This window comes from Marmota monax, unplaced genomic scaffold (genome assembly GCF_021218885.2).
Source record: "Marmota monax isolate L192 unplaced genomic scaffold, Marmota_monax_Labrador192_F-V1.1 WCK01_AAM20220418_F8-fsc00004, whole genome shotgun sequence".
NCBI lineage: Eukaryota > Metazoa > Chordata > Mammalia > Rodentia > Sciuridae > Marmota > Marmota monax.
The window spans coordinates 247,880-536,237 of NW_026692881.1; the positions used below are offsets into that span (position 1 = coordinate 247,880).

The 288,358-nt window shown below is 43.5% G+C and overlaps 3 protein-coding genes across 11 annotated transcripts; all 3 read left to right on the forward strand.

Annotated features, from left to right (window-relative positions):
* The first annotated feature begins 24,713 nt into the window (after nucleotides 1-24,713).
* Prxl2a (peroxiredoxin like 2A) lies at nucleotides 24,714-44,348 on the forward strand. Of its 6 annotated transcripts, none has more exons than XM_046450395.2 (6): nucleotides 24,714-24,866; nucleotides 33,956-34,118; nucleotides 35,923-36,014; nucleotides 39,335-39,475; nucleotides 40,195-40,359; nucleotides 43,523-44,348. In XM_046450395.2, exons 2-6 carry the CDS (start codon nucleotides 33,974-33,976, stop codon nucleotides 43,634-43,636), a joined length of 657 nt encoding a protein of 218 aa, XP_046306351.1. In that variant the 5' UTR covers nucleotides 24,714-24,866; nucleotides 33,956-33,973; the 3' UTR covers nucleotides 43,637-44,348. The 6 variants fall into 6 exon arrangements, with proteins under 6 accessions (XP_046306351.1, XP_046306346.1, XP_046306349.1 ...); XM_046450390.2 differs by having other exon boundaries at nucleotides 24,720-24,866; nucleotides 33,939-34,118; XM_046450393.2 differs by lacking the exon at nucleotides 24,714-24,866 and adding an exon at nucleotides 24,902-25,201 and having other exon boundaries at nucleotides 33,939-34,118.
* An 18,946-nt stretch (nucleotides 44,349-63,294) lies between these two features.
* Nucleotides 63,295-119,020, forward strand: Tspan14 (tetraspanin 14). 3 transcript variants are annotated; one of them, XM_046450083.2, is made up of 9 exons: nucleotides 63,295-63,431; nucleotides 91,187-91,284; nucleotides 106,103-106,153; nucleotides 107,705-107,851; nucleotides 109,382-109,552; nucleotides 111,754-111,879; nucleotides 113,602-113,646; nucleotides 115,492-115,611; nucleotides 117,220-119,020. In XM_046450083.2, exons 2-9 carry the CDS (start codon nucleotides 91,204-91,206, stop codon nucleotides 117,289-117,291), a joined length of 813 nt encoding a protein of 270 aa, XP_046306039.1. In that variant the 5' UTR covers nucleotides 63,295-63,431; nucleotides 91,187-91,203; the 3' UTR covers nucleotides 117,292-119,020. The 3 variants fall into 3 exon arrangements, with proteins under 3 accessions (XP_046306039.1, XP_046306040.1, XP_046306041.1); XM_046450084.2 differs by lacking the exon at nucleotides 63,295-63,431 and adding an exon at nucleotides 70,672-70,751; XM_046450085.2 differs by lacking the exons at nucleotides 63,295-63,431; nucleotides 91,187-91,284 and adding an exon at nucleotides 92,534-92,848.
* A 134-nt stretch (nucleotides 119,021-119,154) lies between these two features.
* Nucleotides 119,155-218,382, forward strand: Sh2d4b (SH2 domain containing 4B). 2 transcript variants are annotated; one of them, XM_046450244.2, is made up of 9 exons: nucleotides 134,560-135,298; nucleotides 136,549-136,551; nucleotides 157,231-157,390; nucleotides 158,483-158,630; nucleotides 172,057-172,204; nucleotides 183,540-183,756; nucleotides 188,154-188,281; nucleotides 213,409-213,629; nucleotides 217,895-218,382. In XM_046450244.2, exons 1-9 carry the CDS (start codon nucleotides 135,115-135,117, stop codon nucleotides 217,985-217,987), a joined length of 1,302 nt encoding a protein of 433 aa, XP_046306200.1. In that variant the 5' UTR covers nucleotides 134,560-135,114; the 3' UTR covers nucleotides 217,988-218,382. The 2 variants fall into 2 exon arrangements, with proteins under 2 accessions (XP_046306198.1, XP_046306200.1); XM_046450242.2 differs by lacking the exons at nucleotides 134,560-135,298; nucleotides 136,549-136,551 and adding an exon at nucleotides 119,155-122,254.
* Nucleotides 218,383-288,358: the final 69,976 nt, after the last annotated feature.

The window sequence follows — 288,358 nt, forward strand, 5'->3', positions numbered from 1 at the left end:
TACAGTGGGGATGCTCCTGGCCAATTGCTTTGAGGTTTGCATGAAGGAGTATGTTACAGTTTAGATCTGGAGTGTCCTCAAAGGTTCCAGTGTTGAAGGCTTGATCCCCAATGCATCAATGTTCAGAGGTGAGGGAAGTTACTGGATTATGAGGGCTCCGACCTCATCAATGGATTAAGCCACTGGTGGCTTCATAATTTGATGGAAACTGTAGGAGGTGAGGCTTATTTAGAAGAGTAGGTCACTGGAGGCATGCATGCCCTAGAAGGGTATATCTTGTCCTTTCTCATCCTCTGTCTCTCTCCTTCCTGGCTACCATGATGTGAGCAGCTCTGCTCCACCCCACCCTCTTGGCCACGATGCTCTTCCTAGCCCCAGGCCCATAGCAGTGGAGCAGGCAGAGCATGAACTGAAACCTCTGAAACCAAGAATCAAAATAAATCTTTCCTTCTAAAGTTGATTTTTCTCAGGTATTTTGGTCATAGTGATGAAAAGCTGACTAACACACAGATGTATATATAACTGCTCAATAAACAGTATCTTCTTTCCATATTTCCAGAGCTTGACACTGACTGCTAGACAGGATCACATTGAGGGATTGCTCAGATTCCATCTATAAATTCTGATTTTTCTCCATATTATTTTCTTGTTCCTAGTGAATATTTCATGGACACTCACATATGATGCCATGCAGCACCTCTCCCACTCAGTGAATTTTCTCCTCAGACCTCTGCTCTCTGAAGAGTGGTTTGAAAGGACTGACCAATGAGAAGTGGTTGCTCCCAATTCAGCTACTGCTGCTCTACTGCTTGGCCCCCAGGACTCAAATAGCACTGTGTTCCACAAAGGCAGAGTCCTGAAGCTCTGGACATTGTGGTAGATGTAGGGAAAAGAGCCTCTTGCCATTTTGTACTACCCATTTTCACCTGGCCATGAAAACAGTTACTGTTGCCCTGGTCTCACAGAATTCTCTTTGGAAAGAGCGCTTCCAGCCCATCTGCAGCCCCTGTCTGCTGGAATGTATGGATGGGAGGTTGGAATGCTGAGGAGGAAGCAGGGGATGAGAACAGTCTTTAATTAATTAACTAATTTTGGTACTGGGGATTGAACTCAGCAATACTTTACCACTAATCATCCCCAGACCATTTTTATTTTTTTAGATGGTGTTCATTAAAATACTTAGGGCCTCGTGAAGTTGCTGAAGCAGGTCTGAAACTGGTTGTCCTGCCTTAGTCTCCCAAGCTGTTGGGATTATAGGCATGCACCACCTTGCCCAGCTCAAGGTTTTTTGATTTAACAAGATGTATAAAGATGCATATACAAAGTTATTCACCAAAATATGTTTATAATAATGAAACATCTTAAATAAGCAGAATGCCCACCAATAGGTGAAATGTGGCATGGTTAAGTGATGATTTTTGTGTATATATGTGTATGGGGGGCAGTAGGAGAAAGAAGAGGGATTGGGTTTTCCTACCTTATCCAAAACTATTTTCTTAGTGTCAACCTCTGTGGAAGTAGAAAGAAAATTTCCCCCACTTTGTTACTTTTTCCTCCTGCCCTTCAAATACCCAAGGGAGAAGAAAGACATAATCAGAGATGGCTGAGGCAAACCACCAGGGGGCAGTATGGGAGAGAGGAAGGGCAGGTGTGTGAGGAAGGCTCTCCTTTCCTTCAGACTCTCCTCCCTAAGCCTTCCCTTTATATAACTGGCAGAATCAACTCTATCTTGTATTACATCCCCACCTTTCCTTAAACAAGGTCCTTCTCTTAAAACAAAGATCTGAACATTCCCAAAACAACCTCACAGAACAAAAGCAAAACACACAGACATGGACTGACAAAAACTCGAGAACTAATTTGCAATGAGTACTTTGGTTTGGTACTGAATTTCTTGTATATTTCAGATATAGAGGTAGATAGAATCAAAGTCATTACTGGTATTCATCTTGGAAACACTTCACTGTAGTTATTATGTAGCTATTAGAAGTGATAATGTAGAAAGTTATGTGTTGACACAGCAAATGCCTTATTATAAGGTGAATGTGTGTGTGTGTGCGCACATGTGTACTCATGCATGAGCATGTGCATATGTGTGTCTTTGCTTAGAAAAATATCTGGAAAGATGGCTATTTGAGTGATAAGATTACTACTAATTTGTATTTAGGTTGTTTTTTTGGGTTTTGGGGGGTTTTTTTGTTTGTTTGTTTGTTTTTTGTTGTTGTTTTGGTCTCAGGTCAAGTTCTTTACTATTAACCTGAGTCCTCAAAGAAATTTTAAAAAAGAAAAAAATACATATTTTTTAATTGAGGAAAAATATATTTTAAAGTAAAATTTATAAACATGAGTATGAACAGCTCAATTTCTTCATTTTCAGAAGCATAACTTTAACTTTCATTGTGACCGTTAAATGAGGAGTAAGTACTTCAACAGGATTCTTCTACACCAGCCTCAGTGCTGGACCGTCATGGAGTAAATGCCTCTGATTTCTTACCCTACTTGTGTAACCTGTAGGAGGAAACTGACACCTCTGGTTATTGGAATTGGGAGGTGCCTACTAATCCAAGGGGGTCACATTCCTCTGCTGGGCAGAGGAACTCTGTTAAATGTTACACTGTTCAGTTTGTCCACCTTGATCTCTTGAATGTTCAGTTTGTCCCCCTTGATCTCTTGAATCTGCCACTACTTGTCAGAGGCTCAGCGGGTCTTCACATTTTCTCATCTTCAGTTTTTCTGTCTACAGTTTGGGAAAAGCCATTTTCTTGGAGGAAGATAAGAGACCGCGCTTTTCAGTTCAGTGGATTATCTCTCCATCTGAAAATAATCTTAAACAAATTATTACTCTATTGAAATACTAGAACCCACTGAAACTGCTCTTTTGTCATGAAATCATTCTCCAGATGATGATTATTATTATTGCCTTTGCAATTACATTTCCATAGCTCTTCACTGGCATTACGATCACTAATGTAACAGTCATTGGTTAAATACTTTTGCTGTGTTTTAGGAGACGTAGTCCTTCGGGCATCTGAAACTCCGGAAGTCAGTCTCTAGTTATCCCATCCATGAACATCTGCCCCACCTTCCACCATCCCTGTGACACGTAAATGAATGAATTCAAAGAGCACAGAGAAGTAGGTACCCGAGACACAGGGACTCCCCAGCGACATCAACTACTCCTGGTGCTTTTGTATCATCGTTCTTGTTGTGCTGGGCCCTCATGATTTTAAATTAGAACTAGTTGCTACTGCCGGTCAGCTCAGTACCCCACGTCTCCCTCTAGTTTTCTCTCTACACAAAAGTCACAGCTGTTTTTCCTTCCATAGCCATGGGGTGGCAGCATTGTGTCACAAACATTCATCAGAAATGGCTGTGTAATTGACAGATAAGAATGATATATTTATAGTCACAGCATAATGTTTTGAAATATGTATACATTAGGGAGTGGATAAATAGACCTAATTAGAATATTTATCACTTCATATTCTTGTCATTTTTGGCGGGGATAAGCACACTCTAAATCTATTTTCAGCAATTTTTGTAGACAACACATTAACTATAGCCACTGTGTTGTACTATAGAATTTATTTAAATCTTGAATTTATTCTTCTATCTAATAGAAATTTTTCATCCTCTGACTAACATCGGTCCAAATCCCCAGCCCCTGGTAACCACCATTTGAAATGGCTAGTTCTTAACTTCCAGAGGCCTTTCCACAGGGACTCTGAGATCAGACCTGTTTACACAGAGTCAACCTAGACAATCAAATCTCCCACAAGCTTCAGAAATGTGTCTTTTTTTGTGTGCTTATTTCCATGGAGGTTTATTTAGCATTTAATATTGTGTAAGAATACTCCTCTTTTGGCCTTCACATTCTTCACTAATTATGCTCAGGAAGTGTACGTAGACTAAAGAGCAACTTATAATAAAGATTATTTATTAAGCACCTGCCAGGTACAGCCAACGCCCTGGAGCCTACAGAGTATCTGGAAATAGAGATAATAGGCAATTGAACAAGGAACACTAAAGTGTAACTGGGCACAGTGTCACACACCAACAATCCCATCTATTCTGGAGGCTGAGGCAGGAGGAGCCCAAATTAAAGGTCAGCCTGACCCCATCTCAAAATGAAATAAAAAGGGCTGGTGTGTAGCTCAATGGTGGAGAACTTGCTCATCACATACAAACCCCTGGATTCAATCTCCAGTACTGAAAAAAAATAAAATATAAAAATAAGTCTAGAGTGTGGTTATACTATTGATAGGGGACAGACAAATATGAGTGGTGGGAACACAAAGTTAAGGGAATAATTCTATAAGATGGACCCATTGTGCTGACTACCATATGCTTTGTTTTCCAAGAAGCAGTTTACCTGCAGCCTTTCCTGGCTTAAGTGAACAGAATATGGCACATTACTTAGCAAACTACCTATTATCTGCAGGAGAAGAGTAGACCCAAAATAATGTCAGTAAGAGGAACCCAAGTTACCCTGAAGGGGGGAACACTTTTGTGACCCTTTTAACAGATCAGATCCTGGAACTCAGGGAGATAAGGATAATTTCTACTAGCCATAAAAATCTGTAAGAATTTATGATTAAGAATCCAGCATAGGCCAAAGTGATCTAGAGTTGTCCTGGCAGTGGGGACTTGAAAGTCTGATGTCATTCTACTGTCAATCAAAAGTCAAGAGGTGGACCTGAGCAGGATTCTCTGGAAAGTTCTCTAGAGTACCGGAGAGACACATTGTCCCTCCCTCTTCTCTTTGAAAGGATTTACCCTCTCCCTTGAGTATCCCCTCTACCCCTTTCCCACCCCTTCTTAAAAACTGTTACTCTGAGAAACATGTCTGAAATCTTCCTGACTTGATCACAAGAATTGGGGTTTGAAGGGAAGTCTTTGTGCTGCCTCAGTTTCCAGAAGTCCCCAGCCCTATAATAAGGAAAATAGAGGGTCACATGGGGAAGCCCCATTATTTTATGTCAATCCTGTCTTGTCCAGTCTCTTTTCCTATGATAAAACATGAAGACTGGGTAATTTATAAAGAAAAGTGGTTTATTTTGATTTATGATTTTGGAATCAGATGAGGAAGTTCAAGATCATGGTGTCAGCATCTGCTTGGCTTCTGGTGAGGGCTTCAGACCACAGCACAACATGACAGAGAAGCAGAAGGGAAAGAAGAATGTGAACAGGCGAAACAGGTACTAGAGAGATTGGACAAAGGACACTGACTCACTTTGGAACAACCAGTAAGTAACCCAGTTACGACAGCTGACTCATTCCTTCAAGGTAAACCTTAATCCCTTAGGAGGGCGGTGCCCCCATCACCTAATCACCACCCACCAGGCCCTACCTCTTAAAATCCCACCACCTCTCAATATTGTTAAACTAAGGACCACGTCTAAAAGCAAATGATCTTTGGAAGGCACACCGTATCCAGAACCACAGCAAGGTCTATGATTCATTTTGAGTTAATTTTTATGAAAGGTCTTAAGATGTGTATCTAGATCCATTTTTAACATACATTCATCCAGTTGTTCCAGCATCATTTGTTGAAAAGGTTGTTATTTCTCCAGTTCTTTGCATTTGTCAACAATCAGTTGACTGTGTTTGTGTGGGTCTATTTCTGTATTCTGTCTTCTGTTCCGTTAGTCTATAGATCTGTGTGCCAATATCATGCTGTCATAATTACTACAGCTTTATAGTAAGTTTTGATATTGGGAAGTGAGGGTGCATCAATCTTATTCTTCTTTAGTATTGTATTATATTATTCTAAATCTTTTACCTTTTTCAAATAAACATTAGAATCAATTTGTTGATGTCTACAAAATAGCTTGCCGGGATTTTTATAGGGATTGCATTGGAACTGTAGCTCAAGTTGGAAAGAATTGACATTTGAACAATATTGAGTCTTTCATTCCATGAGCATGGAATAGCACTCCATTTATTTAAGTGGTCTTTGACTTAGTTCATCGGGTTTCTGTTGTTGTTTTTAGTTTTCCACATATAGATTCTGCACATTTGTTGTTATATTTTATTTAAAGTACTTTTATTTTGCTGTTATTATAAAAGGCAATTTTAAAATTTCAAATTCCATTTTTAAATGGCTGATATATAGAAAAGCACTTGAGTTTTGTATATTCATCTTGCTGTACTCATTTATTTATTACAGGATTTGGCAGGGGCGGGGTGTGTGGGGGGGAGGTGGGTACCAGGGATTGAACTCAGGGGCCCTTAACCACTGAGCCACATCCCCAGCCCTTTTTGTTTTATTTAGAGACAGGATCTCACTGAATTGCTCAGCGACTCGCTAAATTGCTGAGGCTGGCTTTGAACTCACAATCCTCCTGTCTTAGCCTCCCAAGCGGCGAGGATTACAGGCATGTGCCAATGCACCCGGCATTATAGGATTTTTTTGAGGATACTTTGAGTTTTTTCATAAACAATCATACTATCTATGAAAAAAGACACTTTTTGTATTTTGTTTCTTTTATAATTACATGAGCTAAGACTTTCAGTGTATTGTTGAATAGCAATAGTAAGAGACCCATCCTTTCCTTGTTCCAGACCTTAGGTGAAAAGCATCCATTTTATCTGCTATTTTGTTGTTGTTGTTGAGCACTTTTGTGTCTTGTAATGTTCTTGATACATACTAGTCTGCAGTTTTCCTTTCTTATAATGTCTTTATTTGGTTTTGTTGTTAAGATAATGCTGGCCATATAGAATGATTTAGGAAATCTTCCCTCTGCTTCTACTCCTGAAAAGAAATTGTGGACAATTGGTACTATTTTCTTCCTCAAATGTCTGGAAAAATTCACTGTGAAATCATCTGGTCCTGCAGTCATTTTTTTTAAAGTTTGTTAATTATTGATTCATTTTCTATCAATATAGGGTTATTTGGGTTATCTATTGTGTCTTGTGTAAATTTTCGTAGTTTTATCTTTCAAGTTATCAGTCCATTTCTTGTATTGCATTTTGGATCATAGAGTTGATCATGGTATTTCTTTATTTTCCTTTGAATATCCACTGATGGTTCATTTGTGGTGTCCTCTTTCATTTCCAATATGAGTAATTTGTGTCTTCTTTTTTCTTAGCCTGGCTCTAGATTTATGATTGCCTTGTTCTTTTCAAAGAAGAAAGCTGATAGATAAATATTTTTCTACTGTATTTCTGTCATAAATTTCATTGATTTTTTTTCTCTACTTTTATTCATTTCTTTTCTCCTGCTTCTTTTTAGGCTTAAATTGCTCTTCTTTTTCTGGCTTCCAAAGGTAGAAACTTAGATTATTGTCTTCTTTATGAACATATGCATTTTAATACTGTAAATTGTCCTTTAAATCCTAATTTGACTGGCTCTCACAAATTTTGGTAAATCATAGTTTCATATGCCTTTAATTCAAAATATTTTAGTTCTTTGGCTTATGGGTTATTTAGAAATGTGTGGTAACTTTCCAAATATTTGGAGATGTCCAGTTCTCTTTCTGTTTAGTTGACTTCTTGTTTAATTCTGTTTTTTTTTTTCTGAGAACACATTTGGAATGATTTCTATTGTTTTCAGCTTGGTAAGATGTGTTTTATGGCCCAAAACATGGTCTATCTTAGTGAATTTTCCACGCAAGCTTTGTTAAAATAAAAACTTTAGACAAGTTAAATTTAGTAGAGTTTCTTTGAACAAAAAAAAAAAAAAAAGGATGTGTGATTTGGGAAGCACCCTGAACAAGCGAAGGTTCAGATAGCCCTACCCAGCAATAAGAACAGGCAGTTTATTGCTTATAGGTAGGTCTACAGTTCACTATGAATGAAGACAGCTTTAGGTTATATTTAATTTAAGAATTTGAAAAGAATATGTATTTTGCCATTATTGAGTGGAATATTCTACAAACTCAATAAAATCCAATTGATTGAGGGTGCTGCTTAGGTTTTTGCCTACCTAAACTATACATTACTAAGAGAGAGAGAGACTGAATCTCCACCCCAAATAGATTTGGCTATTTCTCTTTTCAAGTCTATCAGCTGGTGTATTATTTCATTTTTGTGGTGCTGTAACAAAATACATGACAAGTTTTTGTAACTTACAAAAGCAGATATTTATTTCCGATGGTTCTAGAGGCTAAGGAGTTCAAGGTCAAGGGGCCTATATCTGATGGGAGCCTTCTTGCTGTGTGGAAAACAGAAGGGCAAGAGAACTTTCATGTGTCTGTGATTAAATTTGGAATTTTCTCTAATAATCTAGCCCACCCATGATAACAGCATTAATCCATTCATGAGAGCAGAGCCCTCATGATCTCATTATCCCTTAAAGGTCCCACCTCAGGACACTGTTGCATAGGACTTAATTTCTAACACATTAACTTTGGGGTACGTATTCAAGCCATGGCATTCTACATCTGGCTCCCAAAATTCATGTCTTTCTTACATGCAAAACACATTTATTCCACCCCAATATTCCCAAAGTCTTAACTTCTTCCAGCACCAACTCAAAAGTTCCAAGTCCAGAATTGGATGTAGACAAGATCCAATTCTGCTCTAGCTCAGAGCTTGTGATTTGTGTGTGTGTGTGTGTGTGTGTGTGTGTGTGTGTGTGTGGTACAAGGGACTGAACCCAAAGGTGCTCTACCACTGAGCTATATCCCCAACCCTTTTTAATTTTTATTTTGAGGCAAGATCTCACTAGGTTGCCCACACTGGCTGTGAACTTGCCATTCTCCTGTCTCAGCTTCCCAAGTTGCCACTGTGCCTGGCTGAGCCTATGAAATTAATAAGCTTCCAAAAGATATAAGGCATATAACAGACATTCCCATCCCAAAAAGAAGAAACAGGCAAAAAGAAATGGGTAACAGTTCCCAAGAAAGTTTAAAACTAAACAGGAAAAGAATCTCTTCTGAGTCCAACTTCAGCAATCTAAGCATGCTAGGGCCAGGGTTGGGGCCCCAGGGCCTCATGCCACCTTGCACTTATAGCCTTGCTAGGCTCAGTCTACCCAGAAGTTCACGCGATCTAGAGATTCAAGCCTTCAGTTCTCTGAGGCTGCAGTTCTACACTAATGGCCCTATGGTCCTGGAATTTTGGGGGCTGCCCACTCCCCTGTCTTTACTAGGTATTGTCCTAAATAGGACTTTCTGTGGTGGTACATTTTTATTGAATTCTTTATGGAATTTCCATCTCTCTGTTTACATTACCCATCAGTTCCTATGTGTAGTCCACTTTTCCATTAACATATCCACCGTAGTTATATTGCATTCCTTTCTTACAATTCTGATATCTGTGTCACTACTGAGTCTGATCATTACTTCATCTTTTCAGACCATGCTTTTTCTTGCCTTTTGGCATAATTGATCATTTTTTTGTAGAAAGCCAGACATGTTACATCAGGTCAATAGAAACTGAAATGAGTAGACATTTAAAGTAAGAATTTAAGGTAATTTTAGTAGAAGTTGGGGTATGTGTAATATTTGCTGCAGCTACAGGTTCAGGCTTTGGGTTCCCCTTGTTTACATCTCTCCTTTTGAATCTGGGTTTCCCTACCTGCTCCTCCTCAGAGACAGCCTGTTCCTTTCAGCTGTCATCCACTGTTATTATCTGGAGACCTGCTGATGCAGTGGTAAAGTAATGGAGGGGAGCACTTAAAAGTCTTTCCACTAAACCTCAGCTTTTAGTGGGCTTGTGTCTTGGGGCTATCAGCTTCGCACGTGTTTCTCCAGTGATGTGGATGCTTGCCTCCTCATCTGTACTCCCTTCCCTGGCTGACGTACTCCTAGTCCATTTTCCCCCATCCCACACCTTTAGCAAGACAGGAAGGCTAGAGAAAACTGGAGCGAGAGGAATGTACTTCTTCCCAGCTGAGATAAGCTTCTAGCAAAGTCTTTGTCCCTACATTGCAGGCTGAAAGTTCTCTGGACATATTTCATGCAGATTAATCTTTTCCTTCCCAACAGAGCCCCTAAGCCAAGAGGGGAGTTTTCCCATATCTTCACCAGGAGAACCCAGTGGGGCACAGCTCTTGGAGTTTATCCCTCTGGCACTAGTCCACACTCTGCCTGCAGCAGTCCTTCAAAATTACCACTGAAGTGTCCAGATAAGCAGATCTTAGCTGGTCCTCTCTGGATGAGCTTTTCTCTTTAGGTGGGACTTGCCCCACAAACTCAGTTTGCTGTGGTTCTACAGAAATATGGATCTTCGATTTTTCCATACTTTTCTTGCTGTTAAGAGTGGGAATGAAGGCTTCTAAGCTGTTTGTATGTCAGAACTGAAACCGATATCCTCCAGGGAGGCTGCTTTGAATAGTGGGATAGGAATGATGAAAGTAACAGCACGGTGAGATCTAAAAGTACCAGGGACATCGTGGCCCTGCCAAGTAGATTATACTGCCATTTTACAGGTGACACTCCCAGGGTAAGAAAGGGTCAGGGCCCCAGGCTTTAAACCAGGGCCCATCTAGTTACAAAGTCACCCTCTCTTAACTCCACCAAACAGCCTCAAATGCACAACAAAGATGAGACTGGAGAAGTTATTTTGTCTTTGGAAATGCTCTATGTTTTTCAGAGATTTGAGATTGTGTCTTCCTTTAAACAGTCTTGCCCTAAACAAGCAAGACTATAGCAGATTTAAAACTGAGCAACTGCAGTGGTCATGGTTAGAGTTCTGATCATGAAGCCAGAAGACTTGAGCAGTAGCCTGGTTCTAGTAGGAACTTATTGGTGACATTATTCTCCCTGAATCTCACTTTCTCATACATAAAATGAAAAATCATAAACACATCACAGAAATTTCTGAGTAGCATGAAAATATTTACTATTGAATGTCAACCCCCCTGAGCTGTCTAGGGTATGAAGAGATCTCATCCTGATCCAAGGAAGAGATCATTATGTGAAACTCAGCTCTGGTTCAAGTGCTGATGAAGAGTTTAGAACAAGTCAGGAAGCCATCATGATGCCAGACCAGGTTGTCTGGGGGAGTTCAGATATGAGATGAAAAATTTTCAAGTTCAGTGCTACTCTACCTTTGTGTTTCTCTTGGCCATTTATGTGGAGATGGTAAAACCTCAGCTTTACCTTTTCCATTTTCTGTGAACTTAACCAATTCACTTAACTTCTCAAAGCCTCCTCCAGTCCTCACCTTTAAGAAGACAGTGATGTTTTCCTTACAGAGCTGATGTGAGGATTAACTGAGATAGTATATGTAAAGCATTTAGCACTGTGCCAGTCAGATCACGAGCATGTTAATTGGTGGTAGGTTGACACAGAACTATTGAGTACCAAGCATGAACCAAGTCCCATACTGGTTCTGCACACAAAAGAGAAAATGGCCCAATATAATTCCTATCCTAAAAGAGTTTCTAATCTGATAGAGGAGCAGAGCATGCACTAAATAATCATCGCACAAGGTGTGCTGGAGTTATGTCTCAAGAGAGGAACCACAATTCCTAAAAATTTATGGTAGGAGCATTGGTGGTGGGTGTAGGAAAGAACTGGCTTAGACTTTGGGATCTAACACAGGCAGAAGATGGACATAATGGTGCAGAAGGAAGCCAGCCCCAACACCCAGAGTTTCATTTACTGTAGACATGGGAGCGCAGCCCACCAGGAGGACCCTTGCAATATCTTCAAAAACCTTCTATAAATAGCATGCCCTTCTTCCCCAAGGCTTGCAGGGGCCCATAAGACCACTGGGTCTCACAGTCTTAATGTGCAGATAAAAACTGTGGAACCTGCTCAGAGTACTTTCCAACAGGCCCAGAGGGAGCCTAAGCACTTACTCAGATTCTGAAGCCTCCTGCATTCCATGACCAGCCCTGAGGGCCAGTTCAACACAACCCAACTGTAGCAGTTTCCCTAAGGCTATGTTATAGCCCAGAGATATAATCACTCACTAGAGGCTGTAAACCTCTGCTCACACAGATACCTCCTGTAGGGAGATCAACTAAGTTTTCAGGAACAGAGTGGCATTGATCTGGGCCTTGGTGGGATTTAGGAAAGATGCTCTAGGAAGGGGAAGGGGCAGACCAGGGCAGAGGCAGAGGTTGGAATGGCAGACCATGTCCAGATTGAGTAAATTAGACCACCGTGGTGGAGCAGAGGGCACCTCTGCCCATGACAATGGCTCTGATTTCCAAGTACTTTAAAGAGTGCTTATAATGCACCAGTTTCTGGTGCTAAGATCTGGAATGCATTGTTTCATCAAACCCTGGATACAAACAATGGATACTGTTATCTTGTTTTTCTTAGGAGAAAGCTGAGGCTAAGTGAGATAAATGACTATCTATGGTTACAGAGATAAAGCCTGTTAAATGTGGAATTCAACCCTTACTCCAAGTCCAAAATTTAACTTCCATGTGTTATTGGGCAGATAGCTCAGAATACACACCAAGTCCCAGTTTTGACCGAATTGAAGAGTCTTTGTTTAGCTGGCCGGCCAGTGACTGCTCCCAGCAGGACCCATAAGTGTCTCTGCAAGGAACAGCCCCAAGCCTGAGCATTTTAGGATATTTAAAGGCAAAACCCACAAAAATCACATCCGGGTTGACAGAGCTGCAAGCGAACAGGTACAGAAGCTGAATTGGGCAGTTAGTGAGACAATGCAGTGGGTACATTAGTATTTCCCAGAGGACTTTCCAGGTTGGCAGAGCAGCAAGCAAGCAGAAAGGAAGTAGGTCAAAATGACCCTAGTTCAGTACAAGTTAGAGAATGGTTACAAATGTCTAGGCAATCAATCTCTGACAAGGTTCATTGGCCAAGAAAAATGGAAACCAAAGAGAACAATTTTATGTTATATAAGGATTGCTATTTTGTATTGCCAAGTATGTTATGCTGAGTAACTATTAATGGGTACAGAAGCAGGGCTTTCACATGGGAAAAGCATTTTTTACATCATATGGAATCTCAGGATAAAATGGAATCTCTTTGGTCATTGCCCATATAGCCTGGCCCATAACCCATGCAATGTTAGCTTCTAGTGAGATATGATCAGAAAAGTAGATTAGGGTCAGGGCACAAAGGACTTGAATGCTTCATGGAGTCCTGCATTCAGTGACACTGAAGCTCAGCAGTAAGAGTATTTTAGAGGCCTCCAAGTTTATAGAAGAGACTCCTTTACCCTGAGCAGAAAGTTGCATGCAAAGAGATCCAGGCCAACTAATGACCCAATTGAGAGGCCAGAAAAACTCTGGTCTGAGATAATAGATTTATACTGGGAGTAATACTCCAGATCCAGGGTCTGAAGCTCCCCCCAGGTGCTGGTCTGCTCAGTCTGCCATTCTTTGACAACACTCTAGGCTTCTCTTGCTGGCAGGACCCAAGGTGGTGCTTACACAGATTTCTATCCAGCAACCTAGAGGCTGATGAGAGCATAAGGAAGATGAAAACAAGGTTGGTGAGATGCTAGAGCTTCACAGATCCTCTCCCCACTCCCCTGGTTTGCTTCGAAGCACCACAAGGCCAACGACTTCTCTTGTGCCCCATGGAGAAGGAAGGAAAGCCCATCAAAGCCACTGGAGGGGCATCTGTTGGAGCTTAATGAGTATCCAGGTGTCAGTCAAGTCACCTTGAATAAATAGATGATGGCATGGGACAAGTCTCTATGCTATCAATAAAATAACAGGAGGTACCAGGTGATCCTGAAGACCCTTCAGAGTTTTGTTTGTTTGTTTAAGTTTTTATTGTGGTTAAAAAAAGTAAAATGTACCATCTTCATATTTAAGTGTACAGTTTAGTAATATTCAGTATGTTTATATTGATTTACAACAGACATCCAGAAGTTGTTCATATTACAAAGTTGAAACTCATTCCTTATTAAACAACTTCCCATTTCCCCTGTCCCAATCTGTGGAAACCACCACTTGAATTTTTGTGTCTGAGACTTTGACTATTATAAGGACCTTACATAAGTGGAATCATGTAGTGTTGTCTTTGTGTAGCTAGCTTTTTTACTTGGCATAATATCCACATGGTTCATAGATACTGCAGCATATGTCAGTATTCCCTTCCTTTTTAGAAATATTCTACTGGATGAATATTACACACACAAACACACACACGTGCATGCACGCACAAACATGCACACACACCTTGGAATTTCACACACTGGACTTTGTCCATCTAGCACAGTGAGTCAGTGGGGCGAGGGGGACTACTAGATAATTAATGTTCGAGCATAGGTGTGCCTACTTGATGGAGTACAGAAATAATTAATTACTAACCACTTTAGAGAAAACTGTAGCAAAAACTTGGACTGATTCATCAGAACTTTCTGGATTCACTTCCACATCTGAATGAGAGATAGATAGACTAGATACCTCATACTTATATTGTCCTATCTAATTAGAGAGATTCCTCACATTTTGTTTCTTCATTTGCTGATGGATATTTGGGTCCTTTCCACCTCTTGGTTGCTGTGAACATGAGTGTGCTGGTATCTCTTCAAGACCTGGCTTGGCCCTTCAGCTTTGAGGTGCATGCAGTGTGTTTAGTTGTGTGCTTTATTACTCCTTTGTTAAAAATAACAACCACCAAGAGCCTCTCAAGGAGTCACTGAATTGAAGTGAATACTTCCAATGCCACAAGGAGACACTCATTTTAGGAAATTTGGACACTCAAAGCTAAGATTTTGCATTCAAAAACTCCTAAAGCTGTATCACCAAAAGGAACTAGAACAGGGCCTTGCAGAGGAAGTTCTGTCATTGTGCAGTATAGTTATGACTTCGGTCTCAACAGTATCTAGGAAACCCTTTCCATGGAGATTATGGGAGTCTGTTAATATAAATTACTTGCTGAATAAGCCATGCATTAACTTGTTGGAGAATACATGCCAGGTATGCAGAAAAACATCTGCCAAACTCAGCCATGCATATTGTCCCCCCCAGGGAAAAACATTTAGGATCCATATGTATTCCTTTAAAAGAAAGGCTTAGTGTTCTCTCCTAGGTAGCGTGGTTGAAATATCTGGCAGAGGTTCAGGCTTGAATGTATGTTCCTAAACACTGGAACCTGCCCCTCCAGCGAGGTGACTCAGTGGAGCGTTGGATGATTGTTAGATGATTAATATTTGAGCAAAGGTGTGACTACTGGTAGGGGTGCAGAAGTAGCTGCTAATCATTCATAGTAGAATCCTTTTTAAAGGAAACTATAACAAAAACCCGATTTGATCCATCGAAACTTTCTAGGTTCACTTCTACAATCTGAATACCTATCCCATTCAGGATGAGGAGAGCCCAACAATTCCTTTCCATAAGAGTCACCAAGTCCTTGTCTGGGAATGTGAACAGGATGATCAAAGTGTCTACCCCTGAGATCTTAGTTCAGTGGAGAAGGCAGGGAGAGGCACTAACCATGGAATCTCAGAAAGCAGCTAACTCAGGAAGAGTGTTAGGGAAAGCATCACGCAGCTGACATTTCATGGGGACATTGAAGGAGAAGGAGTTTTACAGGCAAAGAAACATAAGAAAGAGCAGTCTATGCTGAGGGGAATAGCACATGTGCTGAAATACCTGCAATCGCTACTAACTCGAAGTTCACTAGCATCCCTGAGGTGCAGAAACACCATCCATTGGATCCAGTGATCTCCTTAGACATCTTCACAATGTGCCAACAGAGGCTGCTGCTGGTAATTGATGGGAGAGAGAATATCCAGCAAGGTGTCTGAAGGCAGGTAGGAGCCTTCCATCTGTTCTCAGCTGGTTGCATGGTATTGTCCAAAGCAGGTTACCCACGGTTTGGGAGACAATGCTTTTTATTGTTACAACTAAGACTCTTCTGTCTGGAACCATGCTATACTGAATGGGACACCGGAAAAAGACAAAAATTTGGACTGTATGAAGCAAACCTAGACTCTCCCTGGGGTGCTCTTTCCTCTATCTATCTTTAGAAGGAAACTGAGAGTCTCTTGGGAGATTCTCTAGTGAATGGAGCAGCTGGCTTTGCTAGACAGGTTTCTCTTTGTCTGGGAGCTCTGAGTGCCTCCGCAGCCTCAATGAAAGTGTAGATGATTTTTAAGGCAATAGCTAATAATTAAATGAGAGACAGATCGAGGAAAAGCTACAGAATTCTTCCTACAGCAGGGGAACCCAAGATATGGAGGATGAGGACATTGTTAATTTTAAATATTGTAACTATTTTATTTTTAATTACTTTGCTTTTAAATGTAGACAACATACAAGTCTATAAACTACAAAAAGAGCCTTTCCCTCTGATGAAAATTTGGGTCTTTTACCCATGCACATCCCTCTTCCAGAACCACTGTTACCAATGCACACCATATTCTTCTACATCTCATGCCATGCACAGTGTATGGGTAGGGACTGACTTATACTTAGATGCAAACTTCATCAGAGGCAGGACAAGAACTAGGATAGAGAAGGTGGGGGGAGAGATGGCTGATGTCAGCTGTCCCTTCCTGTTCAGCAGAAACAAAGAATCTAAAGAGCTGACAGGAGTACAGTTTTCTGTTTACAGCCAGCTGAGAGCAGTAATATGGGAGCCTCCCCAAAGGGAAAGAGAAACAAACCGTGATTGAAGGCAAGGAGAGGCTTATGGGAATGTTGAGATTTCTAAGATTGACAGAAGAGATGGATGAGTGAACCTGTCATGATGGAGAGTCTGGGTTCTGTCTGTCCTTTTATAACTGCAGGATTTTGTAAAGATGGGAGTACACGAAGTAAAGCATTAACTGGCTTGGATGGTCTAGGGGCAAGTAGCTATCAGTGGAGAATACACAGGGAAGATGGACAACACTGAGCACTGGCAGGGACATGGGGCTGCTGGATCTCTTATGCATTGCTGGAGGCAATGAAAATGATACTCTTAGGAATTTGTATTTCTCTATGAAACTTATATTCACTTTTAAGTCACATTTAGCTGTAAGTAATAGAAAATTGATTAATGCTGGTTTAAGAGATAAAAACTTTTACTATTCACCCACCAAAATGCTTAGAGGTAGACAGTCCAAGATTAGACCAATATTTCAAGAATGTCATCCATGAAATAGACTTTGTGCCTCCTTCTGCTTCAACAACCTCAGTTGTTGATATATTACTTTTGCAAACAGTTTGACAGTATCTTGCAAAGTTAAACATACATTTACCATATGACCACTCATAGATATTGAACCAAGAGAAATGACAACATAGGTTCAAATGAAAGTTCTACCCAAATGCTCCTAGTAAATTTATTCATAACTGCCCTAAACTAGTACCAATTCAATTACATCTATTAACTGATAGATAAATGTTTGCATATCTATAAAATGGAATATTCTCAGTAATAAAAATGAAATATAATTATAGAGTTTTTTTAAAAAAATCTCTGGTGAACAACTTTAATAAGATATTTCACTTATAAAGAACAATGTTTAAAAATACATAATTTAATAAAGTGAACCTACATCAAAGTTCTTGGCCAGGCATGGTGATAAACACCTAAAATCTTAGTAAATCATGAGGCTGAGGCAGGAGAATTGCAAGTTCATTGCTAGTCTCTGAAAGTTAGCAAGACTCTGTCTCAAAATAAAAGTAAAAAAGAGTTTGTGTTATAGCTCAATGATAGAGCACTTGCCTAGAACGTGCAAGGCCCTGGGTTCAATCCCTAGCACCACACACACACAAAAAGTGAATGAATGGATGAATGAAAAATTCTTAATGTGTATTATTTTGCTAGCATTTCAAAGGCATCCACACTGATTAAGAACAGAGTTAGAGGAAGTATGGTCCATAAACAACCCTCACTTCTGAGACTAGTGGGGAGTTTTGGATCCCTGAGACCACTTTTAATGATAATTCACTAGAGAGACTCCCAGAACTCATTGAAAGCTGTCACAGGGAAAGGAGACAGATTAAAATCAAGCAAGGGAAAAGGTGCACAGCAGAGTCTAGGACAGTTCCAAACATAGTGCCTCCAATTGTCCTGTTCCTATGAAGTCATGGACAGTCTTATTTCTCTGACATCAATGTGTGACAACACACACGAGGGCACTGGCAACCAGAGAAGCTAACCTGGGCACTGTGTCCAGAGTCTTTGTTGCTGTTCAATCAAGTGAACCTAGTTGGCTGACCATGTGGTCCCCCACCGACTCCAACCTCTCTGGAGGTCAAGCTAATACTGCTTGGTCTCTACCCTAAATCACTCTGTTGGAATAGCTCCAAGCCCTCACACTAAATCACATTGTTACTATATGACTATAACAATGCCATGTGGATTTGAATTACAGTGACTTTCTAGTATTTTGATATGTGGTTAGGTAAATTTCACATGACCATTCTTTCGTATAATATTCATAACTATTCTTGGATGTGTATGTTTCTTTATAAAACTTAAATTCTTTGTTAGTTTAAAGTTACATGTGGCTTCAAGTGATAGAAAATTGACTAATGTTGGTTTAAGTAATACAAACCTTTTCTATTCAACCAACAAGATGCTTAGACTGTTGGATGAGACCAATAGTCTAATAATGTCATCAGTGATGTAGACTTTGTGCCTACAGCTGCTTTACCACCCTCAGCTTGCTGATAATATATATAATTGTTACCTCATGGTCGTTCCATGGCTGCACAGATCTGGTCACTATAACCACATCCAAAGGCAAGAAGTAAGAATTGGGGCTGGGGTTGTAGCTCAGTGGTAAAACACTTGCCTAGCACCTGTGAGGTACTGGGTTTGATCCTCAGCACCACATATAAATAAAGTTATTATGTCCATCTACAACTTAAAATATATTTTTTAAAAAAGTAGGAATCTTCTACTTGTGACATAGTCTTTTTACTAAGAATAAAAACTATTAGGAGGCCTCAGTAGACTACTTGTACCTATATTAGCCAGAACTGAATCATACATCCATTCTTGGACAAATCATTGGTCAAAGAGAATAGGAAATAATTACTGATTGAGATCAATCATAACTCATTGGTCTGAGGTAGGAACCAACTCTCTGAGAATAAGGCCTCTCTACCCATTTCTTAAAACTGCAATTCTGTTTGAAAGAAACTAGTGGGGAATAACTGTTGGGTAGGCAATTGTGTCTGCCACACCTTTACATTTAAGAATAATCCATATTTTTTAATGAATACTTTGAAACTCTTATGTTGAATTACATTTAGCTTATATATTAACTTAGACTTAATATTTCATGGTTTTCAAGTTTTTTCATCAAGAACTGTTATACTATTCCATTTATTTTGCTCTTATTTTAAGAAATTTAATAATATTTTCAGTTCCCTTAATAAAAGTCCTGAAGCTCTCTGCTTCAATATAGGCCCACATAAATATTTTACAGTATTTGTCACTATTGTGAATGTAATATTTTGCTATGTCTATTTATAGATATGTATTGGTATTTGCACATAACCCTTGAATCTTGCCATCTTCTAAATTATCCCATGAGATGTAATATATCACCACACACACTTAATATTAAGGAGTCAAACTATCAGACACTTTATTTCAACCCTACTACTTTATAGCTGTGTGACCTGGGGAACTTCCTCTCTCTGCTCACTTTCTTTATGTGTAAAATGGGTAATAGTAACACATAGGAAAATTTAAAATTTAGAATAGTCCCTGGTACATAGTAAATTGTATTAGAATTTTCAATATTAAAATACAATTTTATTAATTCCATTTTTTTGAGATTCTTTACCATTGAGTTACACCCCCAGTATTCCCAATTCTCTCTCTCACTCTCTCTCTCTCTCTCTCTCTCGAGATAGCATCTCGCTAAGTTGCTAAGAGTTTCACTATGTTGCTAAGGCTGGCCTCCAACTCACGATCCATCTGCTTCAACCCCCTGACTCACTCTGCCAGGCAATTTCAATAATTTTAATAAAATATCTTAGGTTACTTAAGGATAGAATCACATCATTAGCAAAAACAAATAGTCTCCTTTCCCAATGTTTGTACTAAGTATTGAATTTTTATTGAACTTGCTAATACTCTACTACTATGGAGGTAAATAAATAGTTCCTTATTTAATTAAAATTAGTGGTTGAGTCAGGCATGATGGTACATACCTTTAATTCTAGCTACTTGGAAGATTTAGGAAGGAGGATCACAAGTTCAAAACCTCAGCAACTGAGACTCTGTTTCAAAACTTTAAAAACAAATTTTTAAGTGGCTAGGGATGTTGCTCAGTGGTAAAGCACCCCTGGGCTCAATCCCCAGTACCAAAAAATTTTTAGCATTTTACCATTTAAGGAATTTGCTTTCAGGTCTTAGTAAAGAATATTATATGCAAGTGGTAGCTAGTTGCTTTTATTTCTACTTCACTTAGGATTGTTACTGGGAAGGGCTGTGAAATTTTTACCAAATCCCTTTTCAGCATTTTCAAATATAACAGGCAGTATTGTTGCATTTTATTTGCTCATATAGATCAGCAGACCTTCTAATGTTGACACCCGTTTGCATTCCTACACTAAACTCAACTTGGCTGTAAGATAGCATAGATCATAATTTCTAAGTTTTACATTTTATCATCTCTGAAATTGGGTCATACATTTCAGTCAGGGGCACCCTACACTTGTTGTTGACTAGACAGCAGGTATGACACAGTTGCCAGGGCCTGCACACATGTCAAGTGCTCACAGATGTTAGATAATTGACCCTTTGAGTTATGTACATTGGGTTTTACTCGAGAAGTTAAGTTTAGTTGCTGTATAAAATCTAAAATATTACATTATAATTTGTCACCAAAATGAACAAGTTATTAAACATACAGAAATTCATGGAATCAGAGCAGTGGAACATAACTTGGATAATCATAAAACAAATTTTGTCATCAGAAATGACTTAGTTTTCCCATTTTCTCACAAAGCAACACTTGAGGGACATGTAGAACTAAGTAACCCACATAACACGTTTTCCTATTGAGTTACACACAAAAGAGTTGCAGTGCTCTAGAAAAGTTGCCAAATGTTTTGAAATGGGTAAGAGAAATTCCAAAGCAATGTCATCAATTCATGTGTTTTGAAGGACCATCATTAAGATAGCAAAACTATCAAAAATTTCTTGCTAACTTTGAACAGAAAACTATTATAGAGAAAGCACCCTTTAAAAAAATGCCGCATCACCAGTGCAACTGATGGAAAATGAGTATATTGTGTGCAAATCCAGAAATCAGTGACTCTGAGTCTACAGATGGTAGAGTTGGGACTTCCAATGTGAAGCTATCTAAGGAATTCCCAAATGTTTGGTTTGTTTCTATTTTAAATTTTAAGTGTACACATAGTGATAGATGAGATGGGAACAACCCCAGATTTAGATTAAAGGTCAGCAGTACCCTGGCTATAAGGAGTAGCCAATCAGAGTCAGATTCTGAGCTTTGTTCATTCCTTTGTCTAATCATTCCCCTCCCTGTGCTGGATCTGAGAAGCCATTTTATGATCACAAGGAGAACCAGCCTTAACATTAAAACCAACACATGAAAGCCCTGCTTCCCTAACCTAGGAATGATCCCACGACTGGGCCCTCGTGATAAATTACTGGTCTCATCTATGGAGGGTCCTAGAAAGAGTCTTACAGATTTTGCTATGGGGAACACTGTGGAAGTAGAACATCTTTATGCCTAAAAAAAAAAAAAAATAAGAAGAAGAAAAAGTGGAATTAAGAGAAATTGGTAAGTAGGGAAGGCATTTGAAGCTGATCTGTGCACATCTATTTTTGCAGTTCAGAAACAATTCTTGACTTTTATCAGCCACAGAATATTTTTGCAGTTCAGAAACAATTCTTGATCTGGATTTGACTTTTATCAGCCACAGACTGGGAATCTGGGCCTAACACAATGAAGCTGAGCACCAATTTTTGCTTCATTTTCACTTCGATGCTAGCTGAACTGTTCCCAGTGAGCCCAGATATTGCAGGGTCATCAGCTTAAAAAATCATGCCATGCTGCTGGCTTGGGTCACCGCTGAGTAAGCAGATGAATCCAGCTGAATGTAAAGGTGATGGACACTGAAAGAATCACAAGTGTCTACTCAGATCTGTCTGCTGCTAGCCATGTTTTCTGACTGTCCATTGGATTTGAGAGGTGCAGGTAAGTTTCCCAGTCCCTGCCGGGTGGTAATATATCTAAGTTATCTAAGTTGTCACGAAGATTCTAATCAACGTTAACTTCAAAATCTAAAGCTAGTCTATAGTCTTTACAACATCAGAATTACTTTTCTCTTTAAAACTTGGTATGTTGTTGAGGTTTTTTGATTTGGTTTTCAGGGTTTTTGTTTTTATTTTTAATTTTTATCCTTATGTTTTATAAATAAGTTTTCCTGTGCCTACTTGCCCATAACTTCTTCTTCTGTCTGATGGCAGTTTAAAGAGTTCAGCCTGTGCTTTCTTGTACAAAGAGAAACTTGGGAGCATTAGGAGCATATTAATTCACTACCAGATCTAGCCTGGTTTCTGAAGTCCAGAGCTTGAGGGTGTTGCAGAAGTGGAGTCATGGCTTTTTTCCATTTGATTAATAAATATATTCTAGCTGAAGCCTAAGAGCACTTTCTTCTCCAGAATTCTGCTCTAATTCCTGAATGCAGTTGTCATTAATAGTCAATTTCTGCGTGCAGGTCCTAAGGAAATGGCTTCTTCTTTTGTCTTAAGTAGACCTCCCTGCAAACTTTCCTTATCTTTGACCATATCTTCTATGTCAGAATGAAGAAAGTAAGCCTTTTCTTTCCCCTCTTCACAGAGTAGCGAGAAATTAGGCAGGCAGGATAAAGGTCAGGGGTGAGGGTGGAAAATTACCTTTTTATGACTACATCCACATTGTAGCAAATTATACCAAATATTTTATGACCTTCAAATCTGTTGGCTACTTGTTATGGTTTGGATCTATAAATGCCACCCCTCCCCACAAAGCTCATGTTTTAGAAGCATAGTCCCCAATACAGCAAGGTTCAGAGGTAGGACATTTAGACAATGATAAGAGGTATAACCTCATTAGCAGATTAATCCATTTGATGATTAATGGACTACTGGGTGGTAACTGTAGGCAGGTGGGGGCATGAATGGAGGAAGTAGATCGCTGGGGGTGTGCTCTTGAGGATTATATTTTGTCCCTGGTTTCTCTCTTTCTTTCTCTCTCTGCTTTCCTCCCAACCCCACATTTCTGCCAGGGTTTTCTGCCACACCTCAAACCCAGAGCAAATGTAATCAGCTGACCATGAACTGAACCTCTGAAACTTTGAGTCCCAAATAAACTTTTCCTTCTTTAAATTGTTCTTGTCAGGTATTTTGGTCACAGCAATGAAAAGCTGACTAACACATCATCTAGCAAGAAAATTGCATGATCCCTCTGGTTGATTGACCCCTCTCACTCCCCAACTTAGGCCCACCCCTCTTTCAAAACACTGTCCAAGTACATCTGGATGCTGGTCCTAGGCTAGGCTCTGGGGTCCCAGAGGTGGAGCAAAGAAACTCAGAATTTGATTAAGAAGAATGCTTGAGTAGATTCTATGGGTCCAAGATCTGCCATAAATTCATCTGAAACATGGAGTCTGAGTGGGAAGTCAGGGAGGTGAATGGGGGAGCTTTTGGACTTCCACACCAGTAAGTGCTTCCCAGGTGAAGGGGGGAGGGACTGCAGGCAGAGACCTCCTCTCACCAGAGGGGTGTCAGGCTGATTTGCCACTTCTTTGTGAGCTGCCCAATGACTGGCCTCATTGTTCCTCTGATCTTTTAAGACTTCTGCTGTGAGTCAGCTAATCCTATCTCTGAAAGGATGTTCTCCTAACCACCTACTTCTAAATCAGTGTGGGTCCTTAATAGATGAGTAAAAGAATGAACGGGATTAATGAGTGTGGGTCAAACTAACCCATCTTCCTCAGGCTGAGAGAAACAGGCCAAAAAACATCCCAAGAGTCAGGGTTCTTGGCTGCCACAGATAACTCTACCTTGCAAACAGCATTTCAAGGATAAGTTGGAGGCTGGCAATTCTGAATTTGTTCCCAATGCTTGACGGGATGCTCATTTGTATGAGTCCTGAATATTTCCATCGCCATACCAGAAAAAGTAGGGTGAGAAAGTAGTAGTTTAAAACAAAACAACAACAACAATAAAAACACTATTCGATCGCGGAGCGCTGTGGCACACGCCTGTAACTCCAGGATCTTGGGAGGCTCAGACAGGAAGATCACAAATTCGAGGCCAGCCTCCACAATTTACTGAGACCCTGTCTCAAAAACAAAAGGGCTGGGGATGTAGCTCAGTGGATGAGAACCCCTGGGTTCCAACCGCAGTGTGTGTGTGTGTGGGGGGGGGGGGCGGGACTATTCCCGAAAGTGCTTAAAACTGGAAGGTGACCAGCCTTGGCTACACGACAGGTGCTTCTACATCCGATTGGGGCAGTGCGCTAAAAAACGCTTCAGGAGCTGAACGCTTGTAATCCCAGCCATTGGGGAGGCTGAAGCAGGAGGATCACACTTCGGAGGCCCTGGGATATTTAGCGAGACCCTGCTTTAAACAATAAAAAAGGGCTTGGGATGTAGCTCAGCGATAAAGCACCTTAAACCCTAGTACCAAACAACAACCAACACAAAACGCTTCAGGAGACTTCTGGAGTTGTGAACAAACTAGAGCTGTGCGAACCCACGACAGCCGGGAACGCAACCAGAGAAGCGCGAAAATTCAAGACTGTCCGCTAGAGCCGAGCTGCGCCGGGAGGAAGCGGAGCATGGTCGGAACAGCGGCTCCGCGGGGGGCGGGGCCCGTCACGTGTGAGTGGCGCGGCGGCACCAGCGCGAAACTGCGCAGGCGCGGGGCCGCCCCGGAATCCCAGCGGGGTAGATCTCAGCGTCCGAGTCCCACGCGAGAGGAGGGCGGGACGGGAGTACTGACGGCGGGCGCTGCGCGCAGGGCTCTGTGAAGCCGGTGACGTCCGCAGAGGCGGGGTCTGTCGCTGCGCAGGTGAGGAGGCTAGCGGGGCCGGGTCTGTGGCGCGCCGGGAGCACTTACAGGGTTTACGTCCGCGCTCTCGGCGGGTCCTGCGCGAGCTTGCAGTCCCTTTAGTGGCTGCCCGACCACCTCCTCCGGAAGGGGCTCCTTCCTGTCGCCGAGGCACCTCTACGTGGTCGCGATCAGTGGGAACATCCCGCTCCCGAGCCCACGACTTGGCGCTGATCTGAGGACGAGAACGCTTGTCTTCCCGCTCTAGGCATTGAGTGAGGCTGGTAGCACCGACCTGCCAGAATATCTGGGACAAAGGATTGCGGCACGCCCACCCCTCCACGGCTAAGCCTGGGGTGAGCGGCGCGCGGACCCCTGAGAGGAGGCAGTGAAGGCAGGGGCTCCTGACAGTGCGTCCTGTCACTGTTGCTTGCACACCGACCCGTGCCCCTACAGTCTCAGAGGCACCTGTTCTCCCTTTTCCAGAGGTTACAAGCCCATGGTTTATTGTTGGAAGGAGTCCAAGTGTAAATTTCAAAACAGTGCAGAGGTGTGGGAATGAGAAGACAACGAAGGACTAGCCTGTCTTCCCCGTTGTGCAGGAGCTGGCAGAGAAGGGGTCGGTGGTCAGAGACAGGGCGAGAATAGTTAGGGCCCCGCCTGGTGCTGTCAGGAGGTGCTGAGCTGTGCAGTGGGAAGCCCCCCGCGAGGCCACAGGATTGACTAGAGTTCCAATGGGGCTGACTCTGCCTCTTATCCCACTACACCATGCTGTTTCCACAGCCCATTGACCTAGACCTCAACTTGGAATTTGGGTTTTGTTGTAATGAATTTTCCTGTCAGCTGGTGGATTATTTATTAGAAAGGAAAATAATTAGGATTTAGTTTGAAAAAAGCTATCTGTACAAAGTCAGCTTGTATGTAGTCTTGGATATACCTGTTTTAGCCTGTCCTGGGAGACTAAGAATTGGGAGTCAGATCGCAAACCTTGACTCCTCAGAATATACACATTCATTAGAAACATATGGATACCATTTTTGAGGCAGTCATTAATTGGGAAACAAGGAAGAATTATATATCATATCAGTGTCACCCTTTGTAAGGCAGTGTACAAAGCAGCTCCTATGTGTTTAATCTTCTTATTATTTCATGTCTGTGGGAAGTGATTCGAGAGTCATTTTCATTTTACTGATTCAAGACAGTGCCTTGCTCAGGTTCATACAACTAGTGGGAATTATGTCTTGGATGTTCTTGACCTGGCCTCCTTTATAAGGGCGTACCATGTAGTTGAGACTATTGTTTCTGAGTGGGTACAAAAGACGTTTCTCAATAGCTTGTGTGGTATTGAGAAGGTTTAGTGGAATTCCAGGACTCAAGCTCCAGGCTTTGTTAGTATCTCAGAAATAAGGCAACTTTCATGCCTCTTTGTGAAAGGTTGGGCAGAGACTCTAAGTCTCCCTTGACTGAGGCTTGTGTGGCAAGAACCGTCCAGAGTTGCTGTGGAGGGAGTCAGCCTCATCTCTGAGCTCAATGACCTCTGGCACAGATTACAGCTAAGCAGTGCCCTTTACCTTCTCTGGCACTATGGGTGCAGAAGGCAGTATGTAGCTGCTGCAGGGTTTGCATGGAGCATGTGTTGTGCAGTGGGCAGATAGCAGAGAGGTGAAGCTAAGCCAGGGTTCCTTCTAGATCTAGAACCTCCACCTACAAAGCAGGTCTGCAATGAGATCTGGAGCAGTTTTTCAGTGTTTTGTGTCCTGCTTCAGATGTCTTGCTCTCATGGGAAAATAAATGAATCTGAGCCCTGCAAAGAAGAGAAAGATGGCTGCCTCACAATTCTATAGTGCATTGCCGCATTTCACATTGTTTTTTAAATATTCTTTATGATAGCCTTTCAAAATACCCTTGTTTTTAAGAAGGTACTGAGGTACAGAGGGATGAAATGACCTCACAGAGTCAGAGGAAGAGTTTAGGATTAGGGTCCTGAAGCAGTGTCTTTTGAAATATAACCCCTGCCTTCCTATCTGCACCCATATAACTTGATAGAGCAGGTGTTCTGTCCCTAGACAGGAGACAGCAAGTGAGGGACAGAATGGCTAAGTCATTTGGGGTCTCTGCAGCTTCAGCCTCCTTTCTCAGAGGAAAGGACCTCTCCTAGTTCCTACATTCCTCAGTTTTAGCCATATCCTAAAGTTTCCTGGTAGCTAGTTATGGCTTGTTCTTTGAGCATCTGTTCAAAACTTTCTGAATCTAGCATTTGAGAGGAGGGCTAAGCCAGAGCTAGGCAGACAGGCAGACAGTCCAGAGAATATAACTGAGAGTTGGAGACTGCAGCAGGTAGGTGAAAGCTCTTTGCAAGTGGCTATGGTATTGAAGACACTAGAGGGTGGGAGGGCATCTTCTATTGCTAGTGGGGCCCGAGGTGCCCATGTTAACATGTTGTTAAACTAGCATTTTCAAACTCTTTAGCATCTAGAATTGTCAGGGCCTTGTTACTGTGAGTGGGAAAAGTGTGGATCAGCTTCTTAGCCAAGAATGGGCAGTGTGACCCTTAAGAAAACATTTGGCATTGGTTTATAAGTTATTTGCCAAGGATTGGGCCTGGCAGAGTCTGGTGTTCTCTCTAAGTACCAGGTTTCCCAGGCCCTATTCAGGAGTAGTCTGACACTCAAATTTCTCTTAGCCACCAATCAGGTTTCAGGCCCTGAGCCTCTTGACTAGATCCCTAATCCCTACACAGTTCTAGCTCTAGAGACTTTTGGCCAATGGTTGGCTGTTTGAAAACCAGATAGAATAAATGCAGAATAAACAGTCATGGACTGGGATTTGGTAGACCCAAACCTGAGTCACCCTTGTGATCTTGCACTACCTAGCCCCTTCTATGAGCCTTAGTTCCCTCATGAACTTAGTAAAGGAGGGGCTGAAGTAGAATTTTAAGGGAAGGAGAGGAAGATGAAATATCCTTCCAGCCTGGCACTGAGGGCCTGAGGCTAGGAGGCCCTTAATTTCCTTGTCTCCTGGTCTTCTCTTTCTTCCTTCTGTGCTGTCTGCCCCAGGCTAGCTCCTTCTGAGAAGGGAGGATTCCCTGGGTAGGCTGGGTGAGGCAGGAATACCCTTGATGATGCTGTCTATACTTGTTTTGGACATGAATTAACCCACCCAGTGCTGATGCTTTATTTTATTAATACTTTATCGGTTTCTGCCTAGAGGCAGCTCTTTGAACAGGCAGGAGTTTGGCCTGGGGAAGGAAGAAGTGAGGATGCATATCCAGCAGGAGAGCACTAGTGGCAAGTGCCCCTGTGACTTTCTGAAGTGCCATCAGATCCTTGTAACTGCAGTCTTGGGGTACTTTAGCATCTGGATGTTCAATGTACACCAGAATGTCTACATAGATTAGGTCAGACCACCCTGCCAGCAAGCAGTGTAGCTAGGACTCAATGTAAGTTCACCTAAATCATAAGTTTAGTGGCTTACTGGTTGGTTTGTTTTTGGCACTAGGGATTGAACCCAGGGACACTTTACCACTGAGCCACATTCCCTTTTTGTTTTGAGATAGAGTCTCACTAAGTTTCTGAGGCTTGCCTTAAACTTTCAGTCCTCTTGCCTCAGCTTCCTGAGTCACTGGGATTACAGGTGTATGCCACCCCACCAGGCTTAGTGCTTTCTTTAACATCAAGCCATCCCCATCCAAAATTACCTTCCATACTGCACTGAAATTGAATGGTTTCAACCTCACCTCACTGTGGAGTTTAAAATTTAGATTCTTTCATTAGACATGTAACACCTACTAATTACTAGGCTATATGTTAAGTGCTAGTGATACAGGAATGGGTGAAACAATAGTCCTTGTCCTTAGATTGTGCCATAATATCGTGGAGACAGATGTAAGTAGGTAAAATACACGAAATCCACTTGTACAGTAACCATGTACGTGTGTTTATTATGCATGTGCACTATAATCAGAGGTGAGGGAGCAGTCAAGTGGCAGGGTTTTCAGGAAAGAATTTAGAGGAAAGTATTATTTGTGCTTAGCCTTAACAAATAGATAGACATTTACCTCATTAGCAAGAGTGGGGAAGGCATTCTGAGTAAAAGAAATGGCATGAGCAGTAGCACAGCCTTGCTTGTGGAGTGGTCTGATAAGGATGCTCTAGTGGCCTGGGAGGAGGCCAGAATGGTGGGCTGAAGCTAAGCTTTGGAGGTCTGTGCCAAGAAGTTTATTGTGAGAGTCTGAAACCAAGGGAAGGATAGGCAGGTCAAGGTGTATTAAGATTGCTCTGGTACAACCTGGAGAAAAACTAGAAAAAAAAAAAAGAAAATAAAAAAGCAGAGTCAGGCCAAGTTCAATTCTGTGGCTATTGAAGTAGACTGGGTGCAAAATAATACAGTCTTGGGGTTGGATTGTAGCAGTGAAGTCAAGAATTGGGTAGCAGATACATTTTATAAGATGAACAGAACTTCCTAATTAGGTATGGGGAGGGAGGTTGAAAGGAGATTAAAATGTGACTACTAGTTTCTGGCTTGAACAAATGGGCTAGAAGCTTGTGTTTTTCCCCAAGAGAGAACTCCAGAAGAGAAATTAACATGAGGGTAGGTCAGTTTTGACAGGGTACAATAGAGATACAAAACCTGCAAGTGGAAACTTTGAGTCAAAAGCAGGATTGGGGATTTGGAAGTCAATACCAAGGTAGAGGCTAAAGTGCTGAAGTAGGTGAGATCACTCAGGAAGGAAGTATGAGTTGAAAAACCACTTGCATGGCAGGGAAAGCAAAGGGAGGTAATGAATAGATGCAGGTGAAGGTCCTCAGTGATGCTAGCTGACTTCCTGGGTATGGTGTGAGGAATGGGCAAGGAAGCAGGCTGCCACAGAGAAAAGAAGCTGGCTCTTTGATTCTGTTCAAGTGACATGTGGGCTGTATTAAGGGCTTTGCTTCATTAGTCTTCCCTGGATAGCAGAGGGGGAGTCTGTTGGCACTTGGGAAATGTTATAATCTGCATGACTGCGAATGACTCAAAACTTTGCTCAACTTTTTGAAGAGCTAGGGGGGCCTTGGCAGCTCTCCATTTTTTTGTTTGCTGAAGATTAACTGTTGGCAGCTGGGGGGAGCCCCAGGGTGTCTGTGTGGCCTGGTCCTGCCTATGGAGTGACTGAGCTTAGGGGCATAGGCTAGACTCCAAGGCCCCACCTCCAACCCTCCCTCCCTGCCTTCTCTCCCTGCCTATTCACTGTGGGTCAGCCTTTTTGTCCGAAGAGACAGGGGTGGATGCTACACATGGTGAGTGCCTATTCTCAGGTTTAACCTGCCTGAAGTTTGGGATAGGGACCCTGTAGGGAGGGGAGGTGCCTTGTGGAAGGAGGAAGGTTCAAAGTTGTAAACTGAATGGGCAGGGTTGGGGGTGTTGGTGAAAAACCAAGAATGTTCAGACTTCAAAGTGAGCTGTTTCTGCTGGAATCCTAGGATGTTACCTGGGAGCTTTAAGTACCTGGGCACCTCCTCATTTTGGAGTTGTGGAAAATGGGGCCTGGGAAGGGATCAGCCCAGCTTGTCCTAAAGCACATCTGGGTTATGCTCTCTACCCCACAGCTTCTAGACCTGAACTGCCTCTGATCTGCCACATCTGTTGTTTGTTTGTGTTCTTATCAACCTCACCTTCTGTGAGAGGAGGATCAGATAAGCTTCATTGGGGGGGGGGGGAGTGATTGAAGACTGGTGGAGGCTGGCTCTCCTATAAACAACTTTGTTATTCTCTTTTAGAGAGACTGACCCTTTTTTAATGGAAAAGGGATGGGGCCTGGGAGAAGGAACATCTGGTGTGTGGTAAATTTCCTTTAGAAGATCATGATTTGACTGTATTTGATGATTGAAGAATAAGTTTATCTTTTTTAATTATCTTTAAAGACAAAGGAGATTATGCCTCTTGACCCATTTCTGAATGCAGTAGGGCAAGGTGTGACAGAAAGATTACAAGGTTTGAAGTCTTATTTCTGTTGAGCCTGATCCAGGTGGCATTTATCACTACCTGCTGGCTCTGTGACAGTGGGGAAGTTAATGAACTTCTCAGTGTTGGCAGCTATAAAACAGGAGGATTTCTGTATCACAAGACTGTAGAGTATATTAGGCCATGTGTATCAAGTGACTCTAAGGAAATTCAGAGTTACTGGTCCCCTTTCTTCCGAAGTCAGTGGTCGTAGAGGCCCATGTGGAAATATGTTATTTTTTTTAGATATTAAAGCTCCTCCTGCCCACCCTTTTCCTTAGGTGGGAATAACTATGATCCAAGACTCAGGATCTGCTCAGGCTGTGCAGCAGGCTGTTGCATACACGCTCCAGGATGCCAGGACGGGGTTGCTTTGTAGTTCTGGGGGCTTGGCTGACCGGTTGAACCTGTGCCTTCTCTGGGTATTTCCAGAAATCACTTTTCACTGCTAATCATGGGCAGAAGAGCCAGCTGCTGGAGGTCCACTTGGCACAGTGTGTTCATGGAGAGAACTGACTGACCAGTAATCCTAATAATGCTCTGACAGCTTAGTGCTGCAGGGACTGAGGATGTAGTCCACCTCCCCAGAGTGGTGATGGTACCTTCAGCCCTGACATCTGCCCCAGTCAGTCTCCTTCCCAGGTTTAGTCAGCCCTAGAAGGTTCAAGCCCTTCCATCCTGCTTCTTGTGTCCTACACTAGCTCCAAAGCCACTTCTCCATGCATCTGTGGCTACCCAGACTGACTCTCATCCCTGTACTGCCATAGCCTCATGTTCATTTCCTGACTCAACTGCTTTACCTTCTAATCTACTTTTCTGTTATTTGTGTGCCAGGCCTGCATCTCCTTGAGGATTGTTTATCATTTCATTTTATATCGTTCCAAATTATCATATATTAAATAAGGTCAATGCTGTATAAATGTTCAGAAATAATTGTTAAGTCTAGTTGAGTTGAATTCCCATGTTGTACTCTTAAGAAGACAGGCTAAATGCCTGTGGATGGGCAATAGGGGAATGAAGCCTGTGTGCCTCTAAGTGCAACCAGGTTGTATCTTAAGGATGTGGAGCTGACTCTAAGGGTCTCTGAACTTCCTGAATTCATTCATGTACCAAGTCAAAGCAAGTCTATTTGTAGAGTAGATTAAAGCTGGCCTTTGCATACTGAAGCAGAAATGTTTACATCTGATCAGATACTACTCATGATCCTGGATCCTACACACTTGTCAGAAATCCAGAGATGTTTTAGAAATGTGTAAATATATATAGACATTGTTCCAGGCATTGTGGAATCTCAGCAGGTGGTTGAGAACTGTGATTTTCCTCCTGATTAGTCTGTGAGCTATAATCCAGTAATGCGTAACTTTGCCACATGAAAGAATTGGAAGCAGGCCTGTGAAAGTTTCTTTCCTGCTTGGTCTAAGAACTTGATTGTTTGTGAGTTGTTTTCTTCACCATTCAATTCTGTTGAGTTCATTTCAGCACACAATTGTGGTGAGTCCATGTCTGTGGACCACATTTTGAGTAGTATGGTTTTAAGAAACTCCTCTCCAAGCAAGAGTCTCTCACATCAGAGATACCACAGCAGCAACCCCCTCCCTAATTCACATACTGACCTCTCTGCTGTTTTTTTCTCCCCAAGTACGTAGATGCCAGAACGTCTTTCTGAAATGCCATTTTCATTTAGTCACCCCTTGTCTGGAAGTTCTCTTTCGTTTCTTAATTCAAATCTGGACTTCTGAGGCCAACGTTAGTACTAATCTGACCTACTCTTTCTTTTCCAAAGTCATTACCACCAAGTTGTAGTGCCTCCCTTACAGCCCCATGGATTTCCAGACTTTTGCTTGGTCTTTGGAGAAATTCTGTGTGAGCCAAGTCCTGAAGGGGCAAGTTGAGGTTGAGGGTAAGTGAACCACATATACCCCAAGGCCTGTCCCTAGCGATCTAAGTACACAGAATCAGGCTGGGATATAGGAGGAAGGCAGGAGAATAAGTCAGATCCTAGGATGGCATGAGAAGTAATGGAAGGGTAGGTGTTTAAGTGGTTGTCAGGAGAAGGAAGGCTAGATAGGGTCCCTAACACTGTTACAGGGGTGTGCTGCTTCCAGGGTTTTCTACCCAGAAGCATAAGGATTCCCAGCTGAAGGGAATTTTACTACTGAGTGTCCAGGCCCTGGCTGGGAATAAGACGGTGTTCCAATAAAATCTGCCTGGGACTCCAGTTCACTTGCAGAGTCCCATACATTGTGTAGAGATACCTTTTGCTAGGCTGTTTCTGAAGCACTTGCTTCTGGGCATAACACATACCCCCTTAGTTCCTTACTTCCCTCATTCAGCAGACACCATGCAGTTCTGTTCACAGTGGGAAAATGGCAGGTTAGACAAGGTGTTTAACAGTTGCTATCTCTTGGTGGTAGGCTTTGGAGGATGTTTGCTTTCTTGTCAACCATAATTTTATGTATTGCCTCTTTGCTATTTTTTTGTTTTGTTTTACCATGAGCCTATTGTATTTCTACAATAACTAGAAAATAAAACTATTCTCATTTGGGATCTCATGCTGAGATTGTCTGCCTACCATGAGTGGGTCCTGCTGGGGCCTTAATGAATAGAATATGGTCCTTGTTTCTGGGGGATTTTCCAATTAAAAAGGAAAAAAGGTAGGGTAACAAAGCAAGTATCCTCTAATCACGGAAGAGAAAGCTGCCCCTATCTAGGTAGGCATAGCTGAGCCACTTGTGTTGTAATATCAGAGTTTGGAGAGGAAAGGAAGAAGTCAAGGGGTCACAGCATGGCAGAGGACTGCAGAGTTGGGGGCCACCACCTTAGACTAAAGGAAAGGGAACAGCAAGAGAAGTCCTGAGAATGCTGTCATTTCTCTGTCATTACTTCTGACCCCCTGGTGAGTTCCTTGGGGCACTAATTACACATCTGTCATATCTTCAAGCTCTAATAACTGGCAGGTGATTAGCAGACCTCATTCCACATTTCTGATCCTGCTTCCCCTCCTCCCTTGGCTTCCTGGCCAGCTGCCTGCCAGAGCCTTGGAACCTTACTCAGGAGATCAGATTCCAGCTGTCCTGTGGAACCAGTAACATCTTCCTTCCTCTCAATCTCCAGAGATGTCTTTCCTCCAGGACCCAAGTGTCTTCACCATGGGAATGTGGTCCATTGGTGCAGGAGCCCTGGGGGCTGCTGCTTTGGCACTGTTCCTGGCCAACACAGACATGTTTCTGTCCAAGCCCAAGAAAGCAGCACTGGAATATCTGGAAGATATAGACCTGAAAACACTGGAGAAGGGTAAGTAGTCACCCTGCTGTTCTCAGTACTTTTCCAAGGTACTGGCATGCAGGCTTGCTTATTTATTTATTTATTTTCTTGAAGAGACAATATAATAACATTAGGGAAAATTTAGTAAACTTTGAAATTACCGACAGTTCCATTTTCCTAACATAGTCATCATTTTTATTCCAGCATTTTCCTTTCCATATGTACATGTTATTATAAAGTTATGATCTTGATATGTTATTTTACCTTTTTTTATCAAAATTATTGTTCACTCTTATTATCTAATTAAAATGATAAATCACTTCATAATGTTTAATCATGTATTATGCCATCACTTGGTAAACCTTCCAGAAAGTTTTCTGAGCAATTCCAGGCTTGTGGAATCATCAATGTGCCACCCCTCCCCCCTGCAAAAAAGTAATTAAATAAAGAAGTCTCTGGGTCAGATAAGGCTGAGAAACATTGTGTATCTAATTCCACGTTCCTGATGCTCAGCACAGGACCTGGTGCACAGAAGGAATTTGCTTATTGAAATGGGAGGTCTGCTTTGCTGTTAATAGAGCATAATCAGCCCCCAATTAGGCAGTACAAGAGAAAGCATTTTAGTGCCACACTTCAGAACAGACATACCTCTCTACCTCCCTCTGGAACACTTTTCCCTCTGGAGTCCATTATGGGCAGCTGAGAGCTGTGTGTTCTCAGTATTAAAGCTGTAACTCTGTGGGGATTCAGTTGTAGCAAGGAAGTTTGACTGGTAAACACTGGGGCTCATTGACTATGTGGTCTCCAGATTAGTGTCCTGAGAGGAAGCCTTTGTCATCCATTCAGTAAGTGAGGAAGCTTGCAAAGGAAGGCAGTTGTGTGGTTGTGCAGACTCATGGAGTGCCTCTTCAGTAAGGTGTGAGGAAGGCCTGATAGCCTTTGTTTACCCCAGGCTTCCCAGTCTCATTTGATTATGGACAGTCTCCCCCACTTCCCTCTTCCCTTTTTTTGTTCACATAGCCCCCCACAGGAACATGGCACACTAAAGCATAAGGGTTCATACTTACTGAGCCCCCACTAACTCTATGACCAGACACCATGAGTAACACTTTTATATTCTCTTTTTAATAATCCCTGCTGCCCAAGGTAGAACTGCATATATTTATATGCATTTTGCAAATGAGAAAGCTGAGATTCAAAGAGGAAAAACGGCTTTCCCACGATCACACAGCTCTAGATTCAAATTCAATCTGATATCAGAGACAATCTTGTACTACAGTTTTGTACTACAGTACTATCTACCCTAATCACTTCCTTGTAGGACATCTACCCCACTCTAATAATAACATTGCAGTTTACATAACTGAGGTAATTTTAAAAAAATTCTGTTGTCTTAATTCCTTTGAATATTTTTATAAGAGTATGTGTGTGTGTGTATGTGTGTGTACGTGTGAGAGAGAAAGAGAGAAAGTACAAGACATTTTCAGTTTGCCTATTTTTCTGACCTACAGAATTGTTACAATGTTCAGTGACACTGGCCATAAAAGCAATGCCATTCTGCCACAGTTTGGAATGTTCATATTTGAAAATGTTTTTATGTGGAGGGGCCTTTGAGTATGTAATAGGATCTGTAAGTGTTATTAACTTTCTTCAGGAAGATGAATAGTCCCTGTGTGAGTTGGTTCCCCCCTCCCATGTGTGAAATGCCTGTCCTTGCCCTCTCCCAAGCCTGGTTTCTGACCTTGGCTTGGCTTAGTGCAGATCATGAGCTGCTTAGGGGTCAGGACTGGAAGGCCAGGAGGAGATACTGAATTTCCTTTTATTTTCCCCTTAGAACCAAGGACTTTCAAAGCAAAGGAACTATGGGAAAAGAGTGGAGCTGTGATTATGGCTGTGCGGAGGCCAGGCTGTTTTCTATGTCGAGAGGTGGGTACCTTAGAAGATCAATTCAGAGAAAAGAATCCCTGCAAGTGGGGACCAGAGCATTGCCAGCCAGGATCAAAGGCCTGTAGGCCTACTGTGGCCTTTTGTCAACTCTGGGCTGTTCTGTTATTTGCTCTGGATATTTCTTTTGATGTAGATTTTGTTCCTGCTTTTTAGCAACTTGCTGTCTCTTACTGAGGTTAGCAACACATCTGTCTTCCCTTTGATACTTGCAAGCCTTTCACCTTGTGTTGTGACATCTGTGTTCTCCCCCATTTAATCCAAGTTGAGGTACAGTTCAGTGTTCCCAGTGGGCAGCACAGACACAAACTTCTTGAAATGGGAGGTCTACATTGCTATGGGCATGGTTAGCGCCCATCTGTGATAAAGCTGCAGCACCTGGAGAAGCTCTTTAAGGTGGTATAGAACAGACCTGCTTGTCAGTCTCCCATTAGGGACCCACTTGGAGTCCAGTATGGAAGCTATGGTCTCACAGGATCTGTACCTTGGCAGGGATTTAGTTAAGCTGATGGTGTGGGTGCATTTGACATGAGAAATCCATGAAAGTTGGGACTCACTGACTGGATGGTCTCCAGGTTGGCCCTTCAAAGGGAAGCCACTGCTGTCTGCCCAGTAAGTGAAGAAGCACATCAGGGAAGGCAGGAACGGTGATTTCTAAGTCACAAAATACTAGTATCAAAGGAAACATTGCAGTGGCCTAGGCCCCTCTGGATAAACTGAGAGCCAGAATGGTTTGGTGGCCTGCCTAATCTGGTAACAGAAGCACCAAGTTCTGAAATCACTCCTTGCCTGGAAGAAAACTGGGGATGACAGTACTCCTACTCACAAGACCGCCTGGCTTCCCAAGCTGTGGCTTTGGCCCTGTGAAGATTATCATCCTATTCCTCTGGCTGCCGTCTTCAGCCCTGAGGGATTTCCTTTTCAGCCCTGTTGGTCTCTCTTCTAATTGTGTGGTGGACCAGTGGAGAATCCACTTATACCCTGATGCACAGCCTGTCCTGCAGAGTCTCCCCCTCAGGGCATTTTTTGCCTGTCATCCCATTGGTTTCTCCTCATATCTCTTGAAAATACAGCTGATTGTTACTACTCCCGTTTTGCAGAGGAGGAAACAATGGTGTAGACGTTGTAACAAAGTCATGCTGTCTAAGGAGGTATATTAATGTCCTGTTTCCACAAACTTGGTGACTTTAAACAACACAACTGCCTCAGAGTTCTGGAAGTCAGAATTCCAAAATGGAATATGCATGCATTCCTCTTGGAGTCTATGGGGGAGAATCCATTTCTTTGCCTTTTCCAGCTTCCTGTATTCATTAGCTTATAACCTCCTTCCTCTGTTTTAAAAGTTAGCTGGTCAAGTGGTTGTATGTCATTGTATTCCGATGACAGTGACTTTTCTGCCTTCCTCTTCACACTTAAGGACCCTAGTGATTATATTGGGCCCAACCATATAATCTTCTTACTTCAAGGTCAGCTGATTAACAGACTAAATTTTATCTCAGTCTCCCTCCCCCTTGCCATGTAATGTAACATATTCACAAGTTCCAGGAATTGGGACACAGATATCTTTAGAGGCTCATTTTTCTGTCTACTACTAGAGGTGGAGTTTAAACTAAGAGTTTTTGATTCCAAATCTGCAATGCCTCCACACACCAACATTGAAGCCTGTTATGACTTGATCTCAGTGAAACCCAGAAGGTTCCAAGAGCAATAACGCTTGCTAATTGCAGCCTGTTTTCCTCTATGTTGGTCTGTGCCCTGGCAGAACATTTTTGTGGAAACTTAAATTTTCCAAAAAAGATGGGTGGATGTCAGTCTGAGTTTTTGGGGAGGTCTGAGGAGAAGGTATTTGACTCAGTTTCCATTTCACAGCTTTGTGCAGTGACATTCCCAGATAAAGAGCCCAGGAAAAGCAAGTGAAAAAAAGCTTCTCTTCTCCAACAGGTGATCTTTGACCACATCAGACACTATAGTCCCTCCTCCTGGTTCTTGGGCAAAATTTGCCACTCACTGAAGCTCTTGATAAATGTATTATAGTAAATTCTGCTTCAACTTTTTGTTGTTGTTGTTCTAGAAAATGTAAATGTAGTTGCCACCATACAGCAGTGCATTTGTATTTGAAGCAAGCAGGCTTCATTTAAAAGAATTTCCTGCTAGTCCTTTAATTCTGGCACTCAAAGTGAAAAAATAATTTGTTCTTAAGTTAAAGCTTTACCGTGATCTGTGCAGTATTTACTTATCCACACCAGTTCATGAGGGTCAAGGATGTCTGAACTGCTCAGCTCAGCTACGTTCTCCACCTTCAAATTTTTCCACCTGGTATTTAGCAACCTTCTTTATATCCAGTCATGTTCTATGCACTGAGGGACCAATAAATGGAACACACAGTTTCTGAATATGAGATATATTTGGGAATTAAGTGACAATCCTCACCTTAGTGGTATCCCACAGACTCAGCACAAAAAAATGTAGCCAAGCAGGGAAGCTAGAGAAGACATGCACAGAGCCAGTTGTGGCTCACACCTATCATCCCAGTGACTCAGAAGACTAAGGCAGGAAGATTGCAAGTTCAAGGTCAGCCTCAGCAACTTGGCAAGACCCTGTGTCAAAATAGAAAAAAAAAAAAAAAAGAATTGTGGAAATAACTCAGTGGTAGAGGGCCCCTGGATTCAATCCTCAGTACCAAAAAAAACCAAACCAAACCAAACAAACAAACAACAGCAACAAAAAAGAACATACACAGAGAAACAGAAATAGAACGTCACAGACTGGATAGGCTTAGCCAGGGAGATCTTTCTAGATCAGGGATGCTTTTCCAGAGAGTCCAGTTTGAGCTGAAAAGAGAAAGGAAGTGGTAGCAGGGGAGGGGAGACCACTGAGCACAAGCCCTGGGAGGGTGGACTGTGTGGCATGTGTCTGATGGTCCCTTGTACTAGTTTGGTCTAAGGCCAGAGAGCAGCTGGAAGATGAGATAGGTAAGAAGTGTCATGGCTGGGAGTAGAGGCGACACTGTTATGGCTGCCTACCCCAGGCTGTGGTTGAAACACCCATGAGAGGAAGCTAGCTGTTTTTTCCACAGTGAAAAACACAAGAAGTCTGGACTGAGGATGGCTTCTGATGCCCTTTCCTGATGCCTAGTGCTCAGCTGAGACAGGTGCATGCTGGGCTGCACAAATACTTCTGGCATTTTGTTGCCTCTGGTCCCTACGTTCAGAGCCAGCCACGCTCTGGTGCTATGTAGAGAGAGGTTTGTTGGCTGCAGAACATCAGGAGTTCATGCCCCTGGACCTCCCTATCTTCCACAGGAGGCTATGGACCTGTCCTCCCTGAAACCCAAGTTGGATGACCTGGGTGTTCCCCTCTATGCGGTGGTAAAGGAAAAGGTTGGGACTGAAGTGAAGGACTTTCAGCCTTATTTCAAAGGAGACGTCTTCCTGGATGAAAAGGTACATGTCTTGTGAGCTTGTGAGACACATACTGATGGGGACTGGGCTCAGCTATGGAGAGATCTGTGGCTCAGGGTCAATCTAGCATGGAGCTGGAGGCCAGCCTCCCCTTCTGTTGCTCTGGACTTGCTGGGGCTCCCCCAGCCCTATGAGCCAGAGCATCAGATGCTTGAAAGCTTCCTTCTTCAATGATACTAAAACCCTTTCATGCAGTGTGACCCAGGAGGTGGACAGTAGCCGAAGCCCACTTGGGTTCCCCCATCACACAGGTGGACCTTAACACAAACCCCCAACCCTTAATGTATTGCAGCTCTCTTGCTTTCCCCTCCATTCCTCACCTGCAGAATGTAGCATCATTGAAGGTATGAGAATAGTGATAAGGTCAAGTTAGAGTTATTTCTCTAGGTTGGGCCTGTCTTGAAATCAGAAGCTGAACCCAGGGCTGGGAGTTAGAGTACTTGCCCAGCATGTACAAGGCCCTGGGGTTCAATCTCCAGTACTGAAAAAAAAATTAAAAGATGACAAACCTGGCAAGTTTCTTCATGTCCTTGGCAGTTGAGGCTCATTGTGGTGGAGTTGTGTGTGCTAAATGGGGAGAGGACAGGAACTATCAGTCTTTGTGTCTTTGCCTGAGAACAGATACCCTGTAGGGAAACTTCCTCCCTGGAGGGGTAGGCATAAAGACTCTTCATATGGGGTCTATCTTTCTTGGTCCCTAGAAAAAATTCTATGGTCCACAAAGGCGCAAGATGATGTTTATGGGATTTGTCCGTCTGGGTGTATGGTACAACTTCTTCCGGGCCTGGAATGGAGGCTTCTCTGGAAACCTAGAAGGCGAAGGCTTCATCCTCGGGGGAGTTTTTGTGGTGGGACCAGGAAAGCAGGTACATTCTTAATGTTTCCTTGGGCATCTCTGGGTATCTGTCTCTGATCACAAGGCCCTGATCAGGGATCTAGAATGGGGGTTTACTTTCCCTGTTTGGGTTTTCCTGGCTTTCATTCCAGAAAACCGGGGAAGGTAAGGAAAGGGAGGGAGGGCAGTGGTCATTTGCCACACACCTGCTGGCTCCTCATAGATGAGTCCATTCACTCTTCACCTTGTGAGACTCTGATCATGTTGCAGACAAAGAGCTTCGACCATGAGGGGATGAGCAACTGTACCAATGAATACAGCTCAGCAGTGGCACTGCTGAGGTCTGAACCCAGGATTTTCTGATTCAGGTTCTGTTTTCTGTGTTCAAATGAAAATATCATTTTATTATCCTTATAAATGTACTTTATTTGCATATTTCCAGGCCATCAAGGATGGAGAAAACTGAAGAGGAAAGAAGGAATAAAAACAGGCCTGATAAGGGAAGGGGCAAGGAGGTTTTGTTGGGGAGAATGTGTTTTTCCCTCTGAGGGTCTTGGTGTCAGGGCTGTGCATAGAGAGGTCACTGACCCTGCTGTAGATGGACTGTTATGGGCTCTGATTATTAGGATCTAGAGTCAACATGGAGACCCCAGAAGCAGAGCATGGAAAAGATAGATGAGGAGTCTGTGGACCCAGGAGTTAGGTGGGTGGGTGCTCCATGTTGGACCCTGGGCTGTTGTGACATCCCCCACCCCACCCTGGAAAGTGGTACCAGAAAGGCTGGTATTTATATGGAGGGATGGGGCAGAATAGATACAGTCAGGGCATGGGAGGAAGACCTGGAGACTGGTGGTCTGACTTCTAGGCTGGTCCCTGCCCAGGGGCATGACATTAAAATTTATAGCAAGAATTGTTTTCTTTCTGTAGAAAGACAGGGTTGGTCTGCATGGTTGGATCTTATTATCAATATTGATAATTGCATATTTTTCCCCAATTTAGAAGAAATCAAAGAGGTAATAGAAATCCTTGGATTTTAGGCTTTATTTCTGAGTTCTTTTATACTTCAGTAACTGCTCTCACTTGGCTTATTAGAACTTAACAGTAAGTATAAATTTAAAAGATAAAATGCAGGAACTCACATTTCTCTAGTTCCAGAGACCCTGGAACTGGGGGTTTCCTGCACTCCTCCCTCCTTGCTTTCTCCTGGCCTCTAGGGCAGGGTTTGGCATACCTGCCAGCCTTTTCTTGCCTAGTGATGACTCACCTGATGCTCACAGGCTGGCTGGCACATTCCTGATGTTGCCAGATGTATTGTTTGCCTTTGTGGGCACTCCCTGGAGCTTCAGGCTCTCCCTGCCTGGTGGAAGGTTAACTGGATTGGCTGAGCATCAGGACCTTGCTCAGTTGTTCTTGGGAGTAGTTTTTACAGTCCACTGTGCCAGGTACCACTTGATGGGAACTTTTTTCTTTTTTCCTTTTTTTGTATTATTAATACATAAAGCACTCAGTGCCACTTGGTGGGAATTTTAAAATGTTTTTGTAATAATAATCTGTAAGGCATACTTTAAAGAACATATGTGTGCTATAGAAAATTTGAAAACAGCCAAATAATGGAAGGTGCGGGGAACCATTCTGTGAGCTTGACCGCCACAGACAACCCATTGGAACAGAGCTGAATGGTCTTTAGCTTTGTTTTTGTTCTTCTTTTATTTTTTAATCTTTGGTACTGGTGATTGAACTCAGGTGCTCTACCACTGGCCTACATCCTCAGCCCTTTTTATTTTATTTTGAGCCAGGGTCTCACTGAATTATTGAGGCTGGCCTTGAACTTGTGATTATCCTTCCACAACTTCCTTAGTAGCTGGGATTACAGGCATGTGCAACCATGCCCGGGTGGCTTTGTTTTTTTATTTTTAGAAACTGATGCCTTAACTAAACTAGATTTTTTTTTTCATTTAGCAGGTATCCTTAGCATTTTTGCATGTCATTATATATTCTTTCCCAGGGCAGATGCCAAGCCTTATTTTTACTACCTGCTTTACTCTTTATTGAATAGCAAGTAAATATAATTTCCTGATCTATTCACCTATAGTCACTACACTGAGGTGGGACTTCTAATTTTTTAAGTCTTTCTAAATAATGACAACATATTTTCAGGGTTTTTTTTGGGGGGGGGTGTTGCTTGTTTTGGGGTGTATATGTGTGTGTGTGTTGTACTAATGATTGAACCTAAGCATCCTCCACCACTGGGCTGCATCCTTAGCCCTTTTTAAAATTTTTTGTTTTGAGCCATGTATTGCTAAGTTGCCAAAACTGGCCTCGAATTTTGGTCCTCCTGCCTCAGCTTCCTGCATAGTTAGGATTACAGTTTTTTGCCACCATGCCTGATAATGGCTCTTTTTTTTTTTTTTTAAGTCTGAGTTCTCAGGTGTAATGGGTTAAATAACTTAAGCACAGTAGCATACCTCTATAATCTCAGATATTTGGGAGACTGAGGCAGGAAGATGGCAAGTTTGAGGCCAGCCTGGGCAACTTAGTGAGACTCTGTCTAAAAATAAAAACGGGTGGGGATGGAACTCTTGGTAGAATGCTTTCTTACCATGGACTTTACAAGGCCCTGGATTCAATCACTAATGCCCTCTGTCATCCAAAAGAAACTTTTTTTTTTTTTACCACTTCTTTAGGATCACTTTGGGATATCCTGGTCTTAGTGCATTTTGTTTCATAGTACCGAAAGATTGGCCTCCAGTTTCTTATGAAAACTAAAGGAAACCATGGGTCTCCCTTCTCAGGTGGCCATTCAACACCTGCTGAAGTCTGATGTCTGAGTTCCACTCTGTCGGGTTTTTCTTTTATCTTCATTCAGTTCTCTTCAGCTGCCATGTTCTTTTGCCTGCCTCTCTGTCTATGGACACCTGAGTTACCCTCTCTGCTTTATACCCTTATCATAATTAGCAGCTCCTGGCTTCATGATCCCCAAGTGTTCCTTGCATACTCCAAATCATGTGATGTGGCCTTTCTGATTCACCTTCCCCCAAAGTCTGAATTCCTCCAGGGCAGATGCCAGGCCTTATTGGGATCCATGTTCTCTTTTCCTTGAGCACAAGGCTTGATGGACAGCTGGTGCTCCACATCTGTCTCATGAATGAATGACTTAGAATGAGGATTGATATTCCCTCTCATTTCCTTTTTAGGGCATTCTTCTTGAACACCGAGAAAAAGAATTTGGAGACAAAGTAAACCCACTTTCTGTTCTGGAAGCTGCTAAGAAAATCAAAGCACAGGTTCCAGCCTCAGAGAAAAAATGATCACATGAAACTGCCTGGCTTATCCTTGTTTCCACTGATGTCCCTGAAAAGTTAGGAAAGTCACTTATACCACTATATTCTCACTATAGATTATTAACATATTTTAATATAATTTTCTGTTTAGGCCCATTGAGGCAAAATAGGCCCAAAATATGACTGATAAAAAATCCAAGAAACTAGTGCAGATCATTTTAGGTAAGACCTGGAAAAGATGAGGCTTAAAGTTGGCTGGTGCACCTCATTACAAACTTATGTGGTATTTGAGTACCATTATTTGAAATGATTTTTATTTTCATGTCTTGAAAAATCTAAGAAAAGTTGGGGCTGGGGGTGTAGCTCAGTGGTAGAATGCTTGCCTATCATGCAGGAGGCCCTGGGTTCAATCCCCAGTGCTTAAAAATAAAATAAAAAGATGTAGGACACATTGATAATGGAGTTAAAGATTAGAGAATGTAAGACTTGGTGTGTGTGTTTTCTATTAATGGCTTATTATATAACGTCAAAGTAATACTCAAAGAAATTATGTATTATGGGATAGTTTGATGAAGGTAAATTATAAATTGAAATCTCTTTTTTCATGTTCTCTATTCTAACCTCAGAGATTTGTTTTTCTAGGAGTGATCATCTCTGGCTCTAATAAATTATGCATCAATAATCACCTGTACAAATTTTTCTGACAAAACCAATAATAAAAATACTTACCATAATGTTATCTGAAAGTGAAAAATTATATTCCCCAGGAGTATAAAGGGTAGGGAGGCAGGCTGTAGTTCTAATAATGTAAGAGGTTTGAAAATGATCAGAAGTATTCATCCCATTATTCATGTTAGTCATTTATGAGGAATGACTTTGACATTTAAAATCAGTAGCCACTTTCATATTGGTCTTTTAGTCTAATTGGGAAAGTAAGGAAGAGAAGGAACATAAGATGAAATGTGACTTAATACATTAATTTATTATGTTTGAATTTTTTTCTTGTGGGGAGCTCTGCCCCTAGAAGTCTCCACTAAGGCACCAAATGAGCCCAGGAGTATAAGTATTGAAATGAGAATCAAGAAAACAGGATTTATTCAGGGACCAGCCCAGCCTGGAGGAGAGAGTGAAGTATGTCATCTAGGAAAGCAAGAACAGAGACTGAGGCTGGGAGTCAAGCTGGGAAAGTAGAAAAGTGGAGACTGAGGATATAGTAGGGCTTGTAGCTCAGGGCTAAGATGAGGTTTGGGTCTAGCTTCAGGTGGGTGGCAGTGCAGAGTTTGTACAAGTCCATACTGGGCTGGGTTTCTGCAGTTTTTGAGGCAACACCCTTAAGTATTTGCACAGGATCAATGCAGTGACTTCTTTCTCAGGAGCTTGATCCATGGGATTCCAGCTCAGAATAGAGTTCTTTGATGCCCAGAGGACACTTGACTCTGAAATAGTTCCCTTGCAACTGAAAGAGCAAAGCCTTAAAGCATGCACCAATGGATGCAAAAGTAGAAACCTCATTGTGATCCCTTTTACCTGCTGTTTTCTCCTGGGTCCTCATATGCCTTGTATTCTCTCTCCTATTAGTATGGCATCCTGGAAAGAGCATTGAATTGAGTCAAGGTGGGTTCAATTTCTAGTATACTCTGACCTTAAGCAAAGCTCTGGCTCCAGGCACCCTCATTGCTATCAAGTGGGCATAAAAATCCCTGCCTATTCTTTGGAGCTATTTATTAGAAATCACTGAAGGGGCTGGACATGGTGGTGCACACCTGTAATTCCAGCCACTAAGGAGTAGTCTGAGGCAGGAGGATCACAAGTTCAAAGCCCACCTCAGCAATTTAGCAAGGCCCTTGGTAACTTGGCGAGACCTCGTCTCAAAGTAAAAAATAAAAAGGGCTGAGGATGTGGCTCAGTGGTTATGTACCTCTGTGTTCTATCCCTGGAACCAAAAAATTTATTGAAGGAATGATAAATATTACAAGACAGTGCTTCTCCAACTTTAATGGACACAAAAACCACCTGCAAGGCTCATTGAAATTGAGACTGTTGGAAAAGGTGGACACAGTAAAGACATTTTATTCTCGGGTCAGAAAGGAGTTCTCAGTGCAGAACCGAGTCAATTCTGATCTGTGCAGAAGTGACTGGGAATTTTAAAGGGAGAATGAGGGGGTTAGGAGGGAAATGGCGGGGGTGGTGCAGGCAAAGAAGTGGAAAATTACAAAGAACTGGTAGGAGGGGTCAATGTGATCAGAGCTTCTGTGACTGTACTGACTGGCAAGTTTATGAAGTTAGGTTTTCTGCCTCTCACAGTGTCTGGGAGTCAGTCCTATATTTCTTGATAATTACATTTCAAAGGGATGTTCCCAGGGCTTTAAGAAACACTCTGGCTCCTAGTTAGTAAAAGATGCATATGTGCCTTTGAGGTATAGAAAGGATTTAAATTGAAATTTTATAAAGTAAATTGTTCTAAGACAAGGGGAAGTTATCAGCCTGTAGTTAGGTGTTGACTGGAACAAATGGTAAATTCTATTGGCAGCCTTGAACTTCCCCAGACAGGGACTCAAGAGAAGACAAGGCCTTCCCAAGCTGGTGTTTGTTCAATTCCTTTCGTGTATGCATAGTAAGGGGCTGGTGGACAAAATAATTTTTGCTAAAGGTTTAGTGGTTCTCAAGACTCTAATATAGCAGCCTGAGCTAGGGCCTGAGTTTCCAAATTTCTAACACGTTCCAATTAATCTTGATATCCTGCTAGTTCATGCATAATACTTTAAGAAACAAGAATCTAAAAGAGGACTGTACAAAGCAAAGGCATTAACTTCTGTGGGCTTTGGGCTTGAAAATTTTCAGCAATGTTTACAAACATTAGCAGTTTTCCCTTTTAATTTATTTGATAAAAGAATTGGAAATCCACAATACAAACTATTGAGAGAATCCACGACAATATCCTTACTATAAAGCTGGACAATTTTGGACATAAAGTAGAATTACATGGGAAGATTTTTAAAAACTTCTGATGCCCAGGCCCACTAAATCAGAGTCTTTGGAATGGGACTCAGACAACAATATGTCTTTAAGCTCCTGGGTGATTCTAATATGCAGTCAATGTAGAAAAGTGCTTAGAATATCAAGTTTGGAAGAATAGCAGTTACATCTGAAGAGCTTTTTCTCAGAACCAGGCTGCCTCTGATCATCCCTGATAAATTCAAGGAAAAACCTTTGGGTGGCAAGTGTTGGGATGATGTGGTCATGGAATGGGGAAGTGGGAACTTTAACTGGATCTGAACCTTCAAGGTGAAAAAAGAAATAGAAAAGAGTAGAGATAGCAAAACGAGAAGAATTGTGGTAATTTTTGTTATGCAACTCTATGTTCTTTCCCCAGTATACTGATTTATCAAAAGCATGCCTGCGTTTATGTTCTCTTCCCAGAGTAAGGCATTCCACTGTGATAGGGAGGCATTGGATAGGTGGGTTAGGAAGGACAAGCTGTGGGAAAGAGGCAGTAGGGATTTGTTGAGTACAAAGGATGGAAATCAGAGAGCAGACTGAACACTTACGCCCATCCTCTGACTGCCTTCCTTCCTCCACTAATGTCCAATGGGGCAAGCAGGCAGGTGGATATTTGTGAGGGGAAGGGAAAGAAAATTTGCTCATTCTGATTTCACTTTCAAATACTTAAAGGAGAAGAGTTTGGGGCTGGGGTGTAGGTCAGAGATGGAGAGCTCACCTTGTGTATTTGAGGCCCTGGGTTCAGTTCCCAAGCATGTGTATGCACATGCGCACACACACTTTCTTTTTATTTACTCATTTATTTATTGATCGATACTAGGAATTGAACATGTTAAACAAGCACTCTACCACTGAGCCACAACCTCAGCCTAGTTAGTTTTTAAAGTATTATCAGAAAAGATAGTATTTGATGGGATCCCTGGATTTGGGGAGGAGAACAGGAACATACTCCTTCCCAGGAACATCTGGTCCACTTCCATGTTGCATGGTGGTCATGGCTGACCACACACACTTTTAATGGAAGGAGTCAGCTCTTTCTGCAGTGCAGTGAAGGCCCGGGGAGTGGCAGTGTGTGTGTACTGCCCAAAACAGGTTGACGGAACGGGCAGCTCTCAAAATATGACATCTGAGCAGACATCTGAAGGAAGTGAAAAAGTGGGTCTTACAAATATTGGAGAAAGAGCCTTTCAGGGAGAGGAAACTGCAGGTGCAAAGGCTCAGGGGTGGTACTGGGATTGATATGTTCAGTGGAGAGTTAAAAAAGCAAGATGAGCCAAGTGATGCGTGGACAGTGGCAAGAGAGGAAGCAAAGGCGGTGAGATGGTTGTAATGTAGGCCATGTGGTTCTAGCAGACCAGAGAAAGAACTTATAAATTTTACTGAGATATAGGAGTCCATTGGAGGGTTTTAAGAAGAGTGACATGATCTACTTTTTATTTTTCTGGCTACTTGGAGAGAATAGTCTGTTGAGGATCCAAGGTGGCAGCAGTGAGACCACTTAGAGCTGTTGTAATGATCCATTCAAGAGATAATGGTAGCAGGAACCAGGTAGAGCAGGGAGGCCTGAGAAGTGTCAGATGCTGACCAAACCTGAAGGAAAAACTAAAGAGGATTCCTGAACCATTTGATGTGGAATGTGAAAGAGATGGATCAAGGATGACTTCACCATTTTTGGTCTGAACAGCTAACTGCATGTGAATTTTGCATTAAAGGAGAGCAGAAGATGATGGGATAGTGGGAAATTTTAGTGGGCTACAAGAGTCCAAAGGATGAGCCAGAGGTCTCAGCTTGGATGCACTGAAACAATGCTAAGCTAATCAGCCAGTTCCCAAATGATACATTCAATAGGATGCACTTTGCATGTTTTTTATGACATGGAAACAGCATTGTTGGGAGGGGGGTGTAAAATCCTTAACACACACACACTTATATATATATGAGATGAAAGTGTAAAAGACAAGTATGGGATGATAAACAATGTGCAGCCTAGGTTGAGCCCAACTTGGGAGCTTCACACTTTTAACAATCCCATTGCTTAAGCCAGAGCCTATTCCAGTTAAAGTAGAATCTCGGGATTAATTATTACTTTTTAACTCCCTAAGGGATTCTAGTATGTGGGCAAGGTGGAAAACCACTGCCTTAAAATGGAAAACAATTGTGAAATCTTTTAGAAGCAAAAGGAATTTTCCCCTTTTATATCAAAATCTTGGTCAGTGTCTGTTTTGGATTTAGGCAAGAGATACCCATGCTCTAATTTCCATGATGTTCATCCAGGAAACATGAGTAAACACTCCCTAGGGGCAGCTGAACCTTGACTAGCCTTCCACCATCACTTTCCAGTAAAAGGAACTCCTTAGAGAAATGGCTGATTGCAAAGTTGGGGCAGAACATGTACAAGATGAATCTATAACATCCTGTCACATCAGATAACAAACAGGCTCTCAAAGACCACTGAGCACTTGTAGAAAGGACAGATTCAAGAGACAAAAGAGGCTCTTGCTGGGCAATAATGGGATGATCTGAGCATCAATGAGCATAACTGCACAAACACAGGAAAGCTACAGATATCCATAAATTTGATGATAATTTTAAGAAGGAAAAAACCTCCAGTTAATATCGAAACCTAGCAAATAAAAACAAATATGATTTACCCTGCCTTTGCTACTTGAAAGTAACCAAGGGTTAATAATAGAAGTTTCTCACTATAGAAGTAGTAATTCAGATCCAGCAATACCATATTAGAGTGGTAGTTGCCAAGAGGCAGCCAGTGGGAGAGGCCTGAGTTCCTAAAAATGCCTGAGAGTGTCCAAAAGGCAGCTCCATGCAGGGCTCTGCCCCAGCAGTGATGCCTCTAAAGGCACTCTATCCTGCAAGATGTTCTGGTACCACTTCCTACTCAAAATGTTCTTCCAGCACAGATCAAGTCAGTCAAAATCTGGATCTTATGTCTTCACTTTAAGAGGAGGAAAGTGTTCTCAGAGAATGATGTTTCAAAACTCCAAGTTAGGCAGGTCTATTGGCACATCCTAGATAGAGACTTGGCAGGAGGATCACAAGTTTGAGGCCAGCCTCAGCAATTTAGTGGCACTCTGTCTCAAATTTTAAAACAAAGCAGGGTGGGTGGTGGAGTTATGGATGTAGCTCAGTGGATAAGTGCCCCTGGGTTCAATTCCCAGCACTAAAAGAATAAATTAAAAAATAAAAATACTTAAAAGCTGGTCAGGAGCAACTTTTGCGATAGAGGGCAAAGAGCTCTGAGGAAAGCCTTCAGAGTTGGGCCACCTATTTGCCATGAAATCTTGGGTTGGTGGCTTTCTTCTCTGGGTCTGTGTCTCCATCTGTATCATTCAGGAGGTTCTAGATTTGGCAGCTATGGGCACTATGGATCCTTCATCAGTGCCAAACCTGGAGTCTAGGTCTCTGTTCATATCCAGTGCTGTTGTTACTAATCTTGTTTTGTGGAACTGGATATTGAACTCTACCACTGAGCTCATCCCCAGTCCTCTTTATATTTAATTTGAGACAAGGTCTCACTAATTTTATGAGGCTGGCCTTGAACTTGTATCCTGCTGCCTCAGCCTCCCAAGTAGTTGGCTATTACTATGCATCACCATGTCCACCAACCCCATCCTCTTTGGATCAGTGGACTGGACATTCCAAGAAAACAGAAATGTTAATCTTGGTCAGGTGTGATGGCACACACCTCTAATTGATGCACTGAGACTGCACTGGGACAAACCTCTCCTTCCAGATCCAGGGAAGCTGTTGAGTATAAAATATAGACTAGATTTGCTAAAGAGGATATTTGGTCAAGGAGGTAGACTTCAGGACAATTCTCCAAGTAGCCTTGGATAGACTCAGCTCTCCCAGAATGTGCTGGGATTGTAGCATCTTGAGAGGAGAAACTGGCCACAACAGATTGGGTTCTGTTCCTATCATCCCTAAGGATGTTAGGGGGAAATTGCTTCCAGCCAACATAGCTTCTCCCCCAAATCCAAGTACTAAAGATTGATCTCAGAGGCACTCTACCACTGAGCTTTATCCCCAGTACTTTTTATTTTGAGACAGTCTCACTAAATTGCCCAGGCTGGCCTTGAAATTGCAATCCTCCTGCCTCAGCCTTCTGGTTAGCTGGGATTACAGGCATGTAGCACTTCACCTGGCTAATAATATCTATTCTGACTGGGGTAAAGTGAAATTGCAAAATAACTACCACATGATGCTGCTATACAATTCCTGGGTATAAACCTGAAGTATTTAAGCACAATATATGCTCGTGTGGAAATGTCACAGAGAAACCCATTAATTCACACAATTAATATGACTTAATATTTATAATTTAAAACCACTACCATTTGTATTAGCATCCCCCAAAAGAGAGAAATATTTAGGTACAAATATAGCAGAATAGGTACAAGATTTATATGCAGAAAACTATAACACTTTAATCAAGAAAATCAAAGAATGGATTAAATGGAGAGATATTCCATATTCATGGATAGGAAGACTCAACATTGTTAAGATGTTAGTTCCTTCCAAATTGATCTATAGATGGATACAAATCCCAGAAAGTCATTCTATGGATATCAACAAACTGACTCTGAAATCAGGCAAAAGACCCAGAAAAGTCAACACAATATTGAATGAAAATAACAAAGTTGGAATACTGATGCTATCTGACTTTAATAGGACAGTATAAAGAATCAAGACAGTGTTGTATTGACAAAACAATAGACAAATAGATCAGTGAAACAGAACAGAGAGCCCACAAATAGATTCACATAATTATGGTCACCTGAGTTGTGCATGGCAGTATATGCCTGGAATCTCAGATACTTGGGAAGCTGAAGCAGGGAGATCCCAAATTTGGGGACAGCCTAAGCAATTTTTCAAGATCCTGTATCAAGAAAAAGGGGAATATGGGAAGCAAGGGATAGAGATGTAGCTCAGTGGTAGAGTACTTGTCTAGCATGAGTGAGGCCCTGGTTACTGATCCTCAAAACTGAAAGGAAAAAAAAAAAAAGCCCAAGGACATGAACAGATGCCTCAACAAAGAAAATTTACAGATGACAAACAAATCAAGATGTTCCACATAATATGTCATTATCAAGAAAATGTGAATCAAAATAACAATAAGATACCACACTATTAGAATGGCCAAAATCCTTAATACTGGCAATAAAAATGCTGCTAAGAGCTGGGCCCAGTGGTGCATGCCTGTAATCCCAATGCTGCAGGAGGCTGAGGCAGGAGGATCGAGAGTTCAAAGCCAGCCTCAGCAACTTAACGAGGTCTTAAGCAACTCAGTGAGACCCTGTGTATAAATAAAATATAAAAAAAGGGCTGGAGATACCGCTCAGTGGTTAAGCACCCCTGGGTTCAGTCCCTGGTACCAAAAAAAAAAAAAAAAATGCTGCCAAGGATATGAATCAGCAACAACTCATATTCACTGGGGTGGGAATGCCAAATGGTACATCCACTCTGGAAGATAACAGCACTTTTTTATTTGGTACTGGGGATTGAACTCCAGGGTGTTTTACCATTAAGCTGCATGCCCAACACCACCCCCTTTTCAAAATTTATTTTGTTTTGAGATAGAGTCTTGCTAATTTGCTAAAGTTGGCCTTGAACTTGTGATCCTCCTGCCTCAGCTGCCCCAGCAACTGTGATTCCAGATGTTTGCTACCATGCCAGGCAGTTTAAAACTTTCTTACAAAACTAAATATAACCCTTTCCATATGTTCCAGCAATTGCAGTCCTTGGTATTTATCTCAAAGAGGTGAAAACTATCCATACCAAAATCTGCACATAGATGTTTATAGCAGCTTTTATCAATTGCCAAAACTTAGCATCAACCAAAATGTCCTTCAGTGGGTAAATGAATAAATAAACTATGGTATATCCAGAAAATGGAATTTTAGTCAGCATTAAAAAGAAATGAGCTATCAAGCCATGAAGACAGAGGAAAGTTAAATGCATATCACTAAGTGAAAGAAGGCTATGTGAAAAGATTGCATACTATATGATTCAATTATATTCTGGAAAATGAAAAAGTATGCTGACAGTAAAAAAATTGTTGACTGCTAAGGGTTAGGGGGAAGATAGGTTAGGAATAGATAGGACACAGAAGATTTTTAGGACAGTGAAACTAATCTGTGTTATACTTTAATGATAGATACACTCATTGTATATTTCCATCCTACAGAAGGTTCAAACCACTGATAGGATTTGGAATGTAAATGTTCCCCAAAATCTCATGTCCTCAGTTAATAGGACTATCGGGAGGTGACAGAAAGTTTAGGAGGTGAAACCTAGTTTGAGGAAGTTAGGTCACTGGGAGCATGTCCTTGAATGGAAAATTAGGACCTAGTCCCTTCTCTCTGCTTTCTGGCCACCGGGGAGTTAGAGGCTTTGGCCCACTATGGTTGCCTGCCATGATGTGCTGCCTCCTCACAGGCCTAAAGCAATGGGACCAAGCAATCATGGACTGAAACCTCAGAAACTATGAGCCAAAATGAATCTTTCCTCCTTTAAAGTTGTTTTTCTCAGGCATTTTGTCATAGCAAGAGGAAGTTGACTAATATAAACACTAAGATTAAACCCCAATATAAATATGGACATTGGGGGATTCTTATGTGTCAATGTAGGTTCAATTATAACAAATATACCAGGTAGGTAGGGGATGTCGATAATGAGGAGGCTGTGCAGGTACAGGGTAGAGATTATATGGGAAATCTTTTTACCTTACATTCAGTATTACCATGAACCTAAAATTGCTTTAAAAAAATAATCTAGCTGGGCATGAAAATACAAATATATTAAATAAGAATATATTGGGGGCTTTGTTTTGTTTTTGAGATGAGGGTCTTATTATGTTGTCCAGTCATGAACTCCTGGGTTCAAGCCATCCTCCTGTCTCAGCCTCCTGTGTAGCTAGGGCTACAGGTGCACACCACCAAACACAGTTTACCAATATATTTGTAACACAAATCAAAATACACTAGCAAGTGGAAATACATTAGCAAATGAAAAACCAAGGCATACAGAATCCCATTTATTCTGTCCCTATCCATCTATATGTATATTTGTTTGGCTCTAACAAGATAGATGTTTATTTCTCTCCTAATAGAATAGTCTATACCTAAGCTATCCAAGGCTGGGCTGGTGGCCCCACTGGGTCAGGGGTCAGTTTTCTTCTAAATTGTTACTCTGTCATCTTACCTCAATGCCTTCATATTCCACGAAGTTACCCACTAGTTCACCAGAGCTGGTGGGGAGGAGATGTAGAGGTCGCACTTCTTTCCCTTAAGTCACAACTTGGAAATAGCACAAGTTGTTTGCTCACATCCGATTGGCCAAGACTTCAAGATGCTCTTATCTATAACAGAGACTGGGAAATGTAGTCTTTCTTTCTTTTTTTTCATTTTTTTTCTTTCTTCCTTTTTGTTTTTTGGTGATGCTGGAGATTGACCGCCCCCCCACCACTCTGAGCTACACTTCCAGCCCTGGAAATGTGGTCTCTCTCATAGATGGCTTTGTACCCAGCCAAAATTTGGTGGTTCTATCCCCACCTCTGAAAAAGAATGGATTTTGGGGGAAAACCAAATGTCTGCCTTAACATATGTATATATGGAAAATACATGAAACTCTGGTAACAGTATTTGCCTCTAGAAACAGAGTAATAGTGATTGAGGACATAGATAGGGAGGACAATGTTCTATTTAGTACCCTTTTGGATCTTTATAATTTGTTCCATGTGAATGTATTAATTAATCCAACATTTTAAACAAGGTTATATAAATGGAACCCTACCATGTTCTTAGTATACCTCCCTAGCTAGTTCACTGACAGAAGTTTGTGTATCTGCCCCTCACCCCTCAGAGAAGGTTACAGATAAATGTGGTGTGAAACTCAGGCCACACTGAATTGCAGAAAATCCACATGGTTTGAGGAGCTGGTGAAGTCCCATAGGCCTACATGGGCTTCTTTGTACAGGAGCCTGGAAAAGAGCTCAAATCCAGATAAGTGCCCTGGGAATGCTAATCCTCCTGAGCCAGAGGACCCAACCTGGCCTCCCTAATTCCCTCCTGACTGGGCCAGGTTTGATTAGAAAAGAGGAAGCCCATTCTTCTGCCAGGCTTTTGTCCCAGCATGGATCATGAGGAGAGAGAAGAGGAGGCCAGGAGAGACTGGGAGTTGGCCCTGGAGACGTAGGTGCAGGCAGTTCCTAGGCAGATGCTGCTGCTTGCCCTTTGAAGCAGGAAGCCTTTGAAGACTCTGCCAGGCAGAGGCCAGGCTGCCCTTATCTGACTCATCTCTTTCCCATCCTTCATGACTCATGAAACCTTGGGGCAAACTTCAGGCCTGTATGGATGGGAGCTGGGAGGCTACCAGCAGCGAGCCCGTCATCCTAGTGCAGGAGGGCAAACCCTTCTACTGGTTCCTGCTGGGCTGTGAGACAGATCACAGAAAAGACACTCTCACACCTCCTGGAGTATAGACCACTCAGGCCCTGTTACCTAAACTGGCTCCCAGTACCCTCTAGAGTGCTATGCAGCTGTTATTTAGTACCCAAGGGGCTCTGTGCACACAGAGAAACATTTCCAACTCCACATCGTGTCTAATGTCCAATGAAAGAAAAGTGAAACTGTTAACATTCATCTAAATATTTACATAATATTTCCACAATTAATAAATCAAATTGTTGTATTTTTAACAGAATAGATTTCCCCTGAACATTTAAACATCAATTACACCCTTCCTGAATCTAATGACTCAGTCTTATAAATGTTTTTAACACCGTTAAACATCGATAAATAATAACATAACCATTACAGAACTGGACCTGTAAACACATACTAACTCTGCTTTCAATGCTAGTGAGTGTATCTAAAATTGCTTCTTTATTATTTGCAATCAGTGGCAGAAGCAGCCAGCAGGATAGATAATACGCTTGTATGTTGCTCATCACTGCCCTCTCCTGGGAACCTGAGGGAGTTGGCCAGGCCACACCTAATCCAGACTCATCAGGTTCTGTGACTTAAATTCCCACCCAGGGTATAGTGACTAGATGACAGTCAGGCCCTAGACTGTACATCAGACCCTCATGGGCTGGCTATGGACTTTCAAGACTTGAATAAAATCTTTGAACAAGAAGGGATGCTAATGTTGTCAGCTGATCAGAGCAATCAGCTACAGGTTCTTGGGGTGTCTCAGTGTGCATCTCAGAGAAAGGCTGGGACAGAAACCAAAGATTTACAGAGGAGCCAGTGAGCAGAAATCTGGCATGAGCCCTGAGGGGTGCTGGTCTAAAATTGCTGGTGCAGTAGAAAAAGAGACACCAGTATCAGTGCACAAATGGGGAGTACATGACATGGGGATAGTACCAGATCCTGACCCCTGCAGGCTTGCTCTACAAAAGGCATTGAGGAGAGGCTGTACTGGGTGACTTTCTCTTTCCCCGGCTTCACACAGGCAAAGGGAATGGGCAAAAGGTGTTCTGAGCCATGGCAACAGCATGGGCAAGGGGTCAAGTGCACAGGAAACAGAAGCTGACCCAGAAATGCATGTGCAGGAAGGGAGGGAAGCAGGACTAAGTAGAGACAGGAACTGAACAATGAGGCCTTAACTGATCCCATGGGAGCTCTGAGCTGGGATGTTCCATTAGTTCCCAGGAAAAGAGGCAAGGAAGTTCTGAATCCCTCCCTTCAACTATTTAGTGGATGTAGCTGCCTGTCTTCTCTCCCCGCTCACACACACACTGGGGATGGGGCAGAGCCTTGGGGTGGGGCACAGCCTTGGCACCTTCCTTCCACTAGGGAAAATTCCAAGTGAGTGATCAAATTCAAACCCTACGTCCTGCCTGTGTGGCCACTACATGGAGGGGACAGGCTGGGTCACTGAGTGCAAGGGAGGCCTGTGGTCAGAATGTGGTTACAGCAGTCCATTCAGAGGCTGACCAGGCCCAGCCTCTGAATAACACAGGAAGGGGTTGGTATTCAAGATGAACTTTTAAGAGTTTGGGGGAGGGAGACTGATAGGATCAGATTTTTGTTCTAGGGTCAGGGAGGGGGTAACTGGGACCACAGGCTAGAGATTAAGTCTCATGATAAAGATATGGTGTGGCCAAGTGCATAGAGAATATCTAAAGACACAGAGTGACTGGGACTGCAGAGAGCCTGTGAAGATGGGGTGGGGGTGCTTAGATCAGAGTCTGGAAAGAGCAGAAACATGTACAGGAAGTGGGAAACAGGGTGCCTCAAAGAAGGCTGAGGAGCAGCTGGGTGTGCACTACATGGTCCTGAGTGGGTAAGCAGAAGAACGAGTGCTCCTGGAGGAAGGAGATAGAAGCAATGTCACACAAGGTGGGCAAAATTCTGCCCCCTTTTCTAGCATATATGCACCTTCTGCCTGCAACACACGCCCACAGAGCAGCAGCTTGAAAAACTCAGAGATTCCTTAGACTGCCCCTAGGTGGCAGTGTGTGCACATGCAGCAGCTGTTGGGCATGGGTCCCCAAGGACAACCAGATTTTCCCGTGGGATTAGCTAAAAGGCCCCAAAGTTGTGAGAGAAACAGAGAGGGGCACTTGTGATGCCTAAAGTACTCACCTGTGCTCTGCTTCAGGTAAGTCCCAGCGCACCCCTGTCCCATGCTTCTGGGAATGGAAACATGAGGATCTTTCTGGGACTCTCCTGGCAGGGTCTGAACCTGGAGGTCCCAGGGCCTTAGCAGACCCTCAAAACCCTGAGATTGAGACAAACAGGGGTTTCAAGTCTGGATTTGAAGATGATAGTTCTAGTTCTACTGCTTGTGGACTGGGTGACTCCTTCTGAGCCTCGTTTCCACATCTAGTTTACTAACTCAGAGCTTTATGAAGGTCAGTTCACGTGAGATTATTCCAGATATAACATTCCTAACTCTAAGTGGCTTTTATATCCACATATACCCCATAATTCCCTGAACAGACATGAGCAACTCTCAACCCTGAGTGGACATAGCTTTCAAGGGGAGAGTTAGAGTTCGGCCCACGCAGTCTCCCTCTAATGTCCTATCTAGCTACAAGTAGGGTTTCCTTCTTTGGCAAAACCATCTCCCATGTGGAGTAATTATACCATGGTTGAGTCAAGGATGATAGGACGTTGGGAGGTCACCTGTCAAATCACCTTCTTCTTGCCCTAACCCCAGTTCATGGGTGGCACAACCTTGGCCAGAGATGTGATGGGTCTACTTATTACCACCATCTGCTGAAAGTTCAGCCCCCATCACTGAAGAGTACACCTCTGTCTCTGTGTCTGGTGCTCACTATCACAAATCTTAGTTCTGTCTTGCAGGGAATACCACCTGAGGGCATAGGTCACATGGCTTAGGATGCAGATTCTAATGGGAATAAGAAGTACTTGGAAATTTACAAATTCCTTAAAATAGTTCATTCTAGCTAGGTGTGGTGGTTCACACCTGTAATCCCAGTTTCACAGGAGGCTGAGGCAGGAGAATCCAAGTTCAAAGCCAACCTGTGCAAGTTAGTGAGACCATGTATTAAAATAAAAAATAATTTTAAAAAAGGTCTAGAGATGTAGCTCAGTGGTAGAGTACCACTGGTCTCAATCCCCCATAGTGAAATAAAAAAAAAAATCATAATGAAACAATAAGCATTGGAAGACAGGCCAAGAAATCAACTTATTTTTTTGTTCTTTCTCCCCTAGTTCTGGCCTCTTTTTAAAGAAAGGAAACATCCATTAAAACTAATCTTGGAGGGAATGGTCTCCCAAAGATGTTATGACCTGGCTCATTGTTATTGCTGATACCTCAAGTCCTGCCATACATTGATGAGATGACCCATCCTCAAATTGTCCTCTTGGCCCTAACTTTCTCACTCTAAGTAAGGGCCATTGACTTACTTCTTTGCTCCACAAGGTCACCCATTCTCATGAGTACACCCATAGCCTTGTGTTACCATATCATCTTCTCATTTACTGAGGGCCTTCCAGCTCCACTGCCATCTTCTCCTTCCTACCAGCCAAGGCCTGTGATACAACACCTCTGCTTTCCTTCCAGTATCCTTGAATCCTTTGCACTATTGTTTTTCTCTCATGCCTTCTGGCAAATTCCCAAACAGTGCTCAGTTCTACATCCTAGAAAACTATGGTGACTATCCACCTTTCTCCATTCTGCCTCATTTTCACCTGAACCATTGCACAGCTCTCTTTATAACTTTTTTCTTTTATGATTATAAGTCAACTGAGGCTGAAACCTGTCCATTGAGGAGAGCCAGAACAGACCAGCTGAGTGGACCTGGGACCTGAATGACATTGTGGAGGTACCGATCAGCCTGCTCTTCTTCCCAGTATGTCATGGAAGTTTTTTCAATAACTATAGCTACCATCAGCAACAAAACCCATTTGGGTAAAGCATGTAGTTGGGTCACTGTTATAAGGACTAAACACAATTCCTAATTGATACAAAATCTGCAATTTTTTGGCTTTTGCTTAGATGTATCTCCTGAATACAATCTCAAATTGGACCTATTCCTTCTGTCCAGAGGTACTTCGAATGGAAGAGGTCTAAGTCATCAACTCTCATTAGATATACACATACAAAGGACCCCGGAGTTCCTTGTCTCAGTGAATAGCACCACTGTTCATTCAGCCAGAATATGATGTCTCCTGTTTCCTTATTTTCCCATTTAACTCCTCACTCTCAGTTCTATATCCAGGAAGCATCCTGACTCTGTCCACCTCTCTCCATTCTGCCTTATCTGTACTGAATTATTACTACAGTTTCCTTTATAACCGCCCCCCCCCCCTTTAATCTTGCTCCTTTCAACACACTCTTCTGGCTGCAGTCTTAGGGATCTTCTAAAGCACAAACATGTCAATGTCATTATTCTGCCTAAAACCTTTCAGTGGTTGCCTAGGACCGGCTATACAAGACTCTGCCAGGAATTATGATGTTGGTCCTGCACACACCATCCCTTCTTCTAATATAGGTCTTGAGCTATGGGCATGTGACCCAGGCTGGCCCAATTACGGTATCCCATCTCCCTCACCACAGTGATTGGTCCAGGAATGGGCACATGACAAGAGTTTGACCAATTAGAAATCTTTCTTGGAACTTGTCCAAATCAAGCTAGAGTATAGAATTATTCATAGTCATATACTTTTGAAATGGCAAACTCCAAGAAGTAGGAGAGAAAGGCAGGGGGTCCTGGTCTGGGAAGCCCCTAGTATCAGCCATGAATTTCCTGAATAACTTTGGTTTCAGGTTCTTCTTTCGATTCTGAGTGACCTGAATATCCTTCTGGTAATCTTTCCCCTCCCCATTTTCCTACATTGGTTTAAGTAGAGGCCTCTTGTTTCCAACTAATTATTTCCTGACTATTGTGAAGAACTTTGGCAGTCTGGCCTTAATAAGAAATCGTTCCTGGGTAACAGAGTTCTTCACAGCTTACCTACTGTTTTTCAGTTTTACAAACTTTATTTCATTTGACACTTTTCTTTCTTTCTTTCTCTCTCTCTCTCTCTCTCTCTCTCTTTTTTTTTTTTTTTTGGTGGAGGTGCTGGGGAATCAAATTTAGGGCCCTGTGCATGGTAGCATGGTAGGCAAGTGCTCTGCCACTGACCTACACCTGTAGCCAATTTGTGCTAGGAGCTTGTGAGATGGGTATTACTAAGACCTTGACAATTTAGGTAAGAACATTAAGACTCATAGATGTCATATGGTTTGCACAAGATGAAAAAGCTATGAATTAGGAAAGTTTGTCACCAAATCCCTCTTCTCTTTAAGGTCCCCTGTGCCTGCCCCTTGCCAGTGCATACATGGTTGTACAGCCTAGGATGGGCAAGAGCAGCTTCAGGACAAAGGACTATGAAGGAATTCAGAGGAAGACAAAAACCAAGTTCTTCCACTTAAACTTTAATTGATATTTGCCTCAGGAAAAGAAACTCTTGACTTCTTTGCTTTCTTTCTTTCTTTACTGTTCCTTGTTCCCACAATCCATACTCCAGGCTTGTAGTACTTTAATTCAGCTATATTATTGGCAATTACAGTCCTAGGGACTAGCCTGCAAAGGAAATTACTAGTTATAATACAATTCTTTTATAAGTTGGGGCTGTCTGTATCCTAATTCTTTTATTTTTTAATAAAGGAAATAAAACATGTTCTGAATGGAGTTTCTCTGCTGCTCTCAGAAGCAACCCCATGTTGCTGTCAAAATGGGAAAGCTGGGTTGCTGGGAATGGCAGAGGAGTATCAGATGTGAGTGTCCAGTGAGTGAGACCTGCTGGGGGATGGGGTGGGGTGAGGTGGGGTAGGACATGCCGACTCTGTGAGGGATCTTCCCCACCCTCTTTAAAATTTTATTTTATTTATTTATTTTATGTGGTGTTGAGACTCAAACCCACTGCCTCACACATGCTAGGCAAGATCTCTACCACTGAGTCACAACCCCAGCTTCATATCCCCACCCTCTTAAGAACCTGCAGCAGTGTGTTCAACCTGTCTAAGAAGAAAAATGTGTCCCAGAGGCTGCTCAGATTGGCAGAACCTCCAACATCACTCAGTCTATGGTTCACAAAGTTGTCTTCACTCTCTCCTTCCTCTTGTTCTATGCTCATGACCTTCACATCCAGGATTACGCAGATATCATCAAATGTGAATGGTCATCTTCTCTTCACTGGAAATATGTCAGCCTCTGTGTCCTTTTCTTAATAACTGTGGCAGTCTCCTTCCATCAGAGGTGACCTTTTCATCAGTGCCCATATCCCATCTTCTTTCGTCTGCTCTTCAGAGTCACTGCTCCTTCTATCCTAGATCTTTCCTATCACTGTACAAACCTGCTCTGGGATAATTTATATTTTAACAAACTCCTCTGTAGTCTAACAAAAGTCAAAATTAAATGTGGTCACAAGCACCAGAAAATAGAAGATTAAATATATATAAAAAGTCAATAGGTAGGTAGCTGAGTAGGTGTGGTGACTCCCTAAATATCAGGAACCCACATTTATTCTCACTCTTCCATAACTTCCTCAATACATGGCTTCTACTACAGATTCCATATGGTTACTGGAGCTCCAACAGTATATCCATATATTCCAGTGAGGAAGAAAGAACAGTGGCTGAGGAAAGCACATTATTTCCTTTAAAGCCAATTTAAAATTTGCACATGATCACCCCTACATCCTGCTGGCTGGAACTGAGTCACATGATCATTCATAATTGCAGGATAGGCTGAGAAATTCTATTATGAAAGGAAAGGGTGAGAATGGTTTTTAGGGTAATCTAGCAATCTCTACCAAAGCCTCCTATATGCCCACATCCCTTTTGAGATTCCTTCCAAGTTCTCTGTTTCCTGTTAGGTTGTCCATATATGATAGCTATACTATGCTCTAGCTTTCACCCCTCTACTTCAAGAACACTGCATACCCAGCATGAAAAGAGGGCCCAATACACACCAGGCCCCCAATCAAGCACTTACTGTCTGCTGAAAATGAATGGAGGGTCAAGTTTCCATAGAGGTCCCTAAACTACCTGGGGCGTCACAGAGACAGATGCATCCCCTTAGAGAAACAGCAATAACTGGAATGAACTGAACAGATACCATTTCAAGTTTCTCTCTCTCTCTCTCTCTCTTTGTTTTTGTAGGGCTGGGAATTGAACCCAGGTCCTTCTCCCACTTGCTAGGCAAGCGCTCTACAACTAAGCTATATGCCTAGCCCTTTTTACCTTGAGACAGGATCTCACTAAATCGCCCAGGCTGGCTGGCCTTTAACTTTTGATCTTCCTGCCTCAACCTCCCAAATAGCTGGGCTTACAGATGTGCGGTGACTGTGCCCTCAGCCTAGTAAGATTCCTGTTATGCATTGCCAGGCAGAGCAACTACCTGATCCTCAGTCCCCTCTATGAGTTTAAGCAACAGCAGTGTTCCTGTGCTTCACTTTACAAGTAGGGAGGCCGATGCTAGGAAGGTCAGCCTTTTCATCACGAGATGCATGCCAGCAGGGTGGATCCCCCTGCATACCTGTCTGTACTTCAGGTCTCCCATGCCGCCAAGAATCACCTCAGCCACCTCCTCATCATAAAGGTGAGGAACAAATCTCAGCAGGAGATACAAAGAAAGCGTGGTATTTTTAGCATCAAGGCTGGAAGGAGCGAGTCCTTAGAGTTCCGTAGGCAAAGAAATAAAAATCTTAATTTACCATCTCTTCTTTTACAGACTACCCCCACCTTGGATTTCCAAGGCCGGGCAAGAACGCCTTCCATCTTCAAAACAGCCATTTTCCTAATCCTTCTCCCACCTCTACCCAGTCGCTCTGAGCATCCCTTGAGATGTGGCCTCCCACAGCTCGCTGTTCTCCGCTGGGGCCAAGCCTGGGGCAAGGCCGGAGGGGCGTTCGCGCAGCGTATCTCGGCCGACTGTTCGCAGTGGCCACAAATGCTCGCCCAGGGTCCAGGCTCCGCCTGCGCCGCTCACCCACCGCTAGGGCAAGGACCAGGGCTGCCCCCAGCCTAGGGCACCGCCCAGAGTCGGACAAAGGGGCGGGTCGGCGATCCGGCCTCACTGCTTGGGGTGCTCCGAGAGCTGGAAGGCGGGGCGGGGCGGGTCGATCCGCGGCGGGCGGGGCCAGGCGCGGGGCCGCACCCGGCGGCGAAGGGAAGCGGCGCCCCTTCCTTCGCCAGCGCTAGGCGCCGCGCCCCCGGCCACGCCCCTCTGCGCCCCGCCCCCGCCGCTTGGACGGCCCGAGTCGCGCCCTCCCGCCTGGAGCTGCCGAACTTGCTCTAACTTCCTCGGCCGACCGGGCCGCGCCGCCGCTGCCGCGCCCGGGTGAGTATCGCGCGGAGCCCCAGCCAAAGCCTCGGGCCCTGCCCGCCTCATTGTCTGAGGCCGAAACCCCCAGTGAGCGTCCACCGGAGACAAGGACTGCTCCCCAGATTCCCGCTCTGTCCCTCAGACTGCCTTCTCGCCTGCCCGGGGGCGGCCCCGCGGGCGGCGCTGGCTTTGTCTGCCCGGATCGCCCGCGAGAGGTTGGAGGCCGCGGCCCGGACCCCGCGGAGCCGAACTCAGGCTCCGGGCGGAGTGAGAGGCGCGGCGGGTGATCCGACTGGCGCTCCTGACTCAGTAGCCCTGGCCTCCTCCGGGGACGGGCGGGGGTGGGAGTACCCTGCGAGGGAGGGGCTGGATTCCCGCCGTCGCTCCGGGCTCGGCTTTCGTCCCCAGCAGCGAGCCCCGGGGTGGGCGCTCTCTTCGGCTCCGTACCCAAACCTCGGCACCCGGGAGCTAGGGTCGGGGTTGAAGGTGGAGGGGTGGGTATAGGCCAGTGAGGGCTGCCCCCTCCCCCAACTCAGCGATGGGTGTTCTCTAAGTCGCGCACGCGACTGTGCGTCCGACTCTGCTTGGCTCCGGCTTCGGGCTGCCGGAGTTTGAGTACCTGGAGACCCAGCTTCTTCGTGCTTGGAAGCAGAGCCCGACCCTCCGACCCCTGACCTGGCCTAAGCTTTGTCCGGGTTGCTTTTGTGGCTCGTCCCAGCTTGCTGCTTCGTCCCCGTTGCGGAGGTTAGGAAGTGTGTGTGTGTGTGTGTGTGTGTGTGTGTGGGGACGTTGGCCTTGGGACCACTTGAACGTGTGTCTTGGGAACTTAAAATTGGCCTCCGTAGAAAGTCGGAGTTTGGGGAAGTCATGAGCCCGTTGGTATTCTGGCGCTGGCCACCAAGCAGTGGTGAGTACTAAATAACTGTCCCTGGGCGCTGGTCTGAGGACTTCATGCCAGAGAGTGTAGGGCTTTGAGTTGGAGCCTCTGCAGGTGTGCTGAGAGCCGGAATCTGCTCTACAGGAGGTCACTCTTGAGCTGGTGTGTCAGCTGTATGCCAAATCCTCAAAGAAGCCTTCACCCTGCCCCTTGACCTGGAAGTAGAAGTTAGTGCCATCTGAGTGCTTGGGCCACCCCTTCACTTTTGTGAAAGGAAACCTGGAGATCCACATTCAGCCAGTATAGTGGTTGGTGGAGGCAATTTTCCTTTCAGGGATAATCCTGGGTGCTGGCACCCTCAGAATGAAGGCCAGATTCCATCATGGCTCCATATTGCCTTCTAGCCCCCTTCCTCAAGGGTCCCCAAGCTTTGTGTCCCATTCAGAGTGTGTGTGTGTGTTTGTGTGTGTGTGCACGGGTGTGCTTGCAGTGCCATTGCACTTTGCCACACTAGGGGGTTGAACCCAGGGCCTCACACCATGCTAGGCAAATGCTCTACCTCTGAGCTATACCCCCAGGCCCCATTCTGCAGATTTCTATTGTTTCGACGTCAGACCTTAGAAACCAGGCTACCAGATAAATTTTCCCTCTCCTTCTCATTGTGTTATCCTTTGTTGCACTCCACCTTCAGGTGAAGACTTCTTTGATGTGTCAGTCTCTTCCTTTCATTTCTGAACTCCACTACTTGGACCACCTAATATGATCTGGCACTTTTGCAGGCAGTGTTCTAGGACTAGTGATTCCCTGACCATCTGTAAAACCTGTGTGATCTTAGAATCCAGGCTGGACTTAAGTAGGTGCCCAATAGTGTTTATTGATTTGAGTTTAGCAGCATCAAACAGGAATTTGAGTCATGGATGCCTCTGCAGGTTTGTGGCTGCTTGGAGGAAGAAAGGGCATGGAGGAGAGGGGGCTGCAGAAGTGTTGTCTGCCCAGGGAAGATCCACCCCTTTTTTAGCAGCTGTGCTAATCTCTTAGGACAGGTGAGGACTTGCTCCTCCCTTTCCATGTTTGGGAGTGGGAGGATGAAGCTCATGCCTTGCGTCGGAGGGGAGGGGCCTGCTTTGCAGGTTTTGGGAGTGAAGTTCCCAGGGAGGCCAGGGTGTATGGAACCATTTCCTGAGGCCTCATTCTAGGTCACAATGCGCTCAGGGATTTGACCTTGTTTAACTTCAGCTGAGTAGAATTCATTTTGGCAGCACCTACGAAGTGCCATTGTGCCAGTCCTGGGAAACCTTTGCTGGTGTACAATCTAGGAAGGTTTTGGAGAAGCTTACAGCAAATATGTGGCAGGTTTAATATTGATAGTAATAGTGACTTTGTTGAGGCTTAGTATTTACTGAGACTTAAACCAGTAAACTATCCTAGTTTTACTTATATTAACTCATTTAATCCTTGAAACAACCCAGTGTGAGATGATATTAACCACCTCATTTTACAGATAGGAAACAGTGGTCAAAAGAGGTCACAGAGTAACTTAGCTTGAGTTTTCAATTTGAGCTGGATTTCCTGATTGCTAATTGGAAACAGGCATTACTTAATGCTGTCCTCCAAGAAGTGATTAAAATTGATTAATATACTGAACAAACCTGGCCCGCAGCAGAAAGACTAAGTTCTTACTGGGGCAGTTGCCTTTATATCCCTGCATCAGAAAGCATCTTTCAAGTCTAACACAGCCTGGGCACACAGCAGGTACCTCCAGATCCCTGCTGATTGACTGCTGATGTATCTTATGTGGTAAGGACAGACAATGGGAAAAGTGACTGAAAAGTCACTGCTTTTATCTGTCTAGAGAGATCAGGGTTTGATGTGGTAACAACAATCTCAGAGGCTTAAAGCAACAAAGGTTTATTTCTCATTCACTCTACATATCCATTGCCTGTCTTTATGTTGTCCTCATTATAGGACCACATATGGTACTATGCGGATTCATTGGAACATTCGTGGCCACTTGGACAGAGGGATAGAGAGCATGATGAATCCTCCCTTGATTCTTAGCCCGTCTACCTAGAACTGGTATTTCATTGGCTGAAGCAAGTCACATGGCCATATTTACCTGCGAAGTGGGGAGGAGATAGAATCAGAAACATTTGGTGAATAGCACTTATGCTCAACACTTGCCTGCCACTGTTCCTTCCTCTGCGGTTTCTTCCCACAGAGGGGATCGTATTATCATTGTATGTATCTATGTCACCAGGAGGAGTAATCATGAATTAGAGAAGCACCATTTAAGTTAAAGATGAATTGAGGTGCTATATTTGAAAGGCAGAGAGGTATGGTAAACAAAAATTCATTTCAGGATAGTAAGAGGTGGTCTGCAAAGGCACTTTGCTCCTCTGGTCCTGGGTAAGTTACTTGAATTCCTGAATATTATTTTGCTCATTCATTAATTCATCCATTCATTCAGAAGCTCAAGAACCAGTGGCAAGTTTCAGGTCAGAGGTTCTTACTAAGCACATGCTCAGGTCCCAGTCCACTGCTAGGGATGATGATACCTGTTTTTTGCTGCTGAGTCCCAGTAGCCTTTTAAGAGAAATATTATTATCCCTGAGAAGTTAAGCCAGCTCCTGTTCTACTTCACTGCCCTGGCTTGTGAGTTCTAGGATATCTTGTACTTCCTATCCCGCCTAGATGTGGCTAGCCACCTTTCCTTGAAGCAGGAACAGGTAGAGTTACCTCTGGCAACTGTGCCCTCCCCCTTCCCTTTTTGTATTCTGAGGCTGAGCTTGCAGGCCTAGAAGTGTGGAAAGGAGTGTTTGTGTGGAGAGGTAACTGGAGGGTGGACTCATTGGCAAACAGGATTGAGTGTGGGGCTGGCGTGGTTCTCTGGAACCATCTACTAGAAGGGATTAGAAAACATAGATGATGTTAAAAAGCGAGCTGCACTAAAGTTCTTGCTTTTGTGCTTCATCACCTGCTTAGTTTCTGGTGACATCCGATATACCCCATAGACACTGGGAATGGTGGAGAGACCTCAGGTTCTTCTGCATTATGGCTAACTCACTATCCTTAGGCATATTTTCTCCTTTTGCAGATCCTCTTTTCCCATCTGTGGAATGGAGGAACAAGTGATTGCGATCTCCGGCAGTTCCCACTCTTGGCTGGCCATCAGAGTCCCTAGGGAGCTGTGTAGACTGGTGATTTGAAACTCTTGGGCTTAGAGAATGCCAGTATTTTGGGTTTGCTTTCCCCAAACCCAAAAAGCAGTGTCTTCTCTGACTGTGAAGAGCATAGGGTTTTGTAGTCTCCCACTCATTTCTCCCTTAACCGCATATGTTTTTCATTTGGACAGAGCAAGTAATTGTGTTGGTTAGCACAGTACCTGGCTAGTGGGCATTGTTCAGGATCTCTGGTGATTCAACATGAAGATGACTGGCACCAACCAGCTCACAGAGTGGATAGTAGGGAGGCCAGCTTTCAAGTTTTGTCTAATTTCTGACCAAGTGTCCTAGATCACAGTTTTACATTTTCTCCTCTGGATAGTAAAGCAGAATCAAATCTGCCTTCTTGTCTCACTGGGTTGCTTTGAGGTGTGAATAACACTTCAGATTTGAGAAACTGGGTCCAGAGCCCGAGTCAGGCCTGATATTCTGTTTGGGACAGTGCCATCTGTCTGGAGGCTCTCAGCAAAGTACTTACCAGCAGCTGATTCTGGGAACCCCACTTCCTCCACTCTTGGGCCTGGTAGGGTTGGGTGGAGCTGGGCAGGGCTGTGGTTTTCTCTTTTTTCTGTAAGTGGGCCTCGGCAGACCAGAGTTGAAACCTTCACCTCCTAAGGTCTGTCTGCTTCCCTCTTTGCGCAACAGGGTAAAGACCTTGGCTAGATAGCTGGAGAGTCAGGCTCCTCCCTCCTTGAGCTCTGTCAGCCTGCACTGGATGACTGAGAGCCATGACAGTTGTCTCAATTGGCTGCTGGGATCCTTGTAGGAGGTGGGCCCCTAGTGCTGCCTCATACTCTGTGTTCCCTGGCATTAGGCAGACCTGAGTTTCCGCTGTTGGCATGGGTAAGATTTGGGGAGGGGCCAGGGCAAGGGGCTGGTGAACCCTTTCTGGGTTTTCCCTGAATATGTATGCCAATTCTTGGGCCTATGCTCATGTATGCCACATAGCCCAAGGAGCACTCAAAAAAGAGGCTTTGAGGAATTCACAACTCTGACATTCAGGAGAGGGACCCACACAGCATCTTGAAGAGAGTGAGTGCCCCTGATTTTTTTGTCTGTATTCTGAGGTGTCAGAGTCCTGATCCTGTTGAGGGCCCAGGGCAGTAGCATATCCAAGGACACAAAGTCCTTAGGGTCTTGAGTTTAAGGCATCAGAAGAAGATGTCACCTAACTTTCAGTTTGGGGTCACCCAGGAAGGATCAACTGGGCGCCATAAATTCACTGCAGCAATTCAGGCTGTGGTGGAGCTCAGGACAGCAAGAGTACATGCCCAGTCTGAGGGGCACTTAGCTGTGCTCAGTGCCCCGCTCCACAGAGAGGCTGTAAATGCCCACTGAGTAACCATTACCCATCTCCGTGATCTCCCTGGTGCCTAACCAGCCTGAAGGGTAGTATTCTTGTTTCAGTCCTTCGCCCCAGTGAGAAAGGGGTGTATTCCTGGGGCTTGGAGGGGGATGCCAGCTCTAACCCCAGATGAAGTGTAGGGGACACTGGGTGAAGGGTGGGAGTTGATAGGTCTGGGAAGCTTTGGGGAGCTCTGAATGGTTCAAGAAAAAAATTATTCTGGCACTTGTTTAAACAGTTAGGCAAACTGTTCAGGACAATGGCAATGGGAATTTTAGTAAGGGAGAGAGATTGGGCTCAACTCCAAATTCAACAAAGGAAGAGTGGGACTTCACAGCTAAGGAGCAGTATGTGGGGGACCTGGAAAATTTCTAAGAAGATAGGATTTTTTTTTTTTTTTGGTAAATGATGTAACAGGATTCTTGCTGAAGGTAGGCCCAAGTGATTAGATATTAACTAGTGAATGGTGGCAGATGAGGCACTTGATTGGATATTGGGAATAAACCAACTCAGCAGGATTTTTGCTAATACTGGGCTCTTTTAAGATAGAGACAGAAGCCCGAGGTCAGAACTAGTTCAGCAGAGGGCTCAGAGGACTTGACTAAAAAGTTTGATGAAGGACAGAATTGTTTTCAGTGTCCCATGGCCAGCAGTGACCTGTATTTAGCTTGTCCATGGTTCATGCTCTAGTCTAAGCTCATGACCACTTACCCCTGTCCCACAGGAGTGGTCTTTCTTTGTGGGTGTCCCTTCTCATAAGGGTCCCTCATTGTTTCCAGAACCTTGGTCTTTTTATTTTCACCATCTACTGGTTCCTTATCTCTTGGCTTCCTCCCTACTAGCCTGCTGCACCCAGGAAGCAGGCTAGTAGGGAGCTTCAAGGAATTAATGGGCTCCAAGGAAATGAAGATTAGTGGGCTCCAAAGAAATGAAGACCCAGACTATCTATAGTCTGGGTCTTCATTTCCTTGGAGCCCACTAATCTCCCACAGCGGGATCTGCTGGCCAACCAATCCTTGCCACTTTTCTCTGGACAGCTCCATCTGCCAGGCTTCCAAAATTGAGTTGCTTGCATTTCCTGCTGTCCAGGTCTGGTCTAGCAAACTGGTCTGACAACTTTGTGCCTCACCCCTCTCTCAGCCTAGTGCTGTCTCTTTTTTCTGAGCTGGGCCCAGGGAGGTGCTGTGCATATCTTCTCTCTGACTGGACTGAGGGTACTTTCTGTTCTGGGCTCTCCTGGTGTGAGCTCCTGGGTGTTCTGCCTGTGATAACCCCACAGCTCTTTTTCCTGTATGAGGACTTTGGATCCTTGCATCCAATCAGCCTGGCTCCTTCTGCTCCATGAGCCATGCTCCCCCTGGTTTTCTGTTTGCCCTTCCACTTACTTGGTCAGACTCTGCCCCTTACCAATCAGGGCAGGCTCCCACCTGCCTCCTGGAGAAGATGGTATGTTTGGTCTTGGCCACTCTCATCTCAGAAGTCAGCGTTATAGGAACCAGGCTGCCTGTTTGTAGGGAAAACCTGTTGGCTGCCTGTAAGGACCTACCTACCTCCCAAAGGCCAGTGTTGGGCTTCCACCCTTGCAGGGGAAGAATGGTGACAGAGCCCTGCTCTCCACAGCCATCCTGCCTCCCACACGCTTTGTCTCCTTGTCATAGTTGCTTCCTGTGAAATACAAGTAGTGTGTAAACAGGATAAGTTTTGAGGGGGGATGCCAAGAAAAGAGTCAGGGTGGTGTTGGGGCATTCATTCCCTATGGCCCTGGGATGCTGAGAAAAATAGGAAGAGGGAGTGGCGTGTGCCCAGGCACAGGGGTGGATGAGCAGTTTAATTCAGAGCCTGAGTCGTGAGGCTGCCTGAAGGTAGTCCTGGAGCTTCTCTTTGGGAGGCAGGTGAGGTGGTGGGGGCAGGTGAAAGCCTCAGTGTCACAAGGTATACTATGGAGAATCAGTGCCTCTCAGGGGTGGGGATGGGACTGGAGAAGTGCTGGACTTGGTCTCATGCAGGGTTGTGAGATTTCAGGTTAAGACCTGACCAAGACTTGCACTGAGCCCATCCAGGGGATCAGGAACTTGTTCCCCCAAACTGAAGTCTGAGGGCTCCAAATGCCAGTGTGGTTCTGCTTGTGAGCTCTCATTTGTGCTTGCTAATTTGGAGGTTACTTGTTGAACACATAACAGTCATCAGAAAGCATCTTAGAGAAGGGGGGGGGGAGCCAAACATGCACCTGCCCTCTCTCTGGCCTCCTTTCTCTGGCCTGAGCAGCCTGTGAACTTGAGACCATTAGGAAATTGTGCCTGTGCTGGTATCCCCAGGGATAGGGTGGAGCATTCTTTACATGGAAAGGTTTTGCTTATGGCCATTCCCTGCCCTCCAGTTCTCTCCCCAGAAGGTCTGGCCATTCCTGGCACTTAATGGCCATTGTGTCATATCCCTTAGCAGCAGGAGAGTCTGGGACTGTTTTTGTATTATTCCTTTGGGGCCAAATCACTTGGAGGAAATACATCAGTGCTTCTGAGTGCAGAGTATTGATAGGCCAGCTAAAGAGGGCTTTTAAACAACATATATGTATCTGTTTAGCAAGAGATAGATATACAAATGCATCGTACAACTCCATTTTGTAGCTTCCATTTCCTGAAGGTACATGGAGTTTAGTGGTTAAGGGATTAGGATTTTGGAGAAATTGTTTTTAGCTTGTCCTTGGAATTGGGCCAGGCCTAGAAATCTGTTGAAATAGGTTTCTTTAGCTGCTAAAATGGAGATGGGATTATAAGATTAGGACCTTGAGCCTGACTAATGACTGGGGCCCTATAGGATCCCTGCTTGAATGCTTGGGTTACAGACAGACAGACAGACAGATAGACACACACAATAGTGCCTGGACCTTGAGTCCCACAGATGGTCCTTGGTTTGGCATAATTTCTTTTCTGCTTTTATCAGAGCCTGTTTGTGCTTTTCTTAGGCAAACTTACTATTTTGGGACTTGGGATGGAGTTGTAAGCAGGGACTCCAAGTTGCTTGGGGGTTGGCACTCTCCTCCCTCCTTGCCCTACATCCCTTTCTTCTTGCCTCCCCTCCCCCATCCCCTCTCTACTCCTTGTTCTCAAGAGATATCACAATCTGTCTGCAGAGCTGTAGATAAAGTTTTTTTGTGCTTCCAGCCACAGAATTTAGGTATTTTAAATGTTACTTTAGGTTTAACTTTTTATTTTTTAAAAATATATATGTGATGAAAAACACAGAGCAAAGATATAATGAAAATTCATATTTTCTTTGTCCCCAATTGTGCATACACATACCCCTCCTGTCCCGGGGGGCCCTTGGTCACCAGATGTTCTGTGCCTAGTCAGGCATGTCTGTACTCCTGTCTAGCTTATTCCCTTGGTGGTATACTAATTACACTGTTCTGCACTTACTGGTTTTTTTCACTCTAAAATTTATCCTGGGATTATTCCATTTTAGTAGAGTTTAGTCCATTCTTTTTAAAACAGTAGGTCATTCTGCTGAATAGTGACTTTTGACTCACTTCACCAGTCCCCTGTTGACAGACATTGAAGTTGCTTTCAGTGTTTTGTTTCTGCAGGGTATCACATACATGTTGGCTGGCTATGAGATTAAGGCATTGGGTGCTTAACAGGAAGGAAACACTCCTTCTTCCAAGAGGGAGAATGGAAGTTTCTGAGGATTTCTTCTGAAAGGATCTTATATTTTTGCAGTCTAGTTCACATCCCAGGCTGTCTTTGGTTCACCTCAGGCTTGCCTGTCTCCATGAGCGTCATGTTTGTGTCCCTTGGCTGAGCCCTGTGGGTCATGAGGCCTGTGCACCCAAAAGTGTGACATAGGAGTGTGAGGAGGCAGCCAGAGCGAGAGAGGGATCTGAGTAGAGAAAGGCAGCTTCTCACATGTGGGTTTGAGCTGCCTCAGGGGTTTGCTGGACCTGGGTGGGTGTGAAGAGGGTGCCTTGGTTGAGAACCAAGCTGGAGCTGGCCTGCTTTCAGAAGAGAAGGTCTAGGGGTTAGTGTGAGGATCAGGCCTGCTGCTCTGGGGTCCCTGGTATCCTGCCTGCTCTGTTGCTGGGTCTGACTGGCACTTCCTAACATGCTGTGATTTTAAAAGCCTATGTAAAAGGTGCCTGGGTAAATAGTAGACAGGCTTTCTGTTTTGAGCAGGGACTTCTTTTCAGAGCAGAAACAGGGGGTAAGGCACAAGAATTTTTCCTTCCTGGGATGGATTAGGGGAGGGAGGGAGGATTGTCTCCACTGCCCTGGAAGAACTCTGGCTGTTGCCACTGTGTGCCTCTGAGATGACCACAACAAGGGCAGGGCAGGAAACAGGGAGATTTTAAGGCTGGCTGTCAGATAGCCCCCTCACTAGACCCTGGCCTTTATCCCTGCCCTGGTTGTTCCTGCCCTAGCTCTTCTGTCCTGGCATGCAGAGAACTTCTCACCATTGCAGTTACACACAACCCCCCTGAGAAGTCCAGAGTTCCTCATGCCAGCAGCTCTGTTGTTAAGGGCCCCAGTAGCACAGAGGTTTCTATTGTGTCCTGGTGGCTGCAAAGCCTGACCTGTGGAACTGAGGAGGTGGGGCCTGGGACTGACAGTGGAGCTATTCATGGGCTCTGTCCTGGTTTCCTGTTGCTTCCATTGTGGATTTGGGGGGGTGGGGACTAGAGAAGGAGGGGAGGGAGTGGCCAGGGCTGCTGCTGTTGCTGGCTGCAGGAACCCATTGTGCTCCTTAGAGGTCCACTCCAGACTGTCTTGAGCCACTCCTGGACCTTTCACTTGTTCTCAAACTCTGGGCCTTGCTATGTCCTCATGCTTGCCCTTGGTGGGTACCTCTGTCAAGATCCCTTTTCCCTTTTGTTGGAAGGAGCCCCAGTGCCAGGGGCCCAGCTGCCACCTACTCTGCTGCCTTGGGGAGCATATTTCTGCTTCATCCCCCCTGGCCCAGCTGCACCCTTGGGTGGGGGCCAGGCACGTGCCTGGGTTGCTGTGAGTTTCACAGGGCCTCCACCTTCCTTTGTACTTACCCGGTGTCCCTCATCCCTGTTCCAGCACTCAGTTGCAGAAAAGCCTGCTCGCTGGCAGCCCAGCCAGCAACCACCGCTGACTGAGCCACAGCCATTTTCCTTTGTTCTGCCATCTCCGGGCTCTTGAATCTCAGGCGGGCAGCAGGCGGCGGGCACGCTGCACCAGCGGAAGCACTTACGACAGAAGTCTGCCTGCTGAGGCAAAGGCATGGCAGCCCCTGGCTGTACCCCATTTCCCTGCAATGCCGAGGTTTCCTTTATTTACAGAGTTGCCCCTCTTATGAATCAGAATGATAGTAACTTGTACGGTGAAGAAAGAAGTCTCATCTGTTTGTGGCCACTGAGTGTGTACATGACAGAAAGAGACTCTCTTCTCTCCCCTGCCCCCCCTCCCCCCCACATACACACCAGAACTAGCCTTCTGGTCCTTGGCAGAAAAAGCCACTCCTGGGCACAGTGTGATCATCATTGAAGTCAATGTAGAAAGAGCTCTTAGCCACCAGTGGCGGGGTTGGTTGAGAAAAGTTTCTTTTTATTTTCATCTCTATGGTTGTGAGGATTTTTCATCTGGAGGGAACCGCCCCTCCCCTTTCACACTGAATTTCTCTTGTTCCTCCTCCCAGTTTTTGGTGAGCAGAAGGAACATTTTCTCTGGGGTGTCTATCTATCTCCAGCCATGTGAGGTCACAGGTTGGGCCAAGGGCCACTTCTGTCACCCATCATATGATATCTCTTTCTGGAGTACCTGCCCTGCTTTCTCTTTCTCCTGCTTTTTGAACTGTCCTAGAATCTGTAATAGTCACCAGCCTTTGAAATATAGAGTTGTTTTGTACAGAACATTTTTACTTTAACCTTTCAAAACCCACCCATGTGTAGATCAGCCTGACTGGCTGTCTTAGCTGACTTTTTTAATCAGCCTAGTCTTACAAATTAGGAAGCAAGTCTCAGCCACAAAGAGGATTGCACCTTGGGGTGTCCTCATTTCAGCAAATGTTGTAGCATCCAGGAGACTTAAAGCAAAAAGAGCTGGAACACAGATGCCACTTTCGAGGAGAGGGTAGTTGCATGCATGGAAAAGGTCACACACATTGCTCAGGAAAGAGCACATGGAGGCAGAGCCTGGGGTTTGCACTGGCTCCCTGGGTGACCTTGGCCAGTCCAGACCACTTGGCATGGGCCTCTGGCTGGAAGACAGAAGGACAGGTTGCTCAGATGAACTTTCAAAAGGTTTTAACTGTGACCTTTTTAGTCCTGTGGGAAGTCACTGCCAGGAACCTCTCTTGCCAGTTCAGAATCTTGGAAGAAAATTCCCTCAGATGGGATGAACAAAGGTCCTCTTTTCCTGGGCATTTCTTTGTCAGATTCTTGAGGGACTGCAATGATCTTCTTAACTGAGATCTGGAAACCTGCCACCTTGAACCCAAACACATTGCCAGTTCTCAAGGGCTGTATGTGACCAGCGGTAAAGTCTTGTCTTAGACCTCAACTTGGCTTTTTTTCTTGGAAATGACATATTACTCTTATTCATTATTATAGCCACCCCTCTCTTGTGAAGGGGGACCAGGGGAAAGGAAAGGAAAACATTTTATTATCTCCTGCCAAAGTGAAGACAGATGGTTCAAAGTAGAAATGAAAAGGTAAAGATACCCTCTGTACTTAAATAGTTTCTGTTTTTTACCTTAGTGTGCGGGGAGTTCTTTTCACTTTATTGAAACTCAAAGCATTCTACATAAAAATATTTTGGTGTATGGTGTATCCCCCCCAGTTTTTTCATTGTTTTGTTCACAGGTTCCAGGAGATAAAATGTTTTTTTCGCTGCTGTTCCTTTGCTCCTTCAGCATGGGATTCTGGCCCTTTATCTGCCTTTCCCCACCCAGCCTCCATCCCCTGGTCTACCCAGCCCTAACCAGTACTATCTGCCAGACCTCCTTGTGTCTGCTGTCCTCCTGCTTTCCTTTCATTGTCTTTGGGACCAGCCCATGTCACTACTCCCGGCTCTGTTTCTGCCAGCATGTCACTGGAAGCCTATGGTCTTGGAAGAAGTCCAAGGAACAGGGAGGCAGGGTTTGCTCATCTTTTGGTTAGAGTAGCATTTGCAGTGGTGGAATGGGAATAAAAATAACATGTGATGGCTAGGGCTGTGGCTCAGTGTTTGGTCACCGCAGAGCATTCGCTGGTCTCCAGATTTGATTCCCCAGCCTGGCAAAAACAGCAAGACATCTGTGACAATCCAGTGGGATACCCTAAGATAACCAACAAATTCCAAAATTAAAGTGTTTCTCAAGGAAAGCTGATTGCATCCTTGTAAATCAGTGCACAGTAAGGACATGCTCCACTTAATGGTTGGTTTCCTCCTGTGCATTGGTGTTGTGGCTTGTTCTCTGGCATCTCCCATCCTCTCTATTCAGAATGCCTCCCACAGGCTTGTTGATAGGCAGCATCAGCATCACCTGGGAGCTTGTTGAGACTCAGTCCTGGGGGCCTCACCCAGACTAGCTGAATCAGAATCTTTAACAGGATTCCCATATGATATGCATGCACTTTCACATTTGAAAAGCACTGGCTCATGCACCTACCCTGTTATTTCTCCACCAGTCTGTTTTGTGGTTTTGAGATCTTTACTCTCTGGCCTTCCTTAAAACTGTCCACTTAAGATGGGTTTGGTGACTTCTATATCTGTGGCCCCTCTCCTAGGGCATGCAGCACACACAGGTATTCCTGGGCGCTAGGAGTGTCTTGGAGGTGGGGCTAGTACCCCAAAGCTCCCATGGCTCCAAGCCTGCTGGTGAGTTCATCTTTGGAGCATAGAGCTGAGGTGGGTAATTGGAGCTTCTCCAGGCCATTTGGTGTCACTTGTCCTATCCCGTTTGTCCCTGTCTGGTCCAGCTGGAGGACAGAATCAGAATCAGGTTGTAGGAGTTCTTTTCACTTTATTGAAACTCAAAGCATTCTACATAAAAATATTTTGGTGTATGTTGAAGTTCAAATAAATAATTCAGAAGAGGAACTATAAAATTACATTTTGTTGTAGTTTTGCTGTGGAAAAGACATGTGACTGTCTTGTTCACACTAGCATCTCCTACCCACCCCCTATATTCTGGTGAAGGGTTGGGGGTACAGTTAGGTCCCTGGGGATGAGACTCCAGCTCCCCTGCCCATTTGCTGAGAATCCCTGCCCTTCTGGGCTCTGCTTTTGGAGCTGTTCTGCTGATCTCTTACTGGCTTCCTCTCAGTCCTTGTCAGTAGTCTCCCACTACTGATTTCATTGATTTACAGTTTTAAACCCCCTTCTATTCGGTTTCTCTTTTGACATTTTTTCCAACACATCACATAGCTTTGCTTATCTCTGCCCCTTTTCACTTTTCATAACTTCATTGGGAAGGTTTTTTGCTTGCTTGTTTTTAGCTTTGTAAATCTCCCCACCCCCAGGCTTTTCTTTGCTTGTAGGAGGCTGGGAGCCAGGCTCTGCCTTGGGCTGAAAAGTGTCCCACCCTGAACTGCTTGGTAGAGTTCGGGTGTTCTCCGGAATGCCTTCCTCAGGGTGAACTGGGGTGTTTGTCTTAACACAGTATATTGTAGCAGACTATGTAGTTTGGATACAAAGATTTTTAAACATCCATAAGTACCCTTTATGCCTTTTAGCCATGAAATAAATGGAGGAAAGGACTAAATATGTATTACTTGAAATTCTCTTAAGTAGTTTCCTTCGTAGGAGAAGAGAGGTGGAGCAACACACACAAAGAAAACATTTCAAGTCTCCATTAGGCATGCAGGTCAAATCCTAGCAGAGTTACTGGAGCAGCTCCTCAATAACCAGCAAAATCCAGTCATTTAAGCAGAGTTGTATTTTTTCGCTGGAACAGATCCATAGGCTACTCCCCCCATTCCCAATGGGGTACCCAGGGGCCCTCTATCACTGAGCTACATCCCCAGCCCTTTTTCTAGCTTTTACTTTGAGGCAGAGTTTCACTAAGCTTCCCAGGCTGACCTTGAATTTGAAATCCTCCTGCCTCAGCCTCCTGTCTGGGATTACAGGTGCTGGGCCCAAGGGATCCATTCTTGGAACCTGTAGTATTCGGGAGTAGTTCCCTCCTAACTGGTTTTGTTCTAGGCCCCTGGCCTAGAACTGGGGGCATACTGGGGACTCTGTTGATGATTTGCATTGCATAGTGTGTCCTGAGACAGTTGGCAGCCACCAGGTTGGATGGCCGAATGTCCCCATCTGCCAGACACCACTGTTGCTTCCAGAATGATGTTCCTCTAGAGGCAGTGCTCTCAGCTGGTTCACATTTAAACCAGCTGTACTGTGGAGCATTTCCTGATGGGCTTCCGATGCACCTCCTTCCTGTGCTCAGCACCTACTTGGCCCTGCATTTAGGAGTGGGAATCCTCTCCCACGTCCCACAGCCAGGTCCTACTCTTGAGTCAGAGTTGTCTGCAGAGAGTCATTCTGGGTTCATGGCATGCAGCTGCACCCCAAACATGTAGAAACAAGTCCTGAGGTGCTGTCTCCCACAACAAAGCCTTTCCTCCTTGACGGGCTTGCTAAGCCAGGCTGTGTACTCAGGGGTTGCTGGGCAGGCTGTCTGCAGCCTTGCTAAATTGGGCTGCCCTTGGCCCTGTGGTCCTCCCTTGAGAGTTTCTGAGTGGATATGGGACTCTGTCCCACAGTTGTCCTGAGGCACAGCAAGTTGGCCTTCTGTGTTCTTGTTCACCTTGGAGATGCTGCTGTAAACAGGTCCACATGTGGCTCATTTGTGTGCAGCTGGCTGAGAAAGAGACTCTCATGTGCTTTTGCCTGGGGCATGTGAAAGGATTGTGTCCATAGGGGTTTGACCTGGACTTAAGTTTTCAGAATAGGCCATGATTATCAGAGCACAGGGCACCATGACAATGTCAACTCCAAATCTTCCCATGAGTGGGCAGCCTCATCTCGGATGGCAGAAGGCAAGTGGTGTGGGAAATAAACTTGCAAGCCAGGAAAGTGCCATCCTTCTTTCACCCCTTTGAGAGGATGGGGTGGGGCAGCAGCTGTGGATGAGCAGGCCCTGCCTCACCTGGGCGGGCAGGTAATACCCTGAAGCTGCTGGTGCAGTTGAGTGAGTTGCCTGATGAATCATTCTGAGAATTTCCTCTGGGGTCCCCTGCAGAGGCTTGTTTGTTGCCTTATGTTTTGTCTGCTTCCCCCCCACCCCCACCCCCACCCCAATGACAAGGACTGCAAACTTTAAGTTTTGACTTGAGGCCATTTATTTTGTTGAATCGCCTTTAATTTGGCTTTGTTTGATGTTTCCTCATGATTAGATTCAGGTTAAGCATTTTGAACAAGAGAGTTTATGTCATAGGTGCTTCCCCTGGGGAGGCACATGATGTCTTTATTCAATTTGACTCATTACTAGTGATATTAGCAGTGATCATTTGCTTATTGTGTTGTTGGCTGGGTTTCTCCACTGCTAAGTTACTTTGATGCTCTTTGTAATTAACAAGTGCCCTATGGGGAGTAATTTGAGACTATGAAAATGTGCTGTTTCCCATCAAACTTTGATCAGCTAGTTTTAGGATCTGTTGACCATCCTTGACAGAATGGGTTATATCTGTCATGGTTGCTGAATGCTGAAGATGTAATTCCATAATTCCTTCTGTATTTATTCTTTGGCATTTATCTTCCTTTTCTCCCATTTGTTTGTTTATCCATGTGTGTATTAGAATCCACTCAGAATTCTTGTCTGTTTTGATTCTCAGATTGTTCCAGATATGGCTAATGGAGGCTTCTTTAGACTGACTGCTGGGAAGGACAGCTCTTTAAAAATGTGCTTTTCCAGGTCTATACCAGCCCTGTTGAACTCAGTGGGATTCTGGAAACATGTCCTTCAGCAGTTTGGATGTTCTGTGGAATTTGGTATCATGTGGTTCTAGCTGGTTGTTTTTTTGTGGTCACCCCACAGAGTTCCATTTTCTCCCCAGTCACTTGCAGAGAAAAGTGACCTGAACTCTGCCTACTTCCAAGCTGGGTTTCTGGGTCAGAGTTTCTTTGAACAAAGACTTCTGTAGCTTAAAAAATAATAAAAATAGTAAGTTTTAAAATCACTGGATTAGTGATTTTTCAGGCCCAACCTCTCCCGCAGAGTCTCCTTCCTGCTTCCCTCCACTGACCCCTGTCCACCCCTCCCTGGGCTTCTCTCCTGATGACTGCATTGAAGGAGGCAAAGGCTTCTTTCATCAATTAGTGAAGAGGCCCCTGATGCTTGTGAAACTCAGCAGGTTTGGGGTTGTGGGTTTTTGGTGGTGGAAATTTACAATGCTTAATTTGCCAAGCTCAGTGTTTTTACAGGAAGCCACGCACTTAGAACCTCAAGCTAGATCTGTGGCTCAGAGTTGGTGGCCCAGCTTCTCTTGAACCTCCACATGGAAGATATCCTAGGGTTGGTGGTCAAGGGCCTGATGATCCTGGGAGCCTACCTTCTCCCATACCTGTGCTCTGGAGCACTGCTTGTCACCCTGTGATGAAGGAAGCTGGCTCACCCCAAATTCTGTACAACTTTGTGGTTCCTTCCCACAGTGTAGTCACATTTCCTGATGCCAGTGAGTGTCTGCTGCCTTGTTGTCTGGTAGACCCTAGGTCTAGGGTATTGGGTAACTAGGGACTGGGTCAGCAGAGGACATAGATACTTTCGACTCTGAGAGTGAGTCAGAGAGAGCTGAGCCCCTTCTTTGCCTCTCAGAGTGTGGTGGTGCCTTGGGGCAGCTCAGTGAGATTCCTGTGGGCTGCCTACTCTGGCCTGCATCATACTAACTTTTTCTCCTACTGCCTGCTGGAGCCCCTTTCCCTTCCATGCCCATCTACCCCCTGCCTAGGCATCTCTCTTGAGGCCTATCTGTTCCTTTGGCCTGTGAAGGTTCTCTGGTGCCCAGTGGGCCCTGAGGCACCCCCTTCTTAGATGGTTGGAATATCCAGGGCCTAAGTTGTACTGCTTAGAGATGCAGAAGAGGCCCTAATTCTGTTGGGAATGTGACTGCCCTTTCCTATTTGGTTGGGCTTGAGATTGGGTCAGTTGCCAGTACTGGGAGCCTTGAAGGCAAGGTGAAAAGTTAATTCTTGGTGAATGGCTGTCTCTGGACAATAGAGAGAAGGGGAGATTGCAAGGATGATTAAATTGGAGGGGTGGTGCCCATTTTAGCTAAGAATGTGGGTGCATGGTTTTGTGTTTAAGGTCACTTGATCCTCAGGTAAAAGAGAGGGGCATGAGGAGGAGTGGAAGAAGAGGTGGAGAGCCAGGTAGGAGACCTTCAGACCTTCTTGTAAGGAAATGAAGTACTGACCTGTGGGTCCCTGGGAGGAGGAGGAGAGCAGTTAAGAACAGCTTCTGAGCAGGTGACTTTGTGATTGGAGGTGATTGAAGGTGCCCTTGGGGAACCCAGTTGGTAGCCACATTGATTGAGATACCTGAGGGATCCAAATGGCACTCCTTGGTCCATAGTTAACTTTTATGCGTGGAGCTTGGGATAGGTTTCAGTGGCAAGATAATAGGCAACGAGCCACCAGCAGAGAGCAGTAGTGGAGGGGATGCTAGGTGTGTAACCACCTCTTAGGAGGGTGGTAAGCTTTAGTTCAGGACAGAGCTCACTGAGAACTTTACTGCCTATAGCTAGGTCAGGCAGTGTGGCACTGAGTTCCCTTTTCTTCACTTCCTTCCCTTTGTGCCTCAGTCTGTCTGGCAGGCTGTCTGTCTTCTTCGCTTTTGTTTGTGTATCTGTGTCAGGAATGAGTCTGGTATCTCAGTTTCTCAAATTCTGATCTATTTAAAATACACATTGAGGGAGACTGAGACTTTGCATTTCCCGCAAATTCATGTTATTGGTGGTGATATCTGACCAGAGAGTCAGTACCAATTTTAAAACAGATATTTTCCAAAGAGGACAGGTCAGAATGGGGAGATGCTAATGGGGAAAGGAGACCCTGAAGGAGAGTGTGCAAGTGGCTGCCATTCCCTCCGAAGGGCCCAGCTTGAGGAGCAAGGGCCCAACTCCCTCGGGTGTGGGATAGCTAGACACTAGCCAGATTTTAACATGGCTGAGAAGCTCAACAAACAGTTGCTTCTTGAATGTCAGTTGGTGAGGGTGATGTTTGTATGCAGCTGATCTGTAAAAAGGTAATGAATTTTTCTGTAAACTCAAGGTTTTTTTTTTTTTTTTTTTGGGTGGTGGTGATTGTTTTGTTTTGGTTTTGCAGTTTTGGGGATTGAACCCAAGGCCTTGTGCATGTAGGCAAGCACTCTGCTGCTGTGTACATCCCCAGCCCTTATTAAATTTTTATTTTGATATGGGGATCTTGCTCAGTTTCCTAGGCTGGCCTTGAATGTGCAATCCTCCTGCCTCAGTCTCCTGAGTAGCTGGGATTACAGTTATGCACCACTGCACCAAATTTGTAAACTTAGGTTTTAATTTAAAGGCCCAATCTTTTTTTTTTTTTTTCTTCTGAATTGGATGTCTTTCCTTTTCAGCCTTTCCAATCCATCTTTTTTCTTTAAGCCAATGCATGTTTATTATTTCACAGTTTTTGTAGGTCAGAAGTCCAAGTACAACAAAACTCAACTCTGATTCTGCTTAGGGCCTCACAAGGCCCAAATCACAGTGTCAGCAGGACTGTGTTTCTTTCTGGAGACTTGGGAGGATCCACTTCTAAGCTCATTCTTCCTGTTGTTGGCAGGATTCAGTTCCTTGCTGTTGTAGGACAGAGGTCCCCGCTTCCTTGCTGGATGCTAGCCAGGGTTAGAGGTTAACTCCTGGAGTCTCTCTGATCCTTGCAGGTGGCCCCCATGTCTCAGACCCAGCCAAAGGTACATCAGATCTTCTCATGCTTGGAATCTCTCTCACTGATGCTTCTGCACTTGACTGGGAGAAAGCTCTGTTTATAAAGGCTCATGTAATTACAGTTGGTCCTATATATCTGTGGGTTCTGTATCTGAATTCAAATGACCACCACAGATCAGAAATACTTGGAAAGGAAAATGGCATCTGTGCCGAACATGTATAGACTTTTTTTCTTGGCAATATTCTCTAAACAATACAGTAAACAACATTTGCAAAGCATTTGCATGGTATTAGATATTATAAATAATATAGATATGATTTAAAGTTTTAGAGGATGCGTGAAGGTTATAATACACTGTTTTATATAAGGAACTTGAACATCTCTGGTTTGTTTTCCAAGGGGGTCCTAGAATCAATCCCTTGCAGATACAGAGGGATGACTGTACTTTGGACCCACTCAATAATCTCCCTATTTTAAGACCAGTTGATTATTCACCTTAATTGCATGAACAAAGTCTCTTTTGCCCCCCCCCCCCTTTTTTTTTAATGTGATAGATTCTTCTTCTTGACTTTTATACTTTACTAAATAAAAAGTAGCAACTAAAAATACTTTGAGATCTTCCTGGGATAGAAGTGATGAATTGAACAGACCTAATTTTACTTTCTCTGAAAACCTCACATAAGTTAAGGAGGATTTTAAAAAATGAACCCATGAGCATGGGTAGAATGAGAAAGAAAACAACAGCAAGAAAACTTTTGCAAACTAGGAATTGATGGACAAGTATTCCAGTTTAAAATGTAAGAATTGATGGCACCAGATTATTTTGAGGGGTGAGAGGGGATGAAGAGCATCCAAGATGGGTAATATGATGGTTTGAAAGCAACTGATGTGGTTACATACCTAGACTCCTTTCCTTCTTCTGTGATGCTAGGTGATTGCCTCTCCCACTTTTCAGCTGGATATTGGAGATTAATTCTGCAGAAGGAAAAAAAAAAAAAAAACCAAGGGCCTTGGAGACTCCAAGTATTTTGGAGGGTTCATATGAAGATCACCTCTATTCCCCAATCTTCTAACCCTATTTGGCTTCTAGAATACTGATATCCAATCCCTTGGTGATTAAAAAGCAGTCTCCCCAGAGGGGTGGCATACACCTATAATACCAGAGGCTTGAGAGGCCAAGGCAGGAGGATTGCAAGTTCAAGGCCAGCCTCAGCAGTTTAGCAAGGCCCTAAGCAACTTAGTGAGACCCTGTATCAAAATAAAAAGGGCTGGGAATGTAGTTCGGCAGTAAAGTGCCCCTGGTTAAATCTCCAGTACCAATAAATAAACAAATGAATGAATGAATAAATGGATAAATAAATAACCAGCCAATCTCACTGGGGAAACCTAACCAGCCTAGAAAGAAAAGAGAAAAAACAAATGATGCTGATAAGAGAGATTTCCCAGCAAAAGGCCAGCTAGATCACTCTAGACAGAAACTTAGCTGCCCAGGGACTTAGCGTTTCCCAGTTAACTTCTTGTCATCCACCTTAGTCATGAGGATTACCAAAGACTAGTAGACATATTAAGAAAGTAACTAACATGAAAGAAGGCAAAGCAAATAAGGGGAAAAAAAACTTGAAAGAAACATTCTATTTAGAGAAAACAATTTTTGAAAAAAACTCAGAAATATACTGAGTTAAAGAAATACTCCATACATGAAATAAGAATAGATACCATGAAAAAAATCACATGTGGAAAACCAAAAGTTATTTAAAAATTAAGAAATGTGGGCAGAGCAAAACTATCAGAGAATTATTAGAAGGTAAAGTTGAGGAAGTCTTCAAGGAAACAGAGCAAAAAGATGAAAAGACAGATAATAGGTTAAAAAAAAAAGAAGAAGAAAACAAAGAAAGAAAGAAAGAATGAGCCAGGCTTCCCATATCCATTAAAAGTTGTAGCCAAAAGGGAAAACAAAGAATGCAAGTGATAAAATCTCAAGGAAGACATTCCTAGACTAGAAAGCTGTTTTTTTTTTTTTTTTTCCTAAATAGGAATGGTCCTCTGAATGTTGAGCCACATGGTGGAAGGTAGACATAGACCGATACTCTGAAATCTCAGTAAGCTGGGGAGCTAGGTAATCCTGTAAGTTCACAGAGAGAAAAAAACAGGTCAAATACAAAGATAAGGGGGGCTAGGGTGGTGGCTCAGAGGTAGAGTGCTTGTGGGACGTGTGAGGCCTTGGATTCAATTCTCAGCACCACATACAAATAAATAAATTAAATAAAGATCCATCAATAACAAAAAAAATATTTAAAAAAATACAAAGATAAGGAATCAGTACTTTGGGGCTTCTCAGTGCTCTAGAAGAATATTGAAGATGGTGGAGCAATGCCTCATTGTTCTCCATGAAATTGCTTCTCAGTATAGAATTGTATACACAAACTTATTAAAGAGTGAAGGTAGAATATTATTATTTTGTGTGCATGTAGGAATATGTAACAACAAATCCTATCAATATGTACAACTATAATGCACTAATAAAGAAATGTGGGAGAAAAAAAGAGTGAAGATTAGCTGGATAGAGCACCTATGTAGCATAGGCGAAAGGAGCACAAAGATGTTTTCAGATATACCTGTTCGGAAAAATTCGCCTTTTGCACTGAAACCTTTCTTCACGAAGGTGAGCCAAAGACCAGACCTTCTGAAGACTGTATCCCAAAAGGGAAAGGGAGCCCTAGGCATCAGGTGAGATGGAAGCAGCTCAGAAGCCTCTGGAAGGGATTAGAGATAGAACAGCTGGTGTGTAAGAACTTATTCAGAGTAGATTTAGACACCTGGCATTGAATTTGAGGTTGACTTTGGCCAAATTATATTGTTATATTATGTGCATGTTTGAATATGTAACAACAAATCCTATCATAATGTACAACTATAATGCATCAATAAAAATATGGGAAAAAATGAATTTGAGATTGACTATTGGTAAATTATAGAAATTGAAGCAAACAAAAATGAAAATAACTCCAGAGAAAATAAAAATTGCACGGGAAAAGCAGACAATTGTGGTTTACTTGGCTCTTTTTGATGACCCGTATGGTAACTTTGTAGTATCAGCTCTGAAAATTACTCTAGCCACTTCTACATCTTATCATGGAGGAGAGATGGAAAAGGTCAGACATGGGAAGGGTAGCTCAGGGGCAAGGTGGTTCAAGGGCAGTCTAGTTAAATCCTCATCTTCAGGGTAGGAAGTAGACAGGTAATGTTCCAATTTGAAAAGCAGGGACTAGTAATTCAAACATTATATACAGACATTTCTAAGAGATAGTAGGTATAAACAAGAGTCATCTAGAAGTTGAATGTCCTTAGGAGAGGAGGCCTAACTTAGGGGTGGGGCCAGGGTCTACTTTTTTCTCAGCACAGTTTTTACAATAGTTGGTTCTTAGATTATATGTAGATATAATTTTGATAAAAATTTAAATAAGAGCAAATCTAAAATGCACAGCATGTGAAAAGAGGAAGTATTATTCCAGGAAAATCATTTTAAATTTGTGCATGCAAATTTGTGCACACTGGATTACTTTTTGTCAAATGTATTACGTATTTCATTTTGCTTTGCCTTTTTTTTTGTTTGTTTGTTTTGTTTTTGGTGGTACGAAAGCTCCAATCCCAAATGCTCTACACTGAAATTAGTCATCCTCAACCCATGAAATGTATTTCATATTGTGAGCTGTGGTCAAACAGTTAGAAAGCCATGTTGGAGTGGGTTCTCATTGCCAGTTCACTTTTCACACTTCTGAATTGATCAAATATTTTACAGTTGAGCATGTGCTACTTTTCAAATTACAAATGGACAGTGGGGAGGAATCATACAGCTTAATGTAACAGAAGTAGACAGGAGCCCTGTTTATGATGACTGCAGGGCTCGTCACCACCCACCCTGCCCACCCTAGCAGTCGCTTCTATTTACATTTATAACACCAGGGAGGAAATGGTGAGGGTGATAGTGGAAACCTTTTTGGAAAATCACCTAAAGGCTACACACCATGCAACCATTTTCAAGCTCCTGAATTCCACTTTGGCCTTTTTTACCCATGTGCTTACAAATTTGCTCCATCATGCAAACTGTGATGTTCACATTTCATAGTGTGTATTCTTTCTCATGGTTTATTTTCATGAGGCATATTCTTGGTCATGAATTTATTGGTTTAAGGGTATGACCAGATTTTAGGGGTGTTAAATGAAAGGGTAGTAACAGATCTCTTTGCTGCCAGCAAGATACAAACATGCTTGCCAGCAATAGTGGTGGTTATCTTGTTAAATTAAGAAGTGTGAAATAGTATCTCTGGATATTGTTTAAATTTTATTTCCAGCTGGGGGAATATAGCTCAGGGGTAGAACACTTGTTTCACATGTTCAAGGCCATTGTTTCAATCCCTGGCCTGCAAAAAAATTTAAAAATTAAAATTTCCAGTGACATTATTTTTATCTGTTAATTATATTGATTTTCCATTTCATAATGTTCATAAGTGCTACAGCTACATATCACGTATTATTTGTTTCCTTTATTATTTTAAAGTTTCTTTTAATCATATGGGAATTTTGAGTAGTCTTGTACTTTTTCCCTGTTGCCTCAGAAAATGAGGCCAGGGACAATGACACATGCCTATAATTCCAGCTACTCAGTCTGAGGCAGGAGGATGGCAAATTCAAGGCCAGCCTGGGAAACTTAGAGAGACCTTGTCTCAAGGTAAAATAGAAAGGGCTGAGTGTAATTCAGTGGGAGAGAGCTTGCCTAACACGTGAAACCCTGGATTCAATTCCAAATACTGTTTAAAAAAAGGATGATTAAGCTGGGGTTGTGGCTCAGTGGCAGAGTGCTTGCCTAGCATGTGTGAGGTACTGGGTTCCATCCTCGGCACTACATAAAAATAAACAAATAAAATAAAGGCATTCTGTTCATCTCTAATTACAAAAAGAAGAGGAACCCAAGTTTATTAAAAAAAAAAAAAAAGATAAGATTAACACGGACCTACTGAGATACTCTGTTTTCCAAGACATGCTTATTTAACTCTCCTCAGATTGCTGATATGTTGTCTCAACATTATTAAATAATTCTACCTTTGACCCTGTTTTGAGAAGTTGATGAATTGACAAACATGTGCCTTGTATTTGCTATATAAATATTTTTTATTAATAAGTTCTTGGAATTGAGACAGTTTGAGGTAATAATAATATTTATATGCACACAAAATAGATTTTGGATTCTTCTCTGCTGGGTGGTAATTAGTTTTGGAAAAGTTTGTCCATCTACTTGTAGGAAGCCAATATGCTTAGTCGTGTGTGTGTGTGTGTGTGTACTTTAAGGTAAATGATATAGGTGTTAATGGACACATCACTAATAGAGGGCCAAGTTCTGCTTTCCTTCAGTATGACTTGGTTAGCAGATAAGGTGAGATGCCAATGACCATGTTCACTTTGAAGTCATTTTGGGTTAGGTCTGGCTGTTGGGATTCTCTGACTTGGCTTTGGGCCCCAGCATCTGTGCAAGCAGTTATTTTTTGTTTGGTTATGTGGTTTGTGGGGTGAAGAGAGTAAAGCAGGTGGGGAGAGAAGCCAGGTGCCCTGTGGAAGGAGAATCCATGCTCCACAGCATGAGTCTCCCTGCTGTTTGCATCTCTGTGAGGTTCCCTGTGGGGCATCTGTTCTCCATACTGAACTGGATGGACTTGTAGGAGACAAGGGATCTTCAGGGTGAGATTCCCTGTGTCACCACAGAATAATCATGTCTCAAAGACCCTGGGCAAGTGGAACAGGATTGAGTCACCCAAACTGAATTGGTTTATTTGTTAATTTATTAGTAGTTTCTTTATGGAACTGCAGTCAGGGAGAGAGGGGGGATTCTGGTTTGGTTGGCTAAAGGGCACTTTCTGGTGGCAAAAGAGCACTTTCTAGGATTCCTAAACATGGAAGGCCCTTCCGCCTTCCATGTCTTTAAGGCCAGCTCTGGGAAGGGTAGGGCCATCTGCCTTTCAGCCTTCTCCAGGAACCTCAAAAAAGAGGGTACATTTTGCATTCCAAGGAACAGGATTGTCTTGTAGGTTAAAAAAAATAAATAAATAAAAGATACAGTTTCTACCACTATTTTCCTGCCTTGTGGTACATTTTCAGCTGAGTTTGCTGTTTTTTGTGATAAACGTAATCAAGTTTTAGGTTTAATTTTTTCCCTACATGTCTGAATCCATCTATAGTCTACCACCAAATATTCCCAAACAAAAACAAAAATTCCCAGTGCTTTGGGGCTCTATAATCGGTGATACAAAAACAGATGGATATTAGTTTCTTTGGGTAGTTAATTGTCTGCAAGGAGTTTTCCTCTCCTGACCCTCAGTCTGTGTGCTGTACCCCAACCAACAAGGCTCTTTTACTTTCAGAGGATCCCCAAAGCAACTGCAGCCCCTACCCAAGCTGATACCTGGTCCTCTGGCTACATGTCTGGAAGCATGTCCCTGTTTTCTGAGGAACTTGTCAATAATGCAGATTCAGGGCCCAGCCAAGACCTACTAAATTGAATTGGGCTGTGGGGTGAGAAGTGCTGTAATCTGTATTTGGAATAAATGATCTTGGTACCAGCTGGGGTCATCACTCTAGTGGTATCAGGGACTAGTCAATAAAAACCCTGTTCTAGTTGGAGATACCAAGGCCCCAGGAGGGAAAGCCTTGGTAGGGTCAGGCCATCCTGCTACAGATACCTCTGTCTCTACCTGAGATCCTTGTGCTTCTTCCTGCAGCACCTCACATGTGTCCAGCTATGTTCTAGCCTCTCAAAGGTGTGTCCTTATCACAGAGTCTTTGGGCACTGGGATGGCTGTGCCTCATTCTTACAGGGCAGTTTTGTGGAAGTATTCTTCTAATGGTGGTAGGAGGGTAGGAAAGAGGGCTGCTGGGTGGTTGGCACCTTCCTGGCTAGGTTTTGAGTTCAGACAGACTGGATTCTTCCGACAGGGCATTTACCTCTCTTCCATTCCTCCTGGGAAGGCGAGAGCAGGGTGAATGAATGGTGGACTCTAGACAGCCTCTCGGTTCCATACCTTAGGAGGGTTGACTGAGCAGTCGATCCACTTCCAGAGGATTGTGCTTCCTTGTCCCTTCTCTGCACCATTGTCTCAGCAAAGTGGCAGGGCTTCCATGGCTTCTGCCATGTAAGAATTTGAAAGTTGTCAATCTTCACACAATATACAAAGGTGGCAGGTGCTGATTTCTTACTGTCTATTGGGGATGGATTGTGTCCTCACTGGCCATGTTGTTCTGGCCCTGATCCCTGTTCTAGCTGGCTTCCCCTTACTCTGGGAAGGTGGGAGGTGAACAGGGGGCTGGGGAGGGAGCTTTGCTCTGTGAGCTTCAGATCCTGAGCCTGAATGTTAGCTTAGACACCCTCTCCTTCCCCAGCATAAGCCTTGCTTTGGCAGCAGAGATTTTCACCTTCCCCACCACTCCCCACCAGAGAATGGTAGAGGAATTTAGGGATCACCTGGATTATCACTGGGGTTCAAAAAGGAAAAAAGTATAGGTGGGCCAGGCCCTCAGAGTTTTCCCTTGGGACCATCCCCCCTTTTGTATGATTGTGACAGACTTTGGGGAATGGACTCAGATAAAATCAGCAGTTACCACCCTTCAAAATGTAGGTCACAGGGTGTTCCCACAGGGGTTGTATAGTCTAAGCTTTATTATAAGCCCCAAGAAGCCAAAGATGTGGTCGGTCATAGAGAGAAGGCAGAGAAGAAGGGGTGGAGGCAAATGCTGGTAGCTATGGGTTGTCGGGGTCTTTCTACCCAAGCCAGGGTGCTGGGCCTTCATCTCTGTGCAGGCTGAGCTTGGGAAGATAATAGGTAAATGAATATGGAACCTTAGTTCTGGCTTTATGTATTGGCTGTATTTGGATCATGCAAACCTGCCTAACCTTTCATTTCCTCTTCCCAAATGTGACTCTTTGTGGTCAGGCTCTGATTCCTCATTTCTTTGGTTGGCTCTGGAGTGTGGAAGGATATGGAGTGTGGAGTCAGCTGCTCTTGGTGCAGATAAAGGATCTATTATTGCTCTCTTGTCCTTGGGCAAGTCACATGACCTTTCTGAACTCCTGTTTCCTTAGCATGAAGTGGAAAATCAATAGCCAGTCGTGAGGTGATAAGCTGAATGTTTGTGATGATTCCAAGCAGAACTCCAGGGACTTAAAAGACGTTTTAAAAATTGTTATTTTCCATTCTTTAAAAATTTCCTCCTAATTTTGTTTGTTTTCAAAAGCCAACCTAATCTGATTTTTACCTCATACATAGCTGATATTAGTAGTGGACTGTGCTTGGACTAGCAAAAGGACAAAAGAGAAACAATTCAGAGATTTCTGGAATCTGTATGAGCCTCAACTTTTTTCTTTTCTTGGGGAGCAGGTTTTGGGCAGATGTCTTAACACTAAACCTGCCCTCTCATCAGTTGCTGTCTCTTTGCAGGTCCTGCTTCTCAGAAGATGCACTATTACAGATACTCGAATGCCGAGGTCAGCTGCTGGTACAAGTACCTCCTCTTCAGCTACAACATCGTCTTCTGGGTAAGTATAGGAGAACAATCATATTTTCTTTTGCAGTCCTTCATGAATAAATCATGATTCTGTGCATATGTTTGATTGTCAAGCCCTGCCTAGGTGAGGCTCTGGAACCAGCAAATGTGATGGGTGAGTCAAGGTGATTGAAAGCTGGATTAAGGGCCCCTAACTCAGCCTTGGGTTTTAGGAAGGCTTGGAGCTCTGGCCCAGGTGCTATCTTTCCTGCCCTCAGAAGGCTCCCAGTGAAATGAAGATAGTATGGTACTTGTCAATTCAATTCAAATTCAATGTGTATTTGACTGTGTGATGCTTATGGTTTACCAAGAGCAGGATTAGCTTGCTTGGCATTAGAGAGCAGGCAGGGAGAAGCTCCTTGCCTGGGGGTGGCTAGGGAAGAGCATTCTGAGGAGGTGACTTGGGGGCTGAGATCTAACCTCAAACTCAATATTCTCTTGCCTCAGCCTTCCAGATAGTTGGGACTTCAGGAGTGGACCACAGCCCCTGCTATGAATATTAGTGAAGGAACAGCCAAGTGGGAGTCTGGGGGATAAAAGCTCCAGGCAGAGAGAATAGCAGTTGCAAAGATCAAAAGAAGGCCATGTGACTGGAGCCAAGCATGAGTGAGAGGGAGCACAGTGTATGTCAGTTTTCTTTGTCAGTAATCATGGTGGAGGTGAAAGTCTTGGTCATTATCAGAGGAAGTAGTAGCCTAAGAAGAACATCAAAACAAGTGAGCATGTTGACCGAAGAGAGGGAAATTTGGAATATTGAACCCTGGGGTGCCAGAGGCTGGGTGGAGGAGAAAATCCATGCAGAATTGGCTGAGTGGATGGACTAAGGTGAAAGGGAGACCAGGAGAGCTCATGTTATAGAAGTCTCTGAAGTAGAAAGGAGCAATCAGCTATGCCTCATCAAGGTGATGCAGGATGAGGACTGAAAACTGGCAGTGGCTTGGACACCGTAGAGGTGGTTGGTGACCTTGATTGGAGACACTGTGCTCTGGGTGGGAGTGGGGCGGTGATGGAAACTTGGCTGGAGTTGGCCAAAGGAGCCAGCAGAAAGTGAGGGAGTGAAACTGAGACTCTTGGTAGTTCTTTAAAGGAACTTGCCTTAACGAGAAGAAGAAAAATTGGTCACTGGCTGGAGATGGTGAAAGAGTTGAGATACATCATGTGTGTCTTGCAGTAGAATTGGTCCAAGGAGAGGAACAGGAGGACAATAAGGGACATGATAATTAAAAATGCTTTTAAACCATAAGCCTTTTAATGGTTGAAACCATTAGTATTTGTTATAGTTTAGCTCTTGAAAGTTTAGATTGCAAAGTCCCATGTGTTATAAGCTTGATCCCTAGCCTAGGTGCTGTTCCACAGGTAGGGCCTAGTGGAGGTATTAAGTTATTGAGGGGTTCCCCTGAAGGAGTTAGTGGGACCTGGTCTCTTCTTGTTTCTTTCTTTTGCATTATGGCTGTTAGGTGAATGATTTTGCCATATACTGCCTCCCTGATGTGCTGCTTCTGACCACAGGCTCCAGAACAATGGGCCAAAAGTCATGGACTAAAATCTTCAAATTTGTGAGTCAAAATAAACCTTTTCTCTTTATGAATTGATTATCTCAGGTATTTGTTGCATCAATGGAAAGTTGATTAGCACAGTATCTGTGGATTTGGTGGTTCCTATTTGGACTGGAACTTTTGAAAACAAGGCAGACTCACTAAGACTTCCCAGCTTTTCAATATTGTTTTATATCATCGTCTCCTGGGAATTCATCTCAGTGTGTTCTGTTCTGGAGATCCAATGGCTTGGCCATTGACAGGGGGATCCAATGGCTTGGCCTTTGACCCCAGGTCATTTGCTGTGCTTAGAATAGCCTTTCACAAACAGTGCCATCACTGCTCCTGAAATAGGACATTGCTGGACCTTGCAACTGTTGTTCCTGTGGGTCCCTCCTAATGGGAGAACTGTGCCTTGTCCACATCATGTGTGGCTTCCCAGACCTGCATTGCTCCCTGTCTGGAGGGAAACCTCTGGACCCACCTGGCCTGTTCCCCCACTGCTCCAGGTCAGGTGAATGATAGAGGGCCACCTGGGGTATAGACAGCTTAACACTTGGTACACTGGAGCACTGGCTTCACCCCTGCTGGCTGTGCTGCCTCAGCTTTTTTCCTTCACCTCAGACTGTCATCCAGATTTTTGTAGCTAGAGCAGAGCTGTCCTCAAGCTGCTGTGGCTGAGGGCCCTGGTCATCTCTGTTTCTTCAGAAACTTTTTTAGAACAGATTCTTGGCTCCTGGGGAGCTGTACTCACTTGCCTACTCACACATTATAGCAGCAAATTCAAATAGCAGAGTTCATGAATTCAGGATTGCAGCAAGTCCGCTTAGTGGTTGAAGGGCATTGTAGTGTTATCAGGGTTTTGCAGAGTTGGCAATGTGTGCTGTTGAGAGTTAATCATTTTTCAGTTAGTGTGCACTGGGGCTGAGCAGCAGGGAAAAACCAGAAACAGGAAATGAGAGCCTGGTTAGGAAATACAGGTGGGAGACTGGTCACGTTGGTCAGGCCCAAGCTGCCCTGACCCTCCTTGCTAGGTCCTGGCTGGGATTTGCCATCTTCCTCTGTGCAGTGTGGAGTAAGGCCTGAGAATTGAGATGCACAGTCCTCTGTTAAGCTCATGGAGCAGAAAGGAGGATGTCAGGCTACTCTGGGTACCAGGGTGCCAGTCTGGACTCTTCACTGAAACTGGTTGTCTTTGATAAGCCTGGTGTTCTTGTTATGAAACATTGTTCTCAGCTGCTTGCTGTCTGCCTCATAGGGTTGCAGAAATGTTTCAAATGGTATATCTCTTTAGAGAAATTTTCTTTTTTGAAATGGCGAGAAATACAAAAATAGAAAAATGTAATGAGCCTTACATTCCCATCATCGGGCTTCAAAATTATCCACTCATAGCTGATCTTAATTTCATTTGTTCCCCCCACCCACTCTTTGGATTATTTTGAAGCAAAGTCTGGATAGATGATTTTGCACAGTGTTGGTACTTGTTTTGTTTTGATGATTGAGGTGAGCAGTGGAGGAGGAGGATTGCTCAGCAGGCGGGGATGAATATGCAGAAGGCAGTCTGTTGTTTCTGCAGCCAGTTCTAGGTGATATGACAAATGCAAGCTTTAATTTAGCAGTTTGCCCCCATTGAGCATTATTTTCACAATAATTTTCTTTAAAGATAAACGCCTATAGCACTCTAACATTTTTTGTTAGCTCTTTTTTGACTTTGGAGCTGAGATTTCCCAGGAAACATTAATACATGATTGGGGTAAGAAACATGGATGCCGCTGATGTCTCTCTTCTGTTCTGAATTTCATGTTTCACATAGTGAGAATGGAGCTGGGCTTCCTGAGGGGTCTTATTATAGGGATAGGAAAAATTGCTTCTAGCCAAAATAGTGTTTTGTTTGTTTGTTTGTTTAACGGTACTGGGTAATGCACCTAGGGGTACTTTTCCACAAAGAATTTGAGCTTTCCTGGTTTTGCTGAGGAATTCTCTAGAGCTGCATTCCTAGCTCTTTCTGGATTTTATTTTGAGACAGGGTCTTGCTAAGTTGCCCAGGTTGGCCTCAAACTTGTGATGCGCCTGTCTCACCCTCCTGAATCATTGGATTTATGGGCACTGCAACACCTGGACCAACAATAGCATTTTGAGAGTACGAGCATTTTTTACTTTTTAAATTGTGGTTTAGTTAGGCTAGACTTGTTTGCAGTGCAAAATCTTCAGCTCAGGGAAACGAAAAATCAAAATCACAGTGAGATACCACTTCATATCTATGTCTGTTCTTTAAGAAAAAAAAAAAAACAAAACCCAAAACAACCCAAACTAAATGCTAGGAAGGATGCGGAAAAATTGGTGCCCTTGTCCACTGTTGGCAAGGATGTAAAATGTTGCAGCTGTGATGGAAAACAATATAGTGGCTCCTCATGAAATTAAAAATGGAATTTCCATGTGATCTAACAATTTCAGTTCTAGGTATAGACTCAAAAGAATTGAAAGCAGGATGTTGAAGGGAGATGTGTATACCCACATTCATAGCAGCATTATTCACCATAGCCAAAGGTGGAAACAGCCCAAGTATCCTTTGATGATTAGGTAAATAAAATGTGGCACATAAATGCTGTAGTGTCTTATTCATCTTAATATAGGTGAACTTTGGGTACATTATGTTAAGTGAAATAAGCCAGATGCAAAAAGACAAATTGATTTCACTTAAAATACAAACCTATGATTCTACTTATGTTACCTGGAGTAGTCAAAAATCATAGAGAAAGTGGAATGTTGGTTGCCAAGGAGTGTGGGAGAGAGAATGGGGGAGTGTCTGAGTCCATTTGTGCTGCTCTAACAAATTACCACAAGCTGGGTACTTATTGAAAAGAGATGTTTATTTGCCTCATGGTTCTAGAAGTCAAGAAACCCACGCTCGGGTCCGCATCTGTTGAGGGCCATCTTGCTGCCTCACAACAGGGCAGAGGCATCACATAGGCAAGAAAGAGGGCAAGACTAGCAGAACTTGTTTTTGTAACAAACCCATTCTGGTGATAATCAATTAACCTAACCACTCCTAAAGGTCCTGTCTCTCAACACTGCTGCTTTGGGTAGTAAGCTTCCAGCACATTAATTTCAGGGAACACATTCAAGCGTAGCAAAGAGTTACTATTTGATGGTACAGACTTTCAGTTATGTGAAATGAATTCTGTGGATGGATGGTGGTGGTGGTTGCACCAGACTGTCATCTACTTAATACCACTGAAATCCATACTCATATTGTAAATTTTACCACAATTTAAAAATTTTTAAATTTTTAAAAAAAACTCACTTTGGCTTGCAGAGGGAGGGAAGTTGGGAGAAGATTGTGTTGGAGGAACCATGTATGGCCCTCTGTATAGTGTTTTTTTTTAAATTTATTAGTATATTATTGGTACATTTATTGGTAATTATATGTATTAGTAGGATGTGTTGTTACATATTCATACATGCACACAACATGATTTGGTCAGTTTCATTTCCAGTACTTTCCCTCTCCTTTCTCTCCTTCCTCCCCTGGTTCCCCAAGTGTAGTATTTTAAGAATATTCTTGTCTTCACTACTGAGAAGATGTAGTACCTATTTCTCTCCAAGTATTATATAATAAACTTTTATTATTGCATGAGGTTCAAGAAGGCTCAACAAGGCAGCCAAGGATTACTGCATTCCCCCTGCTCCACCCGCTCGTGGTTTCATGTCCTTGTGAGCAGAATCCTCCCTTTCTTGAGGTCTGCATTTTCACAGCAGCATCACCTGGTGTAGAACATTCTTGGTTGTGACATAGTCTTTGTGATTATATTTGTTTTAGAGAATCCCATATTGGACTTTTAGGTTGTTTTCAGTTTTTTTTTTTTCCCCATCCTAGATAAGGATGTAGTGATTATTTTTTTATAATACAGAATTCTTCCTTTTGGGGAAAGGAGGGAAGTCGTTTGCCAGGATAGATTCCCAGGAGTGACATTAAGTGGGTCAGAAGGTGTATACATTGATTTGACCTGCCTGACATATTTATAGAGTCAAAATTACTTTTTCAGAAAGCCTGCTCCAGTTCACAGGAAATAGACTGCCTTATCTTTGGGTGTAGGTAGACGTGCGTGTTTTTATACTGAGCCTTGCCAGGGCAAAGGGCAAGGACTACTCAGAGCCACCAGGGGAACTTGAGGCATAGCCAAGGGTGCTGGATCTCCGCAGGGCTGTAGCCCCTGCCGTCCTTACACAGGCCTGAATGAAGCAGAGTAGGGATCACAGAGGAAGGGATATCCAGGATGCACCAAGATTCTTGCCGGGTCATATGGTTATTGAACACTCACAGGGTATTTTCAAGGTGAAGTAACCTGGTATTTGTGTGTACAGTTTGATGACAATTCAGTGGGCCATACAACCACCATCATCAAAATGAAGATGTGAAACATTTCTGTCACTCCAGAAGCTTCCTTTGTGTCTTCTGCAGTCCCTTCCTCTACACCCCTTCCCCAGGTCACAATCAGTCTGCATCCCCTTGCCATAAATTAGACTCAACTCTTTTATCTTTGACTTCTTAAAAGATAGTAGAATGAATCAGATATTATCAGCTTGTATGATTACATGACCAGTGTAACTCTACATCGTGTACAACCAGAATAATGAGAAGCTATATACTCTATTTATGTATGATGTGTCAAAATGCATTCTACTGTCATGTATAACTAATTAGAACAAATACAAAAAAATGTTAGGTGATTTTGTTTTTAATGTTTTTAATTCCAATGATTTAAAAAAATCTTTTATAATTACTTTTTACTTTTATTTTTCAAAAACTAAAATATGCATAACAAAAAATTTATCCTTCTAACCATTTTTAAGTTCATTGGCACTAAGCACATTCACATTCTTATCCAACCATGACCGCCATCTATTTCCAGTTCATTGACTGCTGTTCTTTTATTTATTATTTCTCACCTCTATTTGGAACTATTTTGCTTTTTTCTTAGCCTTTGAAGGTAGAAGATTAAATCACTGGTTTGAATTTCTCTTGTTTTCTAGTATAAGAATTTGAAGCTGTATATTTTGTGCATCCCACACATTTTGAAATGTTTTCACTTCATTTGGTTAAAATATTTTGTAGATGCATATTGTACATGTAGTTTATCTTTCCCCACCCTCAGGTTTGTTTCAGAAGTTTCTCTTAGCCAGGCATAGTGGTGCACTCTTTTAACCCCAGCTACTTGGGACGGGAGGTTGAGGCAGGAGTATTGAAAATTCAAGGATAGCCTGGGTAACTTAGTGACACCGGCTCTCAAAAAAAAAAAAAAGTTCTGGGGATATAGTTCAGTGATAGAGTGCCCAGTGTTCAATCCCCAGTATTTAAAAAAAAGTTTCTCTTTTCTACTGTATTGTATTGTACAGTGTGGTTTTCTTTGTATTTAATCTGTTTGAGGTTCATTAGACCTTTGGGATTTGTGAAGATGTAATTTTATCAAATCTGGGAATATTGTGATCATTATTTTTTCAAATGTGCTCCCTCCCTCCCTTCTTTTCTGGGTGTTGTCCTGTAGACCATGGAAATTGTGTTTAGTTTTTCTTGTTTTTCCTTCTTTCCTTTAGTCCGTATAGTTGCTTTGTCTTCAAATCCACGTATCTCTTCTTTTTTAATTGGTTGTTTAATTGGTTGTTAAATACATCCAGTGAATTCTTTACTTCTCATGTTATATTTTCTATTTCTTGTACTAGTTCCATTTGTGTCTTTTAAATATCTGTGTCTCTCCTTATCTTTTTATATTTTTCTTTAGATCTATAAACATATGTAAAATATCTATTTTAAAGTCTTTGTCTTGCTAATTCCATCTTCTCTGTCATTCCTGTCTCATATTTACTGATTTTTTCCTTGTTGTATGTAGATCACATTTTTATTCTATCTAGTACCTTTTGATTAGATGCTTAGTTTTTCCACCCAAATATTATTCCATTAATCATTTGAAGACTTTTGTGTTTGAAATCTTTTGTTAAATATGTGAGTTTCATTTCTGCTGTTAATATGTAGTTGTAGACAGTTCTTATTGTGTGATATTTAGTTGTAGAAATATGTCATTTTGGGTTATTTATAGTTTTAAGTTATCTATTAATGTAATATAAAATCTGGACACCAGTATATGGGGGTATCCCAGGCTTCATATGGCTGAGTTAAAGGAAATCCTGTCTTTCATCTCTAGGTCCAGATGACTTTAATGTGATAGATTAGTGCTGGGCTTGGCACACCATGGCTTGCAGGCCAAACCTGGTTTTCCGCCTATTTTGCACATATCATTTTATTGGAACACAGCCATGTCAGTTCATTTATTTGTCTTTAACTGTTTTCCCACTGTAACAGCAGAGTTGAGTGCTTGCAACAGAGATCATCCAGCACACAAAGCAGCGAGCATTTACTTTTTGGCCCTGGTTTGGAGTCTTGGGTTTCCACCCACCGTTAATCACTATGATCTGTGACAGTGATGGCAGCAACTGGGGTGGAGGTTCCCTCCACCCGCTTTCCTGTGGCGCTGCCTGTAGCCTCCCTTGGATGACTATCCCCTCGCCTTCCTTCCTTGACAGATTCCTGGGTGGGGCTTGGTGGAACCAGCTCTGTTATCAGAAGTCACAGAGACAGCTGTGGAAACTGCCTCTGGATCCCTCTGCCCAGTCCTTGCCCTTCCTCTTTGGGACCCTCACATGGGTTCACTGAAAGGGCATGTGTTTCTTGTTGTCAGACCCACCCTTCCGGCAAGAGGAAATGCTGGTGTGTGATAGATAAGCTTTGTGGCCCAGGCAAGGCATCTCCTTCCTGGGCACTGTTTCCCCCTATAATGAAGAAGCTGAGCTCCAGTCTTCATTCTGGTTTTCAAATCTCCCAAACTCCCTCTAAGAAGTGGGTTAGTTCAGATTCATCTAATACGAGACTACTTTGAAAGGGAGATTCCCTGCTCTGTTTAGAGCTCAGAGTGGTCCCAGTCTTGAGGGGCAAGGCCTTCTAACCTTGATGAATATCTCATGAATCCTCCCTCAGCCCACTAGGCTTTCAGAGTTGAGTTTGGATTTGGGGTCTGTGTCCTCTGGCAACCTTTCTGGCCTCTAATTCAGTTGATTCATTGGCATTTCAAGAAGCAACAAGGATTTCTGGTGTTTACCAGGCCTGAACTCGGATTCCCTATTTTGGAGAGTACCAAGGCCAAGGGCTTTGCACCTGGAAAGATTGAGGGGTGCAAGGCTTAGTGGAGGTGCTTAGGCTCTTTGCTCATTTTTCAGATAGGCAAACTGAGCCCCAGGAGAGGGATGGCTTGCTCAAAGCCAAAGAGTATGTTAGGACAGAACAGAGGCTCAATTCTAGCTTCTTCCACTCACTCTCCGTCCTGTTTTCTTCCATCATCTTTTCCTGCCTCATGTGAAAACCTCCAGAAAGCTCCATCCCTGAGCTCTGCATTTCTGTTATCTTCAGAAGCCCAATGAAGCAGGTATATCTGGAAAGAAAGACCTGAACTTGGGACAGAGACTAGGGCGGAAGCTGCTGGGGTGGGACTCAGTGTCTTTAGTGCAGTAGGTGCTTGTGGTGTTGCTCTGAAGGATCTTCTATTCCTCTGCTCTGCCTGCACCTTGGAGACCAGGCTTCTTCAGCTGGGGTCTGCCCCAGGGTAAGCATGCCACAGGAGGCTAAAACCTACAACCTTCCTGTGATCAAGGAAAGGGTCATCCTTGTTGTGTAGAGGAAATGAGGCTCAGAGAAATTCCTAGAAGTGCATATGGTCCTGTTGCTAGGATATTCCAGAGCAGAGACGAGACTCAGAGCACACTGGCCTATGCCATTAGTTCAGCACTGCTCTGAACCACCCCATCTTTTGGTATCTCAGCCTTGTGTTTCCTTCCATTATCTCTGAGACACCCATAGGAGGCCCAGGGGAAGGAAGGGACTCTGTGAATGTTAGACTGAGTCAGCAACAGGGTTGTGCAAGAACCAGGGACCAGAGGACAGAGTCCTGTTGCCCTGTTGTTGGTGGTTCTCCTTGAGCCTGATGAGGAAAGGCCTCTGGGGCCTGCAGGAGTTGTCTAAGTGCTTTCACACGTGCTTAAAGGAAATTTTGCAAGGACTAAGTTCATTAAATCCTGGGTAAGAGGCTGCTATTGACTACTTGGAGTTGGAATTGTCTCTTCCAGGCCAACAGGGCCTGGCCAGCTGTTTATACTTCTGCTGGGACTGGATCCCTCTTGGGTAAACTGCCACAGGCTTCTTCAGGTGGTGAAGGAATTCCTTGTAGCTTACAGGACAAGGAAGGAGTGTACCAGCCCAGAGCACCCACAAGCAGACCTCTTACTTCTATGATATGGGCCTTTGGCTAAGGAGGAAAGGTCAATTCTGAATGTTTTGATGATCCCTAAAGAAGCCCTGCTCCCTTATCATCTGCCCTGGTTGGAACAAAGACTCCTTTAATAGGCGCCTCCTCATCACATAGCTATGTTTTGTTGTCTTTGAAGTTGCAAAGCCCAAATGCCCCTCTGTGGCATCATACCACTGGGCTCCCATGTGACTGTCAGTTCTGAAATCACATGTTATCAGGGTCAGAGACACTCAGATTTGGTTCTTAAGTAGCACCAACTAGTTCTGTGACCTTGAACAATTGACTAAGTTGCTCTGCATCTGAACTTTCCATCTGATAAATGAAGGTGATAAGAGCAGTGTTGGAGTATGTAGAAGGTCTCTTTTGGTGTTTAAGTGTTTAACATAGTGTGAAGGAAAGGGTGGGGCTATAGGCCTGGTGACCATAGCAGTATATGTGTCCAGTGATCCAAGCAGACTGAAGGTTGGACTCACTTTGGGCTTGACTGGAGTTGGATCCCTACTTGAGGAGATTCAATTGGGTCATGTAAGAAGAACAAAGAAGGCTGCTCTGAGACTGGGGGTCACCCAGCAGAGCCATTGCTCCCAGAAGGTTAGCAGCTAGGGAACACGACCCAGCCCAGACCCACATAATCTGCTCCAGAGTTCAAGGATCATGATTGTTGGTCCACAAAGTTCCAGCTTTGGGCCAGTATTCATTGAACCCATGATCTGACATGTGACCCCTAAGTTCCCATCTTTCTTATGTGAGTTAACTTTAGTTCTTCCTCTAAAACAAAATGGGGGGATGGGGAAACAAGCTCTTACTCTTAAAGCCTAGTCATTGTGCAGGGAAGGAGAACTGTGCTGCAGTGATGGGGACCGGGCTTCTCTATGGCTTTCCTAGGGAGCCTTGGAAAACAGTGATGAATGGAACAGCCATGAACAGGAGCTGCCTGCCCGGCACAGCTTGGGCATGAGGATATTGGTATCCACAGAAGTTCCTGGAACCAGTTTCTCTCAATTTCTGAGGGGCAGTTGTATTTTCAAAGGATCATTCTAGTTGCTTGGAGGCTTGTGAGGAAACCCCTGCAGGATCCAGACCTGAGCAGGTAGATCAGCAGTGAATGCTGGCTTCTGTTACGGAGAGTTGAGGATCTTTCTGGAGGACTTGTCCTTTGTGTGTGTTAGCAGTGCAAGCTTCCTTGCATCAGTTTAGTTACCTGGAGGAAGAATTCAAACAGCATCTCAGCATGAATTCAGCAAGACATAGACATATAGGTGGAGCTGAGGCTGGTCTTACTATGGGGAAAGATAGATGTAGAACATGGGGTGAGGAGTGAACTGTGAGATCAGTGAATGCAGAGATCAGGAAAGGGGAGGTCTGCATGGCTGTCAGTTGAGTACTTCAAGGCTGACTTCATTCACTGGTCCACATGTCACTGGGAGCTGGGTGGACTTTGCAGAAAGCAGGGCTGGGAAAGTCTGTTTGGAACACTGGATGGGGGATAGTGCTAGTCTGCCAACAGGCTCTGTTCTGCTCTGATTCTCGGCTGATGCCCCTGTTTAGGGCTACACCATAAACCTGGGCCAGGCTGGTTTCTTTCTTGGCTCCTTGAAGTAGATGATTTCCACAAGTGTGCCTGGGAGGAGAGCCAGAAGCACCACAGGCTGGGACTGCCTATCCTTGCAGCCTGGTAAGGTTCTTACAAGGGCCTGTTCTGCACCTACATGTTAGGTCCTTCTCCATGTTGCTGGGATACACCCCTGAACAGCACAGACAGCCTATCTGATCTAGGTTCAGTGCAATAAAGTAAATCAGGCAAAAGGAGATTTCCAAGTGATGGACAGGGAGCTGTTCTACATATGATGGTAAAGGTAGCATCCCTGAAGAGGTGAAATTTGAGGAGACCTGCCTGAAAGAAATGAGGAGGAAGCCAGGAATGGATACAGACAAAGAACATTCTAGGCAGAGGGAACAGTTTCAAGGCTCTGAGCAGGGAATGGGTTCAAGAAACAGCCAGGATGCCAGGGTGGTGGGGAGCAGGGCTGCAATGGGGGTGATGGGCAGGAGGAACGTGTTGCTGGGATGTGGGCTGAAGCCTGGGGCACAGCCCTGTAGGTCGCGGCAGAGTTTGAATTTTATTCCAGGTCTGAAGGGAAGTCATTGGAGAGTTTCAAGGTGAGGAGTCATGTAATCTTACAGTTGTCCTTTGGTATCTGCCAGCTCTACATCTGTGAAAGCCAATCTTGGATAAAAGCTGTTTTTATACAGAATTTATGTTGTATTAGGCATTATAAGTAATCTGAGATGATTTGAAGTATATGGGAGGATGTGCACAGGTTATATGCAAATACTGCACCATTTTATATGAGAGGCTTGAGCATGAGGATTTTGGTATCCACAGAGGTTCCTGGAACCAGTTTCTCTCAATTTCTGAAGGGCAGTTGTATTTTCAAAGGATCATTCTAGTTGCTTGGAGGCCTGTGAGGAAACCCCTGCAGGATCCAGACCTGAACAGGTAGATAACAGACAGGTGGGAGCAGAGAGGAAAACTGGTCGGATGTACTATGTGTTTTGAAGGTAAAACCAGCAGAAGGTCAATAGTGAGTTGAATACTGGGCAAGGGAGAAAGAAGCATCAAGCACGAAGACAAGGTTTTCTCTTAAACAGAGGAACAGACAGTGGTACCCTTTAAGGAGAAGGTGAGGAGTTGGGGAGGAGCAGAGCAGGGGTGGGAGATCCAGGAGACATTGGAGACATGTTTTTTTGATTGGAATCTTATCAGATCTTTCAGGTGGACAAGTCAAGGAGACCCTGAGCTGCATGATTAGGGAAGTGGCTATACTGGTCTGGATTGGTGAGTTGGCAGTGTGTTGGACAGCATTTAGTGCTGTGGCAATCATGAGATCACCTAGCAGGCTCAAGGCAGGGCAAAGGACCTAGGACTGAGCTGTGAGCTTCTCCACCGCTTGGTGTGGTCTGAAAGAGGAGTCAGTGAGGGAGACAACCCTTTGCCTTGGTATCTCTGAAGCTGGGTATGCAGGGAAATAGTTGAAGGAGAAATGACTGACTTGATCTCACCTTCCATAAGGTCAGATAAGGTGGGATTAAAGACTAGCTCCAGCTTTGGCAAGAGTGAAGTAAGTATTGAGAACCTTGAGGAGTTGTGGGGTTACCAGTCACTTGTGGGTTTACTTTTCATAGCATTTTGAAACTCCTGGGAAGTGGAGGAAGTGATCATACACCTCATCAAGAAAAACAAAGACATCAATTAGGAAATTGGTGTGAGGTGGGGTGGGGTGATGTGGTAGAAAGGAGCAAGGATGAACCCACAGGAGCATAAGCACCAGCAGCCCGCTGGCTTGTTGGTGGAGTGCAGCACCCAGGATGTACTCGATGAATATTTGAACCAGTGAGTAAGGAACAAATGAATGAATGAATGAATGAACTGAGCTTGGGATGGGGTCCTTCTCCTCACTACCTGCCATTTTGGTTTTGAACTCTCTGGACCCCAGTATTCTGCTTTATAAAATGCAGGGGTTGGGGTTCTGACAGAACTTTTTCAGTTGGGGTTTACAGACCACTGTGGGAACCAACTACTAGAAGCTGTGAACCACCCTCCAATATTCTGTGCAGAATATTGGGAGTGTGTGCATTTTCTGAAAAATGATCTATGATCTGGAAGAGGATGAGACCTCCTGGGGCTTTCATTAAAGGGCCTGCCTTCCCATTCCAGTCACCTGGGTCTAGTATTGAATAAAACGGCAGAAATAGCTTGAAGCTTGAGAATAAACTTTGGAAAGGTGAGAGTCATAGAGAAATCTAGCCCTGTTATTTATTGTGAGATACTAATAAATGGCAGTGCAATGCCGGTGTGGTATAAAGTAGTTAACAGAAAAACAGGAGGCAGCTTCATTTGCACAGATCATGATGTATTTTCCTTTTATATGGCAGATTCTCCCTGGTTCAGGAACCTGTGTGGTGCGTTTGGGTGGGCTCCATTCTCTTGGCCCAGGGAGCAGCTTAGCCCTAGTGGGTTCCTGCAGGTGGGAGACTAGGGTGCTTTTCTTCTGAGTGAGGTCATTGCTTAATGCAGGCTTATTTTAATTCATTAGCTAGTAACCCAGCACCTCCTGAGCATATGTGTATTTTGTGTTACATGTAAGTGCCCTGGGGAGGGGGCTCAACTCTAGCCAGCAGCTGGCCTGGGTAGCTTATGGCTGAGTTTGAATACAGTGCTGGAGGCCTGAGGTGGGGAGCGTACTTGATGCTGGGCTTTGCTCTCCATGCCCCCACCTACACTGGAAACCTCTAATGCTCCTGGGGCACAAAGTCCTCTTACACACTGAGAGTGCCCTGAAATGAACTTGGGTGGGGGTAGGTGTGGCAGAATATAGAAGGAACAGGGTAGAGCTTGACTGCACAGTCTCTCTAGGACCTAGTCTGCCCTGAGGACTTTATCTCTTCTCTGGGTTGTGGGGCCATCTGGTGTTGGAAGAGTTTGTCATACATTCAGGAGTACACGCTAGTTATCTGCAGAGCCTCCTTGTCCTTTTCCTGGGGTAGAAGCCCCTGTCATCTGCAGGGTTGAGGATTTTTTTTCTTTTTTTTGCTACTGGAGATTGAACCCAAGGGTACTTTACCACTGAGCTATATCCCCAGCACTTTTTATTTTTTAATTTGAGATAGGGTCTCTTTAAGCTGGTTAGGGCCTTGCTGAATTGCTGAAGCTGGCCTTGAACTTGCAATTCTTCCGCCTCAGCCTCCAGAGCTGCTAGGGTTATAGGTGTGTGCCATCACGCCCAGAAGGGCCTAGGATCTTGGTTGGGAGCTAGAAGCATCCTGACTAGCATGTGGTCTTTGCTGTGAGAAGCATGTTTATGGTGCTGGCTTCTGATCTAACTTTTCTTCTCTCTTTCTCCCCACTGTTCCTGCTCAGTTGGCTGGAGTTGTCTTCCTTGGAGTTGGACTCTGGGCATGGAGTGAAAAGGTAGGTAGAACCCTGAGTACCAGGAGACCAAAACTAGATTAATTCTGCTTGAATTATCCACTCCTCCTGTCTGTTTCTTGACAAGGAACATTTCCTGTGCAAAGTAAAGATCCACAGAACCCTCCTGAGGCTGGCTCTGCCTTGGGCAGTGCAGGGAGGGGTGGTCAGTGCTGGTTTTCTGAGCTCTGTGAATGTGGAGAAATTTCTGTTGCTGCAGCCTGGAGTGGCCCTGGGCTTGCCTGCAGCTATGCCTAGAGTGGGCCTGGGGTTGCCTGCCTGACCCTGTATGCTTCAAGGGCAAGTGAGCAAGTCCCAAACACAGTTGTGTTTATTCCTGGAGCTCTTGTCCTCGCCTACAGAAGTCTTGAGAACAGCAGCAGGGCTTGGTTGCGTGCCCTCAGGCACCCTATGTGGTGGGAGCAGGTCTTTAGGTATCTTTGGACCTCTTTGCCAAGCCTGGGTGAGAGAGGTGAGAAAAAGAGACCAGTATGTAACGGTCTGCAAGGACAAAGATCAGTTGGAGCTGTGGTGTTGTCTTTGTCCTTGGCAGTTTGGTGCTGGGGAGGTGATGAGGGCGGAAATCCCTGCCAGGGCACCAAGGGAGGTAGAGAGAGAAGCTAGGTGGAGGAGAAAAACTTAAGAGCCCTCTGTTCCTTCAGTGGAAACTGCCTTTGTTTCCAGGAGGAGAAAGGAGCACTTAGGTTTATGGGATTTCCTGCCCCATAGCCTTAGGAACTGGATGAGTCCTGCCCTTGGGTTTGGACATCTTCAGGTTAGCCTGGGAACCCTAACAGGGCAAGAACTACAGTGCAGTGTCCCTTTGCCCCACTGACCTGGAAGCCAGTGCAACCTGTGACTTGTAGTGCCACTGTGTGGCCACCTCTGGGACTGCAGCAGTTTGCTTAGCTAGCTGTCTGCACTCCGCAGAGCACCTGGTCTGGCTGTCCTCTTCTTCATTCTCCTTTGAATCTCATAGAATTGCTGTGTCATTGTGGGTCACACTAGCCACATATGACTATGTGTTTCTATTTAATTGAAATTAAACACAAATGAAAATTCTTCAGTGTCCCTAGCCACATTCCAAGCACCCAGAAACGGTTGTTACCAATTTGGACAGTGCAGGTACAGAACACCTCCACTATCACAGGTAGTTCTGTAGGCAGCACTGCTGCACCTCTTCCCTTGCTAGGTGCATTTTCCACAGAATGTTCATTTTGAGGCTGCTTTGGACAGTCAACCACAGCATTTTGCTTTCCATTGGGCCTGTCAGAGACACCCAATAGGCTATAAAGGAAGCCTTGGGTCTGCCTCCCAGGAACTGAGCTTCAGTGGAGTCCAGGAGGTTGTGACCCTCCTCTGAGGGTCTCAGGACTGAGGTGGTCAAGAATCTGTTCGCCTGATGTGCCTCTCATTGGGTAGTCAGGGCCATATTCTGCCTGGCTTTTAATGATAGAACTGAGCTCTGAGAGGCAGGTCTCTGGACAGCCCAGCTAGAGTCCCCTTGAGTCCCCTTCAAGGCTGATGCTACCCTGCTTTCTCTGCCTTTTTCAGGGTGTACTGTCTGACCTCACCAAAGTGACTCGGCTACATGGAATAGACCCCGTGGTGCTGGTCCTGATGGTGGGCGTGGTGATGTTCACACTGGGGTTCGCTGGCTGTGTGGGGGCCCTACGGGAGAACATCTGCCTGCTCAAGTTTGTGAGTGGCCCCAAAGATGGGGGTGGGATGTGACAGAGGTAGGGGTAATAGGGGGTAGGGGTACTGGCTCAGTTAAGAAGGCCTATATGTTACCTAGTGTGAGTCACTTTGTACCCTACTGCCTCATTGAGTGGTAAGATTTTAGGGAAAAAAATCCAGATGAGCTGGTTCCTTTCCCCAGGAGAAGTGGGGCTCCTCTGGTTTTCAGCTCCTGGTGGGAGGAAGTGCTTATAAGCAGCTCCACTCCCCCTCTTTGCCTTTTATCTCCTCTCAGAAGTTCTGGAGGAATTGTTTGTTTGCTACTCACCTTTGCCCTTCCTGGCTAAGATCAAAAGATGTTGTCAGTAACATTAAGAAATCATTTCCCTCCTCCAGGGTGTGTGAATCTGTTGGATGTGCAATGTAGAATCTTTAATTTCCTGGTAGAACTGCGAGTTACTAAGAGTTTAGTTTTATATTTAGATACAAATTCATTTTTAAACGCATTCAGTTAAAATTAAATAGCACCTGGTGGGGAAAACACATTAAGGTTTTTTACAATATATTATTTGTTGAGTTTATTAGGTCAAGCTTTCTCTTTCCTGGGCTTAATTTAAAAAGCAAAGCACATATTTTTTTTCTATTTTTTCCTTCTTAAAAATACTATGTTTAGTATCTTGCTTCCATGGGAACAGGGAGTACATTTGGAGGGCCTGTGTATATGCATGTTCCTATGCCTACATGCTGGTACTTCTCCATCTTGCTTTGAAAGGCTCCTCCAAATTTGTCAGTGGTGGTAAAGCTGTTTAGTGGCCTTTGTGTCTGTGAGAACACAGGCTTTGCACACTGAAAGTCTCTGGTGACAGAGGTGGATGTGGATCTATGGCTGCAGAGGGGCCCTGTAGAATGCCACTATTTGTGGCTTGTCACAGACATATCTCAGGAAAGGTCTGTATGTGGCTATCATGCTCACATACAGAGTGGGTACTGATAACATTGGTGCCTCCAGAGTGGTAAGACTGCCAGGGAACTAGATGTCCTGTGTGAGTTACGTGACTGCAGACAAACTATGTACCTGAGTGAGCCTCAGTTTCTTCATCCTTAAGGTTGGGGTGATAAATCCGATTTCTAGAAATTTGGATGATTGTGTATGTGTGGAGAGTGGTCAGGTAATGTCTGGGCCCAGACTTTGTCCCAGAGGAGCTGACAACCTTGTGGTAGGACAGCCATTCACTCCCTATTACGGTTTCCTTCTTTCGAGGGAGGAGGGCTGCTTCATAACAGTGACTGGCACATTGGCCTAGAGCCCTCTCATCTTTTTTCACTCATTCACTGTTAGCAGTGGTGCAGTGGATGACGTGGTTAGTGATCAACCATCCCCCTTTATGGGTGAGATGAAGCCCCCTGCTACTAACGCAGGATTCCCAGGCTGACCTGGGGTCTCCTGTGATAGCTCATGTTCTGCAGCAGGTAGTGGTTTTGGGTCAAATGGGTGTATAGGGCCAGCCTGGTAGATGTGGTAACTCCTTCATTGCCCTTGTCTCCGTGCAGTTCTGTGGTGCCATTGTGCTCATCTTCTTCCTGGAGCTGGCTGTGGCTGTGCTGGCCTTCTTGTTCCAGGACTGGGTAAGGGATCGGTTCCGGGAGTTCTTTGAGAGCAACATCAGATCCTACCGGGACGACATTGACCTGCAGAACCTCATCGACTCCCTTCAGAAAGCTGTAAGCACTGCCTCCTGGCGGGTTCCGTGGTAGCACCTGCACTTTCCTGCCTTAAGTTAAGTCTGTGCAGCTCGACAGTCAAGGCTGGGGGACACAAACCTTCTCTCCTTGCTGTGTTTCTGCCTGCAGCGTGGCAGGCAGTAGGGAGGTTGTGGAGTGTGTACTCTGCCTGTGGTCAATTTGTCTCTGCCGTTCATGTGGCCCGGCCAGACTCTCTCTTCCTGTGCCTCCCCACCCACTATTTGTATTGGGCAGGCAATTCCAACTGTACCATGGCCACCCACTTCTAGAATCTCAGCCTTCACTACCCTCCCCCTTTGTGGCTAAGGTCTCCCCAGCCTTGCCCAACAGCCACGCTGGCAGCCAGTTGTCCCTGGGACCTTGAGCCCTGTGGGTATTGGGGGCAGGGGAGGCAGAGCTCCTACTCCCTAAGCTCATGACTCACCACTTAAAGCTATTCCTGTCCCCTTCCTCTCTGGGACCTTTTCCCCTTCCTGTTTGAGAAGGGCAGAGCTGCCTAGAGGAAGCTTCCTCAGATGGAGGGGAATGTGACCTCTCTGGAGTATGTCCCCTGGGGTTTATTATCTAAGCAGTCCCACGCTGGGGCCATAAGTCCATCTGTCCCTGTCCCCCTGGTGTACAACTGCACCTGGAGGATTGGGCTCCAGCTGCTCCAGGCCCCCTGGGAGAAACCCCCTCCCTAGCCATGTTATCTTCAGTTTGATCTGTGCTCTGTCCGAAAGCCCACCTTCCTCAGGAAATTTTTATATGGAACACTTTAGTTCTTAGAAGAAAATAAACTCTAGAGAGCACTAAAAATAGCTATGACCCATTCTTATTAACCAAAACTTGTTTACCCTTATTTCATGTATCATGGAATTTAGCCAAACCCATTTATATGACCAAAGAGTCTACCCGAATTGTTGTCATTGACTGGATGGTCTATGAAAGCCACCAAATCCCTGCCATTACCCCATGCCCCTCACTGTTCTTTTTTCTGTTCTGTGCCACAGTCTCATTCTATGTTCACATGGTCTTGGGTTTGCTGGCTCCAGCATTACCTAAAACACATCATCTTTTCTCTGCTGCCTCCCTTCGCTTTAAATAAAAAACAAAGTTTTCCAGAAGGATTCAGTAAGTTATGGAGCTTTCTTGGGGTGAAATATTAGTTAATTATTAAATCATTAAGCAGCTGGCATAGTGGACAGGTGGGGATGGAGAAGACAGTATTTTACCTTAAAAGCAGGAAAACAAGTGGAAATCCCCATTGTCATTTGTCATGATTATGCCATAACCAAGTCAGCTTCAAGGGCAGATGTGGAAATGCGATCTGCTCTCATGTGGGGACACCGTTCACACCGCGGCAGTTCTTTCAGCATGTTGGGTTTTACAGTTGTTAGACTAATGAGGATTCTTCTTTGCAGCTGTACCAGACAGTGGGGAGGGCAGAGGCCCTGGATGGGGCAGAGTTTCCTGTGTTGCCATTCACTCCAGTTGTAACTGTTGCTTCGGGAGTAGACGTTCAGCAGCTTTTATTTTACATATATATTTTGTTTGATTTTGATAAAGAAACAAAAAAGGCAACTAAAGCCAGAGTAGAACTATATCCTGTGCTGAGGCCAGGTGGTGCCCCTGAGTCAGCTTGTGTTTGACAGAGATGTTGGGGCTGCTCTTGCCTTTTTGTTTTTTTAAAGAGAATTTTTTAACATTTATTTTTTAGTTATCGGCGGACACAACATCTTTGTTTGTATGTGGTGCTGAGGACCGAACCTGGGCCGCACGCATGCCAGGCGAGCACGCTACCGCTTGAGCCACATCCCCAGGCCCCTGCTCTTGCCTTGATGGTAGTGGTGGCGGTGGCACTGGGGATTGAACCCAAGAGTGCTTTACCATTGAATTATGTTTCCATCTCTTTTAATTTTTTTTTTCATTTTTTAGATTAAATTGCTCAGGCTGGCCTCAGTCTTGCAATCCCCCTGCCTCAGCCGCCACTCACAGGAATTACAGGCATGTGCCATTGCACCCAGCTACTGTTTCATTTTTAGAGGATTTCCTGATGGTATTGCTCAGCATCTCTGTATGTGTGGGAGACAGCAGGGTGGGCCTCAGTTTCTCTGTCTGATAGAAGGAACCATACTTATCCTGCCACATTAAGGCTGACTCTGGGAGCACCTGATGATTCTTGGCTTTTGTGATTATAGAACCAGTGCTGTGGGGCCTATGGCCCTGAAGACTGGGACCTTAACGTCTATTTCAACTGCAGTGGTGCCAGCTATAGTCGCGAGAAGTGTGGGGTTCCCTTCTCCTGCTGTGTGCCGGATCCTGCGGTGAGTTGACTTGCTCCCGGGCATGACGTGTGTCCCTCGTATAGCCAGTAGTTTCTGGGAGTCTGCGCATGCCCAGAGCTGTTATTCTGCTGCACATTGGAGGAGCTGGGTGCATGTCCTTCACATCTCCCCCAAGGCCTTGCACCTCTGCAATCCTGTTCACATACATTCTGGGATTGTTCTCTCATGGCCCACCCTGGCACTGGTTGTACTGGGTAAAGCAGGAGGAAGCAATATTCACCCTCCCTTGAGGGGCTTTCACTTGGGATGCCTGGACAAGATGCTGTGATGGTCATGAGCCCTTGATTGGCATCTTTATACCCTTTCTCAGGAGAAAAAAAACCCAGTTCTCAGAAGGTTACAGGAGCTTTGGGGAGCACATCACTGTCTAGGGGACAGCATCTCTATGGTGGAGAATTATTTTCTGTGGATTTTTCACTGTTTATTTTATTCTCAGTCTAAACCAGGTAATTGGGTCCAGAAACTGGGCTCACGGGATGACCTGTGAAGGAGCACTGAATTTTATCTGAGCTGAACCTGTGCAGAACTGACCCTGTGCTAACTCTCAGTGCAGTTATGTAATGCCTGTTCTGGGTCATAGGGCTCCCAGCAGGCAGACCATCACTTCTATTACATGAGCAGGTTCTCCGGCCCAGGAGAGGCTCAGATTTGCTGAGGTTGCACAGCTGATGTCTGAGGACTCTGAGGGTTACTGTGAAATATACTAATGTAGTAAATGTTGCATTTATCTAGTGTAACTTTTGCTTCCTAGCACAAAGATTGGCAAATTGTGACCCAGGACCCAAATCTGGCTTGTTTTTATATGACCTGGGAGCCAAGGATGCTTTTAATTATTATTAAATGGTTGTTGTCATCTTCCCAGCACTATGACAAAATACCTGAGAAAATAGCTTCCAAAGACAGAAGGTTTATGGGGCTGGGCTTAGCTCAATGGCAGAGCTCATGCTTAGTATGTGGGTTCAATCTCCAGCAAAGCCACTTACCTGCCCCCCAATCCCCCGCCAAAAAAAAAAAAAAAAAAAAGAAGAAGAAGAACAAAGAAAGAAAAAGGAAAAGGTTTATTTTGGCTCATGGTTTTAGAGATTCCAGCCCATGATCAGACAGACCCATTACTTTCAGGCCTGACCGACAATGGCAGGGAATGTATGTGGAAACAAACTGGTCACTTCATGGCCAAGAAGCATAAGAGGAAGGGGCCAGGTTCCCATAATACCCTTCAAGGTCAAGGGCCTCCCATTAGGCCTTACCTCTTAAAGTTTTCATCTCCCACTATCTCCACCCTGAGGACCAAACCTTTAACATAGGGAATTTGGGAGGCATTGAATATCCAAGCTATAGCATGGTTGAAAAGAAATCAAAAGAAAGGTAACATTTTGTGATATGTGGAAATTGCACAAAATTCAAATTCCAGGGTCCATCCCGAAATGCAGCTAGGCCTGTTTGTTTACATGTTGTCAGTGCCTGCTCTCTTGCTACTAAAGCAGAGTTCTGTACTGTTCTAGAGAGTACATCTGAAATATTTACTCTCTGGTCTATAAAAGAAACAGTTTGCTGACACCTGTCCTATCCTGGTTGGAGGATGTGGGCTGTAGCGGAATTTGCAAAGGAGTTTGCTGGTGTTGGGTTATAACTTTTCTTGAGCCTTTTACCACTAACTTCTCAAGAGGATAAAAGTGACTGATTTTTCTGATTATCTTACAGCAAAAAGTTGTGAACACACAGTGTGGATACGATGTCAGGATTCAGGTGAGAACCCCAACATGCAGAACTTCAAGAGCTCCTTAGGGTGTCAGTTTTTCAAGCTGTATTCCCTATAGTTTAACTTGCTGCTTTAGCAAAAGTGAAAATTGGAGTGGGAAAAGCAGGGGGAGATTAAGCTGAAAAGGTGACATCTAAACGGAGACGAGGCTGAGCAGGGGTTGGTGCCCCACACATTCCCTCCTGAGCTGGAGGCAGGATCCTTGGGAACAGTGACAGGTGGAGATTTCAAACCCTGTGACTACAGTCACAAAACAGAATCATTGCTGCATTAAAGAGAGGGATGGACATTTTGGGCAACAAAGTCTGTATTTTAAGAGGCTCCTTGGAGCTGTACAAGGTGTCTATTATAAAGGGGTTCTGGAGGAAGCTGTAGGAGTGTGTGGCTTGGTGCAGCTTCCTCAGGGAGACAGTGGCAGCAGGAAGGAGACTGGCCTGGGGCAGGGGTGGGACTCATGATTACAGGATTTTCTTAAAGCTGCAGGGAGTAAGTTCTTACATGTGAAGAGGATCAAGACACCCTGAAGATATAGACATAACCCTCCACCCTGACTCCAGTTCTTGCTTTGGTGACTTTTGGTGATGGGAATGACTACTGTCCTGAAAGAAAGGGGTCTCAGGAATCTGCAGGGGCAACTCCTGGGCATTAAAGATACGTTCTGTGGCTTCGAAAACTTGGCATCCTTCAGTGATCGCCATTTTTCAGGGATGGGCTGCATGAGCTGAATGTTTGTTTTTCCCCAGAATTCATAGACTGAGACCTCATCCCCTGAGTCATGGATTTTTGAAGATGGGGCAGGGTGTTTGGGAGGGTATTAGGCCATGAGGTCAGGGACCTGAGGAGTGGGATTAGTATCCTTATAGAAGTGGTCCCAGAGGGCTTTTTCACCTCTTCTGCTGTGCAAGAAGACACCATCCATGGACCAGAAAGGAGCCCTCAACACACACTGAATCTGTCTGTCTCCTTAGCTTGTGGATGTCGTCTTCTCCCTGAGTCTCTTCATGCCTCTACATGTCTCTGTACTAATCTTCTCTTGTAAGGACACCAGTTATACTGGATTAGGGCCCACTTTAGTGACCTCATTTTAATTAAATTACCTCCATAAAGGCACTCTCTTCAAATACAGTCATTCTGAGGTGCTGGAGGTTAAGGCTCTAATGTATGAATGCAGGGCACAGTTCAGACCCTAAGGCCTCTAAAATGAATTGTCTTCCATTATTATTGCCATGAAGAAAGTTGATTGGGGAAGGGAACTGAGGCTGATTGCCATTTGTGAGGTGAATAAGTGTGTGTGTGTGTGCTGGGACAGGTCCTGGAGCACTTATTGATGCTCCATTGAGGGTTGACATTGGAGGGTACTGGTTGGCTAAGGACCATTGCCTGCTGGCTCTGTCTTCTGGAGCTAGGCTTTCCTGTGGGAGACAATTGAGGAGCCACCGTCCCTTCCTTCTGCCCATCCTTTGAGAATGCCCCACACCTCATCTCCTAGTTTCTCCCTTTAAAGGTACGTCTTCCTCCAGGGCTTCAGGCCCCCTCCTGTGTTTCCAGATGTGGGCATTGGAGGTGTGCTGAGCAAGTTGAATTGAATCTCCAGTAGCCCAAACAGAAATGGGATTACAGACTAGGCCAGCTGGCCTTTGGTAAACAGGTGACATGATGGCAGCTTGACCCCATCGGGATAGAGACCAAAACCAAGGGATGTGTTTTTCCTGGAGAGTTCTGCCTGTCCTTCCCATGTGCTTCATCCTGTTCTGTTGCCGGAGCTGAGCTTTCGGGGACCAGGGTGGGAACTCTGGGCCACAGGCTCAGGCCTTTGGGGTGCTTCCCTGCAGCTGAAGAGCAAGTGGGACGAGTTCATCTTCACTAAAGGCTGCATCCAGGCGCTGGAGGGCTGGCTTCCGAGGAACATTTACATCGTGGCTGGTGTTTTTATCGCCATCTCTCTGCTACAGGTGCGTTCCAGGGGCCTGCAGATGGGTGGGGGGTCCTTTTTTCATTTGAGGAAGTTAATGGGGGGCCATTAACAGAGAATGCTTGTCCAGCTTGTGTATGGTGTGAAGGAACCTGACAGAAGAAATTAGATGTTTAAAGCTGAGTGTGTGGGGCGGGGAGGGAGAGGGACAGAGAGAGAGAGAGAGTGTGTGTGTGTGTGTGTGTGAATGAGTGTGTGTGTGTGTGTGTGTAATGTATGTGTGTGTTGTGTGGGCTAGACCCAGGACAGACTGATTCCTGTCTCCCTGTGGTCTACTACCTAAAGGAAGCCTCTTGTCATGACAATGTAAGAGGTACTGTACAGAATGGCAGTGTAGTGAGGCCCTAGTAGACTGTATAAGGGTATCTGGTTGGGACTGGAATATATTCTGGGAGGGTCACCTGCTATGAGAGTCTTCTCTGCTGCAAGTGGATGCACATGGCAGGATTTAAGATGTCAGAGCTGCATAATGGAAGGTGATACTGTTGATCACCTGGGGCTTGAAGAAGGACTGCGGCTCAGGTCAATGTAGTCACCTAAGGATCTCTTCCTCCCTGTCCCTAGCACCTGGGCACCCAGGCCTCTTCCTGTACACATGAGCCCCTCTTGGCTCCTGCCCTTTGTGGATGCTTGTTCACCTGAACAGGTGGAAGGGTGTTGGTGGTGAGGGGGCAACAGGGCCTGGGGTGAGTGGACCCGCCAGTATCTCCTAGAAGGGAAGTCAGTAATTGAGTGGTCTCAGAGGAATGAACATTTCTAGTGCTGCACAGAGCTCGTGAGGAGATGCTGGCAGTCTCTGAGCAGCTTCTGGGAGAGTGGGTGGTGTGCATGTGAACACACCAACCCTGCCTTGAAGAGGATGACTGCGGTGGGTCCAGCCACTTGTACGTACCTTTCTCCTTCACTCAGCAGTGTGTACTTAGTGACTGCAGAGAAAGACAGAGAAGCATGTAGACAAGGAAAGAAATAACCTTGCAAAGCAGGCAGGGGAGTCAATTACGAACCACAGTCAGAACTTAAAAGGGGAAATAAAAATCAAGAGCACTCCTGAAGGTTACCAAGTTCACTTTGGTCTGTTCATGTAGGAAAACTTCAGCTGAGCCTCATGATTGCCCAGTTCTCCAAGGACAGGACGTGTTGACATCAGCACAGCCAGCGTCATTAATTACCTTGATTTTATGATGGAATCCAGGTTTATAGGAAACATTTGAGATTTGTTATTTTGGGGATCAACATGATAGAGTGGCCTTGTTAATTTTGGTTTCGATCTGGGTACATGTGTCCTGCCTGTGGAATGTGCTGTGCTCACTTGTGTTAGAGGCAGGACCAAGTGTCTTTTTTTAGTCCGTGGTTCCTGCTTGTTCTTGCCTCTTCTGGGCTCAAGAGACACAGCAGACTGCACTTTCTACCTGTGGGTCAGTTGAACTTTGCCCCTTGCCTGAGCGTTTTTCCCAGTGTGTCCCTACCCTGGCAGAGTGGACCAAGGGAGCAGTGTGCAGTGGGGTGTCCACCGGTCTGCTCTCTGCTCCCCGCCCTCCTCCTTTGGTTGCTAATGCTGAAGGCCACTGACTGCTGGCTTTGGTTTCAGATATTTGGCATCTTCCTGGCAAGGACCCTGATCTCAGACATCGAGGCGGTGAAGGCCGGCCATTACTTCTGAGGAGCAGAGGCGAGCAAATGCAGCTGAGCCACATTGTGGAGGCCAGAACCCTTCACTGTCATCAACCTTATATCCAGTGGGAGAGAAGCTGGCTCAGCCACCCGGAGCCAGCACCCTTTCTTTGGCATCAGTGTGATATGAACTCTATTTCTCCTTGCTGGTGCTGAAGACCCAGGGCTCCTTTTTACCTGCAAGACTTGAGCCTGCATCCCTGCTGGGACTTCCTAGAGGCAGAAGTGTCTCTACATGGGGCAGTGGCCCCGAGGGACAGACTGGGCTTCTGTGGCTGTAAGGAGTGCCTGTCTTGGCCCTCTTGGAGACCGAGAGCCTCTGCAGACACCTGCTCCTCACTGCAGGCTTTGGGTCATGGGCGCTAGCCTGATGGACAGCCACATCTTAGGGTGGGACATGGGTAAAGGGACAGCAGGTGAGCACAGAGCTTCTCTCTCCACCAAGTCCAGCAGTGCAGTGGCCTGCTCCTAGCTGGGGAAGGGGAGGGGCTCAAGTGGATCTGTGCATGCTAGCGGGATCATGGTGGGTTAGGGTCATTTGCAGGACCCTCAGCCATGTCCAAGTGAAGTAAGCCTGAGCCAGGGCATGACTGGTGCCTCGAAATGCCTCGGCGGCTACCCGCCAAGCCCCACTGCCATTTTCCAGGATGGGAACTGCCTCTGGTTTCAACAGCATTAAGCCCTGGTTGCTGGGGAAGCGGGGGTGGCCTGTTCCCCACTGAGAGCCGGCTCTCGTTTTCTTAAAGTGTGTAAATAGTTTATTTATAGGGGTAAGAATGTTTTCACACCATGTCTTCATTTCCTCTTCCTTTCCTCCGGCATTCTCCTCTCAGCAGCCTTACACAGTGTCTGGAACTAAAAGCTGTCCCTTTCAGTTCCCCTGAGTGTCTCCAGAACCAACCACAGCAGCCTGTCCTTTTCATCTACTGTGTTCCTGCATTCCTCTTCCTCCATACACTGCCCCCGAGACACACCCCACCTCCCCAGCTTGGCCTCACTGTCTTCCAGTCTTGGTGCTACTAAAGCTGTCACCCGAACTTGAATCCTGCCCCTCCTTCCCCATGGCCTGCCCAGGGAGCCCCAGCCCCCCACATAGGCAGCCAAAAACCTTTTGGGCAGAACTTCTGGTCGAAGCTATACGCCAAAGGCTGGCTGGCCTGACATCTGTCCCTGGAGAGAGCTGCTGTCCTGCAGCCAGGCCTGTGCTGAGCTGTGCACCCCAGGCCACAGCTGCTTAGAATCTTGGGACATTGTATTTCTCACTTTCATGGTGATTCCCCACCAGGATATGTGTGGTCACTGTGCCCACCCTTCCTGTTGGAGCTCTTCTGGAGCTTGCTCTTGGCAATGAAGTTTATTGTATGTGCTGAAAAACCCTTGGAGTAGTTGGGGCATTGTCCATCTTTGACATTGTCCATCTTTGGGCTACTTTCTAATGCTTCCCTGTAGCTTGTACCAGTTCTGTCCTTACTGTTCAGGGATCGAGAGCTACCTTCATTCACTTGCAGAAGTGTACATTCTAGTGTGGTGTATACTGGTTATGCTGGTGGGTGTTTGTTGATGATGATGATGATGATGATGATGATGATGATGATGATATTTTTGTTTTGTTTTTTTACCATTTTCTGTAGACTAGAGGAAGAATGCTTGTGTTTTTAGAAAGTGTGTTGCTTCTCTTTGACTGCCAAACTCTTTTATGGAATATATCTTTATATTAATGCTGCTGTTTTGGTTGTTTTTATTTGGGGTCACTACCAAAATGGTTTTAAATACACAGTATAAATTTGGCTGCAGGGGGATCCAGCAGGATCAAGTATAACTAGAGGTATAGAAGTGCAGATTGGCACGTTCCAACATGGATTTCAGTTATCCTTCGAACAAGGCTACAACTGGAACTGGTTGACTTGTGGTGTAGCCACACCTGTGTGTAGGTAGGAGAGGAAGAACTTTAACCCTCAGGCCCACAGGAAACATTACATTAGGTGATTCCTTTCCAAACCCTGACAATACTGTTTACCCAAGCAAAAAAAGCTTGGGAACTGTGGGTTAGTATCTGGGCATTGCTGCTATGTGGACCACGTATCCTGGACTTGTTGGCCTCTCTGTCATTGGGGGAGGTGGGAGGGTGTCAGGGGCTGTGTCTACCTCAGGGAGCCTTCTACCCAATCTCCCTGCCAGTGTGTTGGTGGCCATAGACCCTGCTTGCCAGAGTGTTGGTTCCAAGGGCTTCAGACAGCTCCTGCTGTCCCATCTATTCATGTAGTCCTATTGCCTGGACCCCTTGGAATTCTCCTAGGTACCACACTCCAATTCAGGAGGAATTCTAGCCATGTCTTCCAGAATTTTATTTCTCAATTAGTTCATAAAATGTTCAGGCCATCTCGTTTAACTCTTGAGTCGTTGGTTGAAGAAAGAAAACAAATCAAGGATTGATTAGGGAGCCCCTGACTTGAAGCTCAGACACCCTACCTTGGCCTGCCCTGTACCCTCACCTTCCCTGTTCTCTCAGAACAATGTGCCACCTCTGCACTCTCCTTAAAGCTTTGTCCTCCTTAGAGCTCACTTTTTTAACTTTTAACTTTTTTTTTTTTTTTTTTTGGCAAGCACTCCACCACTGAGCCACACCTCCAGTTCTGCCACTCACTTCAAAGTCTCCAGGTTTCTCCTGTCCTTCCTGTGACCCTCCTCCTACCTCCTCTCAGGATTCCGCCCTGCTTTTTCCCTACCCCTCTTCCTGTTGCTGCCTTTTCTCCTCCTCCTACAGACTTGCTGAGGCCCCATTGCTTTCCTTTCCCACTTTCCTTCCCTGGCAGCTTCTTCCCTGGCCACTCTCTGCCCTTCTCATCCCCACCAGTACTCTCCTTTTGGCTGGTTGTCAAACCAGGACAACCGACTCTTCAAAAGCCTCTGCTTCTGAGGTCCAGGTGTGCTACTTCTAACCCTCTTCCATCTGTCCCTCTCAGGCCTCAGCTGTGTCTGCCCCACCCTCCTCATTGGTCTCCAGGACCTTCCCATTGCTCACAGGTTAGGGCCCTGGGTCAGGCAGGAAAAGCATCTGCATTGCTTCCCAAGCCCAGGCACTCAGTGTCCCCACACGAATAACAATAAAAATTAATGGACATTGTACAGTATGTTTCAGCAACACAGGAAATACTCAGAGTACTTAAGAATTAATAAATCATTCAACCACCAGAACAGGTCTGTGGAAGCCATTTTCATGCATAAAACATGCACCTCAGAGGAAGGTAAGTTACCTCCAAGGATTGGGAAAGGCCTGGTTTAACTCTGGGAGCCTATCCCTAGAACCTCACCTTGCAGCTAAAGCAGGAGGCCAGGAGGTGACCTGCCAGCTCTGAATTTCAGATCTAAGATCCTCCAGGTCACTGGGCTCAGGATCTATAAGCATTTGGGAAAAGTGGGGAAATGGTGACCTCCCCTCTGTACCTGGACTTGAGTGCCCAGTTTGATTTTGGGGCCTGTGGGAAAGCAGGGCATTGCTTCTAAGCACAGCCCCATGCTGGGCTATAGGCCTTGGTGTCACACAGTAGGCTCAGTTTGCTGCAAGGCTCAAGCTGTGCTGTGTTGTCCACAAACCGACTGCTCCCTGGCTCTGTGTGAGTTGCTTATCTTAAAGCCAAGTTGCTGGGGATGGGGTGGGGACAAAGCTTCCCCTCACTCAACAAGCTTATGGAGGCTGGCATTGTGGGGTCAGACGCAGCCTTCTCTCAAGGAAGTGCTGAGCAGAAGCCACAGAGGGAGGGCCTCTGTCGAGCAGGAGGGTCCACATGATGACTTCCTGGCCAGCAACCTCAGAAGCATGGTATGCAGAGAATGGGGAGAGCTATCTCAATGGCCCAGCACCTGGGGTTCCCGCTGTCATGGGAAAGTCCCTACCCAGATGTCAGTTGTGTCAGCACTGGCCCCCACTAGCTGAAAACCCTCAGGTCCACAAGGTGAGAAGGGAGGAGGAACAGTACTTCATGTGGGCCTTTGCTCCAGTGTCAGTGTGTTTGTGTCTCCAGGACTACAAAGTTTTAGCTCATCAGCCCCATGATGGATCTTGGTAGACGTGCTTCTGTCTGATCATGTCCAAAGGATCTCTGGACTTCCAGGTCAGACTGGGCCACCTGCAGGCTGTTCTCATTTACCTGGGTGCTCTCCAAAGGCCCAGAGAACCACATACTTTTAGGGCATTTTGAACTTCTTACAAAGTCACAATTAACGGGCCTTTCCTCCTAAAAGGCTATGTTAAAACCAAATTTATTCTCAGAATGATTTGGGGGGCTTTAAGGAGCCTCAGAAATGTCACATGTAGAACTGGGGCTATTGTGGAACCTTAAGAGAAAGAAAAAAAAAAGCTAAGGGTACATTTAAGTGGAAACTGTTCTAGGGGTTCTGTGGGGTCCCAGCTCTGAAGAGGGCAGAGTAAAAATTCCTTACAAAGGTTGGAGGTGATTATTTCTTCACTTGCCTTCCCACCCCCCCGTGTTCTGTGTCCTGTATTTCAGCAGGGCTTTCAAAAGCATCACTTAATAACTACCAAAATAAATTACCACCTTGGACTGTAATTTTGTCACCTCAAGCAACTTTTAAATGTGTCTTTTTAAAATATAAGTAAAAGCAATCTAAATAGAGTGTAAAGTGAATTTTTTTTCTTCTGTTGCCAGAGGCAACCATAATGAAGTCTCCTTCCAGCAAGTGACTTCAGATCTTTACACAAATGGCAATCATTTTACATGGTATCCCATGATTAGTTTTACTTAATATACTGATCTGTGGTGCATTTGCATGGTCACACTGTCCATTGTGGGGCTGTGCCACCAGCAAATGGACCTTGCCCTCAGTAAAGGGGAGTATGTTTACAGACATAGGTAACAGAAAACCCAGTTCAGACTGGCCTGCACAATGAGGGGAGGGTTTTGGCTCCTGAACCTGGAAAGTCCAGAAGTGGGGTGAGTTTCAGGACTGGTTTGATCCAGTGGCTCAGCAATGTCAACAGGATCTGGTTTCCTTTCTCTCTGCTCTGCCTTCCATGGTATCCCCATCCTCTGGGGCTGAGGGGGGGAATCATTCCACCTCGGACAAGCTCCTGTGATGGATGCAGCATGTGGTAAAGCCACTGGGGGAAGGGAGGCCCTCCTGCTTGTTCATTTTACTTTAACCACATGGTAGGATGTGGTTTAAGCAGAGTCCTGTAGGATGGGGGATGGAAGCGAGATGCTGACAATCCCCCCCACCCCTGCATTGCTGTGGGTGAACATTAGGGTAGCTTGCAGGGTTTTGTTCAACAAGGGGTCGAAAAAAAGCATGTGTGTTTGGTTAATGGAATTACTTCTTAGTAGGATTTATAACATGTTTAAGGGAATTCTCCAGGGGGTTGGCTTACATTGGGTGGGGTGTGCCTCTTTTGCCAGGTCATTGCTGGTGTGTGGGAAACTGTCCTAAACCTCTCTTCCCTTTTTGGTAGGTAATAATCCCACTCTTGGACCTTTCAAGGATTAAATGAGATGTGGTGGGTAAAACATTTAACAGTAGGTCCAGATTAGTTAGTATGGTAACCCCCAAATTATTGCTAATGTAGTTTGGAGATTAAGGGGATTTGATCTGTAGCGTTTTGTCCCCACCTGCTGAGCTGCCTGGGTTACATGTCATACAGCTCAAGTTCTGAGCCCAGTGAAATGAGTAAGATGTAATATTCATTCCTCCGCCCTTTTAGGCACAAGGCTTCCGGGTTTGTAGGGAGCCTCAGGCATTTGGAGTTCAAGATCTGTTTGCTTTATGTCCCTTTGGGATATGGAGGTGAGAGGGGGCTGCTTCCTGAGATTGGTGCACGGGCCCTGCTGTGCTTGCCAGGAAGCCCTGAGAAAAACTTGGTGTCTGAAAACTGGGAAAGTCAGGAAAAGTCAGGTAGAGTGCGGCAGTTGTCACCACCAGGGCTGGTGTCTTCCTCTTCTCTCCCTAAGGTGGCCATTTCAGCCTTACTGTGCCTTTGCAAGGAGGTCAGGGTGGCAGGTTTGCAGATCCTTTGGGCACAAACAGTCACTCAGCTATCAGCTATTGTGTTTTCTTTACTTTTAGATTTGATTTTGTTTTGTTCTTTTTTTTTTTTTTTCCTGAAATCAGTACAGATGCAGTTTAATATGGGAAGACTTGAGTGGTCTCTGGGAGGTATTGAGTACCCTGTCTCTGAAGGAATGCAGTACTTATCTGGGATAATATGGATGGGACAGGTAGCATGTGAGTTTTGTGCTTCATGGACTGACAGCAACTCCTTCCATCTATTGATTAAAAAGGGGGGCAGGTAGGTTGTAGATCAGTGGTAGAACGCTTGTCTAGCACATGTGAGACAGTGGGTCCAATCCTCAGCACATTAAATAAATAAATAATATAAAAGTATTGTTTCCATCTACAATTAAAAAATGGTTTTTTAAAAAAGCATGACTCTAATATTACATGTGAACCTGTCAAGGTTTTAATTCATTAAATAAGGGAGTTGGTAAGATTAACAATTCAAATGAGGAATCACAATGAATCATAAATCCATATGTAGTAAACGTGTTGAAATTGTCTTTTTTTTTTTCAGGAAAGGAAGCAGTTGAATCTCTTCAGGAGATATGTACATCTATTGACAATAACTCTGCAACGTAGAGTTGTAGAATAGCTCAAAGGCAATAAAGATCTAGAATCAAGATCAGATAAATGGGAAGGTGTGCCCCAAATAATGCATAGGTTTCCACTGGACGCTCAGATGTTTTTTATTTTATTCCCAATTTCCTTCTACCTCTTGTCCCTGTAGAGCTTACTTTTAAAATAGAACCAGGCAGGTCATTGAAAGGAACCAATGGCTCACAGTGATAAGAGGTACTTGAGGATTAGAACACCTAGCTGCCCCAGCCAAGGGCCAACCACTATGGGAAGCATCCTGGGGGTTCTTTCAGCATGAATGGCTGGCTCAGGCCATGTCTGCCACCTGCAAAGCTCATGTCTGCAAATCTGCTTGTTTTTTTTTTTGTTTAAACCAAAGAGGGGAAAACCCAACTTTTTATTTCTTTTTTAAATAAAAAGATGGGGTCTTGCTTTGTTGCCCAGGCTGGCCTCAAACCCTGGGCTCAAGTGATATTCCTCCATCAGCTCACGAGTAATTGGGACTACAAAGTGTGAGGCACTGTGCGCAGCTGCAAACCTGATTTACATCTGCTTCTTGACCCACTCCTACAGACACATCAATTGCTGCATCCCAAACTGCTTAACGTGTTTTCTCTTCCCCCAAGCCTATGTTGCACTCACACCGCAACCAGCCCTTGTCCTCTGTATCTCAGCCGAGCACCCCACCATTTATCAGTGACCAAATGCAGGAATATGGTATCACCTGGGCTATGGCAATGAAATTGACTCCTCTGTAGTCAGTAGGCCATCTATCCTAAAAGTTAAACACCATCTAGCCAAGTGATGCTGAATGCTTCACTCCCTGGAGTAGCTACCATGACAGATTTCAGTATCATTTACCCCCTTTTTTGTCTGAATGATTCCTGAGTCTCCCCTTGTTTGTAATGCATGCATATAGGTGCATTTGATTTTTGTTTTCTTATTTATTTAAGTATTAGGGATGGAACCCAGGGGTGCTGTACCACTGAGCTACATCCCTAGCCCTTCTTATTTTGAGACAGGGTTTTGCTGAAGTTGTTGAGGCTGGCCTCACACTTGGGGTCTTCCTGCCTCTGCCCAAGAGGCTGAGATTGCAGGTGTGTGCCGCCATGCCCAGAACAAAGTAAAGTGTGTTTACTTCTTTTCTCTCTGAATCTCAAAGAGATTCCTGAAAGATATAGGGGTGAGAGGACTTTGATCATGTAGAAGGAAACCTGTGATGGATGTTTTAAATAACAGGAGTGCGGGGGTCCCCAGCCCCTAGCTGCTGAATTCTCCCCTCTTTCCTCCCTGAAAAACAGTTCTTAGAACTGGCAAAGACATGCATTTTAATGTCACAATTTTGGTCTTTTTAAAAAATTCCTACAACCTCCCTGTGTTTGTCAGTTTCTATCACTAAAGTGAAATACTTGAGATAAGTGACTTATAAAGAGAAAATGTTTATTTTGGCTTATATTTTGGAGGGTTCCAGTTCAAGATTGATTGGTCCATTACTTTGAGCCTTTAGAGAGGTAGAGTATCACAGCAGGAGTCTTGACAGAGCAAAACTGCTCACCCCATGCCAAAAAGGAAAAGAAAGAAGATGGGGCTGGGGTCTCACAGTCCCCCTTGAGGGACATCCCCAATGACCTGAGGACCCTTCATAGGGTCTCACCTCCTTTGAAGGCCCACAGCATCTCCCAATAACACCATCTTTGGGACCAAGGACTTGGTGTATGTGGGAGTTGTGGTTCTGGGGATGGAACCCTGGGCCTCTATCCAAGTGTTCTACCACTGTATCACACTCCCAGCCCCAGGACCATGCCTTTAACACATGGACTTTTGGGGACATTCAACATTCAAACTAAGCATCCCATCCCCTTACCTTAAGGTCATACCAGGATAGGTGCCAGCCACGGCCTTGAGGAAACAATATGGGTAAATGTTCACTGTGGTCCTCAGGAGTAAGGTTGAAACTGGGGCATGTATGTCCATAAGCCTTTTTTCTTCTGTGAAAATGCAACAGTCTGATGATGACCTCAGAAAATCTACAGTGGGGCCAAGGCTGCTGGACAGGTGGGGGCTGGGAGAGAACTATTTTCTTCATTATAGTTAAGAGGAAACAGACTCAGACCAAGGAACTTGCCAGATGGCTGGGAAGTAACATAGCTGAGATTACAGCTAGGATTCCCACTTTAAGGACTGTTGTCCCTCCCTCTGATGAGACTAATTCACAGGACACAGATGTGTGTGTAGTTGTGGGCAGATGTGTGTGCTCATGTAGCACAGTGCAAAAGCCAGGAACTACAATCCTTTTCTTTAGAAAAATGGGAATAGTGCAGTCATTCCAACACTAGCTTATGAGTTAGGGCAGTGGTTCTCAAAATGCAGCTTCTATGCACCGCCCTTCCCCAAGTATATGGAGTCAGATACTCTGGGAGAGGGCCAGTGTTCTGTTTCAATCAGCTCTTAAGTGATTTTAATGCATACTAAAGTTTGAGAACTGTTTTATAAGGGAAGAATCAGAATAGAGTAACCACTGTAACAACATCCCCTAAATTTTGGTGACTTTGAAAAAGAAACGCTTGTTTCTTGTGTATGTCACATTCCATCCCTAGTGGCTTCTGGGGGTTAGGGTGGGGAATACTATGCTCCATACAGCCTCTCAGGGATCCAGTCTCTTTCAGTCTTATGGCTGTATCTCCTAGAGCCCCTTGGAGTTGTCTCTAGTCAAATGGTGGCTGGGGCAAGGGTGAGGACCAGGGAGGAGGATATTGGGAGCTAGACCCAGATGGGAGTATATTGTGTTCACATTCCATTGGCCAGAACTTGAGTCAGTTAACTACAGGAGCCTGGCAGAGATCGAGGAGTAAGAAGGGAGGTCAGACATTGGACACCAATGTTCTGTGCCCCAAGTCACAGTTTAGGGAAATAAAGATGAACTGAATTTTCTGACTTCCTAAATCCCTTTTTGTAGGAATATGGGGCCCAGATTAGGGTTGGGGCTGGTTTGCCTCATAGCCTCTGCTCAGCCTTCTCTACTCTACAGAGTGCCCTGAAAGCAGTTTGGCTTCTCAAGTTCTGGGCAGGAGAGTGGGCTGTGTCCGGACTGGAGGGCAGACAGCACACTGAACAAGAGTGGAACTTGGGAGGGCAGGAGCCATTCTTGGCTTGGTGAGACCTGCCTTTAGTTCTTCTTGTTAGCAGCTGTGTGGCCCTAGTCTTGATTTCCTCAAATATAAACTTGAGATAATAAAATGGCTAGTTTCATAATCTTGTTCTGAGAATTAAATGAGGAATTTAAAAAGGAAGCCCCTGGCACAGACCCTTCTGCCACACAGACATAATGTTGATAGTTCTTCCCTGGCTGTTCCACTGAGCAGGACATGGGGGATGGGGGCCACTGGGCTCTCCTGGTGCCTTGGAACCTGGCAGCAGGGGCTCACTCCAGTTCTCAGTCACTTGCCGGACAAGGATGGCTTCTCACTACTGGTCAGGATGGCTAGGGCTGGGCTTGAGGTTTGTATGTGACTTGCCTACAGCTGAGTGGGGCAGCAGGGAGGGCTAGCAGACTGCTTCATGTTTACTAGGACCCAAGGGACCAGGGTAGCCTTGGAGGGAGGCTGTTCATAGTGTTGGCCATCTAGAGCAGCAGAGTTCCAGCCTGCCCTTGGAATTCACAAGTATGCACTAAGACTTGGTGTCTGGTAAACCAGTGCTGAGTGGCCTCTGGAGAGGGATCAGGTGAACAGTGTTTTCTTATGAGGAGGATGAGGTTTCCAGGAGAGGTTTATGGGGCAAGGATGCAGGCCAGTGTTGGTCCTTTGTCTGGGTCAGCTGGTGGTGGAAAGGTGGCAGCCATCTCAATGCTCCCTCCACCCTGTGGACCCAGAGCTTCCTACTCCATTAGCCTGTGAACAGAAGATTTAGCTTCTCTAGAAACTGTCCCTTCATTGTGTCACAGCTTCTGTCCATGAAGCAAAGAAGGAAGGCCTGGGACACTGCATAGCTCTAAGAGCGTACATTGAACAATCATGTAGAAGTCTTGGAGTTTTGCTCACCATAGAAAACTGGTGACATCCAAGTATGGAGGCGATGGATGGATTTGGGGGCCTGAGAAGACTTCTTGTGGTAATCAGGCCATCAAAAGGGCCCAGGTTCTTCCCTTTTGTGGTATCATGTCCTGCCCATCTCTGTAGCATCCATGACAAGACAAATGGAGACAGAAGCAAACCACTGGGGTGGTCAGGAGACACTGGCTATAGTAGTTTAAAACTTTAACTCCAGGTTAAGCAAAATGGGGTTTTACAAAGGCCCACACCCCCAAGAAGGACAGGGGCACATTCATAGGCTCAGAGAAGAACCAGGGCTTTGGGGTAGGCAGGGGCCTTGAACCTGCTAGGGAGACCTTCCCATTGGCTCCTCTGCTATCTTTACAGGTTGGTCCTACTTCCTTCTGCTACATACAGACCTTAATCTTACAGGGAGACTTGAGTGTCAGCAGCCCCAAGTTAGTAACTTGGTAGAAAATAAGCTCATTATCCCCCATGTTTGTATATCAATCCCAGACCCAATATCTGTCCAGCTCGTAAGTCCCCTTTAAAGCCAGGAATATGGGGAGGCTCTCTAGGCAGAGGAATTAACTTCCACAATGCACCCCCCCCCCACACCTAATATTAGTTTGATTCACCGAATTAATGAGGAACCAAGCCCCAGATTAAGAAGCATACAAACAGAACTCATGTTGTTACCCAGTGTGTGCCTGGCTGGTTCATACAGGGCCTATCTGTTTAATATGGAGCCCTGACTGCTTACCCAGGTACAGATGAGGAAACTGAACCATGAAAACAAGGCCTGTCTGGGAGCTCACTGCACTGGTAAGGTTGAGTGTGGAGTGACACAGGTCTAGTTGACTACTACAACTGTGCTGTTGGAATCAGTGTGTGCGTTTGTGTGTGTGGTGTGTGTGTGTGTGTGTGTATATACACACACACACTATCTATATCTATATATATAGATAGATAGATAGATATAGTAGTTTTTTGTTGTTTGTTTATTCACAAATGTCACCATGGGTGTTCTGCCCTTTAGAGATATTTGGATGTCACCAGTTTTCTATGGTGAGCAAAACTCTAAGACTTCTCCATGATTTCTGCTGACCACTTTCCTAGAAGCCCATGTACCCCAAAACACAGAGATCACTTCTCTTTAGTGATCTCTGTTTATCCCCACCTTTATCTTACAGAATTGGATAAAATTCATTTTTTAAATAATAAAGATGTCACAGCAAGCATTTTGTGAATTAAATCACATTGATGAAGATTTGGGGCAGGGTGGACTGCAACCCAGATTAGATGACTCCCTCTCTCTCTTCTTCCCCTGCCTTCTCTGAAGCTCACAATCCCTAGTTCACTAGCATCAATTCCAAATCTAACAAGGTATCCAGAAGGGCAGGGCTTCTTCCTTTTTTTCTCATATTTTTAATTGGAGCATTATAATTGTACATAAAAATGGGATTTGTTGTTCCATATTCATACATGCACACAATATAACTGGCCTCCTACCTTTAATAGATCACAATTGTACTCCTTCGAAAGGAGTGGGGCTTGTACTGTTGTTTGTCTTGATATATAAGACTGAGGCTGTACTACATACATCCAATCTCAGTTTACCTGCTTTCCCCTTGACCAACACATCTTGAGCAACCTCTTTATGCTAATGTTCTCCTCAACTTCAGTTCCAATGGCTGCACTGCATTTTATCCTATAGATGTGCCATGATTTATTCAGCTAAACATTTTATTGAACACATTAGTTATTCTGAAATTTTCACTATGGCAAATGTCACAGTAATGATCCTTACATATGTCATAAGATCCCCGCCCCCACAGTGAGGATGTGAGCATTGAGTATAATACTGGCAGTATAGAGTTCAATATTCCTCAGTATTTGGGGAGTTGGTTTCATCTGTTCATTCTTTTTTCTTTCTTGGTGCTGAGAATCCAACCCAGGACCTCCCACATGCTAGGCAAGCACTCTACCCACTGATCTACACCCCTGGCCCCTCATCTATTCATTCTTTTGTTTAACTTGGGAATCATTTTATCAATCCTCTCTCCTAATTTCCTTTCATATTTGAAATGATATTAAGTCCATAAATTAATTTGAGATAGTATTAGTTATGTATTGCTGCATAGCAAATTATCCTCCAATTTAGCAGCTCATAAACCACACACATGCCTTTCATAACCATTTTAAGGGTTAGGAATATAATAGCAGCTTAGTTGAGTGGTTCTGGCTCTCTCTCTCGTGAGATTGTAATGAAACTGTTGACCAGGCGGAGATTTCTCCCGAGCAGAGCTGGAGGATCCTCTTCCAACCTCACTAGTGACTGGCAGGAGGTCTCAGTTCTGCCCATGGGCCTCACAGCATGGTTTCCTGAGTGCATGATGAGAGCTGAGAGCCTGGTCAAGTGTCTGATAGAAGGCACACTCCCTTCTGGCACGGGTGTGAAATCCAGGAGGTAGGGATCTTTGAGAACCATTCTTGCTGAATGGCTGATACGGAGATTAATTGGACATTTTTTCAATATTGGTTCTTGTCTGATTGTGAATGTCTTGTGTTCCTAGATCAACTTAAAGCCTACATATTCTCCCAGTAAAAAGATCTACTTTTCCTTGTTACAGGTCCCCACGTTGTTAAGTTCATTCTTAGTATTTCGTATGTCTGGTTCCTGTAGTGAGCAGGATCTTATTTAATACATCATTTTTTTTCTCCCTCCCTCCTTAAATCATTATTTTATTTTATTCAAAAATATACCTCATTTTTTTCTAAGTAGTTGCTGCACTCATGCAGGAACACTATTGATCCTTATGTCCATGATAACATAAGTATCATCATGGTGGTGACAAGCAGAAACTACTGTTGACTTTCACTGAGCCCTTAGATTGCAAAATAGATCGAGTAAGATAAGTAAGTACTCTTAGAAGCAGCTTCCCAAGTGATGATGCTCCAGGGAAGGTGGACAGAATGTAAGAAGGGCCCTCCTGTAGCTGATGCTTCCATGGTAACTTTGCCCAAGCTCAGCTGTAGCTGAAATGAGAGGGTCCTCTGGCCATCACTGACCCTGCCTGTGAGGGACTGTGGGACATGCTGGGGAAGCCAAAGCCGGTGACTTGTGACAAGGCTATCCATTCACCTAATGTAGCCCATGACTCCTAGGTCTAAGTGTCCAGCATCCTTTCTGCAGAGCCCTGCTCTGGATGGCTCCCCAGAATCTGCATAGGCTCTGCCAGTTCCACCTGGAAGGTTCCTTCTTCATTCATTTTCTATAGGTATTTACCAAGCATTGCTTGTGCCAAGGAGCATTCTACATTAGTGACGAACTGGATGGAAGCACTTGCTCTTGGAGTGCTTATTATCTAGGAGGGAGGGAGAGAGAGAGAGAAATATTATTGCCAAATAAATAAATAAAATGATAGTTTATAAAGCAGAGGAAGGGAGGGGTCATCAGGAGGATAGGGGAGCTAAAAGTTTGAGCCAAGACTAGAATTTGGTAACTGAGCCAAGTAAGGTCTAGACAGAGGGATGAGCCATTGTGAGGCCCTGGGGAGGCAGATGTCTAGTGTATTTGCTGTCCAGTGTGAGGCCAGCAGGCTGTATCCAGTGACCAGGCGCAAAGGGGTGGGTGGTGCCATATGAGGGGTGGTATGAAGCTGGGCAGATCATGAAGGGCCTGTGGTCCCCTGTGAGAACTTGGGTTTTGAGTAGAGAAATGACATGCTCTGATTTAATTTTAAGAGGATTTTAGTAGAAGCAGAGATTCTGGATAAGACTCTGGGACCCCCAATTCTACTCTTATCTGACCCCTTAACAATGCCTGTGTAGCCCTTTATTCTCTCTCCCCTGGATCTGGCCAGTATTTAGTGGCTGTTTCCCCTGCTTCCTGTTTTTCTAGCACCCTTTCCACACCAGTGACAAAGCTGTTTCAGAAATGTCCCAAAGCCCTTCTGCTGCTTGGGAACCTGAGGTGATATGATGGTTTGTCCACCCTGACTTCCTGGCATAGGGAGTCTGACTCTTCCTGTGGCCCTTCTCTGGGGGTGGGTCCCCTGCTGATCTCCGGAGGGAGGTTGGTGTTAATAGATCACATTTTAGGACTTTTGAAATACATTTGATTTCAGTCATGTGAGTTACATAAGTGTATGCTAATCATTCTATAAAACACAGAAAAAGTTAAAGTGGTCCCTCCCCATTCCAAGATGAAACAATGCTAAACAATTAGATGTAAAATCATCTGTATTTTTCCTTTGTTTACACAAAAGTAGTCAGAATTTCTATTTTATTATTTTCTCTCCCGTTCCATGTTCAAACATAGACTTTAGAAAATGGATTGTCCTGTGCACAGAATCCTACACGTTGCCTTTCCATTTCATCTGCTTTGGCCCTTTCCCCTCGTTAAGCCAAATCGACCCCACTCTGTGACTGGAGCATACAGTTTTATAGTGGGCGACCCCTGAACTCACCAGGGACTTTCAGGTGGTTTCCAGTCACTTGCACAATAGCATTGCATGCGCGTATCTCCTGGCGCCTGAAGGAATTGCGTTAGCCTGCAAAGATAAATGCATCACATGGCTAATGAGAAATGAAAACAGAATACAGCCTGTTGAAAGGCTGCAGGAAACCTGGTCTGAGAACCGCGGGGTTTCCTCGCTGCTTGTCTCCTGTTATCTGAGGAGCCCAGTAGTGCCCAGTTCGGCCGCCAGAGGGCGCGCCATGCCAGGCCGAGCCTGAGTGGAGGGCGAAAGCCAGGTGGGAGGTGGCGCCCAGGACTGCCCAGCCGCCCCCACCACTTGTTACCGAAACCCGATCCATCCCGCAGAGCGTCTGCGATCCGCCTTTCGGTCACGTCCCCGGGATTCGGTGTCTCCTGGCCTCCTGCCCCACTGACCTGGGATTGCCAGGGAGCACCCCTCCCACCAGCGAGGTCCGTTCTGTTGCACAAGACGGGGAGCAAGCCAGGGTCATTCTCATGGATGACACCATCATCACCCAGCCAGAGGACAGGACCTCATGCCCATTCCCTCACCCAGCCGGCTGGTGCTGCTGCTCTGAACAGCATTCTCTTTGGCCCTGTGCCCTTTCTTGTCCCATGCCTCTGGGGAGCCAAGGAAGAAAGACACTGCCTGTAGGAGGCCAGCTCCCTTGGTTGCCTTCCTCCTCTGGTTTTCTCTCTGGACTTTGAGCTGCCCCCAGCCCAACCACAATTAAGGCCAGGAAGGTCAGAGCAAGAGCGGGCTGGGGATCTTCAGTCAAGAACCAAAGGGAACCATGTCCCCTAGAGGAGTCAAAACTGAGGTAGGGAAAGGAGAGAAGAGGTCAGGGCAGGATCCACAGCCACAGCTCATCCAGGTGGCTGGAACACCTGGGTGGAGGCTCCCAGAAGGTCTGGGTCACATTGGGACAAGCTGTCTGTTCCTGGGAAGCGGCTCCAGACTATATTTCTTTTGACCTTGTGGGCTTCAAGCTGGTTGAAACCTGCTTAGTCCTTGCATTTGCAGAGGGAGCTCACTTGCCACAACGTTCCAGCACTCAGGTGTGCGATCCACTTTGAGTCCTAAGGGAAGAGAAGGGGACACAAAGGTCACCAATCCAACCAAGCCACAATGCCAAATCATATTTGTTTGCTTATTTTCTCCTGGTGGGGTTACATTTTTTAAACCATCAACAAGAAGTTAGATTTGAAAATTGGGGGCTGGGGATGTGGCTCAAGCGGTAGCGTGCTCGCCTGGCATGCGTGCGGCACCACATACAAACAGAGATGTTGTGTCCGCCAAAAACTAAAAAATAAATATTAAAAAATTCTCTCTCTCTCTTCTCTCTCTCTCTCTCTCTCTCTCTCTCTCTCTCTCTCTCTCTCTCTCTCTCTTTCTCTCTCTCTTAAAAAAAAAAGAAAATTGGGTTGAGTCCAACTACAGCACTTTATTGGTTGGGTTGCCGCAGGCAAGGCACTTACTTTCTCTGAATCCCGTTTCCTTATCTGAATAAAAGGGCGGTTAACTGTAAGTACCTCTAAGCATTGTTTTTTTAGGGAGGGGGGGCTTTGGTCTCAGCAAAAGCAGTTCCACCCACCCTCACAGCCAAACAGAGGTGGTTTCCCTCCAAGCAGAAGGCGCTATCATCCTGCCCTTCCCTGCCCAGGTGCCTCAGATCAGGGCATGAAGAGGAGGCAGCTTCATATTCTTCCTATTTGGTGAACTCCAGACAACTGCAACAACAAGGAGATCAACATCTACCATCCCATTGGGCTCTGGGGGGGGGGGGGTCGGGTTGTCTCTCAGCACACACCCAGCTTGAGTTTCCTAATGGGGAAAGGGGAAAGAAAATCTGGCTTTCTTCTTTCTTGGAACTCCATGACAGTACTCCTTTTGGTGTTCTCTGTTGATACCATTTCATTTCCCTCCTTGGCTACAATATTGATAGGAGGAAAGATCTTTCCTCTCCCACTGCGAAGTTTTAAAAGCATTACCTCAGTCTGCCAAATGTCCTGGAAAGGAGAGGGCTGGCAGTGGTGGAGCAGGTAGATAGATGGTGGGGTTGAGGAGCCCAGAAGTTCCTGGCTGGCTCTTTTGGCCTCTTTTTAAAATTGGCCCCCAATATAAGGAATTAGTAGGCAAAGCTGCCTCCTCCTTTCTCTTATCTGCAGAGGAGAGATCAGTTCTCCAGCTGGCCAGGGCAATGTCATTGATACTGCTGGTGTCATCGTTACCTTCCACTGACAGATCACTCGACACCTACTGGCCCAGGCAGGGTTGGGCCTGGGCCTTGCCCAGCTGAGCTAGACCTTGGACTGTCCCTGTTTTTCCAGAAGGTGAGGTGAGTCCAAGAAAGAGGTGCTGCTGGGATACAGTGCTTGGTGACCCAACAGAGGGACTCAATTTCTCCTGGTGGCTGCTTTCCTTTCAGGGTCCCAGAGGCTTCTTTGGTTCCTACTACTTGGTCCCCTGGTGTCCTGGGGAGAGGAGATATGCTCATCACTGGCTGGGAGCTGAGGCAGAGTGATGCTGCACAGAGACGGGGCACTTAGAGTGGCGCCCGAGTGAGGAGCCAGGGCTGAAGAGTGGCTGGGGGCATCCTGCCTGGCTGCTCTGGTCAGCTGCCCTTCTGGTGTGTGCATCGCAGGTGGCACCATGCTGCAGCAGATCCTGCACGACATGTACATAGACCCTGAGCTCCTTGCTGAGCTCAGCGATGTGCAGAAGCACATCCTCTTCTACAAGATGCGAGAGGAGCAGCTGAGGCGCTGGAGGGAGCGGGAGGCCTGGGAGGCCCTATCCCAGGGGGACGGCCTCCGGCCCCCGAAGGTCAAGCGAGGTATGTGGCTGGGCATTCACCAGTTCCAGGAGGGTGGAAAAGTCAGCGGGGCTAACCTGGGCTCTTCTGCAAGATGGGCACTGGTATGATGAGGATTGAGGGCTTAGAACCCTTGAGCTGTGGTGTTTGGTCCCTTTAGCCTGGGCTTTTATCTTTAGATCAGGACTATAGGTTTAGACCACAGCAGAGGCTCTGCAAAGTCTCTGAGAATGTGGACTTGATTTATCTTCTTGTAGAATGTCCAGGTTCTGTGAAGTCACCCTGGGGATGTCAGATTAAGCTCAGGCATAGTTGGCAATTGCATGATGGAAGGAGGGCATGTACTTGACCTCATTGCTGGTTCAGGCCAGGGTGCAATGGAGACATGTAGTTCCTCTTTCCTTTGGGAGCATGGCTCAGTAGTTCTCAGCTTGGTCTTGCACTGCGCCTCTCTGTTTCCTCATACAAGGGGATGGTTTGGATTATGCCTGGAACTCTGCTGGGCGTCTGGAGAAAGGGTGTCAGGGAATATCATCACACAATGAGTCACCAGCCCCAAATGGAAATAGTAACTGCAGACAAGAAGGATGGGTGTTACCTTTCAGGCAGTTTATATGCAAAGTCATGTGCCAATCAAGCCCATGGATGGGTCCACCTGAATGAAGGAGATTGTTCAGGACCCCTGGGCTAGAATCTGCTGGGAATGGTCGTTTATGTGCACTGCACTCATTTTATACTTTGCAAAGCTCATTGCCTTTCTTTTTCCCTTCGGTGACCCTCCACTTGGCCTCTGTACTATTCAGCCAGTGAAGTGAAGTTTTGATCTGTTTAAAGTCTTCAGTTCAAGCTGTTTCAGGGCTGTTTCAGGCCTGGGCATACAGGCGTCTTGGGGCTCTAGCTTCCGCCTTTCACTCCAGCCTCACTGCTGGCCCTTCCCCAATTTGCACCAGGATGTAGTTTAAGATGTGCTCACTCCTGCTCTGGTCTTTGCACATGTGCTTCTTACTATTGGGAATGAGCTTCTGCCTTCATCCACTTGAAAGACTCCGTCAGAACCTGTCTTGTCCTTGGAGTCTTTGGGGATGTCCCCCAGCATAGGGAGTACTTGTCCCTGTGTAGCTGACGGGCATGCAGGACTTACCCCAGCCCTTGCATTTGCCACACTGTCATTGTCATTCATCATCTGCTTGCCTGGCTCTCAGTAGACTCAAAGCCACTGGAGCGTGAGGCCATACTCCATTCTGCCCTTCTCCCTTGGGCCTACCTCTGAGCAGGTTGGTATACAGTGTTAAATCTCTATTTTGAACAAGACACAGCAGGACCCTGAGGGGGCAGATTGTGGCTCACTAGTGGCTGTATCACTAGCTGGCAAAAATAACCAGTCACCTTTCCAGTCCCATCCGACCTGTGCCTCCAGGCCTCACATGTGTCTGGTGGCTCCTTTGGGAGGAAGACAGATGCCCAAAAATTTTAACTGCAAAAATATTTATATGGAGATTTGTCTCACATTGACATCTGCATTTTCATGTATAAATTATACATTAAATTCATATGGGTTTCTGGAGCAGAAGATTCTATTCTAGGTTATTAATTTTCAGATTTATGAAGAATGGAAAGAGGGGGAACATGTTGAGGAATATGCATATCCTGGGTCAGGATCCATTTCGGATCCCAGCTTTGTGCTTCAGCCTTGTCCTTAGGAACTATCTGGGTAGGCCACCAGGAGCCTGGTGGACAAAGAGCTTTTTGTTGGAAGAGTCTGGGATGCATGGTGCCCTCTTCATAACCTCATGGTGCAAAGACACTGTACCATGCCTGTGAGTTTTCCATTTGCCAGGTGCCTGCCCTACCCTTAGTCCTCCCATGTGGGGTGCAGGGCAAATTCCTGTGACTCCATTTCAGGAGGAGAAGCTGATGCCCACAGAAAGGATGCATTGTATCCAAGCTTACCCAGCTGCTAAGAAATGAAGTCAAAACACACGTCTTGTGACTTTGTCATGGTGTCTAATGACTGATGCATGCTTTCTCTTTCATTTCTGAACTGGGGACTTGAATTAGATGAATAATCTACGCTCACATTCACTTGTTCATCCATTCACTCATTTGTTTGTTTCTCCAGCATTATGAAGAGCTGGCTTTGGTGAACTGGATGGAGCTTTATTTCTCCTGATCTTTGGTGGATAGATCACAGGGAAAACAGCCAGGAGCCAGGCCTGGTGCAGGGCAGCTGTGTGGTGGCTCTGGGCAGGAGCAGGAGAGGACAGTCTCCACCCACTGGATCTTTTCTCTTCCTTCCTGGTCCCTTTCCTCCTATTTATCCTGAAAGAGGCATCTGTAGTGCCTCTGGTGAGCTGTGTGCTGGCCTCTTGGGATCCTAAACACGATCTTGATGGGTCTTAGCCAGCTGGAATGATGCTGCACCTCCTCCTGGCTACTGTCCCCAGTCCTGCCTCTCCCCTTTGTTCTCCTCTCTCACCCTCTCTTTTCTGGGAACATTTCCCAGCTCCCAGTAGGCCTGACCTCACTGTTCTTAGGGTTCAGGTAACGCTCTGATGGCACTTATAGGCAGCATAGCACAGGGCAGGACAAGGTGTGCTGTGTGCCTAAGAACTTGTCCATTTTCAAATTGTGCCCAGTGAGACTGGGAATAAGCAGGGTGGCATGGATCATTCTAGTTCACAACACCTTGGGGCTTTATTGGTCTTGGGACATATATTTGGGACCAACACATATAAGCTGGGGTGAAGGCTTAGAACTATGCCATTAAATAAGGCAGGAGAGGAAATGGGGTCACAGCTGGGCATACCTCACTCCTCTAATCATGTGGCACTTCTTTTCTATTTTCACTTTCCATTTTGGCATGAAGCTTCAGATGTTCTACCCAGTCATGGAAGATACAGGTCTGTAGCTTGGGAGATGGGCTATTTATCATGTTGATTGTTTTATCATATTTTGGATGAAGTTTGTTGTCTGGTGGGAAGTTGCGTTGTTATACGTGAGATGCGTTATAACATTATGTTCCTGTTAAGATTTAAGCCAGTCCCCTTCCCTACCCATGCGGCCTCCTCCAGCTTTCTTCCCATGGCCCTGCAAGAACTCCCCAACTGCTTTGGGAATCAGAAACTTCACAGTCTTGTGGGTCACTTCTGCACTTGCTTAGTTATCTAGTTATCCCAGTTTCTCAGGGCTGGAGCAGATGTGGTCTTGGAGATAAGGAGTCAGGGCACATATTCACACTGCTCTGATAATATGGGAAGCTTTCCCAGCTGGACCTGTCAGCTCTGCCATGACTGACATTCTGCTAGTGTTAAATTGGTTCCTCTGTGTCCACTGCCTCATCTTTCTGGGTGTCCTTAGGGAGCCAGACAGCTTTCCTTGACCTCCTTCCTGCTTTCTTCTTCAGTGTGGCTGAAATCAGCTACACTGTGAACCAAGCCTGCACACTCAGGAGGCCGGCTTATTCTCACAACACAGCCAGCCCTGAGGCAGAATCCCCACATCCCTCCCAGGTGGCTCTTTGACCTGCATCTATTCCAGCCTGTGATGTGCTGGGTCTCCAGCTTCCATTACCTCCATACCTCACAGCAGGGCTCAAGATGACCTCCCACCTCCTGGTCCACCTCTCTGCCTGCTTGACCTGAGCAGCTCCCAGAGGCAGCCCCAGTTGGGGCCAGAGGGAGTCACCCTCCTAGGCCTCCTTTATGTCCCAGCAGTCCCACTCCTGCCAATCCAATGGGAGTTTCATGAATGCAGAACTTCTCACTGGCCCTTCTGTTTTCTAGGGACGTCTAGTAACCATGGCAACTTCACCTGTTGAATCTAGGTCCTCCTGTGCTCAGCATGTGACTTTTCCAGGCATAGAAGTCCCAACCTTGAATGCTAACCCTGCCTGGAGCATTCGTAGTGTGACCATATTCTCAGGCGTCCCCCTGCCTCACACTCAGCTACCAAAGACCATTTGATATAATAAGTCTTGGGCATACCTCACTTCTCTGCCTGGTGGCTTCCATTACACTTACAGCATGGTATCCATATATCTCTCCAATCCCCTTTGTGTCCCACTGTGTGGGAAGCCCCTTTTCCCAAACCCTCCCAAGGATGGTTCCTTTCTATCTATCATTTTGCAATTACATGTTGAGTTCTTTACTGACGACCCACTCTCAAGGAGTCTCTCTGATCTCTCCATTACAACTCCCTCCCTAAGGTTTGTCCTAGCACTTACTGCATCTGAAAATTATCTATTTTTATTTTAATTGTGGAAAACATAAGATAAAATTTACCATCTTAGCCATTTTAAAAATATGCAATTCAGTGGTTTTAAATGTATTCAAATGTTGTTCAGCATCACCACTGTCAAGTTCAGAACAAAAGGAAATCTCGCATCTATTGAGTGCTCCTCCCTCTTCTCTCCTCCCCTCAGCCTGGCAAACATTGTGTTTTTCATTCCTAGGATTCCTGCCTTCCCCTCCTCTGTGTCTTTCTCTCCCTCCTCTTCTTACTGTTTCTTTTTGCTAGTTTATGTTCTGTCTCCTCCATTTGCTTGAAGTCATCCCCAGACCATGGGTGTTTCTTGCATTGTTCAAGTTTCCATCCCCTCATCTAGAACAAGGCCTTGGGGTACAGTTGTAGCTTGTGTGGGTGAGAAGAGGCTAAGAACCTTGTATGCATGGTGTTTCCAGAGGATGTGATTGAAGAACCAGGTCTTAAAAGATTTTTTTTTTTTAAATGTGAGGCTATGTGCTACACCATGTGATTCCTCTTGTTGATCTTGAAATTCTTCAGTAAATATATATAAAGATTGACCATATAAACTTGTGCTTTGGGATTTGTTATAGAAGCTGATATATGAGACTATAATATACACATAGTGACAATTCTTTGTTACCTTTTCACTTAGAACTAATTTCATTTTCATTTCTTATTTTAGGATTTTGACTCAGATTTTAGCTTGTCCAATACTGCTTTTTAAATTCTCATTTACTTAGTGTGTATTTGTGTGTATCTCCTCCACCCTAGCCTTTTGGTATCATTTTTTTAAAAGAAGACTCTATTGGAAAATGTGTATTAAATACTATTTGCAATTTTAAGACTTATTTTGGTAAATGTTCTCAAACCTATTTTCTTTCTTTATCATCAGTAAAGAAAAGGGCTTTATGGTGGGCATGAGGCATAGTCACAGGGAATTACTGTAATCTGTTGATAACTGAAGGCATGGCCCATGGCCTGGGACCACCCTAGTTGTGACTATGTAGCTGGGTGTAGGGTGCCCGGCTGGTCAAGAGAATGGATAAAGGAAGTCACTGAGAGCCAATGATGGCACTTGCTGTGTGGTCTGTTGGCAGTCTGACATGGAGAAAAGAACAGGTAGCCAGACCTTTCTGCTCTACCCACCTGGTCTGTGTAGCCCACTCTAGATGTACCATGTAGTAGGTGCTCCACTCAGGTGTGTGGCCTAGACATTGATGGGGACCCACTTTTGGCTCAGCATGGTGACATGTCTCAGCATCCTGGATATGTCACCGTCCTCCTGCAGCACAGCCTTCATCTGTACTGGGGGAGGGGTTCTGTGACCCCCTCCCTTCATGGTGGCTGTGAGGATTGGATGGGCTAATGTGCAGTCCCTGAGGCCCACCCTGTGTGCACGATACTGATGAAAGTCCTCTCATCCTTCCCAATCATTTTCTTCCTGCCATCCCTAGGCCCAGTGGTGTGCATCCTAGTGAACAGCTCCTCCTGACAAAGGGCACCAAGGCCACTGCTCCCCATCTCTAGCACCAGCTTTCAGAAGCCACAAAGCCCCAGACTTGCCAGGTGGGCAGCAAGAGGAACCAGGGCAGAGGCTTCTGTGAGGAGTTGCAGAGTCATCCACAGTGACCAGAGTGATGGCTCTGGTGCCTGGTCGGTGCCATGTCCCTAGGGGTGAAGGTGCAGTTTTTGTGGCTATAGAGGAGGATCAACCTTATGCAAGCCCTTGATTGTCCTCTGTATCTCTAAGCACAGAACTAGCAGCCTCAGGCAGCTGAGGGCTTTTGGTAGGAGGATCCTAAAGGGGTCTCTAGGAAGCAGACTCAGATCTTGGGTGGTGGAGAGGGCAAGCAGAACAAGGCCTCAAAGCAACTGCTTCTTGGAAGGTAGGAGAACTTAACCAAATGGAGACTTGTCTGCCCTTCAAGCACCTCCACTTGCCTAAGCCCTTCAGTGACTTGGAAGATGCATCCAGATGTATTTCATAAAAATAAAACAGTGACTGATTAAAAGACATGCTATTATTTTATGTGCTACTAAGAAAGATGTAAATTGATCCATTGGTTATGAGACACATTCTGATTTCAGAGATGTTAAGTAAAATGTGTACCTTTGAATCAACCAGATAAGGAATTATCTACATTTTAGTTGAGCAAATAGAATCTCAGAGGGTTCAGCAGCCTGCTGTAGGAAGCAAGTGGGAGATGGAGTTAGAATCTGAGTGCGATGCTGGGATTAAAGTTTCTGATTTCTCTGGCTGTGCCACACAGAGCTTTCCTTGTCATGGCTTCTTCCCTGATGAAAAAGACTCATCAAAGGTGACCAAGGACCAATACCCAAAAACCAAAAATCATAAAAAATTATAAAAAATAATAAAAGAAAATATAAGAGAATATTGGGGATAGTTGAGACTTTCTTAAAATACAAGAATAAAAAAAGAAAATTAAGAAAAACCTGACTAAACACAAAATCTGAATAAAACATGTCAAACCAAACTTCCAAAAAGGTCAAAACAGGAGATAAATGGGAAAAATATTTGCACCATACATAACAGGCAAGGTATTAGTATCCCCGCGAACAAGTTCTCTAAATCAATTAGGAAATAATAACCAATACCAGTAAAATGGAGAAAAGACATGAACAAGTAACTCATGGGGGTGGGGAGATTTCAGATCACAATGTTGATGTGAAAAGAGGTTCAACCTCATTAGTAAATCACATAAATGCAAATTAAAACAATGGGATTAGCAAGTGTTGTCAACATTTGATAGTCAACACTGTTCATGAGGGTATAGGGAAAGAGATTCTGTTGCAGGGCTGAGGCCTTCTGGGAGAGGCAGCAACAAGGCCCCCCATTCAAACACCAATTCTTGAAATCGAGTCAGAAAAATTTCAAACATGTCACTCAGAATAACAGGTATGAGTTTATTAGTGGGATAGGAAAGGGGAAAAGGGGACATTCTCAAGGGAGGGAGTGGATCCTTCTCAGAGAGGAAGGGATAGCACTGCATGCATATCTTGCCCTGGAGTTTTATAGGGGTTCTAGGGAATTTTCCAGAAAGTTCTACTTAGGTCCACCTCTTGACTTTTGACTGACAGCAGGATAACATCAGACTTTCAAATCCCCACTGTCATGACCACTCTAGGTCACTTTGGCCCATGCTGGCAGGTTCTAAATGGAACCTATTCTTATAGATTTTATAATCTATAAAGGGAATTATCCTTATCTCCCTGAGTTCCAAGATCTGGTGTATAAAAGGGTCACAAAAGTCTCCACTTCAGGGTACCTTGTGTTCTTATTGGAATTATTTTGGGCCTGTATTTCTCCCGCAGATAGCAGGTAGTTTGCTGAGGAATGTAACATATCCTGTTCACTCAAACCAGGCAGGGTTTCAGGTAAAGTGCTTCTTGGAAAAGAAAGCACGTGGGTGTCAGCACAGTGAGCCCACTTTATACAATTATTCCCTTCATCTCATGTCCCACCGCTTGCCTCTGTCTATCCCCTGTTAATGCTATTTTTCATACACGGTTTCCAGGGGAGATATAAAGAGGCAGGGAGTGTTTGCCCCTTTCCATTTCTTCTGTAGGTTCCCCAAGAGCTGGGCCACAAGGGCGCTAGTGGGCTTTCTACAGTCATGATGAATACCCGTGATAATCAACTTAAAAAGAGGAAAGGTTTATTCTAGCTCCCATTTTTGTAGTTTCCAGCCCAGGTCTGTTGGCCCCATTACTTTGTATGGTGAGGAGGAGCCTCATGGTGTGTTGTGGAACAAAGCTGCTCCCCTCACAGTGGCTGGGAAGCAACAAGAGAGGAAGGGGAGGGGTGTTAGGATCCCAATATCCCCTTCAAGGGCACTCCTTCAATGACGGCAAGACCTTGCACTAGGCCCCGCTGCTTACAGTTTTTATCACCTCCCAATAGTGCCAAGCTGGGGACTAAGCCTCTGACACACATATCTTTAGGAGACATTTAAGGTCTAAACCAAAGCACATAGGGGTAAGGTGTTTCTTAGTGAGCTGGGGTTGCTATAGCGATTTACCAGTCTAGATAGCTTAAATAACAAGTATTTATTCCTCATAGTTCTGGACCCTGGAAGACCCAGCTCAGAGTGCCAACATAGTTGGATTCTGGTGAGGGCCCTCTTCTGGTTGCAGATGGTTGGCATCTCCTTGTATCCTCTCATGGCAGAGAGACAGTGAGTTAGTTCTCTGGCCTCTTTTAAGGGTACTAATCCCACTTGTTAGAGCTCTACCCTTATGACCTAATCAACCAAAGTCCACACCTCCTAATACTTGGGTTTAGTGTCAACATATGGATTCTGGGATTTCATTGCTGAGGAGTCTTAGGGAAGGAACAAAGGCCCATGTCCTGGATCACACAGCTGTCAGTGATCAATGGATCAGCAGGGAACTTGAGTTTCTGGGCACTTACCCTGTCCTTTCTTATTCTCCATCTTTCTCCCCAGCTGCTGCCTGAAGCCCAAGAACTGTTTGAACAGGACTGCATTTTGTTCAGTTCTGCATAGAGGGAGTCACCTGTCCTAAACCCGTGCAGGGACCCAGCTCTAGGGTGTTGGACTGAGCTGCCCGAGTTTTATTTCTCTCCTCTTGTCTCAGGGATGCTCATGCCTGCCACCTCCCTGCTTCCCTTTCTGGCCTGGAGGTCAGCAGGGGCAGTTCTGAGAAAGGCCACGAGCTATTCATCTCTCAGTAACCTGACCTCAGGTCTCAATTCCAGCTTGGAGCCACTGGACTGAAGCTGAAGTAACAGCTTGCAGATGGCTTGGCTGCCTGTTCCTCTGCTCTCTCTCTCAGAATGGCTAGCATTTCTGCTCTCTAGGTTTTTCTCACGTAAGAATTAGCAAAGATTCCTATGGTTTTCCCTTTTGGAAATAGATTTTTTTTTTTTTTTTTTGCATTAGACTTTTAGATTTAAATTCCCTCCCCCTCCTCTTTTTCTTTCTCTCTCTCTTTTTAGTACTGGGGGTTGAACGTGGGGCCTTGCCTAGCACTGACCTACATTCATAGCCCAAGGTTGAAATTCTTTGGGTTCATTTTCACACCAATTTCCTTCACGTCCTTTCAAAGTTACATAACCTTTGGCCTCATTTATTTTCAATCCTGTCATTTCACTGATGTATTTCATTTTCTGGCCACCTCAGTTGGGTTCTCACATTCAGACTTGGTGAGATGCTAAAGATTCAGGATGTCTAGTCCCTGCCTGAAGAATTTGAGCAATCCCCTCCTTTGACAAGCAGTTTATGCATTAGATGTTGTCCCAGATGAGAAAATTGGTCTGGTAAGTAACAAGATGAAGACTCAGGTCCTGACCCCCTCTCTGTCACATTGATTCTGCTGAGTCCCAGATGGGGAGCTGGGTTGGAGTTAGAGTGTTGCAGATTCTCAACAATAATTGCATCAGGTACTAAGATACACTCCTTCAAAAGGAGATGTGGCCTTGAGCTGGGGAGTCATTTTACAGTCACAATGTTGGAGAGAATTGTGGGATGATAGTTAAGTGTGGCTGAGTCCCGTGTCTGTGTCATACAGTAAGGACAGTGTGGAATGCAACATAAAATAGCCTGGTACTATTAATAGTGTACCTTATGTCGAAACCCTGCTGGGCTTTTGCATTTGCCAGAGGAGTTGTATGTCACACTGCCTGGGTTAAATTTTGGCTCTGCCTACTCCCTAACTGTGGCTGTTTTCCACTTTGGCAAGATATTCTAGCTTCTGTGTAAACTGATATGATGATAGTACCTTTATCCCAGATTTGTGGGGAAGATGAAATGAGATGGTCCCAGTGAAGTCTGACATGTTGTAAATACTTGACAAACATTAGTGTTAGCACATTTCTTGTGTGCCTGGCTGAGTTCTTTTCTGTTTCTCCAGAGATTCAAATTCACAAATAGAACAAAAGGCACTTAGGTTAAGAGAACCCACCAGCTGTTGGGTCAGCCACCTCCCTTGAAGGATTCTCTGAGAGGTTCCTTACAATTAGATATGGTCCTACCCTTAGGAGCAGGTGCTGTGGTATGCTTTATCTGGTCCACAGTGTCTCCTGATTCCTGACTGTTCTGAAATTCTGTCACTTCATCACCAGCTAGTATTAACACATGCATCAGTCTAGGTTCTCTAGAGAAACAGAACCAAAAGGATATGTGTTCATATAATTTATTTTTAGGAATTGGCTCATGTTTGTGGGACAGGCAAATCCAAAATCCATAGGGTGGGCCAGGAGGCTGAAAATTGAAGCAGGATTTCTATTTTACAGTCTCTTCTTCTTATAGAAGCCTTAATTTTTCACTATTAAGGCTTTGGAGGGAATGACATCCCCCCCCCCCCCATTAAGGAGACTCATCTGCTTTAAAGTTAACTGACTATAAATGTTCATTACATCCACAAGATACCTTCACAGCAATGCTAAGACTAGTGTACCAAACATCTGGGCACCATAGCCTAGCAAGGCTGACATATACTATTCACCAACACAGCATGTAATTAATTTCACCCACGTGTAGGAAACACCTACTGTGTGCAGTGTGCATCTATTGTAATAGGTACCAGCGGTATGCTCATTAGACTTCCATGGTTCAGCTAGGTTGCTGGTATTTCAATAAGGACATGCCACAGAAAGGAGGTACTTCCAAGCAATCTTCGAGAATGTGAAAACAAGCAAAGCACGGAATTAGAAAGCTGTCTGCAGTCAGAGTCGTTTTTCTCCCCTGCCACTCATTTGTGCTTCTCTCTGCACACTTGCTCCTAAGGACTAGCTCCTGATGCTATTCATCCGCAAACATGGCCCCCTCTTAATGTATTCCAGGTCTTAATCACATGGCCTTCCATCTCCAAGATCCAGTACCAAATATGACACTCATGCCTTTGCATCTCAGTGTATTCCATTTCATGGGAGTCTGGTTGTCTCAGCTGTGGTCCACATCAGTAAGCAAAGAGGCTCATGGAGATAGTAGGGCTGCTGCTTTTCAGAGTTATGAGCTGTGAAAGGTAGAGCTAGAAGGGAAGTTGGATATAGTGGGTAAACTGTTAATATCTCTGCTGAGGGTGAACCATCTTGTCCTTCTTAGCCTAGGACCTTCCTTTTTATAAAATAAAAAGGCTTACATCTTGGAAACCAACTTGGCTCCAGGCAAACTTGGACTGTTGGTCACCCCATCCATTAAACACACCTGAATGGAAACTTCAGAAGACAAAGTGGGTTTCAGGAGCAGGAGACTTAGTGCCATATAAATGCGGAGAAGGAATCAAATAGAAGGAAATATTCTTGGGTTATTCCTGGACTCACTGCCCCTGCATCTGGGTTTTAAAGGAAAATCTGGTAAACCAGCATGGTACAGCTTGGGCTTCCCAGCATTTTCAAGTGGAGAGTGACTTTTTAATTGGAGGGAAAGCTGAATATATATATGCATACATTATCTTTCTCATTCCTTGACAGCTTGAATATGGATATATATATGATGCAAAGTAAGAGTCAAATTCATTTTTTTACATGTGAATGCAAAATGTATTATTTCCCAGTATTATTTGTTGAGAAAAAAATTATTCTTAATTAAATTGCCTTGGCATGGTTCATATGTTGATCATATATGTATATGTGGGTCTGTTTCATTATATTTATTTCTCTACTTACACAAATATCACATTAGCTATAGCTTTCTAGCAAGTCCTGAAACTGTGGCTTTGTTGTAAATCTTGACAACAAATTGTGCAAGTCATTCAAGTTTGTTCTTTTTCAACATTGTATTGTCTATTCTAGGTTCACCTAAGTTTTAGAATCAGATTGCCAAATTTGTGTAAATAGCTTTTCCAATCCATAAAAAGATATATTGTTCTGCTTCTTAAAGTTTTTAGTTTCTCTCAGCAATGTTTTATAGATTAGGGAACAAATTTTGTTAATACCTCATAGTAGTTCTTATTTTTGATACTTCTGTAAATGACATTTTAAAAATGAATTTTTAATTGTCTATTGCTAAAATATAGAAACACAATGGAGGTTTTTCATTAATGCATTATAGTTAAACATAATGGTGGGTCATTTTGACATACATATAAGTGCATATCTCAAAACTTGCTTCATTTCCATCTCAAGTATTTCTGCTTTTCTCTCCTTTTCCCTCTGATCCCCTTCCTTGACTCTACTATATATATATATATATATATATATATATATATATATATATATATATGCATTATAGTTATACATAAAAGTTGAATTCATTGTAATATATTCATACATGTACATAGCATAGTTTGGTCGATTTCATTCTGCAGGGCAATTGATTTTTGTGTACTGATGTAATATGCTGTGACCAGTTAAAATCACTCATTAGTTTGAATAGCTTTTTTTTTGTAGTTTTTTTTTGAGATTTTTATATGTAATTTTTCATAAAACAAAGACAGATATATTTCTTTCTTTCCAATACATACATCTTTTATGATTTTTATCTTGCCTTACTGTGCGGGTTAAGATCTTCAGTCCAGTGTTAGACATGGTGAGAGCTAACAACATTGCTTTGTTCCCAGTTATTAAGGGTAAATAGTTAATTTTTGATCCTTGAATATAATGTTAGCTCTAGGATTTTTATGGATGCATTTTATCAGGATGCGGAGCTCTTTCTCTATTTCTAGTTTGCTAAGAATTTTTATTAGGAATGGATTTTAGGTTTGTCAGATGTTCTTTTCAACTACTGAAATGATTATAGTTCTTTTTCTTTTTCTTCTCTTGTTTTCCCTTGCAGATATGATTAATTAATTTCTTTGATTGTTAAATGTTGAACTAACCTTGAATTCCTGTGGTAAACTATATGGTTATGATAAATTATTGTTTCTATATAATTCTAAATTCAATTTTCTAATACTTTATTAAGTTTTTTTTTTTTTTAATCTATGTGTCCAGGCTTTCATTGTGGGTAGATTTGAAAGTACAAGTTGAAATTATTTTGTAGACATAGAGCTACTCAGAGGATGCATTTCTTCTTTGGTGAGCTTTGGTGAGGTATATCTTGCATCTTTTAAAGAATTTATTTCATCTAAGTTATCAACGTACTGTCATGAAGTTTTTAAGTTTTTCTTATTTTCTGTATTTTAGAAAGTATAGAAACTTAGACCATTGGTTTGAGCTCCTTTATTCTCTCCTCTTCCTCCTCCTTCTTCTGATTGAACTCAGAGGTGCTTTACCACTGAGTTACATCCCTAACCCTTTTTATTTTGATTTTGATAAAGGGACTCAGTAAGTTGCTTAGGACCTCACTAATTTGCTGAGGGTTTCCTTGAACTTGGATCCTCTTGCCTCAGTTTCCCAAGTTGCTGTGTTTATAAGCATTTACCACTGCATCTGGCTCTTCATTCTGAATAAAAACACTTGATGCTAGAATTTTCTCCTAATGCACTGTGTCAACCAAATCCCATAGATTATTATGTGTTATATTTTAATTTAAAATATTTTCTAATTCACTTTGTGATTCCTTTTTTTATTCATGGGTTATTTAGAATTGTGCTGCTTAATTTCTGAATGTTTGAAGGAATTTTTCTAGATATTCTTCTGTTATGGATTTCTATATCAATTCCATTGTGGTAAGAGAACAGTATATGCATGATTTCAAACATGGACATTTGGGTTGTTTCCACTTTGAGGGTTATATGAATAATGCTTCTGTGAACATTTATGCCCAATCATAGACTGAAACTTCCACAACTATGAGCCAAAACAAACCTTTTCTCTTTATAAGTTGATTACCTCAGGTATTTGTTTTAGTGATGAAAAGCTGACTAACCTAGTGGTAAATCTGCTGGCACCATAATGGTAGCAGTGTACATAAAAAAGGTTTTATGTACACACAAGTTTTCTTTTCTCTTGGGTGGAATTGCTGGGTCATTTATAAGCATTCCTTATATATCCCATTTGAGTTCTTTATAATCAAAATTCTATAAAAATATTAAGCTTGCTAGCTGAAGTCCCTCATCCTTTTAAAAGGCACTAATGCCATCATGCAGACCCGACCTTCTTAACCTCATCTAATCTAAATTACCTCTCAAAGACCCCATCTTGAAATACTGTTAATTTATAAATTTGGAATTAAATTTTTAGTGCATGAGCTTTTGGGTAAACACGTTCAAACCATAAGCATTTTGTTTTCATAAGCAATACATTATTTAATCCCACCTAACAAAAATCTGGAAAAGGATAGTCCTGGGTTGTGTGAGTGGCTCTGTGATACCATTACTTTCTCTGTCTCTTCTTTCAAGATCCTCAGATGGTGGCTTAGCATTTTGGGTCTCCAGTGGCTATTGTGCTTCTTAGTATCACATGTATATTTTGGTGTTCAGAAGTGGAAAGGAAGACTGAATGTTATCTATCTTAGAACAATAAAAAAAATTCCCCACAACTCCCTGGTAATCTACTTAACATTTATTGGTTATAACCTTATCACAGGGTTACCCTTAATTGGAAGGAAGACTGAGAAAATGCTGAGACTTTTCAGCAGGTGAATTACTGACTTAAACTCAGAGTACTAATAGCAAAAAAGCAGTGGACAGAATCTGGAGGGGTAACCAGTAGGTCACTAACAGCATTTACCATAGTATCTATTCCACTTTTTTCTCATAGGATTATTTTCTTATTCATTTATAAGTATTCTTTGTATATTTTAGATTATTCCTTTTTAAATTAGAATTATATTAAAAAAATTTAACCTCCAGTATCCTGGCAGTGTTTCTCAAAGTGTGGTTAATGGATTTTTAGGGGTGTTTGGGGGCACAGGGGTGGGGGGTGTCTACAAGGTCAAGATGATTTTCACAACATTAAGATGTGACTTTTTATTTTAAACAATGCTTACACTTGTATTAAGGATACAAAATCAATAGTGGATGCTATAGTTTGAATCTGGAATGTCTCCCAAAGGTCCGTGTGTTAAGGCTTAGTCCCCAACCTAATACTATTGGGAGTTGCTGGAACCTCTAAGAGATGGGACCTACTGGGAGGTCAGGAAGTTATTGGGGGTATGCCCCAAGAGACAACTGTGGGACCCCAGTCCCTTTCTCTCCTGGTATATTAGATGGATGGTTTTCTCTGACATACGCTCCCACCATGACAGGATGCCCCGTCCCTATACCAGAGGCAAAGCAATAGGTCTGCCCAATCATAGACTGAAACTTCCACAACTATGAGCCAAAACAAACCTTTTCTCTTTATAAGTTGATTACCTCAGGTATTTGTTTTAGTGATGAAAAGCTGACTAACCTAGTGGTAAATCTGCTGGCACCATAATGGTAGCAGTATCGTATTTTTCACCATGACACAATCACAAAAAAATAATGATGTGTTCACAATAAAATGGATGATATTTTCATCTCTTGATGAATAGTAAACCTTGATAATTTCATTGTGTGACAAAATGGAATGTATGCATAAAGTATTTTTGCTGCCTACAGAAGTATGATGGGTGTCCTGAGAAAAAGCAGGTATGCTTGTTTCATTACATGATGAAGTAACCTCTTTCATGTTACACCATTTTTACTTAAAAAAGGCCAACAATTTATATGTATAAATATATATATTTTTTCCAGATATGGGTATTTGAAAATAAATAAAGTAGATCTGTTACTTCAAGGAAAGCAACTGATAAAATTTATGCCACTGATAAATTCTAACTTTCAGACAAAAGCTAAAAATTTTGAAAAACTTAACATCTGCCACAGTGCGTTTATTTGTCACCTAATACATAATGACTTTTCTCAAGAGATTCATACATGTATTTACAAATGTGACTTTTCTGATATGTAAAATAAAGTGAGTCCATGTATGGAAGGTCTGCTTGACTCACTGAATCACTATATTCCAAAGGACAAACGAGTAATGTTGCAAAAACATGCATGAGAAAAAGATCCGTTCAAAGTGAATAACAAACTAAATAGTTTTTTGCGGGGGGCGGGGTGGAGTACCAGGGATTGAACTCAGGAGCACTCAACCACTGAGCCACACCCCCAGCCCAATTTTGAATTTTATGAGAGACGGGTCTCATTGAGTTGCTTAGCACCTCGCTTTTGCTGAGACTGGCTTTGAACTTGTGATCCTCCTGTCTCAGTCTTCTGAGCTGCTGGGAATACAGGCGTGCACCACCACACCCAGCGACAAATGAATGTTTATTTTTATTTTGCTTTTTAAATGCTCGAACTTTTTATTTTGAACTAACTTTAGACTTAGAAGAGTTTCAGAGTAGTTTAGAAACTTTCCATCTGCCTCTCACCCAGCTTTCCCTATGGTTAACATCTTATGTCACCGTGATACATGGCTAAAACTCAGAAAATAACATAACAAATGAATTTCAATTTAATAAACTATAATAAAACTAATCAATATGGTTTCAGATTCCAAGCCACAGCTAACATTTAAGAAACCACCTCTTGTTTGATTTTTGGTATAGCATCAAAAATTATCTGAAAAAGGTGCTAATTGTTCTCTTTTCTTCTTTTTTTCCAACTGCATATGTAGGGGAAAACATTTTTAAAAATGTATTTCAACCAAAATTACATATCATAACAGAGTGAATGTAGGAACAGATATGAAAAATCCATCTGCTTTCAATTAAGTTGGACATAAGGCAGATTTGCAAAAATGTAAAATGAGACTACTCTTTCAACTTTGCATATATGTATTACATTTACACACATACACACGCACACACAATATTCCAACATCTCCCCAATCTCCTTGCCTCCAGTCCTTGGTAACCATTTTCACACTCCACATATCAGGGGTTTCATGTGGAACTTGTCTGTGTTCTCCCAGTTATCCACATTGTTGCAGATGATAATATTTCCTTCTTCTTCAAGCCGAATAGTATTCTACCATGTACATCTACCATATAACCTCTGTCCACTCTACCTGCGGCTCCCATTACCAGCATCTGGCTTCATTACACTCCTCTTTAGTTAGGTTCCTGTATTGCCTGGAGAATACTTATGCCCCTTTACCCTGCAGGAGTCATGTTATTCTTTGGGACCCAGATGGAGTCCAGCAGGCTGGAGGCTCCTATCTCCCACAGTTTCACGCTTCTGTTCGGTAGAGATGCCGTAGAGGTATTTCTTGTATCCCTTGTTGTTTTGTATGCATTACGATGTGTTTGGAGAAGAGAGGAATATCTTTATAGGAACATCAAAAAGAAAAGCCTTTAAACCTGCAAGTTTTCTTCTGAGCTTACTATGAGATGTGTGCATATGCACATTTCTTGCATATTTCTTGCTGAATTCCCCCCACCCCAAATAATGTGTCTTTTCAACGTTGATTTCCTTAAAGACTCAAGGGTTATCTGGGAGATATTTTCTAGATTATAGAACAGTTAAAATTTTTTATGACTATTTCCCCCCACTGTCTTCTAATTTGGGGTATTATTATTAGGGAATATGGCCTATAAAAATTTTCTCATAACTATAAGAGCAAAAGAAAAGTATATGCTCAGTGTTTAAGAAATAAAGTTCTGTTGGGCATTGTGGCACATGCCTGTAATTCCAGCAGCTCTGGAGGCTGAGGCAGGAAGATTGCAAGTTTGAAGCCAGCCTCCCAATTTAGCAAGGCCCTAAGAAACTTAGTGAGACCCTGTGTCAAAATAAAAAGGATATAGTTTAGTGGTAAAGCACCAATGGGTTCAGTCTCTGGTATCAAAAGAAGAAAAAAAAATTCTGTAATTATTAAATAAAATTGAATCATTCAAGTCCTATATATCATTACTTTAAAAAATCTGTTTGACCCACTGACTTCTGAAACAGATGTAGTAAGTGCCCACCAGGAGTTTATACACATTTTCAAATTCTTCTTGTATTTTTGGTGTTTTTCTTTTATGCAGTTGGCTGTTATGTTGCTTGTTGTATAAAGTTTTATGACTGTTATATCTTCTTGGCGGGTTGCAACTTTTATTATCACACAATATTCTTCTATGTCTTGTTTACACATTTGTCCTTGAATTTTGCTTTGTTTGACATTGACACTTCTGCTTTCTTTTTGCTTGCCTTTGCACGGTCTGTTGTTGCCTCTATTTTTAACCTTTTCTTTTTTTTTTTTTTAAGTGGGTTTTCTTTAAGTAGCACATAGCTGGATTTATTTTTTAATCAATTCAATAGTCTCAGATTTTTAATAGAATTCTTTCTGCCTACGTTTATTGTGTTAATGGACATATTAAGGGTTCATTGTCTTTGCATAATTTTCTGTATCGGCTGCAGATATCTTTGACTAGAACTAACAGAACACGCAACTAATAGTTGCTTAATTAAACAAATGTCTATTAAATTGGACTTCCATGTCTGGGTTGCCTTATTTTGTTTAATAACTGCAGAATTTTATTTCTTGAGGTTTCTTGTTTTTCTCAAAGGACAAAAAGTCTGAAGATGTCCTGAAATGGGTGATTTATTTAGTTGTTCAAGATTTCCAGGGGCACATCCTGGTCTATCTTTCTGCTCAGCCTGTGATTTTATCCTCATGCTTATAAATCTTCTAGCAACCTCAAGCATCATTTCCTCAGTCTCTCAGGAAGATGCAAAGAGGGAAAGGCTTCTCCTAAGAAGTTTCATCCTGTGGAGGAGAAAGCCCTTCACTGGGGCTTCTACCAGTATCTACTTTTTTAGAAATGGGGATCTTGTCACTCTTAGATCCATCACTTGCCAATGAGAATAACATTACATGATGGGTTTAGATCCATTGTTATTTGTCCTTTGAGGCTGGGCTGGAAACTCACCTTTCCTGCAGGGGAGTGTCTCTGCTGCTCCCTGAACAACTTGGGGTTCTGTGGTGAGGGAGGATGGTGGGCTGGGGTGGATGGCGTGGAGGCAATTGATAGCATTGGCTGTGATAGTTACACGTATTTTGTTCTTTCTCTGTTCCCTTTACTTACTGTGACAGGATGGGGATGTCACTAGTCATTTACTTTTCTTCATTATTTCTTTGAAAGTTTTATAATTCTAGTAGTGATGGCCTCTCTGAATTATACCTAGTTCTCGATTACTATATTGCCCTTAATGTACTAAAAATATAACAGTGCCCTTCTATATTAGGGGGATTAATGTGCCTTGTGCAATTGATAAACCCTGACATTTCAGTACATTTACACAATGAAGGCTTATTTCTTGACTGCATTGGTTGGGTGTGGGTTCAGCAGCTCCTCTGTGTGATTTTGCTTTAGACATTGACTCATGGATCAGGATGATTTTTTTTTCTCGAAATTCTATCATCTTAGAGTCATTTATTTCCAGCTGGGTGGACAAGGGAGAAAATGCAGAAAAGACAGAAGCTGCTGATCACCTCAGCCTGGAAGTGAGACCAGTCACTTCCCCTGACAATCCACAGACTAGAAGTCAGCTGTAGGGTCCCACAGGACTGAAGGAAAGCTGAGGAATGTGGTCCTTGGTGGACTAGAGAAAAGGAATGCAGGGTGGATCTAGCATGGTCACTGTCATTGATTGCCATTCTGAGCATTTATACACTCACCACCTTCTTAAAGGGATTCCAGTCACTGCATCCACCTGGAAGTCCACAGGGTCCGAGGCCCCACATTTATCTCTATAAAGTCCAAATGTGCTAAATAGATATGTCACCTGAATACCTCTCACCCTTAAGACCAACATACAGCACTAGACAAGGCCAGAATATCTCTAGGCATACTGCCATTTGGGAAAGGAGAGAGTGTGAGACCTGTTTTCCCTAGTCTATAGCATCCTTGAGTCCTGCAGGCTGGGCTCTGAGAGTTCCCCTGCCTTAGCCATGAAGGAATTCCTTGAATGGACTTGACCCCCTTGAGGAAGCTTTTTCTCCTTGATTTTTGACCTCGACCTCTTCTGGAGTGAGTGTTGAGGACCACACCCTCCCCAGATCAGCATGATCTTGAAACCCGCCTCCAGCTCACTAAAGTTGGCACCCAAGAGTTGTTTGAGTCTTGAACAATCAAAGGCTTTCTAGTCTATACTCCAAAACTCAAAAGGCTTCTCGTCTGTTGGCTTCCATGTCCCAGGAACAATATCTAAAATTTTTACTAGTCATTTTCTACAGTTGACTTTATTTCTTTGCCCCTGGACCCCTACATGTCTCACTGTCATCTGCAGGCATCTACATTGAAGTTCTTTGTAAAACAGTTGTGAGAGTTGGCACTCAATGTACTTGGGTTAGTCTGGTTTCTCTGAGGAGCAGGAATGGGGAGGGATTCACCATGCACGGTTTTTTGTTTTTGTTTTTTTTTTTCCTCAAGGAAAATGCTTGTCAGAGAAAGAGGGCAAGGAGCTGGCTGGAGGCTGGGAGAGACATTGCCCTGCAATGCAGTCCTGACCTTGACTGAAGCAGAGAGGGAGGAAGGTTGGTTGGAGGTGTCCCAGAAAGTTTGGCAAGGAGTCCGGTGTGTCTCAGGAATGAGCCTGGTGTGCTCAGTCAGAGACTGAAGCAGACTCTGAAACATGGCCTTGGACAAACCCAAGAGCCCCAGTGAAGGGCTTTCTCCTCCACAGATGAAACTTCTTAGGAGAAGCCTTTCCCTCTTTGCATCTTCCTGAGAGATTGAGGAAATGATGCTTGAGGTTGCTAGAAGATTTATAAGCAAGAGGATAAAATGCCCTCAGTAGTAGGAGGCTGGTGAAGCACAATCTTGTGACCACCATGGAGCTTTGTGTCCTCAATCATGTATTCACCTTAGAAAGTTGACTCAGCTCTACATGAAAATACTTTAAAAGTTCCATCTCTTATAGTTGGAGCCCTCAAAGAAAAGGAGATGTTTTTCTCAATCCTATGAAGTCCCAGATTTCTAAATGGTCTCTATTCTCTCTCATTTTACTTGCAAAGCCCTGAATTCTTCTTTAGACTCATTTCCTTTTCTTGACACTTTGCCAAACGCAGCCACTAGTAACCAACACACATTACAAACTTTTTATTTCCCACCCTCTTCCCTTATAATGAAAGTTCAGGAAGCCCTGGGCCTGCTTTTTAAGTTACAGTGTCTGACATTTTTACCAAATATTTTGCTCTTCCATGACATGGATCTCCAGCCATTCAGCCTAATGGACATCACTCACCACTCAACTGAAAGTCAATGATGAGTAGTTTATATGTGTTTCAGCAGCAGCTGGTTTTTGAGATAGATCTCCATATTAGTCATAGTAATCAATGCCATCTGTTGCAGTAGGAAAACTGAGAAATCTTCATGGCTGAATCTAGCACAGGTTTATTTCTTGCTCAGGTTACTGTCTGATATAGTTCACAGAGACTCAGCATCAGGCTGCTTCATCTGGCAATCTACCATCCTTGATTCTCTCTCTCTCTCTTTTTTTTTTCTAGCTAGTGGACAGGAAGAAGAGACTGCAGAGAAGGTTCACCACCACCCACTGCCACAGCCCAGGAGTGACATAAGTCAGTTCCTACAGAAAGTGCCTCACTGTTATCTATGTTCTCTTTGATGAGGATTTTAGGAGAGCTCAGTCACAGACACCTTGGGGACCTGCTCCTGCTGGCTGGCTTAGCTATTGTGATGCTCCCTAGGGGAAGAGGGAGGGAAGGAAGAGAGGGTCTTGGACCTGCCTTTAGGCAGTATCTCTCTGGAATCGTATTTGTAGATGACACTGCTCTGCTATGAGGGGTGTAATGGTTGTGTGCCATTTCCTAACGAATGGAAATCAGATATGTTTCTTTTTCCTTCTTTATTCCTTCTCCTGTTGTGAGGTAGCAAGTGACAAACACATCCAGTGGCTCTTGGGAGAAGATGGTGAGGTCTGGGTCTGGGTCATGGGTGAAGGCCCTGGTGACAAGCCTTATGAAGAGATCTCCGAGGAGCTGATTGCAGAGAGAGCGCGGCTGCAAGCACAGAGGGAAGCCGAGGAGCTCTGGTGAGTGGTGCTGGGGCAGGAGGGGTGTTGGTGTGACCTGAGCACACAGCCTTGGGGTAGGTACAAGCCAAAGGCCACAGGTTGTGGGTAGGAGGTAAAAGGTACCATCTGACTGGCTGTTTTGAGCTCTGCTAAGATTAGGGGACCAAAGCGTCAGTGTCTTGCATCAGGCAAAACTGAGGGTTCAAACCCTGGCTCTGCTAATTACTAGTTAGCTGATTGGGTCCCCAGTTTTCTCATCAGTAACATAAGCCTAACAATGCCCTTCCGATGTGCATGTAGTTGGATTCATCTTGATTGTACATACAACATGCTTTGGCTCTTTCCTGTACTTAATTGTCAGGGGGACAGTATAGCAGTTTGGATTGACTTTTGTTGTCTGTTCCTCTATACATCATCCACGTTTCTCACACAAGATGGACGGTTGAGTCCCAGGTGAGGTTAGAGTGAGACTCTCATAAATAATTAATTTTTTTTTTTGCCAAACTTGGAAATCCATGTGAAATTGACTCCGACATCTCCCCACCACCAATTTTGAATGACAATATTTTAATTGTAAGCTGCAGAAGCCCGTAAACAACACGGAAAACTATAAGGAACAGATTAAATAGATTATAGAATGACATACCACCTAAGATAACTACAGTGAGCATTTAGGTGATACATGCTCTGTAAAGTCTTCACCTTGACAAATTGGTGAATATAAATCCACAAAACTATTTAAGATTACTGTATAGTATTTGAGAAATACAACTTGTTGGTCCTATTGACAGACATTTGAGTTATTTATTATGTTATAAAAATTCTCCAATGAACATCTTCTTCATACATCTGTGTATACTTGAGTGAGAAATGGGTTTTCTGAATCTTGTTTGTCTGGCTTCCAGAATGATTCTACTGATTTTAACCTTCCCATATGTGAGAGTACCTATTTCTCCCCATCTTGGCCAATGTTAACCTTTTGTTGACGTTCAATATTCGCTATTCTCTAGACCAAGGAAAGATTGTTTGTTGTTCTTATTTGAATTCCCACTGAGATGTGATCCTTGAGTTTTTCACTCAAGCTGATTCCTGCTGGTGCTCTCTTGGAAGGAAACAGAAGGAGGCAGAGATCACCAAGAAGTTCCGGGATGCTCTAGCCAATGAGAAGGCCCGGATCCTGGCGGAGAAGTGGAAAGTGGAGATGGAGGACCGCAAGGCTGCCAAAGTCCTGGAGGAACGCATCCACGAAGAATTCAAGGTGGGCCGCTGCATGGGGCACCTGTGTGGTGGCTCTTGCTCTAGCTCTAAGGCCATTGTGGCTGATCTCTGGTTTGGATTTGACCTTGGCCATTGGTTGGTACTGGGCGCTTTATGAAAATAGAAGAAGGAACTTGACACATCATTTGGTCCCATCCATCTCTTGCAAGATGAGGAAACTGAGGGTCAGACAGAGGAAGAGAATTGCCAAGGTCGCATACAATAGAGGTTGGGTCAGAACTCAGGTCTTCTGCACCTCAAACCAAGGATCCTGAAATGAGGGCTTTGAGAGAATTGGGTTTCTGGTCAGACCAGCCTGGAATCCTATTCCAACTTTACTATTATTGCTTTATGACCCTGGGAACTTACTGAACTTCTCTGAGCCACCATTTATTTTTCTTTTTATGAGGATTGAAAGCAGCTCTTCTCTCTCTCTCTCTCTCTCTCTCTCTCTCTCTCTCTCTCTCTCTCTCTCTCCTCTAGGGGAGGGCCTTATTCATAACCTGCATGTCTACTCGTTCTGAGAGCCTTTGCAATTGGTAAAGGAGGTTTACTGCCCTCTGATAGGAAGTTTGAATTACCTGAAAGTATACTTTTTCCTGATTCCTATTTTAAGAGTTTAATTTTTTCCTAGAGTAGCAATATATTTTACTGGATAGAAAACAAAATATAGATAAGCAGAAAATTGAAAATAATAATCATGCTAAATCTCAACGTTGTGTTATTTTGTAACTTGTATTGTCAAAGATAAGCACAGCCAGACTTAGTTAGAGCAGTGAAAACAGTTTTTTTTTTCAGTAACTGCTGACAATAGGGGAAAGAGTTGAGCCCCTTCTGATTCATGTAGAGGGGATGTGGATGTTTGGGTGAAGGAGGGTGGTGGAGAGCAGGTTCTCCACAGAGTCAGAGAAGAGAGAAATTATAAAGGGCCGGCCAGGGCCAGTGAGCATTGGGTTAGGCAGCTGTGTCTGCTAGGTGGCAGCTGGAATCAGGATTCCACCTTCCCATGGAGGAGACCGAGGCCCTCTCCTTCCAGATGATTACATTTCTAAGGCATGGCTCTCAAGTTCTTGAGAGAGACACTTCTGAGTTGTAGGAGACACATATTCACTACTGTAAGCTCCTTTTAGTAAACACTCTAAGAAAGGGCAGTCAGGGGCTGTCACTAGGTACAAGCAAGATCAAATAGTACGCGATTGCTCTGGCAGTATTGAGCTTTCTCAGGCAGCCACTTAAGTAGTGTCTGGAGTCACCTAGGGACATGGTCTTATGGGCTAGGAGCCAGGCTAGAGTTTGGTGTAGCCTCTGAGTGCAGGAGTTTGGAAGGAGTTATTATGTTTCTTCTGAGAAGTGTCTATATATTCATTGTATTTGCCCATTCAAAAATCTTTATCCCTCCATAATGATTAGATAGTGAAGACATGGGTTTTTAAAATTGTTTTATGTTGACAATATTTTTCTCAGTAGTTATTGTATTTTTCTTAGTCTTGGTTGTTTTCAGATGTACAGAAGCTTGGGATTTTTATTAACCAAATCTATTCATCTTTTTCTTTACCATTTATTTCACGCTCAGTAAGATCTGTACCATCACAAGCTTATAAAAATATGAACCTGCACTGTTTCATGTATCTTTTATGATTTTATTTCTCTGCATTTAATTCTCCTTCACTTTGGAGAGTGCTATGATATAGGGCTCTAACTTTATTTTTTTCAAAATGATTAGCCAGTTATTCCAATATCATTTATTATATAATCTGTTCTTTCCATTTCTATTGGACTTTCTGCCTTGATTAGATTTTTACTTTTTACTTACTTCTGGATCTCTTCATTTTCTTCTATGAATTATTATTCTTGAGCCAGACTTACTTAATTATTATAGCTTTAAAATAAAATTCAATATCTATTAAGGTAAGAGCCCTACCATTACTCTTCATTTTCAAAATGTCCTTGGCTAATCTCACCCATTTTTTCTGGTAGGGAAATTTTTAAATTATTTTATGGCTATCCCCCTCTCTCTACAATAGAACTCACAGTGATTTTCACTGGAATTGCATCCATGTGATAATTATGTTTTAACAATATTGAACCACTGAATCTTCTTTAGAAATGTATTATGTTTCTCCTATTATCCAAAGCTTCCTTTTGTCTTTTTTAAAATTTTGTCAAACATCTGTAAATGCACCAGCTATCTAATTCCAAACATTCTCAAAAAATTATATAATCTTTGTGCTTCTATTTTTTGGATCTTGCTAAAATTTATTATTTCTTTGAGTGTTCCACATTTCCTTTTTATTTAAACTTTAGATTTCATATTTTTTGTTGCTATTGTGAATGAAATTGTTCCCATTATTTTTAAACCTATTGCAATTGCTAGTTATATACTATTGTTGATCTCCTGATTTACCTTTCCCAGGAGTTACAATTTTTCAGGGGAGATTCTCCTGAGTTATTAAATAAAGCAATATTTATTCTCAAGACATTTTATTTTAAAAATTGCAAACATGCAGAAAAGTTGAAAGAAAAGTAGATTGAATATTCATGTATTTTCCACTTAGATTTACCAATATTAATACTTTGCTAAATTTCTACTGTTTCTCTTACAAACACACACACACACACACACACACACACACACACACACACCATGGTTCTTTTGTTAACAATTTGAAAGAAAATTGCAACAATCATGACATTCTAACCTAGGTGTTGGCCAACTGGTATCCATAAATGGTCAGTGTTTTACTCAGCCATTTCACTGTGACCAAAAGACCTGACAAGAACAATATAGAAGAGGAAACATTTACTGGGTCTCGTGGTTTCAGAGGTCTCAGTCCATAGATGGTCAGCTCCATTCTTTGGTTCCCAATGTTAGGCTGATTATCATGGTAGAAGGGTATGGCAGAGGAAAGTGGCTGGGACCATGGCACTAGGAAGCAGAGAGAGACTAAGCTCAGCTCACACAATATATACCAAAGGCATACCCCAATGACCCACCTCCTCCAGCCACACCCTCCCTGCTTACAGTTACCACTATCAGGGGATTAATACACCAATTAGGTTAAAGCTTTCATAACCCAATCAATCCACCTCTGAACCTTCTTGCATTGTCTCACACATGAGCTTTTGGGGGACATCTCATATCTAAACCATAACAGGTCAGGTGGTAAATATTGTAGTCTTGGGGAGCTATGCTGCCTATGTCATATGATTCACTACCACTGTAGCATGATGGTAGCAACTATGGTCAGTATTGCAAACAAATGCATGTGGCTCTATTTTAACAAGAATTAATTTTATAAAATAGAGGCCTGGTTTGGCATAAGAACCTTAGCTTTCAGACTCCTGATAAAAAATCCTAAGAACTTGAACATGAGACCTGAAGAGCTACAATAATCATTATCACTCCTATTGAAATTAACAATAATACCAAAATAGTAAATCCAATCCAATCCACCGTGGAGAGAGGTCTATGTTGTTAGATTTTGTATGTGGTTATTTAAGTCTGCTGGGGAAGAAACCAGTTATTTATATATATCTCTAGCAATGATAGTCGTCACCTGCTCCATTTTGGCCACTTTCTTTCCCAGATAAGGCTGGGCCCCAGATGCCAGGAGGGTAGTCCAATGCAGCTGGGTCCTGGGCTCTGTTCACAAGGACACCAAGGGATCAAGTTACTTGTGGAGATTTTCTGTTTGATGGTGTCTCTTTGAGCCTTAATGATAGAAGGGGTGATAAATTGCGGGGTGCTCTGTGCCAGGGCTCATGAATGGGTTAGTAAGGCCCTCTGGCCTTTAGGTCACTGAGGAACTCAGATGTAGGCTTTGGTGTTATTTATGAAGAAGGCTATGATGCATTTGTTTTCATTTAAAAAATTACTAAATGTGAATGTTTCATCTTTAATAGAAATAGTCATTCAGACTCGGCATGCCCTCATTTGAAGAATCTTCAGAAATATAGGTTGTAACTGAGATCCCTGAGAGGCTGTGAAGGACAGTGTCTGTCAGGAGTGGCAGATCAACGAGCCTAGAATTGGTGGCTCCAGGTTTATGAGGTGGGGCATTTTTGTTAGATCTTTAATGCACTCTTCTTTTATCATATTGAGTTCTTCATCCTAGGAAATAGTTAAGCAAAAGGCTGAAACATTATTGAAAAGATTTCTGTGGTGGATTACAGATTCTGGTGGCAAATTCTTTGTCACTTCTCCCTTTGACAGGTGGTGGTATTTATTCCCCACCCCCTTTCCTTCAAGTCCACTGGCTTTGAGATTAGTTTTTTTTGTTTGTTTGTTTGTTTTTTTCCGGTACTAGGGATTGGATTCAGGGGTCCTTTACCACTGGGGATGTAGCCCCATCCCTTTTTATTTCTTATTTTGAAATAAGCTGAGGCTGCCTTTGAACTTGTGATCTTCTTGCCTTGGTCTTCTGAGTTGCTTGGATTACAGGCATGTGCCATTGAACCTGGCTTGAGACTAGTTTTGTTGTGGAAGATCCAAGTAGAAATGTTTCTCTGTAGCTTTTAAAATTTTTCAAATTAAAAATAATATGAATTGTGTTTGTATGGCTAAAACATTTAAACATACAAAGAGCATAGAAAATAACAAAAATATGTGGATTTCCAACTCACAAATTCCACAAACATTACTGTTTTCCATGTTTACTTTATATTGAAAAATAAAAAAAACAATGTTGCTAGAACTATTAGGGTTCCTCATTCACTATCTCCCTACCAAGGAGTGGCCACTCTTCAGAAGTTGTATTTTCTTTCCATTTTTACTTTATGATATATAAGAAGCCATATAAACATAATAACAATTTCTTACAAATTCTCTAATTCTCTATATATTCCTAATTCTTTATATAAACTGTCAAACTGAATACTCAGTTATTTTCAAAGTTTTTTCATATTAGTATCATTTAGTGGCTATGTATAATTTTGTTTGAATGAGCATATCATATTTTTTTATCCAATTCTTTCCTGATGAATTTAGGTCATTTTCAGTTTTGGTTAGAATAAATTTTAATGTAATGGTGAACATCTGTGGACAGGCTTCCTTGTACATATATGGGATTGGTGGACATGTTCTGTCTGTGTAACCTATTTCTTTTTTTTTTGACCTTACTTGGGATCAAACCCAGGGCCTGGTGATATTAGGCAAGTGCTCTTCCACTAAGCCACACCCCAGCCCACTTCGAGGACAGTCCTAAGAGATCTGCACCTTTTACTTTTGCCTCTGTTGCAATGTTCCATTTTGGGAGCTGTCTCATAGATGTCCTGTACCCTAGAGTACAATGCTGTAAGGAAACTCAAGTAGCCATGCAGAGAGAAAAAATCCATCCCAAACCCACTGAGGTAACAGTCACATCTCTGAATCCTTCTTGGCTCTGCTAGTGCATCCTGGACAATGAGCCCAATCAGGACATTCACCTCAGCTGGGACTACATGGTGCAGAAGAGCCACCCAGCCAAACCCTGCCTGAATTATTAACCTATATATTGTAAATGAATAAAATGATTGTAGTTTTAAGCAACTACATTTTCTAGTAATTTGTTACTCAGCAATAGATAACCAAAACCAGCTTTACCAAAGGGATTATGGATTGGGTGAGAGATGGTCTTGGATTATTTTTATTGTGCTTGTTTAACACTAAGATGCTAATATTTGTGCATGTTTAGAATGTACAAACAACTTTTATTAGTACTTTTCTTACTGAGAACCTAAGTGAAGGTTGTTAGGGGAGGGGAGGTGTAAACTCCTTGTTCTATAAAAGCTTATGGGGTGAGAGAAACTTTGTGAGCAACCCTCGGCCCCAGCCACACCCAGGGGACTATAAAGGGGTGCTTGCAGGAGTCTTGGAGTGAACAAAGGTGGGAAATAGAAAGGAGATGGGTGGATTGAAGAATGACCTGGTGGGGGAGGTAAAAAGCCCCTGATGGGTGAAGCCTCATAGACTGAGCAAGGTAGTTTGTGGAGCCCTTGAATGCTGCATTAAGGGGTGGACTGTCCTCTGCAGGCAAAACAGCCTCTTAACCCCAAGAGTTATGGTTGGATCAAGTTTTAAAAGCATAACTGGTAGCAATGGTATGATTCAAGTGCTAGGTTTTTTGGGAAGGGATGCCAGTTGGGAGATTTTTGCAATGCTCAAGATGTGAAGTGATGCAGGTCTGGACAGTTGTGACTATAGGAAAGACAGAAGGGCAAGGACCCAGAGAAACAGCGATGAAATCAGTGGTGTTGGCACTAATTAAATATTGGGCTGGGGGAAAGCAAGGAGCACAGACATCTGCATCTCAGGCAGAGGGATGTGCAGAGGGTAGCCTTCTCCTGCCAGGGAGAGCTGGGCAGGAAACACAGGCTGAGAGAGAAGAGAGCCTTCTGAGGTTTCTACCACACAGAGGGTGACAGGCTGGAAGCTGGAGGCTGGAGGGGAGGAGAGAACCTGGCTGAGAAACCTGGTGGTGAAGGGAAGTTGGCTAGCCTCATTTGAGACAGCTTGTATTGGGCATGTAGGCAGGTTGGGCTGATAAAGATACTTGGAAATCTTTCTGTTGTGGCTGGTGCCATTCAAATGTGATTTACATGCTCACCAAAGACTCCTTTAGAAAAAAGGAGATCTGAGGCCAGGTATTATTTGTATTCCCCCTTACCCTTCTCCTCTCCTGCCCCCTTGTTAACTGTAAGACTGCTTCCAGATGCTGCTCTCTCTGCTCATGACCACAGAACAAGGCTCAGTGAGACTCCTGCTCCCTCCTTCTCCCTGGATCCTGTGACCTTCCTTCTCCACTTTCAAGTCTTCTACCCATTCCCCACCTCTTCCCAGTTTCCTTGATAGGCACAAACATAGTTAAGAAGTTCTTTAACTTCTCTCCATTTTCTCTGCCAGGCCACTCTCTTGTTCTTTTCCCCTTTAAGGTTAGAGTTTATTTTGGCCACTGAATGACATCCTCTCCAACTGTAGAAATGGTTGCTGCCTTGTTCCCAATAAGACTATAAGTGGTAGGAAAACTTTCCACTTCTCAGTTTTCTCTTGAACATTTTAGATTTCACCTGAATCTCTCTTGTCAAGGCTAACTTGAATAAGACCATGTGATCTACTTACCCTTTCCCTTTCATGGATCCTCACAAACCCTGTCTCATCTTCATTGCTGGCTAATTCACTGGGCTCCTCTGCTGGGTGTTATGGGGCATCTACTATCAGGCAAGCCCAGTGCTGTGAACTGAGAAGGGAGGAATGAGTGACACAGTTTCAACCTTGCCCATTTGGAATGTATCATCCCACAAAACACAGTATTATTGGAGCCAGACAACAATGACACTTTCCAGAAAAATAATTTATGTCTTTGACATTTTCCATTTTGGTGAGGCAGACCTGGACCTTGGAGGGCTCCTTGGGTGTATGTGAGTGATGGCTTCTCAGGAAAAAGAGGATTGTAGAAGCTGGACAGCTCAGAGGGGCTGGTGCAGCCAGAACAAGGCTGAATCATTCCTGGGTAGAATGGGAGTGTTTGCATAGCTTCCTCTTGGCTCTGTTGGCCTTTGGCTGCTAAACCTAGTAGGTAAGGCGGACTTTTCTTCAGAGATCTCAATTTGGCCAAAGGATTCTGATAGTTGCAACAACAATGAGAATTTTTGAGCAATTTCAGCTATGAGAGTTGAGTCAAGACCTCAGGAAGAAAGATGCAATTCTGTTTATTTGTGATTGCAAAATGTTTTGTTGCTCCCATCTTTGCGAAGAGCCTGCCTCTTTCACAGGAAGCAGCCAGTCATTCTCCTTTGAGAGAGAAGGTTGCTGCAGACCTCTGGCTTCCTGGGTGGTGTCCCACTCTCAAGGGGGAGAGAACTGGGTGAATAGTCGTTCACCATTTTACATTCTGTTTCATGTTAATTACAGCTGGGGGAAGTAGGAACACTATGTTGTAATTGGAAGTGAAGTTCCACTTATTCACTGTACAATAGTCACAACCCTTCTCTAGGGTGCAGTCTCCTTGTTTGGGGCTGAATTATGCTTCCCCCACCGGAAATACATATATTGAAGTCCTAACTCCTAGTACTCTAGAATGTAGCTCTTTTGTATACAGAACTAAAATGAAGTCTTTAGGGTGGGCTGGGTTCTGATCCAATATGACTGGTATCCTTGTAAGAAGAGGAAGCTTGAATGTAGACACACATGCACAGAGAAAAGGCCATATGGGGACATGGTGAGAAGGTGACCTTCTCCAGGCCCAGGAAAAAGCCCTCAGAATGAAACCAACCTGTCCACACCTTGATTTTGAACATGAATCCTTCAGAATTGTGAGGAAACACATTCTTGCTGTTGAAGCCACTTGATGTGGTACTTCATTATGGAAGCCCAGGGTGAAGCCCTGGCTCTGACAGGTGCCAACTGTCCCTATTTATCTTCCCTGAGACCCGGTTCTGCCTGGAAGATCTGAAGTACTGTGTGGAGGTTACCATGGCTGTGCCCTGTGGACTGAGTGATACCAGGGAGCCCGGGGGGAGGGAGCAGAACCCACTTTGAAACCGTGAGGGGCTGCTGAGCCAGCGTGCAGGAGGCTGCTGAGAGGCTGATACAGATGAAATCAGGCTTTGAGGTAAAACTCAGCAGATTTCACTTTGGGGTCTTAGAGACTTGGGTTCCAATTCTGTATCAGTCAATAACTCTGCTCCGGTGTTTCCCACATCAAAATCAACCCATCCCATGTCTATCATAGCCCCACGTTAACCTCCAGCTGTCACTTCTTTTCTGGGCTCTTTTTCATGGGAAATGGACATCCTGAATGGGTTGTCTGTGGTCCTCTCCACTCCTTCCTGGTGTCATCTGGATGGCTGCCCCTCTGCTGGACTAGGACTGTTCTTGTGAAACTCTCCGTTGCCTCCAGTGGCCACGCCCAGCAGACTCCTGTGATTTCCTTATCTCTGCAAAGCCTGAGCAGCCTTCAACTCTGTTTGCCAGTCCCTGTCCCTTGAAATGCTCTCTGTCCCTTCTGGGTTTTCCTCTTCCCCTTGGTCTTCCTTTTCAGTTCTCTTTTCTGGCTTTGACTCTTTCTCTCAACCTTTAATTGATGGAGTGACCCAAGACACTCTGATTGTCTTCTCTTAATCTGCTCTCTTTCTGCCGGAGTCACCATTAGGTTCCATGGCTGAGGAACATCATTCACACCAGGTGACTTCTTCATCAGTCTCTTCAGACTGATGTTCCCCTAATCCCCAGGCTCAGCATTCCACTGTCCTCAGGAACCTCTGGGTGTCTGAGGGCACTTCACACTCTTTCAACATAGAATTTAGACTTTTTCAGTTCCAGCACAGTGGGTAACTCTGTTTTAAACAGGCCAGCCTGGCTTGCAACACCGGCCCTTTGCTCTTACAATTCCCTCTGCCTGGAAATTTCTTCTCCCCAATACCCACTTGCTTGTTATTAAGGTCTCAGACCAGATGTCACTCCTGAGAAGTCTTCTGGTTGCACCATTTAAAGTAGCCTTCTAGACTCTTCATTTACCCAGTTGTGATTCTCTCAACATTGGTTGTTATTTTGTGAAATTTCTTGACTTTTCATTTATTTGTTTAGTGTTTTGCTCACCTCTAGAAAGCAAACTTTGAGCCAGTGGGGACTGTCTTGCTTATTGCTGTATCGCAGCACCTTGAGTAGGCTTTTGAGCCTCTTAGGTGCTTCATAAGTATTTGATGAATGATTAAATGAAGCCACTTAACTTCTCTTGTCCTTGATCTCTAACTCTTTGAGAATGGATAATTAGTAAGTGGGAACTGTGTCTATTTAAAAAAAAAATTGATCACTGAATTGGAGGAAAGTTCTCCATCTAAATCATTTCAGAAGCAACACAGTTTTGTTTTTAAGATGAGGGATTAGAAGTTCAGTTATTTCCTTTTAAATTCTTATTTGATCCATTAAAATACTCCAAGGACCTGAGAAAAATTGTAAACCACAAGGATTGGGAAAATGAGATAAGAAAGAAGAACAGATGAGAAAATGTTCCGGAAGGTCAGCAGTTGGAGGACTGGGAAAAGGTGGTGAGGGCCTCTCTGGGTGCAGAAAGAAGTGAAGGTAGTGAGCAGGTCAGTCCATAGCCCCCGGAGGTCCAGGACTTGGAGGTACCAGCTACTGCAAAGGACAGAGCTGAGAACATGGAAAGGGCTACAAGTTTCTGTATGGAGTGGCTGGACCCAAATGTCCCAATTTTCACCTGTTTCTTCCAAGATATTATATTCCTCCAGGACTAGGCCTAGAAGGAGATGGGGAGTTGAAAGGGGAGGTTTGGGGCTTGGACTAATGGGGCACATGGGCAGAGCAGGAGAGAGCCAAATAGGAAAGATGGAGATTCAATAAAAATCTGAACTCAGAGGAGGGGGCCAATAGCCAAGGTTACCTCTAGGGTATGCAGGGCTAGCAAATAATTTTTTGCAAGGTCTTTCTTCATGTTACTAATTAGGGTCACATAAAATCAGCCCGTTAGCTCTACTCTGGCAACTGAAACTTATGTGAACTTGTGTTAAAAATTCTATATTTTTTGACACAATCTATCACTTGTTAGGCCACTTTTTCAAAGCAGGATCCAGGCTGACTTCACTGAGTGTGAATTCTGGAGTTCCCTGGGGCATCTGGTCAACCTGTTGCCAGGTGGTCGGAGAGAGGGTTAGAGTGCTCCATGAAGGGAAGAAACAGGAACCAGGATTCAGACAGGACCTCATCTGGGCACAGAGCAGCTTTCCTGAAAAACTCTGCTGATTTTCTCAATTCTAGGGGGACTATTTCTGGATATACCTTGCAGGGAGGGCTTGGTGAGGACATTTACAAAAAAGGCACTTCAAAGCATAGGCTTCCATGAAGCATGGGGCCCAGGTTAGAGCCCTCCTGGCTTGGGTGAAAGGTTAGTCCTATCTGTAGGCTGCTCCCCACTGACTCCTGGAATATTGGTCATCAGACATCACCCAGGAAAGAGAGGAGAAGACCCTGAATATTCTCACAGACAAGATTCTAGATTCTTACATTTGCGGATGGCTCAGTGAATGACTAGTTCCTTATCCCTTTGCTCTAGAGTGAGGTCCACCTCTCAGGGAAGCCTGGCCACACAGTGAGCCTCCCATTCAGGTTTTACCTTTCTCTTGAATATGAATGGACGACCAGTGAGTATCAGACATAGGAGGAAAGTCTCCCAGGGAAATGGTGGCAGGCACCAAGTCAAACAAATAAAAAACAAAAACACAGAGGAAATAAACCTAAATCACAGAGAGGGCAAAAAAAAAAAAAGCCTCAGAAAGATGAGCTACTGTATTTCTGAAACAAATACAGATGCAAAGAGGAGAAAGGGGCAAGAAAAGGATAGAATAGAGGGCTTGGAAATTGCAAATGCCATAGCTGAAATAAACTCACTAGAAGGTTTGGAAGATAAAGTCAGTGACATCAGCCAGGGAGAAGAGCAAAAAGAACAAGATGTGGAAAACAAGAAATGATAAAGCACTTAGAAGATCAACCAACTCAAGGAGACCAGCAGTGACAAATAGGAGTCCTATAAAAAGCAAAAGAGGAATGAGAGGAGAAGAAATGATGAAGAAATCCTAAGCAAAGATGTATTGCACTGGACAGACAAGAGACTCCACACTGAAAGCACTCCAAGTGTTCCACATCACGGATGGGAGGACATCCACACGAAGACACAACATTTAAAAACACCCAGAACATCAGCGATAAAGAGACCCTGAAGGCTTCCAGAAAGAAAAATTGATACCCTATGTGGAAAAATGACAATCAAAGTGGCAGCACCGAATGCTGGGAGACAGGGAAATAAAGTCTTTAAAATTCTGCAGGAAAAGAATTTTTAATCAAATTCTTATGCTCAGCCAAGTTAGCAGTTACAGGTGAGGTTCACATGGCGATATTTTCAGACCAGTAAGGACTCAGAAAATGTTTCTGTGCATGCTTACCTGAGAAGCAGTATGAGACATGTTATCCCAAAGCCAGGGAATGGCCAACAAAGACACAGGGCTCCATTTCAGGGAAGGCTGAGAGGGGGGTCCTGGGAAGATACATGGAGAGGAGATCTAAGCACCTTAGGTACTGGGATTGGACAAGAAGGAAAAATGGCATGCAGGGCTGTATTATCTATTATAAGAAAGAACACCTGGTTAAATATAGAGAAATATTTAGAATTTCAGTATTCAATTTCAAGAAAAAACAATTAACAACTCAGGAAAAAAAACAAAAGAGAAAAAGCCATCATATTTCCATATTTGACTGAATTTAAGATGCTATTAATTATAAAAACATGTCATTATTTTAAGAAGAAAAAAACTGTTGCCTATTAAAAAGACAAGTTGTAAGACATGTAAATTTTAGTGATTACTAAAAAGTTAAAAAAAAAGTACTTTTTAGAATTGGTGAAAATAGCACCCTCTTTGGCTTTGCGATGAACTATTTGATATTGTTATTGATTTAACTACAAATTGCAATGAGAATTCAGTTTTCTACTTTTGTTTTTGTGATGCTAGGGAGTGAACCCAGGGCCTCATGCTATCCAAGTGTCTACCACTGAGCTACATCCCTAGCACCTTTTTTTTTTTTTGAAATAGGGTCTTATTAAGTTGCTGAGACTGGCTTTGAACTTGTGATTCTCCTGCTTCAGCCTCCTGAGAAGCTGATATTACAGGCATGTGCCACCATTCCCAGCAAAACAAATACAATTGCAACTTTTTTTTTTTTTTTTTTGCAGTGTTGAACACTGAACCTAGGGCCTGTCACATGCCTAGGCAAGTGCTCTACTATTGAGCTGCACACCCCAGTCTGCTATTTTGCATTATAAGCCTTTCTAAGCTCATGATGCATGTTTAACATATACATGCTATTTTCATACAAATAAAAGAAACATTCACGTGGATGTATGCACATGCACACATGTGTGCGCACAGACACACACAAACACATACACACACACACACAGATACACACAGGCACACACAGACCTTTCTGGAACTTGAAGGTGAATTAGAAGTGGGAGATTCAGGGCTCCTAAACCTATTCACTTTTGGAAATACCTTTTCCAGATTTAAGCTTAAAGCATGTTAATATCCTGCTTAATGGGCCTCCAGGAAGACTAGGTGGCCCTCCTGTCCCTTCCTTCTTTCTGCCCCAAATGAAAGTAATCCAAGGATGATCCAAGACCTCTGATCTTTGCAGAAAAGCTTTTGGCCCAGAGTCCTCTGATCTTTGTAGAAAACTTCAGAATTTTCCTATGGCTCCACATATTTTAACCCATTTGATTCTTACCAAGTGTAAACTTCACTATTTCAACTGTGTAGGGAATGAGACTGGAGTGGCCACTACTGTCCTATCCCATCCTGAGATAGCTCAGCCCTGACCTACTGCAGATTCAAAGAGATACTTCTTCATTCTAATGTTATCTGTCTCCATGATGTTTTAGAGGAAAGAGGAAGAAGAGAGGAAGCGAGGAGAAGAGCAGATTCGCCTTCAGGAGGAACAGAGAGCGAAGGAGCTTTACTGGTCGCTGAAGCAAGCCCAGCTGCGTTGCCAAGCCAGCGAGAAAGAGGAGCAAGAGTGGGAAGAACAGTGTGAGTTGAGCTTGGTTCCTGGGGCCAGGAGACCCCTGCCTTCCCCACCCTCGCTCCACTCCTCCACTGTTCATTGGCTTAGCCATCATTTTAGTTCATTCACATTTCACAAATCTTTCCCAGGGCTGACCATGTGCATGATCTTGCTAGGTATGACCCAGAGCAGAACAGTGAGTGTCATGCTTCAGGAGCTAATATGTCCATTCTGGAGATTTCTTACGTTAAAAAAATTAAATGCTACTTTTACTGAGTTGCCAGTAATTTCCCAGATCTATGCCTGGTATTATGGTTTAGTTTGTGGCATTCCCCAAAAGCTCACATGTGAGACAATGCAAGAAGGTTTGGAGGAGAAATGATAGGGTTATAACCTTAAGCTAATCAGTGAATTAATTCCTAGTAGGATTAACTGAGTGGTAACCAAAGGCAAGTAGGTTGTGGCTGGAGGAAGTGGTTCATTGGGGGCATGGCTATTGGGTATATATTTTGTATCTGGAGAGTGGAGTCTCTCTCTCTGTGGTTATTAATCATCATGTGAGCTGGTTCCCTCTGCCACACTCTTCCTCCAGGATGCCTGTTCATCTTGAACCTGGAGGAATGGAGCCAGCCACTTATGGACTGACACCCCTGAAACTGAGGGCTCCCAAATAAACTTTTCTTCCTCTGTAGTTGTTCTGGTCGGGTCTTTCAAGTCGAAGAAGTGAAAAAGATGAATAAAACACCTGGGGATCCAGAGATAAGGAATCATGGTCCTTATAAAGGAGGGACTCACCAATCAGAGCCAAGATAGGGAGCTTTGAGGGAGGATGTACTACATACCACTGGAGCACTCAGTGGCTGCCCTGGTGGGGTTCCAGAGGGTGAGGCATGACATGAGGCTTGTTAGTTGCCTAGGAATTACTGAGGCAAAGAGAGCCCTTTAGATGGAGGCCCAGCATGTGCAAAGGCATGGGGACAAAAGGAATGTGGCAGAAGTGTGGGGTGACTGAAGCTTGGAGAGTTTCAGGAGTGAGAAGTCAAGTGAGAAAGAGAAGGTGGAGCCAGGTTTGAAGAGTGTTTTTTTTTTTTTTTAAAAAAAAAAAAAACGAGACAGGGTCTTGCTATGTTGTCCAGACTGGCCTTGAACTCAAGAACCTCCTGCCTTAGTCTTCCCAGTAGCTGGGATTTCAGGCACATGCTGTCATGCCCAGATGGATCATCTTTTGAAATATAAAAAATTTTAATTTTGATGAGGTCAATTTATCTATTTTTTCTTTTGTTCTTGTGATTTGTGTCACATCTAAGAAACTAGTTGCCTAATCCAGAGTCAAAATGACTTATGCCTATCTCTCTTCTAAGATTTATGGATTTAGCTCTTACATTTAGGCCTTTGATCCGTTTTGAGTTCATTTTTGTGTGAAACAGGTTCCTACTTGACCTAGTTGTCCAAGCACCATTTATTGAAAAGATTATTCTTTCAAGGGTCTTGGCACACTTGCAAAAATCAATTGACCAAAAATATAAGTATCTATTCCTGGACTTTCAATTCCATTCTATTGATCTACATACTTGTTTTTAGGTCAGCACCACACAGTCATGATTCCTGTAGCTTTGTAGTAAGTTTTTAAATTGCAATGTATGAAACCTACATTGTTGCTCTTTTTCAGAATTATTTTTTGTCCCTGTTCATATGTATTTTAGGACCGACATCAATTTTGGCAGTAATGCCATCTGGGATTTCAATAATGATTGCATTAAATTTGTGTTCAATTTGGAAGTGTTGTCATCCTAATGATATTTGGTATTCCACTCCATGTATATAGAATGCCTTTCTATGTATTTAAGTCTTATTTAACCTCTTTCATAATATTTTGTGGTTTTCAGAGTACTTTGTCCTTGTTTTGATCCCTTGTTAAATATCTTTGTTGCTATTGTAAATGGAATTAAGTTTTTAATTTTATTTTTGGATTGTTTATTGATAGCACATAGAAATGCAATTGACTTTTGTGTACTGATCTTGTATTGTGAAATCTTACTAAGCTTTTTTATGAGCCCAAATATATATATATATATATATATATATATATAGTGGTTTCCTTATATTTTCTATATAAAAGATAGTTTCATACAAGCAGAGATAGTTTTACTTCTTTCTTTTCAGTCTGGATGCCTTTGATTTCTTTTTCTTGCTTAGTTGCTCTGGCTAGAGCTTCTAATGCCATGTTGAATAAAAGTGGCAAAAGTGGGTATCTTTGTCCCTGATTTTGAGAGAAAGCTTTCAGTCCTCTTTTGCCATTAATATGATGTTGGCTGTGGGTTTTCCATACATAGCATTTATTGGGTTGGGCAAGGTCCATGTTTTCCTAGATTGTTGAGTGTTTTTATCAGGAAAAAGACTGGATTTTGTCAAATACTTTTTCTACATCTGTTGAGATGATTATATGTTTTCGTTCTTTATTCTACTAATATGGTACATTCCATGCTGAGTTTCAGATGTTGAATCAATCTTGTATTTCTGGGATAAATTCCACTTGTCTGTAGTATACGAAACCTATTGTGTGTTGCCAGATTTGGTTTGCTACAATTTTGTTGAGGATTTTTGCATCTGTATTCATGAAGGATTTTGGTCAGTAGTTCTTGTGATATCTTTGTCTGGCTGTGGTATCTGGGTAATACTAGCCTCAAAGAATGAGTTGGGAAGTGTTCATATCTATCTTTCTTCCTTTTTTCTTTTGGTACCATTGATTGAACCCAGGGGCTTTTAACCAGTGAACCACATCCCCAGTTTTTTAAAATATTTTATTTAGAAACAGGGTCTAAGTTGCTTAGGGCCTAGCTAAGTGGCTGAGGATGGCTTTGAACTTCTACCTCAGCCTCCTGAGCTGCCGGTATTACAAGTGTGTGCCACCATGCTGGGTTCATGCCTATCTTTTTATGTTTTTTGATTAGTAATTTAGTTTCTTTGCTTGTTCTGAGCCTTTTTTTCCCTTGAATAAATGTTCCCTGAATTGCTGAAAGCCTTTTGTTAATTTCTAACGTTTGGAGAGAGTTGGTTCTGATATCTTGCCAGTGTTCTTATTGTTCATAGAGGAGAGGATTTTCAGAAGTCCTTAATTCACCTTTTCTACTAATACCCTCTCAACTGATATATATCAATGCAGTGCCAATTCGAAAATACCAAGTTTCTAGGGCAGATTCAGAGACATAATGGGGCTTTTGGAGAGGTAGTTGGGTGGAAAGTATTTATTTTTACATTGAATATTTAAATTTTAAGTGACATAGCACATAATTAAGTGTAGAAAAGGAATAAGTCAGAATTGGATAAAATGAAAAGTTAATTAACTTTTTAAAATTTAACTTTAATTTTATATTTAATTAATTTTTTTCACCATGAGGCAGTTGCGGCGTTTAAGACAACCGCGTTCTTCCTGTTTCTGAGCACCGATGTCTTTGACCAGATGTTCCTAGGCCTCTTGGGCCCTGGTAGCCCCGTGAGCCTGAGCCCAAAGCAGACTCCTCACAGAAGTCTCAGTGCCAGCGAGGAGTGAACCTCATGTCTCATGTCTCTTTTTCCTAATTTTTTACTGTAATATTCCCAAGAAATCTTGAAAAATGGGCTATCAGAGTTCTCCAAGGTCCCCTTATGGGTTCATTTATTCTTTAGCTGGCTCAGTAAAACAGATGTGAGCAAGTAGCTGTGGTATGGGGCCATGATCCCCTGGCATCCTGCCCACTTCCTGTGGCTTTAGGGACCCCTCTGTGACTCTTTGACTTCCTTGTACTGTATTTGTGGATTCCTTGTTCAGGAAAGTATCCTTTCATCTGCTGACCACTTCTGTGACTATAGGAGCAAGCCATTTTCTCCCTTCAGAGCCAGTATTACAAATGCAAATACGGTGTCCAAACGTCCTTTTTGTTTTTATCAAGGCATATTCTGAGGTGATGCCTCTCAGGGGCTGAGACACAGGAGAGGAGAATGTTCTGTGCACTGACTGATAACTGCTAGGCAGGTGTGCTTAAACTGTTCAATGCCCATTCACATAAGAATTGCAGGTTTTTTGTATGTTTGTTTTGCTTTATTTTGTACAGGGGATTGAACACAGACAGGGGTGCTTTACCACTGAGCTATATTCCCAGTCCTTTGTTTTTATTAATTCACTTACTTTGAAACAGGGTCTTGCTAAGTTGCTGAGCATCGAAGTGGCTGAGGCTGATCATGAATTTGCAATCTACCTGTCTCAGCCTCCCAAATTGCTGGGATTACAGGCATTCACCACCATATTCATCTTGGGTTGGAGTTTTAAAAGAATTTCTAAGTATTACTACAAATGGGTGTTAACTAAATTCAACTGAATGCCTTTTTTTTAAAACTTTTCATTGCTGTGACAAAATATCTGAGAAAAATAGCTTAAAAGAGGAAAGGTTTATTTTGACTCATGGTTTCAGAGTTTTCAGTCCATGTTCACCTGGCTCCATTGCTTCCATACCTTGATGAGGCAGCACTTCATGGTGGGTAGCATATGGTGGAACAAAGCAGCTCACCTCATGGTGGACAGGAGGAAGAAAGAGAGGAAGGGGAGGGGGACAATATACAGCCCCAAATAACCCACTCTCTTTAACTGGGTCCTAAGTTTCTATGATCTCCCCAAAGCTTTACTGAGTAACATTTGGCATCTGAGCCTTTGAGAAACATTTGGCATTCAAACTGTAACAGCCCCAAACCCTGAGAGTTCATAGAATTCACAAAGATTTGGGCATTTAATTGCTCATATGCCTAGAACAGCCTCAGAGCGGAGTGGGTGTTGGTATTTTTGTTGGAACTCTTTACTGATAGGAACTGAAACAGAAGCTCAGACTCAGGCATTTTTCAGGATTGTGCACAAACACAGGCTTTCTTTTTCTCTACTCCTGGGTGTGTATTCTGGCCTGTGGATTCAATGTCTTCCAAAAGCAGGACGTAGGAAGGACGTCTCTGGCCATCTGCCTCTCAGGGCATCTGGGGGTCTGTGCACAGGAAAGAAACCAGAAACACTCATTGATTCCTTACGTAGAACTGCCCAACAACCCCAGGACCTTTGATTGGTGGCTGAATTTTCAGGAGCACAAAGCAGAAATCAGTCTCAATAAAATTTGCTTGAATCAACAAGAAGGCTAGAAGAATAAGACTACAAGCTGGGTAGGAATTCATTCATTTGAAATCAGAATGGAAAGAGTCAAATGGAGAAAGGAGGCAGGGCAATGTTTATACTGAAAAAAAATAGTGAATAATTACTGAAGTCACTTGAAGCTACTGTACTGTCTGGGAAGGAGAACTGGGTTGGGAGTCCTGTCCTAGCTTTGCCACTTGCTAGTGTGACCTTGAGCAAGTTCTTGCTCAATTACTCAATACCTTCCTTTGTAAAATGCAATTAATCATGCTGAACTGAGTCTTGTTGGGAGGGTGAAATGAGAGAGGGGAAGCCAAAGCACTTTCCTAGTTGTAAGGTCTGTGCACTTGGGAAGGCTCCTCTTTTGTAGCTACATGATGGGGTGGAAAGTGAAGAGCTGGGCTGATATTTCATTAGAGATGGAGAGTGGGAATCATCTTGCCCAGGAGCCGCCTGATTGCTAATTAATGTACCATATGGCAACCGAAAACAGAAGAAACAGAAGAGATGTGATAATTCAGGCTCTCTGATTTTAGTTCCTCATTTTATATTTTCTTAAAGACCAAAGAGCTATACTCTGGAGCCTGTCATTCAAATCCAACAAAGCTATTCTGCACTCAATTAACTTAATATGAAAGATATAGTGGGCCATTAATCTATTGAGGAACAGCAGTTTTTGATAAAACAGCCAAATTAAATTCTCCAGTTAGGCGGAAAAAAAAAGGAAATTATTCCTTTTAGTATCACTTGAGTACAAAGTTATTTAGTTCAAATAGCAGAGCTCTGGCTTCTGAGAATCTCTGAATAGACTGGGCACAGGACTTCATTTGATAATATTTCCACTGTGAACTTGTAGGACTGTAGAGTTAGGTAACATCGAGTTGCACACAGATGAGGGGTGAGCCATATTTGGCAAATGAAGCTTTTAAAAATTGGGCACTTATTGTTGTTAGAAATGTAAATGGGTTTTGGACCCATTGTTGAGACTGGTGTTTGCCTGTTTCTTCCCAAACTGTGTAAATTTGGTTATAGCCCCAAACCAATAATCTGTATCTAGTTGTCTCAGCCCTTGCAAATTGTTGTCAGAGCAAATGCAAAATGTGTGCTTAGGCCCAGTCCAGGGTTCAGTGATGTTAATTCTAGTCCTTTTCCTCTTAAAGGTGTGCCCTGATTCTGGGTTGAATATCAGTTTTTTCTTTCTTTCTTTCTTTCTTTCTTTCTTTCTTTCTTTCTTTCTTTTTTCTTTTTCTCTCTTTCTCTCTTTCTTTCTTTCTCTCTTTCTCTCTTATTCTTCCTTGTCTTTCAAGGGGCTTTATGCAATGCCAGGCAAGTGCTCTACCACTGAGTTCTATCCCCAGCCCTTTTTACTTTATTTTGAGACAGGGTCTCACTAAATTACCTAGGCTGTCTTCAAACTTGCCATCCTCCTGCCTCAGCCTCTGAGTAGCTGGGATTACAGGTTTGCAACACTGCACCCAGTTGAATATCAGTGATTGTAAAATGCTGTGAGCTTGGGACAGACTGAACCTGGAAGAGCTTGTGAAGCTGGCATCTGGCCTGGAAGTGGGAAGGAGCAGAGTGGAATTTGGGGCTGAAAAGAAAGTTAAAGTATAATACAAAAGAGGGGTGTTTTCTATCCATGGATGGGGGGTCCTGAAGTTTCTCCCTGGAGGTAACTACGGATGGTCTTTTACTCAGGACAAGGTGATATCTTGATAAATCCATCATAAGTTAAAAATATGGCAAACTTAGAATGCATTTCATCCCCTTAAACTACAGAACATCCTGGCTCAGCAACATAGCACCCTGTAGTGTGTCCGTTGTTCACCTTTGTGGTCACCTGATTGATAAAGAACTGTGGCTTGCTACTGTGAGAGAAGATGGGACTGCTTATTACTAGCCTAGAAAAAGATCCCATTCAAAACTTGAAGTATGGTTTCTACTGAATACATACCCCCATTAAAATTGAAAATTATAAGTTGGAAACCATCTGTAGTTTGAAGTGCACCCCACTGTCTAGGTGCCTGAGCTCCCATGTGTCCAGTTGTGCCCTATGTAGGGTTCTGTCTGCTCTCCAGTTGCTCAGGAACCCCTGAGCAACCAGTTAGTCCAACATTCTTGTCTTAAAGAGTGACTGCAGTTGCTCCTGGAGGCCACAGGGGGTCACTGTTGGCAGACATCTGGCATTTCTGGCCGGTAAGGATATTTGGCAGCTGACCTTGGAAGTCTCTGAGTTGGGGCTTGCGGCCCCTTTTCTAGGCTTACCTTAGTTGTGGGAAAACTTCACTTGCTTTTCCAGAGGTTCACCTCTCAGTCTTTATCATCTTTAGTACCAAACCTGCTAATTCCTGCAGGTGACTGGGACTCTACCAGGCTGAGTCTCCAGAGGCCTGTGTGTATACCCTGCCACCTATTCTTACTTCCCTGTGCTTGGGAAACCTCACCTTTACACAAGTTTTCATTTTCCCCCATTCCCCGACAGGAGCCTCTGACTCTACCCAGCTCCCAGCCGTAAGCCACCCCCCAACTTCCACCTAGGGGTAAACTCTTCCTAGAGGATGTGTATCAGTCCCTTTGTCTCAGCCTACATAACAGCAAACACTAGATGACATTTAGTGAAGTTCTACCTTGTGCCAGGTGCTGTGCAGATTTCTTCCATATTTCATTTACATCTCAGTGGGGCCTATGGGGACCCCATTTTATAGATGAATAAATAAAGTGTAGCTATGGTAATTTGGGTTGCCCACAACCACATAAAGCAGTTTTCAAATATATCTGTTCACATACAAACACAATTTAAATCTCTGTCGCTGCCTTTGCTGTATTATTGGATTACTCATTAATTTTCGGTGACAGTCTACTCTTCACTACAAATTGACATTGCTCAGAAGCATCCGGTTCCTCTGTAGGATGTAACTGGATCAAATGAACTTGGAAGGGAGACACTGGTTCCTTTCTCACTGTGCAGGGGAGGGGAGTGGGCATGACCCTGGGAACCAGGGGCAAATCCACTGAAGAGGGGTTTCCTGAGGGGCAGAGACTCAGGATTTTCTAGAACCAAGTGCCTTCTGGGCCTTTCCTCTCAGACTTCCTCCTCATGTCTAAAGCTCACCCCTACCCCGCCTGCTCATCCCTGGTTGTCCAAGGTAGAAACTTGGCTGTCTCTGCTCTCTGCCTGTTGCTCACTACCAATCTAAAACCTTCCAGGGTTCTGAGGGTTCTACTTGTTAATTTCTCTGAGTTTTCATCCTGATTGCCCTGGCCATTTTCCTGAGACCATCTAAGTCCCACTGGGGCCTGACTGAATTTCTGTTTTCTAAGTCTTTAGTTTTGTTCCTGTGTAATTTATTACCAACACGGTAGCCCAATCTTTTAAAAGTGAAACTAGCATCCTTCTTTCCTGTTTGAAACCTTCCAGTGACTTACAGTCACCTTTTGGTAAAGGATTAGAACTCATTAGCCATAAGCTATTGATCTCCCAAATGGCCTTTTCTGTTTGTTCAGCCTTGTCACTTGTCCCCTCCCTCTGAGCACTTCCCTCTGTCCATGCTCCACTCCCTCTTGCCTCTGGGTCTCTGCACATGATCTTCCCCTGCTTAGGATGTCCTTCCTCTGGCCTCTGTTGGTTGAATCCTGGGTGTCCATCGGACATCAGCTTAGATGTTTCCCCTTCAGAGGATGTCGCTGGCTGGCTGGGGTGTCCCTCCTCTGGAGCCCCAGCACCTGTGCACACTCCCACCACAATTCCATTCACTGCTCACAGATGTGTTTCTCCTATGAGACAGTAAGTCCTCTCAGGGCAAGACATTGCTGGTCCACACGGCCTACCACAGGCCCAGCCGCCTGCTGATAATGGTGATCTTGATCTAGAGACCCACTCATCAAGATGCTGAACTGCCATCTGTCAGAAAATTGTTAGAACTGCTGTACACTTCTATGGTGACCATGCTGTGACTGTGCCCCCGGGAGCTGTACTCAGTGCTCAGTTTGCAGTAAAAGCAGTGTCCCTGTGCAGCACGGAATAGGTACCGAGTAGGCCTAAGACTTGTGCTGAATAAATGCAGACACCTTGCCTATTGCTGAAATAGGTAAAAATCCTTCCTCTTTCAACAACTAGCCTGGTTGTACTTATGGAGCTGTGTAACTGCTCATGGGGATTCTGTCAAGAGGAAAAACAACCGCTGTGTCAGAGAACTGAGCAGGAACCCTGAGCACAGATAAGGGCATGATTCTGGAGTAAACTAGCTATTTGGCAGCTTTTAGATTAGGATGCTACTATCTCCATTTTTCAGGGAGGGAAAACTAAGACCCAGAGAGATGAGAAGTTGTACCAGGCCAAACAGGGAGCCAGAAGCAAAACCCCTGACTGTTAATCAGTTGAGTGTCACTGCGTCTCTCTGCAACTTCCAGAAGTCCTTGTAGGGCGTGAGCTTCTAGTGTGTAGTTTGCCGTTTAGTTTGTAGTACAGTGCAAAGCCTGTCCCAGGGCATCTTGATCTTGTCTGAACCTCCTCCCGACAATGCAAGGCAGGTTTCATGGTGTTCATACTATCTGAAACTTACAGAGGAGTCAATGGGACCCCAAACACCGCTTTTCTTCCTGGAATAGCCTTTTCCTCCTCCTTTCTCTGAAAAACTCCTCTTGATCTTTCCAGACTGTCTTAGTTCATTTTCTGTTGCTATAATAGAATAGCTGAGACTAAGTAATTCATAATTCAGACAAGATCAAGGTCCTGGGTCAGGCTTTGCGCTGCACTGCAACCTAAAGTAAAGAGGTTTATTTTATTTTTTCATTGTTCTGGAAGTCCAAAAGCAAGGGAGAGAGGGAGGGAACAAGGGAATAGACCTGCTTTATAACAACCTGCAGATAATTTATCCCATAGAAACTAGCCCTACTGTCAACAGAAAAAATCTTAGTACCTCTTAAGGCTCCACCTCCCAACACCACTACCTGGCAACCAAATTTCAACATGAGTTTTGATGAGAACAAACCACATCTACCTTATAGCATAGCCTGGTTCAATTCTCTCCTCTGTTATGGTTCTAGTTCCCTAGCAGGTTGTGAGGGCTGCAGACCCTACATGCTGACAGTGCTTTATTGGTCCTCTTCTAAATAATGCTCACGACCTGCTTCATTAAGGTGGAGATATTTACTTCTCTTGTTTTCCTACCCTGGCCTAGAGAGCTTTTAAAGAAAGGTCTGTTTCTTTGTTATCTCTTTATCCAGCTCAGGGCCAAATACAAATTTAAAGACTTAATCAGGAGCATTCAGGCATCCAAAAATGTGTATTGCTTGCCAACCCTTTCCAGGCACTGGAAACAATGCCAACAATGGGCAGATCAAAGAAAATTCCCTACCTGCCCTCATGGAGCTCACAGCCAAGTGGATATTCTGTATGTGACTTCCATGAGGGGCACTTCTATAAATACCTTCTTAAAGACGGAATTTTTTTCTCAGTTATGTTATCCTCCTGGAAAAAGTTCTTTGACTGCCTGTGAAGAAGAATGATTTATTCTGGGACTAGGGCAACTTACTTTGTATCCTCCAAATACTAATAAAAATGCAGTTTTTGATAGGTGGTGGGTTGTTGCTTTGTGACTGTTGAATGGAGGTGGAGGACAAGTGGACTACAAGTATCATTTTCCTCCAAGAGGGGAAGGTGAACTGCTGGATCAGGGCAATCACTAGCCTTGCACAATTAGAAGACCAAAGCTAGCTTTGGGGTTTTCTATCAAAGAACTTGTGGATTTGAGTGGCAGATAGGGGTGTGATAAAATGCAATCAAACTACAAAATAACTCATTTTAATGGCAGACCTTGAGTTTAATAGACTTCGTTCTTTTTCCTTCGTTTCCTCAGTTCTAGACTTTTCTGGGTTTTTGAAACAGCAATATACTGGCCTTTTCAAGGCCATTTGGCTGTGACAGGGCTCTACCTTGAGGAACATGAAAATGTGGAAAGCCAAAAAGAAGGGTGTCTTGGAGTCTATAAATACCTTCATGTATTTATACATGAAGAATGAAAGTTACCAAAAGATTCTGCCCTTCCTCCATGCTTTTAGGGCTAAGCCTGCCCTACTATTTCCAGAGGCTCCAAACCTCCCTGTAGCACAAATAGGTCTGGTGGCCAGCTTCTAGAGAATCCACCTGTATGTGCACAGTGTTACAGCCTGGGCCATAGGTGCAGACCAACACACCATCTCCCCCTTTTCAGTGCGCAGGTCCAAGGCAGCTGATGAGGAGAGGAGCCGCAGGGCCCAGCGTGCCCGAGATGAGTACCGGCGCCACTCACTCCGTGCCATCCAGAAGGGTACAGTTGCTGGCCTTAGCTCCATGTTCCAGGAGCTCGGCCAGAACCATGAGCAGGAATCAAGACTCTACCACCATCTTCCTGGTCCTGGTCCACCACCACCCCTCGCTGTGCCTGTAAGGTGAGTCAGGGATCCACGTTGACATTTGTGGGGTTGTGGGGTGAGCATTGAACTGGGGCATGCCACACCTAGTTCCATTCTGGGCTCTGCCCCTAACCTGCTAGTTATTTCCCCTCTGTGTGCCTAGTCTGTGTTTCAGGGTGGAAGGAGATGCAGTGGGATGGGGTTTGGAAATTTCTAACAACTTAGAGTCCTATGAGTCCCTTTGACAATCTGAAGAAAGCTGGATACCTTCTTCCCCTCAAAATGTGCATATATACATACCTCAAAATGCACACAATTCTTAACTCCTAAAGAGCCATGGGCCCTAGTCAGCAAGTTATAATGAAAGGCCTCAGATTGGTGTAATAAGGTATATAAGGCCCAACAACCCAGAATCCAGGGTTTGGGCCTTTTCTACATACCAATGATGCTGGTTTAACCTGTTTGAATAGCAGATTTGCATATTAGGTGTGGCTGAGTACAGGAGGGTCCTCTCATACATTTGTGTCCCCAGGAGGTTTGTTCAGCAAGGACTTCCCATGATTGCCAGGACTAAAGGTCAAGAGGTTGCAGATGGCCTCTGAACCTTCCACTTGTCTCCACTGAAGGCCAGCCATGGGGTTTGGCTCCTTTTAGACCCTATTCCACATGATTGCATTTATATTCAGGGGAATTAAAAAAAAGAACAAAAAAAACAGGCAGGGCCCAGAGGTGGGTGGTGAGCACCTGCTTCTCCCTTTACTACAGGGAACACTTGGAAGTCAGTTCACCACCAGAGAGTGGGGGTGGTATGAATTGTGCTTTAATTGGAGTTTGAGATTATTCATAACCTCCTGTTTCCTTCCCCTGCAGTCCAGGGAGAGCTGACCAGGTCTCCAGTTCTTCCCTCCTTCTCTCCCCACTCCTTTCCTTTCTTGTCATGTAAGGTTCTCAAACCGGAAAGTTTAATAAGGTAGACTGCACCAAGAAGAATCTGACTGCCTCCTCTGCATTCCATCTGCCGAAGTCCCTCTTCCCCACAGGTCATTATGGCTCTTCAGTGTCCTTTGTGCCCACCCAGTTTCTCTTTAGAGTCACCAACATGAAAAGTCTTATCCCCACTCCCACCAGCTTCTAATAGCTACCTAGTATTCTACTGCATGGATGTGCTATAATTTATTTATCAAAAACTCTATTAGTGGGCATTAGTGTTGTTTCAAATCTTTGGTTATAACCAACAGTGCCCTGAATAAATGACAGAATGAAAGAAATTATATGTATGCAATCATTATCTGAAAGAGGAGTTCTCAAAAGTGGGATCACTGGGTCAAGGTCTAAGTGCATTAACAATTCAGCTTGCCCTCCTCAAGCCTCAAACCAATTCACACTCTTCTTCTTCTTTTTTAAAATTTTACTTTTTATTCTAATTTGTTATATATGACAGCAGAATGCATTACAGTTCAAAAAACATATAGAGCACAATTTTTCATATCTCTGGTTGTATATTCACACATTCGTGTCTTCATATATGTACTAAGGGTAATGATGTCCATCTCATTCCACCGTCTTTCCTACCCCAATGCCCCCTTCTTTCTCCTCCCACCCCTTTGCCCTATCTACAGTTTGTCTATTCCTCCCTTACTCCCCCTCCCAACCTCACTATGAATCAGCCTCCTTATATCAGCCCACTCTTATTCTTTAGCCTGGCCAACAGTGCTTTGTCAGACTTTTGTTTTGTGTGAGAAATAACATCTCAGAGCAAGTTTAAATGTGCATTTCTACTTATATAGTCTTTTATATTTGTTTTAGGGCCATTAGTATTTCTTTATCTGTCTGTTCATTCCCCTAATCATTTTTTCATAGTGTGACTATTCTTTTTCTTATCAATTTCTAGGAACTCTTTACATGTTAGGGAAAAGGAAACTTTGTTTGTGATAAGTATTTTTTTCTCTGCTTGTCATTGATCTTTTGATGTTTGTGATGGAATTTTCCATCATGTATAAATTCTTGATTTTTCTGAGGTTTAATTTTGTTATGTTTTCTGAATAGTTAGAAAAGCTCACTTCCACTTTTGCGTTTTTTTTTTTAAAGAAACCCATAATTTGCCCAGATGATAGAACCATATGAACTATGGTGAACTTGGCTCCAGGTTAGCTATGTGGTCAATAGGGAAGGGGTGGCCCTGCAGCCGGCCTTGAGGGGGTCAAGATGCCAGGTAGTTGGAGCAACAGGACTGGACACACAGAGAGGTGTACATCTGTCTTCCTAGCACCACTGCCCTCAGCTTGATGGTGCTGGCCCTGCCCAGCACCTCTTTGTCTGACTGTGCTAAAGGGTAGACACACATTACTGATAGGAGGAGAGTCACAGGTGCAGAAATGAGGCTTCTGGCTAGGTAGCCCCATTGGAGCACCTGCCCTAGCATTTATATTCTGGGGAATCAAATTCCTTGCTTAGAAATTCTCTGTTTAGAGTTGAGTGTGGTGGCGCATGCCTGTTATCCCAGCAATTCTGCAGAGAGGCTGAGGTAGGAGACTCACATGCTTGAGGCCAGCCTGGGTAGCTTAGCAAGACCCTGTCCAGCCTTTAAAATGAAAAAAAAAAAAAAAAGGGCTGGGAATGTAGCTTAGATGTAAATGTAAAAGGGATGGTAGAGCACGCATTTAGCACATGCAAGGTGCTGGGTTCAATCCCCAGCACTACAAAAAACATAAATAAAAATCAAAACTCTACTTAGAAACAATTCAGTTTTACTGCTTAGAAACAGAAGGACAAGAGGGAGTGCATTTTTTTTTTTTTTTTGCTGTTATTTTTAACCTCCTGTTACCTTCTAAGGAGACAGAGTCCTAGAAACTAAGGATTCTTTCCTCTGACACAGTTATTTTTTGGGGGAATACAAATGTAGAGGAAGAGGCTGGACTGCCCTGTGTTGCTTAGTTGAGAGGAAAGGCACCGGAGGGTACTGAGAAGGAGGAGACCTTCCCATGGGAGGACAGAAGAGAGAGCAGGACTAGCTGTGGGGTGGAGAGGTGGAGAAGCAGAACCTGGACAGAAACACTGGCTGTAAACTGTGAAATGTAACTTCACCCTTTGTCTTTCTTCCAGAATCTTTTTTGAACTCTACAGTGTTCAGTACTGTGTGTATGTGTGTGTGTGTGTGTGTGTGTGTGTTTGCATATACACGTGTATGTAAGTAGGTCTATTCTGAGGATTGAAAGGAGGTACTGTGCTCAGCGTCAAAATGTTGGTACAAAGAAAATGTAAAGTTGTTTGTTTTAAAAAAGGAAACCAATGGCAACAGGGGTGACTTCTAAATGCCACAACGAGTAGTGACAGTAGTGACAAAATAAGAATTTACCAGGTTCCTACCTTTCAGTGAAGAGGCTAAGGATGTCCAAGTGGGCCAAGGCTTTGTTCTTCAGGCCTTGCGTTTTCATAGCATGAATTAACACAGGGTGGTCTTACTACATATTTATTCAGCAAACGGTTGTTGGGTGCCTGGCCTGTTACCTGGCATGTGCTCTCTAACTCCCAATGTGCTTTATTTTAGTATAACTCAGATACGACAGGGGTCTTATGTGGCCCAATTTCTGTGCATTCAAGAACCACCATTCAGAAACAAAAACAATGGAAATCCTGACTTTCTTTGTGAGAAAATATGAAAAGTGTCTAATTTATCACTCAGATCTTCACCTGCTGCTGCTTCTTCATCTCTCCCTCCATCTTCCATCCCTCACTGATCTCCTGGCCATGGTGAAGTTTTGTTCCCTTCCCCTCTCTCTCCTCTCCCTTATGTTCTTTATTTCCTGGGTGGAGAGTCTCAGCATTTCCAGGGCAAATTGATGTTCTTTGGTCTCTTTCTGTGCATTTTCCTGATTCTGCTCACGAAAGCACAGGAGCTCGCTGGCAAAGGCAGGTGTCTCCTCAGGGACAGGGCATGGCAGAGGGAAGGCATGGGAGGTAAAAAATCAGAACTCACTTTAGTGGTGGGTAGAGGACACTCCCACATTAATAAATTTGCTCCTGCTCTGCTAGGATCCTTATTCACGGATGCTGATGCTTATGACCTGGCCTATGCCCGAGGGAAGGATAAGGTTTCCCCTGCTTTGGTTATCTCTTATTTTCTTTCTGTGCTTACCCATGTGGTTTTATTTGCAGCAAGTGTTAACAGTGTCCTTTGGGGAAAAACAATAATAGCTGCTACATAATAATCTGCAAAGTGCCTTCAAGTACCTGGACTTGTTGAATCCTCTTCATGGCATGAATGTGGGTATTGTGCTTATTCATGCTCAGTGTCCCCTCTTCCCCTTCTCCCTCCCTTCCTTTTTCATTCCATCCCCCTTCCTCTTCCCTCTCACTTCTTCCTGTTCCCTATCTTCCCCTTCCCTCCTTCCTCCATCCCTCCCTGACTCTTCCACTTTCCCCTGTCTTCTCAGCAGGACTTGGGAGCGCCCACTGCGTCCACTCTCCAGAGAAGTCATTGTCCGCTGGTTTAAGGAGGAGCAGCTGCCTCGCCGAGCTGGCTTCGAGAGGAACACCAAGTCGATCGCTCCCTGGTTCCATGGTAGGGCCATTTTCTGGGCTTGAGAAAAGATGTATCCACACATCTGCCACTCTCTGGCTGGAGCATGGGTCATGAAGGGCAGCTATAACCAGGGTGCAGAGGTCTTTAGATTCTAGGATGCCTCTGTTCTGGCCCCAGCAGCTCCAGCAGGAGTCTAGGAGCCTGGAGGCACCTGGGGTGCTGGACCACTGTATTTGCTGGGAAGGGTGAACATGAGTCCTTTCTACTGCTGTCACCATGTGACCTCCTTGGCCATCAAAGCTCCTCTAAGGCATCTCCCCAATACTCACAAGGCAGTGAGTTCTCAGTGGGTACAGAGATCCTAGTGGGCAGGACACATAGCTTTGTGTCTGAGCCTGTACCTTGGGATTCTGGCCACAGCCTAACACTGTAAACTCTGAAAAAAATCCATGTTGATTAGATGACAGATGGCTGAATAGAGAGGTTAGAGTTGTCCAAACACAGAGGATTAGGTATTGGAAGTCATTCAATCCCTCTATTATTGATAAGAAACTGAGGCACAGAGAGAGGAAGAGGTTTTCATAAGGCATGCCAAGGAACTTGAAAGTCAAGTTCAAGAGTACATTTCACTGCTCATGACTCCACTCCAGTGATGTGCTTACGTAGTGACTTCAAGCAAAGAAACAGCACCGTGACTTCAGCAGACTGGCTACAGGGAAATAGGAATGGTTACCAGCCACCAGTCCCCTCTGTATCAGTTAGTATTGCTGCAAAGCAAATTGCCCCAGAACTCAGCAGCTTCAGGCAAACAAGCATTTATTGTTTTTTTTCATGAATTTCTGGATCAGTGTGGCAGTTCTAGTTTGGGTTGGGCTCAGATGATCTTGGCTGAGCTTGCTCATGTGTCTCTGAGCAGCTAGAGGGCCAGATGGGGCTGGCTGATTCAGGACGGTCTCAGCTGGGGTGTCTCCTCTTGGCTGCCTGTGGCCTCACCCTCTAGCAGCTGGGCAGAGACCATCTAGTTCCTCTGGGGAAGCTGAATCTTGACCTTGCTCCCTGAACCTTCCCTTCCTAGCCAGCATTGAGCTCAGGTTTGCCTGGGAGCTCCCCTGGATAGAAAGGATCTCCCTGCTACCATTATCACCCATTTGACCCTTACCTGCCTGTTTCCTGTCTGCCAGTCTCCCGGGAGCTTGACTAGCCTCACCCTTGGCCTGCATTTCCCCTGCATTTATTCTGCTGTTGTGAACTACCTCCTTGCTTCCTGGCGAGCTTCTGTGTCTTCTCAGTTCTCTCCAGATGGAGAGATGAACCCAGAGTCATGATGTGCACTAGAGACTGTGGTATCTCTAGGGTTGACGGGCAGATGGCAGAGGGAGGCCTTCCCAGGCAAGCTCTGGACATGGCTTCTGGCTCCAGGAGAGGCAGCTGTGGCACTTAGAAGAAATCATGCCTGGGCGAGCATGGGTGAGCCATCTGCACCTTCATCCCCACCTCCAGGAGCCCAAAGCACTTATGAAATATGAGGTGCAGGCAGCTGGCACTCTACAGACAGGACAGCTGAGATGCAGTGCTGAGAAGGACTGCTGAAGGTCACAAAAGTGGTGGCCACCCATCCAGGCTGTGGGGAGCCCTGTTGGTCTGTCTCTTTCACTGGGGGCCTCCACGATTTATCCTCCACATAACATCCTGAAAAATCTTTTAAATATAATTTGTTCCTGTCACTCCCATGCCAGTACCCTCACTCCTGCTTCTCTCTATACATGCAGTGAAAACCAAAGTCCATTCTGGAGCCCACATGTCCCCAAGTGACAGATCCTACTCAATTCCCACATGCCAGAATTTTCTCCTTGCTCTCAAAGCTCTGAACTTATTTTGATCTCCTCAAAAGAGCCATCTTCTTTCTGTCTAGGCCCTTTGCTCTTGTGATTGCTCTGCTTGAGTTTGTTCTCTTTCCCCAGCTCTTTGCATGGCTGACACATCTTTATTTTTCCTCTGACCTATCCCCTCCTCAGAGAATTCTTTCCTGAAGCAGTTTTCCTTAATTTGCCTTGTTTAGTTCCTTAAAGGCATTCACCCCATTGTTATTTGTCTTATTTCTTGTTTTCCGTTCTCCTACCTGAATGTGAGTCTGTCAGGCTCAGGGCCTTGTCTGTTCCCCTAGTGCCTGGTATAGTAAGTATCCATGACGGGAATGGCTGAAGGTGGGAATGAAGCGTCGGAGCTGGGATTAGATCCCAGGTTTCCAATTCCAAAGACTTCTATTAAATAAGTTTTTTAATTGATTTTTATTTGTTTCAATTAGTTATACATGACAGTAGAATGCATTTATGTACTTTGATATATCATACATAGATGGGATAATAATTTCTCATTTTTCTGAGTGTACATGTTGTAGAATCATATTGGTCATGTAGTCATATATACATACAGTAATAATGTCTGTTTCATTCTACTACCTCTTCTATCCCCACATCCCCACTTCCCTCCCTTCACTTCCCTCTACCTAATCTAAGGTAACGCTATTCTTCTCTAGTGCCCCCACCTCCAGCCTTATTGTGAATTAACATCCGCATATTAGAGAAAATATTCAGCCTTTGCTTCTTTGGGATTAGTTTATTTTGCTTAGCATGATATTCTACAGCTCCATCCATTTACTGGCAAACGCCATAATTTCACTCTTCTTTAAAGCTGAGTAATATTCCATTGAGTATATATACCACATTTTCTTTATCCATTCATCTATTGAAGGACACCTAGGTTGGCTCCATAGTTTAGCTATTGTGAATTGAGCTGCTATAAACATTGACATGCCTGAATTACTGTAGTATGCTGATTTTACGTCCTTTGGGTATAAACTGAGGTGTGGGATAGTTGGGTCAAATGGTGGTTCCATTTCAAATTTTCTGAGGAATCTCTATACTGCTTTCCATAGTGGTTGCACCAATTTGCAGTCCAACCACAAACAAGTTTTATTTCTTACCTATGTCTCATGCCCATCAGGTGTTGATTTCTTTTAAAATTTTTTTCTTAGTTGTTGATAGATCTTTATTTTATTTATTTATACATGGTGCTGAGAATCGAACCCAGTGCCTCACACATGCCAGGCAAATGCGCTACTGCTGAGCCACAGTCCCAGCCCCAGGGGTTGATTTTAGACTTTAATCTGGGCCTCAAACCAAGGGAGCCACCTCTGTTGGAAACTGTGATAGTCCCATGTTAGATTATAAGGAAAAAAAAAGACTTGGTGAGCCACACGGTGACCCTAGAGCTTCTACATGAAACTGATACCTGCCATTACTGCACACATTTAATTAGCCAGAACCAGCCTGGCTTCCACAGTGTGGTAGAGTATGACAGTAGCATCTATTAAGTGATTCCTTATGGCTCAGAGAGAAGGTGATCAATACAAGTGACTGAGACATGTGCCCCTGGAGCTGGTCCCAGGGATTCCCTGCCCCTCACTTCTGTCACATCATGTGTTCCTGAAGCCCCCATGGAGCCTCCATTTGAATCACCACTTTCCTCTTAACTCACACATTATTATTGCCATGGGAGCAGAGCACAGCACCTCAGATGCCTGCAGAGTGCAACTCAAACCTTCTGTGGAAGTAGGGGATTGACAGCTGCACTGACTGCTCAGCAAGGCTGGTGGTGGCCAATGGAGAAGGCGCAGTGGAGGTGCTCAAATTTGTCTTTAGCTTTTTTTCTACCTTGATGGAGAAAAAGCTAATTTTATGTTGTCATAGAACAAACAGAACCAAGATTTAAATCACAATTTATGTAACTGATTTCATGTTCTCCCTTATTCCTACATAAAACATTCTGGAAATTTGCTCATACAGGAAAGGGAGCTATTTAGTGACCAAATCTTCATTGATCTGTGACAGAATGAAAGAAAAAAGGCTCACATATGGAGGATGGCCAAGTGTCTTTGCTTAGAAATGACTGTGCTGTATTCTAAGATTATCTCCTTTCTTCAGTTTAGTGTTAAAACATCCTATCTTTTATGAATTGATGGTGGTAGTAAACAGTAGTTATTTTTATATATTGTCCTTGGAAGAGCAAAAGCCTGGGAACAGTTATTGGTATGTTCCAACCACCCTCCCAATGTAGGAATTCACTGTCAGAGGAGATTGGGCTCCTTCTGTATTAATCCTTCAGAGACTGGGAACTCACTACTGCTCAGGCAGACTGCACCAGGCAAATTTTTAGGTTTTTTTTTAAAATTAATTTTTTAAAAAATATATTTTTAGTTGTTGATAGATCTTTATTTTATTTATTTAAATAAATAAATAAATAAATAATGTGGTGCTGAGAATCAAATCCAGTCCTCACACATGCCAGGCAAGTGCACTACTCCTGAGCCACAGCCCTAGCTCAGGGAGTTTTTACTGCAGGTTGACAGGGTTTTTACTCTCTCCTGGGTGTGTCTGGGCATCTTTGCTGGGGAGGCTCTGCTCCATGTATCTCTCAAGCTTCTCCTGGGGCCTCTGGGCTGGATCAGGCATACTCTGCTCCTGGTAATAGTCCAGATACCGGCAAGCAATTGGCAGCATGTCAGTCAATCTTAAAGTCTAGTCTTAGCAGCAGCACACTGTCACTTCTGCCTCATGCTGTTGGCCACAATATGTCACAGAGTTGAGAGGCAGGAAAAAATATTTTGTCTTTCTCTTGTGAGGAACTTTGAAGTCATATGTCAAAGGATGTGGAGACAGGGAGAAAAGAAGAATTTGAGCCAATAATGCAATTTATCACAATCCCAATATAAATCTTTTCTTGGTAAAACATTCCTAGTTAATTTAGCTGGATTTTAGATGCAAGTAAAAAAATGACTACTGGGACTTCTACTTCCTTTCCTCAAACATTTGTATGTGTTCTGCGATCCAAACCACAATGTGCACGAGGGGCCTGAAGATACAAAGTTATTCTAGAACCTAGCAGCTATGTGACCTTGGATGTGTATTTTGGTTCCCTACCTGTGAAACTAGCATTATTATGTCCACTTTGCAGGAGTCAACAAAAATGCTTTGTCCCTTCTAAGGAGCCCAGTTTGTACAAGTGTTGATGCACCTGGAGCCTGAGCTCAACCACCAGAGACCCACCTCTGCTGGGAAGCAGAATGTGAGGAAATGGGCTCAGAGCATGGGGTAGGTAGGGAGATAGTGATGGGACTGATTTCTTCTGGGACCCAGTGTTCCTGCCAAAGTCTCCTCTGTTAAAAGAGTGGTGAAAAAGCAATTTCTTGTTTCTCCTTTGCTCATTGTTATGTTCAGGAGTTAAGAGACTTCCAATTATATAAAACTATTCCTGAGAAATGCCAGTACATATATGCTTAGCTTTGGGGAAAATCTATTTTTGGGCTTCGACCTGTATCTAAAATTATTAAGACTGTCCTCTGTCTGAACATTGACTCATTCAGAGTTCATTTCTCTTCCTGAGCTTTACTTCTAGAAAAGAGTTGCAATATGGTCCATGGTTTATTGTCTTGGCAACTACCCACCGGCTGTCTTGCTGCTTGCCTATAGTGCTTGGCACAGAATAGGGCTCTGTGTTAGACGATGTAGTTGGCATTGGTAAATTATTCCTGAGGGATTTTTCTCAGATGTGCTGAGAGTGGGCCTCAAGCATGGCCTTCCATGGGATTATGTGGGGCCAGGTACACTCAGGTGAGGTGTATTGGCTTGATGCCTTTTCTGATAAGCATAAAGTGAGGGCCCAGAGAAGAGATGCTCCCCATCCACCAGGACACTGTAGTCTTCAGGGAGCCCAGCACTGAGGGGTGGCTTTCCTGTGCAAAGTAAGAGGTCCAAAGTATAATGGGAACCTTTCACACAGAGCTGGGTTCTAGGATGGGCCCTGGACCTTTAGACCTCTTGTGCCCATTGCTGTCTTGCATTATGCCACAGTCCATCCAAATGTGTTCGAGGGGAGGGAAGGAATATAAGTCACAATGGTCATTTTTAAGAATTACTTGGGGCATGTTTGTCTTGGAAAAGAGAAACTAGGGGGTAGAATAGGTGGAAGAGTAGAGCTGCTACCTCTCAATCTCTGGATCTCTGTCTTGAGAAGAGTGAACTGTTAAAAAAGAGACAGAACTAGGGTTCGGGGATGGGGTTCTGAAGAGATAGATACATGTCACTTCAATAGAAGAAATAGCTTTTGATGGTTTCAGCTAGCTATGGGGCACTCTTGTTGGACTGAACATTCCCCCGATGAGGGAGTCTTTGGGTATCTGTAATTCAGGGTATTTCTGAGGGCAAGCCCTTCCTGTCAAGACTTCAGTGTATTCCAGTGTCCCAGGTGGTCACAAACATTGGCCATGTTGCAGGACTGGCCGTAGAGTGGGCCCCTGCTAGTCCGTGAGCTGAGGAACTAGTATGTTCTTTGTTTCTTTAACCATCAGACTTCCTCCTACTCACTCCTCTGTTGCTGTTGGCATTGTCGGTCCAGAAGCTAAAGATTGAGTAGTGGTGATTCTTTTCCTAATGGCCTTCCCAGGGTCCCTGTGGATGACAGGTAGACTCACCAGTTACTCTGCAGGAGTCAGCCCCCGTGAGGTGGAAATGGTTGTGTCCTGGGAGCAGCTCACTATAATGAAGTCTTAGATTGGCCCTCTAGCTGCATGCACTGGGATGTTGCCTCCTCTCTGAGAGGAAAATCAGAGAGGGAAGAGGCTGCACTGGCTGACCAGGGCTGACTGTTGGCCACTCTTCCAGCATGCCACTTCCCTGTAGTCCTGCAGCGTAGATGTAGAGTGGTTTGATATGTACCATCTCATGGTGCTGTCAATTTCTCCTTGAACTGGGCATGGTTGGCCCTTTACAGATGACCAGAGAGCTTGGAAAACTGACCCATCTTTGCCCAGCAGTAATCACAGGAGCTGGGAAACAATATAGTTTCCTGGCTCTGTTTCTCCTACTCCATTCTGGCTGCCTTCTTGAAAAAACTGAAATCCCTTACTATGAATTTCTTAGGCACAGCCTAACCCTCAGTCTTCCTTGTTCCATCTTACAAAGCAGAGCTGGGACACTGTTCTCCTAATCTAGTTGAGGTAATATTTGGGAATGTTCTTATTGTTCCTTATGATTTACTCTCAAAAGCTAGAGTTTCTGGGGACAATACAGGGAGAGCAAGTCAGCCCAGACCCCTGTCTTTGGTTTCCAAGATCAGTGGGAGAAGAGGAAACGATGGTGAAGCTTTGGAATCACTCTGATGAGAGGTGGCAGCCAGGAAGGGGTGCTAAGGACCTTGGGAGTGTGAGCATGGGCACAAAAATCCATGTTAGGCAAGGAATTGCTGAGGAAATCCGGATGGGGAAAATAATAATACCTGGTGGTGTTATGAGGATTAAATGTAGTAATATTTATAAAGTGTTTAGAACATGTCTGACATTCAATAAATGCCTCCACTTGAAATAAACAAACATGGTGGTATTTGGAGATGAGTAATAGGAGCTGAATCATGTACAATGGTACTTCATGCCTTGAAGGCACTCCCTAAGTTAGTGCTGTCACTCAGAAATAAAGAAAAAGATGACATTGAATGCCTATGCCCAAAAGGAATATGATACTTATTTAGTCTTCTAATAAAAAAGTAGAGGTCCAAATTTTCTTTCATTATAAGTATGACAATCATCTTGGAATATTTTTGAAAAGCCATTAGGTGTAACATAAAGGCCATTTGGAAGGCCAGTTAACATGTCAAATGAGCTTACTAATTTTCCTTTCCTGAGCAGAATTTGGAAAGAAAATTTTCCACCAACCCTTATCTCAAATGAAAAACTTTCTGAAGGAGAAAAAAGTAGGTCAGCTGATGCACTTTATTTTTAAGATTTTTTCCCTTTTTTTTTTTTTTTGCAATGCTGGAGATCGAATCAGGGCCTTGCATGTACTAGAAAAGCACCCCAGAATTACATTCCCAGTCTCTTCTTAAGTTCTTGCTTAAGGTGGTCAAATTAAGACATAAAAGAATATGGTTCATTTTTAAAAGTGTGCACTGGCTAGATAGTCTCAAAAAGGAAATACAGAGAAGAATGAAATTATTTTTGGCTTTAGGAAAGCCTAGCTTGTATTGGTATTCCCAATACAATACTCTTTCCTCTCAGCTGAATTCTAGTGCCTTCTCTGCTTCCAACCTCTGTACACTGTTCAGGGCTGTGTGTACCTGCTGGTGCCCAGAGGTACCATGTGGATCAATGGGGGCTGGGTAGGGGACCTTAGACTATACCTGTCCTCAAGTGTGTACTGGCTCATATCTGTGGGGTGTGGTGGTTGACCTTACCTATGGGATTATGCTGGCTTTTTATGTTTTGACTAATAATTTTTGCAAACACATTTCCTTTGTGTTGGCAGTATGTTAAGTAAACATACTGAAAGAGCATGTATTTCATTACTCCTCACACAACCCTTGGAATAGGAAGTGATGCTGTTGATTATGCACACAGTGTTTACGGTGTGCCAGGCACTCTTCTAAGCACTTGACATATGTGCTTAATAACTTATTCCATTTTTACAACATTACTGCACCTTGCTATTAGCTTTAGCTCCATTTCACAGATGAGGAAGCCAAGACATAAACAAGTGAAGCCACTTGCCCAAAGTTGACAGTGTTTTAGTCAGCTTTTTTTGCTGCTGAGACTAAAAGACCTGACCAGAATAATTGTAGAAGAGGAAAAGTTTATTTGAGGGCTCACGGTTTCAGAGGTCTTCCTACTTCAGTCCAGGGACCGCCAGCTCCATTTCTCAGGGCTTAAGGTGAGGCTGGACATCATGGTGGAAGAGTGTTGGTGGAGAGAAGCAGCTCACACAATGATCAGGAAGCAGAAAGAGACTCCACTTGCCAAATACAAAATATATATCCCAAAGGCATGTCCCCAGTGCCCACCTTCTCCAGCCACACCCTACCTATCTTCAGCTACCACTCAGTTAATCCCATCAGGGGATTGATTCACTGGCTGTATTAAAGCTCTCATAAACCAATCATTTCTCCTATAAACTTTCTTTCACTGTCTCATCACATGAGCTTTTGGGGGACACTGTACATCCAAACCATAACAGTCAGTAAGTGGGGGAGGTGGGATTCAAACCGAGACGATCTGGCTCAGAATCTGTGCTTTTACCTGTGACCAGGTGCAGCCTGTTACCATCTCACAGGCGAGGAAATAGAGACTCTGGAAGTTAAGTAACTACCCCAGGGGACCGGGAGCAGGATGGGGAGATCCGATCTCTTCCTTTCCAGTATAGGATATCTCCTTGAGGGTGGAGAGATGACTGTTTCTCTAGGAGACACCCAGGTGTCTCTGGGCTGTGGGGCCAGCTGTTTTAGTTGCCATGCCTCCTTCCTGGCTGGGGCAAGTGGCCTCACCTCCTGAGGTTGGCACTGCCCTCTCCAGGAATCTTCAAGGGTACCATTTGAGTCTCCAGTCTGCAAAGTTCTTAGGCGATAAGTATAGTGAAATAGGCAATTGATTGTCGGTGTTTTGGATTATTGCATTACTTAGACATGGATACTAGGGGGCAGCTTCCCTTGTTTAAGGCATCTAATTCGTTGATTATTATTACTGCTGTGCTGGGGATTGAACCTAGAGGTGTTCTCTCACTGAGTTACACCCCTAGCCCATTTTTATTTTTCTTTTAAGTCAGGGTATTGCTAAGTTTCTCAGGCTAGCCTTGAAACTGCAGTCTTCCTACTTCAGCCTCAGAGTTGCTGGGATTGCAGGCGTGTGTTACCAAGCCTGGAAATTAGTTGTTTATTAATATTAAGCTTCTATTGTATGGTGAACACTTTGATGTTATAAGACACAGGGTGGCAAACAAAACTGATCTTTTTTATACCCTCGTGGAACTTATATTTGCTTGCAAGTAACAGGAAAATGCAAGGTAAAAAGATATAACAACTTTCAGCTCATATGACTGAAAAACTTTCAAGTAGAGGCTTCAGGCTTTGCTTGATCCAGGGAGCATAAGCTTCTCAGCCCCTCTCCATCTCCTCATTCTGTTGCTCTTTACATTTTCATTCTCAAGCAATCATCATTTGGAGGTTGCATGTCTACATTCTCCAAGATTCAGGGCAGAAGAAGATATGCTTTTCTCTCAGCAGTCCCAATATTAGTCCCAATTGGCTACTTTTTTGGATCTGATTTGGTCCATGCCCACTTCTGACCCAATCCCGTGGCCAGAAAAATGAGCCATCTGGTTAGGTAGGCTTGAGCCACATGGCCATTCTTGGAGTGGGGGTAGGCAGAGTCTACCCTATTAGATCTGTATAAAGTGAGAGCAGAAAAAAGTCATGGTTCCCTTGCCAGAAAAGGGTGAATGGTACTGAGCAGGCCACTAGAGAGGAAAATAACCTGGCTTCTGCTCTAGCAAAGCAGCCAGTCTAGCCCTGAGACTAACTTTATGCAAATAATGAAGCTGGGCATGGTGATGCATACCTGTAGTCCCAGTGACTTGGGAGGCTGAGGCAGGAAGTTTGAAAATTTAAAACCAGACTCAGCAATTTAGCAAGACCCTGTCTCAAAATATTAAAAGGGTTGGGGATGCCCTGGATTCATTCCCCAGCACCACACACACAAATAATAATAATCATACTATAAATTTGCACATTCAATTGAGGTGATACACAGGATTCTTGCATTGCCATTTTTAGAAGTCATTTTGCTGGGTGGTACCATCCTCTGCCTGGAAGAGTGGTACTGTAGTTTGGATCTGGAATATATCCCAAGGGCCCAGGTGTTAAAGACTTGGTCCCCAGTGTAGTGTTTTGGGGAAGGTGGTGGAACCTTTAAGAGGTAGAACTTAGGAGGAGGTCTTCAAGTTATTGGGGCTGTACCTTTGAAGAGGCTTGTGGGAACCTTAGTCTCTTCCTTTCTTTTACTTCCTGGCCATGAGGTGAGCAGTTTTGGCTCCAACACATTTCCTGCCAATGCCATCTGGTACTCCACCAGAGGTCTAAAAGGGTCTGCTTGATCATGATCTGGAACCTCTAAAACCCATAAGTCTGAATAAACCATGCCTCTTTATAAATTGTTTATCTCAGGTATTTGTTATAGTAACAGAAACCTGACCAGCATAAGTGGAATTCATGCTTAGAACCTGGCATGTCACAGTGCACATGGGTGTTGCCTTTTGGCAATACATATGTTTGCAACACAGAAGCAAGCCCTTGTCTCAGCAGTTAGCTGTGGTAAAATTTCATTAGGAATTATAAAAAAATGAAAGCATTTGAACTCATTCATCACGATCTCTGTGGCTTTAGGATGCTTTGAGAAACTGTTGAGAATGAAGAGCTTAATAATTCCAGCCTCCTTAATGATATCGTCTGGAAAGTGTGGCAATAAGAAAGGAAAGTCACAAAAATGAATGAGAAATAGCTCAGCGGTAATGGAGGAGTTGTCGGCTGGTGAGGCGAAGCCGCAGTGAAAGCTTTAAGAAATATGCATGTCAGATAAATTGAGACCCATAAAAAGCAAAACGTCATGGCTGGCCTGCCTGCGTTTCTTTCTTTTTCAGGGTGAAGCACTAGCACAGAAATAAAAAGAGCTCATCTGGTTACTCAGGTTCAATTCTGGGCTAATGATTTGAGCGGTCGGAATGGGGGTGGAGGAGGGGCTGGGGACGGAATCCCAGGTCCTTGAGGACTTGCTAACATGTGGATTTATGGGTCCATTAGAGCACAGTGACTTTGGAAAGTAGAAAGCTTTCCTTTTTTTTTTATGTTCAAACAGGAAACTTTATTGCCTGAACTCCAACAGCACTCCACGCACAGCCCCCGGGAACTCTCCCCAACGCCACCCACGCCAGAAAGCTTTCCTTTTCCGGGGCTGCCGCCTGTTCCTGCTGAAGGAGTAATATTTTGAAAGTGAACATGAAATTGCTGTTGGTGTTTGACAGCCTCTGTGTGGGATCCCGGGGGATGATTAGGGGAGATGTCAGGAAGCACACGGTGGGATTTGCACTCAGGGCACAATAATGGGAGCTGGGTGATGCTGGTCCATCCCACTGGGGTGCTAGCTGCAGATGCCTGCCTGTAAGAGCAAAGTGCTAGTGGTGAGAGGGTGGAAGCAGACATGGGCTTGTTTGCCAGCCTGGCTGCCTTCTGCATGCTTCCTTCTCCCTTCTGCTCCCTTCTCCATTCTCTGCTTTCCATCATGTAACCATGGGAAAGGAGGCTGTCTCCTGTCTCTGACCTGTCCTGTTCTGCAAAGACTCACTAGGGGGCGCTGTAGCATGTAGGCGGACTTGGGCACAGTTTCAGAGGAGCCCTGGGCACCTGCAGGTAGGCACAGGAGCAGCCCTCCTTAGTCTCCATCAAGGGCACACATCAAGTCTCCATCAAGGGCTTTGGACTTGAGATTCTCCTGTCTCAGCCTCCCGAGGTGCTGGGATTACAGGCGTGCGCCACCATGCCTGGCCAGCATTGTTTTTCTTTATATGGCCAGCAGCTTTGGGTGATAACTAATGTGAGTGTTTTTAACCTTCGAAGAGAGAGGCACTTGTTCAAGATCAGGCCAAAGGTGGCAGGGACACAATTGTAAACTCAGATTTGTTTGACTTTAGCTCCTGATTTCAACAGGATAGTATAAATCAATTATCTGTGTCCGTGGGTTTCCCATCCATGATTCAACCAACCAAGGATTGGAAATGTATTCCATTGGACCTAGAATGGTTGCAACATGCTGAAGGAGTACAGCCTTTTGTCTTGTCACTGTTTCCTCAACAGTGCAGTATCACAACTATTTACATAGCATTTACACTTTATCAGGTGTTATAAGCAATCTAGAGATGATTATATGCAGACACTATGCTGTTTTATATAAGGTCCTTGAGCATCTTTGAATTTCAGCATCCATGAGGGATCCTGGAACCAATCTTCCTTGGCTATACAGGAAGTGGATTTAATTTCCCACTCCATGTGGACAAGTCTACCCAATCTGGAAAGAACCCTGCCCTCAAGTCTGGGCACAATTTCTGTTTGCAGATGTTTGCAATTACTTTGCACCTCTGCATCAGGCATCTTGGGCATGCCCCCACCAAAACTAGACCTTCTGGGCATTGCCTCTTCATCTTTATAAATGGTCAGTGTCAGAAGTCCTGGACTGGGCTCATTCGGAGTATCAGGTAGCAGAGAGGCCTTAGCAGGCTTCCTAGCCGAATTCCCCTGGTTCAGGCCATAAGCACAGCAGGCCATAAGCACAGCAGGCCTGGGGCATGAGCTGTTGCTGCTAATCCACACCTCATGCATGTATTCCTCTGGGAGCTCCCATGTAAGGCTCTGCAGATGGGGTGATCCTGGGGAGAATTGACAGCTGTGGTCTAATAGGAATGCAGGCTTTGTTCATATGACTGACATTAAAAAGAATACTGCTCTTCTATCCTCATTTTGCCACTTACTAGCTATGGGACCTTGGAAGTAATTCAATCTCTCTCAGCTTAATTTTCCCCTTTATAAATGGGGAGAATAAGAGGACCTCAGGGATTATTGTGAGGATTGAATGAACTGTGTTTATAAATCTGTAGCACATCCTTAGGCATAGTGATAGTATTCCATAAATGCTAGTTAAGGGATTAAATTTTTTGTTAGTGATTTATTCAGTGCTCTTTATCAAAGGCCCAAGTTTCAGACATTCTTCTAGACTTGGGGATAGAGTAGAAAAAACTTCTTGCTGTTTTGCATTGCTATGATCAAAGGACCTGACAAGAACAACTTAGAGGAAGAAAAGGTTTACTTGGGGCTCATGTTTCAGAAGTCTCAGTCCATAGATGGCCAACTCCATTGCTCTGGGCCCAAAGTGAGGCAGAACATTGTGGGGGAAGGGCCCAGGGGAGAAAAACCAATAAACTACTGGGTTCATGGCAGGGCCAGGAAGGAGAGGTGGTGGTGGTGGGGGGGGGGGAGAGAGAGAGAGAGAGAGAGAGAGAGAGAGAGAGAGAGAGAGAGAGAGAGAGAGAGAGAGAGAAAGAGAAGGGCCACAGAGAAGCATGCCATCAGTGACCCATCTCTTCCAGCCAGGTCCTGCCTGCCTACAGTTACTACTTAGTCATTCAAACTAGGATGGATTGATTAGGTCGCAGTTCTCATAATCCAATCACTTTACCTCTGAACATTTCTACATTAACACAGGTACTTTTTTGGGGGACACCTCACATTTAAACCATAACATTTGTTTGTATAGATTTTATATTTGTAAAGTTGTAAAAATTTTAATTTAAACTATTATAGAAACTGTTTTGTATAAATTATATCATACACTATAGTATTACTGTTCTATAACTTTTCTTTTTGTTCAGTTACTGACATGCTTTAGAGATTCCTTGTCTATGTCCATGGCAGTGGTTTTCAATAGGGGGTGATTATACCTCCAGGTGACATTTGATGTTATCTGAAGATATTCTTGGTGGTCACAACTGGAATATGCTTTTGGTTATTTGTAGGTAGAGGCCAGTGCATAGGGCAGCTTCCACAACAGAAAATTATTTGGTCCCAAATGTCAGTAGTGCCCTGGCTGAGAAACCCTAGTCTATATATTTTTATCTGTGTCTCCTCCAGACATTAATTGTTACTAGAATTAAGTGCAACAGTTGAAACTTCTTTGCTTGTTTTGATACATGATCTCATCTTACTCTGGACCCCTATTTCCTGTTAATGACTAAAAAAAATACACATCATTTTCTAATCAAAGATAATCTTGTATTGAAACATCACATGGTACCCCATAAATTTCTACACTTTTATGTATCAGTTAAAAGAATCATGATTAAAAAGAAAAAAGTGTCCTGGTTTTTATTTTAAAAAGTCCTATTTCCTCTGGTTTAAGAGTATCTTCCAGTTTAACTCTTCTGTTTTCTAACAAATATTCAATCATTTTAAACTCAAAGTACTGCCTCTCCCTTCTCATTGGGGCTGTCCAACATTATTCCCCTTCCCAAAATGGTGTCTGGATGGAAGGGAAACTCATGGCCTTGTTCACTGGGCCAGTTCTCAGCCTTTTCTCTGTGCCTCTGATGATCCATGGCTGGTGGAAGAGATGGCTTGATCTTTGATACAGCCAGGGTCTGAGGGATCCCTTCCCTGCACTGACTAGCTTCCAAACATAACTTGTCCCTATCTCCACTCCTTCTGAGGGCAACTCCCCTCAATTAGCTGTTGGCTGAGCCCATTCACCAGGAAGGTGGTTTTAGGGTCATCTTGCCTTTTTTCTAGGAGGGTACTTATGAAGTTGACCTTGCTCCACCTTTTAAAAAGCCCTACTACTGAAGGTTGAGTTCATGAGCTGCCCCATCACTCCCCCTTCATAGCTTATTACTGGAAGAAGCAAAGCTACCCCTATTTATCTAAATATTCTCGTTTATTTTCATTCCTCATCTGCATTCTCTTTCCTTCTCAATAAATAGTCATTTTGATAAATTTAATATTATCTATTGAAAGTGTTCTTGTATAGGCAACTATCCTTTGGTATTCACAGGAAATTGGTTCCAGGATCCTCAGTGATACCCAAATCCCTGCATGCTCAAGTCCCTTATATAGAATGGTGTAATATTTGTGTATAACCTATGCACATCTTCCCCTATGCTTTACATCATCTCTAGATTACTTTAATACCTAATGCAATGTAAATACTGTATAAACAATTTTTATATTTCATTGTTTAGAGGACAATGACAAGAGAAAATTCTGTACATGGTCAATACAGATGCAGTTTGTTTTTTTTTTTCCTATTTGCTGTCGGTTGAACCCAAAGATTCAGATAAGGATGACTGACTGTGTATTGGACTGTGTATTGGACAAGGGAATTTATTCTTACCTCTTTTTTCTTTCCTCATGATAATATTGTGATTTGACTTTGATGTTTTTCTATAGTTAATTTTTATATGAAATTAGTTTTCCTGAATTTATCTAGTGAGAACCCAGCCCAGAATATTTTCCCATCCACAAAGCTTCCTCTTCTGTTCTTTTGTGCGGGGCTTACCAGTAGAGCAGCTTGCTTCTTGGGATTCTTCTACCTGTAGGACTCTCAAACCTAGTTATGCATTAGAATTACCTAGAAGATCTTAAACAACATGGATGCAGGGTGGTCCCCAAATGTGTCAAGTGAGACTCCAAAGAGGGACACGGGCATCAGCCAGCATAGAGATTTAGAACTCATTAGTGACCCTTTTGCTCTTGGTGGTCACCTGCCCAGACCCCAAAGGACACTGATGATTTTTTAATAAATGCCATGGCAGTGATGTGTGGGAATTTTCAAGGGTGGGAAGCTGCAAAGCAACAATTATAACATATTTGTAACATGAAATGTCGAATACATACAGCGTATGCTCGCACATGAGGGACTGGCATGATGAAAGCCTGTGGGAGCAACAGCCATCCTGGGCACCCCAGCTGCTTCTAGCTGTCATTGTCCTCTCCCCCCGCCCAGGGAGAATCCCTGCCCCAAATGCTTTGCCCATCCTTTCTTTGCTACATTTATTACTTATATGTTAATATCCAAGCCCTACAATGTTTAGCTTTGTGAGCTTTTTGACCTAATAGAAATGGACTCAGAGTGTATTTATTTTTTTCAGTATTTGCTTTTTCCATGCTTTATTAATTTTTTTTCATATTCCATTCTTCCACCTCCACTACTTGGAGGTTATATACACTCAAAATCTGTTTCAGTGGTTAATTTAGGTAATTTAATGTGTACCTAAGAAATTATAAGGTTAGTATATATGTTTATCACAAACAAACAATTTTAAAACTCTAATCATGTTATTCTCCACTGTAAGATGTTGTCCAGTATTATAGTTTTATCTTTTTAAAGTCCTCGAATTATCCATTACTATCATTTTGTAAGTTTTTTTCTTTAAATTAGATTAACTTCCAGCACCTGTGTGCATCATTCCTATTGGTTTCTCATAGTCCTTGTTCAGGACAACTTTTCTTCTTCCTGAAGTACATTCTTTAAAATTGACTTTAGTAATCAAGTCTTTCATTGTTTTTTTTTTTTTTTTTTACTGGAAATGTCTTTTTCCTCTCTTCTCTTGATAGTTTTATTAAACATGGTTATATTTTCTTAGCATACTGAAAATATTATTCTAATGTCCTCTGGCTCCTAGTTTTGCAGTGAAGAAGTCAGCCATAGGTCGTAATTGCTTAATTCTTTATAGGAAATTGTCATTTGTCTCTAGTTGTCTGAAGGGTGCACTGAGTATCTTTGTGAAGTTCCACTATTATGCGTCTTTGACAGTTCTCAACTACTCATGACTTAAGAACAGCTCCTCCCCTCCTCCCTTCCTCCCCTCCTCCCCTCCTCCTCCTCATCCTTCTCCTCCCCTCCTTTCCTACCCCTCCTCCCGTCCTCCCCTCCTCCCCTCCTCCCGTCCTCCCCCACCTCCTTTCCTCTCCCTCCTCCTTTCCTACCCATCCTCCCCTCCTCCTGTCCTCTCCTCCTCCCCTCTCCTCCTCCCCTCCTCCTGTCCTCTCCTCCTCCTGTCCTCCCCTCCTCCTCTCCTCCTGTCCTCCCCTCCTCCCCTTCTCCTGTCCTCCCCTCCTCTTCCTCCCCTCCTCCCCTCCTCCTCCTCATCCTTCTCCTCCCCTCCTTTCCTACCCCTCCTCCCATCCTCCCCTCCTCCCCTCCTCCCGTCCTCCCCCACCTCCTTTCCTCTCCCTCCTCCTTTCCTACCCCTCCTCCCCACCTCCTCCTGTCCTCCCCTCCTCCCCTCCTCCCCTCCTCCTGTCCTCTCCTCCTCCCCTCCTCCTGTCCTCCCCTCCTCCCCTCCTCCTGTCCTCCCCTCCTCCCCTCTTCCCCCTCCTCCCCTCCCTGTTCCTCCTCTCCCCCACCTCCCTGCTCCTCTCCCCTCCCCTCTCAGCCCCTCCCCTCCTCCATTTCCTCATTGCTCCTCTCCCCCACTCCCCGCCACTCCAGACCCCCACTCCTCCCTTCCCTCCTTGGGGCTTAGAATACAGACTTGTTAGACCTTCATTCCATTCTCCTGTCTCTGGGCCTCCCGAGCTTTAGGTTAAGCTTCCTTCATGTGACATTTATATAAATGGCCCGTGGATGTGCCATCGTCAGTCTTCACTCATCTCATCCCTGCAGCTCTTCCCCACCCGTCACTGTCCACACAGAACCTGCCTAGCCTTCAGGCCCACCTCATATGCCCCCCAGCGCCTCCACAAAGCTATGCCGGATTCTACAGGCCTCTTCATTCCCACCTTCTGTGTCTTTCACAGCAACTGCTGTCCCCTGCGTGAGATGACATGGTGTGGAGCAAAGGGTGTCGCAATTGGAGTCCGAAGTCCCTAGTCATACTCTGACTCCACCACCTAATAGCCCTATGTGCTTGGGTAGTCACTTGTCCTCCTGACCCTCAATGTCCTCAGTTGTCGCCTGATGATGACAAAGTTGTTAGGAAGAGTAAATGAGGGTCACAGAGGCCCCAGCTAGTGCCCAGTGCTGGCTGTGACCTCAGCATGTCCTTGTACCTTAATGCCTCAGTGGAATCTATTTTGGGGAGGATGGTGGTCCAGAGGTGGCTGCCAGTGCCCACCTGTAGAAATGCGGCAATGAAGTGGTCCTTAGGCAAGGGTGAAATCCCAGTTTATGTGCCTCCGATCTGTAATCCTTCATTCTACTTTCCACGCTGCAACATTCCCATGCCCTCCTTCTGTTAAGGAAACATCACTAGCTCCCCATTGCCCTCAGAATTAAGTCCAGAATCCTTTCTATGGTGTGGCGACCCCTTTGGGGCTGGACCACTGCTCACCTCTACATATCTTGTTACTGCCCAGCTCCCACCTTAAATCTCCTTCCAGGACTCCACAATGGCTTTTTCAAGATGCCTTTTTTGTCTTGCCCTTTTACTTTTAATTTTCTGGTCTCTTTCTATCTGTCACTTCAATCCTGGGCTCCAGAGTTGAGTGGTGCCTTTCCTAGGTACTACCATGGCACTTGAGCCCACACCCACATGGCCTGGTTACAGTTAGCCTGAATTGGTCAGGTGCACATTACTACATGAAAGTAACCTGAGGCAGTTAACTTTATAAAGAGAAAGGGATAAATTTAGCTCATACTTTTGGAGGCTTAAAGTCCAAACAGCATAGCTGAGGCTTTTTCAAGCTGCCCCTATCTGCATCATATAGGTTATGGATGACAATGGTGGGAAGTGTGTGCCCCTGCAAAACTCTCTCATCTTCAGTCAGAGCAGATGGACTAAAAAACCAAGTTCCCACAATCCTGTTGGGGGTCACGGCCCCAAGACTTCAGGACCTCCCACTTGCCTCATCTCTTAAAAGTCCCCACCGCCTCCCAAGTGCAGTACCCCAGGGACCAAGCTTTTAAGGTATGGAACTTTGGCTACATTGAACATCCAAACCACAGCATAGGCTTTTATTAAAAAAAAATAAAAATTCTGCCAATCTATTTCTGTCCAGTCAGAGGTTCGATAAGGCAGGACCTGGCTCTCATTTCCTGCTGGTCCCCAGGTGCCCAACATAAGACCCCTAGATAGTGTTTAATAAATATCTATCAAAGGGAGGAAGGGGAAAAGGAAGGAAGGAGACAAAATGTTATTGGGAACTACAGGAAAACCGGTGTTTTTGTCACCCAGGGGCGAGGACTGTCTCAGAAAGAATCTGCAGTTATTCTCTGGGTTAGGAGGAAAGATTTGTTTTGGCTCCTGGTTTCAAAGTTTTCAGTCCCTGGTCAGCCAGCTTCAAGGAAGAAACATGTGGAAGGATGCAGAGGGAAGGTGCTTAGTCTGTGGCAGCCATGAATCAGAGAGAGAGAATGGGCTGGGGACAAGATGCAGTCCCCAAGAACATGCCCCCAAAGACTCACTTCCTCTAACTAGGCCCCACCTCCTACACCTTCTATCCCCTTGCAATAGCATCATCAAATTTTTCATTCACTGAGAGGTCAGAGCCCTCACGATCCAGTCACCTCCCGAAACCCACCTCAGAACATTCCTGAATGGGGACAAAGCCTTCACTATGTGATCCTTTGTGGGATAGTTAGATCCACACCATTACACATAGCCTAACAGTCATTCCAGAACAACCACACGAGCACTAGCTGGTGTGGCCACACCCCTCAGCTAGTCCTGGTCACTAGCCAGAACATTAGAGTTTGAAAGCTTTGCAGACCCCAACAGCGAGCTTGCTTCCCAGCCAGAAGTGGGGAGGAGAGGCCCTCCTTCTTCCCTCAGCTGGGAGGGGTATGTGTTTAGATAAGGAGGAGTGGGATGAGGAGGCTGGTGATTAGAGTTCATTTCCCAGCCTCTCTATGCTTGACTGAGATCCAAGGGCAGAGAGAGAAGTGGGTGGGGTAGGAACACAGCAGCTTATCCCTTCAGACTTCCCACACTAATTCTCTTGGAGGTCAATTTTCTATAAAATGCTATTTGCTGCCTAAACTGTGAGGTTATTTTACCTTTTGTTTTGTGCCAAATTACAATTTTGCTTTCTAGGCAAGTATGGAAGTTCTGGGGAATTCACAGAAGCTTACTATTGGAGACACCTGGAGAGTCTCCTAAGACTGGCCCAGCTAGACTTATAGTGCAGGCAGGGGCCTAGGGACCCAGGCTGGGGCGTCTTCAGAGAAAATTACTCAGCCGGAGTTTGAGAGGATGGGGGCGGGGGCAGCAAAACCTGGCAGTACTAGGACCATTGCTGCCACCTGTACCAGGTGGTTCCCCAGTGCTAACGCATGTGTGGGCTGCTCAGCGTGTCTCATGCAACTAGTTACAGCATGTTAAATATTTGTTATACCACTGGGCTCTGTGCTAGGCACAGTCATGCATTAACCTCATTCTCAAACCACTTTATGATGCAGCTGTTGCTGTCTGTTATCATCAGCTTACTAGATGAGGACTGAGTATCAGAGATCTGCCCAAGGTGACCTCTGGAACAAGTCTCAGGGCCAGGATTTGAGTTCTTGCTAATAACCCCTCCTTCCCCAAACATGCTTCCCAATGCCAGGCACTTAGGATATGAAGATAAGATTTAAGGTTTCTGTCTTAGTTCAGGTCTTCTGGGAAGCAGAAGTATAAGGGATTGATGGAAGGAAATGCCCGCAGAGGACTCAGGAGAGATGAAACCAGAGAAGGTGGGGAGAGCCTTTAGAATGTGGTGCAAGTGGCATCTGTTGAGGGAGCAGGAAAGGACACTCAGGTGAGAAGAGCCTCCCCCTGGAGCGCAGCTCAGAAAAGATCCTGGTTAGTCTGATAGGAAGCCTCAGAGTGAAGACCAGTCATAGAGGAGTCCCACACTAGGCAGAAATGGTGGCTTTAGTATCTTCTGTGTCTAGTTAGTGGATGAGGGTATCATGGCTTCATAGTGGATCCTGTAGGGCATGATACTGCCCCTTGTAACAGGCTCTTCTCTCAAAGGGAGGCCGAGGTGTGTGCTTTCATGGCTGCCACAGGCTCTAGCCTTGAGCAGTCACATACTATTTGTCCTCTACTACTGTAGGGTTTGGTGGATGTTTTAAAAACCCTAAAGTAGAATATCCAATGTAGTCTCCTGGATAGAAATTATTTCATTATCAGTTGAGCAAGTTGTACACTGTACAAAGGGACCCTGTCAAGGGGGCTAGTAAGAGAGAGCAGGGGATTGACATGCAGGCACCCTCTCAGCCAAGTTGTGAGTTTTGCTATTGTGGCTCAAAGAGGCACCTTTTCCCTAATTCAGCTATTCAGAGATCATCATTTGCACAAAAGTAGAGAGTGAAGACTACCAGCAGCCTGTCCTTCCTAAGAGAAAAGAGGGATGGGGTTTTCAATGAGTCAGGGTCAGCTGGGGCAGTGGGGGCTGGGAAAAAGTTTCAGGCTTCAGCCCAAAGAAGGTAAGCTGTAAGTCCAAAGAACAGGTAAGGTAGGGGGCAAGGAGTCCAGTTTTGTCTGTTTGGGGGCCTATGAATCCTTGGAAATCAATAGGAAGCCACTCAAGGATTTCAGATGGGAGATGGTCATTTTGGTGCTCTGGTTCATTTTGGATATGAAAAAGTCAAATCCTAAAGATAAAAAGTGTCATTGAGGATATGAAGAAAAGGGAACTCTCTTGCACACCGTTGGTGGGGATGTAAATGAGTACACCTATTTGAAAAAGAGCATGGAGTTTCCTCAAAAAATAAGAGAATATCATATAATCCAGCAATTCTACTTCCGGGTATATATCCAAAAGGAATGAAGTCATCTGAGCCATCTTTAGGGTCTAGGTCCTCTGGTGTTGGGGCAGAGGGGTGGGTAAGGGACCATGCTGAGTCTTTTGATGGATCCTGGACATTACCTTTTGGTTCTCTATAACTGTCACTGCCTGTTGGGCCCAAGCCACCAAGGCTGTCCAGGGGGTGGCACAAGGGTGCATCGTCCAGCATGGGGCTGTGTGTGATTCTTCTGGTATCCTGTGTCCAGAGGGCTCCCATTCCTTCTCCTGCCTCCATCAGCATAGTTTTCCTCTTACATTGCCTGGTTGGGGAGGGGGTAGTTGGCTTGATTGCCTTTTGATCTGAGTCCCAGGAAAAGAGGACATTGGTTGTCCCCAAGCATGCTGGCTGTGTTTAAAAGGTGGGGCATTTGACAGTGTGGGTTGTCTCTGTGTCCTCTGCTTTGGGCATAATGAAAGTTAGGGGTGTGCACCTTGTCTGGGGGCAGAGCAATGGGAGGGAAGTGGCCTGTGGGTGCACTTGGTATACTCAGTGGCGGAGTGCCTCTCAGCATCATAGAGACGAGTCGCCCAGCTACTCCTGCCACTCTGCTTGTCACTGACAGTGAATAGTCCCCCTGAGGGTATGCAAAGGGCAAGTGAGTGGGTATGCAAAGGGACAGTGTGTTGAGATTCACCGCTCCTCCAAAACAGCAGATGGTGACAGGACCCACATGTTCACACTAGTCTCAATGTTAAAAACTATCTTGGATTCTTTTTTTTTTCCTCTTTTCAATGCTTTATCCATTCACATTATTCAATACAATTCCAATCTATAGGTACTTAATCAAGAAATGACAATCCTTAATGTTGGGCAGTACAATAGACATAATCAATTCAAAGCAACCAATTCTAAGTTAATTCTAAGCACTGCAAACATATTTATGATAGGCTCATTACAGACATTCCCTCTGCATGCTAAGTTCAAGTGCCAGACCTAAAGTCTCAAGTCCTAGTAGTTAAGTCCAGCAGATACACACTCACTCAGACCGCAGTGATCAGGTCAGGAATGCATAAAGGCTTCTCCTGGGGTGGAGCTGAACGCTGACTGAGGAGAGGGTCCTGAGGAGAAGTCACTGTTCTCACCAGGGTCAAGATGTGGTTGTAGAGTTTGAGAACCGTGAGGATGATGCAGAGGATCAGGCAAATGATAAGAGATGGGATGTCAGTCCAGGCTTTCGGGCATGTGTGCATCAGTATTGGTTGGCTGAATGTCAGTTCATTTGCTCCATCATTTATGCTAAATTCTGGGGCTTCTATTGGCCCTTTCAATCCCTATCAGCTGTTACTGGGCTGCTCAATGACATCTTTTATTCTGGGGTCAGGACATCTGGTCTGGTGGTTTCCCTAATCTCTCACTTCTGCCTTGATCAGGGCGAAGGCAAATGACAGTGGATTCACTTTGAGTTTTATCAGGGTTGTGGGAAGTGACTTAATTTATCAGGCTATGCCTGATGACAATATTGGAGAGTTCCATAGTCGTGCCTGGTGGAGAATGCAGTTTTATTTTAAAATGGAGTTACTTAGGCTAAGGCCCTTCTTAGGTTAAGGCCATACTTACAGAATGGCTCCAATTTATCCTAGCAACAACCTTACTATGTACCCCCAACTCCTCCTGGTGATCTTGCTGTCAGTATTTCAAATGCACCTCAACAACTTTAAGTCACTTTTACTCTGTCTGGAATATATTTCCTGGCTTTTAGAATCTCCGGATCCTTCTGGTTCTTCATGAATCAGTATAAATATGAATTCCTTTGAGTTACTTTCTATGAAGACAACCTGATTTCTGAATATCTCCACTTGGATACTACACACCACAGGCAGTTGCCAATGTGGATCCACTGCAGGCAAATCAGAGAGGGGTATTAAGAAAACCTGCATCTCAGATGGCACCATGGCATGTCTGGAAACAGAGAAATCAATGACCAAGGACATGGTCGAATTGATCCAGAGGGTGAGCTACAGTAAATTCTTATGTAAAAGCCACTGTATGGTAGCCTGCTGAGAGCCAAGACAGCTGCCATTATTTCCTGCTACATTACGGTCTATCTTGGATTCTTTACCTGACCTGAAAGCCATAATATGCCTTTGAACTAGACCTCATATGATCATTTAAATGTCAGAAGACATTGGAGAAGTTGAGGGCTTCTTCACAGCATATGATCCCATAGTCAGGGAAACGCAGAGTTGGGAAGTGAGACTGTCTATTTTGTGTCCATCCTTTCTACCTCCCTGCTCCTCAGCGTGCCTCACCAAACACATGGCCCTTTGTACCTGACCCTGAGGAGAGCAGCTCCCTAAAAGCATCTTGAGGTATTGCCATCCATGAATAAACAACTCCAACTCCAGGCCTGACTTCTGTAGTACGATGACACTATGTGGCATGGGATCTCAACAGTTCAGAATGGTCCCTTGAAAGGATGTGAAGCTTCATTCTGTGCCCCAGAAACTTTGAGCCCAGTGTGCATAAGTATTTGGAGGAAGTTTTTTTTTTTTTTTTCCTCTTAAGAGAAAACACTGCTTCCAGGCTCTCATTTCTGGCCCCAGAAAGGTGGAGAGGTGAGTGTAGCCACTGTCAGTCCTTCTGCTGCAGTCATTAAAGCAAGACCCTTATGGCTATCCACAGAGCTGTGCATGCTAATGGGAATTTGTAATCAATAGATGCTATAATTCTGGTTCATTAATAATCCCTTGCTTGCCCAATTAATCAAAATGAGATGTGCTTTAGTTTGGAGGAAAGCATGCTTAACTCCAGTCCTGGCAGAAACTGTGCCCAGTCTCGCAGCTGGTTGCTCTGGGCCAAGACACTTGTCTGTAGAAGGAAGTGAGTGCTAGCCAGCCTCTGCGGCCCTTCTCCTCCCTTGTCCACACCCTGGATAGTGTGGTGGGCTGAGCTGCAGGGTAAGAGGCAGGGATAGGTAGGGGAGGAAGGGGAAGGAGGTGCAGAACCAGCCAGCTTATTATTATTACTTCTTCTCAACCAGGAATCATCAGCCGAGAAAATGCAGAAGATCTCCTGGAGAACATGACTGAGGGAGCATTTCTGACCCGAGTCAGTGAGAAAATCTGGGGTTACACCCTCTCATACCGCCTGCAGAAAGGCTTCAAGCACTTTCTCGTGGACGCCTCTGGAGACTTTTACAGCTTTCTGGGAGTGGACCCCAATCGCCATGCCACACTCACGGATCTCATTGATTTTCACAAGGTATCCCTCTTCGGGGTGCTAGTCGGGATATGAAATAGGTGGAAACCTAGGCTGAAGAGAGCTAGAGCAAGCACAGCAAGACTGAAGGTACTGACCCATGGGGCTGCGGAATCTCAGAGACACTCAGAACAACAGGGTAGAAGAGCATAGATGTAGACTAGGCCAGGCTCGGGGGCCCACTTCTCTCTGTTCCATTATATCTTATGACTCACATGTGCATCTGTAGCTCTTTTCTCTAGGCCTCTTCTCATGCTGAATAGCCCAGTGCTCCCTACTGTCAGTACCTAGGGGCTGACTGATGGCACTCTCCGCACACCTATGACTCAGTCTCAGGAGTGCCCTTCTTGAGGACATTCTAGCCAGGCCTCTGGCAGACTCTGAGAGTTAGCTCAAGTGCAGCAGGCAGTCCTGTGGTTAGGGATGCTTTCCTAGTAGTGGAGTTAACACCTCTCTTGTGTGAACCTCAGCTTTAGCACTTGATGTATTTGTGGCCATGGGCAGAACACTCAGTCTCATTTACCTTTGGTGTCCTGGCCAGGTGCCCCGTTTCATTTTGCACTGTCATCACAGAATGCCACAAACTAGGTAATTTATAAAGAATGGAAATTTGTTTCTCACCATTTTAGAGGATGGGAAGTCCAGGACTGAGGGGCCAGCATCTGGTGAGTGCCTTTTTATGGCATCATCCCATGGTGGAAAGTGGAAAGGCAAGAGAGAATGAGGCAGCGAGAGAAGAGGGGGCCAAACTCATGTTGTATTCCTTTCTTTTTTTTCCCCTATAAATACAGAAGTGGCTCCTGAAATAAAGGCACTAATTCACTCATGAAGGCAGAGCCCTTTTACTGGTCCTACCTCTTAATAGCATCACAAAGACAATTAAGTTTTCAACACATGATTTTCAGGAGGAAAAATTCAAATCACAACACCAGGCATATGGATGCAAATAGTCTTAGCTGGGATCTTGTGAGCCTTAAATGAGATCATGTGCACAACTGTGTTCTGTAACTGGGGTTATGGAAGTCTCTGTGTCCCATCACTCTTCTTGTGATTTGTCCCCCTGCCACAGACCCACATTGAGAAAGATGTCTTTCAAACAATGCATGTAGTGAGAAGCCACTCTTATGTTATGTGGCTGTTGGCATCAGTAGTAACTGAGAGAAAGGCAGAGGTGGAAGTCAGTGGCCTGGAAGGGCAGGATAGAGGGATTCTGAGAGCTGAGTGGTAGAAGCTCAGGGCTTCAACATCTCCCTGAGCTTCCCAGGCTTAGAAGGGCTCACAGAGTGACTTGACCATCTCAATAGGTTTTTGCTTTAATAGGGACCCTCAGATTTATATTCTCTTCATTTCTTCATGAGTGTCCCCAGGGCTTGAGAAAGAGCTTGTAATGTGGCCCTATGACTGAAGCATATAAAAAAGTCACCCACCCCAAAACACCTGGACATAGAGTGCAGTGGACTGCCTGGACAACTGGATGAACCAGGATCAGGGAAGATTTCCACTTGTGTGGGAAAGAGCCTCTCACAACCAGAGGAAAGGCAAAGCCTGGGAATATTGGATACTGGTACCTTCTCTGAGCCAAGCATGGAGCCCAATGATCTGCATCATGCCCTCATTTAATATTCACTACTCTGTGAGGGATATGTATTAGCCCCAGTTCACAGATCAGAAAACCAAGGCCAGGGAGAATGAGAAAGTTGGCCAGTTCTCATGGCCGGGACCAGCTGGGACCAGGAGTAAATCCTCAGACTGTCTGCCGCTACAGCATGTGCTCTTCCCACTAAACCTTTGTATGTGTTTCCCTGTCCAACATAAGCTACTTCAGTGGTGATGAGCTCCTTGTCCCTGGAAGCTTTCCCAGTGAAGGGTAAATGCCCATCTCTCAGGGCAGGTTTCTGTATGTGAATCCCAGACCAGATGTCTCCGAAGGTCTTTATTCTCTTCCAAAGCTCAATTTTTGAGACTGACAATTCACTTCTAAGGCTATAGAGAGACAGCATCCATATCCATGTGGAAATCCAGTAGCCAGCTTTTATAAATGAAAAATTTAATTACACAATTAATTCACGATTGTATTTTAAGAAAATTCAAATGCCATAGCAACCCCACACTTCATTCATTTAAAATCCCTGTTTCTATCCTCCACCATGAATAATCATTTTGCTATGTGCCTATCCAAGTATTTCCTGGGCAGTAATACAAAAGCTTAAGTATATAAGGAAATATATAGTTTCATTTTTTTTCACAGAAATTATATAACTTTTTACATGTGGCTCAGCAACTTGATTTTTAAAAACTATATGTAAAGCATCATAGAATGTGGTGTTTAAAATCATGGTCCCTGGAATCAGAGTGCTGAGTTTAAATCCCAACTTCATTACAGTATGTGATTTAGGCAACTACTCAAACCTCTGTGTCTTAGTTTCCTGGTCAGTAAGATCGGTTTAATAATAGCACTTTATCTCTTAGATTCATTGTGAGGTTTAAATGAGATATCATAGAAAGTGCTGAAGAAGTATACCTGACACTTGTAAGTTACTAAGTCACTACCAGGAGATCTTTCCATGTCATGACACGTACCAATCCTTGTACATGCCCTGTGGTATTCCATGGTACGAATGTATATTACAACTTAATTATCCATTCTCCTCTTACGTCCACTCATTCAACTTCTAGTTTTTCAAGATGATGAACAGTGCTGCAGAGACTTCATCACTATGTATATGTCACTATGTTACTATGAATACATGTGCAATATTTTTTCTAGGATGGATCCCCTGAACTGGAATTTCTGGAGAGGAAAGTATGCACATTCTAATTAGAAAAGATCTGCCAGAATGCCCTCCCAAAACATGGTGCCAATTCATGTTCCTGCCAAAACTATATGAGGCTGTTTCCCCACACTGCTGCCAACACTGGGGATTCTCAGTCATTTAATTTTTTTCCATCAGATGGGCAGACACTGGATCTCACTATTGTTTAGCTCGTATCTCTCTGATTGCTGCCGATGCTGAGGATCTTTTCATACTCTTAATGGCCAGTTGGATTTCTTAGTCTGTGAATCATCTATTCATATCCTTTGTCAATTTTTCTATTTAGATGTCTCTTTCTTATCGATGTGGCCATTTCTTCAGCTTCTAAATTGCTCTTTAGTTATGTCCATTCCGCTTTTTCGGTTCCTCTACTGAAATTTTTCTTTTTTAATTTAAATGGTCATGCTATTCATTTGCTCCCCCCTTTCTCCCCCCACTCAAATATAATAGCTCATTTTTGTTTCATGGATGGCTTATTCTGCTGAGAAAGTTAATTCACATCTCTTAAAGGCTCCTTATGTTTGTTTTATAAACTTGTTATTTTCTTGGGAATCAGTTCTATTATTGAGCCTGACATCTTTCTTCTATAGTTATGCTTGTCTTTAAATATTTCTAAATTTGGGGCTATGAGATGATAGTCCAACTTTAAATTTCCTGATTATCCATGAGTGCTTTCAGTTTCTCTTTCCAGTCTCTTCATGCTGTAGGGGTTGGAGTTATAGTGAGTAGTTCATCTTTTGGGCAGGTAGTATCTGAACTTTTGGGGTCTCCTTGGCTTCCCCAGGAGCTATGTGCTTCCCCAATCTGTTCAAAATCCCCTACCTGACTTCAGCACACACCAGGGGTTCTAGATTAGTCCCAAAGTTATTATTGGATCCTCTTATACATGTTTCACCACACTAGGAACTCAACTCTACTTGCATGTTGACCACAGCTTAGAAGGTTTTAAGAAAATGATCCCTGGGCCCCAACTCAGATCAATTAAATTAGGATACAGAGGATCATTGTCATTTAGATGGGTGTCCCCCAAATGCTCATGTGTGAGACAACACAAGAATGTTCAGAGGAGAAATGACTAGATTGTGAGACTTGTGAACTAATAATGGATTAATCCACCTATATGGACTAATTGAGTGGTAACTGTAGGCAGGTAGCCCCTGTCCTACATTGACACCTATAACAATCTCATGTGGTATATCTCTTGGTTTTCAAAGATCCTTCAACATTTTTATTCTGTTGATGGGTTTCTCTTATTTTCCAATACTTTAAAGATTTATTTCTTTTTTTTAAAGCAGATTACCCCTGCCTCATTATTTATAGAAATTTGAGTGAAGAAGACATATGCATAGTCTTTGTCTTTCTGTCTCAAACAAGACTCTAGTGAATGTTTATATTGCTTTCTTGATTTTAAGTAAATGCCCCTCCTCCTTTTTTTTTTTTTTTTTTACCTTTCAGGAGGAGATTATCACTGTTTCAGGGGGAGAATTGCTACAGGAACCCTGTGGACAGAGGGACAGCCCACCAGACTACCACCTATTATTTGAATGATTATTTTTTTCCTTATTATAGTTAAATCCCTTTGGGTACCCTCTTTCTGAACTCAGTGCAAGAACTTCCCAACTCAAATCCCAATGGCTTTCTAGAAGATCTACCACTATCCAGAGGATCAAGTACATCAGTATGTCTCAAGAGATATGAAATGTGTGCATCTGTGCTGTGGGTCCCATCCCAATGCTCAGGACAGAAATTGCTAATAGCTGCTGCAACTGTTTCATGGAGAATTTAGCTGTGACCTCAGAAGATTCACCCTATTTGTCATGGCTACTCTAAACTAAGCTCCTAGAATGTATGGATCATGTTTTAATAATCCAAAATATTCTAGTGCTGAACCTGGACTTTAACATGTGGTGTGATAAACATTCAATAAATGTTGGTTGAACAAACACACTTCTGAAACTTTTTCAACACTAATAAGCAATGGTTTCTAGTAAGTTATTTCCTGCTTCTCACTCTTTATAAAGCCATGGAGATAATAGAAGAAAGATTGTAAAGGATTTCTATGGAGGATGCTGTAGATGGAGGGGACGATTTCTATAGATGCCACTTTGCTTATGGAGTTCATTACCCTCTTTGATATTATCACTGGAATTACCTAAGGCTCCTGAGCCCTGGCTTCCACGACAGGTGATGGATTCTGTGCTGCCTTCCTTATTTAACCTCTTCTTTGGTCAGCCTCCCCTCTTTTTGAATCGTATATATCTTGACTGCAGTTTGGCAGTACTGAAGTGATGATTTCATGTATTCCTACATATGTGCCCAAGACCTGGTATGCAAGAAATATTTTTAGATATCTGACAAGGCTTTTGCACTTTAGAATGTTCTCTGTATGCAGGCTACTGAAATGATTAATGTTGTCTTCATTGTTCTTGTGTTGATTCTAGTGTCTACTTCATCTGAATATGTTTAACAAGAAGACTCTCCCAATAACTCCTCAATTATGCTCAGTGATGGTGTGATGGTGTCTATTTGTGCATAAGCATTTATGACCACATACACAGAGACAGCAGATTAGGATAATAATCTAGAGTTAAGAAGACCTGGGTCCAAATCCTTATCCCTGGAACTTACTTGCATGATAATGCTTGCAGTATTATTAGCTCGGTGAGCATAAAAAGGTGAATTGATTCCAGGAACATCAGGGAACTGGTTTACCTTACCTGATGAGTGTGTCAAACATCTCTTATGCTCCACTCATTTCTTGCCTCACCTGCTTCCCAGCTCCTTGGCCACTTGTTTCCCCCACAGCCACCATCACTGGAACCAGTTTTGTGTGAGCTCTCCTTTTCTTTACTGCGTGGATCAGCCTCACTTGAGCATCAGCTTATGGTACATGGCCCCATGTGGTACTACGGCTGCTGTTATGGGTTGGATCTGAGGTATCCCCCAAAGGCTCATGTGCGAGACAATACAGGAAGGTTCAGAGTTGAAATTATTGGGTTATGAGAGTTTTAACCCAATCAGTGAATTAATACCCCTGGTGGGATTAACTGAGTGGTAACTAGAAGGAGGTAAGGTGTGACTGGAGGAGGTGGGTCATTGGGGGTGTGACTTTGGGGTATGTATTTGTAGTTGGTATGTGGAGTCCATCTTTGCTTTCTGATCATCATATGATCTGCTTCCCTTGGTCACACTCTTTCACCATGATGTCCAGCCTCACCTTGAGCCCTGAGGAATGGAGCTGGCTGCTATGGACTAAGACCTCTGAAACTGTGAACCTCCAAATAAACTTTTTCTCCTCTGAAGTTGTTGTCAGGTTTTTTAGTCACAGCACCAAAAAAGCTGACTGAAACAGCTGCTCCTCCTGTTGCTGCCGAGGCATGCCACAGGAGAGCTGGGGGTTAGTGCCCATGCAGTGAACCTTAGCTCATTGGTTGATCAATTCTTCTTACTTCTTCCACCTGGAGGGGCTGTCCTGAGAGCCAGCTCTTCATTTGGCCTCTATAGTTCTGCAAGATGGAGAAGTCAGCCATGGGGAAATTAAGCAGTGACCAGGTGAGTGTGACACTCTCTGTTTGTTCTTGCTCTTCCTCTGTCTTAGCTCCTCTCCATCCTGCTCCTCTGGGATGGCTTTCCTGGATTAAGCAGCAGCACAGAAACTTGCCACAGTCTCTTCCTTTTGGGGAACCCTTGAAAAGCACCCATTATAGCAAGGTATTTAATAATATCAGTTTTGCAACTCAGTTCTCTAACTTCCCCAGCCTTCCTGTCTCGTTGGGTACATACAATCAAGTGATAGAGGGAACCCTGCTTTCTGAATTCTAAGGCACTTTAATTTATAACCAAGTACTATCAAAATTACTTTGTTTCTATCAGGACTTTGCAGAACCAAGTTTTTGTTCGGGCTCTGCTAGGTACCAACTATGTGAGTTTGTTCAAGTCTTTTGACCTCACTAAACCTCTGTATAACAGGGGAGAGGATTTTCTATATGGTATCCATTTGGTAGTTTTGGAAAATTAGTTAAATGACAATATGGAAGCTCCATGCAAATGAAAGCTTCATATTGAGCAGTGATGCATCAGGAGAGATGACATGATGATTTTCACTGTGTTGGAAGAAACTTCCAGCAGCATCTTTGAAAGCAGACCAAGATGGGTTGAGAACCCAAATCCCCAGGCTGCTGTACCTGTCACTGCCTAATTAATATGAGAGAGACAACAGCTGAGTTTTCCATCCCTAACACATTTATTTCATTTTATTTGGGGCCAGCACTTTCTGCATGTCTCATATATTTTAGGTTTTACCTGGCTTCAAAATAAATTCCTTGTAAGTTGTCCTGCAAATGAAATTACTGTCTGGAAAACTGCAATTTCATCTTGAGAGTTTTATTATGCTAATAAATGTCAGGATTCTCAAATAAAGGAATTGCCTCCCCTTTTTTTTTCCCTGAGCCCTACAAATATAATGAAAAACAGCCAGTCAGCTACAAGACTCAGCAGAGGGAAAATTTACAACCTGTAACTAGAAAGAGAAGTTGTAAAAAACACAATGCAACTTAATGGAAGATAAATTTCAGGGAATGGGAGGGCAACTTGGGGGTGCAGATCCAGGGAGGTCTCTGCATGGCAGATATTCTTAGGGAATAGCAAGGGGTTTATGGGCCAAAAGGGGGCTACTGACAGAGAAGACCCTTAAAAGGAAACATGGGCATGAAGACTTGGGACCTGGGGTAGTTTGTTCCTTTTTATCACCTTGATCCTCTCCTTATCCTCAGGGCTAACTTGTGATGCCAGGTAAGTTTCTCCATCCTTGGGCCATAGTTTCTTATTTGAGATGGATAAACATGGCTGGTTTCAGAGGGTAGCTATGAAAATAATGTGAGATTTTATAATAATAATGACAGACATTGTTTTAAGCCCTGTGTGTATATGTGTGAGTTTGTGTATGTGTGTGAATTCTCCAGACCATGCTTGAGGGAGACAATGCTCTCATTTCCATCTTGCACATGGGGAAACTGAGGAACAGAGAGGCTCAGAACTTTTCCAGGGTCACTCCTCTTAGAAAAGCACAGACATTGACTATAGCCTGGCTTTTGGAATGGTATAGGCCTTAGGCCAGTGCTTTCCAAACTGGAATGTGTGAACCAGATACAGAGTGATATTAAAAATGCAGGTTCTTCTTCAGAGGATCTGGGATCAGGTTTGAGGTTCTGTGTTTCTAACAGGTTCTGGGTTCTGCTTCCATGACTGGACTGTGGTCCACACTTTGAGGAACCAGCTTTGAGAGCAGTGATCAGCAAATTATAGTACAGGTCAAATTTGGCCTGCAAATTGTGTTTCTACAGCCTGAGAGATTAAGAATGGTTTTTATATTTTTAAATAGCTGAAAAAAATTAAAAAGAAGAATAATATTTTATGATCTGTGAAAATGATATTAAGCTCACATTTCAGTGTTCATCTATAAAGTTTTAGTGGAATATAGCCATACTCATTTGTTTACATATTGTCTTTGGCTCTGTTTGACTCACAAGAATTAAAGCATTTATTATCTAGCTTTTTATAGAAAAAGTCTGCTGACCCCTGCTTTAAATTGTAGTACATCTGTTAGGAATTATTTTGTCTCCTTCCTCTGCTTTATCTAAGTATACCCTTAGTGTTACATTTTTTTCATCCACTGTGGTAAAATACCCGAGAGAATCAACTTAAAAGGAAGAAAGGTTAGTTTTGGCTCATGGTATCAGAGGTTTCAGTCCATGGTCACGTGACCCTGTTTAGGCCTGTGGTGACACAGTACCTCATGATGGAGGAAATCTGTTTACCTGGTAGCATCCAGGAAGCAAAGAGAGGGGCCAGAAGGGGCCAGGGTCCTGCAGTCCCCTTCAAGGGCATGACCACCATGATCTGACTTCCTTTTACTAGCCACCCCCCCCCCTTTAAAGGTCCTACCATTTCTCAATAGCACCAAAGGCAGAGGATCAAGCAATTAACACATGGGCCCCCCCCTTTTTTTTTATAAATTTGTTCTAATTAGTTATATGTGATAGCAGAATGCATTTTGATTCATTGTACACAAATGGAACACAACTTTTCATTTCTCTGGTTGTACATGATGTACAGTTGTACAACATGTGCAGTCATACATGTACCTAGGGTAATGATGTTCATCTCATTCCACCATCTTTCCTACCCCCATGCCCCCTCCCTTTCCCTCCCTCCCCTTTGCCCAATCAAAATTCCTCCATTCTCCCCACACCTCACCCCCCTACCCCCATTGTGGATCAGCATCTACTTATCAGAGACACCATTCAGCCTTTTTTGGGGGGGCGGAATTGACTTACTTCTCTCAGCATGATATTCTCCAATTCCATCCATTTAGCTGCAAATGTCTAATTTTGTTCTCTTTTAATGCTGAGTAATATTCCATTGTACATAGGTACCACAGTTTCTTTATCCATTCATCTGTTGAAGGGTATCTAGGTTGGTTCCACAGTTTAGATATTGTGAATTGAGCTATTATGAACATTGATGTGGTTGTGTCACTATAGAATGCTGATTTTAGGTCCTTTGGGTATCAATCAAGAAGTGGGATATCTGTGTCAAATGGTGGTTCCATTCCAAGTTTTCTAAGGAATCTCCATACTGCTTTCCATAGTGGTTGCAACAATTTGCAGTCCCACCAGCAATGTATGAGTGTACCTTTTTCTCCACATCCTTGCCAACACTTATTATTACTTGTATTCTTGATAATTGCCATTCTGACTGGAGTGAGATGAAATCTTAGAGTAGCTTTGATTTGCATTTCTCTAATTACTAGAGACATTGAACATTTTTTTCTTTTAATATTGATTGACTATATATCTTTTTCTGAGAAGTATCTGTTCAGTTCCTTAGCCCATTTATTGATTGGGTTATTTACTTTTTTGGTGTTAAGTTTTTTGAGTTCTTTATAGATCCTGGAGATTAGTGCTGTATCTGATGTGGGTATAGTAATGATGTTCTCCCACTCTGTGGGCTCTTTTTCACGTTATTGATTATTTCCTTTGCTGAGAAGAAGCTTTTTAGTTTGAATCCACCCTATTTATTAATTCTTGATTTTATTTCTTGTGCTTTAGGAGTCTGGTTAAGAAAGTCAGGATCACACAGGGGCTTTTGGGGGACACTTCCAAACCACAGCATTTAGGAAAGATCCCAACACCATAGTTTGTACCTCAGAGAAACCTAGGTAAATGTTCTATTTTTTTTAAGTACTAAGGATTGAACTCAGAGGTGCTTTTCCACTGAGCTACTCCCCAGCTCTTTTTCCTTATTTATTATTTTTAAAAATTTGAGACAAAGTCTTGCTAAATTTTCGAGGCTGCTCTTGAACTTGTGATCCTCCTGCCTTAGCCTCCTGAGTAGCTGGGATTATAGGCATACATCATGGTTCCCAGCCTACTAAGTTTTATAATAGTGTTACTATTTCAGTTTTGAATCTTATATCTAGTATTCTAAAAGAAGAGTCATTTTCTTGTCAAAGATTCTAACCAAATGTAAGCTGGTAGCATCAGTTACATAGATATTTTATATGGGCACGTGATTGTTTCCTTCTTAGAATTTACCATACTTCCCTGCAGGTAGCTATAATTGTATGTTTTGCCCTTCAGTCTGTGAGATTCTGGGGTCAGGCAAAACCATATTAATCCGTGTATTTTAAGGTATCTGGAATAGTGGTTATTGTATTCATTTGATATGAATTGGGGACAACGGATTGTGCAGATTTCAAAGATCTGCTTTTACCTTTAGGGGACCTCGAAAGGGAAAAAAGCCTAGGCTGAGAATTCTTGCTGCTTTGCATTAGAATCTCAAATCTACTACTTTAAGTTACTAAGAAGAATAAATAAGCAAGTGAACAAATGAGACCAAGAAAGTCAAAAGCAGTTCTGAGGGCTATTTTGAGATGGGAGAACAGCAAGTTGAAACTGAAATCACATCTTGTAAATCTCTTATGTGGCTCACAGCACAGGTAAATGGAGTCAAACCATAGCATAGCAGAGGAACTGTCTAAATGTCGGCTCTCATTCTTAACCAGATTTACTCATGTAAACATAGATCATCAGACGAGCTGATCCATCTCTGCATGACTTTTTAAAAAGTTTTGGTAAAAAGTACATAACATAAAACTTAGAATTTAAACAGTTCTTAAGTGTACAGTTCAATGGCATTAAGTACATTCATGTTATTGTGCAACCATCAATACCATTCATTCTAGAAAGATTCTCATCCTGCAAAACTGAAATTGCATTCTCATTCAACAAAAAGTTCTTACTTCATCCCTTTCCCAGAATCCACCATTCTTTTTATCTCTACAAATTTGACTACTCTAGGTACCTCATATAAATGGAATTATACAATATTTGTCCTTTTGTGACTGGCTGACTTCACATAACTGATGTTTTGAAGGCTTATTCATGTTGTAGCATATGTCAGAATTTCTTTTCCAAACTGTATAATGTTCCATTGTATGTAAGCAAACCCTCTACCATTGAGCTACTGCCTCAGTGATTGTTGTAGCCATTATGGAAAACAGTATAGAAGTGCCACATTTTCTGTGCCATTCATCTGTCAATGGGCACTCAGGTTGTTTCTCTTTTTTGGCCACTTTGGATAATGCTGCCATAAACATGGGTGCACATCTCACAATTCTTGTGCTCTAAAGATGAAATCTTTGACTATTCTAGCAACTCCCCAGTTTACAGATTCTGATTTATCCTGACCACATCATTGCTCTTGTTATGCCAGATTCATGGGACCCCAATAGACCTCCAGGAGCCGAATCCGATGCAATCACACAAGAGTCTTTATTGCAAGCTCAAGCCTGGACTCACAACCGTTCCCGATGCAGCAGTCCCAGGGAGTGAGTCCTGGTCCTTTGTTCAGTGATTTTATAGGTTTTGGGGGGATACTCTATGCATCACAACATCACACAGCAAATCATTCCATACCACGGGAAAGTCAAACAACAACTCAAACATTGATTAGCACATTCAATGGCGGGAACAATTTGGGTAGGGTTGATTGATTAATATAAGAGAGGGATTCCTTTGAACTGATTGTTTTAGGCCACGAGGGGTGCACGTGCTAAACTACACGGTTTCCCAACATGTTATCAACCACCATAAACTACTTGGGGGTCATCTGGCATTCCAGGTATTTTCCCTGTCTCATGCTGATTGGAGGTTGCTAGGGGGGTTGCTATGGGTCTTCACCTAGCCTAACTGAGTCAGGGCACCTGGCACCTAGGACCTCTCCTGTTATTTATAGACAAACAACTCAGCAGGGTGGGTATGTGTTTAGGAGTGCTCTATGGGTTTTTCCAAGTCCAAGGGTCACAGCCCCCTTCCTTGGACAGGCTTTGCTCTGAGGTAGAGGCTGGTTTCTCAAAAATGGAGTCACATTAGTTGCTCACTCTCCAGTTCTCCGGTCTCTGTAATACCCTTTCCTAACTTTTCCTTGTCCATGTTGCCCATGACTCCTCTGATGTGTTCTCTTCCCTGCTGCAACAAGCTACTAAGCCTGACTCTGGCCACATGTGTATTCATGGTGGGCTTTAGCTGATGGGCAATAAAAAGACAACACCTGAGAAGCCATCTGCAATAGACAGGAAGAGGGATTTGCACTTCCCTGATGATTAGTGATGTTGGGTATTTTTCCTATACTTATTAGCCACTAGTGTATCTTCTGAGAAATGTCTATGTGGATCCTTTGACTATTTTATAAATCAGACTATTTATTTTTCTTGTTGAGTTTTTTGGAGCTCCTTATGTAGTCTAGATATTAATACCCTGTTGGATGAATAGTTTAAAAATATTTTCTCCCATTTTGCCAGTTGTCTCTTCACTGTGTTGGCTTTTTCCTTTGTTCTGCAGAAGCTTCTTGGTGTGATATTATCCAGTTTGTCTAGCTTTGATTTTGTTTTGTAGGCTTTGGGTTTTTTTTTTTTTTAAATCACTGATATCTTGGAACATTTTTCCTATGTAGTTATCAGGGAAATGCAAATCAAAATCACAATGAGATAGCCTCTCACCGCAGTCAGAATGGCTATACTGACAGGAATGCTGACAAAAAGAAACTCTTATACACTGTTGGGTGCGAATGTGAATTAATACAGTCATTATGTCCACTTTTGTTTTTCTTTTTCCTTTTGTGGTACTGGGGTTCAAACCCAGGGCTGTGTGTGTGCTAAGCAAACCCTCTACCATTGAGCTACTGCCTCAGGCGTTATTGTAGCCATTGTGGAAAACAGTATGGAGGTGCCTCAAATGTCTAAAAATAGAACTACCATGTGATCTAGTGATCCCACTTCTGGGTATATATCCAAAGGAAATGAAATCAGTACCTCAAAGAGATACTTACATGCCTTTGTTCATTGAAGAACTATGCACAATAGTCAAAGTATTGAATTAACTGAAGTATCCATGGATGGATGAATGGATAAAGATCTGTGACATATATAACTAATGGAATATTAATCAGCAATTAAAAAGAATGAAATCCTGTCATTTGTCATTTGTGGAAAAACGGAGAGACTTGAAGGCAATTATGTTAACTGAGATAAACCAGACACAGAAAGACAAATAATGTATGTTCTCTTTTATGTGTGAAGCTAAACAAGTTGATCCCACAGAAGAATAGAAGAGAATAATGATTACTAGTGGCTAGGAAGGGTAGGGGAAAGGGTGAATAGAGGGAGGTTGGGGAACAGGTACTGAAATACAGTTAGGAAGAATGAGGTCTAGTGTGGCACATACAGTGGGGTAACTATAACAACACATATTTTTAAAAGAAAGGTATTTGAAGGCTCTAAATACAAAGAAATGATAAATATTTAAGAAGATGGAACTGCTAATTACTCAGATTTAATCAATTTTATATGTATATATGTATTGCACTGTCACACTGTGCCTCATAAATATGTATGCATATTTTGTCAATTAAAAATAAATTAAGGGCTGGGGTTGTGGCTCAATGGTAGAGTGCTTGCCTAACACACATGAGGCACTGGGTTTGATCCCCAGTACCACATTAAAAAAATCTAAATAAGCAAAATAAAGGTATAAAAAATAAATTAAGACTCAATGTCTCCACTGACCATACTGAGTAGCATTGCATATGTCTCGATTGTGTTTCTCACGTCCATTATATATCCTCATCCCAGAGAGTGATGATTTCATGGGAGGCTGATTGTGAGCTCATCCCCCAGGAGACTGTGAAGTGGAGGACAGTGAGGAGAGAGAGCCAGAGATGGACTTAAAGATGCTTGTGGCAGCTGCTCTGCTGAAGGACACCTCCTTACTATGGAGGTACCAATGTCAAGGTCCAGTCATCACAGGCACCTCCTAGAAGGAGGCTGAAGTAGAGGAGACCAAGAGGCTTCGTCCTCTGTGAAAGGAGGGGCTATCACAGCTGCTCTGTGGTGGACCCTTTGCTCATTTGCCAAGAGACATCTGCGCTTTATGAATATCCCTTCCTTCTTCACTCCAGGTAGAAGGAGACACTGGGTAGGGAAGGTAGAGTCATTCTTTGTGTGTGTGGGCGTCATGAATATAAACCTGAATTTAAATGATAGTAGAAGAATAAAAGAGGACTTCAGGAAGAGGAAATAATTGGAATAAGGAAAGACCTGGAGGCACGTGTGTGTGTGTGTGTGTGTGTATAGGCTAAAAATGGGTTCGTTAGTGTATTATATCTACTCCTCTGTACAATACAATCTAAACAATAGCATGACCAAATTCTTCAAAAGGGATATATTCTTCCAGATTCTCAGCCATGAGCCAAGGATCTTAGATATTTCTGGAAGCCTATGGCAAAACAGCCGCTTGTATTAATAATTTGGTATTGGCCCAACATTTGGCCTAGATCTTTTATGACTTGGTTTCCACCCTGTGCATCTTTTCCCAGATCCTTTAATCAATGTTGTATACTGCTAACCGCAATGTATGTCCTCCTGTTGGAAGGCTTTTGGATGATTCCCTTCTTATTGTCACATCTTTGTAATTTTTATATGGACTTATTCTGATTGGCTGGAATTTTTGCTTTTCATTCTGCAGCTCTTTATTAATTCCTTTTTCTCTGGGCAATTTGATAAGGGGGAGAAACCCACTCCTTGTATCTGAAATGTGTACTCTTTTCAATCTCATATTTCTATTGGCAGCTGTTTCTTAAACAGAACCATGAAAAGTTCTTTGGGTTAATTAAGCCTTTTTTCCCTTTCTAGTTTCTAAGGATGTATGAAAAGTAAGAAACACTTATGGCAAACACAACAACCAAAATAATACATAGAGGGAAAAATAATATTTTATTATATATAACCAACTTCAGTAAAAAGAATCTATGAGCCAGCAGCTCAGAGTCTGGCTTTAGCACAGTATTTTAGGAGCAAATCAACCCCTTCCCCAAGTATGCCTGACAAAATATTGTTTTCCATTAACAACTTAGCAATCTGTTTAAGAGGCATGGCGTCCCTGAACAAATGGGTCACTGGAAAACTAATTAATGACACTCTGCATTATACACATTCTCAACCTTAAAATGCAGATACTAACTCACAGCCAAAACACAAATGTAAGATCATCTGAGCAACAATTTAGCTTTTATTCCTTAGTAGATACCAAGGGAGGGATATTGTGTGTTAACAGCACTTACCTGATACACACATAAAAACAGTAAAGCTCAGACTGGTAGATACCGCACAGGGCACTGCTAAAGAGGAAACCTCAGTGTTCACAGTGGAGGTTTATGTTCTCTATTAAGCAATTCAATGATTGGTTTAAGGGAGGTTCCATCTATCCTGACAATTTTAAGAGCCCCTGAACTCTAATTTTTAAGCAATTGTATTCAAAATATAATGGTGACTCAAAGAAGAGAAAAAGAGACACATTGCAGACTTATGGAAACTTTTTTCTCTTCTTTTACTTCTTCAGGTGGAATCATTTTTTTTTTTGTCTTCTTGAATGTGCAATTTGTCTTTTACCAGCAGACACCAAGATCCAGGGATCTTGGTATCAATAATAGCCAGAGTCCCTGTAGGAAAGAGGACGGGTCCTTGAAAAAGGGCATTTGAGGAGGGCTCAGTAACAAAGCTGATGGTGTAGGGAGCCACCTGGGGCTGACTTAATACCACCCTGCCTTTACCCACCTATGCCAGGAAGACAGGAGGGAGCAGTTCTAGGGGAGCAGAGAGAGCAGGTGCAGTTGGCCATTTTGGAGGGATAGACTCTGTGCAGGGAGAGAGCCAGCTTGAGGCAACACTGCAGGGAGGCAGCTAGGGTCTGCCTCTTTCTAGTCTCTCCAGGTTTTTCCTATGGGTCCTGGACAGGTTCCCACCTGAATCTACAAGATTCACACTACATCATCTGATAGTCTTGCCCCAGCTTCAAAGTCCCTCTGGGTCTGCTCTCTCTCAAATTCACACAGGAAATGGCTCATCTGCTTTGTGGGTTCAATCCATTTGGGTGTGTGGGGACTCTGTGACACAACTGGAGTCCATCCTCCTGGGCATGTCTGTGTGGCCTTTCCTACTCTGTTTTCTGGTGATGTGACTTTCCTACTCTGAGGCTGGTGATGTGACTGACTGTGGGGAGGCTTGTCGTCCATGCAGGCTCAAGCCAAGCCAGGTGTGTCGTGCCTCTCTTTGGGCTCAGACTGCAGGGCTCCTGACCGTGGCTCTTTGGGGGGCTGCTTGGCAGAATACAACTATTTTGTTCTCTCCAATTCTTTTTTTCCCCTACCAACTTGGAGGGTCTCTGTTTAGTTCAAAGGTCACAGTGAACAAAGTTGAACTGGGTTGGTCTAATCTGTGGTCTCCTAAATACTTCACTTGTATTAGGGCTTCAGCCTTTGAATTTAAAGCCAAAGGGAGTGGGTATGTAGCACCGTGGTAGACACTTTCTTGCAGGCTCCTTGGTTCAAACCTTAGCACTGCAAATCGGGGGGGGGGGAAACTATGAATTTAAAGCCAGACTGTGCATCAGTAATTGTGAAATTGAATGATGGGTACTTGGGAATTCATTATGCTATTATTTCCACTTAGATATATGTTTGAAATTTCCTATGATAAAAATGGGTTGCGAGAAACTTTCAAAAAAGCAAGGATTTGACGTATAGATTTTCTGGTTTCCCCTGTGAAAACAACCCTAATGTGTTCTTCATGATTTCTGAATGGACATGAGTCTCAGGCGAAAACAAATAGTGTGTGTGTGTGTGTGTGTGGGTGGGGGACCAGGGGTGCCAAACCAGTGCTCTTGGCTTCTTCACCCTAAAATGGGAGGCAGAATTGTCCCCTACCACCCTGGCTTTGCTCTTTCTCTGAGGTTGGCTAATTCAGTGGTGTAGGATTGAAAATGGCTCTCCCTCTTGAGGCTGCCTGTTTGAATCCTCTGGGGCTCGCCTGTGAAGGCTCATCCGTCAGGGGCTTATGAGCCTGTCCAGTCCTGCCTTCCACTTGCTAGCAGGTGCAGAGAAGTGAGCTGCCGCAGCCAATCACCCGTGTCCTTCGGGTATATTATGTGGCTTCTGGAAGCTGCTCACATTAGCTCCAGCTTCTATCCTCTTCCCCAAGGGGAAGGGAAGTTGTAGCCCTGCTGTGTTTGAGAACTGCAAAATCTTGTTCCTCTCTCTGGGATGTTCACTGAGCAGAGACAAGAGACTCCACCAGGCCCTTTCTAATGACAAAGGTCTCTAACCTTGGAATTGCATGATTTCTTTCCTTTGATGGAGACAGTGTGACCAGGACTTGTAAGACAACAAAGGGAACGAAAGGTGAGATTGGAATTCTCTGATCCTTGTCTGCTTTCCCCTCTTTGGTCTGGTGCCTGTCCCTGTTGCTTCATTTTATGCCCTGGAAACTGTATGCCCTGCCTAGCCAGCATTTATGCTCTTCTGGGGTGGCACATTTTCCTGGGTGTTTGCTTAGCTCCTGGCCTCTGCTGGGTGCTGGGAATATAGGGACAGATTGGCCACAGGCAGTACTTGGGTCTAGGAATCACTGTGTCCATTCCCAGGAGCCCCTTTCACTTTCATTACTGCCCACATCCTGCTTCCAGTAACTCCTGCCCGCTGGCTCTTCCTCAAGAATGGGCTTGGGTTGTGACTGGAGCCACTTTGTAAGGAGGTGTCTTGGAGCGAATATTTCCACCCTGCTTCTCCAGCCCTGGCTGCCATTACCAAGGCCTCTTGGGTATGGGGTATGGAAGCCCAGGCCCTCACCTTGGGATGGGACAGTTCTGAGGTGTAATTTACCCTCTACCTCACTCTTGCCTGAGATCCCTCCCTGACTTGGCCTCCTCTTCTTCCTGTCCTTATCTCTGCTTTCTCACCAATCTTTCCTGGGAGAGCTTCCTTCATAAATCACTTGTACATCTCAAGGTCAGCTTTTGGAAAGTCTGTGCGAAAGCCATCACAGAAACCTAGTCAGAGCAAAATCACATGGTCAAGTTACAGGGTTGCTGGGTGAGAGTTCAAGGGCTGTGTGTGTGTTCGTGTGTGTGAATGTGACATGCACAAGAAGGTATTGCCATGATGCTCAGGTAGTGGTGGTGATGGTAGCAAAGTAGGGAAAGCTATGAGGCTGTCAGTATTGGTGGTGCACACTCAGATGGCCTCATGGTGATGGTGGCAGAGATATTGACCGTAGACTGTTCTGTGATACAGTCTGGTCTGTGGTTCTGTGTTTTCCTTCATTCCCATCTATTTTCCTAGATACTTCTCTGGCCTTCCTAGTCATCCCAAGAGCTCCCTGATGTCTTCTTCTGTGCAACCCAGAGTTCTGCCTCATCCCTGTGTCAGAATTGTGGGAAAATTGAGGGAAAGAGAGGGGCATGTGACCAGAGACAGAAGTGTGTGAAAGGGTCCCTGGGTCCAGGGAGCTATGGGAGTTTGGCATTATTAAGATGGCAGTAGAGAAGAGCTGGAGAGGGCCAGGAGACAGTTTAGGTGGAGATGGACTTAGGTGCTTTAGTCACTCTGCATTAAGATGTAACCCAGGTGAGGACATGGGTCTCCAATCCTCAGTGACCTAAATTCTTTGACTCTAAACTTGGGGTCTGCTTTATTTACAAATGGATACTTCTATAACTTCTCCTGCTTCTAACATCCTGAATCCATAGGTCCACAGCTAATAATGGAGAAAGGGTCCCAGTTTATCTTAAATTCTAAGCTGTCTTACATAAAAGGAACCAAGAAAAGGGGGATGATCATTTTGAAAGTACTACACATTCTATGCCTACATTGACTGTATTATCATAATCTCATTTTACAGGTGAGGAAACTGAGGCTTAAATAGCTTGAAAGGTTTGTTGGGATTGCTCAATTGCAGAACACCAATGCTAGTACATGAACCCAGACCTTCTAGCTACTCAGTATGGAGTCACTCTGTGCTCTCAGAAAATTTTACCTGCTGGTCACGTTCCGGTGTCTGCCCAGAGCGTGAAATACAGCTCACCACCAGTTTGTCGATGAAGCATCAATCTTATTTCTTCTGTGTTTTTCCAGTTGGGATGTAAGAAAAGATGTACATTCATCAGGGACGACTGGGACCACTATTAGGGATTCAGCTCTGAGCTAACTGTAAGCTCTAGGTTTACAGATGTAGGAGTGTCTAACCTTGGCAGTAAGGGGCTAAAGAATGAGATAGACCATGCTATTCATAAGTTGTGATGCTGTAATTTACATGTCTGTAAATAAGAGCCCTTTACTAGTATCCATAGCAGTGAACTGCTGAGGACGTGAACCTATTGGGAGAAAATCTACATGCTGGTAATGGTCACCATTTACTGAATGTCCACTGTGTGCCACTACATCAGGTGTCTGTACGGGATCTGTGCACATCTCATGGGCGCCACAAGGTAGGTGTGGGCATGCCCTTTTACATTTGTGGAGTTCAAGACTCAACATGGTTAACACCTTTTTCTTTTCTTTTCTTTTTTTCTGGATACTGGGGATTGAACTCAGGTAGAGGCCACTCTACCACTAAGCCACATCACCAGCCCTATTTTGTATTTTATTTAGAGACAGGGTCTCACTGAATTGTTTAGTGCCTCATTTTTACTGATCGGCTTTGAACTTGCAATCCTCCTGCCTCACCCTTCTGAGCTGCTGGGATTACAGGCATGGGCCACTTTTTTTCTGAGATTATACAGCTAGTAAGAGTAAAAATTGAGGCTATGGCATTTTGGTTGAACTCCACAGCCCATGTCCTTTCACTTAGAATCTTCCTATTCAAAATGTGGATCTTGGATCAGCAGTATCACCTGGAAGATTGTTAGAAATGCAGGATTCCAGGATAATCTAAACCTAGCCAATCAGTATCCATATTTGAACATGTGGTATTTGTGTGCATTGAGTCTCCAGAAACTGGTCTGGGCTATATCATTTCCCTTTCATCATGTCAGAATCTTGTGGATCAAATCCTGATTGTCACTGACCATAAACAAGAAGTTTTACGGAACACCTTATTTCCCCCGTAACATTGAGAATTGGTCTATTACAGTCCTATATCTGGGGTATATGTCTTAAACTGCTGGGGACTCTCCCACAATTTGTAAAAAGAAGCAGAAGCAGGCCTGTGCTATTCCCTCTGGCCAGCAGGGGGCATCAGCGGAATCTTCTGCAGCAATTTATCTAGCAGCGGGAAAGAAAGTTGGGAAGTTCAGCCCCTTGCGATGGGAGGGTGCAAAGCATGGATTAAAAACAATGCTGTGGGAATGAGCCTTGCTCTCTGCTTGCTGGGCAAAGGGATTTGGCTTTGTAGTGCTGTGGCACAGAGGTGGAAAAGGGCTTTTGTCAACCTGTGTATTTCACAGTAAGTGATGGAACTAATCCCCAGCTAAAGCCTGCATGTCTCTCTCAGGGGTCTGCAGCTCTGTGCCCAGAGGCAGGGGCCTGTGCACAGGAAGCAGGGTACCTGGCATCTAATTTTTGCTTTGCACTAACTCTCAGTGTGACTTTGGGCGTTGGTCCCTTTTCTCTGACTTAAATTCCTCAGCTATCTGAGGCATAAAATGCACAAGATATAATCTCAAAGTTCTTCTTAAGCTGTGACATTCTATAAAATAATAACTAAAAGGCACTAGATATTTAAAAGAATCTTTCTGTTAAATCCAATTGTGCAATCTAATTATCACTCCTTAACTCATCTATTTTATAACTTTCACTTTTTTCTAAGTTTTTAAAAATATATAAAAGTGAATCTCTAAAATAGGAAATGAAATCATAAGACATAAATCTGAGTAAATTGCCAAATACCCAAACATCCCCCATATCCAGAAAGATGACATGCATACTATTTATACTAAATAACCTAACAGGTCTCTATAAAGATTTTCATTTTCCTAGAATTTTCTTTTTTGGCTTCATATGTTTTGATCATCTCTCTAGATAACTGCCATTTTTATTTTTCATATAAAGAATTAAAAATATAAGCTAGCTTTTCCTCTAACAGAGTTGATCAAAATTTATGTTTTATTATTCACAATTGGGGTTTCTAAATCATATACTTCAGATACAGATGTGCTCATTGTTTGTAGTATTGGTACAAGATTGTGTTTTTCAAACGCAAAATCTGAAAAATCATATTTTACCTAATTTACATCAATAAAGGAGAAAACTATGGTGCATTTATATTTCAGTGAGAATTCTGATTTCTACCATTAATTATAACTATTTTATGATCTGAAGACTTTTTCACAGATTAACTTTTGGCTCTGTATATTTCAAACCTCCTCTTTCTTCCATTCCTCGTTGACATCAGGTGGCAGGTGTGGTGGGACATGTCCCTAGAGTGATAGAATTGGAGGCCCTATACTTTCACTACAGGATGTTGGGTATTCCTGGAAGCCCCTGCTATACTCTTGCTGTCTCCAAAGCAGAACCTGCAGGGTAGAGGATGTTGTGTCTAAAGAATGTCCACCTGCAGAGGGCAGTGCAGATCACTGGCTGTGGCTCCCAAGGCTTTGCTCTTCCCCGGGTAAGGTTTCAGGGGAGGATGGGGGAAAGTGGACACCTGCTTCCACTGCTTCAAGTTTTCTTCACCTCTCCTAAGCTGGCTAAAACTCAGTGTCATTTTCCTTCTATGTGGTGTATCTCTTGTTCCCATCACTAGTTTCCCCATCATATTCCTGAGGTCTGAAACATTCCCAAAGTAGATAGACTTGAAATGAAACTAGATGCATGCTACATTTTCCTCACTTCAAATCACAATTCGAGTTATTAGTGCAAGAAAGAAGTGAAGGTTTTATCTATTTGGAGAATATTTCTCAGGAAGGGCTCCCTGCCTTTAGCTTATACAGGTCATCTCCTCTTCCTCCTGCGCCTCCTCCTCTTCCTCTTCTTCTTCCATTATGCCTCCTCTGAGGATGCATGAGCCAAATTCAGAATAAAGGAAATCCTTTTAAAAAGGTAAATTGAACTGGGCACGATGGTGCATGCCTGTAATTTCAGCTACTTTGAGGCTGAGGCAGGAGGATCGCAAACTCAAGTTCAGCTCTGGTAATTTAGTGAGATCCTTTCTCAAAGTTAAAAAGGGCTAGGGATATAGTTCAGTGGTAAAGTTCCAATGGGTTCAATCCCTGTACTAAAAAAAAAAAAGTTAAACTGAGCAGCTAATGAACTTTTGAAAGTTTATTTGAGCAAAGAAATATTCATGGATTAGGCATCTCCAAACCAGAAAGGGGCTCAGGAACTCTGTGCAGAAAACCCAAGGGGGATGCTTTATAGGATCAACACAGGAGCGAAACAAAGAAAGAAAGTATCTGATTTGTTGTAGGTATAAAGTTGCTTATTTGGTCTATCCTACTGGAAAGTCCCTAGTTAGATAATTATAAGTTTGTTGGCTGCTTCTGATTGATTGAGTTTAAGCTCTGTTTTTCTTTGATAGGCCTTTATGAAAAATAGTTCAAGTTAAGGTTAACTTATGTTTGCAGATCAAGCAAGTTTAAAGTCACTTATGAAACTTGTGTTCTATCACTATAATGGATACCTGAGGTCATCAATTAATGAAGAGAAAAGGTTTATCTTGGCTCACAGTTTTGGAGGTTCCAGTCCATGATGGGGTAGGGTAGACTTATAGTTTTTAGGCTGTGGTGGGGAGGGAACAGGGAACAGGAGTAGATCATATTGGGAGCATGATCTACCACTTTCCTTATGGCTGGGAAGTGAAAGGGAAAAAGGAAGACACTCAGTCCCATAGTCCTGTACCAGGATTATTCACCCCAATGACCTGAAGTCCTCCCACCAGGTCCCATCTCTTAAGGGTTCCACCACCTCCCAATACTGCCACTCTGAGCCTTTGGGGGATGTCTCAGATGCAAACTCTAGTAAGGCCTAACTGGCTTTGTCTGCTTAGGGATTCTTGAAGTTTGGTTTTCATTTTAACTTACTTTAACAACTCTTTAGAGCAAATGACTGAACTTTTTCAAAAAAGAATTATTGTTAGAAAAAGGGGCAGGGTGGAAAGTAACTTTTAGATTCAAAGAAATTTAAATGTGTGGACATTTTTTGAATCCTAATTTGAACTGACTATAAAAGAATGTTTGAGAAATGTGACAATTGAACATGATCTGAAAATTAACCAATACCAAGGAATTTTTGTTAGTATGGTTAGATGTGATGTAGTGATAACTTGACTTAAGGTCCAGCAAATGGTTAGCACTCCTGCTACCTGCATCACCCAGCTCTGGGCATATACAGGGAAGGAAGACGCAGAGCAAAGGTCCAGAGAAGTGGTGACAGGGACTTCAGTCATGGCTGGGGGTGGACCATAGAGATGTTTTCTCTGTCTTTTCCATCTTCTTTTCTCTATATACAGCTACCAGATTTCTTGCTTCTGGGTTTTATTTAACCTGTTACACTTTCATAGGGAGCCCTCCCTTACTCCTTCCCCTTCTTCATGTCCATCTTCCTGAAGCCAGGCTGACCTCTGATCTTGCCTTGCCCATCGCAACACACATTGCCTGTCTCTTCCCTGAGAGCTCACAGCACCCCCACTGAATTTACAGATGGTTGCTCACAGGTCAGCTTCTGCTCTCTTGCTCAGCTCCCCAGTGGGACAAGGGATCTTCAAGGAAAGGTCACAGCTTGGTCTGATGTCTATTGTCGCCCTCGCGGACTATGTGCTTAGAAAAAGTGTGTTGATTGAAGGATTCGCCAGAACAAAACAACTTACCCTGGAAAATGTATTTACATAGAAAGAGGCTGCCCAGCAGTGCCTGTACCACTGCAGGATTGCGGAGGCAGGTGGAGTACCAAGCAAGAGCCCTGGGGGGAGTAATGAGTGATGAAGCTTTATGACATTGTATCCCATCCCTGATGAAGGCTTTTCAGAGAAGCTCCCCTGAATGATGAGGTGGGACTCCTGGAAGACGAGGTGCTGGTCTACTTCACTGACCACACATTAGGATCACCTAGGGAAGAGCTTGACTCAATACTGCTGCTCAGGTCTCCCATGGGAGTGGAAGCCCAGGCATTTTATGTCTGAAAACCCATCCAGATGATACCAATTGCAGCTAAGGTTGAGAAGCATTGGGCTGTGGAAGTCTTCGCCCCTCTACAGAGCTGGGATTTAATGGAGCCATCTACAAAGCTGCCAGCTGTTCCATGTTGACGGTGCCAACAGAGACAGCAAGCCTATAGTTCTTTATTTCTACAAAATATAGTCAGTAGTTCCGACAGTGAGCAAGGGAAGGTTCTTGCAGCTGTGTGCTTCAGGAGAAAATTGGGGTAGGCCTCACTGAACAGAGCCATGATATTGAGGCCTCTTTGCAGAGGTAAAAGGAGCCTCAATACTGTCCTCTGTAATGTGGCTGCCCTTGTCCAGAAAGTGCATCCTCATAGGGCATGGCTTAGAAGCTGATCAGGGCAGGTGTGGGCAGCTGAGTGGCCTTGTATGAGGAGTGAGGTGCTCATGATCCTGCAGCTAGTGTCTCTTCCCAACCATCATATGACCACTGAGTGGGGGAATAGTTTGCATTACTTACATGATACTTGTAGTACCCAAAATTGACACATTTATTATTTTTTTCTAAATAATATGCAATCCAGTTCTGCAGTTCAGCTTACAAGAAAGCCGAGTGCAATCACATCTGGGATCTGTTTTTGGACAAAAGTCCTGGTTTACATGATACATAGTGGTGGCTGCCTTTCCCCTCTCTCTGCCTGCTGACATTGTCATTGCCTGCTTGGGAAGGTGGCTTTGGTGCCTGTGGCTGCAGCTCTTTGTCTGTAGCCAGGGCTGTTCCATTGTATCTTCCTTCTCATACAAGACCTAGCCATGCCTGGGGTGCTGGGCTAGAGAGGGGTTATGTTCCCACTAGGAGCAGAAACCCAAATGTCCCCTTCCTCAGCTGATTGTGAGGGGCTGGAATAAGATTTCCTTTAACCCCAGTGTTAAAAGCTCTTCTTCTCCTGGACTTCATTTGAGAAGCTTTAAGAACTGAAGACTGACTCCTACCTCTGAATTCTTTGATTTATTTGGTCTGGGTTTAGTCTGGCCATAAGGACTTTTAAAATTTCAGGCGATTCTCATCTGCAGCCAAGGTTGAGAGATACGGCCAGCCCAATTTCTCTTCATTAGGCAGAGAGAACTTTCCCAACCTCTGCAGAGTAAATGGCTAACATTCAGACAGGATGCCAAACCTCCCACCTGCGCAGATTCATGGTCTTCAAAAACATTGTTTCAGGTTGAAAAACAGTGGCTAAAAGTTGGCCCCCAGTGACAGCGTGGGATCACTCACCTGGGCTTTTGATAACAAAGGCTTACAAACTCACTTAATAGGGAAAAGAAACCCATGTTTTCAGAGCCTAATGCCTGGCTGTCTTTTTGAGGAATAAAGCAGTTGTTTTTAAACCAGGTTATAGTATATTTCTAACAAATCATCAAATCATCTTTCTACACTGGTTCATTTGTCTGTACCCTCCTTGAATGCTATTTCCTCAAGGCTAGGGACTAAGTCTGTGAGTTTCCTGCTGTATGGCTACTTTACAGGACAGAGCCCAGTATTCAGCCAATTGTTGTTGCAAGAACAGACATGAATGCCTAAAGGATGGTGGATGGGTGGATAGATGAATGGATACGTGGATAAGTGGGTGGGTGGATGGGTAGATGGGTGCGTGAATGGCTGATGGGTGGATGAATGATGGTAGATAGGTGGGTGGGTAGGTGAATGGGTGAGTGGATACTTGGGATGGGTAATTGGTTGGACAGATAAGTAGATGGGTACATACAAGATGGACCAGAATCAATGCCTCCTGAAATTCTCTGGAAAACCAGCCTCTCACTGATTCTTTTCAAAAGCCAGTACTGGAAACAGACATATGAAAGCAGAGCAACCTATAAATTCAATTTTTAATAAGGCCAGAATCTCAGAGCCCAGGCAGGTTTCATTTTAGCTATTCACATAGTCACAATTTAAGATTTTATGAGTAGCTGCCACATCAGCCTCTCTGTCTTGTGACACTCAGACCCCATGGCTGAGGACTAGAAAGTGCATTCTTAAGAAAGCCATCAACCTCAAAGAGTGACCTTTCAGACACAATGATTTATAAGAGAAGAAATAAATGCTGCAATGAAAAGAATAAGATTTCTTTCTTTCAATCTTTTCCAGCTACCTTTATTCCTAGAGGGAATATCTTGAGGCAGCTTTTATTCCTCCATTGTATAGGCCTTTCCTCAGCAAGCTGTATGGAAGGGAATCCTTTAGGACTTCTGAGCAGGTGGGGGGAGACAGGAGGACTTGAGGTGGCTGTCAACTCTCGTCCTGACCTTGTTTCATTTCAGCTGTTCCTAATCAGCAGGCAAGGCCTGCTGTCTTCTCACCTATCCACTTAATGAGTGAGCAGAAGGCAGTTCACGTCCTTGAAGCAGTGTCTACCTTCTTCCAGGGCCTTGGGTCCAGGCCTGTCTGCAGGAGCACGTTGAGGGAGGCTGGCAGGCTCCCTTGCTTGCCCTATGGAAGGGTGCTTTCAGAACCTGATGTGGTTGGACTTTAGGACAGAGGGTAAAGAGTTCAATAAGAACTCACAGGTCAGCTGTCTGTTCTGCATCTCTGAGGACCTCTCACATCTGACCTCTGACCCTTACCTGGGCAGGATTGAGCCCTCCGAATTCTGCTTTTGACTTTGTTAGCCCATGTGCTTGTCAGCTTCCTGTTACTGAAACAAACACCTGAGATAATGAACTGAGAAACAGAAAAGGGTTATTCTGGCTCCTAGTTTTGGAGGTTCCAGTCCATGATCCATTGGCCCCATTGCTTTTAAGCCTCTGGTGGGAAAGGAGGCAGCACATCATAGCAGGCAGCATGCAGTAGAGTAAAGCCACTTACCTCATGGCCAGGACACAAAAGAGACAAGGGAGAAAGTGGGGTCCCACAATCTCCTGTTGGGGGATGATCCTAAAGACCTAAACTTCCCATTAAGCCCCATCTTTTAAACTTTCCATCTCCTCCAAATAACACCAAGCTGGGGCTCAGCCTTTACTATGTGGGCCTTTGGGACACATTTAAGATCCAAACTTTAGCACCATGCCCTGGTGGTAGTGCATGTTGTCCCTGCTCAGGACAGTGAGTGCATGATGTTGAGGTGTCCCCAACATTCCACCCATCTATGGGAGCACTCAGGTGGTAAGGTCCTTCCTTCACACAGACCGTACTGAAAAATGGAACAACGAAGGATCTGGTAAGTCCACATAGGGTGCTTTGTTTAAGGATGTGATCTTTCCTTGTTGGAGGGCTGCCCCATCCGTCATGATATTCCATATTTTTAGTGATTACCTCCTGGGAGCCAATGGCAAAGACTAGACTTCTTATTGGACAAGGTTAAATTCTTTATTACAAAACACCCAAGAGGATATATTACATAAACAGTTGGATAAATGAGTCTAGGCCTCCAGGGAAATGTCCATGCTAGAGCTAAAATGTTTAAGAGTCTTAGACCATGATGTACCAGAAGCCAGGTTAGATAGGGGAGGTTGAAGAGCCTAGGACAAATCCAGGCACTCCACCAGTTAGAGCAGGCATCCAAAGATCCTGGATCAGCAAAGGACACTGAATGGTATCATCTAGTAAGGTAGGATGGAGCTAGATACTTTCAGAGAGTCTTGATATTTATGTCATTATGGTGCATGAGAATGGTTAAAGGTGTCAGAATCATAAATACAAGAGAGTTTGAAAGGAAGAATAATTACTAGTGTTTAAAGGAGTTCTTAATACACATTAAGACATGTTTGCACGTCTGCAACAAAACTTTAGGAGTTATCTTCTCCTTTAAAGTCTTCATTTTACAAAAATTACTAAGGTTTAATGAGTGCTTAACATGAATTAGGATTGGTGCCCACATTATGCAGAATACTGCATGATGCATCTTCTCTATTAAATTCTCTGCATTACAGAAGAGGCATTAAGTCTTAAGCAGCTAATGTAATTGGACCAAGGCCAAACTAGATTCACTCTATGTTTGTCTGACTCCAGAGCCCTTGAGGTTAAGTGCTAGGTGACACTGCCTTTCTGGGGGCTGAGAAAGAGACAGGATCCTTAGTGGAGACAAGGGCACTTTCTGCAGAGCCACCATTTGGAGGGATATGAAAATTCTCTATGTAGCAGCAGAGGACAGAGCCAGGACCATGTTGGAGGCTACTGAAAAGATGATTTCATTGGACCCAGAGTAGTCTTTCCCATACTTAGGGCTCTCTGAGCCATGCACAGGCAGTGGGATTCCTGGTCATAGAGATGTGCAGGCCGAGGCTGGCCCATCATTATCAGGGAGAAGCAAATCATGTCCCTTTTCCAGTTCAGCCTGCTGTTTCTCGTGTATGATGACAGGCTGCTACTGGAGGCCAAGTTCTTTTTCCTCTTGCTTTCTGGGCCATAAAGTATGATTCAAATACTCCAATCTCCCTTCCCACTCCCTCTCATTGGTTTTCCTCCTGTGTCTTCAGTTTTCTTAATGGAAATCAGCCAACCAATAAGCAGCAATATGGTGCATGACACCTGTCTGTTGCCACATAGGGCTATGCTAAGCAGTAATTGGGTCAGTGTAGGGCAGGCATTCCCAACAGCCTATCAGGTAGGTGTTATTCCCACTTAGAGGTGGGGAAACTTTAGAAATGTGAAGTTGTAGAACTCAGATTCAAACTTTAGTCATCCTGGTCCCATATTTTGTCTACTTAATCCCTACATATTACTCTGAGCAGATCCTGGCATTGCATTTTTTAAAGTTCTCCAGGCTATTGGCTAATGTACAAATTATCTTGTCAGTGTCATAGATTAATTATGGGATTTCTGTATTTCTTCCCATAAACCATCGGAAATATATGACTAGGTGTTGATGTTTTAGTGAAGATCCAACATCAGAAATATCAGCTGAGGAATAACAAAGAATACATTGGTTCTTCTCCAATTATCAGCTGTGGGCAACAGAAAATAGACATTTTGCCCAGGTCTACAGTGGCCAGTGTTTGTACCCACTTGACTCAACCACAGCTCAGCTCAGGGGCTCGGCTTGGTATGAGGTGTGGGGTGTGACTCTTCATATTTAAATAATTTGAGTCTTCAGCTTTGTGATGTTTTTAGCTAATGATACTTGGTACACACATCACTGTTCAGTTTGCCAAGAGCATCCTCCATAAGGCAAGGCAGATGCTATTATTCTGTTTTACAGGTGAGGAAACTGTGATCCAGAAAGCTTTGAGCAAAATGCCCAAAGTGACATAGTCAATTAATATCAGAACAGAAACTCCTGTATGCTTTCTGCTGCCTTTCCAAGGGCCTGACTCTATCAAGCAGCACCTTGATGTGGCCAGAGAGAGGAGTTCAACCTGCTTCCAGTGCTAGGGGGATGAATGTTGGAGGAGAAAAAAAATGGAGACAACAGCTATTGTGTTTGTCTATGAAAAACACTGCACAAAATTTGATTATATCCAGATTCCAAGCCAAGCATGGCAGCTGGGCTAGTACCTCATTCTTAGGCTTGCCCATGCATGGAGGGGAATGGGATATTGAAGGCATATAAGGTGTTATTGCTGCATGAATGCAGGAACTCAGAGTGATTATGCTGTGAAATTTACCTGGCAGCTCAGCAGTGAAATTGCAGCTAATTAATTTTGCCTGACTTTATGGAATCCTCTCTGTTTCTAATCCTCTTTCTGCTCTTTGCCAGAAGATGAGTGAGGGGGTTGTAGATGGAAATGTAATCTGTTACTTGAAAAGTAGCTTCTGTGTGTGGCTGCCTGACATTTACTCCATAGCCCACCCCGGGTTTTCAAGCATAGACATTTGCTTCTCATGGGGCCTGGGTGGAAAAAATGCTGAAGACACCTGTAGGGTATCATTGACTTCCAGCAGAGTTGCAGGAGAATTGAAAATAAGGAATGTAGAGGAGGAAGGAGAAGGGGAATGAAGAGTCTGGCTCTGCAGATTTGATGGAGAAATTCAGAGAATTTTGTTAGAGCTGGAAAGGTTCTTAGAAGTCATCTATTCTGTTCTACTTTAGTCCTCCCTCACAGTGGGGCAATCAGTTTGGACAGAGTCAGTTTGGACAGAGCCATGGGAGCCTCACCTGTATGAGTGACAAGGACTCATAGGCCTTCTGCTTATTGCTTCAGAAGGCCCAAGGATTGGAGGTGACATCTGACAATATAATATGGCTACAGAGATAGAGAATTGCATCTAATTCAGGCAGGCTGTTTAGATCAAAACTGTGTATATCTAGACACTCTGGCTGATGGAGGGACCCTTGGCTTGTGGAGGCCAATGTTGGGGCTCCAGCCTGGACTGCTGTTCCTCCCTGGAGGTCTCAAGCTGAGGGGTCTCTTCAGTAGTGGTACATGTTTTCAAGGCTTGCCAAGGCTCATTTTGGGAAGTCAGGTGGCTTGTTCAGTTGATCAAAATGAAGGTCCATCCCTAGGCTTGAACCATGTCTCAGAATTCTCTTTTCTTCATTTTCTCATCTTCTTGTCTAGTATTCCCACCAACCATTTGGTTCCACAGTCTGGGTAAGTCTGGGTAAAAAGGCATCCCATAAATCATGACTCATAAATCATGTCTCTTCATTCTTGATGCCTGTTCCCTGTACTCTGTCTCCCTGGGAATGGGATCTTTTAAGTATTTCTTTTAATATTCCCTTCCCCCTTATACCTGCCTAAGCCACAGGCTTCTGGATACTTGGGTGTCCCTGTGCGAGCAGCCAGTGCTATGCAGGGAAGGAGGAGCTGATGGGGAATATAGAAAGGATCCTGACTTGCCTCAGGCTGTGCTTCGGTCACCTGGAAAGACAGACAGAGCCTTTAGCTTTCCCTCTTGCCTCCTCTGTTTCTTCCTTCCAAGGTCCCAGAGGTCGGGACAAAGCTGTGTCCTCAGGAAGAACATGCTAAACTCCAGGACTCCCTGTGCAGAAAGCTTCTGGCCAACTCAGGACAATCCTGAGGGAGGCAAAAGCTTTTCAGCCATTAGTGTGACTCCATCAGTTCATGTACTGAGTGCTTGGTATTCTGAAAAGAGGAAAGGGTAGTCAGGCTAGAAGAAACATGATGTATTTGGAGAAATGACTGGAAGTGCAGGACACAAAGGGGGTTATCAAATAGTTAAGTCTACAGAGATCAGCAGGGATTTCACAAAGGGATACATTTCCCAAGACAAGGGACTTGGATTTGGAAGAATAGAAACCATGAAGTGTTTCTTTTTCACAATTAGACTTTAAAAGTACCTAATAACATTTAAACTAATGAATTACATATATTTAAGGTGTGCAGCATGATGTTTTGACATATATATGTATATATTATATATGTATGTATATATGTATATAGTATATATATATATATGTCGTCAATCAAGAATAAATGCAACTTAGTCAAGAGCAAAGAAAATAATATTTATATTACCAATTTTTTTTTGATCCAAACTGAGTCCTTTTTTGCTCTCAGAGTTGTGGAACCAAGTACCAATTGAGCAGTAAAGGGATATTTATTCTTGGCCAAAGAGCAGGAGAAGCAGGGAAATGGACTCATAAATCATCTTCTCAACCTGTGGAGGCTGGGGAAGTCAGAGATAGAGTATGAAAGAAATAAGTCAGAGGGAGAAAAAGGGGAGGAACATTCACATATTTTCCAGGAATGGGCAGAGGCTTTCTGTGAATCTGGGCTCTACTTCTTGTTGCTCCTTTGATGATTCTTTATGGTCATCATTATGGCAATTGCCAACTGTCATAGAGCTGGGGGTGGGGTGTTTTATTAGCATGCAGTTGGAATTATGATGAATTTTAGAGGCTGCCTGCTGGTCACTCTGGTGGATCTTATATCTAAATATTTTGATTAACCCACCTGAAGAGGGACTTCTGGTCTTCAGGCATCGTATCCTTAAAGATAAGCAAAATTAGGGTAGGGTAGAAACTTACCTCGGTCTCATAGGCTAGTATACTGGATAGCATTTGTTTGAGGTTAGTAAGGGTTGATTGCAATCTGGGAAAACAAATTCAAGCAGTCTTGAAAATGTGCTCTGAGGTTTTACAAAATGGCAGCTGTATTAATATTTTAAACCGTAAGGGGGAGCTAGTAATTATATCATTATTAGTCAGAACAGCATTGGCAGAAGTTAAGGTGTCTTCCAAGAAAGGAAATGTGTGTGGTTTTGGTCTCTGGGTAGTTTGGCAAAATAGTTTGGTGTACAGATGGTCAGTGAAAGTTAGATGGGGTTTCAGTGGTCAACTTGCACCTAGGGTTGGGTCTGTCTGCAGGCCAATGCAAAGTTTTAATTGCTAGCAATCCTAATATCTAATTAACAATGGACTCTGGCTCTATATTACGTACCTTGAGCTGATGCTACTCCATTTTGATTTTTTTTCTTTGACATATTGAAATGGTTACTATATTCACACAAATTAACACACTCATCATCTCACACAGTTACCTATTTGTGTATCAAAAGCACTCCAAATCTATTCTTTAAACAGAAATCTCAAATACAACATTATTAACTATAGTCATCATGTTGCACCTTAGATCTCTACTCTTGTTCATCCAAAATATCAATAGCTTTTTATTTTTAATATTTTTTAGATTTAATGAAAAATTGCCAAGATGGAAAAAAACATTTCCAAATACCCCTGCGATATAAAAAGAAATGTACGTTTGGTCTCTGCCCTGGGCTGCTTATGACAGTCTCCCAGGCTGCCAAGTCATGCAGCGGCCTATTGGTTCCTGCTGAGAAGCAGCAGTGGAGTGGTGGAGGGCTGGAGTAGAGGAGGGGCAGCCAGGTGGGTTGGAGGGTGGCAAGCATTGCCTGCTGCTACATGGAACCTGCCAAGCCCTTTGGCAGCCAGGCCTGGGAACAGTAGGGAAGCCTGCTGCAGAAGCCTGGAACCGGCGTGCACAGAACATCCCACAACCTCAACCTCCTGCTTCCTGACCTGGTGGGAGAAAATGCAAGTGGGGCAGACCTGAATGGAAGTTGGGGCTCAAGAATTGACCAATAGCATTAGTATTTTTCCAAACCCTAATTAGCATAAATTTATATCAATAGCAGTGACTCAAGTGCTATGTAAACCACTAAAGGAGAAACTTGCTATGGGTTCCCTTTGGCTCTGCAAGGGTTCTGTTCCTGTTTCTATTCTTCAATAAAGCCTTATCTAGCAGAGGGGTGGGAGGGGAAGGAAGGGGGCAGGGGGTTAGCAATGTTGGTGGAATGTGATGGACATCAGTATCCAAAATACATGTATGAAGACACAAACTGGTGTGAACATACTTTACATACAACCACAGGTATGAAAAATTGTGCTCTATATGTGTAATATGAATTGTAATGCATTCTGCTATCATTTATTTTAAGACAACAATAACAACAACAACAAAATAAAGCCTACTCTCCCATTTTCTTATCCTGGTTTGTGGATTTTATTCTTTGAATTCAGGAGACAAGAACCCAGAAAGAAGAAGAAATAGATGGTGAGCTGCTGTGATCTGCTGCAATACGGAGGGCATGGCCTGCCATTAAGAGCTGCAACACTTCTCAGCTGTAGTGCCTGCAACATTACACAAACCTCACTCACTAGCAGAAGCGGAAAAACTCCAGTCTCACCCACCTGCAGAAGTGAGGAATAAAGTTTCAACTCAAAACTTTGGTTTCACTGGTTCAGAGATTCTAAAGCCTTTGGAATGCCCTGAGTGATTGAGGTGAGAGGAATATTTATTGTTCATCATAATAAGCCCCCATGCAAACATTTGTGCAATTATATTGCAATTATTGACTCTTGGTGGGCCGCTTGGTAGCTGTAGGAAGGAGGCTGGTGGCCAGAGGAATAAACTATAGGATTAGAGGGTTGGAACTTTATTCTCCAGGAAGAGGAGAGGGACTAGATGTTGAGTTCATTCACCAATGACCAGAGATTTAGTCCATTATCCCTTACATAATGAAACCTCCATGGAAATCCTAAAACACTGGGGTTTGGAGAGTTTCCATGTTGGTGAACACACTGAGATGTTGGGAGGGGGTTGTGTGTGGAGAAAGCATGGAAGGTCCACCCTCTTATTCTACACTTTGCCTTATGCATCTCTTCTGTTTAGCTGTTCTTGAGGTGCATCCTGTATAATAATCTGGGAATAGCAAGGAAATTATTTTTCTGAGTTCTGTTTGCCACTTTAACAAATTAGGGAACTCAAGGACAGGGTGATGGAAACCCTCTCCAACTTTATAGCTGGTCTGTCAGATTACAGCTAGCTTAGACTTGTGATTGGCTTCTGAAGTGAGGGTAATCTTGTGTGTCTGATCCTCTCAGCTGTGGGGTCTGTACTAATTCTGGGTAGCTAGTATCAGAATTGAATTAAATTATAGAATAACCAATTCTTCACTCAGAGAGTTGGAGAACAAAATACAGAACAAAACTAAACCAAACCCCCAAATGTTCCCTCTCCCCGCTACTTGCTGTCAGAGTGTCCTGGGAGTAGAAAGTGATCACAGGAGTGGTAACACCAGATAGTTTCCCGTACTATTGTAACAAAACTTAAAGGATGCTTTTGCTTAAAAACCACTGACTTGGACCTGCAAATGTAAAACATCTTGGTATCCATTCCTCCATTTTGCATCTGTCTCTTTTGCTGAGTCGCCTTGGATTCCAAGAACAACAGGTCTGACTGGTATACGTTTTGTGATGGACCAATTTACCCCCAAACCTCCTCTCAGGCAGAGCAACATTTTCATTACCACTGAGAAGGCCCTGTTGACCAATTCTGAGATCCTGTTGACCAGTTCTGAGATCATGACCTACCAGACCACAGTCTAACCAAGACTGCTTGACTGCATATTTCTGGTTCCCCTTTGTCTATGTAATCTAGAAGCTCCTGTCAGTATCCCTGAAGACAGGGCTGGAAATGCTGGTCCTCTTTCTCTTCCCAGTATGGCCAAGTTCCTTTCTTGCTTTTCACACTGTATTTTGTGTTTGGTTTGGAGGGAAAGTGGCCAGACCTGATTAGTGGAGACTTCCAGAGTCTGGCTTCTGGCTCAGAGCACTGGTAACAATATTATTAGCATTTTAATATGTTATATGTATGTATGGAATATTATCACAATTAATGACTGATATTGATACATTGTTACTAAATGAAGTCCATACTTTATTCAGACTTCCTTAGTTTCTACCTAAATGTCCCTTTTCTGTTCCAGGATTCCATCCAGGATGCCTCATTACATTTCCTTATCATGCTTTCGTAGAACCTTGCCAGGCTGCAATAATTCCTCAGATCCAAGGTTTTAAACAGGGGAGCAACATAGTCAGATTTGAGGTTTGGACAATTTGTCTATATTATTTTTTCTTTATTCATTTGATTTCTTACAATTCTTGGAACTCCTTGAGTTGAGTGTGTGTTGTCAATGTCTGTTTTAATTTTTCTTTATAAATTTACAGAGAGCTAAAAAGTCTGCTTTAGTTATTCCCACAAATTCTGAAATGAAGTGTTTTAATCATTACTGAGTTTTTAAGTACTTACTAATATCATTGCTGATTTTTTTAGACCAGCTGTTATTAATTAAGTATAATTTAGTTTTTGATCCATGGGATTTTGAAACTAATTTTGTTGGTAATTTCTAAAGTCATGTACTATAGACAGAGAGATAACATATTCTCTCCAATAGTGAGGTCTTAGAATTCACAATATTCCCTTTGCAGCCAAATTCATTGTCATTTTTAGTGTATGTATAATATTTAATTAAAATACATTTTCTATATTTACTGGGTATCAAGTCCTCTATATTTAATAATTTCATTATTTAGATACTATATAATCTTACTTACTTTTTCCTGCTATATTCACCAGTTCCTGAGTATTAAATTTTCAACTATTTTTGTTGATTTATATGTTTCTCCCCATAGTTTGTCAGTTAATGCTTTATATATTTTGAAATTAAATTGTAAGGTGCATAAATATTCATGATTATATTTTCTTACTCTGCTTCTGTTTTGATCAGTATGTAACCCTTCTCTTTGTGTTTTGCATTTCATTTTGTCAGACAATGTTTCCCCAGCTTTCTTTTGCTTCCTATTTGCCTGGTGTATCTTTCTGATTTCTTTTGTTCTTTAGGTTTTCTCTGTTCTTTGGTTTCAAATGTATCTAAGATAGCTATTGGTGAAATTTTAAAAATTTAGTCCAATGTGGGACTCTCATTTTAATTGGTAAGTTTTAACCCACTTGGATTTATTTTTCTAATTGTTATTAGATTAGAACTTGATTCTGTCATTGTACATCATCTTTTTCATTTGTTGTGTGTATCTTCCCTTTTACTGTTTTGCTGTTGTTGAGAAGGTTGTTTTACTCTGCTGATATAAAGCTGTACATTCTATTTTGTTCTTATTATGGTTTCCTCCTTTTGTCTAATTGAATGGGCTCTCACTTCTCGGGTGTGAAGTCAGAGCAGTGTAGCATGCACCTTGTCATCTATCTGACTATAGTACCACTGTGTCCAGTGCTTCCTTACTACGTGTGATGTGTGCTGTGAGCAGTGCACTATTTTTATTACCTAAACACTTGACCCCAATGCACAAGGGATTTCATAGTCATTTAAATCCATACTTTCTTACTTGCCAGGCTTATTACTATAGCTTGGAGTCCTTCTGAATGAGCACACTATCAATATATAAACACATGCATTTTCTTTTGCAGGAGGAGTGTTTTATTGACATAATAACTTTGAAATAATATTGCCAATGTATTTAATATTAAGCATTTTGGCAGAGAGAGTTGTTTACCCTCGTATCCATTTCCATTTCATAGGGCCCTTGATTTCTACTGGGATATGTAACTGCATGAAACAAAGACTACATTTCCCAACTTCCTTAGCAATTGGGTGAAGCACGAGATTATGTTCCTGGCTAAAGGACTTCAGTGGCTTTGATGTATGATATCTTCAGGCTTTGATATATGTCTCTTCTTTCTCCCTCTTCTTTCTTTTGGTTTGTGACAATGATATGACTGAAGATTTGTGTTGGATAGAAACACAAATGTTATCTCTTAGATGATTCTGCAGACACTAACCCAGGTTGGTCTGAGCTTAATTCTAGCTGATATAATCAGAATTTTGCATTTCTTATTGCTTGTTGCTTTATTTTTTGACTAAACATTTAGTCTGGGAAGATAATGTGTAGATTGCTTAGATTTGAACTTGAATTCTAGTTTTGTCAGTTATTGGCTCCAAACTGGAAATGTTTTCTATGTTTAATCTTAATTTCTTTGTAAATCTTTAATAGCATGCTTCTTGTATAAGTTGTGAGATTAAATGTTTGCAAAGTACTTAACAAAATGCCTCTCATATAATAGATGTTTGACACATTTTTAAAAAACTATTCTCGTCTTTATGCTCTATGTTGAGGAATCATATCCTGACTCTACAGAATAATATTACACAATATTTCTCATAATAATAATCATATTGCACAATTGACTTATACCATGATTTCTGCTTCACTTAAAGTTTTATTTTTCTATCAGTTTGGGGGTACCTTGTCTCATTAGATAATTCCTAGAATAGGAGTGAATTTTACCTCAAGATCTATTGCCATTGAATAACATTTTCAAGGAAGGGTTAAAATTTTTATACTCATATTATTTAAGGTTGGGAATTAATTAATTTCAAAACTTTTCTGCAATGAATTCATTTTGTTGAATTCGGTTCACTTTATTGGTAAATATGTGATAAAGAAAGCAAGTCCTCTGCTCTTGAGTAGTTCCATGAGAGGTCAGATATTAAGTTTGCTAAGTCTATAAATTATTCAGAAGAAGGATTGCTTAGTGCAAGTGGGAGAATGGAGGTGTTGGCAAGTTTTCATTCTTCAGACTGCACCTGAAGAAGAGCTTGAGACGAGTAAAGATATTGAGAATATGACTGGAAATGTCCCAGGCGGGCATGGACAGGGTCACCTAGACAGGGCAATAGCATCCACTGAGGAATGTAGGTGTGAGGCAGCCTGGCCTACCTGTGTACCACAGAAGGATTCAGTATTGTTCTAGCACAGCAGCAAAATGACCCCATCTAGGTGCAATTCCAGGGAGGATGAAGTGAAACCAAGAGGTGTGCACTAGAAAATGCAGTGTTTTCAGGGGTTACAGTCTGAATTTTCTAAAGAGCACCAGGGCGTCAAGTTGAAGGAGAATTGGATCATTTTAAGAGAAATTACAGACAGCTAGGAAGCCATTGCAATCATCCATCTGAGAGGTGAGGCGGGCTGGAATCAGGTAGCACCATCTTGGGATAGAGAGGAGAGGGCATGTTTGGATGTCAAGGAGACAGATTTGACAGCACTTGGCTACTGATTGGATATAGAATTTCAGGGCTGACTCCCACTTTCTGGAGTGGGTAGCTGAACAAAGAATGAGGCCATCAACCAGGACAGAGCAACTGGGAGGATGGGGATGGAGAGTGGAGGCAATGAGCTCAATTTTGGACATGTGAAGAGAATATTGCTTTTTCAGAGCCTTTCCTCACCATCAGATTTCATCTTGATTTTTTAGTATGATGCTTCTTGAAACCAACAATTGCTTAACCTGCCACTTGCTGTGACGTACCTGTAGCTCAGTTTCAAATGCAGTGATTTGGGGAAAGAGTCTTAAGCAATGGAAGAAAGCCCCAAGTAGGCGGGTTGGGAACAAGAGCAGAAGAACTGAAGAAGACACTCATGCACTGTGCATGAGCTCAGGAAAACCCTTAAAGGGAATGTAAAGGAACATTGCTGTGGACAAAACCAAGCAATCCCTGCATTATGGAAAGCCCTTGGGAACAGATGAAAAGAGGAGCTCATGGACACAACTCATGCAGAAGAGGACTATGCGTTGGTAGGAGCACTGGCCTGAGAGGGAACCCAATGAGGCCCACCCAAGGAGGAGGGACAGATTTTATTATAGGGATAGACAGGTGGGTTGTTTCCATGCTTTCTTGAAGTACATGGAACAGGGAACAGTGACAGGGGTGATAATGTGTAGATTGCTTAGATTTGAACTTGAATTGACTGCTGACTGCCAGGTGGGAAGAAAGAGTTGAAACACGGGGGCAAACACAAAACAGCTACCAGTATCAGAAATGGCTCCCGTGGTCCTGATGAGGTCCTGGCTCTTCCTGTTCCCAGCCCAGTCAGGTGCTGCATCCCAGACACACCCCATGCTGATCTCAGCTGGGTCTCACCTGCCACTCTCCCCATGCTCAGATTCTCTTCTCATTTAAAAGCACAACTTTATTGGGAAGGTAAGACTGTAAGAAGGAAAATCAAAAAGACAGGCTCATCCCCTATGGGAAAAATTAGTTAACGTCCTGGTTTGTGATGGGTGATGTTTATGTTTTAATCAAGTTATTTTATTTTTAATTTATTTGTTTGTTCTAATTAGTATACATGACAGCAGAATGCACTTTGATTCATAATACACAAATGGAGCACAATTTTTCACTTCTGTGGTTGTGCATGAAGTAGAGTCACACCATTTGTGCAATCATACATATGCCTAGGGTAATGATGTCTGTCTCATCTCACCATCTTTCCTACCCCCTTAATTAAAATTTTATAGATAAGATTCATCAATAGCACCTTCAGTTTCCAGCCAAATTTCTGGAATTTTGGTAGTTTTAAGTGCTCTTAAGATATGGAGGGACACTCAGTGCTGCATCAAGATGTCCCTGTTTTAGCTAATGTGTTTGTAAGCTTTAAATAAACAAAAAACAAACAAACAAAAACTTTAAAAAAAAAGAATTTGTGTGACATGACCCAGGGACAGTGCCATACAACTACATAGAGTGCTCTGCTCCACTGGCCATATAATTAAAGCCCCTTTGCTGCTTATTATTTCATTAATCAGGGAGGTAATTTATTTATGAGGATTGCATTAGCTTTGGTAACATGAGCACTGGTTTTCTAATGAGCCAGTCAGTGTGGCATTTTCTACGTGGCAGGGCACTGTGGTGAGGGACCAAGGTCTGGGTTTTGAAGTCAGGTAGACTTGAATTGGAATCCTTCCTCCACCACTTAAATTTGCTGGGTTTTCCTGGCAGTTCACTTTCCCTCCCTGTACCTCGGTCACATCACTTACATGAGGGGTGGGGGGTGGTGGTTGCATCTGCCTCATGGGACCACTGCAGGGATAAAGTGCCATAAAGCTTGTGAGACACCTGATGCACAGTAGGTGCTCCATCAAAGCAACTTCTCCCTTCTAAAGAGGCTCTATTGGAAAAGGACCAGCTGCTGGAAACAGCTGGCTTCAGGTGTCCATCTTTTCAGCTGTGAGAAGTTCTCAGCATCTCTGAATTTCACAGGCCTCATCCATTAAAATGTACTAAAATATAATTGTACCTTCTAATTTCCTCTCACAGATGCTATGAGTCCCACAACTCAAGAGAGGGTTCTAAGTCTTTTAAGATCCACAAATCCCTCTTAATTATTGTGACACTGAAAGATGTTTATGGGGGGCAAAATGGAGAGGGGTGGGCCTGTGTTTTGTCAGTATGGAACTTTTGTGGGTGAAACACCCATTCAATATTCCACAAATGCTTGTTGGTGTGGGCTGGAGCTGTGTCCACTTTGGGGTTAGGACCGTTTAGGATGGAATTTGACTGGGGAGTTAATTTGGAGAGGGCTTTGGACTCCTTCTGCACATAGTTATGGGGGGAAGTCTGCATCATGGTGCAGATGTCCAGCTTCAAGCCAAGGGACTATGGTGGAAGGGGTGAGGTGGAGTTCCCAGGAGGACCATCCTATTCTCCAGACCTTCTTAACAGCCCATGGAGCTCTTAAGTGAGTGGGTTTATCTGGGTTATGTATTCACAGCTTCCTGCAGCCTAGTGGTAAATCTGGGTCTCTTCAATAATAAGATCCTCAGTGACATATTTTGAATGCATCTGTGGGATGCAGAAAAGCCAACACGCCAATAGTTTGTGGGTTGGGGATGGTAGCAACATTGACCTTCAGTGCCCTTGACATTGAACATCAGACCCTAATGAGCAATAGCTAGGCCTTGCAGAACACTGGGTCATGGCTTCCACTTTTCGAGTGGGTAAACATAGGTGACATCACCATGACAGGAGAATAACTGCAGACATCTTAGCTAAGAGGGCTTGTTCTCAAGGCTCATGTGGCAAACCTTCTGGTCACTTTGAGAATTGACTGGAAGGAATTTTATCAAAGTCATTCTATGGATCAAAGTTTCCATAGAATGACTGGAATTGCTGTTAGAGAAATACGTTTTTGATGTCCAGACTGATGTGTTGTGTAGATGTTCCAGGCATGTTGGAAAGAAGAAAAGATAAATGAAGAGGCATCTGAATTCTCAATTCAGTTGTTGAGTGCCCTTGACATTGAACATCAGGTGAGCGGGTTTAGCTGGGTTATGTATTCACAGCCTCCTGCAAAGGGATGGTAGAATATGCATGTACATTCCTGATATAGGATGGGAGGAAATAATTAGGGTCAGAAGAGATGCCCAGGAGAGGTGACATGAGTGTTCAAAGGAGAATGAGGTCCTGTGGGGCTCAAGACATCAGTGAAGCAGTGGGCTTTGATGTGGGCACTGGGGACTGGGCAGGCTTAGAGGAGGGAGATGAGGCTCAGGATCAGCAGACACTTGCTCTGAATCCCTGGGAGAAAGACTCCAGTTTTCCCCTTAGATCATAAGTCTATACCATCCTCTCAGCTGTGGCCATGAGGAAAGCAGGGTCATGAGGGGAAGACACAGCTGTAGCCTTTAGTTCTTGTCCCATTAACTTAGGTCTTAGCAATACATCCCAAGCACTCCTCATCAGTTATTTTAATATTTCACTGCTGATGATCTGGCTTCTACCGAGCCACCTAATCAGTACTAGAAGGATAACTCTACTTATGTAATGGACCTGCTCTAAAATTTTCAATGGCTCCAGATTTGTCTCCTTGATATTTTTCAAATATCCTTGATAACAAGAATCACTGGAATATCAGGACTCTTCCTCAGGAATATCAAACCCCTGATTATCCAACTCCTAATTTAGCAATCAATTTCTTTAACAATCACTCCAGGTAATAATTAACCTCAAACAAATTTGAAAAACCAATTGTCCTGCTGAGTAAATTCTAAACTCATGAACTTAAGACTCTGAAGAACCTAATAATGAGACTGTGGGTAAAGGATAATTGCTGGAAGTTCTCAGGCAGAACTGCAAGAGGGGGAGAAAGTCTCACAAATTGCCATGGTTTAAATATGTTTTGTTCCATCCCAAACTCAGATTGAAATTTAGTTGCTAATGCAATGGTATTGAGAAGTGATGAGACCTTGAAGAGGTGGTTGGGTCATGGGAGCAACCCACCTCCAACCATGAGTAGATTAGTGTCCTTCTTGCAGGTGTGGGTTCTTGATGAAGTGAGTCAGTTATGAGTGGGTGTTATAAACGGAGTCTCCCCTCACACTTCCCTTTACTCACATGTGCTCCCTCTCCCTTCTGACCTGCCATAATATGGCTCAGCTCAAGGCCCTCATCAAAAGCCAACAGATGCTAATACCATGCTCTTGGACTTCTAGCCTACAGAACTGTGGACCAAAATAAACTTCCTTGCTTTATAAATTACCTGGCCTTAGGTATTCTGTTATAACAACAGAAAATGAATTAAGATACCAGTTTTCTACTCTTCATAAAACATGCTATGTTCTTATAATAAATACCTTCTGTATATAGCTTGAAAATACTAGATCTTCTGTCATGTGCCACAAAGGACACATTATAGGAAAAATTCCAGTTAGTGATCATTCTAGTGTCGCAGATGCACAAACAGGTAAGTATGCACCAAGGAAGTATGTTACTTCCTTTGGCCTCTCTCCTAGAAGGTGATTGGGTTCCCTTCCTTTCTTCTCTCTTCATTCTAAACTTCAGCACAGGGAATTTAGAATTTATCAGATTGAAGAATCAACTCAATCTTGTTCAAACTCATATATACTGCCTGCATTTCTTTTAAAGCACACTCTGGAAGTCCTTGATTATCTCCTGTCTCTTCTTGGTTGTCTCTTGTTCCTGAAATGATGGGGAACTCACTACTTCACACGGCAATTTTCCAAATTAGGTGGTTGAAATGTTATTTTCTTAAATTTGTCTCCACTGAACCCAGCTCTGCTTTCTAAAATGACCCATAATTATTTTGTTCTCTTACTGCATTATTTTTTAGCTATCCAGGTTCAGATGCAATATGTGTTTAGTTTTCTCTTCTGTAAACTAAACTTCTTCTAGACTTTTCAACACAATCTCTCACATTATTATTTTAGTCAGCCTGACTTCTGGGCTAGTTTCCTCTGGGAATACTCATTTGCCAAATTTTCTGTAAATGCAGCACCCCCCACATGGGATCTGGTCAGAAAAGATAGCCATTTTCTTACTTTGACATAGAAAGTTTGTTAAGCTTAGTGTGTGTGTGTGTGCATGCATGATAGATATAACATAGTTAGCCAATGACTCTTGTCTTAGTTTATTTAGTACTGCTATAACATAGGCTGAGTAATTTACAATGAATAGAAATATAGTTGACTCACAGTTCCACAGTCTGGGGATCCTAGTTGGAGAGGCTGCATTTGGCAAAGTCCTTGTGCATTAAAAATGGTGGAAGCCATCACATGGGTGGGAGAGAGTGAGAGAGGAGTCAAACCTCGCCTCTCCAAAGAACCCACTTCCTTGATAGTAACATTAATCCATGCATGAAGACAGATTATCATCTTATAAAGGTACCACCTCTTAATACCCTCACTAAGGATTGAGTCTCTAGCACATGAGCTTTGGGGGACACATTTATAAACCACAGGAAACTCTCTAGTCCCACATTTGGTGAATGGTTGCTTTGTAGCAGACATATCATCATGTCCTTCCAGTGCACCAAAGCCCCGACCTGTCACAACTGTGTCTGCCAGCCAACGTCTTCCATTTCTTCAGGCATATCTAGCTCTTCAGAGGGATGGTGAGGTGTCCTGGCTCACGCTGTCGCTTGGGACTTCATGTTTCTTTCACTGAGCTTCAGTATTTCTCCTCTATAGTAAAGAGGTCAGGACCATGCATGTTTCCTCCCAACTAGCCTCTGGCTTTGACAAGGGTCTAAAGTAAGGGCAGCCACCTACTCAAAAAAGTCCCCATTCTTAATGGGAGGAGGGTGGGGAAGGGGACACTCAAGGAGAAATAGCTTCAGGGAGAGACCCTTGGCAGGCCCCAGTTTCCTTACTCCTAGCCTTTCCAGCCTCTGCTTCTCACTGCCCAGGGAGTTGTGACATTTGAGACGTGTGCTGTCACCCTGGTGGAGGTGCAGACAGAGGCATGGTCGAGCTGCAGCGTTTAATTTTTGGAAGCAACAGAACAGAAAACCTCGTGTCATTCTGACAAAGAAAAGATGAAACAGCAGGCAATTAGGCAGGAGTGTATCAATTAGTGAGCCAGAAAAATGCTTCACAATATTTTGATGATTCAACACTGTCAAACAAAAGCAAAAATTAAAAAAAAAAATTCACTCTAAAACAAATACCAGAAACCCACAGAAATCATTACATTATCATTTTTGCTTAAATGCATTTAAAATACATTGGAGGCATAGCGTGGACATTTGGATTTGGTAGGAAACACAGAATTAATACATTGTGATGAGTACCCCATTTGTAAAAGAATACAGTTGTATGAGTTCTCATCTTTTCTCTCTCCGTTTGACAAGTTATTGTGACCTACTCCCCAGCCTGGAAAATATGCCGAGTCTTCACTGAGGCATATTCACTGAGGCACTGAGAAGACTTGCAATGCATATTCCCTCCTGGGCTCTGACACTGTGCAGGTTGAGAGAGAGCCACCAACCTGGAACTGTGTGAAGTACATCTGTAAATAAAGAAGAGTGTGCTTTGTCAGGATCTGACCTTGGTGTTGAATCCCAACTTTGACACTCATTAGTTATGGAAATCAAAGGAACAAAGATTAGCTCTTAGAGGCCCAGTTTCTTCATTAGTAAATCAGGGTCATGATTTCTACTTCACAATGTCATTGCCAGGATTAAATGAGAAAGTATGGGACAAGTTGATGACATGGAGTAGGTGCTAAACATGTGCATTTTTTAGTTCCTGCCTCAGAGTGTCAGTCTCAGAGACAAAAGCATTTCCAAAGGGCCCAGCACATGCCAGCATTTCTCATCTAACTTGCCTTGGAAGTACTAGGAAGGGTCGTGTGGCTGCGTAGTGGCATGTGGCCTTGCTGGGTAGTTGGTCCTGGAAGATGTCCTGACATTAACACAGTTACTTTTTACATAAACATTTTTCTTATTTTTCCATAGCAGTTTGGCCTCTAGAGGAAGCCTAAGCCAGGAATTTAATTTCTCTGGCACTATTGTCTCCTTATCCTTTGTGAGTGGAACATGTGCATGAATATTGCCATTTGCTTTCAATCTCTTAATGGAATGAAGTTCTTCAGTTCTGGTGAACAGGAAAGACATTCAATGCACATACAGCTAATTAGTGTATAATTTAATTTATTCACTCTTTTAATCATTTATTCGTTCTACAAGCTTATTTATATCTTGCTTACCAGACTGACTGTTAATATGGTGTGTTGGTGGAGGTGGGGTATGAAGATAGAGGGGCGTGTCTCAGGGGTGTTGGGAGCACCAGGTGTTAGCAGAGATAATGGGGTGGTCACCAGCCTCTGCAGTAAGAGCAGTGCTAGGTAAGTGTGGCTCAACATCCCTAGTAGTACGATGATGCCATTTTCAAGGTGCCTTCCCAGTTCAAGACCTCAGCCTGGGGTAGGTGGGGCTGAATCTGGGTCTGGAGGCAGGCCAGGGTTTCTCTTGGCCAAGGTAGGGCAGGGCCTTGGCTGCTTTGGGTAAACCATATGCCCATTGGTGTCTGAACATCACTTTAAGGTGGGTGCTGAGGCAGGATGGGCCAGGTTCTATGACAATGGGTTATGATCTTGGAACATGCCTTCATTCTCATACTCAAGTCACAATGCATCCATTCACAGGTGCCCAGACCCCACAACTGCAGAGATGAACAGCCACTAAAGGCCACTTAGATGGCATCATCATGGCACAGATAGGGAAACTGAAACCCAGAGTAGGGAGCTCACAGGTCCAGAATCACTAGGAGAGCTGAAGGCAGGCCCAATTGGCCTCTGCTGCCCCATTCTTCTAGTGTACCCAATGCTCCTCCCTGGACATCATCTGCCTTCATTCTTCAGCTATTTCTCCTATTATTTATCTTTATTTTTCTGAATTATGAGTTTGGTGACTGTTTCAACACTTACAGTCGCAGGCAGTTATTTGTTGACTTTTTATCAGATAGATGTGGACCCTGCCTTTCTATCCCCCGCTTTGAGTCCCCACACCCACAGGTCCTCTCAATTTAATTAAAATCATCGTTCATGGCAGGTCGAGTCAGTCTTATGATTACGTTTGCTTTCCTGTACATCTTTTCACTTTCCTGGAATTAAAAATCACACATTGCTTTCTCATTTGCATAGTCTGTGCTGTCCCTGCCATCAATTTCCCCCATCAGATGTGTCACAGTCCTGACAGCTGGGTTTTCCCAAATGAGAAGCTGCATTTCCAATTGTGTCTCGGACCAGCTTGATTCCTGAGGTGCTCAGTCCTCATCAGTGGGGTCAGAGGCACGAATGGGGTTAGACCTCCAGGAGCCATCTGCATGGCTCCCATAGGACCTGACCCTTCTTCTCCTAGGACTTCTTAGGAGTTCCAGGGCATCCTTTACATGTGTTCACCAAAGATTCTGCTTCTAGCCATTTTCTGCTGTGTGCTGTCTTTGCTGGGCCCTCTGCTTCTCTGCTCCCTCCAGCTCTCTCCAGGAACCAGCTTTTCCCAGGCCTCTGGAGATGCTCTGCTCAGTGCTCTCACTGCTCTGAAGGACGCCCACTGGTGCTGAAGTGCACGGTGGCAAGATGGGCTGCACACTTCTGTCTTTGGCAACAGGGTATTATAGGACTTTGTAACACTGGAGCTGAGCCGGCTATTACCCTGGACCCTAGGATGTTCCATGCTGGTTGGTGAGGATTGAGGTTTTCTCTTGGTGCTCCACCAATGGCATCCAAGTCTCCTGAAGAACAGGTTGGTGTGGGAATTGCCTGCGGACAGCCTACACCCTGCTGTCCCTGGCATCCTGATTCTTTTGCTGGCTGAACTTTCTTCCCGTTTGCATTGCAAGCACTTTGCTCCCTCCTAACTTTTTTCTTCTGTCCCTGTCACCCATCAGCTATGCTTTTCCCTCCCTTTACCCTTTGTCTTAAATTCATTTAGGAAGCAAAATGAAAACATCTACTTTGGTCAAACACTGTGTGGATGAGCTGCCTTTACCTAGGTCAGCAGCTGATCTGTCTCTTGGAGTCTTTGTTTCATCTTGGAGTGCCCCAGGGTACCTGAGAGAAGGGAGACAACTACACAGAAAACAAGTCTCTTGATGATTGAGTCTCACCTGCCTCCTCAGGACAAAAGCCAATGTTGCCCCTGGCTGGTGATTCTGTGTGTTTGAGGGAGAGCTGCTCTTGGATTTGATTTTTGTTGCCTTGAGGAATCTGCACTGCAAATTCTTGGGACTGGCCTGGGGATGAATTCTGCAATGTCTGTGGGATCCTTCCTCCTGGATCCCCAGGTCACTGTCTCTGTTCCTGGGTCAAGTTTGTCTTGTTTGGTTCCCTCCTTGCTGAGACCCTGCCTTCTGCTCACCAGTCTCTCTAGAACAGTTTGGATCCAGCTTAGGCACAAGCTGAGACCTTGCACTCTTGATTTGAATGATCTGTGGTTTTTGAAAGATTTGGATGTTTTAATAAAATGATCCTAGCCTCAATAGAAAACATTTTGGATGTTTAATTAAATATGGTGGATTCTGTAAATCTCTGTAAAAATTTTCATATAAAAATTCACATTTACGAACCCGCCTTCCCTCCCTTTCTTTCCTCTCCCTCACCCAAAATGCTCAGGACTAGAAATGTTTCAGATTTCAGATTTTTTCAGAACGTGTGGGGATGGGACTCAAGTCTGAGTTAATTTATGTTTCACATACTCCTTAGCCACAGAGCTCAAAGGCTAATTTATATGGTATTTTTAGTGTGCCGGCATTTTGCATTTTGACTGCAGCCCATCACATGAGGTCAGGTATAGAAATTTTCATTTGCTGCATCAAAAAAACCAGTGCTCAAAAAGTTTCAGATTGCATACTTTTTTTTTTTTTTTGGTTGAGGCAGGGGAGCACTTGGAATTGAATTCAGAAGCTCTTTACTACTGAGTAACATCCCCAATCCTTTTAATTTTTTTTTTAAGATAGGGTCTCTCTAAGTGGCCCAGGATGGCCTTGAACTTGAGATCCTTCAGCCTCAGCCTCTAGAGTTGATGGCATTACAGGAGTGCTAAATGAAATAAACCAGACTCAAGAGTCAAAATGTTTCTCCCAAATGTGGAAGCTAGAGAAAGAAAAAAGAAAAAAAAAGAAAATGGAGATCTCACAAAAATCATAGGGAGATCGATAGAGTAGTGGAGGGGGACTGAGAGGCAGGGAGGAGGGGCGGGCATGGGGAAATACAGGGAATGAAATCTACCAAATTGTGCCAGGGCCAAGTATGAATATATCACCATGAATCCTACTTTTATATAAATTATAATGCAACAACAACAATAATAATAGCAAGATGAGTAGAGAAGAAAAGTTAGATCAGAAGAAGGAGGGGAGGGTAAAGATAGTACAGGGGAATGAGACTGATCAAATTAAATGCATCTAGGAATACGGCAAAATGAATCTCACTATTATGTTTAAGTATAATGCACCAATAAACATAGTTTCAGATTTTGGAGCCTGTTAGATTTGGGTTTTCAGATTAGGGATGCTCAATCTGCGTTTTGGCTCAGACATATAGCCACTTCACTAGTAGAGGGACAAACTCAGCACCCACCCCAGCTGTAGCTGATTCATCGGGCAGCTTTCCCTGGTCAGAACCTATTCCAGCTGCCCGGTCCCCTGCTCTCTGCCTCCAGGGAAGCTGCCATCAAGCAGACGGATGTGTGCTTTCAGCTTTAGAGGAAATTCACTTCAGCAACCCAAGAGCAGTTTGAGAAACAAATGTTTCTGTTGTAAACATCTCACACAGTCGTAAACTCCAGCCTCTCTTTAGAGCCCCACAGAGAGGTGACCCTGCCCTTCTGTGACCCTCGTAGTGGGGCACTATGGTTTATGAGTCATTTTCTCTACCAAGGAGGTGGGAATTCGTGATTCTCTAGAGAGGCTGGGTAGGAGCAGAAATTCAAGCAGGGATCATGCAGGGGCCCCAGGCAGGTCTTGCCATATTGTGCAATGTGGACAATTTAATTCCACTGGTTTCATGCTCTTACACTGTGCCTGAGGCTGTGCAAGAAAACCAAGTGCATGCTGGGAGTTCATGCCAGGTTGAGCCATGCCTCTGTCTCACCCACAAGGATGAAAGTCAGCAGATGACTTTGCTTCACCAAGATGGTGTGTAGTTTGCTAGGGCTGCCGTAACAAAACAGCACAGCTAGGTGACTTAAACAAGAGAACTCTGTTGTCACACAGCTTTGGAGGTCAAGATCAAGGGTGCCACAGGTTTGCTTCTCCTGAGGACTCTCTCCTTGGCTTGCAGATGGCTGCAGTCTTGCTGTCCTTACCTGGTCTTTCCTCTGTGAGTGTCCCTTCCTGGTGTGTCTGGGTGTCCAAAGTTTCTCTTCTTATATAAACAATAGTCAGATTGATTGCATCCTAATGACTTCATAGTAACTGAGTTACCTCTTTAAACAGCCTGTCTCCAACTACAGTCACTTTCTGTCATACTTGGATGTGAGGACTTAAAACATACAAATTTTGGAGGGGACAAAGCTCATTACATAACAGGCGAGAAAGAAGCAGCTTATAGGGAATAAGAAGCAAAGGGGAAAAAAAAGAAGAAAAATAACATTAAGTGAAATGGAGTAGACCTTGGTGTTCCAGGCGTAACAGCTATGGTTCCGAGAAGGCTCTGAGAGTCAATGCCGTATAGTGATTTTTTACTTTGCTGGGACAATGATGTGAGTCTAGTGCCCTCTGAGTCCCATAGACAGGAAGGTAAAGAACTGCCCGGAATCCTCATCTCAAAAGGACTCTATATTTTTTTAAAATACATTTTACAGAGGAAATGAGAATCTGAGGCTCTCTGCAGACATACAGTCCCCATCCATTGGAGTTTACCACGACAGAGGCCCCACAGGAGGCTTCCCTAAGCAGATGTGCAGTTGTCTGTACACAACAACTCCGTGTCCTCTTAATAGGCAAAGAAAACAAGGCTCAAGGAATTTAAGGATTTAGCATTCCCAACCAAGAACTGAGGTGAGGAGGGTCTGGGAGGTCATCCTCAGAGCCATGGGAACCAGAAAGAAGAAAATTAGTGCAGACTAATAAATGAACAATCCTTCCACTGATTGATCCTGTGAAAGATCCAGATGCAGATACCAAGGCAAAGATCGAGCAAGGCAAGGTCTCTCCATCCCTCTGGCCCGTATTAGGGGTGGGGCAGATGGGAGGGGACCAGGAGAAGTGAAACCTGGGCAGTGGTGTGACACCCAGAGAGGATATTTTCCATTTTCCCAGCAGGTGGCGCCATCTAGCTGATTATCCGAGGAGAGCCGGTCCTGTCCAGGGAAAAAAACAGCCGCCTTAGGGCTTCTTCCCAAACTGCAGGTCCCAGCAAGGGCCACCGCAAAGAGAATTCTTCTCTTTTGGCGACTGAGACAGAGGTTATTTGTCCTCCGCTGGAAAATCTGGCTTCTACACGCACACGTGCACACGAGTGAAGGGAAGTTTCTGCCTGCCGCAGGGCTTGGTTGGCAGGGGTGGCCGCAGGCTGGGCTCCAGGGCCAGCCAGAATGCTGCACTTCCCCCGTAGCCTGGGGCTCTCCCTGGAACCGGGTGAAAGCTCTCCTCCAACCCCCGAGAACTAAGAAAGGTCCATTTGTCCCTGAAACTTTGGCCCTTTCTGAGAGATGAGATGTGCAGTCTTAGGATGAACCAATCAATCAGTTACACACATTTTCCAAAATATGACCATTTGGACTTGAATTGATGTATCTATATGGCTGGGGAAAACATGAGCCTTTCCTGCCCTGATACTCATCCCTTTTCCACTATACCGTGCCGGCCTCAAGCATGGTAGTTGTGGATACAGATGCTGCGCTTGAATCCATACATTTCTTCGACTTTCTGTGTGACCTGAGAAGAGCAGGGATCAGAGACTGAAGGCCAGGAGGAGTCGGTAGACCCCATCTGGCCAGGGCAGGGCAGAAGATGCACAGAGAGCGCCAATTGTCTTTGTCGCCCCCTGCAGGACGTGAAAGTGCAAGGCCAGACACAGGCTGTTGACAAGCTGGGGCAGCCTCTGCTGGCCAGCTCCCTAGCCAAGGGCTCCTGGAGGCCTGGGCGCCTGGGGGCCTGGGCTTTGGTGGGCCCTGTCTTTGAGTGCGGATGGAGAGTAGGGAGGAGCTGGGCAGCAGGCCAGGGGAAGGATGCGGGTGCAGAGAGGTTTTGTGAACCCGCTTGGAGTATCTGGACAGTCTCACAACCTGCATGTCTGTGCCTCTATGTCCTGATGGGCCCCAGCCTGACTCCTCCATCCCCAAAGCCATCTGACTTCCATTGGTCCAAGGGCACCAAGAGATGGGCAGTGGGGATAGGGCTGGGAAGGCAGATGCTGGATTGATCTCTGCATTATCTGATTTCCAAGACACCTGGAGTATGTCACATGCTGGTTCAATCTGGCAGTGAAGAGCCGGGGACCCTGCCCTCAAAGTGCCTGAATTTGAGTCATGACTACCAATTCCAAACTGTGTGACGTTGGACAAGTTATTTGCCCTCTCTGTGTCTTCTGTTCTTAACCTAGAACAGAGATAGCATCTTCCCCACAGGCTTCTCTGAGGTTAACTAGGTGATACATGCAGTGAATTTGGAAAATTTATAGTTGTTTATGCTCATTATACTTACAACAAACTATTCAATAGCATTAACTGTTATCATTAAGTACATGTTAAGTTTACATAATCTTCCAAACCACAAAGTTCCTAGATTTAAGGACACACAGGTATTTGGGCAGGAACTGGGAACTCTATTATCAGTCCTCTGTGTCCATGGGTCTGATCAGGTAACCTGGGGAAGGGGTTAACCTAGGGCATGAGAAGAGTAGTTGCAGAAGGTGGCGTAGTTTTCTATGGGTATAATGCTTCCATGTAGTCAATCAGGTCTTTTCTTCCCTTCTTCCATCCAAGCTGATGGTTGGGCTCTCATCTCCAAGGATGAGGGAGATCGGAAAGCAGAAATAGTCAATGAGTTTTCATGGTTTTATTTCCAAAGTCTTAACCTCAAAGGTGGGGTGGAGATTGGGGCAGACTAATTAAACCTGTGAAAGAAAACAGGCAGGGAAAAGGATTCACCCAGAGGCTGGAGGGCTGATTAGAACTTGGCTGTGGGTCAGCTCCGTGCTGCTCCTGGGACCCCACCGCTGTGCTTTTCCATGAGCTGCATTTCTGCACGCCCAGCTCCTTCTGAGGTTATTTTCCGCTGTGGAGATGTAGGACACTGAGGAGCCTTTCTGACAGGATGCACTGGGCAACGAATGGCTGTAGCGGCTGCCTGTTCCACACACCTTCCTCGCTGAACTGCTGGCGTGTGAAGGCTTTTGTAGACTGCCCTGCTTCGTGTGGAATTAGAACAGCTCTGAACTTGCTGCCTATTATCTTGAAGTCATTTCCCATAAAGCTCTTGGCCCTGTTGGCCCTTAGCCATGCATGCCTGGGTCAGCTGCTTCACCCATCTCCTGTGCCCACACCCACGTGGATTTCACTGTGTCCTTGTGCGTCCCCTGGCTTATGCCACGTGTGCTGGGATCTATGTGCCCTGCTGTCCTTACTGGCATGGTTAATTAGACAATAGCTGTAAGAGGGGCTGGGATCCTGGCTCAGATTCTGACCCTGCTCAGTACCCAGTGCTGACCCGAATCCAAAGCTTCCCTTTGCCAAGCCCTCTGTTGCTATTGGTTACCCGTAGTTCAGTGTGCACATGTTATCCTCGCCCACAATGGGGTTCTGAACCCGGAAGAACACAACAGCCCTGGACCTGCTGGCATGGTGTGGGATGGTGGTTCCCCCAGGTCTCCGAATGGCCACCCAAATCAAACTTCTTTGACTTTACTACAAAGTCTGTGGATGATTCATCCCAATACCTTGGAGGGAGACAGGGAAAACCCACCTGAAAACTTTCTTTAATAATTTCTTTAACAATTTCTTGTATTTTCAACAGCAACTAACAGTAGCCAGACTCTTCAACCTCCCTAGATCTGTCATTCTAGTATGAGGCCAGGGTGGGGGCTGAATCTGCCTGTGATGGGCAGGTGTACAGAGCTGGCACCTGACACTGGTTCCTGGGCATTTACAACCCTTGGGATGGTTCTGGTCCTTGGCCACGGTGAGGAGGTGAGGAAGAATATGGGAAGGAAGGGAAGATATGGACTGTCAAGCTCCTGTTGGTTGCTGTAGCAACATTCCAAAATGACTAGAGATCAATAGCAGCAGCCTGAATTTTATTTGCTTTTATTTTCTCGTTGGGAACAGCATCAGGCCTAGAAATGAGAATGGCAGAAGCCCAGGGCTGGGCTGGGGACTGCAGCTGCATTTGCTTCCTGAGTCTGGACTGAGGCAGAGAGACACAGGAGTCCCCTGAGCTGCAGAGCTGGGAGATGGGGCTGGGAAGAGCTGGGGGGGACCCCCTGCCAGGCCATTTAACCTGTTTTGTAGCTTCACCATTTGGCAGCTTGGACCCTCCTGGGAGGGAAAGATCAATGGTGCTGTCCACACATTGTGGCCTTCTCAGCTTCTGACCATTTTAGCTTCCATAAAGAAGTATCGAGATGTGCAAACAGAACCTAGAGGTGGGAGGTGGACTGGTGCTGTTGAGGAATTCTTGTAAGACCAGAGGGGACATGGAGCCACACCACTTAGGATGCTTGTGAAAACAAACAAATAAACAAAAAAAGAAGGCCAGTGTCTCCAGATCTAGGCAAAGAATAAAGTTCCAGCTTGGGTGCAATTATTTCTGATACTCTGTAAGGAACTGAGATGCTGTGTGTCATGGTTTAGATAAGTATGAGGTGTCCCCAAAAAGCTCACGTGTGAGACAATGCAACAATGTTCAGAGGTGAAACATTATCACAGGCAAAACCTAATCAGTGCATTAACCCACTGATATGGATTAACAGAGTGGTAAATGTGTATGGCTGAAGGCAGTAGGTCACTGGGTATGTCTTTGGGGTTTACAGTTTGTCCCTGGCGAGCAGACACCTCTCTATGCTTTCTGGCTGTCATGAACTGAACTACTTTCTTCTGTCCATGCCCTTCCGCCATGATGTTCTGCTTCTTCTATGGCTCAGAGCAATGGAGCCGGCTGACCATGGATGGAACCTCTGAAAATGTGAGGCAAAATACACTTTTCCTCCTTTAAGTTGATCTTTTTGGGACTTTTGGTCAAAGTGACACAAAGCTGGCTAATACACCTGGTTTATCCCAGAACCACTGTGTTAACAACCTTATTAGTCAGAACAAGGAAGGAAGTCTTGCCTTTTGCAACAATACGGATGGACCTGGAGCACATTTTGCAAGAGCCAGATACAGAAATATAAGCACTGCATGATTTCAATTGTATGTAGAATCCAAAAATGGTCAAATTCACAGGTAGAATCTGGGAGTAATATGATTGTTGCCAGGGATTGTGGGGTATGAAAAACAGGGAGATGTTGGTCAAAGTGTACAGACGTTCAGTTAGCAGGATGAAGTTTTGGAGACCTAATATACAGCTTGGTGAATACAGTTAACAACACCGTATTGCATAGGTGAATTTGCTAAGAGCAAAGATCTTAAGTGTCCTCACAATTCATGTACATGCACACGACACATACACTCACACAGTAACTTGATGAGATGAAGGACATACTAATTGGTTTGTGGTGATTATTTCACAGTTGAGGTGTATGTCTAAACATCTTTTTTTTTTTCTTTTTAGGGTACCAGGGATTGAACTCAGGACACTCGGCCACTGAGCCACATCCCCAGCCCTATTTTGTATTTTACTTAGAGACGGGTCTGAGTTGCTTAGCACCTCGCTTTTGCTGAGGCTGGCTTTGAACTTTTGATCCTCCTGCCTCAACCTACTGAGCTGCTGGGATTATAGGCATGTGCCATTGCACCTGGCTTTGAAACATAATTTTTATTTGTCAATTATACTTCAATAAATTTTTTTTTCTGTTTTTTTTTCTTTCTTTTTCTTCCTTTTTTTTTTTGGTACCGGGGATTAAACCAGGGATGCTTAACCACTGAGCCACATTCCCAGCTCTTTTTAAAATATTTTATTAGAGACAAATTCTCACTAAGTTGCTTAGGGCCTCACTAAGTTGCTGAGGCTGACTTTGAACTCGTGATCCTCCTGGCTCAGCCTCCCAAACCACTGGGATTACAGATGTGCCCCACTGCACCTGGCAATAAATATTTTTTAAACATAAAAAAGGATAATGTACTATTTTAGCATAACTAAAAAAAAAAGAAAACTCCTGTTGTGCAAAAGCTGACTTTGTGCAGGAGTGGGAGCAGAGAGAAGAGGCCACTCACTGATGAGGTGAGTCTGGGCCAGGGTGGGGGTGGGGCGCAGAATGGTCACGGCAAGTGTGGCAGAGATGAGGGGGTCATGGGTGTATCCAGCAAGACTTGGTGGGAGATTAGATAGGGTTTGTGATGAATCTACATACAGCATTGGAAAGATCCTGTTAAATAGTATGAGACACAAGGACAACAGTATAACATGAATGTACAATTTACTCAGGCTTTACTCAGTTCCCTTCATTTTATTACATTCTTTGTCTTACAGAGTGTTTTTGCGTGTCAGCTCACTGAATCCTCAAGCCCCTTGAAGAAAGTTATGGTTTGAATTCTCAACACAAGTCGACTTCAGCTTCTAAACACACCATGGTTGACACCAGGCCTCTTCTCAGAGGGAAGAGTTGATGTTTCAGTGTGAAACCTGAGACCACGTTTGCCTTCAGCTGTCTTTCCACCAGTGTCCCTGCTAGAAAGAAGGTTCTTCTGTCTCTTCTTTTTGTCTGTGCATAGTGCTTCCAACTCTGACTCAGCAAGAACTTTCACTCCTCAGTTCTCCACGGCCCAGCGTTGGATGGATCAGAAGTGGCAGCCAGTTTTGGTGAATGGGGGATAGTTGAACAAGAAGGACCAAGAGTTGGTGAGGTGATTGTTGGAGGTGAACGGTGGGATTATTAGACAATTCTTTGTACATTTGCATATGCTGGGAAGTTTTCATATTCAAAAACTGAAGGAAGTGATAAGAAACTGGCTAGCCATGGGAAAAGAGCTGAGTGGGAAGAGAGATGCTCTGTGCCGGCAGGACACCCTAGATGAGAGAGAGGATAAGTCTTATTTTCAAATTAAGATTGAAATGTTGATTATTATATAGAGCTCGATCATCTAATTTCTCAATCAAGCCTGGGCTCTGTGATTTCAAATGACTTTAGAATTTTATAATGACCAGGAAAGTCCTGGGAATTTATTCTCAGAACAGATGAAAAAAAAAAAATTGAATCCCACTGAGCAAATTTAAAGGGCATGAGACAATTTTAGCTAGGGAGCAGCAATAACCAGTTTATATAGTGTGGATCTGGATTTAGACGGAGCGTGCATTCAGAACCTGCTGCTACTCCCTGCTGCTCTGCACGCTGGGGAGGCTCCTGCTACTTCTTCAGGATTCAGTTTCTCATCCGCACTACGTGATGATGGCTCTAGAAGCTCACTGTGCTAGCGATGGCACCAAGTGCCTGAATAACAAGTTGTAGATGCTATTGTTAACATAATTATCATGTAAACATATTGCTAATGTGACAATTACATAGCAATGGAATCGGTGCCAACAAATGTATAGCTACCTGCTTGGAGAATGTGGAGTACCATCTAGAGGATTTTCCTAGGGAAAATGAAGGGGCGGGTGGGGAGACAGAGGGATGGACAGAGGGAGGAGAGAGAGATGCTTCAAAATGCATTTTTTAAGAAAAATTCTACAATGTTGTAATTGCATCAAAAATGAAGAGGTAAAGAGGTGTTGGGGCAAAGATACGGGGTCTTTCTGATTGTATCTCACAAGGTGGGCCTATTGGACATAAGGTTTCTCTTGGGGAACCAGCAGTAAAACCCTGAAAATAATAAGAAGCTGGGTTGTGTCTTTGGGGCAGTGCTGTGGGCTGGTGCCTGCAGCTCAGAAGTGAGGTGACCTGAGTGCTTTGGCTGGAAGGAGGAACAGCCTGCCTGGGCTTAAGAAGAGACAAGCTCCTCCATTCACCACCCCCACCTGGCAGCTTCTCTTCCATTCTTACTGGCTGTGCTGTCTTAAGGGCATCATTTCTATTCCTCATCAGTTCCTCATCTGTCAAGTGGGAGAAGGGGAGGGGAGGATGATAGAAGGATGTCAGAGGTGGTCTTTCCAGCCCAGCACAGAGGGATAAACTCAGCTTCGATCTCTAGGTCTGCAGACCCTGTGCCCTTACCACTGTCGGGAGAATGCTGATGGGTGATTGCAGAGAGATCTCCTGCAGGACCAGGTAGCAGGCAAAGGGCGTTGGAGGGTAGGAAAGTGCACCACAGCAACTGGCAGGCTTACTCAGCAAACTCAGTATTAACAGCAACACAGTATTACTTTATTTTCCAAATTGATTTCATGTTGAACCTTTGCTCCACAAGGCAACTGGGAAACATTGACCTCACTCTTTCTCAGGGCTTCCTGCCACTCACGATGTTACCAAGACCCTGGGGCTACCACAAGATGGATTCCTGCTAGTGGGTGTCCATGTCGTCTTTCAGCATCTGTCCTCCATGGTCAGGTGCTGCTGGACACCTTCCTCAGGTGGCATGGCTTTTCTGTCCTGCACTCTGCTTTGCACCTACATGCCTGTTGGGGCCCCACCCACTCTGGCCCCTGCCTCAGGGGGCCCCACAACCCGTTCTTTTGGGGACTCTTTCAGCTGCTGGGCAGGCTGCCTGGATGCTTCCTATTAGGCACCCACAAAATACATACTCTCTCCTACTGTGTATCCTCCACTGACTCCATTTCCGGTTTTGGAGTGGTCACAGGAGGTTGGGGGAAAAGTCCACATACAATACCTCCTCTTCTTGCTTTTGGAAATCAAAGTCTGAAGGTTCCAGGGGCTATTTTTTCTTTCCACCCAGCTACACCAATCCAGTAAAGAAGGGGATAGCTTTAATTAGAGAAATTATGGTGGGAGCCTGTGGACAGCCCTCTCAGATGTGGGCCTTGGTGGGGATATTTTCTTTCTTTTGAAATTGCCACAGATTAAACAGTTCTATGTTGACTTACACCCTCCTCTCCTTCCAGCCTGACACACCCCCACCATCAGAAACTAACATAAATATTAGATTATGCTGACCTAAAGAATGATGATACTTCTTATTCAGTTGAAGTAGTTTTTCCTTTGAATTTCATTAATAGTGTGATTAGTAATGAAATTGCTCCATTAGACATTTTTATGTATTTTTTATTACAAAAGTGATAGAAACACATTGCAGAAAATTTCTAAAAATGGGAAAATGAAGCAATGAGAGAAGAAGCTAAGGAAATGGAAGAAACACAATACCTAGGCACAAATCATTCAAGAATACATTCATTCCAGCTAGGTATGGTGGCACAAACCTGTAACCTATAATCCCAGCACCTCAAGAGGCTGAGGCAGGAGGATCTCCAGTACAAAGCCAGCCTCAGCAAAAGTGAGGTGCTAAGCAACTCAGTGAGACCCTGTCTGTAAATAAAATACAAAATAGGGCCAGGAATGTGGCTCAGTGGTCAAGTGTCTCTGAAATCAATCCTTGGTGCTAAAAATTAAAAAAAAACATAGTAAAAACAAGATACATTCTAATAATCTATCTATTGATCTGGGAATTCTGGATGATAGGTGACAGCCTTGTTCTATCCCTTTAATTTTATTTGTAGTATACCACTTATTTTCTTTTTCTTTTTCTTCTTTTTTCCTAGTCCCTAAGTCTGCTGGCTTGAGAGAACTATTTTTCCTCTCCTGTTCCCCTATTTTAATTAGGAAACTCTAATAACCTTTATGCTTTCCTATTTTTTCCTATTTTATATGCTAAAAGAAATATTAATTCTTTCTTTCCTTAGATGCTCTTCTTTCCAACTCTTCCTTTCACCTCCTACTTTTACTCTATAACAACAGTGTTTATTTAGCACCTTAAATATAAAATTCTGGTTTTGTATCAAACTTCCCCATATCTTGTATCTCTTTTAAAATCCCTACACAGAAAGCCAGTCCTGCAACTGGCTGCCTGTGAGAGGGTCCCTTCCTGCCTGGCCATTCTGTGAGTCTTAGAAATGGAAAGAAGCCTGTTTTTAAATTTAAAATAACATTAAAAATTAATTTTTCTTGGGGCTGGGGATGTGGCTCAAGTGCTCGCCTGGCATGCGTATGGCCCAGGTTTGATCCTCAGCACCACATACAAACAAAGATGTTGTGTACGCTGAAAACTAAAAAATAAATATTAAAAAAATTTCTTTCTCTCTCTCTCTCTCTCTCTCTAAAAAAAAATTAATTTTCTTGACTGTCTTCCTTGGAAGAAGTGTGAATTTTAGATAAATGTTTCTTTATCTTATGACATGGCTGTCTTTCTAGATGACCTTTCCATGGTCAAGAAACTGCTTATGAAACTTCAACGGGGGAGAATTAGATTTTGAAATGACATCTTTTAAATTGTGGAAACTTTATAAACCAATTTGCTGTGAGGGTTTCTTTCTGCCATCCTCATTTCTTGCATGTTTTTATTTGTTCTTGTTATTAATATTTTTCTTGGTTAAGATCTGTAACATTTACACCCTAGTCTTTAAATTCCACAATTGTTTAGTTTTAGTTCTATATTTAATTAGAGTAAATAATCAACCACTGTTGCTGGACACCGTCTCAGGTGCCTGTAACCCCAGCTACTTGGGAGGCTGAGGCAGAAGGATTGCAAGTTGGAGGCTAGCCTCAGCAACTTAGTGAGATCCTATCTCAAAATAAAATGGGCTGGGGATAACTCAGTGGCAAAACACCCCTGGATTCAATCCCTAGCACTGAAAAAAAAAATAGTCACTACTAATCTTTGCCACAAGTTTTCATATCTGATTTGTAATTTTGATAATTTCTTGGGAATTGAGACCTTTATGGAGTAGTTTTTACAAAATAGTTTTCAGTGCTTAGCATAATTTCAGGTACTAATCATTGTTAAATGTTATTTAACAATAATAAATGAAATAATAGAATAATGATAATAATACCTTTTGTTCTTTGAGGGTATTTTACTTATGCAATTATTTTACTATTTGTTTTCCTTTTATAATTGATGTTCCTTTGTTCATCAGAGAATAAAATCATTACTTCTTTTTTTCTAAAGATATGTTTACAGAAGCATTTCTTGTCTCATCTGCCTTTTCATTTTGGTTTCTTTAGGTATGCAAAATTTTAATTGCATATAATTAAATCTGATGATCTATTCTTTGTGATTCCTTCTATTAGTTCTAAATTTACATACTTGATATTCAATTTTATCATTTATTTTTCTATAATTGGAATTTAATATCTTAATATGTAGTTCTGTAATTCATTTAAAAATTTACTTAGTATATGATTTCAGGAAGAACTCAAAGTTAACAGGTTTTTTTTTTTTTTTCCAAATTCATCACCAACACAAAAATGTGATGAGTTCTTCCTTTTCTATTTCTCAAGTTTCAGTAAAATGTGTTGAATTTTAAATTTGAGCCTGCACATCTGTGTACACTGTTTCTCCTGTGGCTGCTTCTCATTTTCTTTTGAGCTGCCTCCTCTCGATCTTACATGGTGCTTTTGTGAGCCAGGGCTTTCTCCTTGCCCTGTACCCATATTGCCTCACCTAGATAATTCTCTGTCAGCTTCTCTCAAACTGTATTTTTTGGGTTAATGCATTCCCTGAAATATATACCACAAAATCTTGCTTCATATATTTCTCGAGCATAAAACTGAGAGCAAATCAAATGTTTGCTTGACATGTTTACCCCTGAACCCTGCAAATAGTTTTACCGGGAAGGTCTGTATGTACGGCACCTGACTTACTTTCACAAGATCAGGAGACCAGTGCCCTCCCAATTATGCAAATTGATTATCTTCTCTCCTGTGTGAATTACTCCCCGCATCAGAGATTCTAAGCATCTGAAGATTGGACAGGGTCACAAAAGGGTTTCTTATGCCATTTACAAAGGGAGGACAAATGTAATGTTTCATTCACTTGTCAAAGTAAGGGCCATCAGATAATAAACACACTCTTCCTATCTCTATTATGAGGCCAATTATTTTGTTAATTTATCTTTTATAAGTCTACCTCTGCCGACACTGTGAGTGGATGGAGGGCAGAACATATACATCTTCTATTCCCAATCCCCGGTACAGAGCACAGAATAATTCGCAAGGTTGAGGTTTAATTACTACTGGATAGAGAAGGATTGACTTCTATGTCCCACTCGCTCCTCCAAAACAATCTATTGAACCAACCAACCGGTGCATTATCATGCAATCTAACAGAAGCCGTGACACAATCGTCAAGGAGATGCCTCAACTTCACTTAAACCGTGATTTGTATGCAGCCAGGCTGTGTCGTTCATTGGATCTAGATTCCAGAAACGAATCAGACACAGTTTCTTTCCTTAAGGAGCACAGACATTCCAATTATAAATGACATATTAGCTTAAGTATAATTCAAAAGGGAAAGAGATTGGAGCCAGACGAGCTGTGGACCAGGAAAGAAAAAAAGAAAAAGAGAGAGAGAGAAAAGAGAAGAATAATTTTTTTCTCCATTAACCTTTGGGGATAAGAACACCATACTTTGGGTCTTATTAAGGGCTGCTCCATGATTAATATTTCCATCTAAGAAGCAATTAAGGAATTATTATCCAGGGAGATTGTGACAAAAGGAATTAAACTGTGCCAGCTCTGTTCAGGTTGAATAAGGCTTTGCTTTGAGTATTGAAAATTAAGTCTATTTAGACCAAAGGCTTACATTTTGTCCTTAACTTTTGCTCAGGTGCTATGAGAACCACTGAGTGGATAAGTAATAAATTATCTAGAATGACCTAGGAAATACAATCTGTAGTGCTAAATGGAATACATTATAATCATGGTGTGATAATCAGAATAACAATAATTTAACATGTAGTAGACTCCAAGGGGCAACAACTCTTTCAGCCCGTTAAAGCACTTGCATTTGAGATATAAAACTATACTTTTCAGCAGTATAGGAAGTTCTTCATTATTTCCAACTATGATTGAAACAGTGGGAAAACCATCCTCCATCAGTGCTGTAATCATATTGAATTCACAAGTGCATCTAATTATAAACATTCTACCAGGATTTTTTTTTTGTAAACCCAGTTATTTTTTAAAGGTGTTAAATGGGAGAGTTACTATAATGCTTGTGAAACAACTTAAAAGAAAAAAAAATAACTGGGACATTCATCAACTGAAAAGTAGGTACATCTTCCACTTCTAAAGATTTATAGTGTAGAGAAGGAAAGAATTGTTCCTTTACTTAGGAGAAAACTGTGGTCTGGAGAGGCCAATTGCTTTGCCAAAAAGCAATATTACTGGTCGCAGAACCTAGGCTTTCTATATAGTGCCTGGAGTCTGGTACACTGTGGTCAAGATTTCCTCTAGAAAGGGATTTTGATTCACTCATTTAAGAGATGCAGGCATCACATCCATGGAACAACAGAGCTGAGCCACGTGGCTGGCAAGTGGTGAGGCTCTGGCCAGAATTTGAGAGCCATCCCCTTATGCCTAGGCTTGCTGCAGGGAACCTGGCTCAAAGCAGGGATCCTGCAGCAAAAATGCCTCCTGCAGTAGGTTCAGGGTTTCTAAGTCCATTTTTCTTGATGACTTTAAAGAGGTTTCAACTCTTTCAGGAGCCAGTGAAGAGTGGCTCCGATTTGGAAGAGGTCTGGAAGTTTCTGTGTATCCGGTTAGGGCAGGTTCATTACCAGAGTAAACTTGGACTAATCAAGGATTCATCAACCACTCGCTGTGTGTCAGGAGCTGCCCTAGGATCCAGATAACATGAAAAAGACCAGAACGTACTTGAATGAGCTTACAGTCTAGAGAAAGAAAGGCCCGGAAGAGTAAAGAGGAAGTCCCTGGCTTCCAGAGGTGTCTTCAGGAATGACAGGGGTCTCATTTCACATTTAGATGAAAAGCTTCTTTATTCTGAATTGCTGAGTTTCTGCAGAGCCCAGAGCCGTGACGTTCTACTCATTCCTTTAGTTCACCAGCTTCAAAATACTTGCTTGTCTACACTTGTCATTTCTTCCAGGCTTTTTCAGGAAATTTCCACATGATTAATGTTACATTAAAAAAACCTCCACTTCAGGTATGTTTTGCTGCAGATTCCACACAGCTGTAGCTGTCAGTGGGTCACGCTGTGTGATAAATGAGCCCAAGCAGCTCTGGAAACGCTGTCACTGTCCTCCATTAATTCAAGCCGTGAACTAGTCCCTTCATCCTCATTGCTTCAAATTACACCTGAGATGTGTACAGAGAATTCTCTGGATGTGATTCCCAGGCCCTTAAGAGTCAGTAGGGCAGGTAGAGTTCCCCACAGAAGACTGATTTGCCTCCCCAGCCAGCTGATAACTGGTCTCTAAATCACTTCTTGGTTACAGATTTCTTTTTGTTACTGTTTATGCTTCTGTTTCTCTAGATAGTACATTTGAACAGTGTGTGGCCATTTTCTCAGTATGTCTGGACTTATCCCTGCGGGAAGCATGATATCTGGCTAAGTGAGGCAGAGGTCCCCATTTCCATATCACCCCAAATGTGACTCAGCCAGGCGGGACTGACTGTGGTTCAGGACTACACCTCTGGCCTTGGCACCCTCTACTCCTGCCTTTTCACCCTCAGCCTTCCCATTCCTTGCTCTCTGTAGCTCCTCTCAAGTGGGAACTGTGCAAACCACCAGGTCTCTGCTTAGTAATTCCTGGTCGTGGCTGCTTCTCTTTGAGCCTGTGTCCAGGACGTTTTGGGTAGAATTTGGTGGCTCACAGATTCTCTGTCCAATATCTCTTGGTTTGTTCCGACACATGGTTCATGAGGTATGTGTGGTGTTTTAACACCAAAGGGAAACTTTTTTATACCTCTGAGTCCAGGACTCTTCATACTCTGAGAGGAGAAGCAGCTGTCATTTTCTTTACACTTGCATGTGCAACTGAAAGGGAGCCCATGAAGGAATCTGAGACTAGTGTCTAATTCCCATTTATCCAGGCCAGAGGTAAACCATCCGACAGGTGTGGCCACCTGAACAATGTCTTTTTAGGTCCAGTGGGACTGTCTTTTCCCCAATGTGTCATCACGTGGCTCTTGTCTGGTGGTCTCTGCCCTGAGTGGGGGCTGTGCTCTCTGTGGGCTGTTATGGAAAAATATTCTGAGTCTTTGTATGTTGTCATTTCACACCAAGTTCATGTTAAGGCTCCCATTCTGGCATTGAAGGCAAGTCCTTCCTGTGCACACACTCTAGGAAGCCTTCTGGCTGCTGCCTTGTCCCTGGCCCTGACCCTGAATGCCTACTTTCTCTGTCCACTGACTAGTCAATTCCGGTCACTGCTCCCTAGATTCCTAGGGCAGTATGTGGTTGGGTAGGCCATCTTTCATATTTTATTCTTTTTTTGGCAGGGGGGTAGTATCAGGATGTGCTGAAGCTGCTCAGTATTGCACAGAACATATACTCCTGTCCATTTCCATGGATGCAACCTGCTCCAAGCCACCTGTTTCAGGGACTACCACAGGGTCTCTTGAACTGAGTCCTCTGCATCTATGTGGACTTGTATCTTTTTACCCATTCTCCACTCTGCAGTTGGCATTGTATAAATGAGATCTTGTCACTTAAAAATCCTGCAGCAGTTTCCATTGCACTGGGAGTAAGGTTCAAATGCCTTATGATAGCTACAAGAATTTATCTCATCTGGCCCCGTCTACCTGCATGTTCAACTCAAACCACCCTCTCCTTGTTCATGAACCCTGGCTCTTCACGGTCTTAGTCCTTCAGTGCTTGCTTCCTCTACCTGGAGAGTGCCCACATGCTGAGGTCCGTCTCATTATTCAAGTTTGTTCCAGTGCTCCTTTTTCCAAGAAATCTTTCTGGACCTTTATCTATAGCATCCTTCTACAAAAATATAGGTTTGTGGTCAATTGGCTGCAGCTTTTCTATTTGGTTCCAAACAAAACATAGCCAGAAATATGAAAATAGAAAGAAAGAAAGAAAAAAAACTCTTGAAAAATCTTACTTCTGCATATTTAGTAGTTTGGTTATTTCTTGTAGGCCAGTCCCTCAGTTTCCTCAATCATACGAAGAACACTTTGAAATGGACTAGGCAAGCTCTAAAACCTTCTCCCCTTTGACTTTTGATTGTTTTGGGGTGTTACTGTCTCATGGGGATCCTCATGTTCTCAGATACTAAAATGAAAATAATTGTACACTGATATTTACCATGTTCTGTGGATGTATTATCTAATCTTCCTGAATTTTTTTTTTGTCTTGGAGAAAAAAATTATTTGTTTTAATTATTAGTTTGACTTAGAAAAGTTCATATATTTTAGAGTGAGAGGCTGGAGTGTGTGACGTCTGCACTGCAGGAATGAACTGTGAGCCGTGCTGTCCCAGAGTGTGTGTGGCAGGGGTCCATCTGGTCACGCAGGGAGAAGGAGCTGCTCTTCCCTCATCCCCTCTCACAGGCCCAGACCTGTGGGGACATAAAGTTAATTATCACCTTCTGGGATGCTTGGAACTACCTTTCCTCTTGAAATACCTGTCCTTGTGCTGGTCCTCAGGAGAAGGGGGACCCACACAGACAAGTATATCCTAGGCTCCATGCCACTCTGAGGACATATATGCTTGTCATACTTGAACTTTGATCATGAGGTTTATGCAGAATTTAACATGGAGAAAAGTGCTGTCTGATGAGGTTCTGAAGTTCCCCTATTGGATGACTATCATGCAGGTGGATGTCTACCCTGTGCTGAGTTACTGTGGGAGTCCCTAGGGCTTTTGCAAAGGCTACTGCATAGAGCCCCCTCCCATGATGAGCAAGATCAGACTCGGGTGGGGGAAGAGGGAGTCTCAGCCATGAAAAGACTCTACTCTGCCATGGTTCCTTCTCATCCAAACCAGCGGCCATCAGCAGCAAGGCTGAGAGGAAGTGGTTGTGGAAGGTCTGAAACGTGCAGGCTAAGCCTCAGGTCTGACAAGATGGAAGACCATGGCCCATGACAAACTCAAGCCCCTTTCTCACGTCTCCTGGAAATGCACACTGGTAGGGTCTGGTCCTGTGCTATGCTCTGTGCCAAGTGATCCACTGGCACAGTAGCCCATGAATCAGAATAGTTTAAAGAATAGTGTTACCTTAAATTAGATAGAGGGAAGTGAGAGGAGGAGAAGGCTGAGGATGTGGGGATAAGAAAGATAGTAGAATGAAACAGACATTATTACTTTATGTATATATGTGACTATATGACCAATATGATTCTACAATATGTATACTCAGAAAAATGAGAAATTACATTCCATCTATGTATGATATATCAAAATATATAAGTGCATTCTACTGTCGTGTATAATTAATTAAAAAATAAAAATTAATTTAAAAAAAGAATACAGACAAAAATAAATATTTGTGAGGATGTGGGGGGAAAGGCACACTGATACTTTACTGGTGGGACTGCAAATGAGTGCAACCAATCTGGAAAGCAGTATGGAGATTCCTTAGAAAACTTAGAATGGAACCACCATTTGACCCAGGTATCCCACTTCTGGGTCTATAGCCAAAGGACTTAAAATCAGCATACTATAGTAACCCAGTCACATCAATGTTCATAACCACTGAATTCACAGTAGCTTAACTGTGGAAGCAACCTGAGATGCCCTTCAATAGATGAATGGATAAAGAAACTGTGGTATATATACACAATGTAATATTACTCAGCATTAAAAGAGAATAATGCCATAAGTTTGGAGTTGGAGAATATCATGCTAAGCAAAGTAAGCCAATCCCCCAAAACCAAAGGCTGAATATTCTTTCTGATAAGTGGATGTTGATCCTCAATAGGGACGGGGGGAAGCATAGGAAAAATGGAGGAACTTTGATTGGGCAAAGGGGAGGGAGGGTAGGGAGGTACATGGGGGTAGGAAAGATAGTGGAAATCTCCTTCCACTATGGACATCATTACCCTATGTACATGTATGACTGCACATATGGCGTGACGCTACATCGTGTACAACCATAGAAATGTAAAGTTGTGCTGCAGTTGTGTATAATGAATCAAAATGCATTCATATATACCTAGTTAAAACAAATTAATTAATTTTTAAAAATCACTATTTCATAGAGGGGGTTGTTAAAAAGGACTAATTATTTTTGCCTAGAATCACAAAATTGGTACTTAAAAGTGAGATATTCTGGTTTTCTTTTGCTATATAACAAACCATCCCCAAACGTAGGATATAAAACAACATTTATTTTGTTATACTCATAGATTCTGTGGGTAGGGAGTAGTAGGAATGGTTGTCTCTCCTCCATGAAGAATTTTCGGTGACTGTAGGTGACCTGAACAGGAGACAGCCCCTGGGGTGGTATGTCTGGACTGTTGCCCAGAACATTTACGTGTGGCTGCTGTGTTAGACTGGAGTTATCTCAATATGGCATCTTGGCTCCAAAGGAAGTATTCCAAGAGGGACGGACCAAGGCAGAAGCTGTAAGTCTTCTTCTGACCTAAAAGTCACCACAATCACTTTTTCCCTACTTTATTGATTGAAGCAGCCACAAGTCAGTCTCATTTCAATGAAAGGGGACACATAAACGTCATCTCTCAATGAGATGAGTATCAAAGAATTTACAGCCATGTTTTAAAATGGCAACACAGGAATTGAATCCGGTCCTTTGACTCTGTAGCCATTGCTCTGCCCATTAGACAACATTGCTTGTCATTGTGTCCTGGGGGAGGGATCAGCAAAGGAATGGAGAGAATGTCTTTAACATGGCTGAATTACTAAACCAGTAAGGCCCTTTTAGAGAAAATGTAGCAAGTAGCCACTTGGCATGGGAGGCAGACAATGGAGTGGGGGACTATGTAGCCATACCTAGGTACCTTTGAATGATCTGCACAGAGATCTTGCCTCAGGTTTTCCTCTCCAAGGAAAGGCTAATCACAGTATTCCTTTGCCTGTCTGTAAGGATGTAATGATTAGGATATGTGAAAACCTCAAAGACTTTCCAGCTTGCTCTGTAGAGAGGTGGACTTTTTCTGTGTCCATGGGAGAACCCTGCTGCTCAGCTGTCTGTCTCCTTGATCATGGATGCACTTAATGGACCACTCAGGCCCCTAAACCAGTAGGACTCATAGAAGCCTAACCAGATTCCTTGGGCTCCGGGCTCTTTTCCCTCCTTGATCATCATGTTACCATGATTCTGTGATGGAGAAGCTCCTTCATAAACCCATCTGGATAAAACCATTGTAAGTTTAAAATGTCATAAATTGAAAATTCCTTAAGTTGAAAGTGTATTTAATACATTTATCCTACCAAACGTGCCAGCTGAGCAACACAGTGCACTGTAAAGTTCTGGTTGCTTCTTCTCATGTTTGCAAGGCTGGTTGGGAGCTGCAGCTTGCTGTTGTGACCCAGTTAGCCTTTTGCCAGCCTGGGAAAAGAAATGAATTCAAAATTCAAAGTATTATTTCTACTGAATGTGTATTGCTTTTGCACCCATGTAAAATTTCAAAATTTTATTTCAAATCACTGTAAGGTGGGGAACATCTGTACATCATTCATTGGCTGATTCATCACATCCAGCAAAGAGTAATATCCCCCTGAAGTCTTGGGCCTATGGAGTCCTAGGTGAGTAACTGTGGATCAGTTTATGACCTCAGTTTTCTGCAAAGCACTGATCAGTATATTTGTTTCTCAGGAAAGTTATGTGGATTGAATGAGCAGATATGAGACAGTATTTTCTAATCTGATAAACATAATATATGTTAGATGTTTTTATTATTGTCATTTCCTCTAGCACTTAGCAAGCCGAGTGTCTCACTCACAGCAAGTGCTTAATAAATATGTACACTTTAGTCTTGATTTACTCCAGACCCCAGATGAAGTTCATGGCAGAAGGAGATTGGAACTTTCATCTCCAGTCCCACTAGGGGACATATGTCACAGAAACCCTTTTATATGAATTGGCCACACTGTGCTTTTTCTTATGCTGCCAAGCTGGAAGAGGGATTGCAGGCTTTTGTAACTGACATAATCACGGCATTGATTAAGAAAAAATAAGGGACTGTGTCAATTTAATTAAATAGCTGGGGATATGTAGCACCATCTCAGGCTATCCGCTTCAGGGAAAAGCCAGCGTGGGAAGCGGGATATGGGCCTGTGATCAGCGGCTCCTCTTCCAGGAGATTTTGAAAGCTGAATAAATTTTTGCAAACACTTACTTCATCCATCAGAGACTCAATTAAATTTATCTACGAAATACATGGAAATAGTTTTTTTCCATGTCAGGCCTCTGCAAAAAGGAGTGACCGAACATACTCCTAAGAGATGTATCTTGGAACAGGTCAAATTTCTGAAAAATTTCAGTCTGCTCTATTTTTTACTCTAATCAATGGATCTGTGTTTTAAACAGCAGGCATTTATTACTTTCCCACTGTGTGCTTTGGTGCTGGTTTAGAAGCTACAGGATTACAGAGCAGAAACTGTTCCTGCCTTTATGACATTTTTGTGCCTGTTCTAAGAAAACCTTGCAGTGCACAGAGATGAGTGTACATAAAATGATCTTGTGTCAGACCAAACAGCAAGGTTGAGAGAAGTGCTGGTTTGAGCTAGGCAGCTGAAGAAATGGCCCCGCATAAACATTAAGATATTAAAACAGCATTCACATTTTCTTCCTCTCCTCCCTCTTCCCCTCCCTCTTCTCCACATCTGGAGGTTCTCCTCAACCTTCTGCAGGGAGGCAGATACCACAGGAGTGTCACCATATTGGTTTGGAAGAGGCAGCCTATGGGAGGTTCGATCATTCCGGAAGATGGGCTCCATGCTGGCTTCCATGTTGCTGGATTAGCCTGTGGAAGACATCCAGGAAGGACAAGGAGGTCTCTTGAGCTGCTTCTTTGCCACTTTCACCATCTCAGGGGGCCTTAGCAGAAACTGGTTCCCTCTGGGCTGCTTTCTTATCCATCCTTCTCTGTCTTGCCTCTTGACACTCTGCCAGAATTCCTTCCCATCAAGTGCCCTGATAATAAAGTGGGTTTTATCACTGTGTTCAATGCTCCCCTCTTCTGGTACTGGTCAGATTTGGAGAATTAGCACTAGCATATGAATTTTCAATTTACTCAGATCTGGTAGGGAGCATTTGCAGATGCTAAGGGAAAGTTCAGTAGGTCCAAATTTTATATTCATTTCACGGGTAAGGGATTTTATTTCTTCTTTTGCTTTTGTAAGTATTGGGAAGACTCCTGCTGTTTTCCTCTCACAAAATTCCCTTCTCAGTTTGGTCCTTCCATCCTCCAGGCCTCAAAGCCACCTCTTCTGTGGAGTCTTTTTTGTTTCCCTGAAGTGTGCTGTCGTTTCTTCTCTTTGGGCATATCCCTTGGGCCTCCTCCTTTTCAGACTCTTTTGAAGCTCTCTGTTGATGTGTCCCCTCCACATCTGGACTATAGCTCCTTGTGTTTTGTGTCCATAGCACCCAGGATAAAGCTGTGGGTGTCCAGGGGGTTGCTCAGTTAAAGAATGGGAAAGGAGCAATGAATGCAGAAGCAGCCTGCTAAACCCCGACAGATGGGACCTGCCAGATTGCAAAACGCAGCTGGGTGTGAGGAATAAAAGCCAAGGCAGTTAATTAAATACATTTTTATTTGACCTGATTAAAAAGAAGTTAAAGATATGAGAAGTTTCTGCCGAGGCATTAAAGAGGATATGAGTCAGGTGGAGGAATAACATAATGTGCACTTTGAAAGCAAGAAGGGTAGAGAAGTCCAGAGCTGATGGCTGAAATTAGCATGCCCACTAGCCATGGTGACCTTGAGCTTTGGTATCTCAGATTCAAGGTTGAGTATCTGGATTCCCTGAGTATTTAGGACTCTTAGGGCAGACACCCATTGTGCTGGCTGAGCAGGCACTGGTTAGCTCAGTTACAGTTAATGACATCTTTGTTGGAGAGTCTAGTCCAGGAACAAGGAAGGGGGACAGGAAAATTAAGGCCCCACTGATGTTTCCAAGTGGACATCAGTGATTGTTTTTACTTATAAGTGAGACATGCCCAATCATGGTGTCCAGTGTACCCTGTAGAGAATCTTCAGGGAGAGGATGGGGCTTCCAAATTGGGTTTTGCTCTCTTTAATAACTAGAAAAAACAGTTAGGTTGGAGCCAAGTAGAATTTTCTTTTCAGAAAAGGCAGACATGAAAGCATTTTAGGATTATATGAGGCTTTGCCTGAATGTTATTGTCCCCATCTTGGTAGTATTAGGAGGTGGAGCCTTTGAGAAATGACTGAGTCCTTTACCACTGGGAATGAGATTAGCGTCCTTATAAAAGAGGTTCTAGTGGACTCCCTTGCCACCTCTGCCTCGTAGGGACACAGCTAGAGGTCACCATCCATGAAGTAGAGAATAAGCCTTTACCAAGGCCTTGATCTTGTGCATCCCATGCATCTTGTGCATTCCTTTAAAACTGGAAGCAATAAATTTCTGTTGTGAAGGGAGAGGATGAGGCCTTGCTGTCTTTAATAACTAGATAATGACCCAGTCCAGGGTAATTTGTTGGAACCACCTGAATGGACTAAGACAGGCTTTCTGTTGAAATTGCTTTCTTCCTTGCCCTCAGTGTAGGAGTCTCCCTTGGGAAGGATCTTATCTAACAGAGAGCTAGTAAGATATGCCCCCACCCCCCACAACTTTTTTAAAATAGAGAAAACGGAGGTCCTTTGAGGGAAAGTATATAAAGACCAGGGCAACCAAGATTACTGCAGGCGTCTTACTATGTCATTGGAATATTCTCATATTTTACCATATGAGAATCACTGGGCAAAGAAGAGACTGAGATTTCTGCTTGTTGTGGTGAGTGCTAGTTTGGCAAAAAAAAATACTGGATAGTTTTCACTTTGATACTGGAAAGGGAGATGGCAAGACCACAGGTATGTAGGTATATGGTGCTGAAGGACCCAAGCAGGTAGAGAAGTACAGGTAACACTAAGAACATCACCACAAACAGGGTGGGGAGTCTTTGTGAAATAGAGTGACTTATTCCATAGCTGGAGATTAAGTAGGTAGCTAAGAGCATGTGGTGCTGAGTGCCTGGAATTCAGAACTGTTTCACTCTTGGATATCAAGGGTCAATAGACTCTGGAAACCATTTGTCCTAGACAAAGGGTTGCCTCTTGGTAGAATAGAGTAGTGAAAAGAGATTTAGAATTCAACTTCTACCACTTAATAGCCATAAGACCCTGGCCAAGTTTTCACTAAATTCCACTTTCCTTACTTGACAATTTGGGAAATTAACCTTTGCCTCATTGATTTGTTGTGAAGATTAAATTATTTAACATATCGAGAATATCTACTTTGAGATGGCCTCAGGCAATCATCTCTTTGAGAGTTTTTTTTTTCTCCTAGTTGCCATACGAATATTAATGAAATTATATAAAAACAGTTTTGAAAATAAGATCAGTCATTCAACATTTTGGAAGAAATTTTCTTAACTCTAGTTCTGGTCAAGTACCCATTATTTTACAGAATCTCTTTTTCTTATCAAATTGGTGACCTATAGCATTGTTTCATAATTTAGTGTCTATTGGATGGTGCCTTGTTGAGGGGAATGGGTAGGAAGAGCTACCTGCTCAGCTCTGAATGTCCATAGGTCAGAGATAGATTCTGACCCAACTGGGAAACAGACAGCCCCTTTCTGAGGAGCTAGGGTCATGCTCACCATCTCTCATTTCCACTGGGTGTATCCTGTTCCACTTAGAGCCCATAACGTCTATAGGAAGAAACTGGCTACTTACTGTATATAGGGCTATAGTGAAAAATGATGGAGAAAAGATAAACTCTGGAATATGGATTTCTGGGGAGACTTATAGAAGTTTACACGTTTATCAACTGCATTTGGTCAAAGAAAAACTCTTACTCATCTTTTCTAGGAATCACTGTCTTTTCCTTAATGCAGCAGGGCATGAACTTGTGTTAGAATATTTAGGGTCTGAAAGGTCAACATCAGACCATCAGACTTACTTTCTATCTTTCCTTTCTTCCTTTCTTTCTTTATTATTTTGATGTAGTGCTGGGTACTGAACTCAGGGCCTGTGCATTATAAGCATATGCTTTACCACTGTGCTACATTCCCAAACATCATCAGAATTTGTCCTAGCTCTAGTTTTGAGAAAGGATTCTCCCTGGCTAAGGTACTTGCTGAGTGTGTCATCTTGAATAAGCTGTTCCACATCTTCAAGTTCTTATTTCTAAAATAGAGATAGCAATATCTATGTAATAGGGCTGCAGGAGGATTAAGTTAGTTCTTAATACACAGTGCTTGGTTCTCAGCTCATAATTCTTAGTACCTAATAAAGCTTCAATAAAAAATATTATTATAAGTTATTATGATCAATCAACCCTGTCTTAGTGATATTGCTCCACCATATTAACAGAGCAAAACTAGAACCGAAGCTCCTGAAGGTCCTGCTGGAAAAATGACATTTGGGAAGAAGAGGTCATTTTCCTCTGATCTTGTGAGCAACATGATCCCCAAAACTTCTCTAGGAAGACTATGACACCAGGAATACCATGAAGTCTGTATGTATTTATTCGTTCTTCTCTGTTCTTCCTTTCATCTATTCAGAGCCATCTGGACTCTTTGAAATTTTAGAATGTAATGGCATTTCCTCATGCATAAAACTGAAGCAGCTCTCTTTGCCCAAAGATAATGTGCATGTTATGTAAGGCACCCGAGTCCTCTCTAGTTTTATAAATCCAAAGTTCCTCAAATTCTTCAGCAGAGGAAGCTCTTCTGCATTGCCAGCAGCCCAATCCTGCCCATTTCTCAAAATTCTGCTCAAATGTGCCCTCTGCTCTGAAGAAATTTCTGATTTTGTTCTTTATTCTTGGGTTCTCTCTCTTTCTGCCCATCTAGCTTGTCTCCCTCTCTTTTGAATTTTTACAGACTGATCTATGTGTCTTTCATGGCATCATTTGCCTTGTGTTTACATCAGTGGCTTATCTTTTCTACTAGGTTTTAGGCTTTTGTGTTACATTGTTTTCTATGTGCTTCTAATA

Coding starts and splice junctions, on each gene's coding strand:
- Prxl2a (XM_046450390.2), top strand. CDS start 33,941: ATGTCTTTCCTCCAGGACCCAAGTGTCTTCACCATGGGAATGTGGTCC. Junction 39,476..40,194: donor ACGTCTTCCTGGATGAAAAG/GTACATGTCTTG, acceptor CTTGGTCCCTAG/AAAAAATTCTATGGTCCACA. Junction 40,360..43,522: donor TGGTGGGACCAGGAAAGCAG/GTACATTCTTAA, acceptor TTTCCTTTTTAG/GGCATTCTTCTTGAACACCG.
- Tspan14 (XM_046450083.2), top strand. CDS start 91,204: ATGCACTATTACAGATACTCGAATGCCGAGGTCAGCTGCTGGTACAAG. Junction 91,285..106,102: donor GCTACAACATCGTCTTCTGG/GTAAGTATAGGA, acceptor GTTCCTGCTCAG/TTGGCTGGAGTTGTCTTCCT. Junction 111,880..113,601: donor GCTGTGTGCCGGATCCTGCG/GTGAGTTGACTT, acceptor ATTATCTTACAG/CAAAAAGTTGTGAACACACA.
- Sh2d4b (XM_046450244.2), top strand. CDS start 135,115: ATGCTGCAGCAGATCCTGCACGACATGTACATAGACCCTGAGCTCCTT. Junction 157,391..158,482: donor AGGGAAGCCGAGGAGCTCTG/GTGAGTGGTGCT, acceptor CTCTCTTGGAAG/GAAACAGAAGGAGGCAGAGA. Junction 213,630..217,894: donor ATCTCATTGATTTTCACAAG/GTATCCCTCTTC, acceptor TTTACCTTTCAG/GAGGAGATTATCACTGTTTC.